This window comes from Eptesicus fuscus, chromosome 6 (assembly GCF_027574615.1).
Source record: "Eptesicus fuscus isolate TK198812 chromosome 6, DD_ASM_mEF_20220401, whole genome shotgun sequence".
NCBI lineage: Eukaryota > Metazoa > Chordata > Mammalia > Chiroptera > Vespertilionidae > Eptesicus > Eptesicus fuscus.
The window spans coordinates 90,241,598-90,528,985 of NC_072478.1; the positions used below are offsets into that span (position 1 = coordinate 90,241,598).

Consider the following 287,388-nt stretch of genomic DNA (forward strand, 5'->3'; position numbering starts at 1 on the left):
TCCTTCCTCCCACCTAATACAATTGTTATTTGTGTGTTTATTCTTATAATGCCTTTTCCACCACTAGAACTTGAGTTCTGTGAGACTGAATGATCCGTTTGTCCACCATTGAATCTAGCACTTCCCATAGTGCCTGGCATGTGGTGGGTTCTTAACAAATATCTCTTGAATGAATAACTAAAATGAATAAATGGACCATGTCTATAATGAAACTTAGCATGGTGCCTAGGAATGGTTAAGTGTTCAATTACAGCTAGTAGCAGTTTACTCATTGTGAAGGTGATGGTGATTACAAATTGTATGACTTAAGACAAATTAATGAAATCTCTGAGCCTTGACTTTCTCATCTGTATTATGGATGCAGTTTCCTCATCTGTATTATGGTGTTGTAAGCATTAATGAGATAACGTATGCAGATCACTCAGTATACATTTTGGCATGTAAGAGATAATAACTGGTGGTTATTATTAAAGAGAAATAGTAAATAATAAATAGAAGAAGCAGGCAAATCCCTTGATTGATGTTAAAATGAGAAGAGAGTTGCATGAAGAGGCCCTGCCTTGCACCTTCTGCTGTCCTCTTAAGTAGGGTAGCCATCATCCTTTAACAAGTGTTGGTTGAGCAGATACTATGTGCTGGGCACCACACCAAGAGTAGCATCAAAAAATGAGCAGTTAATAAGAATGAGCTTCTTTTTGGGGTGACAAAAATGTTCTAAAATTATGTGGTAGTTGCACACAACTCTATTAATATGCTAAAAAGCATTGCCTTATACAATTTAAGTGGGTGAATGAATTGTAAGCCATGTAAATTATATCTCAATAAGGTTGCTATTGTAAAAAAAAAAAAAAAAGCATAATAGACCTGTGACCACCACTCCCTGCCTATCACTTCACCTCTCTGCTTCAGTTTTCTCTTCTGGAATATAGGAATAATAACAGAACTACCTCATAGGGTTTTGGTGAGGACTAAAAAAAAGAAATGTTTGAAAAGTGCTAGTTTAGAGTTTGCTATGTAGTAAGAGCTCCATAAATGTTAGCTACCAAAATCAACATCATCTTCATTCATATGCAGATGATGAGATAGAACTTACACAAGTAGTATGGAAAAAAGAGGAAGGGGCTCTTCGTTCCACTGTTGGGAGCAGGGAGGAGCCAGTTAAGGAGTGAGGGAGGAGGAGATGACATCTAAGCTGCCTGAGAATTCATCCCCATAGGATGTGAAGAGTAGCCCCGAAAGGGGAGCAGCATGAGCAAAGGTACAGAGGTGAGAGAGAAGGACCTACTAGCCCTTTTTGCACCAAGTACAAGGTCAGCAACTTGAACTTTATTGTGAAGACAATGGGGAGACGACCAGCAGGAAGCAATGTGGCAAGTTTGCCAACCAGAATAATCACTCCATTGGGGAAGGTGAATTTTAAGAGGTGAAGGACTGACGTGGCAGAGGAGTTGGGAGACTATGGCAACAATTCGAGTGAGAGATGACTAAGGCTTTAACTTGGACTCTGAGATTAGGGTATCAAGGCGAGAGCTCCTTAGAGTGTAAGAGAGAGACTCAATCAGAATTCCAGGAAAAGGCTATAGAGGGGGAAACCTCCCAGAAAGTCCAGGGCAGTGTTCCAGGCAGGCACCCCAGAAACCAGGACTGGAACGGGAAAACCAGGAGCCAAAGGGGTATCTTTCATAGTTTTCTGTCTCAGCATCTCTGCTCTGTTGTTTTCTTTTGACTGATGCAGTTCCTGTGTTACTCATGGTTTCTGCTTTCCTCTGACCTCTCTTTACTGGTGGCCCAAGGGTAATCCCCACCCTGATGCTACCTTTAGGGGTCACCACCAGCTGCCTTCTTCCCTCTGGGCCACTTGGTTCCAATTTGGGACAGGATCTGAGTGGCTCTGCTCATTTTAAAAAAAAATCTGGGTCATAGGTTAAGGGCCAGCCCATAGAGGAGGGTGGGGGCTGGTCCATGAGGTAGAGAATTTGGCTATTTGAGGTGGCAGAGTTCTGACAAGGGACTCTGCTTGTGGGCACCTGAAATACATCTATATAATAGGCCTAGATGGGAAATGATAAATTTTAAATTTATTAGGCAATAAAATCTGCATTATTAGGTAATTGTTTGGACCAGGGAGGTGAGTTGGAGTGGAGATGATGCCAGGGGTTGGCTTGGTAACTGGGTGATCCCTCAGCTCCACTGTCCTCTATGTTGGTGCTGTTCTCGGGTTCTAGGAAGCTTCCCCACTTAATTAAGTAGGGGTCTCTGCAGAAAATGGGTGGCTGTCTCATACTGAGAAGTTTGAAGAGTTTAGTAAGAGGACTGCAGGACAAGGCATAGGATAAACACATTAGGGCTAGAAAGCGTAGGGTGCTGTCCAGCGTTAGGCCAGCAGAGGGTGGGGAGAGGGCAGTTCTCAGAATCCAGAGAGGGAGGCCTGCCTGACACAGTCAGCCTGTGGCAATAGGAAGCTGGGGAGAGTGACACCCTGCCCTGGCTCCCCAAGCACTAACCCAGCGGGAAGACAGAGAGTAAGGAAGCCCACTGATGTGTGCCATACAGCCTCCCTGGGGCAGGAAGGAGGAGCTCCGGAGGAGAAAAGGTATGACATCCATACACTCCTCCTGGTGGGGTTTATAGCCAGCCATCCCTCTCAGCAATGCAAGCTGGAAGGGGCCACACTCCCTGATAGCCTCAACCTGGAAACCACTGTTCTCATTGGCTTGGGTAGGTCAAGTGTCCATCCTTGGATGAGTCACTGAGGTTGAAGGGGAGCGGGTGCTCTGATTGGCTAAGCCAGAAGCTGCAGGTGGAGTCAGCTCTGATCCAACCTCCCAGCTGAGATGAGGGAAAGGTAAGTCCCCAAGGAAAATCAGGGTGTTGTTAGCAAACCAGATAAAAAGAACCAATGTCCACTACCGCCCATACAGGACTCTTGGAAGGCTTTTAAGTGAGGGTTTGTGGTTCCTGCTTGGTTGGTTGGGGGAAGAGACCAGAGTGCAACTGTGAATGAGTGAGCTCAGGCACAGGGATGGGGCAGGCCCCTTTCCTAGCAGGGACGCATCTTAACATGCTGTGGCTTCAGTGCTCACCAGCATGTTGTTGACCAACAAGTGCAGCCGTCTCCTCAAGAGCAAAGACCCCCTCGTTGCCAGTAAAGACCATCAAGCCTTGCCCTAATCGGTTTGGTTCAGTGGATAGAGCATCGGCCTCTGGACTGAAAGGTCCCAGGTTCGATTCCGGTCAAGGGCATATACCTTGGTTGCGGGCACATTCCCAGTGGGAGGTGTGCAGGAGGCAGCTGATCGATGTTTCTCTCTCATCGATGTTTCTAACTCTCTATCCCTCTCCCTTCTTCTCTGTAAAAAAGCAATAAAATATATTTAAAAAGAAAAAAAAAAAAAGACCATCAAGCCTTGTTTTCTAAATCCATTCCCCGCAGTTAGACATACTAGTAGGTGACACTTCTTGGGATCCACTGAAGTTTGCTGGAAGGTGCCACCTAGTGGAACATCAGATAACCTGCCACTTAGACAAAGAAAAAAAAGAAAAAGGAAAAAAACCTGGAGAGAGTTTTCACATCCCAAAAGCCATTGAGCAATGGTTCTCACCTGATTGGAATTGGAATCCCCTGAGTATGGCCAAGTCCTATCTCCAGAGGTTCTGACTTAATTGGTCTGGGGTTCAGGGTGGGCATCCAGAGTTTTAAAAGGACCCCAGGGGACTTTAGGAGCAGTCAAGGTTGAGACCACTGGGTTACCGAGTTCCCACCCTTGATTTTGCAGAGGAGCTCACAGGTGGGAGTCACTTCTCCAGAGTGTCAGACTCCCAGGAAGCCCCCTTCCCTCTGCACCCACCCCCTCTCTATTGTGTCTTTGTACAACTTTTTTTTCCTTTGTGCAAAAATGAGAAGTAATGAAACAGGAAGCACTCTTGTTTCCCAAGCCCTGATATTTATTTTAGTGGCAGAGCCAGGAGGAGGATGGCTCCCTGTACACCTGATATTTGCATCTGACCCCTCTGACTAATACTCTGTTTGAGATGTACCCACCCAGTGACGCAGTATATTTACTCTTTGAGGTGTATGGCCTCTCTGTTTGCTCTTTTAAAATGTGCCCTACTCAAGGCACCTTCCACGTCCACTGTCTTGATTCAATAGCATTCCCTTATAGGGGGCAGGATTGGCTTTAATTGGCATCTCACTGTGGAAATGACAAAGTAGACGCCAAGAGAGAGACAGGCAATTTTCTGTCTCGAGGTCATTTCAAATAGGCATCCTGCAAACCCTTTCTTTTTATTCAAAGTAGGGGCTGAAATGCCACTAAATGTGCACACTGGACTGGATCACCAGAGTGGCATTCTATGTCTGGCTCCCTTTCTCCATCCTACTGGCAAGCTTGAGTTTCAGAAGTTTATTTATTTATTTTTATTGATTTCGGAGAGGGAGAGAGAAATAGAAACATTGGTCGGCTGCCTCCTGCATTCCCCCTACTGGAGATCAAGCCCGAAACCTGGGCATGTGCCCTGACGGGGAATCGAACCATGGGCTCCTGGTTCATAGCTTGGTGCTCAACCACTGAGCCACATCACAGGGCTGAGTCTCAGAATTTTAGAACTAAAAAGACCACAAAGAACATCTGGTTCAATTGCTTTATTTAATGCAGCCATATTCCATATTTATTTAGACATCTCCAGTTTCTGCTACCACATACACTCGTGGACCCATACGTACATGATAAACCTGATGCTCAGAGAATCTGAGCAACCTGTTTGACGCCACACAGGAAGTTATGGGCAAAGTCTGGACTGATCGAGGCTGACCAGAGCCAGGTGGGGAAATTTCAGCTCCAGGACTTTTTTCTTCCTCTATATTAGAAGGTTGAGTCTTGTTAAATGTTGAACCTGATAGAGATAATAATTTGGGTCATTATCACCAGTGTTAAGGAGTTTCCTGAGTGTAGGTTTTAAAGAGGTGAGTGCTTGATTGGTTAATTATTTAATTGATCCAGTTCTCAAATGTTTGCTTGGAACTTCTTTGGAGCCAGGTACTGTACCAGGCATTGAGAATGTGTGTGTGGGGTGGGGTAGGGAGGATGAAGAGAATGGTCTCTGTCCTCATGGGGCTTACAATACAGTGGAGAAAACAGATACCAAACAATCATCTCGTAACCATAAACACTGTGGCTGTTTAGGAAGGGCATTGCTAAGAGGTCACATAACCAGGAAGCTCAGCCTGTTCCCAGAAATCCGGCAGCCTTCCCTGAAAATGCCTAATGATCTTGGTGATCTCCAAGGAGAGGAGACGCAAGGGGCTCGAGGCTGGCAGCAAACTCAGAAGCCCAACACCTCTGGCTCCTCAGGCTTTGCTTAGGGTCAAGCAGACCTCTCTCTCTCACCACCCTGGAAATTGTGTCATTACAGAGTCATGATGATCCCCATTTCACAGATGAGGAAATTGAGACTCACAGCAGCTAAGGGACTTGGCCAAGTTTAGAGTGTTAAAGGTAGACTGACACACAAACCAGCACTGCCTGACTTGCTGATCTGTTCTATTCCTACACCCCCTCCGTTTTGGGCTAGGCCAGATCAGCCTTGGGGTATAGCCCTTAACAAATGGGGTCAGCAATAACAGACCATAAGAACGGTGAGGACAGGCAGTAGAGACGGTTTTCATATCCTCATCAGCAAAGCTAAAGGGCCTGCCCCTGTCACCTATTACCTGTCCTCTAGCTGACCCTTCGTGCGGAAGTGTCTCTCAGAGGGTACTGAAAGATGGGCCTGTTATGGATGACAGCAGGGATAACTGAAGAGTGAGAGAATAAACAGCTTCCCCTTCCCCCTAAAAAAGACAGAGACAGAAAAAAAAGAAAAAGATGTGGAAGTAAAGATGGGAAGATGGGAGAAGACAGGAGATACTCATCATTCATCAAATGTATGTATTGAACCCTTTCTATGTACCATGAAAACAAGTAAATAAGCAAATATATAAGATTTTAGCCAAGAGGAATATGCACCGTGAAGAATACATAAAAAAGGTAAAGTATGATGTCACTCATATGTGGAATCTAAAGAACAAAACAAACAAACAAAATGGAGACAGACCCATAGACACAGAGAGCAAACTGGTGGTTGCCAGAAGGGAGGGGTTCGGGGAACTGGGGGACAGAGGTGAAGGGATTAAAAGGCCCAAATTGATAATTACAAAATAGTCATGGTGACTAAGTAAAGCATAGGGAATATAGTCAATAATATTGCGGTAACTGTGTATGGTACCAGTTGGGCTACTGGGAATATCGAGGGGAACACTATGTAAAGTGTATCATTGTCTAACCACTACGCTGTATGCCTGACACCAACACAAAATACAGTTTAAAGAAAATAAAAGTATGGAGAGAGCCCTGCAGGTGGGCAGTCAGGGAGGGTCTCTGTGAGGAGGTGATAATTAAGCTGAGATTTGAAGGCCAAGCAGGAGCGACAATGGGGGAAGAGCCAGAGAAACAGCGTTCCTGGCCCAGACAAGGGCTAATTCAAAATTCTGGGGGCTGGACTGAACATAGTGCCATCAAGGACCAGGAAGTGCATGTGGCCGATTTGGAGCGAGTGACAGGAGGGTGATACATGAGGTTGGAGAGGCAAAAACCCAAACCCAGGCCACAGCCTAAGGTTTTTGCCACGCAGCTGAAATCCTGTTTATCCCTCCTCAGCATTCCTCTTGGTGTTAGACTTTTATTTTGGCCACAGTTACTAGTTTCATTAGGCCCACGTCTGCAGTGTGCCCTTTATGCACATTATCTCATTTAAGGCTCACAATAGGCCAGGACAGCTCAGTCTGAAAGTAACATTTCTTGTTTAATTCAGTCGATGACCAGATCCGTTTTCCTAGAGAAACAGCCAGAGCTAATGGGCTGCCCGCATGTCTCAAATGGCATTGCCTCAGTGAGTGGGATAAAGCCCCAGGAGTTTCCTCCCCCTAGCATCCCACATTGTAAGAGATCAGAGTCCAGGATGAAAGCTGGGCTAATGGGTTAGAGTTTCCATTGGGGGCCGACCAGGCCGACCAGCTTTGATTAACAAATCACTCAGTAAGACACAAGAAAAAGCTCAAATCCAATTTTACACAGAATCCTCTAGGGAGCTGGAAGAAAGGATGGAGAGGAGAGAGACATTGAAGGTTTTCCTGTACATAATCTCAGCTGCTACACTTCACTCAACCACTAATTACTGAGCATCTATTGTGTTCCAGGCCTGGATGGGGCCCCGGCTTACCTTCTTGGAGTTGAGCAGGAGTCTGAGCTGAAATCCATGTGCCCTGGCTTAGCTCCTGCTGCTCTGGCCCAGGAAGAGGGGTCACCCTTTTGGCAATTTCCTCTGCCTGGAAGGAGCATGGGTTTTCTAATTTGAAAAATAAAAGGAAGTCTGTGCTAGCAGAGGCAGACAATACTCGACAGGACAAAAAAAAAAAAAAACACAAAAATTACCAAGTTCCCCCTTGCTTGGAGCTCACAGCCTAGAGAAGGAAACCCAAAATGATACCTGTTCTGAAGAAAAATCAAGCAGATGGTGGTGATGGGGACACTCCTTGATATTTTAGATGATATTTTAGATATATTGGTCAGGGAAGCACTGTCTGAGGCAGGACATTTGATTCGGTACCCGAAAGATGGGAGGGAGAGAACCAGGCAAAGGTTTAGAGGAAGAGATTTCTTGATAATGGCACAGCAAATCTGCAAAGGCTCTGAGGCCATCTTCAGTTGGTTCATTTGAGGAATACAGTGAGAAGATCAAGGTAAGGAGAAGAGTTGGGAAGAAAGCAAAGTCTAGAAATCGGGCTGATCATGTAGAGCCTCGTGGCCTGTGGCAAGGATGCTCATAGATTAATGTAACAAAGAGAAGTCACAGGTGAGTTCCCAGGATCAGAGCAGCTTCATGTTTGTAAAAGGATCATCCTAGCTACTCTGTTTCTAGCATTGTGCTCCTGGTGTGGAGGCACATGAAAGAATTCTGCAACATTATCTTTCCCTCCAGGAACTTTGTTTGTCAGAGACAGGATGGAAATTCAATTACATAAACACTGTGTATCAACTGTAGTGTTTATAAGGGGGGGGGGGGCTGGGGGTTATAGTTATAGCAGCATTCTTCATAATAGCCAAAAGATGTAAATAGTTCAAATATCCATGAATGGATGAATGGATAAACAAACTGTGGTATATACTTACACTGGAATATTATTCAGTCTTAAAAGGGGGTGGAGTTCTGATACATGCTACAACATGGATGATCCTTGAAAACATGCTAAGTGAAATAAACCAAACAGAAACGGACAAATATTGTATGACTCCACTTATATGAAGTACCTAGAATGGTCAAAGTCATAGAAACAGAAAGTAGAATGATGGTTACCAGCGTTTGAGAGGAGGGAATGGGGAGTTAGTGTTTAATGGGTACAGAATTTCTATTTAGGAAGATGAAAAAATTCTGGAGATGGGTAGTGGTGATGGCTGCACAATAATGTGAATGTACTTAATGCCACTGAATGGCTCAAATGGTAAATTTTATATTATGCATGTTATTACAATATTTTTTTAAAAGGCATTAGGTAAGGATCTAGGGAAAGAAGAGTGAGCAGTCTAGGCAGAGGTAATAGCAAGTGCAAAGGCCCAGAGGTGGGAATGTGCCTGATGTTCTCTGAGGAACAGCAAGAAGGCCAATGGGTTGGGGCATAATGAAGAGAGTAAAGGGTGAGGGCTATCCACGTGTAGCCTTGTAGGATCTTGTCGTTCTTTATAGAAATCCAGGGGGAGGCGGGGAGCCACTGAAGCAATTTGAGGAGAGAGGTGATGCTATCTGAACTTTGTTAAAACAGGATCACTCTGGCGCTTACTTTTCTTCATTCTGAGTCTCATTTGCAAATGATGATAAGAAAAGCATTTATCCCAGGGAAGCTATGAACATTAGAAGAGGTGATGCACGTCAAGGGTTTAACATGGTACCTGACATAGCATTCAGTAAAAGGTAAGCGTTACTGTGACAGAAATCCAAAGAAAGACAGCAGCCCCGTGAGGACTTTCGGAGGACTTCATGGAGGAGATGGCAGTTCAACCAGACATGGGAAGATGCACAAGATTTCTACGGACATAGATGGGGAAGAGGTGGGCTTTCTGGGTAGAAGCAACTAAGTGGTCAAGGAAAGCAGCCAGCAATTGGCCAGGGCAGAGAGGAGAAAGGATGTTTGATCTGCCCTGGCAGGCCACAGTGTGGAGTCTACAGCCTAAATGACGAGAGCTTTGAAGGTTTTGTAGCCGATGTCAAAATCTGTAAGCTTTTGATTTCAGAAAACAGAATCGCCACCCCCCCTGCCTGGAGCTGGAAGAGCTGGGAAGCCGGAGTCATCAGGACACTGGTCCGAGGCTGGGCTGGATGGAGGGGGAGAGAATCAAGAGGACGCTTTGGGGGTGGAAAAGAGGAAGGCAACCAAGAGGGCGCGTGGTCCCTCGGCATCGGAGGAAGCAATTCCGTGAAGAGCACTGAGGAGCCACAGGCGTCACCGCCCAGCTACGTGGCCCTCCACGGTGCCCAGAGGGCCACACTCCCTCAGAGCCCTCCCCACGGTCCAGACACATTCCACCGTCTAATGCGATGATGTTGCAGCTCCCAGATGTGGGGGCTCGAGTCTGTTTTCATGTCATCCCTGTGCCTGGCACAGTGTCTGGTACACAGTAGGCATTCGCTAAGGGTTTGCAGAAGAGCTAACCTGAGACAGAGACGGACAAGAGGTTTCAATAAAGGGCTCCATGAGCTGATTGCCTAGAAGTACACGTGGGACTGGAGGGCATTCCAACCCCAAGGAGGTTGGGCTTTCGTGAGAAAAGGTCCTGCCAGAGAGATGCCGGTCACCTCCCCGCCCGTTTGCAGGGTCAACAGACAGGTGGCAGGCGGGCACAGCACTCCCCAGTTTACCCAAGGCGTTCACACCTAACGTCAGGAGCTCCGAAAGGAAGAAAAACGAGGGTCCGCCGTCAAAACTGCGCGTGAGGCACGGCTGTGGCCCCATTTCACAGGTGTGGCCTGGGGACACAGGGTCCCCCGAGTCACAATAAGTCCGCAGGTTCTCTCTCGGAGCCGAGCCGAGGTGGGTGGGGAGTCCCAGCTCCCGGGGCCGCGGGGAGTGGAGCGTCCCTCCCGGCTCCAGCACAACCTGCACATCCCCGCGGAGCGCGCAACGTGTCCACTGGAATGCGGAGCAGAGGTTGCCGGGCGGGGCTGTGGATCCCCGGGCGCGTCCCAGCGCGCGAAGACGCACCGAAGCCTCCCCGCACCAGTTAGCGCCCAACTCCCCAACTCCGGGACTTTAGCAAAGCTCCTACGGGCGGGGGGGCCGCCGAGGAGCGGACCGCACCATCGCGGCCGAGAGGGGGGAGCGGTCTGCGCTCGGATCCCGCGGCGCCCGGGCGGACCAGGAAGAGCCGCAAGAAGGTTTTGTGCTCCGGGACAAGGCACTCGGCAGCCGATCTACCGGAGGGCAGCGCGGGCCGAGCGGGTGGCCGGGTCTCGGGACCTACGGGGCCGGCGGCGACCACCCCCCTTGGCGGCGGCGCGGTGGCCGAGCCCGGCTCCTCGGCTGGCGAGCAGCGGAAGTGCCGCGGAGTTGGAGCGGGGCCGGCGCCGCGGCCGCTTCTGCTCGCCGAGCTGCTGCCGCCGGGCGGGCGGGCGGGCGGGCTGACGCTCGGAGCTGGGGGCCGCGCGGCGGGACCGGCGGGACGCGGCGGGGCTGACCGGCCCCGATGAGGCGGAAGGAGAAGCGGCTTCTGCAGGCGGTGGCGCTGGTGCTGGCGGCCCTGGTCCTTCTGCCCAACGTGGGGCTCTGGGCGCTGTACCGCGAACGGCAGCCCGACAGCACCCCCGGGGGATCTGGGGCTGCGGTGGCCCCAGCGGCCGGACAGGTGAGTCCTCTAGATGCTTGAGGGTTGGGAACACTTTCTCCCCTAATTTACTTCTAGCTTTCGGTTCCTTCCTTCCCCTTCCCCTGCCTTCTCAGAGTCAGCGCCCGAGACACTTCTGTTCTTTCCATTTTTTTTAAATTTATTTTTTGGATGGGAAATTGAGGTTCAGAGAAAGACAGGGACTTGTCCAGGACCCCACGCCCGTCAGAGGCAGAACCAGAACTGGAAACCAGGAATCCTGATGCCCAGTCTGGACGTCTGTTTCTTACCGTAGGTTCCCGTCCTTCTTTCTGCCCATTTGTCTAACCCCCTCACCCCTCCAGCATCTCTCTTTTGGAGGATACTGTCAGCATGCCGCATCCCAGGATAACTCCTGGAGATCCCGATACTTCTAGATGGTGTCCAGGCCTTTTCTAATTTCCCCCCACCTGCTGCTCCCGGTGTTCCCTACTCAGGTCAGCCCCTTTCCTGTGTTGCCATGAGTTAGGAGGTGGGCCTCCCACCTCTCCCTATTTGCTCCCCTCCTCCCAGATCCTGTGGGTTCCTCGGAGTATGCAAAGATCATGCTCCCCTTGGAGCTTCAGGCCCTAGGGATGGGGAAGGGGGTTGAGCTCCTGGTTCTTGAGGGGTCTACTGTTTTTTTGACCTTCTGAGGGTCCAGAAGTGGGGGCTCTGGTAGAGAGATCCCCAACATTTCCCAGAGGCTATTTGTGCCCAGTGCCCAGAAGATGGAATATTATATGCTTTCCTTGCCCCTTCTCAGAGTACCATGACCCCTCTGAACTTGTTCAGGCTAATTAGGTGTGCTGTTTCTTGCAGCAGAGACTAGGATTTTAATTGTTTCTGCCTCCTCTGAACTCACCCGTGTGTGTGTGTGTGTGTGTGTGTGTGTGTGCATGTGTGTGTGTGCTGTGTGTCACACATACTTATAGACTGAGAGCAGAAGCTCTGTCAGTTGGCTCCTAGCCTTCCAGCCCCTGACCCAGTAGCTGACAGTGAGCGAATGCATGCTTGACAAATGTTTCACACAGTGGGACATGTCAGGTTTGTTAAGGGATTTCCTGGTTCCATGGGAAGCAGATAATTTGTGCAGCAGGGTCAAGTTTGATTGTTGGCAGGATGAGCGAAGAAGCTGACTTTTGAAGCTGATGGTTTTCCTTTCGCTTCCCGCTCTCAGGCTGCTGTCTGGGTAGCGAGTGGGGCATCTTGAGCAGGGCTCTTTGTGACAGAACGGACCAATTTGGAGTGTAGCCTGTCGCTCGGTAATTGTTGCAAACCATCCTGCAGGGCCTGGTTGATCTTTCTGGTAGAGCTTACTGTTTGGACATTAAGGACCCTAACTCCTTTCCTAAATCCCTGGCACAAACCCTGACAGCCAACTCAGACGCCTCTCCCTTAAATTCTGTATTCCTGTGGGTGTTTGCTCCACGAATTCTTTCTTCTGTTCCCATCCTGGGCCAGGGTTAGGAGGTCAGGGTCTGTCCTCTGCCCTACCATTAAACTTGCTGTGTATGTCCTTGATCACCTGTCAGGTCCGTCTCTGAGTCTCCCTTTCTCCTTATGTAAAATGTGGCTATTGGTCTAGCTCCACCATTCTGTAATACCGTCAATGAATCAATGAGGAGTCCGTTGACCACCTTTTTTTTCCCTGTGGCAGGAGCCCCTTGTAGCATCCCTAGCTGTGGGGGCACCATACTGGACTTAGCCCCGGGTCATAGGGGAGAGTGCCCTGCCCAAGTGCAAACTCTCCTTTGGAATAGCTCTGGCCAGTTCTAAAATAGCTCATAACATTCGGCCTCTGCCTGGAGAAAGCCCTCGTATTTCATTTGCTGTGGATGCCAGACATCCTGATTCTCATTTTCTATAGACCCAGATGTGTAGAGAGAAGGTTAAGGTTAACTGCCAGTTTGGCCTGAACTTTCAAAGTAAATTACTCACTTGTGCAACAGGGAATTGATGGAATAAGGCAGCCTTTTGGGCAGAGAGAGAGAGGGAAGCAACAGCTGGGCGCTAGCGGCTCAGAGCCCTGAACTGAAATGGACAGACAAGCACATCTGGGAAGGTCTAGTTCTTGTTCATTTCTTTTGCTCTGCAATATCATGAAGAGGAGGAGGAGGAAGTGGTGAATGGGGTCTGGTGGTGGTGGTAGGGGGTACCAGCTGATTATCCTTGCTTTAAAGGAAATGTCTTGGCTCCCTGGGAGCAACAGAATGGAGCTGTTTCCCCAATGACAAGCTCTTTAGGTGCTATAGGATTCTGCATTCATCCTCTGCCTTTCAGGAACACGCTGCCAAATTTCCACACAGTCCCCTGTTTGTTCCACTCTCCTGCAGATGCACAGCACTGGGCTTGGCCCCCGCTCCTGCGTTGGAATGTCAGCTGGCCTTGAGGGGAGAGGCTGACTGCTCACAGTGACGGTGCTCTGCCCCTCATCCCAGAGTACCGGGATGTGCACGGAACACGCCAGGCTGCTGTCTGGGAAATCAGGCATCTTGAGCACACAGAGCTGCTTTTCGACAGGGCTGACCAGTTCTGAGCTCAGCCTGCCACTCCTGTGATTGTTGAGCATGATCCCAGAGCACCTGGTTGATCTTTCCGGCAGAAATAACTGCAGAGGCTCTGGAGGGAAGCCTGACAGGACTTTATCCAAATGAAAAATATATTCCTTGTGGGTTTGAGAGAAGTTTCTTTGAGAGTCACAAATGCACTGTTTGAGTGGTCCTTTAACTCCTTGATTTCTCCACTGGATTGAAGAGTACAGAGTTTTAAATTAAGAGCATTTATCATCTGCTAGAGCTTAAGTCTATACAACTGTCACACTGACTCCAGAGGTGCTGGGTAGGGCGGCTGATTTATAAAGGACACAGAATGCTCTTAGGATTTCCAAATCCATCTGGTCAGACAGCTCAGCTGGCTGCTTTGAAAGCTGCAATACCAAGCAAGAAAAGCCAGTCTTGAAGCCATCTTCATTTTAATTTGGGGTTCCCTCTCATTCCTAGCCTCCATCTGCTTAACATCTTGGTTTGATTCTCCAGTCTGTTTCATATTCCAGATTTGGGAACTGGCCATGAAAAACCCATACTGGGAAATACGATGCGGTTCCTCCCCATCTCTGAGCCGTAATCTCTTGTGAGAAATGACTTCATTGGATAAGAGCGACTATGCAATAGAAATTGGTGGGTTAATGGAATACCGGTGACTTAAAGTTTCAAGAATCAGGAGTTTTTACTCATTGTATCTTTATTTTTCATTGTGAACTTTATTACTAAAACATCCAGAAATCAATACCTTTTCCCCCTCTGTTAGTCTTCCTGGTGGCAGAGCCTTAGCAATCGGAAAGTTAAGTGCCATAGAAATGTAGCCTTGGAATGATTTCCTTAATTTTCCACAGAGGGGCTGGGATCCTGTAGATGGCTAATCACTTCCCTGCCTGTGTGCCCAGCTGAAGCCTGATGCCACAGGGGAAGGGTTGTTGATTTACTTGAGCAAATCTTGCTCCCCACCTGCTTTCTCTAATCCTGGGCTTGCAATCTCCCTAGGAGCCCAGCTGAGGAAGGCCTTGGAACAGAGGCCTGGGTTCTAGTTCTCTCTCCTTCCTTAAACTTACTGTGTGACCTTAGGAAAGTGGTTTAACCTCTCTGGGCCTTGGATTCCTCATCTGTGAAGTAAGGGCTTAGATTCAGAAGGGGAAAGGTAATTGTGTGTATAATGGTGCTTCCCCTCCCCTGGCCAGGGCAGACATTGCTAAGCATCTCTTTCCCATTAAACCCAGACTTGGCCTCAGACTGTTTGTCAACACTGCTACTCAAACGGCGTCAATGGCATGTTGAAACTCAAATGCGATGTAGGGGATAGATACTGTGAGGACTTTTCCAACTCTAACATCCTGGAGTTCTGTGGGTTTGTTTGGAAGCATGTACTGGAAAGGCCTGGATAGTAGCAGTGTGTTTAAACAAGCTTTCGTATCTAACTTGTGAGGAGGCCACCACTCAGAGATCTGTTCAAACCCTAATGCCTTCTCTCAGGCTGTAGTCTGAGGATGTTCAGCTTTTAATCTACTGGCTCCAGTGACACAATAAAAACTAATGGAACAGGAATGAATGAAAACGCAAAGGCCTGTTTGAAAGATAACCATCTAGCTTGCTAATTGCACCTTGTCCACAGTCAGCTCTTCCACAGAGATGGCATCAGGATCTCATCACTGAAAAACTCCTGGAGGCAAACTGGCAGCCAGACGTATGTCCCATGACAGCTAAATGCTCATGGGTGTTAGCAGTGGGTTGTTTTATTTTGAATGTATCTGACCCTCTGCATTCCATCTTTGTGTCAGAGCCTGTAAAAGAAGAGCTGGTGGATAAGGCTCTGCCCCCAGGAGGACTGAAATAAGAGTCCTGCTTCTCCGAAAACCACTGTCCTCACGCCCAGTGAAGTGGGGTGAGGAGGTAGCTTATATGTGCCTGAGTTCCTGTGGCCTTCCCCCCGCCCCCAAAATGTCTTAAAGTAGGAACCACATCCTCTTCTAGCACTTGGCGTGGCACTTGTAAGACAGAACGTGTTTGCTCAGTTATGATGTGTATCAGCAGGAAGGGGGCTGGAGAAGTCATCTAGTCCCACCCGCTCATTTTGTAGATACAGAAACTGAGGCCCAGGAGAGGGGAACTCAGTTCACAGAGAGGCATGCAGATCAGAACCCAGTTCTTCTCTCCAAGTTCTTACTCTGTTTGACCATGAATATTTCCCCCTCCACATGCTAATATTTGATCCTTCTCCACCATTATTTTCTTCATGAGCCGAGAGTATCACTCCCAGTTTTGGAGGCCAGCACTTACTGAGACCAGCTCTCTGCTGGAACTTACCTGGCTTTTACATTTTCTTTTCACAAATGTTTATAGTTTTAAAGCAAGTAATATGGATTAAATTTTAAGGTGGCAAAGGGATCCAGCAGGGGAATCAGAGGAGTGAAAAGGACGCATCGCCTGTAGCATCCCAGGTGACACCATCACTGCTACCTGTGGTAGATGGACTAATCTCAGTTCAAGCGCCACCTCAGATTCTCTGTCAGTTGCAGGTAACAGAATGTATTAAGCCACGTGGGCTGACAGGAGTCAGGGAATTTATTAGTTAGCTCCTGTAATTGCAATTGACTTCAGGTATGGTGTGATCCAGAGGTTCACGTCCTAGACTGAGCCCCCATGGTAGCAAAAAATGGTTGCAACTCTTTCCCATCTCATATCCACACCCAGATCCCAGAGGAAAGAGTCTGTGACTTCTGACAGCGTCTGTAGAAGAGAGGAAAGGTCTTGCCGATAAGCCCTGGCAAGATCTCCTTAGGCATTATTGGCCCAGTTTGGATCTAATGGGCTCTCTGAACCATTCGCAGTTGATGCTGATAGACTTAACCCACTCCAGAACTACTGGTCGGGTCAGGCCACCCAAATCTTAGGAAGAGCAGTTGGGGAAAATCGGGTGGGGAGGAGGGGAAATGAAATCTGGGGAAGAAGCCAGCAAATATCCCCTTCAGAATCCCGCTGACACAGGATCCCAGGCAGTTGAGGGATCAGACGTGGTCCTCGAGATAAAACCCCTTGGCCCTCCTGGACTCAGTTTTGATCCCTGAACCTGCAGTCTGGAGGTCTGATTCTCATTCTGCCCCACCCTTGGCTGAGAGGCTTAACTCTGTGGGCCTCAGTTTCCTCCTGGGGATGGCCAGCTGGAGTAGAGGGCTGAAGCGAGGAGCAGCTGAAAGCCGCCTTTATTTCATCTTCCGTATGAGTTCTGCGGCTGCCTTCCTTCCCCCTCGCAGGCGTCCTGAGAGCTGCCCCCGCCCCTTCGCACACACATTAAAAGTCAGTTCATTGAAAATTTCTCTCAAGCTGAAAAAGAACTTCTGTCTCTTCAGCTCTGACTCTTTTTCTGCCTGGCCCTCTTAGCTGGAGGAGGCGGAGTGTTCATACTTTGGAAGCTAGAGGAAGCTAAACAATTCCGCTTGCTGGGGTGGGTGGGTGTGTATTTATGAGTGTGTAGCTTTCTCTCCATGTGTCTCTCCTCTCTCTTATCTTTGGATGGTTCCTGTTTGGTGCCCTCTGCTGAGTGTAGATAGAAGAAGAAAGGGGGGAAAGCCAGCCCATTGGTTTCCTTCCCTTTGGTTTTGAGAGACGTCTGAGTTTCAAATGCTGAATTTTCTTTAGTTTGGTGATAAAAGCCACATCATGAAATGATGCTGAGGACGATGATGCTGAGCATGATACTGTTAATAATAATAGCAGCTACCATTTATTTAGCACTTCTTCTGCGAGGCAGTGGATTAATAGGCCCTTTATCTGTGCAGCTTGTCAGATAGTCACAGTAGCTCACAGGTGGGAGCAAATGAAGGAGCCAGTCCTCCTAGATGGAGACCCCGTGAGGCAGTGTGTAGTGCCTGTGGCCAAGGGAGGGAAGGGTGCCTCCGGTGTCATTGGAAGGTCAGCAATCCCAGCATAGGTGGTTGGCCCAGCAGCACAGGGTTCAGAGGTGGACCAGGGCCAGGCAGTCTCTCCTGATGGGGGGTGGGGAGGAGGCTGTGCATGCACAGGCAGCTCTTTGTGTCCCACTCCCTGATTCTTGGATACCTGAGGCAATTACCGGGGGGAGACCTAGCTGCTTCCTACCCTGGGAGAGGACCCAGATGCTCTGCTTCCTTCTAGGAAGTATTCTTTGCCGCCTCCAGGAAGCATGCATGCCCTCGGGTTTCTCACAGGTCTCAGATCCCCCAAGCCGTGGTTTTCTCATCGGCCTGCTTCGATCAGAGGCCTTCGGGACGGCACAGCCTGGTGTTTCTTTCTGCTTCTCCCTTCCTGCACCTGCTGGTGTGTTCCACGTGCCTCTGGGACTCCACACACACGGCTCCCTTGCCTCAGGCCCGCTTCTTCCCTGCAACCTCCCTCCTAAACCTGGCTCACCCCTGCTGGGGCAACCTGAGGTAGCAAGGGTGAGTCGGGGTCTCAGAGCAGAACCCCTCATGGACATGTACCTGGCAGTGTAGTAATCGTTTTTAATCTGTTCAGACTGGCTGCTCCTGAAGGCAGGCGCTAACCTCCATCTTGGTCACCCACTCTCGTTTGCCCCCAACATTTGATGAGGACTGAAGAAACAAGCGAGTGAATGACGTGGTTGGTGCTCAGTAACTGCTGGCCTAGTGCAGGCAGCTTAGCCTGAGGAATGGTTCTTCTCGAACTGCATGGCGCTTCAGAGTCCCTGGGGGGCCCCCGCCCAAGGAGCCCCATCCGGCCATTATGGGGGTGGTCAAGGAACCTTGTACTTAAATGCTATTGAGAGCCCATCAGGGAACTCTCTTCTCTCTGCCCACATCCCCAACTTGCCAGCATCCCCAAGAGGCAGACCTCGCCTTCTCCAGGGGCCCACTTTACTTTCCCCAGGAGCACTTGGGGACCTGCCTTTGAACTTCTCTTCCTGGAGTTGCCAACCAGCACTCCCAGGGGAGCCCTGTGGAGCCTGTTAGTGGCACAATATTAGGTGCAAGCGTCTCAGAGTCCGGATCTTAGATCTTAGATCTGGGATAGGCAGTGCACTTGGAGAATCCCTCCGCTGTGGGCTGCCGGGACTCTCCGGGGCCCTCCAGCCGTTTTCCTCTGATGTCCGTGGTCTGTTGCCCTCCCAGGATGGGTGCTCTGCCATCCTGCGTCGGAGGCAAGAATGAGGTGCCTGTGTGGGGAGAGCAGTGGTACTAAACCTGGGGCCTCTTGGGAAGGGGTGGCATTGTGGAGATCCTAGGAACCTCTCCCTTGAGCCTGAGAGAGCGTGGGATCAGGAACCAGGCCTAGCTCTGCCCCGCCTCTGGAGCTGCAGCCTCCTCCTAAAATGAGCATAATAATCAAAGCTTCTCCTAAAATGAGCACAGTGACCGCTGCGCCACAGTGCCATGGAGAGGATGGAATTACATTAAAGATGAGAAAACTGAGGTGCAGAGGAGTTCAGTGATGTCACCACAGCTGGAAAGTGAGGGCAACAGGATTCCGACCCCAGTGTCTCCTGCAAGTGGAGCACACAGCCCCGGGCTCCTTCCTGCTGCCTCCCCGCCCCCTGGGCCTGTGACCTGGGTGAGCTCACCCCCTTCCCCTGGACAGGAGGCCACGGTGGGAGGTCATCGCCCCGGGCCCCCTGAGCCTGGGCTCTGGAAAGCTCTTCCCTTAGTCGCGTGTGCAGACGGCAGTGCCAGGGCAGATTACCGCAGGCCCACGTGCCTCCTGGGCGCCTCACTGGGCAGCCTCCCGAGACTCCAGTTACCATTGTGTGTTTGTGCGGGTCTCCCCCCGTGAGTTGCAAAGGTGAGCCCTCCAAGTGGCGGGCTGCTGAGCTGAGGGGGCCGGTGAGGGCTGGAGGGAGGTGGCCTCTTCAAGGGAATAGGTTGGAAACAACTGCCGGGGGAGTGTGTGTGAAAATTACTTCCTGCTGCTAAAGCACATTGTATGTGCTCAACTGAAAACTGTTATTTTTGCATGTTTCCTCCTGAGTATTGATCAGAGTCAGCCGCTGACAGTTAAAATGTGTGTGTGTGTGCACATCTATTTGTGAAATAACCAATTTCTAAATCTGGCACCTGACTTTAGTGAAGAGTTGGTGTTTCTATTCTTGGGGCACCAGGGTCTGTGGTTTGGATTCCTGGTTATTTTATTGATAATAAACCCTAATGGCTGTCTCCTTCAGAGAACTTCTTTTATTTGACCTTTATATTATTTAAAACCCTCATGTGTACTTTAATGGAGGTTGTAAACTGGCGGGTATGTTTTTTATGGCTCACCTAGTGCTGGCCCAGGGATGGTTGGGTGTCTTTATTTTTAAATGTTAATAAGTTATCGGTACCTAAACATCGGAATGTTTCACATTTTTAAAAAATTCTCATTTCTGACTTTTGGGGGGAAATGGAAAAGTCTGGCACCAGGGCCCAGGTTCCAGTCTCACAAAAAGGGGTTGGGTCTGGGTAGCAGCTGCCCGCTCTAGACAGGCCAGCTCTCCGGGTGGCCATGGTCCCAGCCGTGCTTTGTGTCCCCAGACCTGGGTTCTGCAGCCTCTGCACAGCCAGCCTGGCCTCTGGAGACATTTGGGTTCGGGAGCCCTGCTTCAGAACCTCTGTCCAGTGTCTTCTCTTTATATCATGGAGGAGGCAGGGTGGGGCTTATGGCCCCCACTTTAGAGATGAGGAAAAACAAGGTTCAAAGAGCAGAAGTGATAGCAGTGTTCACAGACCCAGTTCAATTGAGGCTAATCGTGCCGTCAGCCTAATGTACTTTTCAGGAAAAGAAGAAGATGGCTCCTTGGAAATATAAATATATAAACCACAGGCTCTTGAACAAACTCACTTAAGTTTATATCAGCTGTTCCTGCTCTATCTGAGCCCAACAATCCCTTCCCTTGCTTCTCGGAGTCCGCAGGTGTCTGAGTTTGAGGGCTGCCCTGTCTAGTCAAGTTCGCTCCCGCCGTGTCAGGGGCTGCCGTGGGCTTGTTGGAAATGGAGTGCGTACGGGGTCCGCTTTGTTTTCGGCCTCGTGCTTCCTGGCACGTCAGGAAACCCCAGAATGTGCATTCCTGTTGCGGGGTGGGGGCTAGGAGTCTGTGAAACGAGAGGAAAGATGGCTTTCCCGGCAGAAGTGGCACTTTCCGAGTTCCCTGTGGGAGGGGCCTTAAGGGCATTCGGGCATTTCTGGAAAAGAGAGAGCCCGTGTGAGAGCCATTTGGGGCCCCCAGAGATCACTGGGTGAGTCAGTTCAGCTGAACACAGCCAGCTTTGCCAGGACAGGCGTGGCTGCGGCTCCACCCGCTTCAGGAACCTTCCCTTGAGGCTCTAGGTGGCTGCTGGTGTGGCAGTGGCCACTGGCACAGTCGGTGTGGCAGCCAGTCCTGGCTGAGAGCTAGGCTCTCTCTCTGAGTCCTGGCTCCACAGTGGTGACCGCTACCTTACTGAGCGGTTGCTGCATGCCACGCACTGTGCCCATCTAATTTCATTAGAGTTATAAGCCCAGGAGGCAAGTGCTCAGTTTTGCATGTGGTTAAAGTGAGGCTCAGGAAGCTTCAATAACTTCCAGGAACGCAGAGGAAATAAATAAGTGGCGGGACTGAAATGCATTCTTACACTGGTGCTCCTCACCACCATGCTGTGGCAAGTCATGTCACCTCTTTTAGCCTCCATTTCCTCTCCCATAAAGTGGGAATAGTACCTTCCTGACATACAGCAGAGCACAGATATCTCTTCCTGTCCCTCCCCTGCCCCCCCCCCCAGACAGACAGACAGACAGACACACACACACACACACACACACACACACACACACGCACACGCACTTGGGCCATTGTCAGGTACTGCTGTCTGCTGTGAGGCAGCCAAGGATCCTGCCAGGGAACAATGAGGCACATTAAGAAGGCTGCTAGGTGCCAAGCCAGAGGTATTAAAGGGACATTTGATTGGCAGGCTTTTGCTCTCTTTTTTTCTCTGTAGCTTTTAGGAGGGGAAAAGGCCTGGTATGGGTTTCCTCCCTCTGTGGTTTGTGTGGGCTCTCTCTGACTTTGGGTGTGAGTGTGCCACTTTCACTCATCTCCTATTCTCAACCCTTTCCTCTCCCTGTCTCTGTATGTCTCTCTGTCTCTCCCTGTACTCCTGACGCAAATACGATGACAGATGAGACAAAAAAAGCCACTACCACTGTGGAACCCACAATTCCAAGGGGACAGTCTTTCATGTTGTCCCATCTCCACAACCTCAGCCCTCCCGAATGGTCAGCCATCTTTGGCTTGAACACCTCCAGCGATGGGGAACTCACTCCCTTTAGTTCAGCAGAGTGCTAGGTTATATGTTATGGCTCAGGGTGACTTAGAGGATTTCTTGAGTGCCCACTACACATCTTTTAGGCTCCTCTCAAATCTATCCTTTCCCAGAAAGTATTCTCTGGTCTTTCCAGTTAGAATTAATTTCTGTCCCTTGGAAATGCTTACAGAGTGTAATTTGTACAACATTAGTGGCATGGATGATAGAGTGCTGTGTTTTGCCATCTCTCTAGGCAGAAGGAGGTAATGTGGAAGGAGCTTTCTCAGCCAGACAGCCCCTTGGATGAGGTTCCAGCTGGAGAGAAGAACCCCATAGGACTGCCACCTGGGCCTAAGCTTCCTCTATTTTCTAGAAGGTCCATCTCCAAACGTGGCCAGTGTATTTCATCTATTCTTTTAGGCCGGGGGATATTTTAGGTCTTGTGGACCATGTAGGCTCTGCTGTGACTACTCAGCTCTGTCATTACAGTGTGAAGGCAGCCAGAGACAGTACAAAAATGAATGAGCGTGCTATGTTCCAACAGAGCTTTGCAAAAACAGGCAGCAGACTGGATTTGGCGAGCTGCAGCTTGCTGACCCTGTTGTCATCTCTTCCTGGTGGAGGAACCACCTTGAGTTGCTGTGTGACCTTGGGCAGGTCCTTCTCCCAGAACCACATCCCCCACTAAATCAATGAATAGACTGTTATGGATTGAATCATGTCCCCCCAAAAAAGACATGTTGAAGTCCTAACCCCCAGTACCTCAGAATGTGACCTCTGGAAATAGGGTCATTGCAGATGTATTTAGGTAAGATAAGGTCATGTAGGGTTGGCCCTTAATCTTATGTGACTCACTAGTGTCCTTGTAAGAGGAGAGACACAGAGAGGGAAGATGGCCTTGGGAAGACTTAGGCAGAGGTTGGCATAAGCCAAGGAAGGCCTGGGGCAGCTGGACGAGGCTTTGGGGGGAGCATGGCCCTGCCAACACCTTGATTTCCACTTTGCAGCTCCCAGAACTGTGAGACCGTAACTTTCCGTTGTTTTAAGCCTCCTGGTTTGTGGCACGTTTTTAGGTAGCCCCAGGAAACCAGCTCATGAAACATCTTCCATTTTCTCATCACATTGTTTTGTGTGTGTACATGCGTGCGGTTCTGTGTTGTGTTTGGGCGGAGTGGATAAAACACTTTGCAAAGGCAGGATAATTGTCTTAATCTCTTCTAGGGACTTCGATTCCTTTTTAATTCATGGGGAAAATCCTCTCCTCCTATGGAGGATTAGCATATTATCCTGCACATATGCATTCTTTATAAAGCCACTCTCCTTGTTAAGAGATCAACCTCTTTTTTTCTTTTTTTTTTTTTAACTTGGCTAATAACCTTGAGCACCAATGAGTAAACACATGGTACTGCCTTTACTTAACTGTGTTATCTTTCTTTTTCTGAGTTCCAACTGCAATGATTCCAACTATTTCTTTTTAGCCTGTGCCCCAATGTAATTGATTTGGGGGGCTGCTGTGTGGTAGGTACAGAAAGCAACTGCTGCTGCCTTTAGAGAGCTCCTTGCTACAAGGGGACATGGACAAGTTCATGGTGACCTGGTGCACAAGGCAGAGCATCCTTATACTGCAGGAGCCAGCCAGGTGCTGTGGGTGTGAAGAGGAGGAGATTGCACTGGTTGAGGTCGGATGGACTTCTGGAAGGTGGTCACTTTTAAGGTGGCCCTGAGAAAGGTTAGGAATTTACAGAAGTGTTCATCCCAGGATTGGGGCCTCTCAGGTGGCAGAAAGGAGAGACCCTGTCCCCGGAGCAGGGAGTAAGCCAGTCACTGAACCTTCAGATGTCTCTTAGAGGGTAACTGTGGGAGGTGGGGGCCGGGGCACAGCGGGTGCGGCAGACTGGACTTCAGGACACTGGGAAGTCATCAGTAGTTTTGCAGAGAGGACCTGGTTGGACGAATGCCTCAGAAAAGTGGATATGGCAATGCAGGAGTCCTCCACTGGAGGCCAGGGGATCGGTTTGTAGACTGTGGGCGTTGAGAGAGAAAGGATGAATCCATTCATGAATCCATTAAGCCTATTGTGAGGCCATCCAACTATGCAACTTGCAGCTGCTGAGCTTCAGACACTCATAATGTAACTTCTATGCAGGTTGCTTTGGCCAGTCCCAGTATCAGGTGCCTTACATACATCACTGTTCTTAGTCTTCACAGCAACCCAGAGACATGCACACTGTAAATATCCCCATTTTGTACAGGAGGGCACTAAGCACCAGGGAGGGGAAATGTCCCACCCAAGGTCATGCAGCTGGTCGCTGATGGAGCTGTGACCGCCCTGCAGTTCTCAGCCTTTACCTCTGCCCGTGGCTCCACACACCAGACAGGTCCAGCTGAATACAATGGGACCCTCTCGTAGCTGCAGGGATCCCACTGTGTGAGCACTTAGAGGAGTCAGTTGGCCAGATGGGCAGGGCAGGTGGAGCAGGAAAGGCCGTCTGAGGGGGGAATCCTGACCTCAAGCTTTGAAGGTGAGTGGGCTGGTTCAGCCGGGCCGGGAAAGGGCTGGGGGCAGGGTGGGAGCACAGTCCCAAGCCCAGAGTGGGCAAAACAGCATGGTGTGTGCAGGCTCTCCCAAGCTCAGTGCTGCTGGCTCCTAAAAAGTAATGTCAGGAGTGGGCCTGGAAGAGGCAAGAACGCTGGTGGGGCCAAGTCCATGGGCTGAACTTCACTTGCGGTTCCCAGAGACGTGCTGGGCAGAGAAGTCACGGGGCCAGGCTTGCTTTCTGAAGGGTCCTGGAGTTCAGGAGTTGAAAGAGACCCAGCAGGTCATTGTGTCACCACTGTCAGATGTCTTCATGCGAGGCCAGGTGAGACAGGAGCTCCCAGGACAGGACTTGGGGGCCAGAGCACGCCCAGCACAGGGTGTGACTAGGAGGCTCAGCCCGTCGTTTAGCTGGCGTTTGTGCCTGGGGTTGTGCTTCATTCAGTGTGTCATTCAGCCTGCAGCTTTTGACTGAATGCTGAATGTGCCCAGGCTGGCTCTCTGCTACGCACTTGACATTCCGGCCGGAAAGGACATGGTCTCTGCCCTTGAGGACCAGCTGGACCCCTGGGCAGATAGTTCGAGGACAGCGAGATGTAGGCAGTCAGAGGAGTGGGCCCTGCGCCCCGAGAGCATGGGAGAGGACGCACAGTAGCCCTCAAGCTGATGTCCCTGCTGCCACCTCTCTCCTCCCCGCCTCCCCACCTCACCCCTAGGGTCATAGGGCCACAGGTTTGCCTGGGTCTGAGTCCCAGCTCTGCCCTTGACTAGCTGTTGGGAAAGTTCCCGAATCTCTGTCTCCCCATTTCCTCTACTTTAAAATGGCCATGATAGGAACACTTGAGATCTTGCTCCCTGGTATGTCTTTAGTTTGGCTCAAATAAGCTCTTATGAAAATTCAAAAATAAATCAACAAAATAAAATGGGCATGGCAATAGTACCATAGGATAGTTATCAGGATTAAATTAGTTCATATACACACAGCAACTGGGACAGTGCCTGGCCTATAAGGAATGGTTCATAGACTCTGTTATCATGTCAGGTCCAGAATCCCTTAGCCTCAGCCCTCTGTATGAGGCGCATTTTAGGATTCAGAATTAAGTTAGTCAGGATTCAATCAGGAGAGAGAAACCACCCATGAACATTTGTTGTAAAGAATTATTAATTATGACAGGAGATTGGAGTAATGAAGGACTGGCTCTTAGAAAGTAAAGGGAACTCTAAATATGATCTAAAGAATGTGGGCCCCGACCGGCGTTGCCCAGTGGTTGAGCATGGACCTATGAACCAGGAGGTCACAGTTCAATTCCCAGCCAGGGCACATGCCCAGGGTCGCAGGCTTGATCCCCAGGAGGGGATCTTCTGCGGGAGGGGAGTGCTGAGCTGTTCAGCCAGCCTTCCTTAGCCTGGGTGACCTCCTCTCCACTTCCCCCTCTTTTTTCCGATGGTGATTGCTGAGCCAAAGCCTGACTGCATGAAGCTCATCCATCTCCAGACTTCCATCTGATTTCTCTCTTAGTTTAATAAGAGGGATGCTGTCATCCAGGTATGAGGATTGCCCCTTCTATCCCAAAACTACGACTTCCCTGTTGTCTGCTTGCTGTGAAATTCCCATGTGGTTCCTCTTTGGGTGATGTATTGCTGTATAACAGTTATCTCAAAATTCGGAAGCTTATCACTACACACACTGATTACCTCACAGTTTCTGTGGGTCAGGAATTTGGGCTTAGCTGGGTGGCTCTGGCTCATGGTCTCCCACGGGATTGCAATCAAGATCTTGGCCAGGGCTGCAGTCATCTGATGTCTTGACTGGGCGGGGGATCCGCTTCCAAGACGCTCACTCACGTGGCTGTTGGCCTGAGGCCTCCGTTCCTCACCGCCTGGATCTTTCTACAGGAAGCTGAGTGTCCCTAGCGCATGGCAGTTAGCTTTTCCCAGAGCAAGTGGTCTGAGAGAGAGCAGGCCGGAAGCCACAATCCTCATCTGACCTAGACCTCCAACATTGTCATGGACACCTCTTGAAGGGAAAAGTGTGAAAGAACTTGACATTTAAAAACCACCACAGTTCCCGAGGGCCTCCTGTGTGCTTGGCGCTGCAGGTGGTTCAAGGGTTCCCAGTTTACATCAGCTTGGGGAAGCAAGACACGCCCCCAAGTTTGTCCTAAGAACTGAGGTAGCCCATGGAAAACTAAGTCAGGATGGACAACCAAGGAGAGCCGTTCAGAGCCGGTTATTGACCCTGATTATTGGCACTGCCCTACAGGATGGTGAACCCTGATGCTAGCGTTTAGCATTTTCACCGTGATGGGCGCTGTGCCAGGCAGGACTGCCTTATAGCACATCTCCGTTTGTGAACAGTATTCCCTGGACTTGTGCAGCGGGTAGTCCTGATGCCAGGTGCTTCACTTACGTTATCTCGTTTATTGCTATGGACTGCCTTGTGGGTCGCTGTTATTATTATCCCCATTTCACAGATCCCAAAAGTAAGCTTGAGAGAAATTAAGTAACTTATGCAGGCTCACACAGCCAGTAAGTGGTGGCAAAGGGATTAAAGCCACAGGCCCCTGTAGGTTTAAATCCCAGCTTCTCTGCTTGAGCACTTTAGAGCCTCAAGCAAGCGACTTTAACATCTCGGTGCCTCAGTTTCCTCTTCTGTGAAACACATGTGAAGGTGTTCGGTGTTCTCAGCCCAGTGCCAGATTGTGCTAAGCATTAGCTACTACTGCTGTTGTTACCGGCTCCGAGTCAAACACACAGCTGGGCTGTCCTCAGGTTCTTTGCGTTCGTGTGTTAGAATGATTTGAGATGAGAGAAGCCCAGATGGTGGCTAAGCTGGGGTTTAGGAAGCAGAACTTGAGTTGGCCACTTTCTTTGGAAGTGCTTTCCCTTTCGAGAAGAAAGGAACAGGAGACCGAATATCAGTCAGGATGTAAATCTGTGCCGCATGTCCTTCAGCCAATTATTAACACTTCTGGGCCCCAAGGACCTCTTTTACAAAAGGGGCTTGGCAACACCCCTCCTTCAGGGTTCGCCATTACAAAGAAGAAAGAAGATGGAGAGGGCGTGTTTTGAAAACGATAAAACTCTGGCCCTAGGCTTATGGGTCTCTCATTCCCTCCCAGCTCTCTGAGAAATTGTGGCTTTTTAAGCAATTGGAACATAGAAAGGCTGATGGGAATCACTCCTTCCTACCCACTGCCACCCACACCCTCTTTGCTAAAACATTTTGGAGATAAATCAGTTTTGATCTGAATTCTGGGGATCAAAGCAGCCTCCAAACAAAATTAAGAACCAGGTGGTTCTGTTTTTGAAAATTCAAATCTAATAACCAATTTGGAGGACATATCTTTTAGAATTAATCATTGTTGTCTTTTCTAATGAATTGACATTTGTCTTCTGTGCCGTTTCATTGTGGAATTCATCCGAATGTTTCATTCAGTGTGATCTCAGAAGCTGCCTGCGCTCAGTCACACTCCTGGGAATAACAGAACCTACTTTGCGGGCGGAGGGAAGGGGCGGGGGGGGGGGGGGGATCTTCCTCCTTTCATTTCTTCACTTTAAAGCACTTCCTTGTTTAAACTTAAAAAGGAGACTTTTTTTTTTAATTTGGATGTGCATGAACCTATCTTTAAAAAAATGATTGCATATCTTAGTATATTCATTACCCACCGAGGTTATGAGTAGGTCCTCCCTGATTCATCTGGTGGTACAAAGTGATGGGAGGGGATTCAGTCAGGTACCTGTCTAGGAGGCTCCTTTTCAGTATGTTCCCTCCATTTTCCCATTGTTAAACTGTGGTTACCAGAAGACAAAAAGGGGAAAAGGTGAAGGAAGAAGAGGGGGTGGAGGAGGAGGAGGAGGAAAAATGTCAGAGAGAAACCTGGCGCTGTCTGTGATTTCTGCTCTCCAGCTAATCTGACCTCAGAGCAATTACTTAAACTCAGAGCCCCTGTCCCACCTCTAAAATGGGAATAAGGTCAGTAATAGCCGTGTCGCAGGGATGATTATCTGAGAAAACACGTGTGGGAAATATGCCTCGTAAATGTCATTATACCACTGTTGGTACTGAGATACGATTGCGTACATGTGTAATTTGTGTGGTTAGAAGAAAATAAATTTCAAAAGGATTGCTTTTATTTTTAGAAACAGAGTTTGAGTTGGAAGGGAACTGTAGGAATCATTCATACAACGTCTCGCCATGGGGAGGAATCCTCTCTCCAGCAGCCTTCAAAGGTAGTCTAGTCTTGCCTTGAATAGCTCCAGGGACGAGGAGGTCACCACCTCTCCCTTTTCTCCTTTCTCCTCATCATCCCAGCCCTTCAGTTCTTCTAGATATAGGATAGACCAGTGATTTTTCTTTTCCCTAAGATAGACAGCAAAAGGATAACGTCCTGATTGAACATGAATAAGCGTGCCATAGCATGCATTGTGCGGATCAGCCGTCTGTACACGTTACTGCTGCAGGTGTGTTAGCTGCTCTCCGGAGCATTTAAATGGCTTGTTCAGGGGGATCTGGTTTTCTCTGTACCAGAAACTACTGAGTTGCAGGACTCGGGCTGCACCCCTGGAGCAGGAGGAGGACCTGGTAGGGCCCTCTTAGCTCTGGGCATCTGCATACCTTTCTCATTTCCTGCTGGTGGTTTTTCCAGCTCTAGGTTTATATGGATCTATCTGGGAAGGTGCTGTCGGAGGCAGGAATTATTACCTTCTCTCCTTCCCCTCCTCAGTTTCCCTTCCTGAAATGGGGGAGGCGGGGAACAGGTGGAAAGCCCGTTTGCATCAGGCCTGCTTTCCCCACGGGGTTTTTCATTCCTTTCTGTTCAAGATGTAGTGGTGAGGAGGCGGGGCCAGCCTGGGGGCCTGAGACCATCCCAGCCAGCACTTCACAAACTGTCTGTGGAGGTCCCAGTGGGGGCCTCAGGGATTCTGTAAACATTGTTTCAAATGCTGTTAACCCTTCTTAAAGCTGTAATAATAAGAAAAAAAATTTAGAAAACCACTTCTGTGTGTGCTATACCAGCGGTCGCCACCCGGTGGTCCGTGGACAACTGGTGGTCCGTGAGGTCCGAAAGGTTGGCGACCGCTGTTCTATACCACATTTTTACATGTTGAAGGTCACCAGCTTATTCTTCCAGCGTCTGTTTAATTGAAGAGAATCCTGAGGTGGTAGGGCAGGCTGGTGTTAAAAAGAAATGCATGGACTTATTTATCAAATATAAATACTATCCATTACATCAGAAAGGTCTTCTCAACATTGGGCAACTAAGGCAAAATAGAGAACTTGTTCTTTGAAGCAGATGTAAGCTGCAAGCTCTGTTGTCTTTAATTCCTGAGGTCAAATTATTTCTTGATCAAAATAACCTTATTGTCCTCAATGATTAGCTTACAGTAAAGAATACTCTTACTTTGAAAGTTTTAAATTTATAATAATAAAATGCAACTCTCTGGGGTTTAGACTTTACTCACTGAAAACCTTCCAGCCTTCCAAAGAACAGAAAGGTGGCATCCCTTAGAGTAGTTTGGGACCTGCTTCTAGACTATCTTTGCTTTCTGGTTAAACCATGTTCCAGGTAGATTGGATAGCAGCCTGGTATTTGCATTAGCAGGTTTATCAACTGGGAACTACATTTATATTTTCATGTTCATTTCCAAGCAGCTGCTTTTTGCTTGTGAGTGGACCCTAGCAGATTTTCCCTGCTAGATGTTGTTGACCCGTGAAAGAAAAAAATGTTCCTCTCCTGTCATCATGAGTGAGAAATTCTTCCCTCTGCCCAACCTCAGGTCGTCATGCTTTAATTATAAGACCATCATCTCTTACCTGCTGTCCAATTTCTTTCCCATGTGCTCAGAGGCCTGTTGGGCAGTTGGCCCATAAAAATCACTCCAGCAGCTATGGAGTGCCTAAGATGGAACATAGATTACCCTTAGGCCTCCTTGAGGCCTAGCAACACCCCTTTCCTTCCTCTTCTTTCTCTCACTGGATCTCCCTCCGCGCCCCCCCCCACCTCCCGCCCCTCAGTCGGTCTGGCAGACCTCAGTGCCTCCACTCCTATCCGTCCCTGCCTTTGTGAACCACAGTGGCTTCAGGCTAAAGCCCTGCTCTCTATCCCAGTGATGCTGATGGAGCCCGGGATCTGCATGTTCTCTGAACTCTAGCAGGTCAGGCGCCCCTTGTGGAAAAGGAGGATATCACCACGCTTTCTGCTCAAAGGGCCGCAGTGGCGGTTGGTATGGGCGCTCCAGTGCTTTGAGAATGGAGGTTCTGCTTGCTGCCTCTTTCCTGTGGAGGTGTTGTGTCTGCTCTTTAACCCTTTAGCGCCCCAGCCCTGTCTGCTGGTATATGTTCCCTCCTTTCTCATCCCAAGAAATCGGGTAGGAAAGGAGATGGAGAGTTCCAGCTTGCCTTCTAAATGAAATAAAATTAATGCAAGTTCCTGCATATACAGTCAGAGCATCCCTGTTTCCCCCACCATCCAAACTTGGTGAGGGGATTTCTCTCTCAAACACCACACCCGCCTTAAGCAGGACACAGGCCCAGCAGTCAGAAAGGCCTGGATTTGAATCCTGGCTCTGCTGTTTGTCATAGTTGTGTGAATCTTAAGGAAGATGCTTAACCTTTTTGAGTCTCAGTTTTCCCACCTGTAAAATGGAGATAAAAGTCACCCACTTCATAGACTTAAGCTGAAGGTTCAGTGTGAGACTGTGTAGGCGGGGCTTGTGCCTGGCACTTTGTAAGGGCTCAGAAATAGCTCTGTGTTTGTGATAGTGGCAACTGGAGACTGATTTCCTTTCTACAAGTAAACTATAAAGTTTACTAGTAACTCACTTGATTTGCCCTGAGAAATGTTGTGGATGGGGGTAGAGAAAACGGAAGCATCCTGTATGATTTGTCCCCGCTACTCCTGCCAGCGCCCTTCCCCACCCCAGCCTGCACCCTGCTGCTCCCCTCCTGCTCCATTGGACCCTCCTGCTTCCCAAGAGCAGAGAAGGGCCTCAGCTCACAGTGTCCGCCTCCTGGGAGTGGGCTTCGCTCAGCCAGGGATGATGTTCCCTTGGGCTTGCGGCTTCTTCTCCCTCCGCACCTCGGAGGTCCCTCTCTCATTTCGGGAGCCCTCCCAGGACATGCAGATGAAACACTTCCGTGCTGGGCAAATCGTTTTCATTGAATTCTCCAGTACTCTGTCTTCAGTGCCAAGGAGAGACATTTTAATTAATTACAGTCCCCGTGGGCTCAAGGATCAATAGCAGCAAAGAGCTGTGGAATGAATTCCTCGCCTCCGCAGTTTCCAGCTCTCTCTGTGACCTTGCATCAAGTGCTCGAGCTCTCCGGGCCTCGGTTTCCTGCTCTCTAAAATGGGAGTGCCCATTTCCCGGGGGTGTTGGGAGCCTCCAAAAAGGGTTGGTGATTGAAAGTGTTGTAAACTGTGGAGTCCTGGCCACAAGAAAATTACTGTTAAGGCTGCATTTATATCCTCAAAGGGCAAGCATGAGGGATGTTTCTCTTCTGAGCCATTTCTGGAATCTTCTTGCTTCTGCTTCTTGATACCTTAAGATCAGCTGTCAGGCTCCATCTCCCTTTCTGAGCCCGAGAGAAGCAAGCAGACGGAAGCCAGCGGCCCAGAATTAAGCAGGTGGGTGTAGATGAGGACAGGTTACTTGCCCTCCTGGCCCCACGTTTCTCCCGAAAGGAGAGGTGATCCTACTAGTGAGACCCGGGATAAGAAGCCAAAGGCTGGGTCCCCAGTTGTTCTGCCGTGCACCGAGCCTTCACAGCCTTGTTTATTCCAGCCTCTTCTTCCCGCGGTGTATTCTGTACACAACAGAGTTCTCTTTCTGAAACACAAGTCTGGGCCTGTCCCTACCCTGCTCGGAGCCCTTGCCTTCAGGATAAAATCCAGAGTTCTTGGTGTGGCTGCCCAGGCCTTGCATGACCTGACCCCTGCCAGCTTCTCCAGCCACTGTCTCCTGGTCTCCCTCCAGGTCCCTTGGCTCCAGCCACAGGCCCCCCACTCCCGACACGTTTTCAGGGTCCCCAGGCTTTGGACGTGCTTCCGCTTTGGGCTTCCCCTAGCCAGGGCCTCTGCATGCTTCAGGTCTCTGCCGAGACTGCACCTTCCCCGGCAAACCTCCCCTGACTGCCCGGCCTCCCTCAGGTTGGGGGAGATCACGGCCCTGTCCACAGCCTTGGCCGCCTCCCCTCACCTACCTGCCCCCCTCTCTGATGTGTGAACTCCCTGAGAGCTATGCCTGTGTGACTTGCTCATTGTCATAGCCCCAGGCCCCTAGCATACCTCCTGCCACAGAGTGCATGCCAAATACTGGAGTGGAGGGATGGACCTAGAAGGTTAGCACCGGATGAGAAGCCTGGGGTGTCAGACTCTCCCAGGCACCTGCCAGACACCAGCTTCCTGGCCCTCCCGCAGCCCTCTAGACCAGTGGTTCTCAACCTTCCTAATGCCGCGACCCTTTAATACAGTTCCTCATGTTGTGGTGACCCCCAACCATAAAATTATTTTCGTTGCTACTTCATAGCTGTAATTTTGCTACTGTTATGAATCGTAATGTAAATATCTGTGTTTTCCAATGGTCTTAGGTGACCCTGCTAGCGGTTCTCAGGTTGAGAACCACTGCTCTAGATGCAGGGTTTTTGTGGGTGTGCCAGGGAATCGCACGTCTAACAGTGTGCACACTCAGGTGGGCTTCTCAGTGATCTAGTCCAAGCCTTGCACTTTACAAAGCAGGAAAGTGAGATCCAAAGATAGACAGTGACTTCTGCAAAATCTCTCCTCCCTCTCTCCCCTCTTTCCCCTTTTTCCCTTTTCTCTCCCTTTTTACTCCCTTTTACTCCCTTTCTCTCTCTCTCTCTCTCTCTCTCTCTCTCTCTCTCTTCTCTCTCTCTCTCTCTCTCTCTCTCTCTCTCTCTCTCTCTCTCTCTCTCGCTTTCTCTCTCCCCCCCTCCCTCCCTCCCTCTCTCTCTCTCTCTCTTTCTCCCTCCCCTCTCTCCCCCCCTCTCCCTCTCTCCCTCTCTCCCGCTCTCCTTCCCCCCCCCCACCACACACACTCACACAAACACACATTTTTATGAAACAAAGGCCCAACTCCTTTCCACTCCCAAAGTGGAAAAAGCCACAGGAAGCACAGGAGAGATAATTTTTTGTCCTTGTTTTAACCTTGGGTCTGAACTGGGAAATCTGGGAATATTGTTTATTTCCTTTCCCTAAAAAGTACTTAACCTCAAAATATGCACTACTTACTTTTAAAATTCGAAACAATGACTTTCACTCCAAGACTTACACAATTTTTCAGAACGTGGGAAATCCCTGCTGTCTCATTTTTCTGTTTCAGAAATGCTTTGTAGAGAGTATGAATTACCCTGCCTGACGCCTTGAGGTCTATTTTTATCAACATGAGGACGTTGAGACTAAAACTGACAACATATTTACTGTTGCTCACGGTACTGACGGCTCTGCCTCTCTCTCAAGCCCATCCGAGGAGAGAAGCCTGTAGGAACGTGTGCTGGTAATTAACTTGACTTACTAGGAAGAATGGGAAGGAAGAACCCAGCTCCACGTGTGACAGATAAAGTAGAGGAAAGCCAGGGGCGAGGACATTGCGTCCAAAGGGAAGGGCGCAGGAAGCTGGGTGGGTTTCCATGGAGGAACCAGTGGCCTGAAAGGCCGGGATGTCGGGGCTGGGGGGTGGCATTCAGGTAACGCAGAACCGGGATCGAGGGTGGGAAGACCTTCCACTGGGATATAAGGAAGAACTTTCCAGCAAATGGAATCTTGGCAATGAGTGTTCTCATAGGTAATGAGTCCCACATCAAGAGAAATGTTCAAGGCTGGGCCGTCTTACGGGCCTGGCACAGGATGTTGGGGAGGAGAAGTCTGGACTAGATGAAGTCCAAGTGCCCTCCTCACTGACTGGAGAGCAGACCCAAGTGCCCACAGCCCAGGCCAGTGACCTGAGTGAGTGAAGGGTTCTCTGGTGGGGGCTAGGGACAGGGGAGAATGGGCTCCAGCTACTTGCTTCCAAATATGGGTCCAGTGAGGCCAGATCTTTGGCTTTTGCAAGAAAAGACAGACTTCGGGATTTTTTTATATAGACTCTCCTGAGTTTTAAATATTTGGGAGCCAAGTAAAGCCATCTGTGCCCGCAGTCTTGGCCACAGCCTGCCAGTTCAACCCCTCTTTTCCAGGAATCTCGGGGATGTGAGCTCAGCCCTCAGGCAGAGGGTGAAGTGGGCAGGACAGGGATTATCTCTCTGTCCAACAGATGGGGAAACCAGGCTGCCTGGCGGGGGAAGGCCTTCCTGAGAGACAGCGCAGGTGACAGCAGGTGAGGGCTAGAACGGGTGTAGGCAGGAGGAATGGGCAAGGTAAAGAATGCGGCTTTCTTCCTAGCCTGTTCCACGGACACCACTTTGAGCTTTCCTCTTAAAATACGGTTTGGTGAAGGGAGCACTGGGAAGGTCTGGAGCAGGGAATTGGGCTCCAGGCACAGTGGGAGGAGGAGTGCTTCCCCTCCCCCCTGCACTGGGCCAGGGTGACTGACTGGCACCCCCCGGGGTTGGGCTGCTCTCAGTCTGCTCATTCATGTCGGGAGCCGTTCCAAAGCTCTGCCTCTCCTCCCCCAAGGATCTGTATCTTAAGGACCGCCCCCCCCCCCCCCCCACGCCTGAAATCACCCAAATAACTCTGCTTTCGGGTGAAGGCTTCATGGCACCCAGGAATCGCCTTCGAAACGCACACAGAAAGAAAGACCACAGGAATGCAACCTCACTTCTGTCTCAGGCTCCAAGTGTTGGCCTGCCAGGGATTTGGGCACTGAGTAAATTAGCTTTGCCACGAAGCCAGCCTGGAAAAGCCAGTCCTATCCAAACCACATACACGCACTCCCCGCTGCGATCTGAGGCCCGTCTGCCTAGCTTCCTGCCTCCTGGCCTTCCTGCCACTCTTTTTGACCGAGCTTTCAAGGCCAGCTTCAGACTGGTGAATGGCTTGCTTGCTTGCTTTTATTTTGTTTTAAAGTTCAGTGTTGTTTTTTAAAAAGTATTAGTACTTTTTTTTCATACAACTTTGTTGAGGTATATTTGAAGTATAATAAACTGCACATTTAAAAAAGTGTGTAACTTGATCAGTTTTAGCATATGTATAAGCCTGTGAAACTATCATCAGAATCAGAATAATAAACAGTTCCATCATCCCTCAAAGGTTCTTTGTGCCTCTTTGTAACCCATTCCTCCCTCTGTCTCCACAAAACCACTGACCTGCTTTCTGTCTCCCTAAATGAGTTCTCACCATCTAGAAATTTACATAGAAGGATCCATACAGTCTGTGCTCCTTCTTACTAAAAAAAGGGCAGCTTTTTTATTGAGATTCACTCTTGTGAGTATCAATAGCTTGTTCCTTTTTATCGCTGAGTAATATTCCATTACCTGGCTATACTGTAATTTGTTTATCCATTCATCTGTTCATAGACATTTGAGTTGTTTCCAGCTTTTAGCTGTTCCAAATAAAGCTGCTATGAACATCTGTGTACAAGTCCTTGTGTGAATGTGTGTTTTTGTTTTTCTTGGGTAACTACCTATAAAAACAATGGAGTGTCTGGGTAGGAGGGTAGGTGTACATTTAATTTCTTAAGAAACTGCCCAATTGTTTTTCTGAGTGTTGAGTTCCAGTTGCTCAACATCCTTGACAATGCTGGCAGTGATCGGTCTTTAATTTTAGCTGTTCTGCTGCATGTGAAGAAATGAAATTTACATACGCACATGAAATTTGCATGCGCTCTTGAAGAGCATTTCTTCATGTGTTCACTGGCCATTTTGTATCTATTGCGAAGTGTCTGTTAAAATCTTTTGGCAGTTTTTAATTGGGTTGTTTTCTTATTATTACTGAGTTGTGAGAGTTTTTAAAACTGTATTCTGTAATAACAAGTCTTTTATCTGCAAATATAAATATATTCTCCCAGTCCATGGCTGTGCCTTTTTGTTCTAATAAGGTGTCAGTATCAACAGTCAAATCTGGAGCATTTGGGGTTTCTGTGCCTAGAAGAACATTGAATATTTAACAAATGTAGTAAACTTAAAGAAGTCTCTAGATCCTCGATGTGGTATGAGAGCATAGTGATACCATGTTGGCTCTTGGTTTGGAAATTATTTAGTATATTTTGAGAAAAACACTGTGTGAAGCAGCATACTGGGAGCTGGAAGGAAAGGTACAAACATCACCAGACATGGACAGTGTTCTCAGAGGGCTCACGTCTATGGAAGAGGGCCAAAAGGCATGCATTCTGATCGTAATGATGGGATGTGCTACATGCTTTATTGGCATGACCTCAATCTTCAGCACAGCCCTCTGATGTAGATTTCCCCCATTTTGCAGATGAAGAAACTGAGGCTTAAAGAAATCAGGTAACTTCCCCAGTTCACATAGCTAGCACATGGCAGACCTGGATTCAATCCCACGCCTGTTTGACTCCAAAGTCCACGTACTTAGCCTTTAAGCTAAATTGCCTCTCAAGTAGATCATAAGATAGGATGTGTTAAGGATTATAAGATAGTTTGAAACAGAGTGTTATGGAACAAGAAGTGAAAAAAGTTATTTTTGTCTGTGCCTGACAGCAGCATGGAGGAGTTAACATTTGAGTTGGGCCTCGAAGGATGTATGCAACCTCGGTAACAAGGATGGCAGAAGGGGAATGGCAGTTAAAGGGAACAGCATGACCAAGGATGCAGGGGTGAGAACGGTCTTAGCATCTACTGACTAAAGCCCAATATTTTTCAGGGGGAATGGTGAGAAAGGTGATTACAATCTCTCTAAGCGCCTTGAAAATCGGGCTCATTTGATTCCAGAAGGCAGTTGTGATCCCTTGATGCATTTGAGCAGGGAGTGGGGTTTATGATACGATGGCTGTGTATCCGGATGGGATGAGATCCAGATGGAATAGGACATAGAGGAGGGACAGAGAACAGTCAAAGATCCCGTGGCCTGACTGGGTATTGAGGGCGCAAGTAGGGCATTGGCCATAGGAATAGCCGGGCAAGGATCAATACGTAATTCAGAAGTAGAAGCTACAATTTTTATTCTCTGAACTTTTCTGTATCTGGGACTAATTTATAGTCCTTGCTGCCTCCTCCTTCATTGTCCATCTGTATTTTGCATACTTCATTGCTTTCAGTGGCCCGGGAGAAGAGAGAAACTCAATTTGTCCTGCCTGTAATTTGTTGGCTAATTCTGATAAATGAAGTGGTGCCTGGAGAAGGCTGGAACTTTGGGCCAAGATAAAGCTTTATAGCATTCATACATGCACTTATTCATTCAGGTAACCAAATCCATTCATTTATTACTCCGATGTGTTTTTTCCAACACCACCAAGCAATTCTCCAATTTTCAGCAGACACTAACTGGGAGTCCTACAGATTTAACTCAATTCTGACACTTAGCTACCTGGAGTTAGTGTCAGATCCCACAGGTTAAGGGCTCAGTCCTATAAGATGCCCCTACTTCCGATGCCAATCGTAAGTCCAGGTTGTCACCTGTCCTTCAGAATGACCAGGTATAAATCAGAGGTTCCCACGACCTCCTCCTCGGGTTCAGTTAACTTGCTAGAGTAGCTCCCAGAACTCAGAGAAACATTTACTTATGTGTACCAGTTGATTATAAAGGATATTGTAAAGGATACAAGTGAAGAGCCAGAAGAGGAGGTACATAGAATGAGGTCCAGAAGGATCCCTAGCACAGGAGCTTCTGTCTTATGGAATTGGGGTACACCCTGCCTTCATGTTTACCAACCCAAAAGCTCATCAGATCTTCTTATTCATGAGTTTTTATACATGGAGAGTATTATGCTAAGTGAACTAAGCCAGTCAGAGAAAGGCAAGTATCACATGATCTCACTCATATGTGGAATCTAATGAACAAAATAAACTGTTGAACAAAATAGATCCAGGGACATAGAAGCATGGAACAGACTCTCGAATCTCAGAGGAAAGGTGGTGGTGGTGGTGGTGGGGTGGGTGGGGGGGGGGATGGGAAGAGATCAACCTAAGAACTTGTATGCCTATATTATGCATAACCCAGGGACACAGACAATAGGGTGCTGAAGGCCTGGGGTGGGTGGTGCGGGGATGGGCTAGAAGGGGTCATTGGAGGGAAAAGGGGACATATGTAATACTTTCAACAATAAAGATTTTTTAAAGAGTGTTTATAGATCTCAGTCTGCAGCACCACCCCCTTTCCCAGAGGTTGGTAGATGGTGTTTCTAGTGACCAGCCGCATCCTAAGGCTTTCTGGGGGGCCCACCCTAAGTCACCTCATTAGCATACTCAAGTATAATCAAGAGGGGCTCCTTATGATTTGTCCTTGTAAGTGACAAAGGACAGTCCTATCACTCTGGATATTCCAAGGGTTTTAGGAGCTTTGTGCCAGGAACCAGGGACAAAGACTAATACTATATTTCTTAGTATACCATCCTTTCATCCCAACATTTATTTTTTTATTTGATATTTATTAAGTATCTAATATGTGCCAGATACTATGGTAGCACAGAAGATACAGTGAAGGACACACACAGCCTCTGTCCACAAGATGCTCACATTTTAGTAGAGTCATTTCTGGGTTTTCGTTTTGTCTCACCTTTATATGTTTCTTTTTTTTTTTCTTGACTTTTGGATTTATTTTTTTTTTTCATTTTACTTTTTTCCTCTCTTCTACTAAGCTAAGTATTCTGTTTCTACACTTTGAATAGATAACAAAGAAATTTTAACATGTATTTTTGAGTCTAATATTAATATTTTAGCCGGGCTGGTGTAGCTTAGTGGTTGAGCGTGGACCCATGAACCAAGAGATTGCTGGTTCGATTCCCAGTCAGAGCACATACCCGGGTTGTGGGCTCAATCCCTGGTAGGGGATGTGCAGGAGGCAGCTGATTGATGTTTCTCTCTCATCAATGTTTCTAGCTCTCCATTCCTCTCCCTCTCTCTCTAAAATCAATAAAAATATAATACTTTAAACAATAAAAAAATGAAAAATAAAAAAAATAAAAAAAATATATATATATATTTTAAAACTTAAAAAAAATTAACATTTTACAAGAAACCTAGTGAACACCTTATCTTTGAGCAGCCCTCGCCTGATTTACATGCTATTATTGTCATGTATTTTAGTTATTTTTAATTCCATAAGACTGCACTATTGTTACTTTATGCAGGCCCTCCAAATGGAATCACTTTCCTTCTGCCTAAAGAATATCCTTTGAAATTTCTTTGAGGTCTGTTGATAGTGAACTCTCAGGTTTTGCTTGCAAATATCTTCATTTTGCTCCTGTTCTTGCTGGGTATACAATTCTAGTTTGACAGTTGTTTACCCTCAGTACGTTCAATATGTTATTCTACTGCCTTCTGGATTCTATTACAGCTGTTGAGAAGTCAGGGCTCATACATTGATTATTTCTTTAAATTAAATCTGTCTTTTCTCTGGCTACTTTTAAGATTTTATCTCTGTTTTTGATGTTCTGCAGTTTCACTTGATGTAGATTTGTAAAAACAGCTTTATTGAGGTACAGTTGGTATGCAGTAAATTGCATGTGTTTAAAGTGTATAATTTTGGTAAGTTTTGATGTATATATACCCGTGAAACCATCACCACATCAGATAAGGAGCATATCCATCATCTCCCCGATTTCCTTGTGTCCCTTTGTATTTGTGACCCCTCCCTCCTGTCCCTTCCTCCCTCCTCCATTCCCCAGGCAACCACTGATCTGCTTTTTATCACTATAGATTAGTTTGTGTTTTCTAGAATTTTATATAAATGGAATCATACAATATGTGCTCTTTTAAAAATCTGGTTTTCTTGTACTAGCCATGATTATTTTGAGGTTCATCCTTGTTGTAGCATATTTTTATTGATTTCAGAGATGAATGGAGAGAGAGAGAGAAGAGAGAGAGAGAGAGAGAGAGAGAGAGAGAGAGAGAGAGAGAAGAAAGAGAGAGAGAGAGAAGAAATAGAAACATCAATAATGAGAGAGAATCACTGGTTGGCTGCCGCCTGCACGCCCCACACTCGATATCAAGCCTACAACCCGGGCATGTGCCCTGACCAGGAATCATAGGTTGACGCTCAACCACTGAGCCATGCTGGCCAGGCGCATGTATTCATACTTTATTCCTTTTTTATTGGTCAATGGTATTCCTTTGTATGGATCACATTTACCTATTGATGGATATTTGGATTGTCTCCAGTTTGGAGGATAGTACAAAGCTGTTGTGAATATTTATGTACAGGCCTTTATATGGGCATATGTTTTTATTTCTTTTGGGTAAATACCAAGGAGTGGAATGGCTAGATATGTTAGGTGTATATTTAACTTTTTAAAAACTGTGTTGGTACTATTTTATGCTACCAGCAGCAGTGTATGAGAGTTTCAGCTTCTCTATATTTTTGTCAACACTTAGTATGATCAATGTTTTATATTTTAGCCATTCTAATATGTATTTTTCTGGTGATTAGTGATGCTGAGCATCTTTTCATGTGTGTACTTATCTGCCTTCTGTATATCTTCTTTGAGATGTGTCTGTTCAAATCTTTTGCCCATTCTTTAAAAATAGGGTTGTTTGGCCCTAGCCCAGTGGTCGGCAAACTGCGGCTTGCGAGCCACATGCGGCTCTTTGGCCCCTTGAGTGTGCTCTTCCACAAAATACCACGGCCTGGGCGAGTCTATTTTGAAGAAGTGGCGTTAGAAGAAGTTTAAGTTTAAAAAATCTGGCTCTCAAAAGAAATTTCAATCTTTGTACTGTTGATATTTGCCTCTGTTGACTAATGAGTTTGCCAACCACTGCCCTAGCCGGTTTGGCTCAGTGGATAGAGCATCGGAACTGTGGACCGAAGGGTCCCGGGTTCGATTCCAGTCAAGGGCACATACCTCAGTTGCAGGCTCCTCCCTTGCCCGGGCCCTGGTCAGGGCATATTCAGGAGGCAACCAATCCATGTGTTTCTTCACATCCATATTTCTCTCTGTTTTTCCCCTCTCTCTTCCACTCTTTCTAAAAATCAGTGGAAAAATATCCTCGGGTGAAGATTAAAAAAAAAATGGGCTGTTTATTTCTCATTATTGAATTTTGAGGGTTATTATATTCTGGATACAAGTCCTTTAACAGATATATGCTTTGCAGTATTTACTCCCAGTCTGTGGCTTATCTTTTTATTCTCTTAACGGTGCCTTTTGAAAAGCAGTCATTTTAAATTTTGGTGCAGTTTGATTTATCAATTAGTTCTTTTATGGATCATGCTTTTGGTATCGTAGCTAAGAAATCTTTGCCTAACCCAGACTCACAAAAAATTTTTTCTTATGTTTCCTCCTTGCAGTTTTATAATTTACGTTTTACATTTAGATCTAGGATCCATTTTGAGTTGATATTACTTGCATATTAATGTCCAGTTTTTCTAATATCATTAGACTAGAGGCCCGATGCATGAAATTCGTGCAAGAGTAGGCCTTCCTTCCCCTCGCTGCCAGCACCAGCTTCCCTCTGGCACCCGGGACCCGGGCTTCCCTCACAGCCCCGGCTTCATCCGGAAGGACGTCTGGAAGGATGTCCAGTCTAATGAGCATATTACGCTTTTATTATTATAGATGAGTAGGCTGTCGTTTCTCTACTTACATGCCTTTGCACATTTGTCAAAAATCAGCTTCCTGTATATGGGTGGGTCTATATTTGTACCCGCTGTTCTGTTGCATTGATCTGTTTGTTTTGCCACATTGTTAGTGGGATCACTTTATGCTAAATTCTCAGCTTGAAGTTTTTCAGACCTCCCAGGTACTTTGATTATGGACTATAAACCTGTACCAGGAGCTGAGCATTTACTCATTGCCAAAAGTTGAGCCCGTGCTCTGGTGAGTGAGGTTTATTCTTAAACTGGAGGTGCAGGGAGTTGCAGCTACATGTGAACGGTGGTGTAAACTCCTGCCAGACTCCCACCTGGCATGCACTCCGGCTTTGTCCTCTGTGTCCTGTGCTCTCAGAGGATGTGCAAACCTGCACTTGTGTTAACCTGGTTTACCACACGCCGCAGACAGAAGCCAGTGTCGGGTCTCTGGGTTCCCATTTTCACTTGGTTTTGGTCTCTGATTATTTTTTGCTTTCTTGAAAGCTGATTGATGCATAAAAAAGACGTGTGATTTTTTTTTTTTCTGTCGTTGCTTTTTATTTTGCCTTTTTCGTTGTTTTCAGCTACTGGTTTTCACCATACTGTTGGAAATAGAGGTTGGGCCTCAGGCTTTATGGCGTGGCTGTTAGGATTTGTTTCTTCTGAGGGATTAATTGCCTCTTATGTCAGTGTTTGTTCCCATTTCCTTTGGTAAGCACTAGAGAACCAGGGGAGTACGGAATTTATTTTTCCTATATTGGTGGTGTGTTCACTGTGGTATTACGACCACCTAATGAGTCCCTGGGCTTTGCATTGCTCCCTTTGACTAAATCGTCTGTGCCAGTACAGGAGCGGTTGTGTTTTAGTGTGATTACACTGCCTGCACTCCGCCGCATCGAGAGTCTGTCCCGTATTATATACTCGCATACTGTTCTCTGTCTCTCCTTTAGATTATTTAGTACAGGCAAAGCAATGTGATTATTTGTATGACTGTTGGATATAAAATCTGTCTCCCCTGCTAAGAACTTAAGTTCCATGAGATCAGGGTCCAGGACAGTCTTAACGTCCCATAGTACCACCGTGTTCTAGCACAGTGCCTGGCATGTAAAGAGCGTTTGGTTTAAACAAAATGAATGCATGAAGGACAGGATTTGCCAGACTACACTGAGGAAGCAGACATTTGCAATAACTCACATTAGTGCCACAGCCACCTCTGGACTCTGATACTGTGTCGTTCTTCATGCCAGGCACATTGGGAGGGTGCAGAGAGGAGAGAAACCAGGAGTCTCCACCCCCCCACCCCCAGGAACCCATAGTCCAGTGGAGAAAAGGCAGCGTTTCCATTATTGGAATTTCCAAATTCAAATGATAAAGACCATGTTGGGGTGTGACCTCACTGTTGATGAACTATCCAGGGTTAAATACTGCATTCCTTTGTACACACAGCTTTGTATCCCCCAAACAGCCCCAGATGGGCACCTTGTGCTGAGATGGCCAAACACCTGTCTCAGCCTCTTTAAAAAAAAAAAAAATATATATATATATATATATATATATATATATATATATTATTGGTTGTAGAGAGGAAGGGAGAGGAGAGAGAGATAGAAACATCAATGATGAGAGAGAATAATTGATTGGCTCCCTCCTGCACGCCCCCCACTGGGAATCAAGCCTGCAACCCAGGCATGTGCCCTTGGCCGGAATCGAACCTGGGACCCTTCAGTCCACAGGCCGATGCTCTATCTATTGAGCCAAACCAGCTAGGGCAGTGGTCGGCAAACTCATTAGTCAACAGAGGCAAATATCAACAGTACAACGATTGAGATTTCTTTTGAGAGCCAAATTTTTTAAACTTAAACTTCTTCTAACGCCACTTCTTCAAAATAGACTCACCCAGGCCGTGGTATTTTGTGGAAGAGCCACACTCAAGGGGCCAAAGAGCCGCATGTGGCTCGCAAGCCGCAGTTTGCCGACCACTGAGCTAGGGCATCTCAGCCTCTTTTTAGTTCACTTAACTCCTGAGTGCTTCTCTGTGTCCAAGACTGTATCAAACTGTGTAGGGAATTATAAGTTTAAAATAATACCTTGAGTCCTGCCCTAAAGAAGTTTATTTGTTTAGGACAGTGGTCGGTAAACTGCGGCTCGCCAGCCACATGTGGCTCTTTGGCCCCTTGAGTGTGGCTCTTCCACAAAATACCACGTGCAGGCGCGCACGTACAGTGCGATTGAAACTTCGTAGCCCATGCGCAGAAGTCGGTTTTCGGCCTGGGCGAGTCTATTTTGAAGAAGTGGCGTTAGAACACTCAAGGGGCCAAAGAGCCGCATGTGGCTCGTGAGCCGCGGTTTGCCGACCACTGGTTTAGGAGGATGGAGATCATGGGAAGCAGCTACTGGTCCTGCTCATAGAAGCTCTGGTGGACATAAATAGAACATTCCTAGGCCCTTCAGCATAGGACACAAATAAGGGGATCCTGCCTTGGTGCATAGCAATGAGTCCCTGTCCGGGCCCCGAACCTGCACCGTAGGCCTCTGTGTCTGGCTTGCTGAGGTGCACGTGGTCCCAGAGGTTGTTTTCCAGGTGTGAAGAGGCTAGGTTCAAGTTCTCTGCTTCTCCGACCTTGAATGTTTCTTGCATGGGGCCACCTAGATCCCTAAATTTGCCTCTGAGGAAACACGAGGTAGTGGGCAACTGTGTGACCACCGCATCCTCTTCTCCCACGCGCCTCTTCCGCACTGCTTTCCAGCGGTTGGTGGGGTCGGCCAACGTTAAGTGACTCTGAATTTAATCCAAGTTCTAGTTCTCACTCTTTCTGGAACCCAGTCCAGCCTTGGGTGTCTGGCTTAGCCCAGCAAGATAAGATGCAGCCTTTAGTAAGTAAAGGAAAGTCATGTTCACTTGGCATACCTACGCACCTGTCTTCCAGGCACACGCCACGCACACACCACACGGCTCCCGAGGGCCACTCAGCAGCTTTGGAACTCGGGGTTGGCTTTCCCTGATTTGTAACAGAAGAGGGATGGGCTGGATCTATGATTCCCAGTCACTGGCCCACAGACTCGGGCCAGCTGTTAAGATTGTCAGCAGTCCAAGGTAAAAATAAAAGAGAAATTGAAGAGAGCGAGCAGTGAGTTTTGTCAAAGAGCTCAGTGAGTTACTGATCCCGAGTGGCCATCTTTCCAACTTGATATAATGCGTCCTTTATTTTATGAAATATGTTCTTATATGTCCTTCATTTTATGAAATGAGAGCAGACGGTGGGTTGTTTGTCTTCTTGGTTGGTTTCAGTATACTTACTGAGCAGAACACAAAGCTGACAACACTGTTGTCTCTTCCTAACATTTTTTTTTTTTTGCAGGGTGGGGGGTGGTCTTTTCAAGTTCATTGAATTCCAATGTGTGTATTGTGGGGAGGGGGCGAGACGACTTTCCCTTTCTCCTTACTAGCAGGAAAGTGGGGTTTTGATTAATTTAACTGTTGGGTTATTTTTTTACCATGGGCACATCAGAATGAGAATGAAGCCTGCTCTTTGGAGGAACGAGGCCATTGTGGGCCAGCATCACGGGCCTTCTTTTCGAAGTTATACACGTGTCTCTAGGTCCTGGCTTTGGTCAGAGCCTTCCTGCCAGTATGTCTCTGCCTGTCCGCCTTTTACCTTTCTGGGATGCAGATAAGCCCTTTGACACTGGCATGCTTGCCTCTGCTGAATCCTAGAACCCAGGTTTTTGTGCCCATCACTTTTCTGGTGTATGTGTGGAGGATTCTGCGTACATCGGGTGTGGATTAGCTTCACCCCAGAGAGCCTGCTAATTCGTATTCCCTTGCAGTACGGCAGCTCAAAGAACGCTGCAGGCATGGGTGGTTGAGAGGGAGAGCCAGAGGGTTCAGCAAACACACAGTGAGAACCTGCAAGGCAGTGGGAAGAAACTGAAGGAAAAATATTTTAAGCAGCTTTTTATAAAAATCGACAGTATTAGAAAGCCATGTCACAGGTGGGTTCAAAGTCCAGCCCCATCTCGAATTGCTATGTGGCTTCAGGCAAACCACTTAATTACTCTTCATTAATTTTATCCTTAATAAAAATAGAAGACTGTTATCTGTCCTTCTACCTTTATTTGCTTGTCGTACGGTTATTGGCTATTGTATGTAATTTGGTTATTATAAATGAATACTGTGGGCTTTGACAATGGCCAGATGCAAACAAGATTTATTTTTTTTCATCCAGCGCACTTACTACTATGTGCCCACCATGCGCAAGGCATAGTTCTATGGGGTAGGGATAACCCGGTGTGAAAATCAGACCCTGCCTTCAGGAAGCTTACATTCTAGTGAAAGAAACAGACAAGCAAACCAGCAAACACATGCATAAGACAGTGATGATGGGCTGTAATGAAATAAATAGGCGGGTGTAAGAGGGAGTCAGGGGAAGTCTCTGTGAAGAAATGGTGGTCAAGCTGTGACCTGAAGGTTGGGAAGAAGCCAGGAGAAGAGTGTCCAGGCAGGTGCAGGCCCCCGAGGCCACAGAGACCCGGCTTGCTTGAAGACTAGAAATTAGTGCAGTGTGGCTTCAGGACTGTGGCGTATACCAAACATATGGTTAACTTTTCAAAAGGTGTGAAGTAGCTTCAACTTCTTTTCATGCTCTTCTTCCTATTTTTTCAAGCTCTTTTATCTTGGGGAACAAAAATTAATTTGCAGATATGTTCTGGATATTAAAATCATTCTTAAAAATAACTTTAGACTCTTTTAGAAGGGAGAATACTGTAAAGGAGATGAGAGTGTGGGCTGAGTCCGTCCCGTGTGTGTGTGTGTGTGTGTGTGTGTGTGTGTGTGTGTGTGTTTCTGCCTCTCCTCATTCCCCATCTCATTAGTTCTCTGACCTTGGGCACATTACTCAGCCTTTTTGAGCCTCAGTTTCCTTGTCTGTGAAATGAAGATTATAGACCCTGAATTCCATCCCTCAGAGGATTCTTATGAAAATGAGATTTTTTTAAAAGTAAATTATAAATGTGGAAATGCTTGGAATGCGTAAAGAGCATTATTAATGGGAAAGGCTGTCTGGACTCCAGGTTGGCTCTTGGCATCCTGGGCTTGCTTGGCTGTCGATAATTGGATACTGTCAGACAAGATTTGCCGTGTGAGTTCAATCAGTGTTAGCTCGCAGGTGGGAAGCCTGTTCCAGGGCCATGTCCTTCACGTGCAGCAGCAGTGGTATCACACGGAAATAAATGAATAATAAATGAAAGGCTCCGAAGTCAGGCTGTTCCTGCAAGATTTCTGTGCCCAGGAAACTCAGCAGAAAGGAGATGGCCTCATTGCGCTGTCTGCCGGGGGAGGGGAGCTCTCTGCTGCAGCGCCGGCAGAGCCGAGGCTCTGGTCCCTGCAAACGTGTGGCTTGCCCTGGATTGCTCAGTGGGGTAGTGGCAGTGCTGGGCTGAGTGCCACCCCAGTGCTCGCTGGACCCCAGCCTCGGCCTCGGCATCCTGAAACAGTCATTAACAACACCTGGTGTTGCTTCTGATACACTGTGCTTGCCCTGGGGAGGCAGGGGAGACAGGGCCACCCTCGTGGCACTCAGAGCCTAGCTGGGAGACAGACTTAAGTCTGTGATGTCAAGAAGGTGACAGAAGTGCTTTCGTGGAGCAAGGCCGGGGGTGCAGTGGGAGTACATGGCAGGTACCAGACAAAGGTTTGTTTTCATTTGTGGGGTCCAGGGAAAGCTTCTTGGGAGATGTGCCATTGAAGTGAACATCCGAAGGATGATTAGCCAGGTTGGAGGGTGGGATGGCAGGAGGGTCCAGGCAGAGCATCCCGCAGAGGTGTGGCTTGTCTGACGGGGGGTTGGCCTTGAAGGGCCAAACAGTGATATCTGGGACCAGAGAGGGTGGGGGGTTCTGGAAGGAAGATGTGCTCCATGGGAAGGAGTTTAGATTTTATCCCTGCGGCAGTGGGGAGGGTTCGCATGGTCAGGTTTGCATTCTGCAGGAGTCACCGCAGCTGTTCTGTAGACACTGGCCGGGAGGGGGCAGGGGTGCCCGTGGGGCAGCCATCTGGGAGGCCGCGAGGTCCAGGCTGTGGAGAGAAATAGACACACTCAAGTGACATTCAAGGATTAGCTTCAGCAGGACTTGCACCGGCTTCTTTTTCCTACTTACTGTTTTATCCAGTCATCAGACATCATGCACTGCCGTGCTGACCTGTGTCCGATTTACCATGGAGCTCCGAGCCCCTCCCTTCTAAGGCCCTGAGAGGGACCCCAGCAATATGTCCCATGGCCCATGTTCTCTTAAAACTTGCAAAAGCGAGATGGTTTCCTCATTCCCAGGTAGGACTGCTGCTGCTCAACTCTGCCTTCCCCTCTGGTTGGTGGTATTGGCCGTTTTTCAGGTCCTGTGGAGGGAAGTGGAGTTGGGGCTACATCTAAAAACGATATTATGTGCGTCTTTCACTTCTAGGTATTTTCATTAATAACGCAATTCGCCAAAACTGGTTTGGCTCAGTGGATAGAGCGTCGGCCTGCAGACTCAAGGGTCCCAGGTTCGATTCCGGTCAAGGGCATGTATCTTGGTTGCGGGCACATCCCCAGTGGGGTGTGTGCAAGGGGCAGCTGATCGATGTTTCTCTCTCATCGATGTTTCTGACTCTCTATCCCTCTCTCTTCCTCTCTGTAAAAAATCAATAAAATATATATTTTTTAAAAAAATAACGCAATTGCACAGTGCCGTGGGGTTTGCAAGGAACTTCTCACATATGTGATCTCACCAAATTGTCTTAACAGCCAGAAGGTGGTATCCCCCTCATTCTATTGATAAAGCAACTGAAGCTAAAAAGTCAGGCCTTAGAAGTACAGAATTTCATAATAATAGGGATCCTTTGTATTTTCTGAAAGTTTATCCTTTTGATCATGGTGCTGATGACAGGTTCCCACTTATTTGTACTGGGTCCCGCAAGGTCTGCCATCAGTCCTGGTCAGGGTCTGTGCTCCTGTGGGCCCCGGACCTCTCTGACGGCACAAGGACATTTTACTGAGGTTTGGGGAGCCCCTGATGGGCTCCACCTTAGATTTTTGTTGACTGGGGGAAACCAGCAGGGACATCTAGATCCTGAGCCCTGAAGCTAGACTCCTCCTATTTGCAGCGCCACAACCTGTCACTCCCCAGCTATGTGACCTGGGACAAATGACTTAACCTCTTGGCACCTGAATTATCTCATGTAAAACAAGGACAAGGATAGTACCTACTGCATGGAGCTATGGTGAGAATTCAGTGAGATGATCCATGTACAGTGCTTAGCCAATTCCTGATCCGCAGCCTCGCTGTGGTCACCATGATTCTGCTTATTAGCACTTTCACACTAAATGTATCCATCATCAGATGGGCCACTCTCCATATTTTTTGGCCGTTGTACATTTTTTATAAACTGGTTTAAGGCATGAAAGTGTAGGCTCTTCTGGTTTTCTTTTTAGCATCTCTAGAAGTATTTTTTAAAGCTCTGCCTGAATTCACGGGGAGCCCCTGTAAATCCACTCGAAAGCAGATCTCATCACTAAAAACCCACAAAACACCTCAGTGAAAATGCAAGCGTCGGGCTGTAATTTATAGCGTCCACTTCGTGCTGCCATTTGGCATTTTGCAAACTGCCACTGCCATTAGCCGTCACTTTTGAGTATTTATGATCTTGCGGTCGGGGCACTTTGATTCTCATAACTGAAACAGGGTCACACTTAGAAAATGTACCCTACGCGGAGCTGGAAAATTAGATCCCCCAGGGTGGCTGACGGATGGGGCCACACAGGGAAGTGTGTAGGCTGCCATGCAGGCTGAGATGTGTCCTTTCCATACACCCCAACTGGAAGCTGTCTTTGTGTCTCAGGCTCAGCCTGCCTGGCTGACTTGCTGCTTGGCAATGGCCATGGGGCTGGGGCAAAAGATGTGTCGCTAAATACAAAACCGTTTTTCACACGGGTGCCTTTTACAGCCACAGGGTTGGCAACGATAGAGCTAGGATTTGGCAGGAATTCCTCTGTGGTCCTAAACTGGTTCTTTGTGTCCCAGGTAGTGAGTTTTGGATAATGCAAATGAGCACAGATGAATTAAGTGTGGCACTGGCATTAGGCATCACACCGTCTTATACTTTGGGCCTCAGTTTTTCCTCTACTCAATGGGAGGATTTGGTCTCGGTGAGCTCTAAGGACCATTCTTCCAACCCATTGAATCTCTTGATTCCCATGAGGTGCCAGGCTGCCAAATTATACAGGATTTTTGGTCATTAGAAGTTGAGGGTTTTCAAAGGAGAACGGAAACTGTGGCCAAGTTTCAAGATACTCACTGTGTATGAAAAGGAATACCAGCTCCATCATTCTGTAACGCAGCAGCTGGCTCATGAGAGATTATCCACTAGGAGACTCTGCGAGACCTTGGATGGGTCTCTTCTCTTCCTAGACCCACTGCTCTCTCTGTAGAACCCCCCTGGATACCACATGTCTCTTTAGGCTCCTCTTGGCTGGAACCGTTTCTCAGACTTCCCTTGTTTCTGATGACCTTGACCGTTCTGAGGAGTCCTGGTTGGGTATTTTGCAGAATCTCTTGGGATATGTCAGATGTTTTTCTCATGTTTAGACAGGGGTTATGGTTTTGGGGGAAGAAGACCATAGACCTGAAGTGCCATTTTCATCACATTATATCGGGAGCACACACTGTGGACATGACTTATCCCTGTTGATGTTGACCTTGATTACCTGGCTGAGGTAGTGTCTGTCAGATTTCTCTACTGAGAAGCTGCTCCTCCCCACCCCATCCCCTGTTCACACTGCACTCCCTGGAGGAAAGTCACTGTGTCATTTATTTTTCCATTACACTTTATTGACTGCTCCCTGCATGCCTGGCTGTGCTGGGGACCAGGGATATGGACCCACGTAAGATGTAAGACGTGGCCTTTGCCCCGTGGTCAGTGCAGTGAGGACAAAGGAGGTCCCCTCACAGCAGGCTTTCCTCTTCTATGTTTTTGTGCTTTAAGTGAATTTTGCAAATGCCCTCCATTTCTTTCAACCATAAAATTTTTAATGTTTTTTTTTTTAAAACAAAACAAATCACGAGGCTAGCTTATTTCCGTCCCATACTCATCCTGTGACTCCTGGATGTTATTATTTTTTAAACATTTGCATAGCACTTTCCATGTTGAAAGCATTTTGTTAGTCATTAGCAACCCACATTAATATGCAGATTGAATTCATCTATTTCAGGTAGAAGTTGGTCTTGAGGAAACAGAATAGCTTAAGTGTTATTCCTGCCCACTTGCATCTTCTCCTTCTCCTCCCCCACCCCTTGCTTCACCCGGATCATTATTAGGATTATAGCCGCGATTATTAAACGCTGATCGAGCACTGAGTGTCTGTGGTGCTTCCGAGAACTCAGGGGAGGCTGCGTCCCTGCACTCTGGACCCGGAGCTGCGCAGAGGCTGCCGTGGGGGACTCATTAGCACTTGGAAACTGAAATTGGCCTCATAAATAGTCATCCTTGGGAAACAGTTTTCAACGCCTGTGTTTATTTCAGTTGCACTAAACGAAATGCCTTTTTGGCTCTGTTATTGTCTGAGGAGGTTGGCTTCTACCTTCAGAAAAAAGTGTGTCCTCCATAATAGAGCGATCATTTGTTGAGCTTCTACTATGTACCAGGTCCTCAGCGTACCTTATATTGGATTCACAACAGCCTCCTGGGGGAGGCTCTGTTGCCTTCCTGCTTGTGCGATGAGACAGCTGAGGCTCAGTGAGGTGAAATCTCAGGGCTGGTAGATGTGAGCGCTGGGATTTGCACCCTTAGCTCTATCACTCAAAAGTGCAGACATGTTGGTGAGACCCTAGAACAGGTCAGAGTACTCACAAAGGCTTAGCTGCACACAGTTTTGGGGACCTCTCAGTCTGTTGGTTTTAATTTTACAATTATAAGTTTAGATGCTTAAGCGGGGGGGAGTGCCCTGGTCTTTTCGTCTCACATTAGGAATGTGGGTGTTTGGGGTTCAGACCATTTCTTTTCTTTCTTTCCTTATTTTATTTTATTTTTATTTCAGAGAGGAAGGGCAAGGGGAGAGAGAGATAGAAACATCAATGATGAGAGAGAATCATTGATCGGCTACCTCCTGCACGCCCCCTACTGGGGATCAAGCCCACAACCCAGGCATGTGCCCTTGACCGGAATCAAACCTGGGACCCTTCAGTCCGCAGGCTGACGCTCTATCCACTGAGCCAAACTAGCAAGGGCTAGACCATTTCTGATAGTTTTTTTGTTCGTGTCCTGGCTTGAGTGTGCACCTCCCTTGTACACGGAAGATGAATACTCCACACCTAATAAATGCTCACTGATTGACTGAAACAGCAATTCTACTTTGTGGCTAGGGAATGGAGTCTGGGAAGTTGGGAAAAGTCGCACGGGGTATCTAGCTGTAAGTATCTTATTTATGAATCTGAAATCCAGCCCCTTGGATGAGGAAAGGGAAATTCAAGGCCAGATACACCAAGGTCTACAAAACCAATCAGAAGATGCCATTTCACTGTGGTGGGTAGCAGAGTTAGACCTGGGGTTGAGTCCCTCTCAGCTACTTCCTAGCTATGTGAGCAGGGCAAGATGTGGCAGCGCCTCAAGTGTCCTCATCCTTAATTTGGGAGAAAAATACCTGCCTTGCAAGGCTCTAGAGATTAAATAAGATAGTGCTCAGAATACATTTAGCGTAGCTCTCCAGTGCAGAGCAGAGCTTAAGTGCTCAGTAAATGACGAGGTGTTACTGCGAGGGGGCTCCTTGCCAGTATGTATTCTGAGCTCCAAAGAATTCTGTCTGATGGATGTTCCATTTCAGAACCCTGTCCGTCTCCCTTTTAACTGAGATATTTCTGAAAAAGCCATGGAAAGAATGCGCTCTTGCCAGTTAATGAGACCCCGCTGGAGAGGCCCATTCCTGAGAGTGAGAGTTTGGAGTTTGGCAATTCCCTGGAATGCTGGGCCGCAGCTGGGGAGCAGAGCTGCTGGATTAGCCGGCCCAGAGTCCCTGGAACGCAGAAACTTTTGGGGTTGAGTGAGGATGTTGTAGAAAGCTTACAAAATACAGATAAGCATGAACACAAAAAGAGAATTCCCAGTGATTATGACTGTCCAGAGATAACCACAGCTACGTGTTCGTATCTGTCCATTCACATGTTGTTGTCGTTGGTACGTGTCTTAGTTCGGGCTGCTGTAGTGAAGTGCCACGGTCTCAGTGGCTTACAAACAACAGACATTTGTTTCTCACAGTTTTGGAAGCTGAAGCCCAAGATGGGGCCAGAGTGGCCGGGTTCTGATGAAGAGCCTCTTCCACGTGGCAGACTGCCGACTTCTCGTCGTGTCCTCACGTAGAAAGAGAGCCGGTGTCGTGGCATTTGGAGGTGGAGCCTTTGGGAGATGATTAGGTCACGGGGTTTGAGCCTCTTGAGTGGGTCCGTGCCCTGCCTGAGATGCCTTTAGACAGCAATACTCCTTTCCCAAGAACCCAATAACTTAATAATTTTTGTCGAGCGCTTACTCTGTGGCAGTCACCATTGGAGGAATTAACTGCATTACGTATTTTAATCCTCACACCGACCCCAGGAGGTGGAACTGTTATCTCTTCTATTTTACAGATGAGAAAACAGACACAGAGTGGCTAAACAATTTCCTCAAGGTCACACAGCTATTAATGAAAGAACCAGTAGTGGAGTCCAGGGCCGTCCGATTCTGAACCGTGCATTATCAACCGTGAGGCACTGTTGCCTCCTTCGGTTAAACCTCCAAGAGAGGGAAAGTTATTTACATGGAAGGCGCGGAAGACTCCAGGTCCTCCGGGCAAACAGTCGTGGTTAAGAGTACCTGGGAAACACAGGAAGAGTCACCTCATTTGTCCAATGAAAACTGGATTTCTCATCTGCAAAGCGCCCAGAAGGGAGTGGGGTAAAGGCGAGAGAGTCACTACTGTTCTCTTTTTCTAAGTGGCATTTAAGCTTCTGAGATGTTTGAGCTCTGAGCTCTAAAGGGCACCTAGAGAGCCTCTAGTCCACAGCCCTCATTTTACAGAAGAGGATCGGAGGCCCAAGCAGGAGGGGGCTTGCCCGGTCACTGTGAGCGTGAGTGGCAGCGCCAGGAACCAGAGGCCAAGCCTCCAGCCCATGCTCAGGCCAGGGCAGCAGGCTCTTAGCTTTCGTTGCCATATTTCACGCCAGTTGGGGATGAGAAGGCTCATTTTCTCCTCAACTGGGGGCTCTGCCCAGACTGGGCACTGCATGGCCACCTGGTGATGGATGGCTTGCATAGTTAGATATCAGTCAGATGGACTGGTTTATTCACTGCATAATCTCCGCCACATTTGTCTGAGAATTATTCCAGCCTGCTTCAAAGTGAGATGAGATTCCAACCCCCAAAGGCTTTCCGGAGAGCACCAGAGCAGGTGGTGTGTCTGTGAGCCCGAGGGCAGCGCTGGGGCGGGTGAGCTTGGGGGCGTTCAGTGTTCGTCCACGTGATAAGTAAGTTCAAGGGCGCCTTCTCTCTGCCAGGGCGGGTGGTAATCCAGCAGACAGCAAGGGCGGCAGATGTGAACACATGTGAGCCCAGGAAAGTGGAACAGGTGTGGGAGAAGCTGGTGCAGCAGCTGAGAGGGCCCACACAGGGACAGTCACTTCTACCTGAGAGCAAGACGGCGAGGAGGCGCCAGCACTGGGCTGCATCCGGAAAATGAATGTGGCTTTTCCAAGCAGATGGGGGTCCAGCATTCCTGGCAGAGGGAAAAGGCCAGAGTTTTGGTGGTTCCAAAAGTTTTTAGGTGTAGAGCATGGGGTCAAGTGGGGGGCGGGGCATCCAGATGTAAAGTAAAGATGGGGGTGCTGACCACCAGGGGCCTCACGAGCTGGCACTCGACCCTGAAGACCGTGGGGAGCTACTGGCGTTCAGGAAGCTCACGGGGCAGGATGAGCAGCTCAGCTGTGCACTTAAGAAAGCTCCGTGGGCTGTAAGCCTGGCGAGCAGACTGGAGGCCAGAAGACCAGTTTGAAGACTTGTGTGCTGATGCAGGGGCGACGAGGACCAGAACCGCTGCCATGGTCGTGGGGATGAATCTGCGAAGACGAGATAAGAGGCCAGATGTGGGAACCGTCAAAGAGGTGCAGGCAACACCCCTTGGTCACCAGGTGGACGTGGGGAGCAGAGGGACAAGCTGAAGTTGAGGACAGCAATGACAGGTGGCATGCGGTGAGTGCGGAGCTGCGTGCCAGGCACAGTGCTGAGCACCTGGCCTTGGTCATCTCATTTCATTTTCAGAGGTGCTATCTCTATAAACTTGCTGTCGTCGAGTTTCAGCAGAAGAAACTGGCTCAGAAAGGCTAACACTTGCCCACACGGACACCGAGAGCAAGTCAGGTAGCTGGGGTTGAGCCGAGGCAGTGTGCTTGCTCAGCTCTTGACCTGGACCGCTCTGCCCCACAGTGGCTGGGGCTTCTGGCTTCAGTCACGGGGTGAATGTGGGCACTTTCCTCTAATGCCAGCCATAGAGAGGAGTCAGAAGCGGGGGGCGGCTTGGGGTGCCCTGGTCTTTTCGTCTCACATTAGGAATGTGGGTGTTTGGGGTTCAGGGCTCCGGATTCATTGCTGGGAGATATACAGAAATACTAGAAGTGGTTACGAATGGTTATGAAATAGTTGGCAGTAGCTTTGCTTCCTTCCCCGATGCAGCGGGAAAGCACTAGGTGAGAGTCAGATCCGGATTCCGGGTTAGCCTCTGCTGCTTTCCAGCCACGTGATCCCGAGAACGTCTCCTTAAGTCCCTGGGCCGCCCTTTCCCCTCCGCCATGAAGTTGATGTCTAGGCTTGCTGTGCAGGAAGATCAACTGGAAGGCTTTTTAAAACACAGATTTCCTGGACCCACCCCGGAGTTGTGACTGGTGGGATCTAAGAATTTGCATTTCTTACCAGTTTCTGGGAAGTGCTGCTGCTGCTGGTCTGGGAACTGCACTTTAAGTACCACTGTCCTGGGCGCGCTCTCTGTTCCCTTTGAGTTCAGGGCTCCCTTTGTGTGGCCAGGGGCACACTGGGCAAATTTACTCCAGTATTAACACCAGAGAACATGCCTTCCGGGACAAAGAACGTTCCCCAAGTGAAAGGTGTGGCACTTTGAAATGATAACAGGGTACAATCACCCTGTGCTTCCATCCTCTTATATTCTTTTTTACCAACTTTCCCTGCATGGTTTTCAGGATGGGGGGTCAGTGGAGGAGCCCTGCATACCAGCTCTTGCCCTGAGCAGTTGATGGATTGAAGACACCCAGGACAGGCACAAACTCCCTGAGCTCAGGAACTCAGGAGCCTGGGAGAGGAAACGTCTAATAGAGTAGCCAGTAGGCTAACCTCCACCTTGGTTGCAGCAGCCTGTCACCTGAGTATTGCCATGGGGCTAGGGGGCGAGCCGCATCTCTGTCTGCTCTCCCCCAGATCACCTGTCTTGGAGGCCTTCAGAGGTGATTAAGGGGAGGTGGTTTTCCTGACCACACACCAGGCGTGAGCAGCATCACGCCTCTCTGTGACCTGTGCCAGAGATCTGGTGAAGAAATTCTAGGGAGACAAATGGAGATTCCATGGAAATCAATCACACGCAGCTGGTATTCTCAGCAGGCAACTGTTCAATTTCATTTCCTTTTCATTTTTCTCCCTGTTCCCTGCGATCAACTCTTTCAAGAGCTTGACTTGTGTGATGAAGTGGTAAACTTAAGCTGACTGCTGGAACCTTCTGTGTGTTTCTACAGAACTGGGTAACTTATGGGTCATGAGTCCTCTGGACCACTGAGGGCTTGGGGCCTGTTTAAAGGCATTTCTTGAAGTCTTACATATTAGTGTCTAGGTCAGGTTTTTAATTATTTTCACTTAAAACCGATTTATAATTTTGCCTGCTTTGAGCTGCAAGTAATAGACGACCCAACTCATTTAAATGATCTGGAGATTTTTTATCTCCTATAACAAGATCCCTAGCTGAAAGGCGGTTGTGAGATTAATTCATTCAGTGGCTCAGCAGCATCGCCTCAGATTCATATTCCTGCCATCTTTCTGTCATCATGCTGCCATACTCAGCATGTTTTCCCCAGGTTCACGTTCTTCATTGTCACAAGATGGTTGCCATAGCTCCAGACATTCCATTTAGATTCAGAAACCTGAAGGACGGATAACTGAACAGAATCAGAGTTCTTGCCCTGGCTGGCTTTTCAGTGGTTAGAGCATCGGCTCGAGGACTGAAGGGTCTCCCATTCAATTCCCAGTTAAGGGCACATGCCTCGGTTGCTCTTCGATCCCCAGCCTGGTCAGGGGACCTGAAGGAGGCAAACAGTCAATGTGTGTCTTGCATCAATGTTTTTCTCTCTTCCAACCCTTCCTCCCTTTCTCTAAAAAAAAAAAAAAAAAAAAAAAAGATCAAGAGAAAAAACATCCTTTGATGGGGATTAAAAAAGAAATCAGAGTTCTGTTAAGAAGGATGAAGGGGTTGGAGTGAGAAATGACCACTGGGTGGCTCAATCCAGGTGTCAGTTCTTGATAATAAACATTTGTCCCTTTCTCTTCTGACTAAGACATTAAGTGCAAACATCTTGTCCAGGCATAATAAGACTTCCATAGTATGCTCTCAACTTACATTTCCTAGTTTAATCTCACACTGTTCTCTGGTGGAGCCACTGGGCAGCTAGACAGTAATAAGGAGGTTGACAGAGAGCCTTCTGATAGCTTCCTGAGGTCCCAGATCTACTCCCTACTCATGGGTAACAAGTGCAGATTCCTAATGGGGCTGGGAGGCCATGAGTGATGCCTGTGTTAGAGAATGGGGTGAACTGAGGAGGCAAGTTGGAAAACACACCTCCCCAGCCCCCCATCTAGAGGGGCATCTACTGGCATCTTAGCTGCTGCCAGCTGCTGCCATACAGGAACACAGGGCCAGGCTGCCAGGACTTCTGGTCACTCAAGAGAGGCTGGACATTTGGCTCTGTAAAAGAATTTTCTGGATTTTTAGTAGTTAGCAATATTCTAACTACTAAATGCCTGTATGTGGTCCATTGTAGATTGGAGGCAACCCTAGCCCCCCAGTTTGAGACCTCTTTTCATTTATTTGACTTATCTTATTTGATTTCATCTATTTTCATTCATTTCTTTCATTTATTTATTAGTTCACATCACCAAGTGAGTGAGGTTTTCTTGGTATATTGCAGGAGCCATCTTTTAACCTTTTGCACTCAGATGCCGAGTGTGACTCGACACGGTTAGCATTAGAATAAAGGAATCGAGAAAAAAGCAAGCGAGTGCAAAGGGTTAAAAAACCTAGTACCAGATAATCCCCCAGAAGTTCCATTAGTTGAATGTAATTGTGTTCCTAAATGTTAGGCGAAAGAGAAAGGGTGTGTGATCTACACTAATAAAAGAGAAATATGCAAATTGACCATCACTTCACAACACAGCCAATCAGGAGTGCGTATGCAAATTAACCCAACAAAGATGGCAGCAGCCCAGCCACTCTGGTCCTCTGGGCAGCACACATGCAGGTTCAGAGTGGCCAGGCGGGGCGGGATGCCTGCTATGACCCGGAGGGCTGGGGGCAGAGGGAGCTATAGGAGCGGCACTCTGGCTGGAGCAAAGACTGAAGGCTATGGTTGAAGTGTAGGCCTGGGTCCCAGATGTCGGAGGAAAACTGGTGCTGGCAGCCAGGGGAAGGAAGGCTTATTGCAGGAATCTTCGTGCAACAGACCTCTAGTGAGGTTAATAATCAGATATCTGGTTCACAAATTTGCCCTCCAACACTGGCACACTGTTTGGGTGAGATGGCTTGCTGTCCCCCCTTGTTTCATAGTCAGCCGCAGTTGATGTTCTTCTACATGGGCCTCAACAGCTGTCTCCCCAAACCCAGCTGCTCACGTCATCCCCTCCCATCATACCTGTACCCCAGCAAAGGAAAGAAATGTTCCTGTTGGACTGGGCAGTGCTTCGCTGTTTCATCCATTATCTCCTTGGCTTTTACATGAAGCATGTGAAGTAACCACTCCCATTTTAGACACGTAGAAACTGAGGCTCAGAGAAGTTCAGCCATTGCATACGGCCCCTTTTCTGGCCAGTTGCAGAGTCAATTTTGAGTCCTGTTTGCTGACTGCCAAACCAATGTTCTATTGACTTTTTTTTGCTTTCTTGCCTCCAGGACTATATTTTTACCTGAGTGGAATTGCCCAAACCCTGGATCTTAAAGTTGAATTTTAGAGGTTACAAAATCCCACTTCATCTCTGCTTCCTAGTAGTTTCTATTTTTTTAAAAAGACATTTTTCTTAGGACGCTTTCAGTTACAAGCGACAAACTTCTCAAACTGGCTTATGCAAAAAAGGGGGATTTAGTGGATTATGTCACTGAAAAGATTGGGGATTCACTGCCTTCAGGCCTGGCCGGATCCTGGGTCTTAGAAGTCTCCAGGAGTCTCTGCTCAGTGCCACTTGCTTCTCCTCAGACAGCCTTCCCCCTCGTGGCACCAGAGGCCTCCAGCAGCCCCAGGCACCCTTCCTGCAGCTTCGCAGCTCCAGTCACAGTCACCGAACCAATCTTCTGTGTCCGCTCTGGACCAAGTACTTGCCCCTGAAGCCTTCCATCGTGGTCATGAGGGTGCCATACTCTTCAGTATGTGGGTCAAATTTCCATTCATGAAACTGAGGGAGAGGCCAGCCCCTCTAAACCTCATGCACTGACCATGGGAGAAGGCTGTTTCCCCAAGGCCAGGGTGAGGGTTCCAGAAAAGCAAAGGAATGAAGGCTGGGCAGGCAATTGCCTGCTTTTTATATTATAACAACAGATATCTTAATGTCCATTAAGTGTCTCGAGGACCAAATAAACAGCCCTAACCAGGATCCTGGCTCTCCAAGGAAGAAGGACCAAATGCAGACTTTTAGTACCACTTCAAACACAGGTAATCCCTTACCAGCAGTTCAGATATCCTCTTTAAAAAGCAAAAGGGCCATTGGAACATTTGCCAAACCTACACTTTTCATAATAGAAAAGGAAAGGGCAAGCTTTATTTTCCCATGCATAATTAATATATATATACAATATAAATTTCCTAGGGTCTTAACCCAACTTCCTAGTAGAGCAATGCTTCATTTACCTGCCATCATTAGGGAGTCAGGTTTTCTGGATGAGAGGATTTTGCAGATATGTTTGTGCTTTTAACATTTAAATATGTTTTTAAAAAATATTTCTTATAACACTTGTTTGTACTAACAGAAACCCTGATCTTATGAACATAAATATACATTTTTTTAAAAGTCATCTTACTCCATGCTTCTAGAAGTTAGGATATGTACCTCTAGGTGTGAGAATCCACAGAATAAACATGGACATGACTTGAGTGAGGGGACTGCTTACAGGACATTTAGTGATATTTGTAGGAAAATAAACATGAATACATTATGGAATAGAATACAAAAATCTTAGGAATTTTTCAAATGAAACCTGAGTCGATTCCATTGCTAGCCGGACCCCACCCTTCCCACCTCTCCCATCCCTTCCTCCCATTCATGTCCATGTGCCTTTGGATGAAGCACACCTTGACTGTGTTCAGAGGCTCCTTGCATTCTTGGCCTCTCACCAGTGTCTCAAAGGGGCAGTGCTTTTTTCTTCTTTAGTTATATTGTCTTGAGGTGTCCTCCGTCACCACTTGGTTGTTATTTTATTCTAGGGAATAATTGGGCATTACCCAGAGACACCAGATAGTCAAGCTTTTTTAAATGAATAACATTGCAATTCACACATATACCTAACTTAGTAGGCTGGACAGGACAGGAATTGTATTATTTTCCTGTAAATAAATCCAAAGGCTATGGGACTTGCTCAATGTGGAGTCACACTGGGAAGAGATTGATGGAGACTGTGGGACTGACCACCAGGTAAATGGGACATTTACTGGCTGGCTCACTGATGCCAGCTATGATCCTGTCACGTAGGAGGATGTGGGTTTTCTGTGCTTGTCTGGCATTGGTGCAGAATGGTCAGCCTGCTCATCTCTGAATGATCTTTATTTCCTGTCCTTCGGAACTTTTTCTTCCAGGCAGGTGCAGGACATTATGGGCTGGCTATTCATGACCATTCACAACGTACAGCTTTGATCATGAATTTTTTGTGGGTTTTTAAATATTTTTGTTGATTTCAGAGAGGAAGGGAGAGGGCGATAGAGACAGAAACATCAGTGATGAGAGAGAATCATTGATTGGCTGCCTCCTGCATGCCTCACACTGAGGATGGAGCCCCCATCCTGGGCATGTGCCCCTGACCGGGTATCGAACTGTTACTCCTGGTTGATAGGTTGACGCTCAACCACTGAGCCACGCCAGCCGGGCTGATCATGAGGTTTAATTGTTGTTGGCCCCCAGCGAGGCCTGCCTCTGTCCTAGGTGAAGATCAAGCCAAAAGTCCAATTATATTTCTCTTGGTTGGTGGTTTTTTTAAAACTTTATTTAGTTCAGAATTTTTTTTAACATTTTAATTTTGACATAATTTTAGATTTACCAAAAAAGTTGCAAAAATAATCCTTTACACCTTTCACCTAGCTTCTCCTAATGTTAACATCTCACACAGTCAGAGCACAATTATCTAGACCATGAAACAATATTATCAACCAATCTATAGACCTTATCTGAACCTTGCCACAGTTTTCCATTCATGTTCTTTCTTCGGTTCCAGGACCTCACATTACATTCAGTTGTCGTATCTCCTTAGTCTCCTCCAACCTGTGCCGTTTTCTCAGCCTTTTCTTTGTTTCCCATGACCTTGACACTTTCGGAAAGAGGAGCCAGTTATTTTGTAGAATGTCCCCTGTTTGGGTCTGTCTGGTGTTTTCTCGTGCTTAGTTTGACACATTTGGGCAAGAGTACCACAGAAGTGACCTTGCCCTTCTCAGTGCATCAGATGGGAGGTACTTGATGTCTTATTATCAGCGATCTTAAGGTGGCGTGTGCCAGGTTCCTCCTGTGTAAAATTACTACTTTTCACTTTGCAATTAATAAGTATCTTGTAGGGAGATACTTTGAAACTATGTGACTATCCAGTTGTAGGACATTTTTCTTCAATGGATGTTTTATGTGACACTCTAGCTTAGAAAACAGGTAGAAGTAAATTGTTTTTATTGAAATGGACATGAATGGGGCTGCATCCTGGCAGCCTCTTACCCCTCCCTCCCAAACACAACCCAAGTTGTGAGTTGTGTCTGCTGACCCCTACACCCCTGTGGAATGCTGTTTGATGCCAATCAGCAAACATTTATTTAGCACCCTCTGTGTACTAGTCCCTGAGCTAATAAAACTAGGGAATATAAAATTCATAAAACACAATCCCTGCCCATGAACCTGCATCTTTTATTTCAGAAAAGAGAGGGCTTTATAATCTAGATCCAAGGACGAAACATGAACACACCCCCCCCCAAAAAAAATTTTTTTTTTACTTTTTTGGGGAAAGATATTTGAGGATATTCTGTTTGTGTTTTGAGTGAGTGCAGCCCCCACTTTGACCTAACTAGCCCTCATGTGTTGGTCCAAAGCAGTTCCTTTTCTTCTGAGAAGCATATATACTTCAGAGCAGGGGAGGGGAACGGCCGGCCCGAGAAATCATTTGGTCTGGCCCTACCAAGGCATGAGGGGTGAGTTAATTAAATATTTGACCACATATAGCAGGCTAATTTTTAAGATGATAATTTTGTGTGGCCCATGCATGCTGTTATAAATATCCAAATGGCCCTTGGCAGAAAAAAGGCTCCCCACCCCTGCTCTAGAGGAAAAAACAAAGACAGACAGTTCTAACCACCCCGCCCAAGGCGAGAGCCACCCTTTGGCGCCTTTGCTTCTCCTCCCCATAGTTGAAAGACTCCAAATTCTCGTCCTTCATGGATGAGGGGTTTTGGCTGTGCGCTTCTTGCTGAGGAGGGAGGATTAGGCCGAGGAGGCTGGAGCTGGCGCAGCCAGTCATCTGCCCGATCCTGGCAAAGGAGATTATGCCTCTGGAACGGTGTTTTCTGGCTGAGCCTTTGTTCCTTAATTAGTCTCCTGATTCTTTTCCCTTCCCGATCCAGGACGCACCCCCATTTGGATGAATGCACATACCTCTAATGAAGTTTTTTAAGTGTTCATTTTAAACAAATCAGAATATTGTCAAAACCACGGTAGTTGCAGGGAATTCAAGGGTAGGAAATAACTTTTCAAGGCATATGTTTCTCAAGGGAGTAAAGTAGCAAATACCATCTCTTTAAATTCTGTTTAACGTGAAGCCTTTATTGACTGCTCATGATGGTTCTGCACAATTTAATGCTCTTTTAAGTGAATATTATTTAGCTTCTTCACTCAAGTCAATGCGGCCTCGTGGATCTGTAAATTTAGATGCTGATCACAACCAGAAGTCAATGTATAAAACGGTTACAATTTAATTAACTGGTAATAGATCTTATGCAATGTCAGCTTAAAGGGAATGTATAAATATTGCTTTATGAACTGGCCTCTGCAGAAAGCGTAGACACCAGCCACTCTCTTTCTCTCTCTCTCTCTCTCTCTCTTTCTCTCTCTCTCTCTCTCTCTCTCTCTCTCTCTCTCTCTCTCTCGGGATGAGCTATGGAATGGCCTTATTAACTGCAAGAGTGTGAGGTGGGTCAGAAGGGGGGGGGGGGCGCATTATTTAAACAGCTCTGTCCAGCCAATCAGCCTTGAAGAATTTGACGTCAGAGGTCAGTAAAGCTTTCTAACGCTGTGGATTTCATTTTATGAGACACCATTGAAACGCATCAACTCATGGTTTGTCTTTGGCTTTTCATGGAGAAAGTTAGAACGTTTTGAAGGTTCATAAGTAGATTTGAGCTAAAGAGCAAGCGTTAGTTCATCCTATCCACAGAAGGGGAGGGGGAGACCAGGAAACAGAGGCCCAGAGGAGAGGGACCTCACTCTTGGCGCTGTCCAGCAGCACCACATGCTGCTGGTGACATATATTCCGGAGGTCACCCAAAGCTTCAGATCCCGTGGGAGTCTCGCCCTGACTTCTTTTTTTCTTTTTTTTAAAATATATTTATTGATTTTTTACAGAGAGGAAGGGAGAGGGATAGAGAGTTAGAAACATCAATGAGAGAGAAACATCGATCAGCTGCCTCCTGTACCCCCCTACTGGGGATGTGCCCGCAACCAAGGTACATGCCCTTGACTGGAATCGAACCTGGGACCCTTCAGTCCGCAGGCCAACACTCTGTCCACTGAGACAAACCGGTTAGGGCTCGCCCTGACTTGTGTCTAGGAGCTGAGGCCCTCAGGCACTGCAGTTCATTCATTCTGTAGCTCTGATTCAGTTCCTAGGGAAAGTGTTCCATTGCCTTCTCCACCAGCCAAGTAGGCCCCAGGAAAGAGTTCTAATCTTACTACCTGAGGCATCTCTCTCCCACAGCCTGAGAGTCCTGCCCTCTGTGAATGACACCTGAGGCAGAACCCTAGCCCCAGTTAGGGGCCTCTGCATGGACTCCCTGCAGTTCCCTCAGCTTAGTGCTGCCTGCATTTTGTTGTCTTTCCTGCTCAACTGAAATCTCAAGAGGGAAAATTCCTACCTACGTAGCACAGCGCCTGGCACACGGATGCTTCATGATTATTATTCAGGAATGAGTGAGTTAACCTCAGATCTGCGGACCTCCAGCTGTAAAATGAGAAGGGTACTTGGCCCTTTGTACTCCGTATGGGGCCAAGTAAGATAACACATGCAGAAGAGCCACGAGATTACAGAAATGTGAAGGGATAGTTCGTGTGAGTTACTAGCAGTGTGGTGACCTCCGAGGCTTTCGCTGCATTGCGTTTAGCTCTTCTTCCTATGACTTCCCTTCGATGAGAATGCAGCTGAGTTGTTCAGTACCAGGAACTGACAGTATCCTGCCTAGAACGAGAGACTCCTGATGTTTAAAGAAACCTCCCATGTGTTTCTCTCCCCACACATTATGGATTAGGGAGAGGCCCAGAGACATTGACTTAACTGCCTGGCGTCCTGTAGGGAATCCGCGGCTAAGCCAGGACTAGGTCCCAGGTTCCCTGGCCTGTCCCCCTCAGCTCAGTGCTTTAAGTCTTCATTCCTGTGAGAGAAGCTGTGGAGTATTTAATTAGCTACAGTCTGAGATGCGATACGTGTCAGAGCTCATTACCCTGGTGGGCTTTATTCTCCAGTGCTATTCCTTGTTGTAGTTCAGCGACCCCAATTAACTCCAACACGCAGGACAGCCTGGCTGGGCCGGCGTCACCAAGGGCCACTTTGAGGCAGGTGCCCAGGTTCCCCAGTACCCCTCAGACCTGCTCTCCTCCACTCTGCCTGACCCGCCGTCCTTCCCCTGAACTCCCTACTGGTCCTGAACAGAAGCATTAAGATGTTGGGAAACATTCCTCAGTTAAAAGGCACGTCATTTTGCTTGGCACTAAGCTGGCCTCCAGCCAGAACTCTTACAAGGCTAAGGTGGTTATCTCCCTGGAGGCTACACCGTCAGTACTCCCAAGCTGTCTGTACAATGGACAAGGGAATGGTGCTGTAGGATCCACCAGAATCAGGGATGAATCTCTTCTCTGAACTAGATTCTTTTTAAAAAATATATTTTTATTGATTTCAGAGAGGAAGAGAGAGGGAGAGAGAGATAGAAACAACAATGATGAGAGAGAAGCATTCATTGGCTGCCTCCTGCACGCCCCACACACTGGGGATTGAGCCTGCAACCCAGACATGTGTCCTGACCAGGAATCGAACCATGACCTCTTGGTTCATAGGTTGATGCTCAACCACTGAGCCATGTCGGATAGACTCTTTTTATTCTTTTAATGTTAGCATCAGAAAAGGCAAAAGAAGATTGGGAACTGGTCCAGATTAAAGAAACTAAAGTGAATGACAGTGAATGTCCAGAAACACTGATTAGATTCTGGATTAAGGGAGGAAACCAGCTCAGCAATAAAAGCAATTAGGAGACAGACAATAACAAGTGTTGGTGAGGATGAGAAGTCAGAACTCTCATACATTGCTGATGAGCCTGTAAAATGGTACAGCTGCTTTGAAATACAGTCTGCAGTTCCTCAAAAGGTTCAACACAGAGTCACCGTATGACCCAGCAGTTCCACTCCTAGGTATACACCCAAGAGAAATGAAAACACATGTTCACATCAAAACTTATATGTGAATGTTCATAGTAGCAGCATTATTCATAGTAGACAAAAGGTTGAAACAACCCAAATGTCTATCAAATTACGAACGAATATACCAAATGTGGTATATCCATACCATGGAATAACATATTCACCCCTAAAAAGGAATGAAGTGCTGATTTCGTGCTACAGCATGGATGAACCTTGGAACATGATGCTACCTGAAAGAAGCCAGACACAAAAGGCCACATATTATATGATTCCATTGATATGAAATGTCCAGGATAGGCAACTCCATAGAGTCAGAACAAAGACTAGTGGTTTCCAAGGACTAGGGGAGGGAGAATGACTGATAATGCTACAGGGTTTCTTTTTGCGGTGATGACAGTGATTTAGAATTAGTGATGAAGATTGCATAACTTTCCGAGAATACTAAGAACCACTGGATTGTACACTTTAAAAGGGTGAACATTATGTTATATGAATTATGTCAATTTAAAAAATAAATAAAAAGTAATTTGGCCCAGTGTGGCTCAATTCCCACTCAGGGCACCTGCCCGGGTTGCGGGGTCGATTCCCCATAGGGGTCATGAAAGAGGCAGCCGATCAATGTTGCGCTCTCACATGGATGTTTCTCTCCCTCCCTCTCCCTTCCTCTCTCTCTAAAAATCAATAAATTGTTCTTTTTTGAAAAAAGTAATTTGGAGGACAAGAAGGAAATTTGAATATGGAGTGTATATTAGATAATACAGGGTGGGGCAAAAGTAGGTTTACAGTCGTGAATACACGAAACAGTTTATTCTTGTATTATTATTTATTAATTATTGTATTATTTTCCATACGCACGATTGTCAACCTACTTTTGCCCCACCCTGTAGTTTATGTCGGCATGATAATGGAATTGTGGTTAGGTAGGAGAATGTTCTTTTGTTTGAGAGATGTGTGCTTAGTGGTGAAGTATCATGACTTCTGCAGTTTCTTTTCACATGATTCAGCAACAAAAATGTTTAGGTAGGTTAGTGAGCAAATGTGGTAAAATAGTAATAATTGGTAAACCTAGGTGTAGAGTTTACTGGTTTTTTATTATTCTTGCAGCTTTTCTACTGAAATTGTTCAAAATAATAGGCTGGTATATAAGATTTTTGAAAGACAGTGAGTTGGTGAATGGGGTTCCTGGACCCAGTTCCAGTGTGTGTGTGTGTGTGTGTGTGTGTGTGTGTGTGTGTGTGTGTGTGTGTAAGCAGTGGCATGTGTAAGCATTCTGGTTCCCCAACATAGAAGCTCTTTAACAAAGGGCCCATCAGCTGTCCTGTGGGTTTTATGGTGGCTTTACCGAGTAGTCATGATGGACTAAGTCATTGATTCAACCTCAAGCCCTTCTCCCCTCCCCGAAATCAGGGGGTGGGACTGAAAGGTCCAATCCTCTAACCACTTGGTAGGTCCACTGTCCATCAGCCTTAGGTGAGGTCCAAAAGTCATCTCAGTAGCATAACAAGAGACACCATTGTTGCTCTCATTTAGGAAATTCCAAAGGGTTTGGGAGCTGTGAGCCAGGAATTGAGGACAAAGACCAAATATATCTAAGATATCTGTTTTGGTCATCTGAGTGACCAAATATATACATATATATCTTCTGTCACAGGTGGAAATGTTAGAATACCAAGGGACAGAGACGAAGTTGAAAGGCGTTTTGGCTTTCCACCTTGACCCTTTAGTCTCGGTCCAGGATGAGACTAAGCAAGTAGTACTGTTTTAGCCTTCCGCAGGGGGAAGTAATTCCATTTCTAGGCAGTACAGGACCAGTTAGCTGTTCTTCGGGAGTGCCGGAACCTCACAGCCAAACACTGTGGGCCCATGTGTCACCTGTCTAAGAGGAGGTTTCTTCTGACCTCCAGTGAGCCTGAAATGACACAAGCTGGCCACCAGTCCCAGCTCCCTCCTGACCTCCTTCCTAGGGTGGGAAGAGGTATGGCAGAGAAACACTAAAATAGCCAGCAAGCATAATTTCTGAGGATAAAGAGTTCTCAGTTAATTTTCCAAACTGTCCATGTTCTACCTTGTTGGCAATATTTATATTAGGGGTGGGGGTGTATAGAGCCTTGTGGTAATTTGTCAAGTTCCTTGTTCCTTGTCCTGTTCCCCCAAGTATAGAAAAATCAGCGAGGTCTCAGGCAGCCTTGAGACACGAGGGAGGACTTGACCACATCCCTTCCAGAATAAATGGTGAAACCAATCATGGAGAACGTCAGACCTGGGAAGGACCTGGAGCTACGTAGTTTTCATGATGTCCACGAGGCCTTCCACGAGGGAAACCCGCTGCTCTCACAGCCCGTGCCACCCAGGAAATAGAGTCAGGGGCATTGGCAAAAGCCTTTGAACCAACTGCTTTTATGGTCTGCGGGCTGGTTTTTCAATGCGCAGATTTGCTATGAATTTATAGAGTGTTTTGATTCTAAATTCACAATGCGCATCTTTAATGGCTCCAAGTTTGGATAATTTCATGCTGTTTATATCCTAGCAGCAATGGTTTATGCATATTTCCCCAGTTATTACCCTCCTAGGAGAAGAGTGAACAGCCTCCTTTGACAAAAGACAGTCCCATATGTCCTGGTTCAGTGCGTCTCTCTTCAAAAATCGTTTTGCATTGAGATGTGAGGAAAGCCTGACAGCTGGGTGAGGCCCCCACCCCAGTTTGCAGGCAGGTGGGTTTGTGGGTTTCCTGGGCCTTCTTTTTTTTAATCTTTATTGTTGAGATTATTACAGATGTCCCTCCCTACCCCCTCAATACCCGGTTCTCACCCCACCCCAGGCCTTCACCACCCTATTATCTGTGACCATAGGTAATGCATATAAGATCTTTGTTTTTTAATATATTTTTTTTTGATTTTAGAGAGGAAAAGAGAGGGAGAGATAGAAACATCAGTAATGAGAAAGGATCATTGATTAGCTGCTTCCTGCATGCCCCCTACTGGGGGTCGAGCCCACAACCCAGGCATGTGCCCTTGACTGGAATCGAACCTGGAACCCTTCAGTCTGCAGGCTGACGCTCTATCCACTGAGCCAAACCAGCTAGGGCTAAGATCTTTCTTTAATCTCCTCCTGCCCCCTCACTCCCCTTTCTTCTGAGAATCGTCAGTCTGTTCCATTTTTATGCTTCTGATTCTATTTGATTCACCAGTTTATTCTGTTCGTTAGATTTCTTATTTGTTTATTTTTATTTTTAGATTAAATTGTTGATAGGTATGTATTTGTTGCCATTTTGTTGTTTATATTTTTTATCTTACTCTTCTTCTCCTTCCTCTTAAAGAATACCCTTCCACATTTCATGTAATACTGGTTTGGTGGTGATGAACTCCTTTAGCTTTTTTCTTGTCTGTAAAGCTCTTTATCTTACTGTCAATTCTAAATGATAGCTTTGCTGATTAGAGTAATCTTGGTTGTAGGTCCTTGCTATTCATCACTTTGAATATTTCTTGCCACTCCCTTCTAGTATGCATAGTTTCTGTTGAGAAATCAGCTGACAGTCATATGGACATTCCCTTGTCAGTAACTAACTGCTTTTCTCTTGCTGCTTTTAAGATTCTCTCTTTGTCTTTAGCCCTTGGCATTTTAATTATGATGTATCTTCATGTGGTCCTCTTTGGGTTCTTCTTGTTTGGGACTCTCTCTGCTTCCTGGACTTGTAAATCTATTTCTTTCACCAGGTAGGGGAAGTTTTCTGTCATTATTTCTTCAAGTAGGTTTTCAATATCTGGCACCTACCCCCATAATGTGAATGTTGGTACACTTGAAGTTGTCTCAGAGGCTCCTTACACTGTCTTCATATTTGTTTATTCTTTTTTCTTTTTGCTCTTCTGGTTGGGTATTTTTTGCTTCCTCATATTTCAAATAATTGATTTGATTCTCAGAATCCTCTACTCTACATTAAATTCCTGTATATTATTCCTTATTTCAGTCAGTGTATGCTTAATTTCTGACTGGTCCTTTTTCATTTTTTGGAGGTTTCTAGAAGATTCTTGAGTAACCTTATAACCGTGGTTTTGAACTCTATATCCAGTAGTTTGCTTTCTTCCATTTCTTTCATTTATGACATGTTTCTTTGTCTCCGCATTTTGCTGCTTCCCTGTGTTTGTTTCTATGTATTGGGTAGAGCTGCTATGTCTCCTTGAGTTCGTAGAGTGGCCTTGTATAGTAGGTGTTCGATAGGGCTCAGTGGTTCAGTCTCCCCAATCATCTGAGCTGGGACCTCTAGGTGCACCCCATTGTGGGCTGTGAGCACAGTCTTTATTGTAGTTGAGACTTGATTGCTGTTGGTGTCACTGGTAGGAATTGACCTCCAGGCCAATTGGCTGTGATGACCAGCTGCAACTACAGTGGGAGAGCTGCTGTGCAGGAGACACCCCTATGGAGCAGGACTTGCTTCAGTGGGGCTTTGAGGTTCACTGAGTCTGCCCCATGAGTGTGTTGCTTATGGATGTATAGAGTTGTAATATGGTTATCGTCTGTCACTGACCACTGGGTACACTGGCTCTTGGGTCTCCAGGGAGGTGCAAGGGACCACTGACTGGGACCACCCAGCAGGAACTACAGAGAGATCTGCAGATTCTTCCTCTTTGTATCAGGTTTGCAAGTGCCCAGATGAGGCCCAGCTATGCCGCGAGGCAGGCTTGTGCTGGTTCCAGGTCTTGGGCCTTTTATTGATAGGTTTGGGGCTCCCTGACCCAGCTGCAGCTTGTTTGAGAGATTTTAGCCTGAGCAAGGACAGGCCATTCATATGCAAAAGCCACTGCATGCAGCTTGGGTGGGGTTGTAAATTGGATGAGGCAGAGTCTTAGGGAATCACCAGGGCAGAGCAAACAGAAATGGCTGCCAGTCAGCCCTGCTAATAGGGAGGTCCCACCAGGGAGGTCCCAACATAGGAACAATGATCCCTGTGAGCACCTCCATCTGGGAGAAAGCCACCCCCAATTCCTGTCCCGATGCCAAACAATCCAGTTCCTCCTCGTATATGTCTGTGTCCCCCAAAGCCTCGCCCTGGTGCTGGAGCTCAGAGGAAGCAGGACCTTATAAGTTCAGTTTGTAGTGCCGGCCTTTTAAGAGGAACAGCTGGGTCTCCAGCAGCCTCTGTGTCACGGAGCCCCAATCTGCACTGGTTTTTACAGCCTGTAGTTCTTACTGCCTATAGGGACTTCATTTCCCAGCTCTGGGACCCTGGGTTTGGGGTCTGGTGTTGGGCCGGGACCCCTTGCTCCTCCGGGCATCTTCCACAGAGACGATCTCTCTCCCGATTAAAAAAGCGGCCCACGTGGGTGCAGACCAACCCATTCTGCGCCTCTGCACCTCCTATCTGTCTCAGTGTGCTTTCTTTACTTCTCTAGTTGTAGTTCTTCCATTCAGCCAGCTTTCCAGCAGTTCTTGATGATGGTGGTTCTGTATTTTAGTTGTAATTTTGATGTGGTTGTGGGAGGCAGTGAGTACAGGTGTTTACGTACACCGGCATCTCCTGCGCTTTCTTTTTTCTTGGACCTTCATGCCTTCTCCCAGATGGTCCTGTGCTTGAAAATCACAATTAGGCACTTTGCAGTCTCCTGGAGTTTTTCTAGGGAGACATTTTCCATCCTCATTGAACAACAAGAACAAATGTTGCCCACCTCGTTTTCTCAACAGGAAAGAATTCTGTTAAGGTGCAATGAGAGCCTAAAAAAAAAAATGTTCCAGGAATTTTCTTTCTGGGAGTCCAGCCTGAGGAGGTAGTCAGAAATGTGAGATGTTTATTGAAACTTAAAAAGAGAATTTTTATCATATTAAAATATGTGTAACATGAAAAAAAATTTAATAGTGGAAAATTGGAGGCAATTAAATGTCCAGCAGTAGGGGATATGATTCATCCACGTATTAGAATATAATATACCCTTTGAAAATACTTTCAAAGAACTTTTAATAACGGTAAATTTATCTCGTCACAATGGTAGGTGAAGAAAGCCGGTTCCAGACCTCCATTTAGGTCTTCAGATTGCAGACATGCTCATTGAAACAAGATAAAAAAGGGTCACCACATAATTATTAACAGTGGCTATGTTGAGTGCTGGGATTATGGAGGATTTTCTAAATTATTTTTTTTTATTTTAAGATAATTGCAGATTTCATATGCAGTTGTAAAAATACTACAAAGAGATCCTGTTTACCCTTTACCCAGTTTGCTGTAGGGGGTTTAAATGTTCTTCTTTGTTCTTTTCTCTTTTCCAAATAACCTATAGCCAGGAAAATAAGGATAAGGACTATCATTAAAAAAACAAACACACTCAAAAAAACCTTACCCATATTCTGGAGAACCTTGCTCCAAATTGTAATTGATCTGGTCTTTCCCTGCCTGGCCTTTTGGTCCCCTATTAAGAGCTTAGCATCTGCTAATATTGTAGTTAATTGGATCTTTGCCTATATATGGGCTTTCATACATACACAGGAAAGAGACATTTTTACATTAAAATAAAGTTATGTCCAGCCGGTGTGGTTCAGTGGTTGAGCGTTGACCTTTGAACCAGGAGGTCATAGTTCAATTCCCGGTCGGGCACATGCCCAGGTTGTGGGCTCAATTCCCAGTGTGGGGCGTGCAGGAAGCAGCCATCAATGATTCTCTTTCATCGTTGATGTTTCTATCTCCCTCTCTCTTCTTCTCTGAAATCAATAAAAAATATGTATTTTTAAAATAGTTAAAATCAGACATCCATATGATAGAGTGGAAAGTAAGACTTGAGATATGAGATAAATATTTTTTTAAATATATTTTATTGATTTTTTACAGAGAGGAAGGGAGAGGGACAGAGAGTTAGAAACATTGATGAGAGAAACATCGATCAGCTGCCTCCTGCACACCTCCCCACTGGGGATGTGCCCACAACCAAGGTACATGCCCTTGACCGGAATCGAACCTAGGACCCTTCAGTCCGCAGGCTGACACTCTATCCACTGAGCCAAATTGGTTACGGCTATGAGATGAATATTTAAGATAAACATGTTGAAGAAATGCTTCTTGACTTGACTTGTGCCGTCTGCTTCTTCAGTGGCTTCTTGTTCCAGGGGCAGGTGTCAGGAGCACACAGCACTGTAAGGAATCACTGGGGAAGAGGAGGACAGGAGTCACTCTCCTTAACTTTTAGAAAAACTACTTGGATTTTCTCTCTGCCATAGGGCCACATCCTGCCTGAACGCACACTCTCTGGGTTGGAATCTTGACCCCATCATTGACCTCTCCAGCAGCATGAGATGTTCAGACCAAGTTCATCGCTAAGGGCTCTAACTCTAAAATGCTAAGGTCAGGCAGCCTGAAGGTGTGACATTCACAGGCTTCCCAAACTCCTTATACCTAATTGAAAGTGCACACTGAACTTCCAAGGGTTTTAGCCTCCTTAGAAGTTAGCCTTCATTGATTTGGTTATTTATCTGCCTCCTGGTGAATCTTTCTCTCAATACTTCTCTTTTGTCACTAACAAAAAAAAAAAAAGGTTCAAGAGAAAGAAGGTTGTAGAAAGGGATTAAGAGGATACCTCCCCCTCCCTCTCTTTTTTCTTTTTCTTTCCCCTAAAGATTATCTTAGGGATGTCAAAAAAGCAATTTTTATAGGCAGGTTGGTCTTTTACAAGAGATGTGTTTACCAAGCATGAAATTAACATTTTTGCACAGAGCCAAACAATTGCTTATAACATGGTGACTTCAGTAGGAAGTTTGCAGCTTGAGCAGTTATTAGCAAGGTCAGATGGCACATGCAGTAGTGCGATTGGCAGATTCCATCACCAAAGCAAAGTTAGCCAAGCACCTTGTGAGGGAATAGGCCCCTCCCCCTGGGGATTTCGTTCATGAGGTCCTTTCAGAGGGTGGGAGCAGCGCCGTTGATTGGCATTGCGGCCCACCGAACACTGCAGACTGTTTTCCTAGCTCCAGTCTAGTTGTGTGACTGGATAACAGTTACAGACTTAACCGAACTCAGCATCATTTTGCCTAAGAACAAGGGTCAGGCTGGAGGTGGCCTGGACCCTCAGACTCACCAGGCGTTTTACAGATAAGATGGGCAGAGTGATTTCACATCCTCAGAAGATGGTGATGACCGCTCCCACCTGTCTGGCCCTTCGTTGTCACTAAGTGTTTTCATGTTCATGGTCCTTTCTGAGCCTCTTTACAGTGATGAAGGTGTCCGGGCAGCCATTATCCTCCCCTTCTTCGGATGAAGAAACTGAGACCTGGCCTGCTCAGGGTCACATGTGAAATCACACCTCCTGGGACATCAAGTGGTCAGTGGGAACAACTTACGTTGCTCACTCTGTGCCTTTAAAAAACAAAAGAGAGGGATAACTTGGAGTAATGGTGTGACTGAAGAAACAATAGCCTGGACAAACATTTAATTCCTGTAAATGAGGCTGGGGCTCTGTGTAGAGAAGGTCGTGCTTAGCGTGGGGTTTAACAATAGAGTCATGGGCTTCTTTAGATGATTTTGCTGCACTTAAGCCTTCCAAGGCCAAGGGTGTGTGTGAGGGTTCTGACTCTTTTATGTGTCCATTCCTGTCTGGTGGAAAGCTGAAGTTAATATGCCTGCAAATTTTGTGCTCTTTGAGCCCTGACCATAACCCAGTAAGTGCCTCATGTCCGGCCATGTGTGACTCGTGTAGGAAACTAAAACACACATCACGAGAGGAAGGAGTTGAAAGGCAGAAATGCCTGGAGAGCCCATGCTCAGACTCAGGTCAGCTGACAGAGCATGTTTCTTAGAACTTGAGCCCTCGCCCAGCCGGGTTAAGCATTGACCTATGAACCGGGAGGTCATGGTTTGATTCCCAGTCGGGGCACATGCCCGGGTTCCAGCTTCAATTCCCAGTAAGGGGAGGGGGTGCGTGCAGGAGGTATTCGATCAATGATTCTCTCTCATCATTGATATCTCTCTCTCTCTCTCTCCCCCCTACCTTCCTCTCTGAAATCAATAAAAATACATTTATTTTAAAAGAAAGAAATTGAGCCCTCTGCACTATGAAGACCGGCTTCATCACTCCTCTGCCTCCTTCTTGTGTAATTTTTAAAAACACAAAACATAGAACGGGGCCTTTCACATATGAGGCAGCTGTTTCCTCAGGTCTCACGCCGTCCTTTGGAATAGCCTGCATCATACACCCTGTAATTATGCCCTGCCTGGTGGTGTATTTTTGCCTTCTGAGTGATAGTTGAAATTTCTTGGCAAATGAACACCATTGACAGCCAGGCTCTGTTTCACACCCTGATTCCAGCTGGCCCCTCTGTCTCCTTCTTGGTGACCACACCGGCCTCCAGGGCCACCTGCCTGCAGTAAGTACTTCAGTCATTTCACCAAGAAGGGCTCCCCAAATTCCTTGCTTATCCTGGGGGCATGGTGAAGTCTGTGCACCCCTCCGGAGGGAGCCAAGCCAATCTGATTGATTAAGGTAAATAGGGGAGTGTCGGCAGTGGCTTAAGCTCCAGAGAGGTAACCTAGGCAACGGCAGGGAGTCTGCACCTCTGCTGACAAGTAATGTGGAATTAATTTCTTCACAGACCTAGGGCCTTCTCTTATGCTCACAGTCCACTTCAAGTTGGATAATAGGGAGGGGAGTTGCTCATAGTCTGCCTGGCTTACAGCAGGTGGTTTGCCCATTCAGGAACATGCTGTGGGCAGTGTAATGGACAGGCGTGACATCAGAGGCCTCGAGGTCAAGAGCAACTCTTCAGCTGTAGTAACTTGAAGAATTCCCTCCTCTGCCTTGGGTTATCCAGCTCCATGTTCCTATGCCATCTACCACTTCCTATTCGGTTTCCTCATCTATAAAATGGGACCATAATAATAGTGCTGCTTTTGAGACTTGTGAGGATAAGGCCTGTAAATTGCCTAGCGTAGCCTGGCTCATAGGAAGCCCAGTAAATGTTGGCCTGCTGGGCCTTCTCTAGGACAGAAGGAGGCTCTGGGTGCCCTGTCCTCTGTGCACTCTCTGCTGCCAGGCAGGAAGTGGGCTCGGCCTGGAGATGGTGCAGGTGAAGGCAGGCAGGAAGAGGGGCTGCAGGTGGGGAATGCCCGCAGAACGACAGAGGCACAGCAAGCAAGCAGGAAGGTTGGGGACGAGGACAGCAGCTTGGGGCCAGGAGACCATGGAGAGGTGGGCAGGGCACCCAGAGAGCACCTGAGCTGCTGGAGGGTCTCCTGAGGCCAAGGATGCCAAGGGGTTGCCCCTCCCAGGACTCTGTTTCCAGCCTGAGTCCCTCCACCGGCCCAGACCACCAGCTGAGCGCGCACTTTCTCAGCTGCTGCTCCTGGCTTGAACGCTGGCCAGTGGAGAACGTGATTCTGGTTTCTCCGCCATACGATGCAAAGGCCATGGGGAAATATGGTCACACGGAAAAGACTTGACATTTTCCTGTTCAGTGAGTGAGGCCAGAAGATGCATAATGTGTGGTTTTCGCAGCTGCAGGTGGATTGGGGAGAGAGTTTGCAATCTGTGGAAACATTTAAGACTTGCACATTCTAAAGGAAGAGAGAAATGTCTGGAGCGGAACATCCATAAATAGCCCCGGCTGAGTAATCTCAGACAAGTCAGCCTCAGGGGCCAGTTTCCTTATCAAAAATTCTGGAAGGAACACTCAAGAAACTGTTAATAGTGGATATCCAGAGAGTGGGACTAGGGGTTGGGAGTAAGGAAAGATTTCTTTTTCATGGTATACCCTTTTGACTTTGTGAATCTTTCACCATGTGCCTTTATTATTTTTAAAATTGCAAATCAAATGATAGGTTTGTCTTGAAAAAATACAAGGAAGGGTTTGGCTTAAATCATTGATTTTCAAACTTTTTGTTTTTGAGCATTGGAACACTTGTCACGTAATCTTACTTGAAAGCCTAATGAATGTATGACAAAGAAGAAGTCGGAGCCTCTCCTGCCAGGACTCCCCGCCCCCCAGTTGCAGCATCGGGAAGGGATCCATTGAGCATAGTTCGAAAATAACAGAATTAAGTGACTTCTCTCAGGCCCCTCCCACTTCTCCCGTCCTATGCTTGCCTTCTGTTCAGCAAAGGAATGAGGGAGGGGGGCGTCTAGTCCTGTGGCACAGGCTGCTGCTCTCGCCGCTGTAGCTGTAGACACACCCTGCCCTCCTGTGGGGCCAGCGGCTGGGAAGGATGAGCTGTGCACCGCTGAGTGTCACTCAGACTCCGGGGGACAGGAAACAGGCCACCCTTGGATTGCTTCCCCTGGGTTGCATTGATAGAGAAATGTTTCAAGGTGGATTGTGCAGCCATTTCAGGCAAAATTGAACCTGGGGCTTTGATAGGCAGGATGCTGAAGGGACAGTGAAATAGTATGAGCTGGGACAGTGGTCGGCAAACTGCGGCTTGTGAGCCACATGCGGCTCTTTGGCCCCTTGAGTGGGGCCACAAAATACCACGTGCGGGAGCGCACGTACAGTGCGATCGAAACTTCGTGGCCCATGCACAGAAGTCGGTTTTCGGCTCTCAAAAGAAATTTCAGTCGTTGTACTGTTGATATTTGGCTCTGTTGACTAAGGAGTTTGCCGACCACTGAGCTGGGAGAAGACCCATTCACCTTGCAAAAGTGTGGTTAGGAACACAGGCCCACTGTCTATCAACACTGTGATGTTGGCAAGTTACTGAGCTTCTCTGAGTCCATTGCTGAATCCATAACGAGAGGAAATACTGTGCCTCGCATTCCTAGGACTGGCTCATCGTATTCACAGGTTCCACCCGCACTCGAAGGGGAGGGGAGTGTATAAGCGGATGAGGCTCCCTGGGGCTCATTCTTAGAATTCTGCCTACCACGACAGTTTGGTTTGCAACGAATGGGAAATTAGAGCAAAGTGGTTCTTCGTCACAGACAGTTTGAAAGCATTGGTTTAGAATCCAGTAGAAAGGAATGACATGGATACAAATGGCTATAATTTGAGACCATAAGTGCTAACTTCCAAAAAGAGAAGGGGAGAGAAAGTGCAGTGAGAGGTCAATGGGAGGAGAGATGATTATTTAAGTGGAGGGGAATAGAATTAGGGTTCTTGAGGCTATATAGTATTTGAATGAAGCATTGAAAGGCAGGTGCAAGTTGGATATTTAAAAAAATGAAGCAGGCCCTAGTCGGTTTGGCTCAGTGGATAGAGTGTCAGCCTGCGGACTGAAGGGTCCCGGGTTCGATTCCGGTCAAGGACACATGCCTGGGTTGCAGGCTCGATCCCCAGTAGGGAGCGTGCAGGAGGCAGCCGATCAGTGATTTTCTCTCATTATTGATGTTTCTATTTCTCTCCCCTCTCCCTTCCTCTCTGAAATCAATAAAAATATTTAAAAAATGAAGCAGGAGAACAGGATTCCAAGTTGTATTTCTATTTTGGTACCTTTGGGTGCAGAACTAAACTGAAGTCTCTGAATCCTTTACAAGGTCATTTTGTTACTTCTTATCACCAGAAACAGTGCTGCATAACAGACTGTAGCTGTAGCAACACTCAGAGGCTTCACACAACAGACGTATATTCTTGTTTATGGGTCTACAGATCAATCAGTTGGGTGGTTTCTCTGGTCTGGCTGGATTCTCTCCTGCATCCCTGGTCAGCTGTGGTGGACGAGGTGGCTCTGCTGGCCTTGGCTGGGCTCTCCCATATATGTCAGCTGGCGTAGGATGACCTCGGTTCCCCACATGTCTCATCTTCCACTTGTCCCTCACATCTTGCTAGCATACCAGCCAAGGCTGTCCCCTTAGAGGAGACAGAAGAACAAAAAACAGGGTGAAAGAGTCCAAGTCTCTGGAGGCTTAGGCTCAAAATTGACACACTGTCACTACTGCCTCATTCTTTCGGCCAAAGTAAGTCATGGCCTGCCCAGGTTCAGAAGGTGGGGAAATAGACCCGACCTCTCACTGGGAGGGGTGCTTGATTCCATAGCAAAGGGCATGGGAAGAGGGAGGGGTGGAGGACTGGAGCCACTTTCAAGCAACCCAACCCGGTCATCCTGTGAAATTGTCCTAAATTCTCTAGAATAGAAAAAAGAGCCTTCCTGCCAACTTCAGATGCATTGTTTCCCAAACTAACCAAGGGTTTGGGGGAGAAATTTACATATGAGAAACCATTAAAAAATATGTAAAGTGATCTGTTAACCACAGTTATAAGAAGCAAGGATTATAAAACAGTCTGCAGTCTTCTATGCAAGTAGAAGATAAAAGAGGAATATTTCTGGGCATTCCTTTGCTCATGCGGTGCCCTCACCAGCCCACATGATGCTCATCCATCAGTGTCCAACCCAGTGCCCTCTGCAGAACCCTCCCCAGAACAATGATTCTAGGAGAATAATTCATGGTTCTTCTCCCAGGTCCCAATAGCAATTTTTAGAATGAAATTATCTCAAATCTGGCCTGTATCATAGACAGACGCTGTGTCCTTTATGATATTCTGTAAAGCATGTAACCCAAGGCCAACCAACAGTAGTTGCACAATAAACATTTATTGGATGGATGGATGGATGGATGGATAGATGGATGGATGGATGGGGGTGTAGACAGATGGATGACATGTGTTTCAGCAGTTGACCAAAGCCTTCCTTTAGAAAGATCTTACATTATCATAAGCTTTATTTGTCTCCTTCCACGTCAGTAGGTCGGCTTGAAATCTTCGTGTAATTGTTCCATGTCTATGTGCTTTAAAGAAAACAAAGAACCAGTTGTACATTGCAGAGGGGAGGACCTGTGTTGTGTTCTCCCTCATAAACCCTGTCATTATTAGCATAACATTTCAAAACGAGGTCCACGAGTTTCCTAGGATATAAATCGTTTGCTCGCGGGTGGGGGAACTTCTCCAATAAATTTGTGAAATGCTGGATTAAAAAGTTAGGCAGCTTTCTTTTCTATGAGACTTCGCAGACCATAAATATGTTAATATACTTTGTGAATCTCCAAGAGAGCATGAGAATATGTAAGGGTTGAAAATTGGAAGGATTAGCTTTCTCGGGAGTGAGGAACAATATAAAATCTTCTGATCCATAAACATGATACATCTCTCTATTTAAATCTTTGATTTGTCTCAGCAGAGTTCTGCACATTTTTTGTTACATTTACCCATCAAATATTTAGCATTTCTGATGCCATTGTAAACGGTATGTTTTATTTCAGTTTTCAGTGTTTCATTAGAAATACAATGGATTTTCATATGTCAACCTTGTATTCTGTGCCACTGCTAAACTCACTAATTACACTAGCTTTTTTGTAGCATTCTCATCAATTTTTTTTGTATAAATAATCATGTCATGGACAGATATTATTTTGGCCTGCATTGTACAGTCGGAGAGTGGAGTCGTAGAAAGACAAGGGACTTGCCCCCTGTCCTGCTCTTCCTGAATGCAGAGCCAGGAGTCTGAAACCTGGGCCTTCTGGATCCGCCTTCAGGGTCCTCTCCACCACACCAAGTGGCTTCCCAGGTTTTCAGACTTCAAGAGACCACTTGTATCTGTTAAGATTATATTTGAATGGCTTACCCACAGGAGCAGTTCATCTTTCTCTCACACAAGAGTCTGGAGGTTAGCACTCCAGGGCTGATATGACAGTCCTGCTCCATAAAGTCCTCAGGAACTTGGGTTCCTTCTCACTAACAGCTTCCCCATCCCAAGGGCATGGACCTCCACCTTGGAATCCAGCATGGTGGCGTTTGCATTCTGGGCAGCAAGGTGGAGGGGGATAAAGAAGAGGGGCAAAGGTGCACACCTGTGATTTCTTCAGGTAGGTCCCATGGACTTCCTCAACACCTGTACTCACACCTCACTGGATAGATCCCAGTCTGACCACATCTAGCTGCAAGACTGCCTGGGAAATGCCATCTTCATTCTGAGCAGTCATATTCCCAGTAAAATTCCTGTTACTCTGGAAGAAAAAGAGAACAGCTCCTAGGGGACATACAGCAATTTCTGCGCGAACCTTAAGGAAAGGAATGCGCCGTTTGAAATGAATGAAGGAAGAAGGTAGAAGAGTTCAAAGTCTGTTGCATCTTTTAGAAATCATTTTAAGATCAAGTGAACCAGCTCTCTTTTAGAGTTTTGTAGCTCATTAACTTGACCTGAAGCCATTTAGTCAGAGGATAAAGTTAATCCTCAGAACCCCTTTATGGTATTAAATCCTTGTGGCTGTCTAATCATGGATGACTTTCTTTCATCTAGAAAAGATAAAACAAAAGAGGTCTCTGTTCATTCATTCACTCAACAAAAATTGCCATCTCCCACCCTCGTGGAGCTCACAATTTGGGGACAGTAATTAAATCATCACCCAAATGAATGTGACGTCACAAAGGAGCAATAAGGATGCTCTAAGGGCCCACTCGGGGACATTACCTAGTCAGGGAGGTCAGGGGAGGCTCGCCTGAGAGTGTGGAGCCACTACTTGAGGAGTGTCTAATTTCATAGCAGAATGGTGTTCTGAGAAGGCCATCCTGCCTGCTGCTGTGGTTACATTCATGTGGTTTTACTCACTGGGGCAGCGTATGTCTAAGAGATCATTCTGTGAGAATAAGAATGCCAGAGTGAGACTAAGGTGTGGGGGGTGGGGAGTGGGGGGCAGCACCAGAAGAGGGGATGCCATTGGTCACTGCTTCCCCACCCCACCCCACCCCACCCCACCCCGCCTTGGGGGACCGTTGTAAGCAGTAACAGCCCGCCAGCTTGAAGATCTGTTGTAGAAATCAACCCGTGGATGTCAGCCTGCCAGGTGTACTTGGGAGTTCACTCTTCCAGCTCAGGCAACACTGACTGAGTGGTGAGGGCCGCTGGGAGCACAGTGCTGAGAATTCTCAGGTGTCCGCAAGGTAGAATATTATGCCAGGTCGGTGATGCCTGCCTTCATCCTTTGTGACTGTAGCAAAGAAATGGGAAATGGGATAAAATATGTGAAAGTACTTTGTAAATTGCAAAGTATTATCCAAATAATCCTATCTTCAAAGGGGAGTATGCAAATTAACCATCACTCCATCACAAAGATGGTGGTGCCCATAACCACAAGATGGCGGCGCCCAGTCATCCTCAGCCCCGCTGGAGTCCCCCAGTCCTGGGGGGGTGGCCGCTGAGAGCGGGCAGCGTGAGCGGCCTGGTGGAATGCTTGCTTCATCGCTGCGGCGATGAGGCAAGCGTCCCGCCCCGGCCACGGAGGGCCTCTGGGCCACAGAGAGCCTCTGGGCAGCGGGCGCAGAGCGGCCAGGCCCTGCAGAGAGCTACTGGCACACAGATTCGTGCGCAGGGCTACTAGTAGCTAATAATTATAGCTATGATTTTTAGTGCTTCTTAAATACCAAATGCTGCTAAGAACTTTGACTTGCTGTCTCTTAATCCTCACAATAACCTTTATGCTAGATACTATTAGCAACCCCCCCTCCCCGTTCCTGTTGGGAACCCAGGCTTGGGAAAACTGTGACTTGCCTAAGGTCGCATAGCTGGTAAGCAGCAGAACTGTGACTCCCGGTGGGTCTTTCTGACTCTAAAGCAAGTGCTTTTACATACTTTGTTTTTCCATCTTCAGGATGTAGGGCAAGCATGTCAAACTCAAAGGCTAACACGGCCAAATAAACAAGGTTTAAGTTTATGTGGGCTGCAAAAAAACCAAAAGCTTCAATTTTCATAGAAATGTAGGTTTATTTAGAAAAGTATAGGATATAAAAAAAGAACTAGAGCAATGGTAAAATTAATGTTTTCTTCTTGACACTTGGCATCTCTTCTCTGCTACTATCTTTCCTACTTCGGGGGAAATCTTGTTCGCAGTGATTACTTTCAAAACTGACCCAAGGTGAATGTCAGCAATTCTGGATCTGACAGGAGATTGTAAATAACTGCTCACACCATTATATTGGCTGGGCCGCAAAAATATTCATTGTGGGCCTCATGAGGCCCGAGGGCCGTGACTTTGACATGCTTGATGTAGGGGGTGATGATTGTAATTATTACTATCAATGGAGCAGTGACTCTGTTGCTTGGTGGCTCAGACCCAATTCCCCAACTAGAAGACTCATCGGATGGATTTGCAGTCATTTTTCGGTCCTTGAAAGACTTGGAACTTGCCTTCTTCTCAGCATGCCAGTTCTGCCTGTCTCTCTCCTTACCCATCTACGTCTGCTCTGCAGAGCCGTATAATGGCCCTCTGTTATGCTCGGCTCGAGCCTCTGGAAAGAACACTTGTTATAGGGTTTCCTGTGGTTGATCATACCGCAGAGCTGCTGAGACTTTCAAGATCCCGGCGGTGAACAAGGTGCAGAAGAATGATTCACTTCAGCAAGTTTTCCTCTCCTGGAACGGACCACATGCCTGGCGATTTGCTAGACACTGAGATGTGGGAAGGAGGGGGCGGAGGTAGGGACTATTAGCTGTGATGATTACACTCAGGTGGTGGCTGGCACTTTGCAAAATATTTTTCATATCACTTTTCTCCCCGAGCCTCAGTTTGGTCATCTACGAAGTGGGTAGAATGGCAATAATATAGGAAAGTTTCATCTTTATGAAAGGGTTGGGTTATAATAAACACATCACTTTAGGGGAAAATAACATAAAATTAGTATTGGCCTTGACAGTGGCCCATGGAATATAAAAATAAACCACCTCTTTAAAGTCCAGTGTAGGCAGTTTTTCCTCCATCCTTAAAACCGATGACTTCCTTTGGTTGGAGTCATCACGGTGCCTTCTGAGGTAATGAGTTAACTCCTAATCATACTCTATCTCCGCAGGGAAGCCTTTACTGACCTCCCTGAACAGATGCGATCACCCTGATCCGATCTGAAAGAAAGGGACTTTCTTTGCACCACGTACCTTTCTTTTAGGCACGAGCCACAGTAACTATTTTAATTTACTTGTGGTTCTGGATTAAAGTCTAACCCCCTTGCCACACACAGTACTGTAAGCTCTATGAGGCAGGGCCCTTGGCTCTCTTGCTCTCCAGTGCCTCCTGGACACTTCGCACAGAGCCTGCGTGTGCTTGTATTCATTAAACATTAAAATGGATGGATGGACGGACGGACAGACGGATGGATGAATGGGTGGGTGAGAGTCTCAGATGAACATTATCAAATGATCAATCCGAGTATTGTTGTTGTTTTTCCCCCAGAGATAAAACATTTAGAAACCTCCTCAAGAAAATGGCTCAAGTTGCCATTGTCTTTTAAAATGGAAAACTTATTATAGGTTTCATTTGCCCTTTAGATAACAGACACTGCAAAATGTCTTGGCTTCTTTTTTTTCCTCATCTGCTGCTTTAAAAAAAGTACTTTAATGAGCATTTACACCTTACGTGGCAAATGACCTTTTCTAGAATCATCTGTATAAAACGGTGAATTGGATGGTGGTATGGCTCTGCCCTTGGAAGTACAGCAGGTCCTCAAATAATGTCATTTCGTTTAATGTTGTCTCACTATCACGTTGATGAGGGGTGGGGGGAATAGACCCTGGGGCGTTTGCACGTTCTCCCCATGTGCGTGGGTTTTGTCCAGTTTTTCTGGTTCGCTCCCACAGTCCAGCGATGTGCACGTTGGGGAATTGACGTGTCTGCCTTGTTGCAGTCTGAGTGTGGTGTGTGTGTCCGTGGCGCTGGGACGGAAGGGCGTCCTAAGGAGGGTTGGTTTCCTCCTTGTGCCCTGAGCTGCTAGGATTGGCTCCAGCCACCCACGACTCTGAACTGGAATAAGGTTGGAATATAGCAATCTTACTTGTTTTTATTAATCTTTCTTAAATGTATATATAGCTCACATTTATTCCAGTGTTTAATATTAGAAGTGTTTTAGGTCTTTATTTAGAAGTTTGGAGATGTTTTTATGAATACAAAGATGTCATAGGAACTGTTTTTTTTTTTAAATCTTTAAAATTATTTTTTATTTTTCAGTAACAGTTGACATACAATATTATATTAGTTTCTGGTGTACATCCCCAGTGATTAGACATTATATAAATACTAAGTTATCATTCCGATAAATCTCATTCCCATCTGACACCATGCATAGTTATTAGAATATTATTGATTATACTAGCGACCCGGTGCATGAAATTCATGCACGGGTAGGGTCTCTAGGCCTGGCCAGTGATCAGGGCAGATCAGGTTCTCCGCCTCCCTGCCTCCTCCTTCCTTCGCTCCCTCAGTGCCCCGCTGGCTGCTGGTCGCCCACCATATTCCACGCCGCCCCCTTGAGGTCAGCGCATGTCATAGCAAGTGATCGAACTCCTGGTCTCCCGGTAGAACTCCCGAGGAGATAATTAGCATATTAGCCTTTTATTATATAGGATTCTCTATGCTGTACTTTACATCTCCATGACTGTTTTGTTACTACCGATTTGTACTTCTTTCCCCCTCCCTTTTTATTGAATTTATTGGGGTGACACTTGGTTAACAAAATTTTACAGGTCACAAGGGGCACAATTCTGCAGCACATCATCTGTGCACTGTATTCTGTGTCTGCCACCCCAAGTCAAGGCGGGGTGGAGGGAGGTGGAGGAGGGTATACCGGCGATAATGGAGATGGAACTTAACTCGTTTATGCCAACTAGCTGATGGTAGCATTGGTTGCATTACGTATCATTTCACTTAAAGCCCCAGTTTTTGAGAACCTGTTGATGATGTTAAGTGAGGACTTATTGTACAGGACCAGCCTTTTAAACAGTGGTTCCTATCTGTGAATGACCTTGCCCTCTTAGGGAATGAGGCCCTGTCCAGATTTCAGGCTCCAACATCCTGGTGTTGAGATGACAGAGGTGTAGGAGGGAGGGAAATTGACACACCCGTTGCCTAGTGAAACAGGACTTGCCTGAATGGGCCCAGCAGACTTAGGCCGTCTCGTGGTTTCGGGGTTATAGTGTCTCTGTTTACTCACAAACGGTGCCCTTAGTTTTTATTGTTTTCTCATGCAGCTTGGGCCTGGTTGTCATGAAAGGTCGGTTTTCTCAGACAGCAGCCTCCTGCAGAGGGGCTGGGCTCAGGTCACCCCCATCAGTCTGCCTTACGGGAGGCCAGGATGAGAGTGGGCCTCAGCCTGCAAAGCGGGGGCGTGTCTTCCTAAGGAAACAGCATCCCCTTTCTCCCTGCATCTCTCCCGAGAAGAGGAGGGTTCTTAGGTTTATTGCAAGTGGAAAGGTTGTAACATACTTCATTTTTTGAGTTCTACTCCAGCCTGTTTCTTGCTCAGACACCTTCTGTGGCTCCCACCTGCCACACAGCTCAAGTGTAAGGCCCTTGGATTCTGGTCCAGGCTTCCTGCCCTCATTGCTCATGATTCTTTTGTGCCCCACTCACTCCGGCCAAATCAGACCCCTTGCCATTAAATAAATATGTCCCTTACTTTCTAACCTTCATTTCTTTGCCCATACTTTCTCTCCAGCTGGATTCCACCCCTCCATTGCTAATAGTCCAACTCGTACCCATCCTTCCACATACCTCCCAAAGACTCTGTTCCTACAAGAATTCTTCCCTGACCATTTCAGATAGACTCTAACCTTTGGGTCTCGTAAATGCCCGTAGAATGTCTCTGTACAACTTTCAAGGCCCTTAGTTACAGTGTTGTGTGTGTTTTTCTGTCTCATCTGCTTGTCTCCTATGCGTGATTTTTGATGAGGCCAGGGTCTATTTCATTTATCTTGGTCTCCCCACAGTTCTTCAATGACCTATTCTCATTTGTGGCATGCACAAATAAATAAAACAATCTAGCGTATGTCCTCAAAATTCATGAAGAAAGTACATTTATCCAACTGTCCAAACTCCCTTGCATAAAGTAACTTTACACCTTTGGCTGGCTTACGTCCCCCTGCCCTCTTTGAAGTATAACCTTGAAGGCAACCTTAAAGAATGCTTTGTTGTGAGGGTGTGTGTGTGTGTGTGTGTGTGTGTGTGTGTGTGTGTGTGTGTAGGAAAGTTATTAGAATAATTTACTTAGCAGATTACCAAATGCTTGGAATTATAGAGTCATTTAAACCTCAAAACAAAATCATTCCAGCTCCTTTGTAGGGGTAGTTGAGAAAAGGGTCCAGGGGAAGCCATCCTAAAATTTGCAGCAGAATCTGGTCTGTAATATGTCCTCAGACCCTGAATGAAGCAGGCGACCGCCTCCGTTTTCCTTTCAGCTGTGCCATTTCAGAGCCTACAGCTCTTTTCCCGCTATCTTGAAGACACTGGCCAGCTCGGCCAGCGCCGCGGATGTGCTGAGCAGCAGTTGCCGAGTCCGCAGTGCTGGGATTAGAGCATGCACTGTCACAGGTCTTTCTTCTTGGGCAGGATACAGTTGGCTTGCTTCGCCACCTTTCTTCCCTCCCTCCAAAGGGTGCTAGGCACGCTAAGTAGTGATTAAACAAAAGATTAAAATTCCATTTGCGTGTGTGAGTGTGTGGCTGTTTGAACACTAATCACTTCTTCCAGGGGAACGTTAAGTAAAAGCACGCAGATACCAGGAGCAGTTATTTAGAGGAGCCAGTCAAAATCCATTTCCAATTTATTGCTTACTGCGATTTCCACGTTAATTCTGCCAGCCTCCCCAACCCCTCTCCCTCTCCTCTCTGGCCACGTTCCTTCCCGGCCCGTTTGCTTCTGGTAGCAAAAGGACATCTGCAAACTGAGGAAAAATAATCCCCACTTTCCTAGACAAATCTGTGAGTCTGTAGAATTAAAGAAACTTTAAATTACCGCTGGACTGGAATTCCAGGCGTGTTTTGTTTTGGTTTGGTTTGGTTTTTTGCATGATATTAAATGACCGCTATTGCAAAGAATTGCTGTCTTTTGAGAAGCATTGTCCAAGCCTTCCTTGTTGCTAAAGGTCGTGTGGCATTTGTTTCTAATGTAGAATGCCATTATTAATTAAGAACACTCTGCTTTCCTGAGGAACATTGGATTTCCACAGGGCCATATGACCTGTTAATGAGGAAACTCTAAATCCTGTTATCAGCACTGGCCAGTTGAATTGGCTCCGGTGTAAAATAGGTTGCCTCTGCAGGCCTCACGGTTTTATTATTAGATTCCCATCCCTTTCCTAGTCCCCCCCACCCCCACCCCCACCCCCCTGAACATGGCCATCGCAAACATTGTATCACAACCTTTCTCTGTCAAGAATGTATTGGTAGTAGCAGTCCTTTACTGGCAGGGCCTAACTTTGTGCCAGACACCAAGCTAGATGCTTTGTGGAGAGTAACTCAGTTCATCCACCCAACAACCCGCAGGTCATTCTGTTAGTTTTCCCTATTTTTCAGTCCAGGAAACTGAGGTCCATCTGCCCGGGAAGTAAAACCTAGGCTTTTCCAACTCTGGAACCAGAATGTTCTGAGTCATTAGACTACCTATCACATTGACGAGCAATCATTCATTCATTCACTCATTCCACTGAGGGCCTAAGGTGAGCCAGGTATCGGCCTAGGAGAGCACAGTGACATGCACTTGCCTGCGAGAAGCTCACAGTCTAGCTCAGGGAGAGAACAGCCAGATCTGGTTTGGTTTGGGGGGCTGACAAGCTATGGGATTTAGGGCAAGTCTGTCCCACTCTGTTAGTCTCAGATTTTGTATCTGTAAAATGAAGCAGCTGGATTTAGACAAGTGTTTTTTCACCTTTATTGTGAATCAGACTCATATGGGGAACAGGGTTAAAAACACATCATCCTGGCTTCCTAGCGCCAGATACTTTGATTTAATAGGTTCATTGTGGGGCCCAGGAATTTACATCTATAATGAGGTCTCCCAAGAGCCAGCGCCCTTGGAGAGAAACTGATCTGGCTATAAACTCCGTGCCTACTGAAATCTGTGTTGTCTTGCCTGTTCCCCCAATGCCTAGCACAGTGCCTGGTACTGAGTGGTTCTCAGTAAACATTTGGTGATGGTTTGGATGATCTATGAGCTTTCCACGGATGGACCTCAGAGACTCTTAAACCACCTGAAATTGCCCGCAAATTTTATTAAGGTTTGTGGATAGGGCCCTTTGGGCTCTGACTGCTCTGTTTTCTCCTACCAACAGCTCAGACCTATTACTGGAATCTTTTAAACCCATATAGTAAAATTTGAGTCCTATATCAAGGTGATTTGGTGAGAACATGTCAATTTAGATGCTTAAAACCAGGCGTCCTCAAACTACGGCCCGCGGGCCACATGCGGGTGTTTTTGTCGTGTTGTTTTTTTACTTCAAAATAAGATATGTGCAGTGTGCATAGGAATTTGTTCATAGTTTTTTTTTTAACTATAGTCCGGCCCTCCAACGGTCTGAGGGACAGTGAACTGGCCCCCTATTTAAAAAGTTTGAGGACCCCTGCTTAAAACCCTAGAAGAGTTGATATCCACATTCTGTGTGTAAATTCTGAAAGTGCTCAGAACATAGGGTTTGTGATTTTCCTCAGTCCATCTAAAAGTATCCTTTGGGCAGGTAGTGCCATCTCCATTTTCCCGGTAGGAAAACTGAGGTGCCCCTGACTCCGGTAGCTTGTCCAAGGTCATATTGCAAGGGTTCTCTCCCCTGAGAACTAGCCCAGAAGTCAACAGGCTCTTCTCCTCTTGCCTGCTTGTGTGGCCTTGGATAAGTAGTATGGCTTCTTTGGGCCTCAGTTTCCCCATCTGCAAGATGAGGAAGGAAGGGCTAATTGTCTCTGAGCAGCTGCTTAGCTTCGATATTAGAGGACCCTCTACTAACTACATGTTTAGACATGCAGAACCCCTGTGTCAGCGAGCTCTAAGGTCTCTTACTTTAGGGATGATGGGAGGACTCATGATACCACCTAAAACACCACAGATCATCTCTGCTGATCATCCCAGAGGGACATACACCTTTAAGGCAAAGACAGTGGAGATGGTAGAAGCCGTGGGTATGAAACTTCTAGAATTTAGGGACCTTAATTCTCTCCCCTGTCAGTTCAGCAATTCACTGCTCATCCTGAGAACAAGATTTAAGGAGTTTGCTTCTGTGAGGTCACAACTGTGAGATTCAACCCCGTCCCCCATTCCCAGCCGTGTGGGAAGACTTTCACACAAGAGGAATACGGAGGAAACTGTGCCCTTCATGGAGTCTTAGACTCTTAAAATGTCCTTTAAAGGTCACGTAAGTGTGCTTCATGGGCCAGCCGCATCCGCATCACCGGGGAGCTTGTTAGAAATGCAGAATCGCAGGCCCCACCCAGACCTCCTGAGTCAGACCCTGCATTGAACAAGATCCCCACGTGGTTCTGTTGCACATAACATGTGAGCAGCACTGGCCTAACCAGCCCTTGATTTCCTCCTTCACACCCTGATGAACAGGTCAGCAGCCTATTCCTGGCCTCTTCTAACATCTGCCAAATGGTCCTGTTTCATCCGAGCCCTGATCCAACCCTTGGAATTTCTTCTCTATCCTAAACTAGCCCCTCAGTCATTCCATAACTTCTGCTATTAGCTCCAGGTGGTGCGGGTGCTGCTGTGTCAGAGACCACACTTTGAGAATCACTTCGAATTGGTACCTCCCGTTAAGGCTTTTGCAGGGCCTCTTGAGTTCCCCCAGTGACCCAAAGTAACCAGCCAAAGTTCCAGTCTTTGGGTAGCAGGAAGTGGAAAAGGCCTTGGGAAGGAGGGCTGGAGAAAAATCGCTAAATAGCTCACGATCCATCAGTCGTGACATTGAGACGTATTTATTTGGGCAGGTCCCTGACCCCCCTCAAGGCTCAGTTTCCCTGTCTGCGAAATATGGAGGTGTCCCTAGCTCAGTTTCCAAGTATATTTATTTGTTCACTTGTCTGGAGATTTGGTTATCAATTTGTCTTTAGCAGAGGACCATTTTAAAATGAAATCCCACCTGGATCCTGAGTACAGAAAACAGAGAGATGCATTGCTGGTCTGATGGATCTGACTGACGGAGGGTCAAGCTCCTGCTCTCAGCCTCCCTCTCCCCCAGGCAGCACTGCGCATTCAAATATAGCTCAGCACAGTTGAAATCCGCCGAAGGTTGAACTTCCAGCTCAGCCTCGGCGATTTCTGTGAACCCCGAGAACTGTTTGCGGGCACGTGGCCTCTGTTTTCTTTTCTTTCCGTCCCTGACCAAGACACCCGGCATGCCAGCTTTCAGAATTTTCTTCTTGCAACTCGGAGAGGCCTGGAGGAGGGACGACAACAGATTGTTATTGTCATTTAAGCTGTTGTAAGGACATGGCACTGTTGGAGACAATCTGCTAACGCGAGAATCAGCCAGAGACTTAATAAAACAGGCGTGTGGACTGTTTTGTCCCGGTGGCTTCTTTCTACGGCTGACGTTCCGGCACACCACACATCCAGGGCCTTTGCAGTTAATTACATGGGAAATAGGACTATTGGATTCTGCATGCCACAGTGGCAAGGACTGTCTTGCGGGAATTTTAACGGGCAAGGTGATGTGGAAAGCCAGTCTCATCCAAGGGAACACGGAAGATACCTAAGCAGTGTTACCTTGGGAAGTTTCTGAGTCTTTAGACTTCACCAGGGGCGTGGGAAAGCATCTGGCACCTTCAGATGACCCCAGGCACTGGCATGCAGCCTCATTTAATTAGGGAAACTGATTCTAATGGGCCCAAGAGGATGGGCTCACCTGCCCAGATGCATAATAAACTGCTTCAGAGCCAGGCCCCCGGGGGCTGCTCTCTGGGGGCTGTTCCATCGTCCTGTATTTGTTCATCCATTCCACACAGTCACCAAATGTTCACCCTCCTTGTGACTTTAGAAACGAACAAGGCCAAGCCTAGTTCTGCGACTCTACAGCCTCTGGGAGTCTGTGCCCAGGCCGTTTGCCCTGCCTGCCCCTCATTTCGGCCTATCTGAAGCTCAGCCCAAACGCCTTCTGTCATGAAACCTTCTCCAGTTCTCCCAGGTGGAGGTGAACTCCTGTAGCACTTTCTGCGGGCCTGTCATCTGAGGGTCACCTACCCTGCCCCATCCCTTAGGCAGCCACCAGCCACCGGTGGCTGTGGAGCACTTGAAAGGGGCCTGAATCGAGGTGAGCACAGGTGTAAAATACACACTGGATTTTGAAGACTTAGTACAAAAACCAACGTAAAGTATCTCAATGAATTTTTTATATTGCGTGGTGAAATATTTTCCATAGAGTGTGGTGGGGTAAATAAAATATATTATCAAAACTAACTTCCCCTGTTTCTTTTTCTTCCCAGTGTGAATGTTAGAAAATGTAAAGTTGCAAATGTGGCTCACATTTGTGGCTCGTGTTGTTGTTATATTTCTCTTGGCAGCGCCACATGTACTGCTTTTTCTCGAGTGAAAGGAGTGTTTGTCCATCTGGGTTTTTCTCCTGCTGGTTTCTGACTTCTAAGAGGGTGGACTCATTGTCCTGACCTTTGTGTATCTGGGTGGCACTAACAGAGGTATACCAAGGGGGTTAATAAAGGAACAATTGACAGACATTCAATCGACGCCAAAAGCTCCCTTAGGCAGTGTAATTTCTGGGTCTCTGTTATTAAACTTATTTCCCCTTTTTCTTTTTCACAGTTTTTGTCTTTTTCTTTTTTTAAGGGATCACACAATCAGCAAAAGAAGATATTTTTCTTGGGAGATGGACAAAAGCTGAAGGACTGGCATGACAAAGAAGCCATCAGAAGGGATGCTCAGCGTGTAGGTACGGAGAGAGGTACCATCCACAGGCAGGCCTGTGGAGAGGGTATGCGTGTGAGCATGTGTGTGCGCGTGTGCGCGTATGTGTGTTTAATGGGGTGGCTGGACCTCCTGTCAACTCCTCTCCATCTGCCACCCTCCACCCTCCCTTCCCCTGATTCTGGAATCCCCTCTTCACCTGTGAGCTGGCCCCATCCTTTCTCCACTCACATCACCAGATCCACTGCTTTCAGGAATTTGCCTTGCCACCTTTATTGGGCGATAAAAAATGTCTCCCCCTTATGAGATGTTTTACCACTAAAATGAGGAGCAGTGATAATAAGAGCCACCATTTATGAATATTTACAGTGAGCACGGCTCACGCTCCATACTGCACATTTTCTCAGTGAATCCCCAAATCAACCTTTATGGCCATTTGATGAGAAGGGACCTGTAGTTCGGAGAGGTGGGGTAATCTGCCCACCGTCACACAGTGAGAAAGAGGCAGGCTTGGAATTTGAACCCAGGTCTGGAGGGCAGAGTTGACCCCTACCAGCCCTACAGCCACGAGGCTGAATGAATTTATTGGGCTTCAGCTAACATTTCCTTTGGCTAATTCGTCTTTGGAGCAGTTTCTGTTACAGCTGGGGAGTTGGGAAGGGAAATCATGTGGAGAGTTCTTTGTAGAGAGCCTGGACTAGGAGTCAGGAGGGCAGCTCTGACACCCCTTATCATCAGCCATGTGACTGACCCTCAGGAAAATTCCATAATCCTTGAGCTCAGTTTCCCCATCTGTCACTGGAGCTCATGCTTCCTGCTTCGACAGCCTCAGGGTATTGGTACAACGTAGCTTTACATTGGAAAACACTGTAGAAATAGAAGCGATTGGTATTTTATTCATTTTTATCTCAGTTAAAGGCACCCACTATTGATTTTCTTAAAATTACATTATGACAAAAACCAGATTACAACAAGGCTTTGAATAGAGCTGAAATGATAACTTAACTGAAATTCAGGGAAATCTAAAGACACGACATGCATTTTTCTGTATGCCAGTAATTTAGAATGAAGAGTTAGGTTAGGGTGGGGGAGGGCTGCTTAAATTAAAAAAGGAGACATTTGAAAGGAGCTGATTTGCCAGACAGTAAGTACCAGAGTTATTAGCATACCGGCCTAACTAGCAAGAAAGGAGTAAGCCCTGGAGAAATTATTCAGAATAATAATGACCAGTGCTAACTGGGTACCAGGCGCCTTGCCCTGCATTACCTCCTTAATCATCACACTGAAGTTTCATATCCCAATTAAGACAAAGGCGACAACCAAGACATAGACAGGCGAAAGGCACGCCCAAGGTGACAGAGCTGGGATAGCAGGGCTGGACTACGGCTTCCACCCTGCCCGCTCCAGGGCCTACATATGAGTCGCTCCTGTCCTGCCTTCCTGAGGCTCCCGCCCCGAGAGAGCTGCTTCTGCTGCACCTGAGTCCCTTGTGGAACCCGTCCCGGGCACTGGCCCACTGTGTTTGACACGGAGCGTCACACAGACAGGGAGTCCTCTCCCTCGTCTGGCAGGATTGGAGCAGCCACAGTCCGTGGGCTCCACCTCTTAGCCTGCACCTCCCCATCAAGCTCATGTTGTCCACCTTCACCTTACAAACTGCATGGGACGATGCTCAGGGCATACGCTCCAGAAGATGAGGTCCTGTCTGACCAGCCATCTTACTGCCATTCCTTCAGGACCCTCGGCAATGTCAGATTCTGCAGGCTCGGTGCGGACATTCCCACTTCCCGCCCGCATCCTGAGAACCCTGAGGATAATTTCCGGGAGCATCAGGAACTCTTTCCCCAGCTGCATTGTGCAGAGAACAGAAAGGATAGCACTTTATTCAACCGAGTCTGTGGCTCACATCAACACTTTCCCAGCAGTCCTGCCCGAGCCTGGGCAGATCTTAATTTGTTTGCTGGCTTTAAAAAACTCAAAGCATCTTGTATCATTTGTGGCAATTAAAAAAAAATTTTTTTTAATTTATTGATTAAGGTATTACATATGTGTCCTCATCCCTCCATTAACCGCCCTTTTGACTTACATATAAAGTTTGCCCTGCCTGGAGAATAGCCATAACATTTCCTCACATTTATATAGTGTTTTATAGTTTACAAAAAGCTCTCGCCTGCACAGCATCTGTTGGGCTCTCACCAGGCTGTGGGTACCAGGGCGGGTCAGCTATAGTCAGAGGTGCTGCGACTGCCCCGGGGTTGATCAGCTCGTACGTGGACCTGGTCTCCCTCCAGGTGATTAGACTCTCTGGTCAGGGATATTTGGGGCTCCTGGCAGAGTGGAGGGAGCACGGGCTTTATCCATCTATAGGCTGAGGGCTCTCATGTTCACCCACATGCTTCCTGTGGAGATTACATGAGGACAGGCTCTATAAAGTGTGTGACTCGGCCGTGACAGAATGCTCACTCCCCTCCCCTCTGAACACTTCCCCCTGCAAAATCTGCACGGACACTCTGTATCCAGCATCCGATTTCATCTTTGTGGTTGAATCATATTCTTCATCCTTCGTCCCCACACCATTCAGTTAGCAACGTTGACTTTGCTCTTTGCTCCCAGGAAATGGAGAACAAGGGAGACCGTACCCCATGACGGACGCTGAGAGAGTGGATCAGGCGTACCGAGAAAATGGATTTAACATCTACGTCAGCGATAAGATCTCCCTGAATCGCTCTCTCCCTGATATTCGGCACCCGAAGTAAGTGTAAAGTCTCTTATCCTCTGGGATGGGAGGAGTTTGCCCTCGGCTCTTGTTGAGAATTAAAGAAGCAGGTACACGAAGTGCTGCTGGAGGAGAGTCCCTCCTGTTACACGGGGCTTTGTGGGAAGGTTCCTGTGATCGGTGTTTCTAGAATGTCGAGCAGCTGTGGCAGAGGGACGATGGTGTCTCCCTAAAAGGGCCGGTCACCCTTCTGTGTTCGGACAGTGGGAACAGGGAACCTCTGCATTTCCTCTGGGCTCTGGCCCACGGGGAAGCTCAGACCTCAACTTAGAAGACAATTGCAATGACAGTTTCAACCTTTACTCTCCCCTTTCTGTGTGTGGTGTTTCTGTATTTTTAATCTTTATTTTAGCTATCCTGAGTATATTTATGTCTTGTTATAAGCTACCTCAAATCATTTGAGAGGGGACATATGTAATGATTATAGAGGTAACTGTGGCTCCCAAACCTAGGAACCAGGAAGTCACAGTTTGATTCCCAGTCAGGACACATGCCTGGATTGTAGGCTCGATCCCCAGTGTGGAGTGTGCAGAAGGCAGCCGATGAATGATTCTCTCTCATTATTGATGTTTCTCTCTCTCTCCTCCCGTCCTCTCTGACCGGGACTAGAACTGTAACCTCCTAGTTCATAGGTCGACACTCAACCACTGAGCCTCGCCGGACTGGGCTTAAAGTCATAATTCATTTAAGGCCATTAGGTGAATAAGGACTGAGCCAGGTATTGGGCTCCAGTCCACCCCAAAACTATCCCTAGACTGGAAGCCATCTGCCTCCCGGGCATTTTCAGTAGGGTTACTGTGGTGGTCGTGTGATTTTCTAGTAGAGCTATTGTTCTGAAAGCTGGGGTGCATTAGTTGTCTGGAGGGCTGTTAGAACTCAGGATATTGAGCTTCCCCCCTGTAATTCCTGAATCGTTAGATTTGGGTTGAGGCCTAAGAGCTGGCATTACAAATAAGCGCCCACGGGATGCTCATGCAGCAGAGTTGGGTCCACGCTGTGGGGACCACTGCAAGTAGATTTCACGCTGGCTTCTACACGAAGATAGTTCTGAGTAGCACTGGAGCATAAAGGGTTCTGTTCAGGGACTAAAAAGTAGAGCCCAGGAAGAGATAATAACGGCTAACACTTATAAGGTTCTTACTGTATGCCAGGCATCATTCTAAGCCAGTGCTTCTCAAAGTGTGGTTCCCAAAGCAGTGACTCCAGCATGACCCAGGAGCTTGTCCGCATGCAGATTCTCAAATCCCAGCCCAGATCGACTGAATCCAAAGCTCTGGGGTGGAGCCCCGCCCTCTGTGCTTTAACTAGCCTTCCAGATGATTCTGACGCACACTTCAGGTTTAGAGCTGAGTTCTGGGCACTTTCAGTGCATCAACTTGGCCAAACTTTCCAAAAACTCAATGAGATAGGTACCTTTATTGTCAACATTTTACAGATGGGGAATGGAGGTACAGAAAGGTTAAATAATTTGCCTAAAATGACAGAGCAGGTAAGGGCTGGTACCAGAATTTGTATGCAGAAATTCTGACTCTGGAATCTGTGCTCTTAATCACTGAACTATAAGGTCTCTCCACCTGTCAGAGCTCAATTGGTAGAATGCAATAATCAAGAATTAATCTTGGTAGCATGTTCGGCTACTCAGAATGCTCTCAGCCCCATTACACCTGCCAGTCCCTGCAACAGTGAGTTGGCCGTACTAGTATCTCCACTTGGCAGGTGAGGAAACTTGCCTACAAGGTGTGCTGCTTGCCCAGGATGGGGCCCTTTTCGTAAGGATTTCTTGTAGGGAGGGGAGGAAATGGGGGGGGGGGGGCGGGCTCAGTGTGCTCCCCTGTGTGGTTTGCAATTTGTTTCATGGTCTTCACTGTCAAGCCTGAGAATTTTTTCATCCAAGTCTGAGCATGTAGTTCAGATATTGCTGATGTTTCTGGATTCAGAGCTGTGACCTGACTCTGAGGGTCAGAAACTCAATTTATGAGTTTAGCCCCTTGCAGAGTTTAGAATTCTGCACTAATATCATCTTTCTGGCTCTGGGAAAGAAGTTCATCTGGGAGCATTATTCCCTCGCTTCAGCTGTTCCGTGGTACTGTGGGCTCTCAACTCTGGCTGTGCCTGGCGTGTTTTTAAAAACATACAAAGGCCCTAGCCGGTTTGGCCCAGTGGATAGAGCCTCGGCCTGCGGACTAGAGTCCCGTGTTCAATTCCAGTCAAGGGCACATGCCTGGGTTGCGGGCTCGATCCCCAATGAGGGGTGTGCAGGAAGCAGCTAATCAGTGATTCTCATTATTGATGTTTCTATCTCTCTCTCCCTCTCCCTTCCTCTCTGAAATCAATAAAAGTATATTTTAAAAAAAAAACAAAAAACATACGAAGGCCAGGACACCACCCCAAGCCACTGGGCTCTCAATTTCTGGGGGCGCAGCCTGGGTCTCTATATTTTCTAAAATCTTTAAAAGCTATTCTTACGTGTAACCAGGGCTGAGAACTGGTACAAAATGGAAATATGTTTACAATGAGAGAGAGAAGCTGAGTGTGGTCACAGCTTTCATCCAGCCCCTCATCTGTTCATCCAGTAAATACAGAGTGGGGCAAAAGTAGGTTTACAGTTGCTCGTATGGAAAAAAAACACAGTAATTAATTAATAATACAACAATAAACTGTGTTTCACGAACTCACCACGGTAAGCCTACTTTTGCCCCATCCTGTATACGCATAACGGTCTTCTGTGTGCCAGGCCCTGTGCTTGACACCAAGAACACAGTGCTAAATGGGCCCTTACCACTGCTTTGTGCAAGGGTGGGACAGAGGCATAAGGGGCTCATTGGGCCATGGTGAGACGATCAGTAATAGTGGTGGGCAGAGAGTGCTTGGAACCTCAGAGCACACCCCCACCCGGCTTGGTGGAGGAGGGGAGAGGGGGGTGAAACATTACAGGTAGAGAACTGCCTGGGCGAGACAGTACTCGTTCTTCAGCTCTCGAATTACAAGGCTGAGTCTTTGCTGGTTAGAAGTGGAGCCAGGATGGGGACCCAGCCCTTTGTCCCCCAGCGCAGTGCTCTTTCCTGACAGCCGAGAAAGAGAGACGGCTTCCTAACCCAGAGCGCCGCAGTCCACGGAGAGAATTCCGGAGGGTCCGTAAACAGAGGAGGAAAACATTGCTTTCTTTTTTCCATTGACCTCTAACCGAAATGTGTTCCCTTCCGTTATGACTAAAACGCCTGTGATGTAGTCACCACAAGAAATCATGTACTTTCTCATCCCTTGTCAGATAACCCTGAGAGGTGGTGGGCACCCATCTCTGCTTTGAAATGAAGGTAGTTTGTAGAACTGCACTAGATCTTGTGGCTTCCTGTGTCCCTAAAGAAGCACATGTATTACTGTAGTTTACATTCTTTTATTACTTTGATAACTATATTCCAGTCTCACTGGTTTCCTTTGCAGTCTTATGTAGTTTATTTTATGAGTTATAAGCCTTGCTCTCAGAAGTGTCCATATGTATTACCAGCCTGGCAGAGGGTCCTGGACAGAAGTAAGGCGAAGACCCTTGTTCTGGGTGGATGGGAACTGAGCTGCAACATGCCACTGGCTCCTCGGTTACCAGCCGCCCACCCAGCCAGCATCCACATTACAGCAAAAGATGTTGCTAAACCCAGCGCTCCTGACACCCCCCTTTTCCAGAATCCCCAGTGGTGGAAGCTGACTTTTCAGAAATGAGTTAACAGATGTCTTGAAGAGCTTTTCTTTTTTCCGGGGGGTGGTGGGGGAGGGGGAGGGGGAGGGGACTTTCCTGCTCTGTGACAGCAGAAATTATGAATAAATGAGAGCAGTTGGGCTGCTCATTCCCTCTGGTTTCTTTTCACTTAAACAACTTTCCCAGCAGGAGCTGGGGTTTATGTTTGCCTTTTATTCTTCGAATTGAATTTTGGCAGCAGCACGTCAAGAACAGGGTCGAGGGGCTGTTTGTTTGTGCCAGCTGCACTGGCTTCCCCCAGAAGCCGCACGGGGGAACGTGCAGCCACAGAGAATGGAAACTAGAAAGTTCGGCCTGTCTTGCTGGGCTTGCATGTGGGAGGCGGCCAGCTGGCTCTGAGCAGACCTGCCCTCTGCACCTCCTGCCCAGGGAGCAGAACAGAGGCTGGCTGGTGGGCTGGCCCACTTTCCCTGCTCCAGGGGGCTCTGTGGGCTGCTTGACAACCGCACACGGAGGCCCCTCGGGCACAGAGCTGATGGCATTGCAGCCCCAGCTGCTCAAGTGCCCCAGGCCTGAAGGTTCCTCAGCAGAGCCCTCTGTTGAGTGATCAGTTCCTCCCATGTAAAGACTGTCCATAGTGGGAATGAAAACAGCCTACAATCCTGACTGCTTTCTCCAAATCCAGTCCATGGGTTTCGCTTCCAGAAATGAATGAACCTGAGTGGAATTTGTTGCAATAAAAGGCCCAGGTCTACCAGATTTCTGGTTCCATGCTCCCTTTTGCTTTTTTCCTTTTTGTTAAATTAATATGGTTACTTTATGGTGCATGCTGAATTTCCTGAAAAGAACCGACAAGTTCATATTACTATAATAGGCTAGTAGTATTTATTGAGCACCTTTACATCCCCAACAGTTTACAAAAGCAACAATGATGGGAGTTATGGCCTAAGTTTGACAAACATGTATTAAATATATACTCTGGTGGAGAGGCGGGGGAATGACAATTTGAAAGCACAGGAAATTAAAGCCAACCACATTTTTAGTAGTAGTAATAATAGTATTAGTGCCCCAATGTGAATGTACACATGGACATTAAAAATGCTCTTTAGGGGCCAAGCTGGAGTAACAGGGACCAGATTTACTCTCCTGCCGAAAACAACTGAAAAATTTTTAAAAAGACGCTGGACACCAAGAAGTGAAGGACAGTAATCCTAAAGGGATGGGAAACAAGTGAGGAGAGCAATACATTGTCTGAGCTTATTGCCTCGAGAGAGTTTTCAAGCCAAGATGCAGGGAGGAGGACAGGTAGAGTCCCGAGGACTTCCTGGGTTTATCTGATGTCGCTGAGAGTCCAGGGAGACCCAAGAGGCAAAGAGTTCACAGGACAGCGTACTGAAGAGGAGAGAGCTACACGGAGACCGAGCTACAGAGGTCTACAGAAGGTTCCCTGCATATTCAGCAGATTACTGATGAACTCCTTCCTATACAAAAGCTGCCGAAGGCTGGGAAAGGGATCGCCCAAAAGGATTACAGGGAACAGTGCCTAGCTCTCATGCAGAGCCAAGAATAGTGTCTCTTCCCACCGCTCAGACTAGGAAACCTTGTCATTTGTAAAAGCAAAAAAGCATAAATTATGACCCAGGAGGATCATACTGTTTCTAAGTAACTTAACTACATCCCAGGTCAAACCTCAAAACAAAAATATTCAGAATTAATTAGGGTAAATCTAACCAACGATTATCAGGCATGCAAATAAGTAGAGAAACATGGCTCATAATGAGGAAAATAATCAAAATCAGCCCAGAGTTGACATAGATGTTAGAACTAGTAGAGGACACTAAAACAGTTATTAGAACTGCATTCTATGTATTTAAAAAGTTAGAGACAGGGAAGATATTAAAAGCCCCAAAATGAACTTCTAGAAATGAAAGCAACAATGTCTAAGATGAAAAACACAGTAAATGGAATCAATGGTAGAACAGATACTGCAGGAGAAAAAGATTAGTGAACCTGAAGTTATAAGTAAAGAAATTACTTGAAACGAGGGGAGAAAAAATAATTTTTAAAAATGAAGAGTATTAATAAACTATACGTAGTTGAATACTCATGTAATTGGAGTCCATAAGGAGACAAGGGAAATAATGGCCAGAAGTTTTTCAAACTGAATGACAACTATAAAACCACAGATCCAAGAAGCTCAGTGAAATCCAATCTCAAGAAACATAAATAAAACAACACCAAGGGACATCATAATCAGATTAATGAAAATCACTGGTGAAGAGGAAAGATTTTAAAGCAGAGAAATAAAGCATATTACTGACAGAGGACCAAAAATAAGGGTGTTAGAATTTTCATTGGAAACAATGCAAGCAAGAACACTGTGTAGCAACATCTTTCATGTACTAAGAGTAAAGGAAAATTCTGTACCCCGTGCATGAAAATACCTTTCAAAAATAAAGGCAAAATAAATACTTTGCAGCCACAAAAAAAATGCTGAAAGAATTCATCACAACTGTCATGTACTATCAGAAATGTTAAAGGAAGTCCTTTCAGGGGGAAGAAAAAGGTACCAGATGGAAATAGAAATCTTTATACACAAAAAATGAAGATCACTGGAAATAGTAACCGTGTGGGTAAATGTATACTATTTTTCTAAGTGCTTAAATCTTTTAAAAAGGTATCTTACTCTGTAACCAAAAATAATAGCATATTGTTGAGTTTAAACATAGGTAAAAGTAAAATGTATCCCAACATAAAGATTAGAGGGGAGAAACGACAATATACTATTTTAAGGTTCTTGTACTACTTGTGAAGAGGTGAAGGTGGACTTTATAAATTAAAAGAACTAAAATAGCAAAACAAAGAGTTATAGCTAATAAGCCAATGAAGGAGATAAAGTAGAGTCATGAAAAATATTCAATTAATCTAAAAGAAGGCAGAAAAGAGGGAAAAAGGGAAGACAGATCCAAAAGGAGAAATCAAAAGCAGGTACCAAAATGATGGAATTTAACCTAACCACATTAATAATCATGTTAAATGTAAATGCTCTAATCATTTCTGTTAAAAGGCAGAGATTGTCCGTTTAGATAAGAAAGCAAGACTCAGGTACGTGCTGCCTGTGAGAAACACACTTTTAATATAAACATACAAATAAGTTATAAGTAAAAGGATAAAAAAGGCCTGTCTACCATGCTAACACTAGTCAAACGAAAGCTGGAGTGGCTGGCTATATGTTAATATCAGTCAAAGTAGATTTCAGAACCAAGACTATCACCAGGGATAAAGAAGGTCATTTCAGCCCTAGCTGGTTTGGCTCAGTGGACAGAGCGACGGCCTATGGACTGAAGCAGGTCATTTCATAATAAAGGGATTATTCATACATGAAGCAAAAGTTCATAGAACTGCAAGGAGTTATAGACATAGCCACAATTATGACAGTTCAGCGCCTCTCTCTCTCTCTCTCTCTCTCTCTCTCTCTCTCTCAGTAATTCATAGAACAAGTAGACAGAAAATCAGCAAGGATATAGCAGACTTGAACAGCAGCACCATCAACTGATGTGACCCAACTGACGTTTATAGAGCACTCCACTCATTAACAGCAGAATACACATTCTTTTCAAGTGCACAGGGAACATTTACCAAGATAGGCCATATTCTGGAACCAAGAAAACAAGTCTCCATAAATTTAAAAGGTTTAAAAGGTTTTAAGTGATACCAAATATGTTCTCTGACCACAGTGGAATAAAATTTAGAAACCAATAACAGACAGTCACTTAACATTTCTAAATGTTTGGAAACTATGTAACTAATTTATGAATAACAAATGGGCCAGAGAAGAAATCAAAAGGAGAATTAGAAAGTGTTTTGAACCAAATCATAATGAAAAGAAAATAATATCAGAATTTGTGGGATGTCACTAAAGCAGTACTTATGGGGAAGTTTGTAGGATTCAAGGCCTATATTAGAAAAGAGTGGTCTCCAAATTGATGACACGAGCTTCTACTTTAAGAAACTAGAAAAAGAAGAACAAAGTATTCCAAAATAATAGAAGAACAGATACTTTAAAAGATCAAAACAGAGATCAATTAACTAGAGAATAGAAAACCAATAAAGAAAAATCAATAAAACCAAAAGCTGGTTCTTTGAGATGGTCAATTAAATTGATTAACTTCTAACCAGATTGATCGGCACAAAGTATCGGTATCGAGAATCAGAGAGGTGACATAACTACAGATTCTGTAATATTAAGAAAATAATAAAGGAATATTCTTAACTTTATGCCTATAAGTTCAACAACTTAGATGAAATGCCAAATTCCTTGAGAGACACAAACTAGCAAAGCTTACTCAAGAAGAAATGATTAGCTTGAATAGCCCCGTGTCTAGCAAACAAATTGATATTGTAGTTAAGGACCTTCTCACAAAGATGGGCTCACTGGTGGGTTCTACCAAAAATTTGAGAAATAACACAAATTCTGTACACTCTTCCAGAAAATTAAAGAGGAATGCCCTGCGGCCATCATGCTTGGCTTACAAAGCCCAGTAAGCCCGGAGGAGAGCAACGAGGAGCAGGGCTGGAGAGATGTCTGGGGTGGTCATGGTGGGGTTTATCTTTTTACCAAAGTGAGTAAGATGGGAAGCCCTGGAGGGCTTTGAGCAGAGAACAACATGATTTGATTTTCGTTTTCAGAGAATCACTTTGGTTGCTGTGTTAAGTGTAGACTGTAGGTGGCCAAGGGTGAAGGCAGGGGAAGAGTTGAGGAGTGTATGACAGCAATGCCGAGTGGCAGTGCCTCAGACCCAGGTGGGAGCGGCAGAGAGATACCTGCTGAAGATGGACACGCCGAGGTTTATTTTCAGACAGTGTGGCTATGAGGAAACAGAGCAGACAAGGATTACACCAAGGTTTTTGGCCAGAACCACTGGGAGATGGTGTTGCCATTTACAGGAAGGAAGTCTTTGGGAAGAGTAGGTTTGGGGGAAATCAAGATTTTGCTTTCAAAGCTGAAGATGTTATTAAACATCCAAATGACATTGTCAAGTAGACAGTTGGAAATGGTGACAGGATCCTTTGCTGAGTTGCTGTGTTTTTATTGTGGTTTTAATTCACTCGCTTTCCTAGAACAGCAAGAAATGCCTGAGGCACAACAGATAGTAAATCTAAAAATGCCCCAGGGTCAGCTGTGGTCTGTGGTGTGGTCTGTAACGTTTGTGTGCTATGTTCAGGTCACAGTGAGGGCGGGGCCTGCCATCTGCATGGAGATGAATGACGAGTCTCCACCCAGCTCCCCCCCCCCCCCCCCCCCCCCCCCCCACACACACACACACAGTGCCATAGAGCAGGGATAGGCTTGGGCGACAAAGTTTTTACATATTAGCAGTTTTTACCCTGTTTATCTTAAATCGAGTGGTGGAGTAAGCTTGTTTGACACTTATGCTGGAGGACTTTAGTATAAGATGAACGCCCCAGACATGCCCAGGAATGTGCGGGTGCAGACTCCCTAGTTGGGCAGGTTGTTAGCCAGGCATTTGTGTGGGAAGTGGGAGAGGGACAGAAAGAGGGGCTGGAGCCTGAATGGTTTGTGAGCTGGGAAAGGAAAAAAGTCCAGGTTTCTTGTGTTGGGTCTTTGTGTGTGTGTGTGTGTGTGTGTGTGTGTGTGTGTGTGTGTTTTGTTTTGTTTTTTAGTATCACCGACTTTTCAGGAGCCTTTGTAAGGCTCTCTTCTTAAGTTAAACAACTCCTTTCTGAACAGCAGTCTTTCTTCCAAGACAACAGTTATTGATCCATCAGACCTAGTATTGGGGTTTAAAGGTGCTCATATGCCTTAAAATAAAATGGCAGCCAGTAACATTTCTCAAATCGAAGTTGTTTTCTGTAATTTAAAAAATAGGTTTCAATGAATTCAGCCCTTGAGTTGAAATTGCAGAGATAATTAGCTTACAAGCAAAAATGGCTGCCTGTCAACTAAAAATCACATGGGCATGTGTCCCTACGATTTATGCTAGGTGGGAACCAGCTGACCTCCACGTACGCTGGTGTGTGGCTTGTGGTTCTTTTATCATTTATGCAAACAGATGCATTTTCTTAGTCTAATGGAAACGGAAGCTGTGCTCCCCATCAACAATAACGGTTCCCACATATCAAGTGCTGTGTGCTCTACCAGCCTGGCCTTACTTGTTCCCACTTTGAGGTTTTGTGCGATAATACTTTTCATCCTCTCTGTTTCGACATTATTTCCTCGTTTACAAAAACGTTGTCACAACTCCTGTGTGATTCCAGCCTCTCTGGAATTGTATCTGATGGGGTTCACTAGCTCCATTTTACAGGTGGACTAGCTGAGCTGGGGGAAAGTTCAGCTCTTTGCTTGCAGTTCACACAGCCAGGAGAAGGCAAAGAAGACACGGACCTGGACCCAAGCATGTGCTCTTTCTGCTGCATCACACACAGACTGAGACCCATTCTTCACGGAGAAGGAGGGAGACATTCTTAAATTCTCGCCCTTTGTGCTTGAAGGTTCTTGGACCAGGCATAGCAAGCAGGACTGGCCGGATAAATGGACGCAGCCAGCAGACTACTCAGGTTGCGTTCCTTTACCTCTCTTGTCCAGGAGCAGATAAAAGGCACTCAGTAACGTTGGCCACAGAGATGAGTTTAGTTGCTAAGTGGTATTGGCCTTGAAAGGATTTAAGGAAAAAGAGAATAATGACTGGAAGATAAAGGCGATTACCAATTCTCTCCCTTCATTAAGATGGTATCAAGGGCAGCATGATAAGACAAGCACAGAGCAGCTGTTCTTACCGAGAACAGAACATGATTCCCTCCTAATTGTAAGCCTCCTTTCCGCACTTTTTTTGAGTGGGGAAATCAGTAGTCCCTCTTCCCCTCTCCCCCCACGCCCCACCATATACACTCCTCTCTCTATTCTTAAATCTGCCCAGGTAGTGGATGGTAACAGTTTAGCTTTCTATAGTTTTTCCTTTGCTTAGGCTACATGTATAGATATATCAAGAGGTTTGGGGTTTTGTTTTATAAAAATATGACTGTTCTATTATATATTTTATTCTACAAGTATCTTCGTTTGTTTAATATATTATGGTCACATCTCTAAGGTATTCCTAATAGCTGTGTAATATGCCACAGGAATCTAATCTATTCAACCCTTCTTCTGTTGGCAGGCAGACAGGTACAGGCAGACAGCTTGTTTCCAGATTTCCAGTGGCAAAGAACATGTATCTTTACCTTTTGTTTCTCCTTTTCTCTTTCATGAATCATTAAGAATCTTGATATGAAAGCCCATTTCTTCCTAACATTTGCCCGGCAGCTGGCACCCACCCGGGATCTGAGGTGTGGTCCTTACGGCTGCCCTCTCATGCTGGTAATTCCAGCACCTGGACCTTGCAGACCACATTGGCGGCCGGAGCCCCTCCTTCCTGCTGTCAGCCGTGTTTAAAGTGGGAGCCCGTGGGATACACTGCCTGTTGCAGCTGCAGGAGGGCCGGTTCTGTCATGTGGGACAGCTGGGGGAAGAAACTTGGATTTTGCTGTGGGCTTTTTAAAAAAATTGTTATTTTTACAACTGTCTTAAAACTAGATGTGATCTGAACAAAGGGTTTGTAAAATGTGAATTCAGAGGGGAAGAAAAGACAGCACAACCAGGGTCCTGTAAATACTGCTTGATCTGAAGTCCCTGGTGCGGTTAGGGGGTGCGAAATTGGTGATGAAGGATGGTGCAGAGGTGCCTAATTAATATTGATAATCCTCTGTGGTTCCCCTGCCTGTGTGCTGAGAAGAGGGAAGAGCAGGTGAGTGCAGCTGGCTGTCAGCAAAGCCTGACCGGAAAAGGACCTCCCTGAGGATGCCAGCCGGGGCCAGGTTGTCACAGCCATCCTCTGGCTCCTCTGATGCCAGCCAGGCTGTGCTAAAGGGGAAGCCAGTGCCTGTCTCATCCCCTCTCCAAGCCTCACACCCTCACTTGGAAAACAAAAGCGTTGGACTAGGCCAGTGGTCAGCAAACTGCGGCTCGCGAGCCACCGTTTGCCGCTCTGTTGACTGAGTTTGCCGGCCACTGTCATATACTACCCTTTACCTCTTTGCACACAATATGCCACAATTGCCTAATCCTCACAGCTTCCAACTACACGGTAACATTTAGTCTACCAGTGGTCGGCAAACTCATTCGTCAACAGAGCGGCAAACCGCGGCTTGCGAGCAGCATGTGGCTCGCAAGCCGCAATTTGCCCACCACTGGACTAGGCCCTTCTAACTTTAGTTCAACCCAGCAGCCATTCATCACCTACTCGCTGTTTGCAAGGCACAGGGCTGGGCGTGTGGATGCGCCACTCATAGTGCCTTCACTCCCTGTCTTTCCAGGCTGTTCTCAGCCTGTCTTCATCTCACACTCATAGGCAGTGAGGGAAAGTTATCATCTCTTACTGCTTATATTATCTGTCTGCTCCCCCATCTCGCTCTGTATCCCATGGGACAGGGACAACAGCTTGTTCCTCCCCATTATAACCCCAGGGCATAGCATAGTGTGTGTCACATAGTAGGTGCTCAGTAAACATTTCTTGACTACACAAACGATTGGGAGTGAGCAAATGAGAATGCTTTGAGCCATGAACTGGCTGAAGTCTGCGGTACCAAGAGTGGGATACATGTCTACAAGAGCAAAGCTCTTACTGAAGCCTCGTGCCCTTTCCTGGGATGGCCACCCCAAACTCCAAGAGAACTGAAGTTAGCATGCTCTGCTGTGCGTTCTCCACACTGACTCCTCTGTCTCCAAGGACAGAGCTACCTACTTCTTCCTCCACAGGGCTGTTTGGCTCTCATGACATTCTCGTGGTGTTACCACCCCCCTTTCCCAGATAAGGAAACTAAGGCTCAGCAAGGGGTGGAACCCAACCCTGGGTCTCACAGCTTGGGGGTGGCGGTCAGGATTTGAACCCAGGTCCAGGCACAGACAGTGTCAGGTTTGTTGGCTGGAATCAAATGTGTTTCATAGTTCCCTTCTAAATGGTTGGATTTTTCTATTTCAAAGTTGATGCAGAGGGAAGATTTTTGCAACGCTTCCCTTTGATTTTGACTTCTTTTCTTTTATATTCTGGTGTTCCCGCAGTGTGCCCCGAGGGCGCATCTTAAGGGCCAGTGTATTAATTTCATCTTTGTGTTCCAAGAGTTCAGAACCCTTTAGGGAATGTTAAATTGGGGCCCGCTCTGTCACAAATGAGCTCGGTCAGCTCCCAGGCCTCCGCTGCCTCCCGCGCCCACCCCCCAGGCTGCTTTCTCCGAGTCAGTGAATGAGCAGCGCTCTCTTCCTGCAGCTGGAAAGAGAGGCTGCGCCCTCAGGTTGGAGACAACTCCCGGGAGCAGGAGTTTCTGCCTCTGCCCTTCAGAAGGCACCATTAGGTCCAAAACAGGTTCATTCGACTGAAAGGCTTAAAGAGCATCCAGTTGCATCAGCAGGGATTCTCTCAGTTACAAGTGACAGAAACCTAACTCCAGCTGACTTAAGAAAAGAAAATGTATCGGCTCATGTAACTGAAAAGGCCAGGAGTAGACCTTGACTTCAGCCATGGCTGGGTTCAGGTCCCTACGTGATGCCAGCAGGAACCCCTCTCTCCAACTCTTGGCTCTGTTTTCTATTCTGTCAATCATTTTAAGACAGGGGACCGTCTACATGGTGGCCCCAGGCCGACCAGACTTGTATCCTCGCATGCTGGGTCTCAGCAGAAAAGAGCTTACCTCGCTCCCAGTTGTCTCAGCAAAGATTTACTCTGATTTACCGGTGCCCATCCTTGAACCCATCACTGTGGCTGGGGAGCTGCAATGCTCTGATCGGCTGAGCCAGGCTCCCTTGCTCATCCTCAAGGAAAGCAAGGATCTCCCCCCCCCCCCAAACCTTATAGAAATGAGGGGTGGGAGATCCCCCGTGGAAAGTCAGGATGTTATTCCCATAAGACTAGGAAGACAGGAATAGGAGAGGGGATACAGAGCAGGCACACAGCCTTGCCATTGCTCAGTGCGGCCCCTTATTGACATAAGTAAGGCCCAGCGAGGAGACTGGCATTGTTGCATGCGGAGCAGACACCAGAGGCAGGACTTCAGGCTCCTACTTAGTTCCCTCAATTTTTGGTTTTGATCTATTTGTTCTTTTTGCTTACATAATTAATAGCATTGACACACTATCCCTGTAAGAACATAACATGGCCGAAACCGGTTTGGCTCAATGGATAGAGCGTTGGTCTGCGGACTGAAGGGTCCCAGGTTCGATTCCGGTCAAGGGCATGTACATTGGCTGCGGGCACATCCCTGGTGGGGGGTGTGCAGGAGGCAGCTGGTCGATGATTCTCTCTCATCGATGTTTCTAGCTCTCTATCCCTCTCCCTTCCTCTCTGTAAAAAAAAATCAATAAAATATATATATTTTTTAAAAAGAACATAATACGTATGAAGGGCAGATGGGTTTAAATCCAGGCTCCAGCCCTTACCAGCTATTTGACCTTAACCGGTTACTTAACTTCTCGCTGCCTTGTCTCCTCTTTGTAATGGAGGCAATGACAGTCCCTGCCTCCTAAGAGCATTATGACTGTGAAATGACATTAATCCCGCCAAAGTGCTTAGAACATTACCTGGCATAATGGGAATCCTGAACAGATAGTTTCTCCTATCACCGTTGTCATCTTCCACCTTATTTGGCAACTGCTCATCGGTATTCTATAGTTTGAATTTTCACATTTATTGAAACTTTCCCTATTGATGTACATTCATTTTGTACTCCTTTCACTGCTTCAGTGTGTGTCGGGGAACACCCCCGATCGTGCCTTGCTGACCTCATGCTCTGCACCCCTAACTTAACCTGGCCCTGACAGAGTAGGGACCTTACCAGCCTGTGTGTGACCAGATGATGGTGGAAGTGCTCGTGCAAAGGGCAGAATGTTCTTCACTCAGGTCTTAGTTGTAAGGTGCTGCTTTTATGGCACCATCTGGGGCCGGAGATCCTGAGCCAAGAGGACGTCCAGACTGTGCGCTGGAATGTTCCCCATGTCACTGCTTTGACCCTCTGCGAGGGCATCGCTCTCTCTGGTCCTGCCCAAGGATGGGCTCCGGAAGCCACGCTGCACCTGGGAACCCACAAAGATTTGGATGTCGTGTTGTAGAAGCAGGTATACGTTCAGAGAAGAGGGCAGAGGTCCGCCGCAGGTGGGCGCGTTGGGCAGGACGCCGCTGTCATTATCCGTTGTCCTTCAGCTTTTCTGCGTTTTCCAGACTTTTACACTGAGCAGTTAACAGTTTTATCAAGAAACACACACACATATAAATGTTATTTTAAGTAGGTAGTATCTATATTTGAGTCCTAGATCCAAGTCACTTACCTGTCTGGGCTCTGTTTTCCGTGTGGGAAATGGGGTGAGCGCTCCCTCGTTCATCTCCCTCCTCGGGGGCTGGTGCCGAGTTAGAGGAGAGAGAAGGGAGAGTGCTTTGGGAACCATCAGGCACAGTGCACCGTGGGGAGGCAGAGGTTGTTGTTGTCTGATCATCGCCAAACTGAGCCTCTTTCATGGGCAGCAGTGCCCTAGTTTCCCCTTCCTGGAGACCACATTCTCTGGGCTGCTGTCTGAAGGCTTCGGCGAGGGGATGCGCTGTGTTCACCACACACAAAGGAGCTGGGCATATGCCACCAGCCAGTGTGGACGTCTCAAGACACAGCGTGCAGACAGGTCTTAAAGGGGACTGCTAAGTGGGAGGGGGGGCGTCCACTGTGGCTCTGGCAAAGGTGGGTGGCTGGGGCTTTTGGCAACAGGAAGGTGGCCAGTGGCCTGGTCTGTGGAACTAAGTTTCCTGCTGGACACTGGAGGGATTCATGTCAGCATGCCACACAATTATTTTTATTTAAACAAAGAGCCTCTACTAAGCTGCGACCAAACTACTGACTAGTGCCAATGGCGAAAGTCAAAACGCCATTTTTTGTCTATTTAGTAATTAAATGGATGGATGGGTGGGTGGGTGGGTGGGTGGGTGGATGGGTAGAGAGAAGAGGGAGAAAAAGAGAGGAGACCAAGAGAAGAAAAAAAGGCACTTATTCAGGCTTATCATTCAAGCTGAGCCTTTTAGTTGAGTCCTGAGTAATCTTTAGTTCCAGGACTGGATTAGATTAGAAGTGAATTTAGTCTGTTGCAGCCTTGTCTACTTCCCTTACTATACGATGCTGGTCATGTTATCTACCGGCAGGCTGTGGGGTCCCGCTCTGGGGTTTCAGAGAGCCAGGGCTCTCCACTGGGTAATAGCTCTATTGTATTTCACCCCTTGGACTCCAGGCAATTTATGACAGCTAACCCCCTCAACCCGCCCCATGCTGCTTCAGTCACGCCAGCCTCCTGTGAAATTGGATGGAAGGCAGGATCTTTTGTAGCAAACTAGATGTCACCTGTTTTTCTTGGCCACAAAAGACCCAGCTGAGTTAAGGGAAAGGGATTTTTTAAAGAAAAAAGTGCTTCCGTTTATTTTTGAAGGCGGATAGAGTGAAGTTGGAGAAGGCTGGCTGAAATGATCAAAGGGATGAGAGAGGTGAGGAAAGGGGAGGCGAGGGGCTGTATGAGGCCTGGATATAAAGAGTCCAGCCGGGTGGAAGAGCTTGAGGGGACATGCAAGAATTCCAGAGTCCCAAGGGGAGAGAGAGGGGCTGGCTTCTCCTTCCAAACCGGGCTGCCAGAACCAGAGGAGTTCGTTCACACGGCTGCACCTGAGCTCACCGCCAGAATCCAAGAGTTTAATCCTCTACCCCAGCCACCCTCGGTGCCTCCAGCGGAGAGAATTTGAAACTCATGAACCCTGACCCACTTTTTCTCCCAACATTTCTTTCTGAAAATTGTCAGACATACAGAAAAGTTGAAAGAATTGTACGCTGAAAGCGCAAGTTCCCACCATTTAGATTCTGCAATTTAAAAAAAAAAGAGAGAGAGACTTAGGAGACACATTAGCTAAAGGCAGAATATGAGCCTTGTCTGGGTACTGATTTATATAAACCAACTGTAAAAAGGCACAAGAAGATCCAGGAAATTTGAACACCAACTAGGTATTTGATGATATTAAGGGACTCTGGCCATTCTTCTGGGTGTTCTAATGATGTTAAAGGCCCACAGAGGCAGGGCCTTCCACCCTCCAGCTTGCCCTGGGGCTGCTAGAGAGCAGAGGAGAAAATGCCCCTTTCCCGGTAGAGCCCAGGGAGGGACAGGGAGAGGCCCAGTGTATTCTTCCGAACTCATGCATAAATGGTTTGCCCTCCATTGGGGAGGAGTGTGCGGGGAGGTGGGGTGGGGTAGGGTTAACGACGGGCTGTCCTCCACGTGGAGTCATGAGGATGGGCACCACGTTCCCATCATGATCGAGGCTGAAACGAGTTCGTGCGTGGACAGCACTCAATCCCAGTGCTGCTCCATCAGCATTGGCTGTCGTCGTTTTGGGTCTCGTATACTTACCCCTGTGGAGTACGTGCCCAGGGATTGGAGGCAGGCCTTCAGGATGCCAAGTAGGAGAAGGTTCTGCAGTGACAGAGGTGTCTCTGGCTTTCACCTCTTCCCGAAAGGCTGGAGAAGAAGGGGATTTGCAGTTGGCCGAACCACATGCCTGCGTTCTCTTGACAACTGTCCTCTCCCTGTCCCCCATGTGTCTCTCTAGCTGCAACAGCAAGCGCTACCTGGAGACGCTCCCCAACACCAGCATCATCATCCCCTTCCACAATGAGGGCTGGTCCTCCCTCCTGCGCACCGTCCACAGCGTGCTGAACCGCTCGCCCCCGGAGCTGATCGCCGAGATTGTGCTGGTTGACGACTTCAGTGATCGAGGTAGGGCCATCCACCCAGTTCCTGCCCTCCATGCTCCAACCAGTGACTTGCTTGCCACGGGGGTGGCAGGTTTTCCTGCCTTCCGCAGCACCAACATAGTCTCCACTTACCAATGCTTGCTGTGACTGGCACGTACACGAACCTGGCACGTACGCATTATCTTGTTGACTGTATCCTTGCTGCAACCCATGATGTAGGTTCTATTCTTACCCCATTGGTAGCACTGTAGAAAGGCATTAAACTGCAAACAACAGAAAACTTGGTAAACAGCAGTTCAAACAAGTAAGGGGTTACTTCATTTATTTATTCAATCATTCGTTTTATAATGAGATTTGGGATTGGCACAGCTGCTCAAGGCTATCATCCAAGAACCAACCAGGCTTCTCTCTTTCCGCTTCCTCCTCCTCATGGTCACAAAATGGCTGCTGTGCCTCAGGAAGAAGGAGGAAGGGCGAAGAGGACAAAGCCTCCCCCTTTCAAGGCTTTGCCTTCTTACTCAGGAAAGTCTTCTTATTCAGGAGAGGCGTTTGTCCACAACCCTGGCATTGGGCACCCCTATCTGCCAGGGTGGCTGGGCCATGGGGGCGCTTTGGTTTGGGGCCTCTCTAGTGGAGGCAGGAAGGGGAGCAGTGGGTTAGAGAAGGTGTTAAGTGAGCCCCTTACAGTATCTGCCACACCATTTAACAGATGAGAAAACTGGGGCTCGCAGGTTAAGTGACTTACCTTTGGTCACACAGCTCTTAAGTGGTGATGTGACCAAACCATGCCTGCCTGACCCCAAGCGTGATCTCACCCACTGGACCACACTGCCCTGCAGCCAGTAGCCTCAAGCTTATTCTTTGCGTCAGAGGTTTCACCAGTTGCAACAAATCACGAGAAATCCTTTCATCTGCTCACCTTCTTGTAGAGGCACTAATATAAGCTGACCTCCCTGTCAACCCATATTCAATGCTACATTCTTAATTACATGCCTTTAGCACAGAGGCCTCAGTGGGATGTGTGAGTGTGTGTGAGCGTATGTGTGCAAACAGACACAAACACCCCTAGACACACATATCAGAAAGCCTTCCCTAACTCTTGGCCTATACTCGTTCTCATGGGACCCTTTACTTTTCCTTATCACAGGCAGAATCAAATTGCAAATAAGTATACCATGTAGACATTATGTGTGTAAACATTGCCTGGTTGTATGTCTCCCCTACTAGACTGTACCTTCTAAGAGCAGGGGCCACCACATTGGTCTTGTTCACTCATTAAACATACATATTTGATTAAAGAATGATCAGAGCTCTTTCCCTCTGTTCCCTTAATACTTGGCCACCATGGTTACCGTAGCATCTAGCACCTTATGTGAAATTTACCTGTGTCCCTGAAGCGAGGTCCGTGAGTCCACTGAAGCCAGGGAGGGGTGTGTCTCCTTGTCTCCATAGCCCTGGTCTTTAGCAGATAGCCTGGCAGTAGTTACGTCTTTGATCCTGTCCTCTCACTTATCAGATCTGTGACCTTGACCCAGTCACCTGACCTCTGTGCTTCAGTTCCCTCAGCTGTAAAATGGGACCGCAATAGTACTTCCCTCTTCAGGGGCTGTGACTGTTAAATGAACTATATGTAAAGTGCTTAGGATGGTGCCTGGCACGTAGTGACCCCTAGAAATAAACGAGCTTGGTGTTGTTACTGATATTTATGTCTGGTTGTCGAGGAGGGAGTCGGGGGTAAATGTACAGATGCGGAGGTGCAGGTACAGCCTTCCGCTTTCTGTGGGTGAAAGCGCTTTGCGAATTGTAAAACACCGAACAAAGTTCTGTTGTCTCACCTCCCCCCTAAACTCTCTCCTGCCCGTTCACCATGTAGGGGGCCATTTCAATGTGCCAGGCCCATACATCATCCCATTTATTCTTGGCAGCAACCTGTGAGGGAGGCCTTGGGATGGTGAGTCTCTGGTGAGGGACCGGGGTTAAGTGTCTTGCCCAGAGTCACACAGCCAGTGAGCGGAACACCCAGGCCTGCGGACTCAGAGCCCAGGACCCTTGCTCTGTGCTGTGTGCTGTTGAATCGGCTCCGACTCCTGGTGTTCCTGCAGAGGAGTGCTGTCCACCACGTCCTGTCCTCTGCAGCCCTGCTGGGCTCCTGCAGACGCCTGCCTGCGGCTCCTCTCGGGGAGTCAGCCTGGCTCATGTTTGGTCTTCCTCTTTTCCTGCCGCCGTCTAGTTTTCCCAGCATCATCGTCTTTTCCAAAGCACCCTGCCTCCTCATGATGTGCCCAAAGTGAGGCAGCTTCATTTTTGTCGTCTCTGCCTCCAGTGATGTTTCAGGCTTAATTTGCTCTGGGACTCACTTCTTCATCTTTCTGGTGGTCCTGGGTATCCGTAGAGCTCTCCTCCAACACCATAATCCAAATGAGTCAATTTTTCCCCTGTCTGCCTTCTTCACTGTTCAGTTTTCACATCTGTACGTAGTCCTTGGGAATACGAGGGTGTGGATGATCTCCGCCACGACCTTGTTCTCCCTCTCTTCTGCTTCTGTTTACCAATCTCCTCTCCCACCCTCGCCGTCTCCCAGTCTGGGCCAACCACCACAGGCCCAGGGCTTGCAGCCGGACACTGAAAAGGAAAATAAGCGAGCACATTGCCCATGTGATTACTGGGTTCCATGCACTCTGCTGCAGCATAAACCACCTCTGTTCCTTGGGGCGAGCACCTGAGCCTTCCTGCAGGCATGGCTGCCTGCTCCGAGCAGGCTCATTGCCAGGTCGTTCCTGCGGACTGTGGCAGCAAGAGTTGCACTCACTCGCTGGCTCTGTCGCTCCTTGTGCACCAGACACGGCAGGGCTCTCTGTCCCAGAGCACGCCAAGCTCCTTCCTGCCTGGGGATCTTGCCGTGCTGCTTCCTCCACCTGGACATCCAATTCCCAGCTCTTCCCACGGCTGGCTCCTCTCGCACCATCTTCAGTTAGGTCTCCCGTCACTACTGCTAGTCACTGTGCTGCATGTGTGATCACATGGCTATTTGTTGACCTATTCGTTGTCAGTCTTCCTCACTAGACCACTTGTGGTCTAGAAGCAGGTGATGAATAACTGTTTGTGAATTAGTGAGTGAAATGAATGAATGAATGAATGAATGAATGAGGAGGGAAGGAGAGAGGAAGGAACTATATGGTAGCTACAATCACACACACAGAAAACCATCACTAGCCACAGGGTCATTTTCAGCCAGCGAGATAGATGTGGCTGTGGAAGACCCAGCAGTTTCTTCTGTGACTGATGCTGGCCCACATCTTTGTGTCCCTGTCACCTGTTTTCTGAAGCATCAGCTGTCCTGGGGGTGGTCCCACAGCCCTTAACAGGTCCCTCTCTGAGCATCACATGGCATCAGCCCTCCAAAGGTAGAAGAAACCAAGCGTCAGCTAGATTAGAAGCAAGCATTTCTCCTTGTTCGATGACAAAAGAATTTCAAGGTCACCTAAGCTACTAGCTGTCACCATGCACCTCGGAGCAGGTGAGGGCCCAGGAATGCCTCGGGGTTTAGAAGGGTACGGAGAACCTTACAGGTGCAGGTGGGGTTCAGGGACCTCTCCTGGCATGGTCTGTATTTGGTTTCTGAAAATCATTCACTAAGAGGAGCTCTGTTGCTTTAAAATGTGTGGAAGTCACAGCTGTACCTCAGCCTGCTCATTTTACAAGTGGGAGACCCAAGGCCTGGAGCAGTGGGCAGGCTTAACTCCGAGCCACAGCTAGCTGGTTGCAGAGGAGACAAGACCCCCATCTGCAGGCTCCTAGAACAACCTTGTCCCTCCTCGCCTCATCTGGTTACCTGAAACATCTGCAGAAGTGCATTATTCCTTTCTGTCCCCACGGACACTTCTCGATAAATTACTTTTCCATTGTATTAAACAGCAAACTTCCTGCTAAAAGAAGCTCATTATCCAGCACGGCCAGTCCTGGACTCTAATGGTTTGCACTTCTAATATTCCAATTTCCTGAATGTTATCCTTGGGGATAAAAATAACATGACCCTCCCTCTCACCCCCATAAAAACTTCCTTGAGTAAGATAAATCTTATAAGACTGACATTTCTGCAAGTGCATCTGTTTCTCCAGAGAGCAGGAATATTAATCCAGTGTGGTGCCATCCCCACACCCAATAAGATAGAGAGGAGACCAAATACTGTCCCATTTCACCAATGACAATGAAGACCAGCGTCCCTGATTGTTGCCCCATTTTCTCAATGAATCACGCATAGAACCCAGAGGAGAACTCTTAACCTCACTCCCCTCTGTCCTGCACATCGGCTGTCAGAGTTGGCAACCTGCATTTTTTCAGAAAAGCAATCATTATTCTTGTTTCAAGAAGCAATTCTCAAGGCAGCTTTGGAAGAAAACTTACTCAGTGGTGATTGTCTTGAAAATGAGATTTGGGAGAAACAATTTCAGAATTACGGAGAGGCTTGTCTCAAGTATGGCAAATATGGGCCATCGCGAAAGACATTTCTCTGGGCCCGGTGAGCAGTGGCAGTTCTCAGAGCTGAAATTCATAGACACTAACTTCAGGCTGGATTGGCGCTGCCTCGCAGAAGGCATTTTCCTCTGAAATGAGTCTCCTCCAGGATCCTCAGGGCAACTAATTGAAATTCAGCTAAGGGTCGAGACCTTGGGTAGGAGACAAAATGGGAGCGGATGAGTTCTTGAAATAAGATCCAGAGCTCTGTGCAGGCAGCACTGGGGACTCGCGTGGAGGCCGCCGCTGACACCGGAAGAGCCCTGGCCGTGCTTACAAATAGGGCACTGCAGACCCAGGGCCTCAGAAGCTCTTCAGACGTGTGGGCTTTGCTTGAGGGTTCGGAGGACATGGGGGTGTTTCTGCAATTGCGAGAGAGGTGAGGGTGTGGGGTAGCGGACCTGCCTCGAGGTCTCACTGCCCGGAGAGGAGATTTTTGTTAGGCAACACAAGAAAGCCCTTCGTTCATTTGTTTCTTTCTGTCCCTCTTCTTCCCCTCCCCACTTTTGAGCAGAGCTGGTTTTCTAGAAAAATGGGATATGTAGTCATGGGAAGGGTCATTGTCTTCGGATGAGCTACAGGCTGCCTGGGATGATGAGGTACAGAAATGAAAGGCTGTGGTATAACAAGCTCACTGACAGCATTTTCCCCAACTCCACTTCCTACCAACAAACAAACCAGCAAAAACGTACCCAGGGCCGGGCTCCCCAAAAGGAGCTTCTTAAGCAGGTACTTGCAGAGCTCCTGGTAGAGTGCTGGCACACAGTAAATGCTCAGTAAGTATCTGCATTTCAACGTGCCCCACTGAACCTGCCCCGTAAGCATCCATTCCTCGGTTCTTGTCATCTCTCTTAAACAACCTCCGTTTGCTTCCAGTGTGACCACCACTGTTGAGTGGCCACCGCTTCCAATGTGACCACCGCTGTTGGGCTCACTTTATTGCTTGGGTTCTTTCAACCTAAGGTTGCTTGTTTTTCTCTACATCTGTCCTGATTTCATTCATAGCCATGCATTCAACAAAACTCATGAAGTGACTCTGCTGGACACGGCACTAGGTGCTGGGGGTACAGCAGGAATAAAATAGACTTCCCTTCAAAGGCTCTCACCCAGTAGGGCAGGCAGACATGGTAAGGGGCAGTCGTAAGGCCATGGAATACGTGCCAATCAGTGGAGGTCCAGGTGCTGTGGGGCACAGAGACGACTTCCCAGAGAAAATTTCTGCTGAACTCAATCCTACGTGATAAGTAGACTTCCTCCCTGGGGTCGGGGAGGGGGAAGAAAGTTCCTGGCAGAGGGAACAGCCAGGAGTGCGGGCCAGGAATCAAGGAGAAAATGTTAACATTTAGGCTTCCCCTCCTCCCCCCCCCACCCACACACACACAATGTTTGTTAGACTATTTTTAGAGCGATTTTACCCCTCCACACTCTGTACACACATAGACTCGCCCACACTGCCCCCTCCCTCATCAGTGTCCTATACCTGCACTAGAGTGGTACATTTGTTACAACCGGTGAACCTGTGTTGACAAAAAATCCATAGTTTATATTAGGATTTACTCTTGGTGTTGTACACTTTATGGGTTTGGACAAATGTATAGTGACATATAGCCACCATTATAGTATCATACAAAATTGTTTCACTGCCCTGAAAATCCTTGGTGCTTTGTCTACTCACCCCTCCCTCCCGCATAACCCCTGGCAACCATTCAGCTTTGAACTGTCTCCATAGTTTTGTCTTTTCCAGCATGCCTAATATAATTGGAATCATGCAGTATGCAGCCTTTTCAGACTGGCTTCTCTCTCTCACCTAGGAATATTCATTCAAGGTTCCCTCTTGTCTTTTTATGGCTTGTAGCTCATTTCCTTTTAGCACTGAATAATATTGCATTGTCTGGATGTTACCACAGTTTATCCATCCACGCTTCTACCGAAGGACATCTTGGTGGCTTCTAAGTTTTGGCAGTTATGAAAAGCTGCTGTAAATATCTGTGTGCAGGTTTTTGTGTGCACATAAGTTTTCAGGTCACTAAGGTATGTATCCCAGTTGTGCAGTTGCTGGGTAAGAGTATGATTAGTTGTGTAAGAAACTGTCACTCTGTCTCCCATCGGCATTGAACATGAGTTCTTGATGCTCCACACCCTCCCTAGCGTTTGGTGGTGTCAGTATTTTGGATTTTTGCCATTCTAATAGGTGTGTAGTGGTAGCTCATCATTGTTTTAATTTGCAATTCCCTTATGACATTTGCTACTGAGCATTTTTTTCACATGCTTATCTGCCATTTGTATATTTTCTTTGGTTCCCAGTGTCTTTTTATTTCCATTTTCTTTTTCGTACCCTCCTAATCTCCCTCTAGTTTCACCCCACCTGAGGTGACTAATGTTAACAGTCTGGTGTGTACCATTCTAGATCGTCTGCATAATAATACTAACATGTAACCCCCATGTAACAAGAGCTAAGACTTACTGAGCATTTACTGTGTGCTAAGTGCATTCACTCATTTATTGCCACAGCACAACCATGAGTTCTATCATTCCCAGCATGAATACCATTTTTTCCTACTTAAAAAAGATAGTGATATCTTCATCCCCATTTACAGATGAGAAAACTGAGATACAGAGAGGTTACGTGGCCAATGTGTACTTTAGCTCAAAGAGACAGAGCCCTGATTTAAAACTATGCATTCTGATTCTAGAACCTTAACCCATAATCTTTACATGCTAATCCCCCCTTTACTGGGATTGTCCTGTACACATTGTTAGTTTTTTGTTGTTTTTTTGCTAATGTATCACAGACATCTCTCGGGTCAATAGACAGAGAACTAACTCGTCTGCTTTTTAATAGATAATATTTCATAATAGGAATCTACATTTAGGCCCTTTACATTGCACTTTGCGTAGTAGACATCCAGTCATATGTAACTTTTATAGCCTGATTTCTTTCATTTAACTTTCTCCAATCGTTTCCCCTTGTCATTATAAAGTGACTATTGCATCTCGCTTCCTCTGAGCATTTATAGTGAAGTAGAAATAGGAGTCCGATAAACCAGAATATTAGCTGTGTTGTTAGGCTGATCCAAAGAACACTACATGGGTCTGTTCATCCCACTTCCTCCTGAAAAAATTGACGCGGGAGAGGTGTACCAGCTGAGGGCAGAGCCTGCGCAGTGAGCACATCACAGGGAGGAGAGGATAAAGCAGGTCGTGCAGGTAGAATGACAGTTCATACTTTGTCTGTCAGGCATCTCCTCCCCCTGCCACCCCAGAAGTGAAACATTGTTCCCTCTACGAAAATATGAGTGCGAGGGAAGCTGGTCCATCTTACAGATGACAAAACTGAGGCTCAGAGAGGTTGGTGGTCGGTGGCTTAAACTGCTTCCCTGCATTAGTCTCTTCCTGGTTAGTAATCCCATTTGACGGGAGGGGCTGAACTGCCCCACGATGGGTTCCGTAATTTTAAGAATCCCACATCTTCAGGATCAGCCTCTAGGGTGTCTTCCCACTAAGAAAATCCACAGGCTCTTGAGTCCCTTCCCTTCTCCTTTAATATCTCTGACATCCTCACTCTTCCCTCTCAAACTCCAAGGAGAGAACTGCTAAGAAGATTTAACCGTTACAGAATATCAATTAGTTTATAATGAGGGGAATCTATAAACCTTTTGGTGGAGAGCTGGCAGGAACACAGGAGGCAGGAGTCAATATGTTTATAGGATATTTTGTGCATCTTTAAAAAACTCAGGATTTTGTGAATCAAGGGCTGTATAAATGATTTACTGGGGGAGCAAAAAAAAAAAAATCAAGCAAATCGCTCAGATTGCATCCGAAGCATCAAAAGCTCTGATATTTGGGAAAGAATCGTTTCTGTGGTGGAAAATAGCTGTTATATTTTCAGAAAGGTGACGCTTCTACCGAGGCAGGTGAGCCTTCTACATTTTAAAAACTTGATGCAGAAAAACGGTGCTAAATTGCTGATATTCTGCTGGTTTTCTTGTGAGGATTGCAGTCTAACCTTTCCTGCTGTGTTATTGTTCTCTTAAAACCATAATGGGGGGAAGCAAAACCCAGTGGAGCAGGTTATTGGAGCGCCTTCGAATACGGTCCCCAGAGAGAGGGTCACAGAGCTACCCCCTCCCGTCATAGTCAAAGCTCCTCTCTGCCAGCTGAGGGCTGGCGGAGTGAATATTATTTACTCAGGGTCTGGAGGGAGATGAGGTTAGAGGCTGAAGTAAAAGTAAGATCCAGTCCAAACCTACCAAGTCCCTTTCCCGTCATTCATGTTTAGCTCGATGGCTGGAAGGCTGATTTTCTCTGCATCACCAAGGGGAATAGAAATGGCAGCGATAATAATAATAATAATAATAATAATAATAATAATGCTACCTAACACCTATGTGGCACTTACTGTGTGCCAGACACTGTTGTAAGCACTTTAAACTTATATCTAATTTTATGGGAAGCCTCTGGTAGCCAACATTCACCTAAGGGAACACGTTGCATTTACTTGTTTATTTATTTATTTATTTATTTATTTATTTATTTTAAATATATTTTATTGATTTTTTTACAGAGAGGAAGGGAGAGGGATAGAGAGTTAGAAACATCGATGAGAGAGAAACATCGATCAGCTGCCTCCTGCACACCCCCCACTGGGGATGTGCCCGCAACCAAGGTACATGCTCTTGACCGGAATCGAACCTGGGACCCTTCAGTCCGCAGGCCGATGCTCTATCCACTGAGCCAAACCGGTTAGGGCAGGAAAACGTCGCATTTAGTAGAAAGGTCAAACCAAACCAAAACACAAGAAATGTGCCTCCTCGCCAGGCCCCACTGCCTAAATAAAACAGCTTTTAGGTAAAAACCACCAAACTTTTCACTGAAGATATGAAGTGCTCAGCCAGGACCTTTGATACACACCCATATGCCTAACAGGTGTGTTCTGCTGCTTTCATTCACCCTATTAGCCAGATCCTCTCCATACTGTTGGTTCTAGAAGCTTAATGAAGCACGCTGGCCCAAAAGTGGGCATTACCTCCACCCTGCTGCCCAGCACCCGGCCCGCGGGCAGCTGCAAAACGGACCGATTGCATGGAGATACGTCAGGGCCTCTTCCCGGTTCCCAGACAGAACTTCCAGGCCCTGGGAAGCTCAGTCTCGTGTTGATCAGGCAGCCAGATTCCAGAGCCAGCTTTGGTTTGATTTGAATCCAGAGACACCTTCAGATCTGTAAACACCGGAGGCTTAAAATGTTACCGCTTTCATAGCCGGAACAGGCCCTGCGTGACAAGCCCTGAAGACAAGAAGGCCACATCCACACGTTTCTCTGTCACCCACTGATTCCAAAAATCAAAAGGAGGAAATTGCAGCCGTCAGGAGACATAGTATTCTTGAGCATTGAAAGTTTAATTTCTCTCTTCTCTTTTTATTCTCTTGACTGTCTCAAATAGAAGAATCTCATGAAAATGTCATTTTGGCATCATTCTGGAGAACAAAGAAACCGACCCGCGTGAAGACCATGGTAACATCCTTTCCTCTTGCGTGTTGTAGGGCCGTTGCTTCCTACCAAGTATTAGCATGCACACCGCCCTTTCCCACCATTGGGATTCTTGTGTATAATCAGCTTCTTCTCCCGATAGACCAAAACACTCATTCATCCCAGCATAATAAAAAAAAAATTAATTTTGTGTGCTTCATGAATGCAGACCCCTTCAGAGATGCCCACATTATTTATGAGCAACCAGGAACCTCAGATAGCCAATACCTGCCCCCACCTCCTGTTCGCCCTCCGCTCCCATGCCTGGTAATAGATGGGTTTATTGGGCATTGCTAATAATCTGCAGGGAGGGTGGAAATAGGTGGAATCATAAGGCTATGTTTTCTGCCCACTCTTCTCAGAACCTGTAAGTTGTTTTTTCCTGTACGCTGTCAAAATATATGGTCTAGAATATTCTGAATAATAACTGCACGCCAGGCTCTGTTAATGGAAAACTCAAACTAACAATAACCTTCCCAGAACCTCTCCACAGCCGGCAGGATTGTGTTAACCCGGCGGGAGGAAAGCCCAGCTCTGACCTTTCCCAGAAAGCACGGCCCGGCGGCCACAGGCCAGAGGAAGCGGCACTTCAGCTCATGAATGGATGAAAATGGCCATAAATAGACCCTCTTCCCGAGCAGAGGTGACTCTAAATATCCTTCACGGAGATGCGGACTGCCTCCTTCCAGTTCTCAGGCCGAGGACCAATGGGGACGTAATCAGTTGGGTGAACAACTCCTCGCCTGTCACCTGTTCCTCGTGATCCTGGGGGAACAGCCAGTCAGTAATACCACCCGGCCATGAGCGGGCTCCAGCCATCCGGCCAGTGGTATCCCGTTCTCCTGCCATGGTGCTCCATCCAGGGGGCCGACCTGTGGTGCCTGCGAACCGGACCTAAATCCGGATGTACTTCGGGCCGGTTCACCCCTGTCCTTTCCCCATCCCATGAACCAACACCTTCCCTGCTTATGTAAACTAGTTGGGGTTGGGTTTCCGTCACTCCGGCACGTGCTCGGAGTTCAGTAAAGGGTCCTTGTTGCTGGCGGTTACTGTTACTATTAACTGCAACAAGGGATGATGAGCGCTGAGCTACCCCATCTACCTCAATGTCTTGTTAAGGGATGAGATGAAATTGGGAATGTGAAAGAGCCTCATGAGGTAAAACATGCAGTAGGACAGCCCTGGCTGGTGTGGCTCAGTTGGTTGAGTGTCGTCCCATGCACCAAGAGGTCGCCAGTTCGATTCCTGGTCAGGAAACATGCTTGGGTTCTGGGCGTGATCGCCAGTAGGAGGTGTGCAGGAGGCAGCCAATCGATGTTTCTCTCTCTCCTCCCCCTCCCTTCCTTTGATGCACAGACTTGGCAAACACTGGGTTATGGAAACAGCAGGCCACATATCACAAATCCTTGTTTTGTTATACAGTTGGATGGATGGTGATTTCTTTATCTGGATATGCCCTGCATTACCTTAGTGCAAGCACAGGGCCCTGTGGAAGGGCATAAGTTAGGATGCCTTCAGCCTCAACCAGACCCCTGTTCCCAGGATGGCTTGTCATAAACACTTGCCTCGCTGTAACCGGCCTGTGTGGATTTATGGTCCACATTTAATTTCAACTGCTGTTCATTAATCCTGATGATCTCACTTAAATTATTAAACAGTCATATTCCAGCTTCGAGGGCACTAATTATATCCTTGAGAGGCTGTTATTATCTGGGAGAGCACAGACACTGGGCCGGCACACACTGCTTTCTCCCCACTCATCAGGATTTTATCCTCTTTCAGGAATTTTTTTAGTTGCTGAGTGTGTGTTTCGTATGACAAGATCTCAGAGCTGAGGACTTATGAAATAACCAGAACAGGGGTTCTGGGATTTTGGTGTGCCTAAGAATCACCTGGAAAGTATGTTTAACATGCAGGCTCCCAGGCCCTGTGCCAGCCACAGTCCGGGTCCTCGGTTGGGGTAGAGCCCAGGAATCTGCATGATGCCCAGCTCTCCGGGAATTTTTTTGTTATTGTTTTGTTTTGTTAATGTTTTTCCATTGATTTTTAGAGAGAGTGGAAGGGAAGGGGAGAGGCAGAGAGAGAAACATCAATGTGAGAGAGACACATTGATTGGTTACCACCCGCACAGGCCCTGACCAGGGCCAGGATGGAGCCTGTAACTGAGGTACATGCCCTTGACTGAAATTGAACTTGGGACCCTTCAGTCCTCAGGCCGACACTCTATCCACTGAGCCAAACCAGCAAGCGTGTCTGAGAATTTGATGCAAGTGGTCTTGAGAGCCACACCGGGAAACTGAAGCCGGAGAGGGCAAAGGTCTCGTTCAGAGCCCTACAGCTGAGCCACAACCTACATCTCTGCCCACTTGTAAGGATCAAATGAGATAATAGATGAGAGAGCACTTTGGAAAGTATTCAGCACTATAAATATGAGGAGGCACTATTATTTTCGAGCCGGAACGTCCTTGTGACAGAAATGGCCTGGTACTTTCTCTCTAAATTACCATAATCACCTGTTTGAGGCTGCATCCAAGCCCATAACTCTAAATTCACCAGGCATGGAATAAATTCATTCTGAAATGTCCAATAGAATTTTTTTATTTTTTTTTTTTTACGTGAGAATGTGCTTGGGTCCCTGCCTTTTCTGTTACGGATCCCATCTATTCTGGGATAGGCCAATATCTCCTCCAACCTGGACCACCTGATTTCAAAGGCCTCCTCTTCAGTCTGGGGACATTTAAAACACACCTGTGAACATTTCTGCCTCCAAAGTGCTTCCTCCATATGAGCCCACTTCTAACCACTTTCATGGCTTTGGAAATAGAAAAAGCTCAAATCAGGGCACCCGGTATTGGTTCTTCCAGCTCATTGTGCTCACCTGCTTATGTTTGCTGCCAGGTTTCCCATGAGGCGAGATCGGCAGTTCTGGCGGCCACCTCGGGGTGCCAGTGCCACTTCTGTTCTGTGCCACATCTGTCCTGCTATGTCACGATCAACCAGACAGCTCTCAGGAGAGCGATTCCTGATAGCGAATTAAAGCCCTCCTCCTTGCCACGTCCATCAGTGGGAGGTCTGTCTGCCCTGATCTTCCCATGACTCCCTCTAGGTTTCAGAAAACTCTGTTTGTATCCCCACCCCCAAGTTCCTTCCACTGCAAAATAAATTTCTAAAAAATGTGGTAGAGTAAGTTCAAGAACAGACACTCCGGTTCTATTCACATGTCAGCTTTTATTTTTAAATATTTCCTCCACACTCCCACGGATCCTATCCCTTAGAGCTCTCCACGTGCAAAAGCTCAGGTTCAGGCGCTTGCAAGCTACCCACACACAAAGTCTATTTTTAAATCTGGAAGAAATCGAGGCTTTCCACTGTGTTCCGGCAGCACGACTTCAGAGCTCGGGGCTTTCTGCACTGTTTCCAGGAATCTCCCCGAGCCTGCACATTTTAGTGATGGGGAAAGGAGAGACCCATCAGGCACGGTAGTCATATGGCCGGCTGAGGACAAAGCCCTGCCCTCCTCCACGGAGACGCGTGGCTGGCCAGGCGCCTCCAGAAGTCAGGTACACAGGCACCCAGTCATATCCCAGTCCAGGCTGTCCCCATGGGGTATATGGCTGCTGGCAAGACCACCCAGGGTGCCCAAAGGGCAAGGCTGCAGCAGCAGATAGAGATACCGGTTATGTCCTTTTTTTATCAACCTTGGCTGACTTAATATATGGGCCAAAGCTCATCGGTGAATAAATCCCTCAACTAATGCAGTCAGATATCCACCCTATTCTAACATTTTAGCTAATCACGAACTCAACAGGACTGAACATTTTTAGTCATCTAACAAAGACATTTCTTCTCTTGACAATTTCTTTGGATGTTTGCCAATGTCTACAGCCAACTTAATTACAAAGGCCCACCTTGGCAGTACCAGGAACCAAATTTTATGACCACCAATTCCTCTGTAGATCCTACTGTTTTTATAACAGCATAAAATTAAGCATGTGCAAATTATTATTTTTTTAAACTTAAATGTAAAACTTAAACCTGAAGTTGTCGGGGCTTTGAGTCCTTGGCTTCTGAGAACCCCAGCTTTAGAGTCAGAAGGTAGAGTGACATTGAACTAGTACAAAAACCTCTCTGTGCCTCAGTGAGTAAAACTGGGCTACTGCCTTAAAGAGTTGTGCAGCTTAATGGAGAAATTCCTCGTAGAGGGCTTAGAACAGCTGCTGGTTCAGAGTAACCATGGCTTAACCCGATGCCATAACATTCCTTGATATGACACTCTCTGTTCCTCTCTCCTCTTTTCCATTTTCCCCCCTTCCACCTCCTTTGTAGCTATGCCTTAAATACCCCAAAACTTAAACTATCCTATATATGAGGTAATATGCAAATTGACTATCACATCCTCACAAAGTGGCTGCCTACAACCAGGCCAGCAGGGGGATTAGTGAGGGATGACCAAATGACTGAACAAGCAGGCTGGGTGGGGCGACCAGGCCGGTGGGGGGCGGTTAGTGAGGGACGATCAAATGACTGCACAACAGGCTGCTTGGGGTGACCAGGCCAGCAGCGGGGGCGGGGGAGGGGAGGGAGTTGGGAGCGACCAGGCCAGCAGGGGGGCAGTAAGGGGTGACCAGGCCAGGTGGGGGGGGGGGGAAGCAGTTAGGAGCGACCAGGCCGGCAGGGAGGGACCAGTTAGGGGTGACCTGGCTGGCAGCGGGGGGCAGTTAGGGGCTACCAGGCAGGCAGGTGAGCGATTAGGAGCCAGCGGTCCAGGATTGTGAGAGGGATGTCCGACTATCGGTTTAGGCCCGATCTCCAGGATTGGGCCTAAACCGGCAGTCGGACACCCACCAAGGGGTCCCAGATTGGAGAGGGTGCAGGTTGGGCTGAGGGGAACCCCCTCCCCCGTGCACCAATTTCGTGCACCGGGCCTCTAGTCTTTATTAATAACTTATAAAAACAATAATAAATGCCACCATTTATTAACACTCTGCGCCAGGAACTATTAATTGAGCTCCCTGAATCCTATGAGATTGGCATTATTGTCCTGATATTACAGATGAGGAAACAGAATTAGAAAGATCCAGTTCACACATCAAGCGAGTGGCAGAGTCAGGATCCAAGCTCAAGTTTATTTGGCTCCAGAGTAATATACTATTTATTATGTATTACTTTCTCTGTGGTGCAAGGAAGAGTGTGTAAGGATTTAATGCCTTTTATTTTCCACAGTTTTTTCTCAAAGATCCATTCACTGCTGGCTCTTTGGCTTTGAAAATCGGGGCCTACGTTGAGCTGGGATGAAATATCCTCTTATTAGGACAATGAATGAAAAACTGGGTCTTTTTCTGCCAGAATTCCCACAGTTGATTTGCTAAGGATTTTTTTCTCCCTCTAAAGCAGAGTGTGATTTTCTTTGCCTTCAACCTTCATGCCACTGGAAAATTTTAAATTATTCAAGACATTGAAGGTTTATTATCCGCTGGAAGGCTGTAATGTAATTGCAAGGTGTCATTTAAAGAGCTGTCTGTCTATGAGCCACCTTGTTCAGAATACCTGCTCCTGCACAGAGCGAGAAGATGTATATTTATCCACCAGTGGCGGTTTATAACTGCCTTAGATCAACCCTATTCTTCTTCCTCCACGGCCCGGGCCCCAAAATAAATGTCTGGTGATGCACGGAGCATGGAAATCATTTGTGTATCATCGGCCCTTTATTTCTCTCCTGTCATTTGCATCATGATGGACAGCCGTGTGTTTGGGGGATATCATTTTCATTACAGTCTTTGATCCCATTGTCTGTGTGCAGCACCGACTTGGATGTTAATCAGCCCAATTAGAGAATGCCCTTTCAAATAGCTTATCACCCCCACGCCGTGCTATTCACACCATGTTCATCATAAAGATATAAATGTCTGCTCTTGTTTTCTTCTTCCTTCTGACACCTGTCTCGATACAGAGAGGGATCCTTTCCCATGTTTTTCTTCAGTGACAAGGGAAAATATCTTTCCAAAGGGGCATGGGAAAGATACATTATCTTTTCCTTCATAAATGCCTCATCAATTCGATGGCACTCTGGAGTAAAAAGTTAATTGAGTAACTTTTTCCAGGTATTGGGATGAGAACAAGTCGGCCAGTGTTGGTTCCAGCCCTGCCTGGAAATAGCTTTGTGGCCTTGAGCAAATTTCATCCTCCTTTGGGCTTCAGTGTCTGCATCTGCAAAGTGTGGATGGCTTCTGAAACCCCATCAGGCTTACTTCCTAGAACTTAGAATGGCTTTTCTCACCTCTTCCCCGAGTTTCAGGTTTAGAATGTGATGCATAATAGTTGTCCTAATGAATATCAGTTATTCGATCTGGCACGACTCTCGAGAACTACTGAGGTCTGGAAAAGTATCACCCTTGCTTGAAGTGACCTAATAGCTCTGTTTTCAGAAGCCCAGGTTTGCTACTTTTATTTTCTCCTTTATTGCATTATTCTTAGATTTTTATTTTTTTTTACTTCTTGTCACCTGCATTGTGTCTGTCCCTAGGAGCCCTTTCCCCCTTCAAATCAGCTTTGAAATAATAAATCCAGTATTAAAGTTATTCAAATAGAGGTTGTTTATCTAAAGTTGGGGTTGTCCTTTTTTAGATAAATGAATAATCAAGGAGTGCTTCCTAGAGAAAGTATTGCCTAATGAAGGATGTTCCCTGGGCTAAGGGAGCAGCCTCGGCAAAAGCAGAGAGGCAGGGTGGTTTATCAGGTAGAATGATAGTAGACTAACCTCTAGCTTCTCTACTGAGCTGGGAGCTCAATATTTCCCAGTCCCTAAGGGGACATGATTTGACAAAGGATTCCAAGTAGGAAATGCAGTCTAGGAGAATGTAGTTTAAATTCTGCAATATCAGAATTTATAGGCATTTAAGAAATTCCAGGATGTGAATGTGTATGGGTCAGTGGGAACAGAATATTTGAAATCCATGCTGGTGCAGAAAATGCACGATCTCTGATCACCATGATTATCAATTACATAAACCAGTCCCTCCAGAATCTCTAGAGCTGTGCTGTCTAGTACAGTAGCCACTAACCACGTGTGGCTATTTAAGCTTAAATGAATTAAAATTCAATACAATTAAAAATTCAGTGCCTCAGGCACCCCAGTTGCATTTCATGTGTTCAATAGTCTCACGTGACCAGTGGCTACCACATAGGAGAGCACGGGAAATTCTAGGGGATAGGTGACTCCAGAGGGCCAGTGAATCTTGTGAAACAGCAGTTAGCGTTCAGTCCCACAGAGCTGGAGGTGGGGAAGGGATTCTGGGGGTGGCATTTGGGATAAAATGTTAGCATTTGCCCTGTTCTTTAGCCTAGCTAGGTGCTGGTGCAGAATCCATAACTCGAAAGTCCATCGTAACCATGCAGGGAAATAAACATAGTTTTACTCTGCTGATGGGAGTCTAAGTTGGCAGTGTTATCAAAACTTCTTTAAAATATCCTTTAATCTAGCAATTCCATCTCTGGACATTTTTCTAAGGAAACAATCAAAGATGAAAAATATATGTACGTGCATGGATGTTCTCTGTAGTGTTGTTTATAATAGCAAAAACCAAGGAAGTAGCCTGGCCAGTGTGGCTCAGTGATTGAGTGTCGATCTATGAACCAGAAGGTCACGGTTTGATTCCAGATCAGAACACATGCCCAGATTGCGGGCTCGATCCCCAGTGTGCAGCCAATCAGTGCTTCTCTCTCACCATTGATGTTTCTCTCTCTCCTCCCTCTCCCTTCCTCTCTGAAACGATTAAAATATATTTTTAAAAAACCAAAAACAAGGAAGTAAGCAGTAGTGTGCTCTGAAAGTTAACAGCAATCTGGGGTGAAGGTGAGGAGCCCTGATGTGTAGTATTTGCTGATTCCTGTGGTATAAAAACTCCCTCCTTGGCTGGTTTGAAACTACCATGTAATACAGACTTGGGAAGAGATGCTTACAACTGCCTCTCCTGAGCCTGGACAAGCCACTCCAGCACACCAACAGCAAATGGTCTAACTGTCAGGGGACATGAACTACATCAGGTAGAAGACACTGTGACACCATTGAAGCCAGTGGTTCATTGAAGCCATTGAGTGTGCACGAGAATCACCACAAGGCTTGGGCCCCATCTCGGAGTTTCTGATCCACCAGGTCAAGGTCTGCCCAAGAATTGGTATTACTAGCAAGTTCCTGAGGAGGACTGATCCCGTTTGTCCTGAGTCACTACTTGGAGTACTATTGTTGTAGGAGAAAATTTGATATGACATCATTGTTACCAAAAAGATCTATTTTGTGCATAAAGAAGTGTGCATTGTATGCATGCATAGGAATAACAGTAAGAATTATAACAATAGCTGCATCTATTGAGTCCTTATAATGTGGTAAACACTCCTGGGCATTTAACATCATTATCTTACTTAATCCTCACTACTGTTCTCTGAAGAAAGTAATGTTAATATTGTCCTCATTTCTCCTACGAGGAAACAGACTTGGAGAAGTGAGGCGTGTTCCCTGGGGTCACACATCTGGTGAGAGGTAGGACTGGAGGTGCTCACCTGTGCCTCACCTGTGGCAGCACACACTGAACACAACCCAGTACCTGTGATTATTTCTAGATGATGGATCATAGGAGATGTCCATGTTTTTCTATGCTCTTTTATGTGTTTTCCAAATTCTCTACAGTGCAATATTTTTGTAATCAGAAAAAATATACAACGTAGTAAACAGAAATAAGAAAGGCCATTGTACCCTCGGTTCACTGTGCGCACACCTTGCCCTGATAGCCTTTGGGTGAGGGGCCTCCATACTCCTGTCGCCCACAGTCCAGCGGGGCTCTGCTCAGCCACCAGCTCTTGTTTACCGCTTGAGAGTTTACAAAGTTCTCGCGTCGGATAACTTGCCTGACCCTCACCACAATCCTATGGGTTAGGCCCGTGGTCGGCAAACTGCGGCTCGCGAGCCACATGCGGCTCTTTGGCCCATTGAGTGTGGCTCTTCCACAAAATACCACGTACCCTAATTAAGTTAATAACAATGTACCTACCTATATAGTTTAAGTTTAAAAAATTTGGCTCTCAAAAGAAATTTCAATCGTTGTACTGTTGATATTTGGCTCTGTTGACTAATGAGTTTGCCGACCACCGGGTTAGGTCATCTGACTGCTCGTGTTTATCGATGAGGCAGCTGAGGCTTAATAAGTGAAATGACTTGTCCAAGGTTACACACCTAAATAGAGTGGTTCCCTTCCGTTACGACTCGTTTATTTTCTGGCTCCTTCTCCTAATTCACTGTGTAATCCAGGAGGTACCGTTTATTGAATACTTATTTGATGCCAAGTATTTTACTTACAGGAGAGTACTAACTTCACAACAACCTGAAGGAAGATACTACCGCATTTTTAGAGATGAAAGTGAGACTCAGAGAGGCCAAGCGCCATGCACAAGGATACCCAGGCAGTTCTAGGATCCCAAAGCCCATTGATTCATTTGGAGAACATTTATGAAACACCTACTATATACCTGTTCACCTGACACCTGAATTCCTGACATCAGCCATTCATGGCCTCACTCTGCACCCAGCACCCGCACCCAGGCCCCATGGACTGTTTCCAGGCAGGACTCAAATGAGGAGGGAGAAAGGGAGAGGAATCCGAGGCGTAGGGAAACCCACATCCCCCCTGACTCACCGGCCTCCCAGCAAGCCCTGCCCCTCTCTGACCATAGTTTCACCATCCGTAAAAGGAGGGAAATGGCCGACATTTATGGTTTTCCAACTTTTTCTCTTTTTTCTATAGTGAAAACTTTGTTCAAAAGAAATCGTAGCCAAGAGCCTGATGCAGACGGTAATTTAAAGCATGCTTCTCCCCCTGAAGGCGGGAGGAGGAGGCCGTTCAGCTCCACAGCTCCAGGGCGCGTGGGTGAGCAGCCAGTGCCCTCTGGTTTCTAAGCCCTGGGCCTGCGGAAGGCAAGGCCACAGGGAGGGCCAGGCAAACGGCGCTTCAGAGGCCGACCTCGGGCGCACCGTGGGTTCCCAGGGGCCCATCATTGTGCCTAAGGACCAGTGTTTCTCTAATTGGTCCAAGATCCAAGAGTTAGCCAGGAATTTTTTTATTTACTTTTTTATTTTGATTTTTAATCTTTTAAAAAACTATTGTACCCATCTAAAGACTTCTCCTGGCCTCGAAAGTTCACACTTGGAAGTCAGAAGCCTTGGTTTCCCTGGTTAGTAGTTCTTAGGTAAGTCCGAGGGTGTGTGCATGGAAGAGGCCACAGTAGCTTCTTTCTTGTAAGGGGGACTGTTCATTCCTTAAATTTGGGAAACACTGGCCCAGTCTGTCCCGGAAAAACTGCCGAAGGGGCAGCTGTGACGGAGAAGAGGGTTTGGTGAGGGAGAGGACAGTGATGTAAAGACGAGGAGGACAGTGATGTAAAGATGACCCCAGCAGAGGGTAAGTGCAGGGAAACCAAGGCTACCCATTGGAATGCACATCTGGGCCCAATCCTATTAAATATAAAAACCAAGCAGAACGTCTGTAACCACATATATATTTTTCAAATGATTGGACGTGTATAGAGCAACACGTTAATAGAGGGTGGTGGGATCGCACATGGTTTTTATTGCCGTCTCTTTTCTGATCCATTAAACTCCTTTGGTCTTAGAGAACTCCACGTGGTGAATTACTGCCCCTTTGCTCCAGGTCATAAACTTCCGGCTTTGAAGAGTTTATGTTCCTTTCAAAGTGCTGGATACAGCCCCTTGACCTGCTTATTTGGCCTTCAAAATGATTTTTTAAATCTGACTGAATTGCCCGTATTTGAAGTTGAGAGAATTCCCATAAAAATCTGGTGCTCTGGTTCTCCTGATAGCTCTGGGCCCACATTCCCACGTGACCCCAGTGGGTTTGCGAGTTTCTGTCTGGCCCATTTCACACACCCCTCAGCTGCCTGGTCCTAGGAGCATGTGCCCCACCCCTTCTGCTTCCATCCTGGGGGCCCTGTAAGTGTCTTATAGGGTCTGCTCCTCCTGTGAGCTGAGGTGCAGACTTACCTGAGGCCCAGGGTGGCCCAAAATTGAGGGTTTAGGAGTAACAATTGGGTTGGAGGAGAAGGCTTCAAGGCCCTTTTTGCCAGCACTTTGCGTGAGATAAATAGGAGGAAAAAAAACAAGAGTGTCTGGGGGAGACTCCTCTGACTGCATCCTCATTAATTACTGAACATTAGACCAAAATTAGCAACAGTGAAGTGTTGGTATCTCTACCGAGCAGTTCATATTTCTAAATAGGCCACATGGAAAACCATCTGTACCATTTTTCTCCCTAAATGACACTCATGGAACAGTGGGAGAGAGATCTGTTTAGGACAGTCAGGTGCCCTCAGGCCTTGATTAAGCAGGAGAAATGGAATTTGAAGTGTTCTGTTTGAGGGGAAGTGTCTTTAGAAACTATAAATCGGGGAGTTGGGCTTCTCCTGGGGACCCCAAGACTGATGTCATTGTTCCTAGCATGGTGTAGCAATTACAATAATAATACAATAATAGCAACAGTAACCACAGCTGATGGTAGTGATGCTCAGTCTGCCTCAGACACTGGGCTGCTGAACACTCTGCATTCCTCATCTCACCCTAGCACCCTAAGAAAGGAGGGTCTATATCATCCCCATTTTCCAGATGAGGAAACTGAGGCCTAGAGACATTTGAGTAACAGACATATAGAGCTAATCTGCAGGAAAGCGAAACATGCGACCCCAGTCTGCCTGCTTTGGGAGCCCTGCTCTTCACCACCGTGCTGCACTCGCTCTCCTATCTCTGCGCCCCCTTTCGTTTTCACCACTGATGATAGCAGTGATGTTCTCATCGTCTGCATCTTTAAGCACCCTCCTACACCAGCATCCTTCCTGGCAAGCAGGAAAGGGATTACTGTCTCCATCCAACAAGGAAGAAAGAAACTGAGGCGCAGAGAGGGAAGGTGACGCCAGTGGGGTCACACAGCTGTATAATCTGACATCCTCCACGCATTCCCAGGACATTCTCCCCCGTGGATCTTGGCCGTGCTCTCCCCGTCACAGGCCTGCAGAACTTGTTTTCACAAGCCTCTGCCTCATTAGCTGTGCAGTCAGTCGTCAGCGTTGGGTTTTTCCCCCGCTTTCCGCCCGTGTGTGTGTGAGCCTTGCCACAGGAGCCTTATTAATCATTTGCAGTTGAAGGTTACCAAGAAAAATATGCCAGAGTGTGACAGGCCATTAGTATTTGTGTTGTAAGGAAACCAGTAATCATCTTAATTGGTGCACACTTTGGAGCAAAGCGGGGCTGCGTGCTGAAGGCTTGTCTCCTCCCCCGTACACCACTGATGCATTAAAAGCCACGGACAACGCGCCTTCCTAACCACCGCTGTCCGCAGAGGCGTCTGGCCCCTGAAATCCCGGGCCATCCCGGTTAGATAAGCCTCTGTACTCAGGGCAGCTGGGTCGGAGTATTTGACCCTAGAGAGCGTTATGGGGTCAGTGGAGCAGCCCGGCCTCTGGCCCAAGGCCCCAGGAAATTCATGTCCAGTGCTGTGGTATTGATGGTAACCAGATTTGCCTCCTAAAACACAGGCGGCCCCAGAGCACCCAGGGGAAAAGAGCATGTCCTCCTACCCCGCCCCTATTCAGTGACCCTCACCTGGATCCTAGCAGGGCTCTGTTTTCCCCTTTTCCTTTTGTTTTTTTTTTTGTTTTGTTTTGATTTGATTTGTTGTTGTTAAGCATTTACTTCCCTTTTAAAAAGATGCACATTCTATTCTTTCCCTACCCATCACCAGAGATTCTTGGAGGGGTAGGGCCTGGTCTGTTCTTCGAAAGCCTTCCATTTGTGTATTAGCCCAAACCAAGGTTTTGTCCCACTCTACTTTATCTAGTTTGTATTATGAAAACAGTAGCTATTTTTTTTAAAATTACTTTATTATATTAAATATGCCATTTAAAATATACCCTCTCTCCACACTTCACCCACTTCCCCTTTCTTCCAAGATTCTCACTATTTTTTTTTTTTTTTTATTTTATTGATTAAGGCATTACATATGTCTCCTTATCTCCCTATGCTGGGTGGGGCGACTAAAAATTGGGAATTTTGGGAATATCAGAAAAATCTTAATGTGCATATTCTATAATCCAGAAGCTCCATTTCTCAGTGTCTCTTCTAGAGAATTTCTCACCAAACTTAGCATGAGGCATATGTGAGGGTGCTCAGTGCAGCACTGTAATAGTACCAATGAGAAATAAGCATGAGTAGGGGAAGGGGCACACACCATGACATATCCATAAAATGGAATCTGATGCAGCCATTAAAAACAAGGCACTAGATATTGTACATAGAAAACCCTAGACACTACGTCAAAAAACTACTAGACTTAATAAATGAATTCGGCAATGTAGCAGGATACAAAATTAACACCCAGAAATCTATGGCTTTTTTATACACCAATAATGAACTCTCAGAAAGAGAAACTTAAAAAAATCCCATTTACCACTGCAACAAAAAAACTAAAATACCTAGGAATAAACTTAACTAAGGAGGCAAAAGACCTGTACTCAGAAAACTACAGGACGTTGAAAAAAAGAGATAGAAGAAAAAATAAACAAATGGAAGACTATACCATGTTCATGGATTGATAGAATCAACATCATTAAAATGTCCATAGTACCCAAAGCAATCTATAGATTCAATGCAATCCCATTAAAATACCAATGGTATATTTCACAGACCTAGAACAAACTCTCCAAAAATTCATCCTATGTAATAAAAGCCTAATATGCTAAGTGTCCAGTCATCCGTTCAACCAATCAAAGTGTAATATGCTAATGATATGCTAAGGTCGCTCAACCGCTCACTATGACATACACTGACCACCAGGGGGCAGACAGTCGAACGGTTGACCAGTCACTATGATGTGCACTGACCACGAGGGGGCAGATGCTCCGACTTGTAGGTTAGCTTGCTGCTAGGGTCCTGCAGATCGGGACTGAGCAAGATGGGCTGGACACACCCTGGAGCCCTCTCATGGTCCCTCCCCAGCTGGCCAACCTACCGCATCCCTCCCTGGCCCAATCGTGCACCAGTGGGGTCCCTCAGCCTGGCCTGCACCCTCTTGCAATCTGGGATCCCTCAAGGGATGTCAGAGAGCTGGTTTCAGCCTCATCCCGCAGGCCAGGCTGAGGGACCCCACTGGTGCACAAATTCGTGCACCGGGGCCTCTAGTATAGAATAAAAAAAGACCCTGAATAGCCACAGCAATCCTGAGAAAGAAGAACAAAGTTGGAGGCATCACAATACCAGATATCAAGCTATAATTACAAAGCCACTGTCCTCAAAACTGCCTAGTACTGGCACAAGAACAGACATATAGACCAATGGAATAGAACAAAGAACCCAGAAATCAACCCTAGCCATTATGCTCAATTAAAGGAGGCAAGAACATACAATGGAGTCAAGACAGTCTCTACAATAAGTGATGTTAAGAAAATTGGACAGATACATGCAAAAAAAATGAAACTAGACCACCAACTTATACCATACACAAAAATAAACTCAAAGTGGATAAAGGACTTAAACATAAGATGGGAAACCATAAAAATCTTAGAAGAATCCATAGGCAGCAAAATATCAGACATGTCGTAGCAATATCTTTATTGATACAGCTCCTAGGACAATGAAAACTAAGGAGAAAATAAACAAATGGGACTACATCAAAATAAAAAGCTTCTGCACAGTAAAAGAAACCATCAACAAAACAACAAGAAAGCCCACTGCATGGGAGAACATATTTGCCAGTGTTATATCTGATAAGGGTTTAATCTCAAAAATTTATAGGGAACTTATACCACTTAACAAAAGGAAGATAAACAATCCAATCAAAAAATGGGCAATGGACCTAAATAGACACTTTTCAACAGTAGACCTACAGAAGGCCAAGAGATATATGAAAACATGCTCAAAGTCACTAATCATCCGAGAGATGAAAATCAAAATAACAATGCGGTACCATCTTACACCTGTCAGAACGGCTATCATCAACAAATCAACAAACGACAAGTACTGGCGAGGATGTGGAGAAAAAGGAATCCTCGTGCACTGCTGGTGGGAATGCAGACTGGTGCAGCCAGTGCGGAAACCAGTATGGAATTTCCTAAAAAAGTTAAAAGTGGAACTTCCATTCAACCCAGTAATCCCACTTCTAGGAATATATCCCAAGAAATCAGAAACACCAGTCAGAAAGGATATATGCATCCCTGTGTTCATAGCAGCACAATTTACAATAGCTAAGATTTGGAAACAGCCCAAGTGCCCATCAGCAGATGAGTGGATTAAGAAATGGTGGTACATCTACACAATGATGAATACTACGCTGCTGTAAAAAGGAAGGAACTCCTACCATTTGCAACAGCATGGATAGTCCTGGAGAGCATTATGGTAAGCAAAATAAGCCAGTCAGAGAAAGATAAATATCACATGATCTCACTCATTTGTGGAATATAATGAACAACATAAACTGATAAACAAAAACAGATCCAGAGACATAGAAGCACAGACCGTCAAACCTCAGAGGAAAGGCAGGGGAGGGTGGGAGTGGGGGTGTAAGAGATCAACCAAAGAACTTGTATGCATGCATATAAGCATAACCAATGGACACAGACAGTAGCGGGGTGAGGGCATGTCCTGGGGGGAGGATGGGTGTGGCCAGGGAGAGGTCAATGGAGGGAGGAGAGACATATGTAATACTTTAAACAATAAATTTAAATTTAAAAAAAAAGAAAAAGTTGTTCCATAAACATCTTTTTTAAAAAACACACAAGGCACTAGCCTGGCTGGTGTTGCTCAGTGGTTGAGCATCGACCTATCAACCAGGATGTCAGGGTTTGATTCCCAGTCAGGGCACATGCCCAGGCGGCAGCCGATCAATGATTCTCTCTCATCATTGATGTTTCTATCTCTCTTTCTCTCCCTTCCTCTCTGAAATCAATAAAAATATATTTTTTAGAAGGCACTGGACCTAAATGACGTAAACAGAACTCTAAAATATAAAGTGTAAAAAAGCAAACTGCAGAACCATTTACATAAATGCACACACAAACAAAAATAATACTTTACGTTTTCAATGTGTATGCATATGTGCATGTAAACATATAGAAAAGTGCATGGAAGGATATACTCCAAACGGCTAACAGTGATTACCTATGAGACAGGAGAGTGAACCAGGATTAAGGATCATGGCAAAAGAAACTTTACCCTCTCTTGTATTTGTAGTTTTGGTGGGGGTTTTTTTACAAGAAGAATATGTGGCCCTGGCTGGTGTGGCTCAGTTGGTTAGAGCATTGTCCCGAGCACTGAAGGGTCATGGTTTCAATTCCCGGTCAGGGCACATACCCTAGTTAGGGCATGCGCGATCCCAGGTCAGGGCACGTGTGGAAGGCAACAGATTGATGTTTCTCTCTCACATTAATGTTTCTTTCTCTCCCCTCTCTCTCTCTCTACCCTTCCCTTCCTCCCTCCCTTTCCCTTCCTCTCTCTCTCTCAAATCAATGAAAAACATGTCTTCAGGTAATGATTTAAAAAAAAAAATACATCCTATATAATAAAAGCCTAATATGCTAAGTGTCAGGTCGACCTGTTGGCTGCTCAACCTCTCACTATGACGTACACTGACCACTGGGGGCAGACAGTCAGCCCGTCAACCAGTCGCTGTGACGTGCACTGACCATGAGGGGGCAGATGCTCTGACTTGTAGGTTAGCTTGCTGCTGGGGTCCAGCCAATCAGGACTGAGCGAGATGGGCCAGACACACCCTGGAGCCTTCCCATGGTCCCTCCTCGGCTGGCCAACCTCCTGTGTCCCTCCCTGGCTCCAGTTGTACAACTGTGGGGTCCCTTGGCCTGGCATGCGCCCTCTCGCAATCCAGGACCCCTCACGGGATGTCGGAGAGCTGTTTTTGGCCCAATCCCGCAGGCCAGGCCAAGGGACCCCACTGGTGCACAAATTCATGCACCGGGCCTCTAGTTTAAAAAGAAAAGCATGTGTATTATTTCTCATTTAATTTTTAAAAAAATGCTATCTTGAAGCAAAGAAGATGGTTGGTCCAATAATTTATTTCCTGGAAGAGATTTTGCATGTTTCTTGGCGGGGGGGGGGGGGGTAATAATTGTGTCTTGATCCTTTATAGGCTAAATTTTTGTTTCTTAACAAAGCTTTTATTTGATACTCATACATACTTAAGAAATGCCCCCTTTCAACTAAAAGAAATCATGAATTACTTCCTCATCGTTTAACAAGATTTATCGTTGGACTCTGTCTGGTTCCCTGGATACTCCACTGTTTTAAGGCTCTGTTTCCTTTCCATTGATTGTTCTTTCTGCCTAGAATGTCCATCCCTACCTGACCACCCTGTGATGCCATAGAAACGCTCCTTGGGAGACCTTCTCTCCTTGGTCGCCTCCCCAAAGTTAAGTCATTCCTTAAAGACTGCTGCTAATCTTTGCATATACTTCCCTTGTTAAAGAAAAGTATGGGGTTAGGAGCACAAGGCAACCTGGATTCAAGTGTCTGCTCTGTTACTTACTAGCAATACCATATATAAGATCCCCTCACCTTGTAGGATCGCAGTGAGCATTGAATGAGATACTTGTAGGATGCTTAGCTCTGTGTCTGGTTCAGAATCACTCTTACTGCATGTCAGCTGTTCATGTCATTCTTATAGCAGAAATATCTTCCTCAATAGACCTGGAGCCGGAGCCTGGTTGTCTTGGTTTCTGATCAGCTAGCTCCGTCCCTGGCAGATAATAGAGGCTCCATCCAGTGTTGTTTTGCAATGAGCTGTGCAGTAAGGGACATGAAAGCCCCCAACAGGCCATAAAGTGGGGTAACTGCTGATGATTGATTTACATGTCTGATTTTCAAGAATTTCCAAAATAAACATGTATTACTTGTGTAACTTAAATGCCCTTCCCCCCAGAGGGAGGCAGTGGTAGCCCTCAGGAATGGGGTCCCCAGTGGGAGAAAGTCAAGTACTGTGACAGACGGGAACAGAAAAGGTGCTGAGGAGCTAGCGGCATTGCCTCAGATCTCCACCTGATTTCTAGGCGATGCCAGTAGCCTGGGGCACCATAACTCAGCCATCTGGGTGCCTGTATGGGAACAAGAGGCCTATCCAGGACTGAGAGCCCCTCCTCCCAGCAGGCCTAGGCCAGGGCTTTTTGTTTGGTTTTAAGCTTATGATACCCCAGCTATGAGCAGCTCCTCCTGTTCTCACAGGATGTCCCAGCAGTGGGTAGTAGAGGTGTGTGTGTGTGTGTGTGTGTGTGTGTGTGTGTGTGTGTGTGTGTATTTGAGCACGAGTTCACAAATCTGACCTCATGGACATCAAGTGATTCATGCACCAGAGGATTGGAAAATTCTGCCCAGCACTGCTCCGGGTTTAATGCACAAAATGCCCAGCCCACGTTGCCTCACACATACCCACGGTGTGGAGTTCCCTTGCAGGCAGCCCTTGACAAATAAAACCAGTACAACATTGAAAAGTAAAAGATGCTCACAGCTGGGGCTGGGAGAAAATTACAGGGGTGGATAAAATGACCTAGAGCTTATGAAAAGAAAACCACGTTCGCTGTATGCTAATTACTAAACGCATCTCAGAAGGCGCTTTCGGGTTAAAGAATGAGGTCCTCAGAGCTAGATTCTCACCCTTCTTCCAGCCGGTGGTATGGTCAGCATATCATCTTGGAACCATAGAATCACACAATCCCAGGGCTAGAGGGGGCCTTCAAGGCCATGCAGTCTAACCACTTCTCCAACATTTGAGTCTTTCTATGGTTTGCCTAATAAGTTCAGCCTCTGATTGAAGTCTTCCTGTGATTGACAGCTCGCTGTCTCAAGATATCCCATGTCTTTGCTGGGCAGCCCTTATCATTAGAAAGTTCTTCTTATCTTGAGCTGAACTATAACTTTCTGCAGATTTCGTCTTCCGGTTCTGCTTCTTCTGACAGCAGACAGCCTGGTGTCAGAGACAGGGCGAGAGCTGCAGAGTGGGAGAGCCCGCTCCTCTAACCTGCCCGTTACCGACTTTGGACCAAGTATTTCACCTTTCCCAATCTGAGTCCCGTGTCGGGCGAAATGGGGCTACTTCCCTCAGTTGGGTTCATTGGAGGATGGAGTGTGGTAGTGGGAAAAAATGCACATTCTAGAGCTACATGTACTGATGTAGAAAGATAAGATAGCTGTGACATGTTGTTAGATGGGGAAAAGCAGATTTCGGGAGAAGTAAGTAAACATGGACACGTTGGAAAAGTGGGTGAGGAGTACGCTGAGCTAAGGGTGGATGAGACTGGAGTGGCCTTGGTCCTCAGATGTTACATCCTTCCATGGTGGTTAAAAAAAGAGTTTACAACAAATGCATCACATTGAGAATCATAAAAAAATAGTGAAGGTTTTCCCATTTTAGAAAGAAAAAAGGTGAAATGTTTGCAACACTTTATATCTGAAAATGGAGTCTACCGGTATCAGTTGTGGTTTCTTTCTCGGCAAGCTGTGTCCCAGCAGGATTTTGCACGGTGTCCACCTACAAGAAATGGCCTTAACCTCTAACCAAAGCAGTAGTGACTGCAGCAGGTCCTGCCCATCTGCCTCGGGGCCTTTGCATTTGCTGCTCCCTCTGCAGCAGCCTGTAACCAGTCTGTGTTACACTGCTGGGTGGTCACATCCGAAGCACAGCCATCTCCCAAGCAGACTTGGGTGTGATTGGCAGAGATACACCTTCTGCTAAGTGGGGAGTGATGTTTGAGTGGGAATCTCATGAGTGGGCAGTTCATTTGATAAATATCCTGCTGTGAAAGTGGCTTCCTGGCACTTCCTCCTACGTTTAGAGGCTCACAAGTAAATACCTGGATGACAGCCACCCCACACGCAACATGCTTGACATCTTCCCTGGGGTAACATGTTGAGTCCTCTGGAAGAATGTTGTGTGTATAGACTTTTCAAAAATAAAAGCAGCAAATGACAAGCAAAATTTATCAAGTTCACCAGACATCTGTGAGCATGTGCCATATGCTAGATGCTGTGAGAGACGAGAAAATGAACCACTCTCCATCCTGCCCTCGAGAAGCTTGCTACCGGGCAGATGGACACGAATCCCGAACTGGAATGTGCAGGGGATGCAGTAAGAGCTGAGGTGGGAGCCTGTGCTACACTTAATGGGCATCAGAGGAGAGCACCGTTCACGCAGAGGGCGGCTCAGGGGCACTGTGAGCTGAGCCTGGATGGAAGAATAAAATTCTCTGGGCCAGAGAAGCAGAGAAGGATGCTCTGAGCTGAAGGGTTAGAAGAGTAAAGGAGCAAAGGCGAGAAAAGTAGTCAGTTGATGTCTGCAGAGAGAGAATGGGGTACAAGGTTGCAGAGAAAGGGTCAGGCGAAAGGTTGAGATGGGAGGTGGGTTTGGAAAAGTGGGCTCTGGACGTTGCTGAGAGGCCTGAAGTGTCAGCAGATGACATCAGCAGGCCTGTGCTGTGGGAACAGGGTGGATAGGATGAGAGGCCAGACCTATGTACCCAGGTTAATTCCTGATGTGGAAGTTTCTGTAAATAGCTGCAGACCCCACGGTCCTCACTCTGGCACTAACCAGTGAGGAAGCAGAGAAGGAAGAAGCCCAGATGAGAAGGTTTCAGGACCCCACAATGCAGAGGTTTCCAGATAGTCAAGGTTGTGTTGGATTGGGTTGGGTTGGGTTGGGTTGGGCTGCATTGGGTTGGGTTGGGTTGGGTTGGGTTGGGTTGGGTTGGGTTGCATTGGGTTGGGTTGGGTTGGGTTGGGCTGCATTGGGTTGGGTTGGGTTGGGTTGGGTTGGGTTGGACTGCATTGGGTTGGGTTTGGTTGGGTTGCATTGGGTTGCATTGGGTTGGGTTGGGTTGGGTTGGATTGGGTTGGGTTGGGTTGGGTTGGGTTGGGTTGAGTTTGATTGAGTTGGGTTGGGTTGGGTTGGGTTGGGTTGGGTTGAGTTGGATTGGGTTGGGTTGGGTTGGGTTGGGTTGGGTTGGGTTGGGTTGAGTTGGATTGGGTTGGATTGGGTTGAGTTGGATTGGGTTGGGTTGGGTTGGGTTGGGTTGGGTTGGGTTGGGTTGGGTTGGGTTGGGTTGGGTTGGGTTGGGTTGGGTGGGTTGGGTTGGGTTGGGTTGGGTTGGGTTGGGTTGAGTTGGATTGGGTTGGGTTGGGTTGGGTTGGGTTGGGTTGGGTTGGGTTGGGTTGGGTTGGATTGGGTTGGGTTGGGTTGGGTTGGGTTGGGTTGGGTTGGGCTGCATTGGGTTGGGTTGGGTTGGGTTGGGCTGCATTGGGTTGGGTTGGGTTGGGTTGGGTTGGGTTGGGTTGGGTTGGCTTGCACTGGGTTGGGTTGGGTTGGGTTGGGTTGGACTGCACTGGGTTGGGTTGGGTTGGGCTGCATTGGGGGTGGCAGTAGTTAAAGGGGTTGGTAAGGAGAGCTCTGACGGTTCACTTTCTGCTCCTGTGCACGGAGCAGGAAAACTTCCCCAGGAGAATACCTTTGCCCTTTAACAAATAGGAAACTGACAGGTTGACACTGTTGCTGAAGTGGGAGACTTTTTCTCTTTTTTACCAACACCTTAGTGGAAGCGGCCTCCTGAATGAAACACATGTTGCTCTCCAGCACCTGACAAGCTGACATAATTTAAGAGCAGCTACCAGGAGCCCACAACTGGAATTGCCCATGAACCTGCTCCCCTGGAGGGGCTCCAACTGGGTGAAAAAGTGGACCAAGTCCAAGGGGCCAGGGCTTTCCTTCTCATCTGTAGCTGACTGGTGGGGAGTCGCTTTCCGAAAGCAGGGACGGCTGTAATTAACTTGATTGTGTTGGTTTCTGGAGTGTTTTTATTTGTGGTCTGATTATGAAACAGATTTATGGCCCTGCCCACCCGCTGAAAAGGGACCAGGGCATTTAGCTGAAATTAAAAGTGCAGATAAGACCGCCTGTTTAGATAATAGCATATTTTTAAATAGATTACTCATCTTCGGTGAAATAAGGGAGAGGAGTTAATTTGTGTGATGAAGTGCTTTCTATTTCTGGGAGCTGGCTGGTGGATGTGATTGCCTGAGGAAGGAGCATAACTCATTCTTAAAATCACCACAGGCATGTCCAGGCCAAATACCTGCCCTCCGAGGAAAGGGGTAATTTGTAACGTGATGCCACAGAACAGAGGGGCTTGTAGTTGCAAAGCAAATGTTTGGGGAAGGTGTACAATTTGTCTTTGGAGGCCAAATTCCCATTCGTTCTCAGAAAAGTGCCAGAGAAATAAACTGAACACGTTAATCTGAGGCCACTGATCGTAAAAGGTGATGAAAAGAGGCAGACCGGGGCTGGAATTCTGGACGCCACCAGTGGTGGTTTCTGGTGTAGCCAGATTGAGTCTCAATTTCTGCCTCTGTAGCGTTAACCCCATAGGGTGGCAGCGAAGGTTGTGTGTGGGGCGGAGTCGGCCAAGTGCCTTGGACAATGCCTGGCACCAAGTGGGTGCAAGCCAGAACCGGCTGCCTCCCTGGCTTCTGGCTTCCGCTCCAGCGCTCACCCGAGAGCCCATTGAGAGAATCCGTGTGTGTCCAAGTATCAGGGAGGACTTGAGACTTTCCTGAAAACTTGATGGAAGAGTCGAGGAGGGGTTTTACGTCACAGACTCCATAGCAACCCCCTGGCAACTCTCCCTAGACATTTCTATTCTCCCCCGGCCTCTGGGCCACACACACAATGCCCGGCCTCACTCGTTCCCCTCGCCTCCTCCCTCAGTTTCCTTCCAGAAAAGTATTTTATTAGGAAATATGCCCATGAGCACTTCACCCAGCCTCCTCCTTTCTCACCTCCCCCGTTATCAACCACCACGCAAAACAGCTTCCAGTCACGTGCGGGGTCTCCAAGGTCAAGGTGAAGTCTCTCTCCTCCCCAGGGTGCCTCTGTGCTCCCTGTTCCAGGAATCCCTGTGTATCGATGGAAGATTGTACTTGCTGGGCTTGGAACCCCACCAGAAGCTCACTGTTCTAGGAAATTACGTCAACAGTAGTGCTGCTCGTGGTACCTGAGTTGCCAACCCACATACCTGTACCAGTCTGTAAGGTGAACGCACACGTATTCCAGGATATGACGTGTAGGTGCAAGCATTTGGCTACATCTCCGTCTTCATGTAGTCATCCCCAGCATTTGCGTATTGAAACGTGTTACAATTTTCTCCTTTATATCACAGTGGGGCAGTACATAGATTTTTATTTTTCAAATCGGGTCTTAAGCAGGTTTTATTGTTTACAAGTTTTATTTTAGAATATTAAAGGGGACCATACAAAGTAACTGTTACGTCAAGGGACGTTGAGTAGGACAAGGTTGGAACCCCTGAGTCAGGGATGTTGGAGCTGTGTTGGCTTTTGAACTTGGGCTCGGTGCCCTCTGATCTGCTGTGTCCTTGACGCTTCCCAGCTGCTGAGACAATAGGCCCATAGATGCCAAGGCCCCGATGCACACCTTTCCCTGGCAGCTCTTGTGGGGAGAGGAGAGACACCTCCTAGGCGCTCTCTGGAGTCTTGGGCAGAAGGAAATTGGCTGTTTGGGAGTAATGACTTTCTCCACCCACGTGGTGTTCCAGAGATCTCAAACCCACACACAGGACTTGACTGTTTGTAGGAATGACTGTCGAGGTAAGCCAGGCAGCGACAGTCCTGTTTGCAGAACTGGGCTGGGTCCATTTTGGTGCATCCTCAGAAGCCTGATGAGAACAGCAGCCACAGCAGTGGGGCGCTGTGGAAGGGAAGCTGTCCTCAGGCCAGGCCCGTGGCAGAGGCCCTCCGGATCAAGTGGGGCGATGTTTAACACTGCAGGTTCCAGACCGAGCCCAGACCCGGGTTTCTCCGATGGGGATAGGCCCATTTGAGGGTTATGAAATCAGTTTCTGAGGTCATGACCAGCTTTTTAACAAAAACGAAATATAGGAAGGTAGAATAGGAAAGGCATCTGAGCCACATCACACCTTACCTTTCTGTTATACGTGTGTGTAGTGTATTTCTTTTTATGTGTCATAGTCGGAAGAGTTGAAAGCCACTGTTCCCCAGTATATAGACGTCAGACTCAGAGACTTCCAGGCATGTGGGCATCCTTAGGGCTGAGGTTTGAGAGCCTTGCAGAGGATGGAGGGCACCCAAGCCAGCACCCATTCCCTTCCCAGGTTTGCTGGTGGCCAGCAAGTCAGCTTGGAATCCTTGCAGAACTTCAGGTTTCTATTATTCTAGCAGGAAATGTGGGTTTCTGATTCTAATCATTTAGAGATTCTAACATGGTCACGACGGCCTAGGTTTGTTTCTCTGAGCTCACCTTCTGCATTAGGGCAGATCAGTGTTCTCAACTGTTACCACGCGTCAGAATCAGTTGGAGAATTGATCAAGTCCAGCCGTCTGATTCAGTAGGTCTGGGGTGAGGCCTGAGAGCTGGCATTTCTAACAAGGTCCCAGGTGACGCTGATGCCAGCGGTCTGGGACCACACTTTGAAACCCACCGTGTTAGAGCAACAGTAAGGACTGTGCCCGCATCCTGCCAGACACACAGCAGGCGTGCAGCGAATGCTTCCTTGATTAAATGGGTTGAATCTCCCGGCAGAAAGGCCCTCGCTTGATTCCCAACTTTCAGCAGTGCAAGGAACGGCTGGTTGACAGGGACTTGTGTGCTTTAAGTGGGTGAATTGTATGGTACATGAATTGTATCTCAATAAAGCTATTATCAAGAAGAAGAGGAGGTTGGGGAGGAGAAAGGGGAAAAGAAAATGGCTCGTTTCTCAAAACCACCCATCGAAAGTGTCCGTTACGCCTTAGATTGTCTTACAGAGAGAGCCCAGGTCAAAGGAGAATAATGGAAAAGGTCTTCGAGCTGATCTCTGAGGCCCCTTTCAGCTCTGCCAGCCTCTGAAGTTCCTGCCTGGGACTCAGGGCCAGAAAAAGTACGTCTCCTGAAGGGCTGGTCTGTCTTCCTTTTCCAAATGGAAAAGTAAATGATGCTTAAATGCCTGTGCGTTTCACCTGCCAGACCCTTCCTGGTGCAATCATAGCTTTCCTCCCCGACCTCGCTGTCTCATCTCCCTGCTATTTATACTTACCTATCTGTCAGTTTTTCAAGCAAGTGAAAGCCCTGGACATCCCAGGGAATGGGGGATAAGGTTGAGATTATGGGACTAAAAATTGGTACCCAGCAGGCGGAATGGAGAGACCATCAGGGATGGTATAGTTTCCTGGTTCATAATGCCAGTGTGGGGATCAAAAGCACCTGCTATCAGCTCCTGGCTATCATCTACAAGCTGTCTGAACACAGGTCAGCATAGAACTTTTCTGAGCCTCAGTTTCCCCTAATAGAGTTGTCATGGTGATGAAATGAGACAGTGTGGATAAATAACAGCATTTAGCACAGGGCCCGGGCACACCCTGGCATTGACAGTGATAATAAGGGTGAGGATCCATCTCATCTTAACCAGTTTCTTTTGGCTGGAAACACCAAAGCAGGACACTTTTTAAAAAATATTTTTTATTGATTTGAGAGAGAGAAACATCGATGTGAGAGAGAAACATTGATGGGTTGCCTCCTCTGTGCACCCCAACTAGAGATTGAACCCACAACCTGGGTATGTGCCCTGACTGGGAATCGAAACAGAATCACCACCCCGGCCACAGCAACACAGGATGACACTTTTGACTGCTGTGTGCCCTCCCTCCTGCAAATGGGTTGGCAGTGCTTTAGAATACACTGTCTACGACTTGTGAGTAAATAAATCAGTCTGGAAGCAGATGAGCTATGACACTTTAACAGCCAGACGCCGGCAGAGCTGAGACATGACAAGACCCAGAACGTCCGCAGCTCCCAGAAGCCGCCCGAGTGTGCAGAGGGCAGCCTCTCCCGCCGCAGCCTCTGCGTGATCAACAGCCCCCTGGAGGCCGTGGCACCCCACTGACACTGGGACCCTGCTGATCTGTCTGGTCTGGGACTTCCTCCTCCTCCTCTCCTCCTCCTCCTTCTCCTCCTCCTCCTCCTCCTTCTCCTCCTCCTCCTCCTTCTCCCTCGCTGGCCTGTCCACGGGGCCCTCTCCCACATGCTGGGGTCCTGCCAGGGCATGGGACACACAGGGCGCCTTTGTTTCTGGGGCTCCTGAGCAGGCATCTGCCAGCCTCGATGGCAACAGAGATTGAAACTCTGGTATTCCACTTGGGAATTAATTTGATTGCACACAGCGGTAGATTTCTGAACAAACCAAACTGAATCTGAGTCCTGTCTTCACCACTTAACCTACTGGCTGTGTAGCCTTGCACCAGAACAACGTCTTCTGAACTTGACTTCCCTCCTCTTGAAACGAGGATGATGAACCGTGACCTGCTTCCCTCTCAGAGAGGTCAGAGCACATGAAACGGTGGGGGAGGAAGGCGCGTGGATTTAGCAGGGTCCCGCGGGGTATACTGCACTAGGCACGAGGGGTACACTGGTGGGCAGAGTGTTCTCAGAGCTCACCCTCCTGGGGCTTAGAATGGGGGAGACAGAGTAAGCAGTCCACGAATGCGGACGGGTGAGCTGAGCCGAGTGGCTTGAAGGACAAGTTCCAGGGCTCTGTGACCTCTGCCCTGGGCACCTGCTGAGTCTTGAGGGAAGGAAAGGCTTCAGTGATGAGCTGCAGTCTGAGCCGAGACCTGAGGGCGGGGCAGGAGTTAACTAGGGGGAAATGAATGGAGGGGCTGGGATCTCAGGAAGCCAGGCAGAAGGACCAGCAGTGACAGGAGGAGACATTATGGGCCCTTGGACAACCGAAAGCAGATGGTGGGGGCAGGAGAAAGAGGGGTGCATAATAAGGAAGGGAGGGGCAAGATGAGGCTGGAGAGGGGGCAGAGACCAGCCTTGCACAGCCTTATGGTTCCTGGTAAGGATTTCGGATCTTCTTCCAGGAGCCATGGGGAGCCATGGAGGAGTTTTAAGCAAGAAAATGGAAGGATGACAAGCGCCGTTTACTTCTAAGAGACAACCTGAACTGCTGTGTGCAGACGAGGCCGAAGAGGGACAGCGTGCAGCAGGGACCGCAGTTGGCTGTAGACTGCAGCGGTCCAGACAGGGACAGTGGTGGCCTGGACCCGGGCCAAGTTCTTGCTGTGTCGCTGTTACATGCCAGTGCGTGAGGGCCGCCCTCTGTCTCAGTCCGAGGGCTGCCATAACAAGGCACTATAAACCATGTGGCTTAAGACAGCAAAGTGGGTTCTCTCACAGTTCTGGAGGCCAAAGGTCAGCAGTCCAGGTGCTGGCAGGGCCGTGCTCTCTCCGAAGGCTCTCGGAGCAGCCTTCCTTGCCTCTTCCTAGCTTTTGGTGTCACCAGCCATCCTTGGCGTTTCTGGGCTTGTAAACACATCACTCCAGTCTCTGCCTCCGTCGGCACATGGCGCTCTCCTGTGGGTCCAAATTTCTCTCTTCTTTTAAGGACACCAGTCATCAGATTAGGGCCCACTGGTTAGTAGGGCCTCATCTGAACTTCATTACATCTGCATAGGCCCTATTTCCAAAGAAGGTCACATTCACAGGTCCTAGGGGTTAGGATTTCAACATACCTTTTGGCGCGGGGCGGGGCGATGTTCAACTCATAGCAACTCCTTGGAATGCAACAACCTGTGCCACAGCCTGTGAGGTAGAACCATCCTCAAGTCCTAGGTGCCCTCAGAGCAGACAGGAGGGAGAGGCTGCCTTTCAGTGCAGGCCCAGGGAAGCGTGTGTGTGTGTGTGTGTGTGTGTGTGTGTGTGTGTGTTCAGGTGGGATATACTAGAACTGGAGAAGTGCCGGGTCCTCACTTAGACCCACCAGCTGAGGGATGTGGGGCAAGGCCTTCTTTTCCCCAGGCCTCAGTTTCCTCCCTGGTAATACCGGAATTGATGGAACCCGCCCTTCTTGCAGGGAGTTCCCTGAGATGATCAGCAAGTATTTCTAAGACACTCTGTGTCCGGCGATGAGGTAACACACCCAGAGTGCTCTGGGGAGAGGGACAAGTGCTAGTCTCTTGGATGTCATATCCTTCCATGTTACCCTCTGCTCTCCTCTCCCAGCACAGTGCCTGCGGGCACAGACCCCATTGGCCCCAGTATCACCCAGTAGGTGGGGGCGGGGATGGGGGTGAAACAGGAGTGACTAGTTTCTGAAGCTGAGTGATGGATGAGTGGGGGATTCATTATTCTATCCTACTTTAAAAAAATGTGTTTGAAAGGATTCTTAAATTTTTTTTAAGTTTAGCAAAGTGCCCAGTTCGGGTGGCTCAATGGTTGAGCATGGACCTATGAACCAGGAGGTCATGGTTCGGTTCCCAGTCAGGGCAAATGCCTGGGTTGCAGGCTCAGTCCCTGGTGTGGGGCCTGCAGAAGGCAGCCAATCAATGATTCTCTCATTAATGTTTCTGTCTCTCTCTCCCTCTCCCTTCCTCTCTATGGTCAATAAAAATATATTGGGTTTTTTTTTAAAGTTTAGCAAAGAAGACTTTAGACTCTGGAGGCAGACTGGGTTTAAATCCAAGACCTGCCACTTACTGTGTGGATCTAGGGAAAGTTACTGGACCTCTCTGGGCCCCGTTTCCTCATCGTAGGGACACTAATCGTGACCTGCCTCGTGGAGTGTTTGTGAAGATGAGATGAGTAAATGCGTGTGAAGTCCTTGGGTTAGTGCCTGGTATGGGTGAGCCTGAACCTGAGAGCACCATTATTTATAGAAACTGGCACCAGAGAACAATGTGTTGGTGAGGGGAAGTCATGAAACCACAGAGTCAGCCTTGCAGGTCCTCCAATCATACCTGCGACTCGGAATGCGTCTTCGTGTGGGTTTCCTAAAGCAGAGCCCGAGTCGGGATTTGAGTACAAAGTAGTTATTTGGGCCGAAACCGGTTTGGCTCAGTGAATAGAGTGTCGACCTGCGGACTCAAGGGTCCCGGGTTCGATTCCGGTCAAGGGCATGTACCTTGGTTGTGGGCATATCCCCAGTGGGGGGTGTGCAGGAGGCAGCTGATCGGTGATTCTCTCTCATCGTTGTTTCTGACTCTCTGTCTCTCTCTCTTCCTCTCTGTAAAAAATCAATAAAATATATAAAAAAAAAAAAAAGTAGTTATTTGGGGAGGAGATCTGGGAGAACACTAGCGAGAGTGTGGACGTGAGAACAGGAAAGGGAGGCGGCCAGTAGGTGCCTGTGACAGAAGGGCACCACGGCCGCAACCCCACGTGATCCCACGGGGAGTCAGCCCCGTGCACTCGTCCCGGGTCAGCCCACCAGAGGCAGCAAGGGCGCTGGGGCGATTACCCACCAACACCACAGTCCTTGGTTGAGGTTCGCCATGTGGGTGCAGAGAGCCCCAGGCAGAGGCAGGTAGTGAACAAACGCTGAGGAGGGGGCAGGTCGGACACCCAGGCCCACCTGTGAGCTCTCTGATAGGTGCTCTTCCAACACCTGCCGAGAGCCTGACAATGATGGGGCTCACCTTCAGAAGCAGCCCCCCCCCCCCTTGTTGGATGGCTCTGGCCCATCATTAAACTCGAGGGGTAATAAAAGCAATGCTGTATTGTTTTTACAAGCAGAGCAGCCTTGGAATAGGAATGGTGCACATTTGACATCAGGGCAGCTGCCTCCCTGCTGCTTCAGGGCAGACATCTGTTCTCAGCCCTGACACTTGCACGCTGAGCCAGGGTATAGCCGCAGAATCTTTCGGAACACAGCTTTAGGTGTCCATCAGAGACCCGTGAGCATGGCACGCTGGTGAAGGCTGTTTTATCCCTGCCCTAGTGTTTATGAAGATGGGGGGAGGGCATCCCAGGGTTAACAGCCCTGTGTCACAGACTCACTCTATGATTCTGAGGAGGACATTTACCCTCTAGGGCCATCCCCGGGCCCCACTGGGTAGAATGAAAGGACTGGCTGAAGTACGGCAGAGAGAGAATTGGGTGCATTAGGAAGAGCCTGCTCATTTGCCGGCAGGCAGGGCTGCGTTTTACACCTTGGCTTCACCGTTTATAAACTGTTCCTTGGGCAGGTTACATTGCCCATGCCAAGCCTCATGGCATCTTCTTCTCTCACATGGGACCGCAGCACCCTGTTTGATGTATCTGAAGCAGGGAGCTCCGTGTAGGACCGTGATCATTGTGAGTATCAGAACCATCATCTTCTTCATCTAAAGTCCCTTGCAGCTCTAAAATCCTATGACTTTATGGAATGTCCTCGTCCAAGTGGCAAAAGCAGGCAACAATCCTGATTTTGTGTAAGTGCACTTTCTAATAAGGACAGGAGGAGCATAATTGCCCCTAAATAATGGCTCCGACGTTACCACAAGCTGTCAAAAGCACTTAATTGCTCGGTCTGTAATGATGCAGCCATCTGCGTTCGGGGTGATTTCAGCCATGGGGCCTGCCCGAGCGGGGCCCTCAGTGATTAGAGCGGGGCTGGGTGATATTTCTAATTCTGATGGGAGTAGTGGTGTGTAGTGTAGGAGATTATCTCATCCTTCAGTTAATGACTTACCAGTTGAACCCAGCGAAGAAGAAGCACTTGTCACAGTGACTATGGCTTTTTTTTTTTTTTTATTAAGACAGTTTTTCTGTCCCAACAGCAGCCTATCTGGAGAGTGATCATGCCTTTTGCTATCTTGTCTCAATGCCCAAACAAGTCTCTTTTGGAAAGATTTAGTCCCTCAATTAGGGAAAATTGATTTCTGTTTTCTACAGAGTCACTGTTCCAAGGATAAGTGGGAAAGGGCGGGAGAAGCCATATTAATCTTTGCGAGCGAGCAAGAAGGCATCTGGGGTGTCTCAGTTTTCCAGCCTCCGCTGTATGTGTAGATCATCTTCTCTCTGTTTATCTTTTTTTTTTTTAAAAAAATATATATATATATGTTTATATTGATTTCAGGGAGAGGAAGGAAGAGGGAGAGAGAGGTTCAAACATCAATGATGAGAGAGAATCCTCTATCTGCTGCCTCCTGCACGCCCCCTACTGGGGATCGAGCCCGAAACCCAAGCATGTGCCCTGACTGGGAATTGAACCATAATCTCCTGGTTCATAGGTCGACGCTCAACCACTGAGCCACGCTGGCCAGGCAAAGTGAGCTGCTTTAAAAAGTCTCAGTAGGGTAAGTAGAAGAGGCACAAATCATGCAGTAGTAGGTGATTGTCGGTGTTGGGAAAACACGACTGGAAGGGGAGAGCATAAGTTTCTACAGGGAGCCCAGCAACTTACCGGCTGTATGACCTCAGGCCAGTTTCTTCTCTTCTCTGAGCATCAATTTTCTCATCTATCAAATGCAGAGTGTGATTTTATGAACCAAGGGAGATAAAATATGTGAAGCTGCTTTGCAAACCATAACCTTCCTTACCAGTGAAAGTGATTCATTTCTTTCCCGGGTTAGAAAAAGGAAAGGTTCAGTAGGTTTGGGACCACACAGTCAGGAGATCCTGGCGTGAAACACAGCTCTGCTGCTAGCTGTGCCGGAGGTGGGCCCTTCTCTTCTCTGGACCTCAGCTTTCTGTCTATGGAATGAAGAGACAGAAGTACCCCAGTGGGTTCCAGGCCTGGCTGTGCCTCGCAATCCTGATGGTGGCCAAGTAAACCCACCGATGCTGGGTGCCGCCCTCGGTCTGTCACATCACCGGCGCCTGGGTGAGGCCCCGCAGCCTTACTTATAGTCCGCTCACCAGGTGACTTGGACACACCCCCTGATTTGGGGGTGGGGGAGGGGCCTTCCAGTCTACCGCCTGATGGAGGGAATTCAGAGAAGGATTTGGGCTTTGGTTAGGGAAGGTGATCACCCCAGAGGCTGGCAAGAGCTCTGTGAGGTCTGGGCTCAGGGCCATTGAAGACCTTCTGGTCCAAACTCTGATTTCAGAGACGGCCCAGAGGACAGAAGTGATGGGCTCACTGTGCCAAACTGGGGAGCACAGTCCACTTCTCCGGGTTCCCAGTCAGGGACACTTCCACCGCGTTCCAGCTTCCCCAACGAAGAGAAAGTGTGTTTTGACCAATATATTTTGTAATTGAGCTAAAAGTTACAAATAGTGTAAAAAATGTAGATGTCTTCAGTATACAGTTCCATAAGGTTTTAACAAATGTATACGCCTGGGAAAGCAGCACCCCAATCAAGATGTAGACATTGCCTCACCCCAGAAAGGTCCCTTGTGCTTCCGTTTTGTTTGTTTTTTTAAATTCTCACCCAAGGATATTTTTATTGATATTAGACAAAAAGGGGAAAGAGAGAGGAAAAAAACATTGATGTGAGAGAAAAACATCAATCAGTTGCCTCCCGGGGATCGAACCCACACCCATTTGGTGTACGGGACAACCCGCTAACCACCTGAGCCACCCAGCCAGGGCTGTCCCAAAGCTTTTTTACCCACTTATCTACTGATGGACGCTTGGGCTGCTTCACTAGCTTGGCTATTGTAAATAACGCTGCACTAAGCACAGGGGTGCATATATTCCTTGGGATTAGTGTTTCAGGTTTCTTAGGATATAGTCCCAGAAGTGGAATTGCTAGGTCATAAGACAGTTCCATTTTGTATTTTTCAGGAAACTCCATACTGCTTTCCACAGTGGCTGCACCAGTCGGCATTCCCACCAGCAGTGCATGAGGGTTTCCTTTTCTCCACATCCTCGCAACACTTGTTGTTTGTTGATTTATTGATGATAGCCATTCTGACAGGTGTGAGGTGATATTTCATTGTGCTTTAATTTGCATCTCTCTGATGATTAGTGACATTGAGCATCTTTTCATATGTCTGGCCATCTGTTTCTCCTTTTGGAAAGGTATCTATTCAGGTCCTTTGCCCATTTTTTTAAACTGGATTGTTTGGGGTTTTTTGGGGTTGAGTTATTAAAGTTCTTTATAAATTTTGGATGTTAACCCCTTATCAGATGTATCATTGACAAATATATTCTCCCATTTAGTGGGTTGTCTTTTCATTTTCTTGATGGTTTCCTTTGCTGTGCAAAAACTTTTTAGTTTGATATAGTCCCATTTGTTCTGGGGTTTTTTGTTGTTGTTTCCCTTGCCCAAGTTAATATATCAGAAAAAATACTGCTTCAAGAAATGACCAAGTTTTTACTGCCTATGTTTTCTTCTAGAATTTTTATGGTTTCAAGACTAACATTTAAGTATTTAATCCATTTTGAATTTATTCTTGGATATGGTGTAAGAAGGTGATCTAGTTTTATTTTCTTGCATGTATCTGTCCAATTTTCCCAGTACCATTTATTGAATAGACTATCTTTACCCTATTGTATGTTTTTGCCTCCTTTGTCAAATATTAATTGACCATAAAGGCATGGGTTTATTTCTGAGCTGAGAACTGGCTTTTAATACGGAGTCTTCCAATCTATAAATATTATTTATCTATTCATTTATTTGGGTCTTTATACATGAGACTACTACAAATGCTATTTTCGTTGTACTTTCCAATTGTGTTTTGCCAGTGTATAGAAATACAATTGATTTTTTTTAGAATCTAACAGCCTTATGGAAATATAATTTACATCCCATAAAAATCACCCATTTTAAGTCTGTAGTTCAATGTGTTTTTAAGTGAATTTATGCAGTTGTGAAACTAACACGGTAATTCATTTTTAGAATATTTCCATCACTCCAAAACGTTCTTTTGTGCCTGTCTGCAGTCAACCCCCACTCCCAACCCAGCTTCAGCCAACCACCGATTTCCTTTCTGTAGTTCTACCTTTCCAGAAATTTCACATAAATGGAATCATATAATATCTAGTCTTATATGTCTGACTTCTTTAACCTAGCATAATATTATTAAGGCTCATCCATATTATTGCAATAGCTTGTTCCTTCTTTATTGCTGAATAATATTCTATCGTATGCTCTTCTACATTTTGTTTTCTGTTCACCCTTTGATGGACATTTGGATGGTTTTCAATTTGGGGCTATTATGAATGTTGCTGCTGTGAACATGAGTGTACAAGTTTTTTTGTGGACATGTGTTTTCATTTCTCTTGGGTGTATGCCTCAGAGTGGAATTGCTGGGATCTAACTGTGTTTAACTGTTTGAGGAACTGCCAGACTGTTTTCCTAAGTAGCTGCACCATTTTACATTCCCACCAACAGTGTATGAAGATGCTTATTTCTCCACATCCTTGTTAACACTTGTTATTATCTGATTTTCTGATTATATCAGTCCTGGTGGATGTAAAGTAATATGGTGTCACATACTACTGATGACTTGCATATTCCCTGATGATTGAGGATGATAAGCATATTTTCATCTGCTTATAGACCATTTGTATATCTTCTATTTATATCCTTTATCCATGTTTTTAATTGAGGTAAAATTCACATAAAATTAACCAGGTTCAAATATTCAAGTAAGTGGCATTTAGTACATTCGCAGTGTTGTGCAACCATCACCTCTATCTAGTTACAAAATATTTTTATCATCCCAAAAGGAAACCCCATACCCATGACCCCAGGCCCTGGCAATCACTAATCTGCTTTCTGTCTCTATGGATTACCTATTCTGGAATTTCATACAAATGGAATCATACAATATGTGGCCTTTTGTGTCTGGCTTCTTTTACTTAGTATAATGTTTTTAAGATTCACCTATGGTATAGCATGTATCAGTTCTTGATTCCTTTTTATGGCTGAGTAATAGTCCATTGTATGGATATATTCTATATTTGTTGATAACATTCATAGGCATTAGAAACATGGGTTATTTCCACCACCTGACTATTATGAATAGTGTTGCTATAAACCAGTGGTTCTTAACCTTTCTAATGGCGCAACCCTTTAATACAGTTCCTCATGCTGTGGTGACCCCCAACCATAAAATTATTTTCGTTGCTACTTCATAACTGTAATTTTGCTACTGTTAATGAAGCCTAATACCACCGGAAAACACAGATATTTACATTATGATTCATTAACAGTAGCAAAATTACAGTTATGAAGTAGCAACGAAAATAATTTTATGGTTGGGGGTCACCACAACATGAGGAACTGTATTAAAGGGTCGCGGCATTAGAAAGGTTGAAAAACACTGCAAACATTCACGTATAAATAATGAAAAGATTGTTTTAGCTAATCTGGGTCCCTTCATCCCTTGCATTTCCATAAATCTTAGGATCAGCTGTCAGTTGTCAATTTCTGCAAAGAAATCAGCTGTGATTTTAATCACATTGACTCTATAGATCAATAAGGGAGGTCTTATTAACATCCTAACAATATTAAGTCATCTAAGAACATGAACAGTCTGTCCATTTATTTTGGTCTTCAGTTCCTTTCAATAAGGTTTTGTCGTTCCAAAGTATACAGTTAGTACGTGAAGGGTGCAGTGAGGCAGTGTGCCGGAGAGCTGTGTCTACATTGTAAAGTGCAGTGCACAGGCAAGGGAGAGGTCACAAGAGTAAGATCACTGAGCAGCTCTTCTTACCCAAAGTCCATCTTTCCTCTGCTGTCTCCCTCCCAGAGCACCTGAAGAAGCCTCTTGAAGACTACATGGCCCATTTCCCCAGCGTGAGGATTCTCCGAACCAAGAAACGGGAAGGGCTGATAAGGACCCGGATGCTGGGGGCCTCAGCGGCCATTGGGGATGTCATCACATTCTTGGACTCACACTGTGAAGCCAATGTCAACTGGCTCCCCCCATTGCTCGGTAAGGGACTCTCCCAAGACAAGGTAGGCGACGCGGCATGAGCCAGCCGCCACTGTCCCCGGCCACAAAGGTTCCCTCGCCTGCTGAGAGGCACCCAGCACGGTGCCAGGTACCCTCCGAAGTTCAGGAGTGCTCAAGGAGACCTTAGCGACCCATCCGGTCCTGTTCCTTCATTTTACAGAGAAAGGAGCTGAGACTCAGAGAGAGGGGAAGTGACTTGCCAAAGTCATCCAGCACGTTAGTTTCTGTGACATGATTGCTCCCCCAGATTGCTTCACGTTTTCTTAGAAAGCAAGCCAAGGCTGTCTACCATTAAGAACCAAACTGAGAGCAGTTACTATTCACTGCACGGCTCCTGTGAGCCAGCAAGGTTGCCAGCATTGTCTCTAATTCTCACAAAACTATGCCAGGTCAGACGTATCCCTTTTTTATAGTAGAAGAGACTGAAGTTCAGAGATCCTGAATGATGCATTTATTCCCTTGGGCTATAAGTGTCAAAGTCACCATCTGTCTGGCTCCAGAGTCTGTCTTTCATGATTCCACATTGCCTCCCTAAATTCAGTCCTCTTTGGAGAGTTTATGGCAACTACCAGGGATGGACTTTAGACGGAGGGCAGCATGATGCAGGAGTCGTCCACCGTAGCTTGGAGGACAGAAGGGAGACACGAGGATTGGATGCCGGCATCTCACTGGAGAACCAGGCCTGAATCCCCAGGTCTCCGCTTTGATAAAGGCTGTGCGCCGGTGCGGACAGTTGGACATTGAGGAGGAAATGTCCCACTGAGACTGGGAGTCAGGAGAGGGACGGCGATGGAGGCAGACTGGGGGAGAGCTACCAATCCAGAGAGAAACTGAACCCCTCAGAAGTGGAGGGATATGCTCTCTGTAACAGAAAGCTTAGGGAGCAAAGAGGACTGGAGTTTAGGGCGAACTTGAGTGTGCCTCAGAATCACCTGGAAGACTTGTCAAAACACGGAGTGCCGGGCCCCACCCCAGAGTTTCCGATTCGGGGGGTCCAGACGGGGGCCTGAGAAGCTGCATTTCTAACCAGCGCCCAGGTGGTGCAGTGCTGCTGTCCAGGGACCACGCTTTGAGGAGCACTGGTTAGGCCACTGTTCAGGGGTGAGGACAGAACCCAAAACCCACCCAGTTGAGTGGGATAACCAGCGTGCTGTGTCCCAGCACAGATCAGCACGGACCTTCGTGGTAGATTATGCACTTGTGTGTGGTTAGGAAAAGGATATAACCCAGATTTTCTGGTAAACAGTTGATTTCATTAAACCAAGAGGTCTGCCTCTGCCTCTCATGACTGAAAGAGAACAAAAAACTAAAGAGCCTCACCGTAAATCGCCTAATTGATAGTCCTGAAGGGACAACCCATTTGTTGGGTCGTTCGGTGACTCATAAAGAGAATGGAGTGGTGGGGCAGGAAGCCGAACTGGTTGTCTCAATAGCCCTTAACTCTGTTTCTATGGAAATACATGAAGGTAATTTTCATAATCTGCAGACATACATGGAAGAAGCATCCCCCCCCCCTTTTTTTTATTTTTTTCCTTTTTGCAATAGGAATGTGAACCACTGGTGTAGATTTAAAAGTCTGCCCTGCTAATATGATCAGCAGACAGAGCACATTATGGCTTTTGTCTCTGAAACCATTTACACCTCTGTGCACAGCTCAGTCTGCCTTCTTTGGAGAGCAAGCATTTCTGAGTGAGAAGGAATCAGCACCCCAAAGGAAAACCGCTGTTGATCATCATTTCCTCCATCATTATCATCATCACCATCATCATCATCATCATCATCATCATCATGCCATGGCTCTGCTCGTCTCCTAGCTTTCTAGGCCACATCCCCATTTGAATTTGATGATTCCGTGCTAGAACAAGCAGGCCAGGCATTATTATCAGCATCTTGCAAATGAGAAACCTAAGGGGCAGAGAGAACGAGGGAGATGCTGAGCCTTCCAGCGCCTGCTTCTGAGCTTCTTTCAGCAACCCCGGTCACAGACAGTGTCGGGAGTGCTGATCACGTGCTAGGCGCCTGGGCCTCATTGTCTCTCAGTCTTCAGAGACCCCATGAGATAGGCGCTGTCTTCCTCCATTTTGTCGGCAAGGAAACCGAGACTCAGAGGCATCGGATGACCTTCCCCAAAGTTATACCGCGATGATGCAGCCCTTTGACCCCTTACCTCTCACAGTCAGCCAGTATCCAGCAGAGCACTGTGTCCTCAGCCCAAACTCTCCCCTGAAGTGAGATCCCCAGAATGGCATGAATAGTGAGGAAGGGAGGCCTTCTCTAGCTCCTTCCCTGGAGAAGGGTGTTCTGCTTCATTAAGAATCCCCTGGGAGCCTGTCACAAGGTTGCTCCATCTCCACCCTCAGAGATTCTGCTTCAGTGGGTGGGGGAGGGGTAAACACACCCCAGGTGGCAGCTGCCCACCTACTCTGACCTCACCACACTCCCCATTCCAAGTCTTGAATCTGACTCCTGGCCCAAAGCCAGGAGACACTCCTCCCACCCCCCATCCGCCCCCGCACAGCCCACTTGCCCCTCGCTGGCAGATATCTGCCCCAGCAGCTCACTGGCACTCCCGGAGGAGAATGCGGGGTCTTGGAGATGTTAGTTATGTAGCTGACCCAGGGCCCACCCGTCTTAGGCATCAGGACCGGGATGGGAGCCCTGGTCCATCTTTTTTAAAGCTTGCGCCCTCCCTTCTACTCCAGGATTCTCAAGCTCAAGTGTTCAGATATTTTACCCAGGGAACACATTAAATATTCAAATAAGCTGCAGAAGAGGGTCATGCACTTAGCTGCTCCCCCATCCCACCTCCCTAATGGGCATCTCTTGGCTTCTTCAGACCGCATCGCTCGGAACCGCAAGACCATCGTGTGCCCGATGATTGACGTGATTGACCACGATGACTTCCGGTATGAGACCCAGGCGGGGGATGCCATGCGGGGCGCCTTTGACTGGGAGATGTACTACAAGCGGATCCCAATCCCTCCAGAACTGCAGAAGGCTGACCCCAGTGACCCATTTGAGTAAGTATGAGGAACCAGGCTGGCCCCAGCAGCTGAGCTGACCCAGTGACCCCCTCCCCAACACACACAGCTCAGGATTGCCATCTCCCCCAAAAGTCCAGCGCAGAAGGGCCAGGGCAGATGTCCCCAACCAGAAGCACAGTCCATCCCAGCGTGTCACGGAGCCTCAGCTCATGGACCACCAAGCTGGTCACCTCGTCCTTGCCCACCTCTGCGCAGTTGGCTACCATTGCCAACTGGGGCTGAGCCGAGTTGCCCATGCTCCCGCCCTCAGGCCTCCAGTTGTAATCCTCATCGTCGTCACCACTTACTGAACACTTTCTGAGTGCCAGGCACCGCGTGCTGAGCACATTACAACCTAATCATCTTTAACCCTCTCAACCTTTATTTAAATTAGTATCCATGTTTTCCAGTGTGGACATCAAGGTTACAATAAGTTACCTAGGTCAAACAGCGATGAAGTGGCAAAGGCTCAGAGTGGGCAGAGGTGGGCTTCCCTGAGGAAATGGAGGGGGCCAGGGCGATGGAGCTGCGTGAGCGGAGCCCCGGTGCCTCTTCAGCAGGTCAGACGTTTGTTGTTCTCCTGACCTATGCCCTCAACATGGTCCAACACTACTAGTCGAAGTCAGAGAGGAGGCGACACCAGCCCACGATGACACATAGTAGAGGCTGAGTCAGAATGGGCTGCTCCAGGAAATGGAGTTTTCAAGGTAACCAGAACCTCCTGTATGGTTTGACCCTTTGCCATGAGCAGTTCATAGGCTCTGAGATTTGAAAGGTGCACAGGGTGGGGCTTGGTCCGTTCACCCTCGTCACCGTGGGATGAGGAAAGGGCACGTTCGGGTCATGCAGTTGGTTAGTGGCAGAGGCCCAGCCAGTTTCCTCTGAGGCCTCAGCCTCCTCATCTGGATATTGAAGGGTTGGCCCAACCCCAGAGCAGTAGTTCTCAACCCTGGGTGCCCATTGGCATCATGTGCAAGTCACCCTCTCCCCTCCCCCCCAGCCAATTACTCCAGAGTCTGGGGGTGAAATCTGGACATCATTTTTGTTTTCTTTTTTGTTGTTGTTAATTATCACCCGAGGATATTTTTTTCATTGATTTTTAGAGAGAGTGGGAGGGAGGGAGGGAAGGAGGAATGGAGGGAGGGACGGAGAGATGGGGGGGGGAACATTGGTGCGAGAGAGACATCAACTGGTTGCCTTCTGCATGAGCCCCAGCTGGAGCCGGGGATCAAACCTGGGTTCGTGCCCTTGACCAGGAATTGAACCCATGACCCTTTGGTGTGCAGGCCAACACTCTAACCACTGAGCAACACTCGCCAGGGCTGGACATCATTGTTTTTTTTAAGATCCCAGGTGATACTGATGTGTGGCCAAGGTTGAGAGCCACTGGCCTAAAGGCTTCCTGAGGGGCTCTCCCTGCGTTGTGTCCTCTGATTCCTTCCAGAAGTCTCTCCTCTGTATTGCACTTGGACAAAACCCAGGGGAGAGGCCGCAAGAGAAATCCTGGTCATTTTCTGCACGGTGCCAGCAGACGGGCGATCTGTAGGCACAGCATGGTGTAATGATGTTTGAAAAACTCGGGCTTTGGTGACACACCCCGGTGTGAATTACGGCTCATCCACTTACTCCCTGCATGCCCTTGAGCAGAGTATATAGCATTTCTGAATTTCAAATTCCTCCATCTGAAAAGGGGGCTAGTGATAGGGCTTTGTGAGAGCTGGAGATAATGTCGGTCAAGTGCACGGCAGACACTAGACACTCAGAATTGTTGTTGTTGTTGCAGAAAATAGGTCGGGCTAAAGGAGAGGCTCCCTCTGGAGTCACAGCCTCAAGCATCCAGACACCTTAAGGCCAATCGCCTACCTGTTGTGAGGCCTCCTAATGAGGCAGCTCCTTGGCCAGGCCCCTGGCTTCCGGCCAGGCTGGTTTTCGAGTGCAGAGTCTGGGGTTTGATTTCTCATGAATACGCCCCTCCGAGCAGCATATCTAAGAATTCAGCCAGAAAACCCAAACCCACAATCTTCAGAAGACAGGGGAGAGTTGATACCATTGACAGGGGAGAGTTGATACTTATCTTCTTATAGTCCTAGGTACTTTCAGAAATATACTAGCAAGGTGAGCTAGGAAGTGTCGCTGTAGGTCTGCTGTGTAAACGGGAAGCGGCCTCATTGAGGTTAAAATCAGCACCGTCCAGCAGAAATCTCATGCAAGCCACATATGTACTTTTATATTTTTTAGTAGCCACGTAAAAAAGGCAAAGAGTAGCAGGTAAAATTCATTTTGGTAATATATGTTATCTAACCTGGTATAGCTAAAATATTCCCATTTTAGCATGTAACCAACACTTTGAAATCATTAATGAGATCTTTTCTGTCTTGTCTGCATACTAAGTCTTAGAAATCCGTGTGTGCTTTACACTTCCAGCACACCTCAGTCCAGACCAGCCACATTGCAAGTGCCCGGGATCGGCAGCACAGGGCCGGTGGTTAAATCCTTCACCGCAGGCTAAGGAGGGCCCAGGGCGCAGTGAGGGTTTCCCATCCTTTTCACTCGATTGCCCCTTCCTGACAGGAAGTGGTGCACTGCGGCCGTGAGGGGTGTGGGCTGTGGCAGTTTAGAGCGGTAAATCCTGCTCAGTGGCTGTGAAGCCTTGAGCAAGTTACCTGCTGCACCCTGGTTTCTACTTGCATAAAATAGGATAGTAATGATGAGGCCTACCTCCTGGGGTCTACGTGAGGAGTGAGGTCGCTTTATTGCTAAATTAGTTCAACACAGCACCTGGATATTCAAGCCCTCAGTCATAGTCAAGAGGACCCCTTTTATTTTTGTGTGTTTTTTCATTGAGATTTTAGAGAAAGCAAGAGAGAGGGGGAGAGAGAGAGAGAGAAACATCTGCGCTCCCAGAGGCCCTTATGACCCCACCCGTCTTCTGGGTCCTCTGTCCTGAGGTGCGGCCCCACCACTGGCATCCCTGGGTCCGTCCGGCTGCTTTACCTCCAGACGCCTCCAACGTCTGCTTCCCAGCCGGCACTCGGTGAATGAACTGAGGAGAGTGGGCGAGTGGAGTTCACCTTAGCCCCGTGTGACTGAAAGATCAGAGGCTGTGGCTTCTGTCGCCTCTCGGCAGAACAAGTGTCTGTGCTGAACGGACAGAACCCTCACTGGAGCAGGACCGAAACACAGGTTCCGAGGCTCCTTCCCCGGAGATGGTTTTGTAGGTCTGGGGTAGTAGGCTCAGGAAGCTGTATGGTTTCCATCTCTAAGACATTTGACAGCCCAGCCAGACTTGGGAAGGCCTAGTGGGAGGACTGGGAGGAGAGAGAGATGATTCAGCTCCAAGGTTCCCGGGGAGAACATGCTGTGATTTCATTTCACAAGGACTCCCTGGTGTTAAACGTGTATAGGAACGTTGGGCCCACTTGGTTAAAATGTAGCATTTATGAAGGGAAGTGTAGGCAAGGAAGACTAAGGCCTGGGCCTCACCCGGAAGGGCCTGGGATTCCCTGCAGAACACGTGGGCTGTGTTCATGGAGCAGCGGGACCACCATTGCAGGTGAACAGCAGTATCCGCATGCTCTCAGGTCCACGTCTTCACACCACGCTCTGCTTCCCTGACAGGTCTCCCGTGATGGCCGGTGGACTGTTCGCCGTGGACCGGAAGTGGTTCTGGGAGCTGGGCGGGTACGACCCAGGCCTGGAGATCTGGGGAGGGGAGCAGTATGAGATCTCATTCAAGGTGAGCCAGCTCCTGGAAGCCCCCTTCTCCTGGCACCGCCCCTTGGCAGCTGTGCTGGCAGGTTTCCCACTTCCTGTCTGTCTGAGCCTGGAAAGAGAAGGCCGCAGGGCTCCTAAGGTGAAGGGACACAGTCTCCCTTTCTTTGTGGGACTCTTGTGGCTCTCAGGTGAAGATCAGGTCTCTCTCAGGGGAAGGTTAGCCATGTGGTCAGCCAGGACTTGCTTCTCACATCCCCAGCTTCTCACATGAAGCTGGTAAGGTGTCTCCCCAGCTCATGATGGATGGCTAGTGGCACTATTGCCAGGCCAGAAATGGGCACATCTGTGTTCTGAGTTCTCACCTGAATGTACACTTCACTGGGGTAGGGATCTTTGTGTGTTCCACTTACCGCTGTATCCCAAGTACTGGAAGGGTGTCTGACTCAGAGAAGACACTTCCTAAGTGTGTTGGTTGAATATTAAGAGCAGGCCTGTCACTGGCCAGAGCCACCTCCTTGGGCAGGGAGTCCCCCTTCAGAAACTCACTTTGTGGAGAACAGTGAATGGAGAAAGATTTGCCCAAAGGACTTCCTAAACCCAAAATGATTCCATTCTGTGTGTGTTTTAAAGGCCCGTCTAATGATGCTCATCGGGCAATTACAGCACTACAAATGGCATTTTCTCCACACAGTTTATTTACAAAGGACTCGGTAATGAAGCCATTTTGGAAGTCTGTCGCCGGGGAGGGGGAAGGAGGCTGGCTCCTGCTTCCATTTGATCCAATTATGTCCTTCACCTCGAGGGGAAGAAGACGGTGTAATGAGGAGGCTCCCTTCCCCTCTCCTGCCTTTGAGAGCGTGAGTTCCCGGATCCGTAGCAGCCCATCTGCCAGTGCATTGTCCCGAGGCCCCTGTGGACAGCCCGCCACGGCGCCAAGCGGACAGAGCTCGATCCTCTGCTGGCGACGCCTCCCTGGAATGCCAGCTGTTCCATCTCAGGCAGAGCGGGCATTTACAAAGGGCCAGATTCCCTCTGATTTATCTCTGCTGAGATCCCGTTTCTTCTTGGTGACGGAGAAGAGAGACGGGTATGAAAGGCTGAGTGTATTTTCAGAAATTAAGACAAGTTGATACGTGCCAACAGCACTGATGGATTAATAATTTGACTCCAATTCCAGACTACACCATCTATCCTGACGGGAAAACCTCAGAAAAGATGTCCTAAAGGCTCTGAAATTTCTAGAAGAGTCATTGACCCTTTTCTTCCCCTCTTTCCCATCCTCTCATTTCTCTTAGCCAACAGAGATTCCCCCCCCCCCCGCCCCCGCCACAAAAGGCACAGTCACGCTATCAGCACCTTGTCCTCCTACCCCATTGCATTAGTCTGGACTCTTGGTTACAGCTGACCAAAATCCTAGTCGACCTGATTTAAGCGAAAAGTCAGAATCAATTGGCCCACACAACTGAGATTCCAGGTAGACCCTCCAGGCCCGGCTGGATCCAGGGACTAACTCGTCCCAGTCTCCGTCCCTCTCAGTCCCCTGGCGGTGGTTGGCTTCCTGCGCGGGCAGGCTTTCTCTCTGTGGAAACACTCGGCAGCCCATTGGAAAGAGTTTCTCTCTCCCATCTTCCTGGACAAGTCCCCACGTTGTGTCTCATTGGCCTGCTGGTCCCTTCCCTCCCCGAGCAACGTTCATATTGGTCAGCTACAGTCACATGTCCATCCTGGAACCAGGAAGCTGGGCCGGCTCCCCAAAGGAAAGTCTGGCCACTGTATCCAGAAGGAGGAATAGATGTGGGGCAAGGCGAACCGTAGATGTCCATCCCCCCTCCCCCCAGCCCAACAGCACTGCTCACTGACCACAGGCCCATCTTTGGAGGCACACACTGTTCACCCTTTCCTCAGTCTGGCCACTCCACGCTCAGCCTTCTGAGCTCAGCTCTACAGATGGCCTCCTCTCCGCCTCACCTAGCTCCCTGGGTTCACCTACCTCGTGCCGACATGACCCCAGGGTTGGCCTGTCTTCCCCACTGGACTCTGAGCTCCCTGGAGGCTGGGAGTGGGTCTTGTCCCATCTCTGTACCCCAGGCCCTCGCCGTCAGAGTGTTTTAAATAGCTGTAACGGGCATTGATTCCTATCTGGTGATACTTTTTCCGCCCTGCCCTCCCCAGCCTCACATCACCACTGCTGGGTCATGGTGTGCTGGGAAAGGTGTCGGTGAGAAGGCAGGGCGCGGGCCTCTCGTCCCTGCTCGCCATCCACCTGGGACCTGGACCTGTCGCTTGACCTCTCGGGCCCTCACATCCCAGATGGTGCTGAGGAACTTTTCCCTCCTCCCCCACGCGGTAGGATGAAGCAAGATGCTCTCGCACCGGCGCGAGGGTAGTTTGGGCTGGACGTGGCCGTGGCCGTGGCCGTGGCCGTGGCAGGGGGCAGAAGGGGGGTCGCACAGAGTCCCCGGGAGGCCGGGTTAGGAGAGCTTCAACTCTGAGACCCAGAGAGAGAAGTATCCGCATGACAATGTGGCTGAGCAGGCGTGAGAAAGATGTGGGCTTTGGGGTGAGGTCACTGGGTATTTCTCTTATTAATAGCCGTTTGGCAAAATCTGTTACATTTCACAGCAAGTACGTTCTTTGACCCAAAATTCCATGCCCAGGAGTTTATCTGAGAGACGGTGCATAGATGAGCAAAGATTTAGGTAGAAGCTATTTATTGAAGCGTTACTTACAAAAGGGGAAGACTGAAAATGACCCAAATGTGCGTCCTCGGGGGTCATACGGTAGTGCCTATCCCCACGGTGGAATGCTCTACAGACGGTGACTTTCAGTGGTTCCACTGTTACTTTAAGGCGGTGCACAAGCAGTAAGCATTCAGTGGAAACCGTACTTGGATTTTGAAATGTGATCTTTTCTTGGGCTGCTGGGACGCTGTACAATACTCTCCCTGGTGCTGGGCAGCGGCCGCCACAGCTCCCGTCAGCCACGCACACGGTCACGAGGGTGCACAACCGAATCTCCGCAGGCTAAAGAAGGGAAAATGTGTAGGTTTTCAGCTCTCTGGGCCCATCCCCTCTCCATTTTTATCCCAACACTTGGGCCATTTGCAAGTTCAGGGCCAGGATTTCCCACAGGCCGGCCACGAGAAGGGCGTCCAGGGAGAGCAGAGCCCTGAGTGCGAATCCGCAGGGCGGCTCTGGGGGCAGAGATGTGCCCCGGCGCCCTGGGAGAGACGGGGGGGTGGGGGTGGTCTGAGGGTGCCGTGGGCAGACTTGTGAGAGCCAGGTGGTGGTGGAAAGCCGCGGGAGGGGCAAGGGAGAGCCATGTTCCACCTGAGAGGGAAACCCATCACATCTGAGTAGCTCAGAGGCCTCGGGTGAGTGCAGTTTGCATTGTTTGACACCAATATCCTTACCAAAAGCCAAACCGGTCCCAGACTGGGCAGATTTAAACAACAGAAACACTCAGGTGTCTTTTCCATGAAACTCACAGCATCCTCAAGAGGATGAAGTGAAAATCGGGTGTGTGGAAGAAGGTAGATGCACCCAGAACCTGGTCAAGGGTGGCGTTGAGACCTGGCGCCCTGAGGGGTTAGGGGACGAGGCCAGGGTCCCTTAGCTAGATGGGGACAGAGCCAGAGCTGAATCCCAGATGTCCTGACTCTTAAGTCCAGTGCTCACCTGTGGGAGGGGCAGAGAAAGGGCGGCCCAGCAGAGAGAGGCCATTGATACAGGTAGAGCCCAGAAGTCAGCCCCCAGTAGGGCTAAGTTGCCACACGGGAGGAAGAAATTATTCCCAAAGGCCAGCCCGAGGGGCAGAGGGTGATCGGGGCCACCGTTCAAGCACCTGTACGGCGAGCCTTCCCCTTCCGTTACACTGCGTCTGTCAGCCCTCCGGGCTCGCACCAGCTGCAGTGTCCCTGCTGGGGACCCGTGTGCCCTCCTTCGCTGGGTGATCCAAGAATGCTGGGAGCATCTCTGCTGCGTGCAGCATTTTCCTCCCGGCCACGTGTGCCCAGGCTTCCCAAGAGCCATCTGCCGGGAACAGGGGAGGCATTCTGCTCAGGACGCTCAACAAGCTATTTGCAATTCCATGCGTTCTCTGTGGGAGCCTGCCTTCTTGCCATTCCTCCAGCAAGGCGGCTCAGAGCCCCAAGGGGTGCCCGGGCCACGTCACCCCTGACTAACACACACCTGTCTCTTTCGGGCCTCAGTCTTTCATCACTAAAAATGACAAGAGTAACTTTTTCAGGGGGTTGTTGTAAGAACTAAACAGGGCAAAACATGTGTTTGGCCTGGAGTCAGGCAGAGGAGGCGCGTAGAGAGTGGTGGCTGTTCTGATCAGAGCCCTCGCGTTAGATAGAGCAGCACAGGATGGGGTACAGGGGCGTCATAATCCAGTCGCCTGGGTTTTGGTGAAGGTTTCCTCAGCCAGTCACTCTGTGTCCTTGGGAGCGTGACCTGACTCTCTGGACTTAACTTCATCTGCAAATTGGGCATGGAATAGCCCTTACCTCACGGTGTGGGTGTGAACATATTAGCCAAACGGTTAAAACCTCAGCTCAGTGCTTGGCACATAGGTGGTCCCTGGGTGGTTGCTGTGGATGTTGGTGGCTGATGTGATCAGGTTGCGGGAAGGCGGGAGTAGAAAGAGCTTTGAGGCTGGCAAGGCAAGAGGCCAAAGACCTTGGCACCGGGCCCAGCTCTGGCACGAAGTCTCCGTGAGACCTTGGACAGCTCCCCTGCCCTTTCTGCTGGTTTTGATCTCCTCATCTACAAGGGCACTAACAGCCCCAAACTCACAGGGACGTCTGGAAGGCAATGTGACTGGCCGGCACCATTCTGTCGAGAGGCGTGTGCACGGTTGTCCCAGCGTGGCCCCAGATCAGCAGCACCTGGGAACCTGTTAGAAAGGCAGAATCTCAGGCCCCATCGCAGCCCTGCTGGGTCAGACACGCCGGTGGGGCCCAGAGGTCCTTGGTTTAACCAGCTCTCCAGGTGATTCTGATGCCGATCCAAGGTTGAAGCTCGTGGCTGTACTGCATAGACTGGGTCCTGTACAGAGAGGATGCTCAGGTTTGGGTGTGGAAGGACAGAGAAAAGGGGGAGGTTGGTCCGCAGGCTGGCCAGCAGGTGCCAACACCTTCACTCAGCTTTCAAGGCTCCGTATCATGGGGCATTGGGTCCATACTTGCCAGAAGTCTCTATTCCATTTCTCCCAGCAGGGTTTCAGAGCAAGGAGGACCAATGACTAGGCCATGTGTGAGTGTGTGAGGGAGGGAGGGAGTGAATGAATGAATGAATGAATGACATTGTTCCTGAAGAGAAAAGCCCATGTGCCCGAGTGAGTGACAGAGGACCTTGATTGCCAGCCAAAGGTGACCCCTTTGTTCCGCAGGCACTGCGAGGGCTGACAGGGTCTCTGTGGAAGACCATGAGGGTCAGAATCCGGCTTTAGAAAGATTAAACCTCTCCCTGGAGGCCCCAGATCTGCCTGGTTCTGAGGACCCAACCCCGATTCCACCCTGGGCTCCGCCATGCGTGAGCTCAGGAACCGTGGGGAAGGCACTGCCCCTGGCTGGGCCTCGGTTTCCTCGCATGTCACACATGTGAGGTGTGCTGGTCACTCCCTCCCTGGGTGGTTATGCGTGTGCTCTCTTTCCAAATACAAGTTAAAACCTGAAAGATCCTGGAGCTTCACTGAATTTGTTTATTAAATATTTAATTTATTAATTTAGATACACATATGCTTAAAGCCATGTTGTATAAAGTAATACATTAATTTAGAAGTAAGTTCAAATGGTTTTTACTAGTAAATATAGTAAAATTGTTCTTCTCTACTCTTTCTACCAACAGTACCCAGTAACCATTATAAACAGTCCAAACTAGCATGAGTGAGGTCCCAAAACGGTATCTTGATGTTCAAAACAAACTAATATGTTCACAATAATAGGGACTCTGGAAGACACGGGTCTAACGCCCTCCTTTTCTGAGGGGAGCTGCGGGCATACGCGCAGCGCCAGCCGCCGGGACAGAGCCACGTGTCCAGGTAGCACCACAGGGTGGCTCCCAGTTCTCGGTGCTTCAGAATTACCTCCTTTCAGCCTCACCAAAGTTATTCATCCTGTTTTGGAGATGAGGAAACCAAGGCTTTCAGACTCACAGAACCTGCCTGGACTGTGAGTCTGGCGAGGAGCTTGGATCCGGCCTCACTCAGTTCTGTCTAACTCTGGAACCCAAGCTCATAACGCTCCCCTCTGTTCCTCCTAAGCACACAGATCATGCAGAATAATCGGTGGCGATTATTATCTTATTTCCCCAAAGGGCAGCTGGATAGCATTTGAACTCCATATACAGGTCCTCAGCCAAGTTGCCAACAGCAGAAGATGGGGCCGGCGGCCGCCTTCTCCGTTGGCTTCCAGGCAGCCGTTCCCTGGACAGAGAGAGGTTTCTCCCCAGCCCCTGCTGCTCATGTTTCCCTCCCCGACCAGCCGACCAGCCCTTCCTTCCACCGCCCTCTCTCCGGGTCCCACTGTCTTCCTGATGCCTATCGCCACTCGTCTCTTTCCTCCTCCGTTGAGGAGATAAGAGCAAGCGATTGTCTTTTATAGACACTGTGATGAAGCCTGTCATCACACAAAGGAAGTTTGCTAATAAAATAAATCAAAGCAGCGATGGAAATGAATGGGGAGCAAGCTTTTACCATGAGATTTATACTCATCTATGGCACGGTGCTTCCAGTGCGAAGACTGTTCCCCGGGCACCGAGCTGACGGGCTACGTGGAGACCCCGTCTGGTGAAGCCAGGCTCCCAGAGCAGGCAGGGACGGGTGGGGGCTGGGACAGGGCTGGGCAGGGAGGGAGGCAAGAAAGCTGACAGCAGAGAGGGGCTGCACAAATGTCATCTCCGTGGCCTGCAAATACAAATAGGATGGGGTCCCGTCAGACCTTCTGGCTGTGGCCAGCACTGCGACTCCCCCGTCTCTGCCACCAGCTGGCCTCCTGTGCCGGTGTTACCGGGGGGCCAGGGAGAACACACTGGCGTGCCGGGCCCCCAATGGTGCCCCGTGACTGTGCCGCCACCCCCACCCCATCATTCTCCTGGTCAGTTGCAGGTTCTGCCCCCAACTCAGTTAGAAAAACTACTTATTCTCTCTGAGCCTCAGTTTCCCCATTTAGAAATTGGACCATAGGACAAAAGATATGATGGCGTTGGGCCAACGGGCAAACCCCAGCTGAGGAGAGGGCGGCCCCCAGGTGAGTGCCTGGCGTGAGGTCACGAGCTGGCATTGGGACCGTGTGCTCCTCACCCCCGGGCCATGCTGTCTGTGCGTCTTGAGTGGCTGCTGCCCCAGCTGTGAAGGAAGTGGGGGAGAGCCCTAAAGGTACACAGGGAGGTGGCCAGCCCTGACCAGCTCCCCAGCCCAGGGCGAGTCGGGACACTGTTCTTTGCCTCCAGCTTTTATCGTGTCCTTAGAAGGAGAGCCCCCTCCAGTCTGGGGGTCCTGCCTTGTAACCAGTGAACACAGGCGCTGATGCTGTGTAAGGTGCGTTCCGGGTGGCAGGCGGGGTCTGCAGGGCCGGGTGGGCCTCGCACGGCCCTTCTCAGGCTGCTCAGGTGCTCACAGGACTCACGGGAATGGCAGCATCTTTACTGGACAGGTGTGTCTGTCTCTCTAAAGGCAGCTCCCACCCTGAGCAGCCTCCGTGGCTCGTGTCCAGGGCAGGGAAGCCGTGAAGTAAGCCCATCGTCCAAAGCCAGGACTCCTCTGGGCTCCGGACATTCCTCTCAGCAGATCAAGGTCACCCCAGTCCCTCAGGAACCTTCAGGCTGGTGGCCAGCGTGGTCAGGGCCAAAGAAACCCGAGGTCGCAGCAAAGGACAGGATTTGGAAATTGATCATCTCTGCATTAGGGAAGATTCCTTGCCAGGCAGAGCGGAGACACAGCCTCGTTAGCTAATGCGAGTTTAATATGGAGTGGAGAGAGCTGGACGCCAGCCTAGCCAACTGCCCAGGAGACGTTCAAAAATAGAACGAAGGAAGGTGTCCCCCACCTGCTCGGCGCACGCCGCCTCCCAAAACGCAGGGGCCGCCAGGCAACGTCCCGGGCGGGCAGTGTCCTCCGGACAAAAGCATCACTTGGACATCAATCACTTCGTGTAAAGGAAGAGTTATTGTTACGGGATCCTGGCGCCTGATCAATATCTCCTGCTTTGAAAATAAACTTCTTGGCTTGGCCTTGACATTAATCTACCATCAGGAGCCCATTATCTCAAGACCAATGTTCTGTTCTATTGACTTGCTCGATTTTTTTTTTCTCCCCCAAGATCAGAATATAATTGCATTTCTCCAGGCAGCACGTCCACTAATTGCAGCCCCATACACACATACTCAGCCCTTTGTGGAAAGCCCAGGATGGCACATCTGGGGTGGATAGAGAGAGTGGCTGGCGGGGGGTCCGAGGGGACTGAGAACCCTCAGGTGCATGAGGTAGAAGGAAGAGTGAACGGCCCTTCTAGAATTAAGACATTAAACCAACCCCCAGTATCCCATTGAGCAGCTCAAGCTGAAAATGGCTCTTTGGCAGAATTGATGGTGTAAGTGTAGCCACTCCTACTCCTCATTCCACAAGTGGAGACATACAGTGACAAGATTAATAATAATGTCCCGAATCCAGCTGTGTCCCACCATCGCCACAGCCTCCAAACCATGACTGAAACTGAGAACCACAAACCAAAGCCTTGATGGCCTCATACCTGCAAGAGCCTCCCAGGCCTTCCCTCCCTAAGCCTGCACCCTCCCGGCCGTTCTATTTGTGAAATAGAAATTGGGTTGTGTTGTCTCCCTCACTGACAACTTTCAGCGCAGACCCCCTATTCTGCCCTTTAAGACCCTTATGCTTGTCCCCACGCATGTCTTTGACCTCCTCTCCCATCACTTCTCCCTCTGCTCCAGGCCTCTGGCTTGCTTTGATCAGTGATTATGCCAAACTGGCCCTACCCCAGGGCCTTTGCACTTGCTCTTCCCGCCACCTGTTCACTCACCCCTCAGATCTTTATGTTACTTTACCTTCTCATATTTAAGTCTTGCCTCCAATATCCCCTGCTATATGAGGCTTTCCCTGACAGGTGGAGGTGACAGAGCAGCCCACACATCCATTCAATGAGTCTATCCAGTGACCTCATTGTGGCTTCCTTATAGCACATATCACCTCCTGAAACAGTCTCCCTGTGTTAGTTACCTACTGCCCCAGGGAGAAAAGTACCCCCAAAACATAGCACCTTACAATAGTTATTACTGAAGGTTTCTGTGGGTCAGGGACTTGGGAGTGGCTTAGCAGGACAGTTCTGCCTGGGGCTGTCTTGAAGTTGGAGTCAGAGTGTCATCCAGGGCTGCCGTCATCTGAAGGCTTGACTGGGGCTGGAGGATCAGCTTCTAAGACCACTCATTCACTGACTGGCAAGTTGGCACTATTAGCAGAAGGCCTCAACTCCTCCGCCCTGGGCCTCACCATAGTGCTGCTTGAGTGCCCCAAAGCAAGTGATCCCAGGGAGTAAGGTGGCAGCCTTATCATTTCTGCAGTGCCCTATTGGTTACACAGCTCAGTCCTCATGTGACCATTCTGGGAGGGAACTAATATGGGGTATAAATACCAGAAGGTGAGGGGGTCATTGGGAGGGCCGTCTTATAGACTGCACCACATTCCCCCCGTCGCCCCCCGCCCCCAAGAGCAGGAGCCCTGGCTGACTTATTCACCACTGTATGTGCCCAGCACAGTGTTTGGCACCTAGCAGATACTCCATAAATATTAGCCAGACATATGAATGAATCATGTAGCACTGCTGTGTCTGTGTGCAAGTCTGTGCTAAGCACTGTCTCATCCCCCAGGCCCACCCCATTTCACCCTTTGCAGATGAGGAAACTGAGCCTCAGAGGAGTTAGTACCTCGATCGAAGTCGCAAAGCTGATAAGTGGCTGAGGCAGGATTTGAACCCAGGACTGCTGAGGAGGGTCTGGTTAGTGGTGTGAGTCAGCATTGATTGTACTTAAACATTCCCAAATTGCAGCCAAATCCAGGAGCTCCTTGTGATGCCAAGTATGGAGGGAGAAACATCCGGTCCCTCACTGCAGCCATCCCAGCTGCATGGCTTAGCTGGCCAGACTGCAGAGAGGTGAGGGCAGGCTCCTGCTGCCACAGCTCAGGGTGACCCAGCAAAGAGGCAGCCATCCAGGAGGAGCCTCCAGAATCGAAAGCCACAGCCCGTGGCCGCCCTGTCCCCTTGCGTTCCTGCCCCAGGCCTCACTAAGCGGTCACCTCGTCCTTCCCGCTGAGCCCCCATGCCAGGCCTTGGAATTGCTCACGACGGCATACAGCATCCACATTGTTTAGAGCTCAGATTCCAGCGTCGGCGAAAGCAGTGTGAATTCTGGCGCCACCTCTTGCTCGCCCTGTGACCTTAGACACGCCTGTAGCTTCTCTGAGCCTCAGTGTCCTCATCTGTAAAATGGGGCTCTGTTCCCCCTGTGTTCCAGGTGTCCTGGCGAGGCTGCAGTGCAGCTGTGCACATGAAGCTCGTGGCAGTGTCCGGCCATGAGGAAGCACTCGGTGCTGCCAGCTGTGTGTGCTGCTGTTGTCACGCTGTTTTCCTCTGTCCCTGGTTCTATAAACGGGCCTTTCGTGGACAATCCAAGCCGATGCTTTCGATGAATGCACGAAGGAGGGGATGATGAATTGGAGGCAGGAATGTCATCTTCTCTCTCCCTTTCACCCTGCAGGTGTGGATGTGTGGGGGCCGCATGGAGGACATCCCCTGCTCCAGGGTGGGCCACATCTACAGGAAGTACGTGCCCTACAAAGTCCCCGCCGGTGTCAGCCTGGCCCGGGTAAGCTGGCGGCTTCGCTGGAGGGGGTGGGAGGGGGTCGCCTAGGCCCATTAGCAGAGCAGAGACCCTCTAAGGCACCGGGGGCCCCAGGCCTGATAATCCCTAGGTGTGCCCCCCACCACTCTCCAGGAGAAATCCAGTGTAAAAGAACTTAAAGCCCTGTTTACCCGCTTAGTACCTACCTGTGTGACTTTGGGAGGGTTACTTGACTCCTCTGAGCCTGTTTCTGCTTTTGTGTAAAGGAAGCTAATTTTTCCCAACTCTTAGCATTGCCAGGAGAATTAAGGCGATGGCACCATTTCCCCAAGTGTGACGGACAAGATGATTTGAGGTGGTAGATACAGGAACAGTTTATTTACATGTGTTTAAATTAATGTGGATGAGAAATGAACATGTATTCGTGTAGCAAACATGTGATTTCACAGACATCATGACTTAGGGTAAAGCTAAAGCGGGTGCAAAGTTAAAGAAACATGTTAGGTAAATATTACTGCAGGCTGAGTGGTGTGTTTGGGAAAGCTGGAGACACGGTACTTAAAACTTCCTGGCACAGGGGCCATTAATAAATGTCAATGTCTCTCTTCTCCCCACCCCTGGCCACTTTTATTGCCAAAAGTTCTGTCAAACTATTTCACACCTTCAAATGGGTTGTATTAATCATTGCTTGAACTTCATTGGCCACTGGCTACCAATGTAAATCTGTTGGCCAGAGGTTTGGGGTTTTTCGGGAGAGGGATATGAGTGATAGTTCACTAAACTTGAATAATGCATTTTAAAATATAAAGTGTCTTGAGAAAAAGAATCAAGGTGACCACAAGAGAAAACCGAAGAGAAAGGGGTGTCCCCATAGGTAAAAAGGGTCACAGGGAGATCTGGGGAAGCTTGAAAGGTCACCGGCACAGCTTTGCCCGCAGACAGCCACCCCACTCCTCCACCAGACAGCGCCCCCTTGTAAGCCTGTCTGGCATCAGCCTCCTCTGTCCAGGTCGCTGCCTCCCCGTTCCTTATCACCAGACAGTCGAGGATTGTAGCCCCTGGGTCCGGGGAGAGCCTCTGTCCTGCAATTTACAAGAAGACAGAGATTCCAAGTGCAAGGGTCCCCCTTCCCCCCGCTACCCGCTACCCCTCCTGACCCCGTCCCTCCCCCACTCCCCTTAATCCGAGGCTGGTGGCTCTCTCCCAGGCGGCTGGCTGGGGCCTGTGGGGCCGGCGTTGAGGGAAAAGAGAGCCGGCAGTGCTCTCTAGTGGTCGAAGGCTGCAACAGCAGCCGCACCAGCCATCCGCGCTTTGGGCGGCTCCACGTGACGCAGGGATGGGTTCTAGATGCAGCAGAAGAGGCAGGAATCACAATTCATCTGAAATACCATTTGCAATCTCAGAGAAGGTGTCAGGCACGAAAGCAGCGCAGTCGCTCAGCAAGCCAAGACCGACTCTTCCAGCTCTTAGGGACGGCGGGACCATGGACCCCTCTGACCCCTGAACAGAGCCGTTGCCAAAGCATCCTCTCCCTCTGCAGAGCTATCATCTATGCGATCCGCGGGGTGGAGGGGCACTACCGCCTCCAGGTTATGGAACTATAGGTGGATTCAGTGGTAACCGCTAACTGTCGTAACAAAGACTTCCGTGACCTAGGCAGCTCGCAGAGCATCCTACCTATTTATCCAACTTAATTCTCATGTGTTTTTAACCCCCATTTTAGACATGAGGAAGTGAAACATAGTTCCAAGAGCCAGAATTCACTGCCACCGTAGGTCTGACCAGGCCTGAGACAGCATTTGTCCCTTAAATAGTGACTGCTAATGTTAGTACCAGTTTTCATGTCAGCGTCAACATTAGCAAGACGGGAAGTTTATTTCAATGTTATCTGAATTCTGTGTTTATATATTTTCATTTATTTTTGTCTGTACTGAATCAGTTTCCTGTGCCTTTCAACCAGTTAACAGTCTGAGTGGCGCCCCATGTAAGTTTGCGGGACCACAGAGCTGCCTACGTAAGCTCCCCCGACGTCCGATCTAGTGTCTGATACCCTCACTTAGTTGCAGATCAGATATTAAATGTTTGCTCCGTGTTTTAACAACCAGTTCCTTCTAGAGCATTATCTCAGGGAACATCACTTTGATGGATTTGAGGAGAGATATCCCCAAAGCCCTGAGAGGGACCGATAAAGAGGGCAGCCGAGGTCTTGCTGAAGTTGTGCCGACTCCGGGACCAGCAGCCAGACAGCAGAGGAGACGAGGATCAGGGAGGCGGGGCTCACCTCCAGCTCGCCTGCCTCCAGAACAAGCAGCCACTGGGTTCACTAGACTTGCTGAACGCCTTCTCTCTGCCTCTGGGAAAGGGGTCTGAGGGAAGGCAGTCACAGGAACCCCCTCAAACTTGGCAAAACAAAACTGGAGACTTACTCCGAGGGTTGAGCAAATCTCTGTGATCCCAGCACAAGAAGAGCAGGCCTGGGACCCAGAACGAGGAAGGTGTGAGGAGGAGGGATAAGAGGGCCGCACAGCCCACTAAAACCCCTGGGTGCCTTCCAGGATTCTCGCAAGTGGAGATGAGGGAATAAATGTGAAGTCCTTTACTTCGGTCCAGACACTCAACTGCACGAAAGTTCAAGATCTGGGAGAAAAGGCTTATTAAGTTGTGTCTGGAAAATGCAATATTCATTAAAATAGTGATTTTTTTTTCTTTTTTCCCTTTTTTTATTGAATTTATTGGGGGTGACGTTGGTTCACAAAACCATACAAGTTTCAAGTATACAACTCAGCAAAACGTCATCTGCACACTGCATCGTGTGCCCACCACCCAAAGCACAGTCTCCTTCTGTCCCCCCCGCCCCCGCCCTTTGCCCACCTCCACCCCCCCCCTTGCCCTCTAGCAAAAAAAAAAAAAAAAAGGTAATTTAAATCTCAACTAAAATTAAAATATATGTGATTTGATCCTGTAAGAATAACGCCGGTGAATGTCAGCACCTTGCCTTGGTCGGAATGGCCACCCTTGCCTGCGGCTTGAGCGAATTAGATCGTGAGCCACAGGACCTGGGGCGTGGACAGCCTGGGGAAGGGAGAGGTCAGGCCCGTCAGGCCTTCAGCTTCCTCTGGGCACAGTTTTAAATTACGCCCAGCCTTTGCCATGCAGGGGCCTGCGGGGGATAGCGCTGGCCCTGACCTCTTTTCTAACCCACGGTTGATCTCTTCGGCACTCAGGAAGGAGGCGGTGGCAAGGAAGTTCCTTAGCTTCCCAGTCCCACACTCAGAGGCAGCACAATTGAGTTGGTGAATCCTGTCTTTGGTACCAGGGCCTCCTCTTACGGGCTTCCTTCCTCCTCACTCGGGAGTCACCAAACTGTTTTCCTGTGGCCCGTGAGCTAAGAATGGTTTTTACATTTTTAAATAGTTTGAGGGGAGGGAGGGGGACAGGGGGTCAAAAGATTATTTTGTGACACATGAAAATGAAATTTCAGCGTCCATAAAGTTTTATTGGCACACAGCCACACGCATTCGTTTACACGGTGTCTAGGCCTGCTTTATAGCTGCATCATCAGAGTTGAGGTCATATGGCTTGCAAAGCCTAAAGTATTTATTATCTGGCCCTGTACTGAAAACATCTGCTTCTAGAGCCGTCATTTACCCTGAGGCGTGAAAGACTGATAACAGCCTGGGTGCTGACTCGCTTGCACCCTTCAGAAGAACATTTGGATCGCAGTCGGAGAAACATGTTTTTGTGATGGAGATAAAGCCTGGAGACTTAAATGTGTGTGTTGAAGGGGAGAGGAGATTTCTGGCAACAGCCAGGGGTTCTCGGGCAGGCGATGTTGGAGCAGGAGCTGCCCCCGACCCTGGAGTCGTGCTCTTCCAGAGCAGCTGTCAGATGCTCAGCAGGTGGAGTCTGCCCTGCAGATGGGACAGGAACGTTGGTCACTGCTCTGGCTCCAGGTCTGCTCGCAAACGGTACCTCCTCACCTGCTGCCTCTACTTGCCAGTAATGTGGTTGTCTTTTTTTTTATGGATAATCCTTGTGCTTCATAATAAAAATAGCGGAACTGGCCCACCTCAAAAAAACTGTTTAAAATTCCAGCTGCTGAAGGGATTCTACCTTTTGGTTGCAAATTATAATTTGTTTTTACCATGCAACTCGGTCAGCACTTTGAGTTGAAAATGACAGAAACCCAACTCAAACTGGCTGAAGCAGAAAGGGAATTGGCTGACTGGTGTAAACGGAGAGTCCTAAGGTGGTTGGGGCTCCGGGCATGGCTGCATCCGGGTCCTAAAAGGAGGAATGCGGTCCTCCCTCCAGCCCTCAGCTCCGCTTCATCCTGGGTTGACTTCAGCCTCGGACGCGCTTTCCGTGTAGCCCAGCTGCTCTGGCTGGCATCTTACCCCTCAGAGCAATCCAAGCAGAAACACAGTGATCCCTCGCCATAGTTCCAGCAGAAATTCCAGGGCTAGTAGATGCCTGTTGGTTCTGATTGGCTTGGCTCAAATCACGGGTTCCCTGCTGACCAATCCCTGTGTCCAGGGCTGTCTGTATTCCCATTAGCCTGGCTGAGTCCTGTGCCATGTGAGATACTAGTGAAGCAGAGGCGGGTCCCCAAAGGAAAACCAGGGGGAGGCCATCCCTAGGACAAGAGGGGATGGAAACGGGCCGGCAAAACAACAGCAGCCTGTTACTCAACCATAAGTTGTAGAGTCCTTAAAGCACACGTAGATAATAGGCATAGAAGGTTTACAGACATGGTGGGGCTGAGGTCATTGATGCAACTATGTAAAATAAGAAAGACTGGCCCAGCTGGCATGGCTCAGTGGTTGAGTGTCGACCTATGAACCAGGAGGTCAGCGTTCGAGTCCCCGTCGGGGCACATGCCCAGGTTGCTGGCTGGATCCCCAGTAGGGGGCATGCAGGAGCCAGCTGATCAATGATTCTCTTTCATCATTGATGTTTCTGTCTCTCAGCCTCTCCCTTCCTCTTTGAAATCAATGAAAAATATTTTTTAAGGGAAAAAAAAAAAGAGAGTGGCCTCAACCTCCAGAACCTTTGCACCCCACGCCTGGGCCTCCGCCTTTGGGAGTGCCTGACCTTTGCACCTGCCTGCCGCCCCTCCAGAACCTGAAGCGCGTGGCGGAAGTGTGGATGGACGAGTACGCCGAGCACATCTACCAGCGCCGGCCCGAGTACCGCCACCTCTCCGCCGGGGACGTCGCTGCCCAGAAGAAGCTCCGCAGCTCCCTGAACTGCAAGAGTTTCAAGTGGTTTATGACCCAGATCGCCTGGGACCTGCCCAAATTCTACCCGCCCGTGGAGCCCCCGGCCGCAGCATGGGGCGAGGTGAGTCGGAGGGCAGGGCCATTGCAAAGTGCACACGCGGACCCCCATTCACAGGGCAGGGAAACGTGCCATAAAGGTATCAGTGGTGACGCTTTCTCATCTCTCCCGGCCTTTCTCTAGCTTTGTTTTGTTTCTTGTTGTTTTTTGGTTTTGGGTTTGTTTTGTTGTTGTTTTTTTTTTTTGGTGTGTGTATTTTTCTGTTTAATGATCCAAGTAGAGGAAAATTAAAACTTTAAGTGATTAGCATAAATGTTACCACTTACAGTTATATTGTGCACTGCCAGTTTTAAATGCACATAGTAAGGCATTTAACGCATGGTGGGACCGGTGACATTTCAAACCTTGTACACGCATGTGTATTTCTTACCAAAACAGTGGAAACACTGCTCAAAATGGCCTCAGCGGATAAACACTGTCCCCTTGGGCTCACTGAGGGGTGAGGAAGAGCTGCAGGAAAAGGAACTCTGGGTGACCCGACTTCCCTTTCCTCCGAGTTGTTACCCGCTGCTTAAGTGCCTGGCTGATCCCGGGAGGTAACACGGTGTAAACGGACTGTGTTATCAGCCAGAGCTCCTGCTCCTTCCCGTGTCTGATGATACCAGTCAGCGGAGCAAGTTCTGGCTGGAAAGGAAAGCTGCCCTCAGGGCCTGCTAGCACCCCACTTAGCCTTAGATGACAGCACACGCTCCCCTTGAGTCTTGCTGAAACACGCGACCCCCCCCCCCACTCCCCGGCATGTGGGACTCCAGAAGTCTGGGCACCACAGACGCTGTAGACAGGTGTGGAGAAAGAACAGGGATGCTCCTGAAGCATGTGTCACCTCTGCTCACAGTCCGGCTCCGTTGTCGCATCAGATTTCACTCACAAGTTCAAAGATAAATTATTAAAAATGTTAAGACGGAGACAGCAGAGCTGTGATCCAGCACAGGCCCTCCTGAGTGAGGGGCTCTGGGCCACGACTCGTCACACGCCATGAAGCCCGTCCTGCTGGGGAGGCAGGCAGTCTTCCCAGGGGCAGCGCTCAGTCACCGGCTCCTGGCTCCTGGGTCTCCGAGCTCAGAGGACCCTCTCACTTGTACATGGATATAGTGGAGCTTGGGGAGAGGGATCGAATTCTCTGCAAGTGGGCCAGGGAGCCCTCCTTTACCTCCCCTCCCCTCCAGCCCCCCCACCCTGGGACTGTGCTCTAAGACAGCAGGGTTTAGAGGAGCCCCTCTCTGTGGGCTGAGCATCCTTTCCTGAGGGGCTCCAGGCACTGCCACAGCCTGGGCTCAGTGAGGACAGCTCGGAGCCCAGCCCGGCTCAGTGAGGACAGCTCGGAGCCCAGCCCGGCTCAGTTAGGACAGCTCGGAGCCCAGCCCGGGCTCAGTGAGGACAGCTCGGAGCACAGCCCGGCTCAGTGAGGACAGCTCGGAGCACAGCCCGGCTCAGTGAGGACAGCTCGGAGCCCAGCCCGGCTCAGTGAGGACAGCTCGGAGCCCAGCCCGGCTCAGTTAGGACAGCTCGGAGCCCAGCCCGGGCTCAGTTAGGACAGCTCGGAGCACAGCCCGGCTCAGTTAGGACAGCTCGGAGCCCAGCCCGGCTCAGTTAGGACAGCTCGGAGCCCAGCCTGGCTCAGTTAGGACAGCTCGGAGCCCAGCCCGGCTCAGTTAGGACAGCTCGGAGCCCAGCCCGGCTCAGTGAGGACAGCTCGGAGCACAGCCCGGCTCAGTTAGGACAGCTCGGAGCACAGCCCGGCTCAGTGAGGACAGCTCGGAGCACAGCCCGGCTCAGTTAGGACAGCTCGGAGCACAGCCCATCTGAGTCTCTGCTTCGGTTCCTTCCTCCACCCCCGCAGGGGCCCCAGAGGGAATCCTGCAGTGCCTCACTGGTCCACTCTTTCCCTCTTCCTTGTCCAGATTCGCAGTGTGGGCACAGGGCTGTGTGTGGACACGAAGCACGGGGCTGTGGGCTCCCCGCTGAGGCTGGAGAGCTGCGTCCGGGGCCGCGGAGAGGCCGCCTGGAACAACATGCAGGTAAGTCTTCTCCCGGGGACTGGCACCAGGTTCTCTGTGCCCAGGTGTGGGGACGGGGAGGGACAGGCCATGGTCAATGCCGAGTGACAGAGTCAGCCCAGGGAGCGAGTTAGAAAGGCTCCCTGAACGCCTTGGAAAGAGGCACCCTTCACCCTGCAATCAAACCGCCAGTGCGCACTGCTGGTCACCAGTCCCGGCAACAGCGCGGGTGGCCTTCCCAAAAGGGGAGTCATGGGCTCATGTCACTGAAAAGTCCGGATGATGTCATCGGGGTCTCTCCAGGTCTCACCGCTGCTTCTCTCTCTGTCGGCTTCCTTCAGAACCTGCCCCTCCCCACGGGGCAGCAGAGGCCAAGCCCCCCACGGGGGAGGCACGACCCTTCCGGGAGTTCTCACGTGCTGGCTCTCCTGAGCCCGGCACGGTGGGAACGTGATCGGTCCTCATAGTGGTCAGGCCCAGGTCACACCTGCAGCCTGGGGTGTGGTCAGCCTCACCGAAGAGAGGTAGGACTGGTTCCCCAGGGTCGTTCCCAGGAGGTGAGCCACCCACCCTCGGGAGGCTGCATTCGGCTTTCCGCGATCCCGTCCTCCCAGCAGTGAGCCCGGTGTTGATTCACACGGCCTCCTCCTAACCTGGGCTCCAGGCTCCTTCCTGTGGGTTTGCTGGAACTTGGGAAGCTACACTGATAAAGCCTCCAAGGCGGGTCCTGGGCAAACCCCGACGTCAGCAGGTGCGCTGCGCGCTCACCGAGAAAGGACAGCGCCGCCCGTCACTGCACGGGCCCAGCCTGCCCGTCTCTGCCCGCCCTCTGAGCTGCTTGCTGCTCCCCCGCGCCCTTTCTCCATAACAATTCTCATTCGATAGTGGTTCTCCTTGACGAATTCTTCTGGATTCTGCAAGGCCATGATGGTGGATTTGCTCCAAAATAAGGTGGGGGAGGGGGTCAAGTGGTAACAAGATTCACCACAAGGTGGTGGGAACAGCTGTGGTCAATATTCCCTTTTTCTGGACCTCTGTGTTTAAATTTCACATAATTAAAAAAAAATAAAGTGCCCTCGCTCGGCCATGTTGTCCTGATGTCCGTGTGCACAGGTGTTCACCTTCACCTGGCGGGAGGACATCCGGCCTGGAGACCCCCAGCACACCAAGAAGTTCTGCTTCGACGCCGTCTCCCACACCAGCCCGGTCACCCTCTACGACTGCCACAGCATGAAGGGCAACCAGCTGTGGAGATACCGAAAAGTAAGGCAGGCTGGGGTGGGGGCGGGAGGAGGAGGGCGACAGGGTAGCGCCTCACTCCTGCCAGCGGAGCCCGCCCCCTCACGCACGTGCGCCACGAACCTGCATGCCCGGTTTTCAGACATTCGAGAGAAGCCCGAAATCCAGAGTTTACGTGAAATCTCTAGAATCTGAACTGTTGGTAACGGCGTCCATTAAACACGCACACAGTGAGGACCAATGCACATTGTCTAGGGACGGTCAGTGGTTAGGGCCCAGGCCCGGACGTGGCATGCTTCACTTAGTGGGCACGACTCAGGCGCACGCGAGGGAGGCAGACAGCGTCTCGCTGTGCGCTCAGCAGGAAAGCCGCACGGGTCCGAGCGACTGGCCGGTCACCGCCTCGCTGCCCGTGGCTCCTGCCGCTGCTGTTGGCGCGCATCCCCAGCGCTACCTCGCTGATAGCCTCCGTGTTTTGCAGGACAAGAGCCTGTACCACCCCGTCAGCGGCAGTTGCATGGATTGCAGCGAAAGCGACCACAGGATCTTCATGAACATCTGCAACCCCTCCTCTCCCACCCAGCAGTGGCTGTTCGAACACACCAACTCAACAGTCCTGGAAAAGTTCAATAGCAACTGAGCCCACGTGTCTCCGCCGCAGGCCTGGCGGGGTCCTCCCTGCCGCTCACTGCGGCCTTCCTCTTCCCGGAGAGGCGGGGCTTCCGTGGGCACCGAGAGGCAAAGGTGCTGGCCAGCCGGCCCGGGCGGAGCTGGAGCCAGGGGGCCGCCTGGTCCTGAGGCCCCACGCCGTGGAGGGGGAGAGGAGAGCAGAGCCCACAGCGGCCCCAGGAGATGCAGAGCCTGCTTTAACCCCTGATGGCACCGTGGAAGGCCAGGCTGGCCTCCGCAACTCCGTCACCGTGTTCCCTTGGGCATTATGCGGGAGGAGCGCCAGGGCAGCCCCAGGCCGCTCAGAAATGAGGCTCGCATATGACAGTCCTTTAGAAAGAGGCAGTTTTGCCTGTTCGAGGCAGCTGTTAGCACACGACCCCCCATTTGCAGCAGGAGAGAAGGGGCTGCTGGTGTCAGCCTTGTCGTGTTTGCCGGTCGTGGGGTCAGTGCAGTTCGCTTCGTTCTGTCACAGCCCCAGGTGACGCGGCCGGGCCCTCAGAGTGTTCCGTCCTGAACACCGGCGGCTGCCAGGCCGGGGGTCAGATGCTGGACCCTCAGACATTCCTTTGCAGCGTGGACATACGGGGTGCCTCTCCTTGCTCTCTGGGTGCTGGGAATGCCCACTTAGCGCCCTCCAGGCACAAGGACCGCCCAGCCATCAGCCTTTTTAGGCTGTTTCCGATGGCCTTGGGCCCATGGAAGAGGCCTAGTAAGATCCCCAAACCAGAAATTCTGGCTGAATTTCCCTGGTCAGTACTTCCACTTCTCTTCTTTCCACCCCCCCCCCCCTCTCTCTCTCTCTCTCTCTCTCTCTCTCTCTCTCTCTCTCTCTCTCTCTCTCTCGCAATTCCTTGCCTCGGGAGAGGCACAGAGGTGTGGAGTGTTCACCTCCCAAGTCTGGAGGCCTCCCGGGTAGACCACAGAGGATGCCTGGTCTCTGACCTCATTATGGTTCTATTTCTCATGCCGAACCCTACAATTTTTAAAGAACTCTAATTTGATCACAGGCTAGAATGCTACACAGGATTCTGGGATTCTGGCGTCCAGTATGACTTCCTAGAATGTTGTTATTAAGGGAGGCAGCCAGGTGTAATACAGCCATGGCCGCCCTCAGCCTAGAGACAATCTGTGAAGTCCCACTCCTGGGGGAGGTGGGGGGCTGTGCCCATCAGCTCCTGCCAGAGGCCTTGTTGTGACATGGTCCTCAGCCAGACCCGAAGCCCTGCAGCCTCCCACCACTGTGTCCTGGGAACAGACGCACCCCAGCTCCACACAGTCCCTCCTGTTTACCTTTAGCTTCATTAATTACATGTCACACTCCCAGAGGGCTCCCGACTAATAGGAAGCATTTCTGTAACCACGCACTGATTCAGAAATGGAAATGGCATTCTGCAACCTATGGCTTCCATCAGCTAGCCCAGGAAGTACTTGAAATCGGTATTCCAATTAGAGTCGGGTCTCTCGATTGTATCATTTGCCAATTAAATAACTGAGATGTAAATCTGGGAACAGAGCCACAAATCTGCCTTTGAGATGCCGGCTGATCTCAAGGCCATCAGTGATCTAGGGGAGCGGGGGCGGGGGGTGGGGGGGGAACATTCCCGGTCACGACCACCCCAATTAAGCGTGCAGCTGGCAGAGCGTCACTTCTGTCTGCCCCGCACAAGCCCCGCTCTGGCCGCCTCCCCGCCGGAGAGGCCGCCCTGTGCTGGCAAAGCTTGCTTGTTGAGCCCTGGTGGCCTCTCCCAATGAGCATTGTCTTTGGAAGTGGCCCTCAGTGGGAAGGAGTCGAAGATGAGGCCCCTTCCAGAATCTAGGATAACAAGGGTGTTGCAGTTTGGAGAGTCGATTTAGGATTCCTCATCAGAGAGCAATGCAGCATCATTAAAATAAAAACTGTGCCTTTTAAAAAATGCAAATGTACAGCAAATCCCTAAACTTGAACCATTTCCTAGTGCCTTGCTAGACAAACATAAAGGGGTAGGGATCTAGTGGGCGGGGGAGGGTTTGGTGGTATGTGCAGTTCCTATCGGATGCGTGTGTGTTCTGTAATGTTGAATTTCAAGCAGGAGACGTTAGGCCTAGAGCAGGAGCTGAGATGGAGATGCCCCCCGAGGGCAGAGGCCAGAAGTTGCTCCAGTTAGTGTAACACTCCAGATTAAAGGAGCAGCTGGGCAGCTTGTGTAGTCTGTGGCCTAGAGGGGCCTCCGCAGCCCCTGGGAGAGGCCCTGTTTGGAGGCCGTGTCTGCAGCCCCCAGACAGAGTGCAGAGCACTGGCTGGATTTCCAAATGGTCCCTCTCCAAGTGGATGAGTTCTCTGCACGACCAGGACTCGTGTGGAGAGCAGGAGCAGCCCCAAGCAGTCCTCAGCCTTCCTCTCGCCCATCCTCTGGGTCTCCTTTTGAGTCTGGTTTCGCTCCCTCACCAAGGGATGGGCAGGTCCTCTGAGCACTCCGGCCTCTGTCATTGCTGAGCCCACATCTGCAGGTGCTGATGGTTGACAATGTGTGTAACAGGGATGGCAGGAGACAAGTTCATTGCCTGGCTGACCAGCTGGCTGATTGCAAATACTGGCCACTCGTTGTTTTGGCCTCATTTATTTTAGACTGGCTGTCTTCAGGATTTCACATTCCTGCTCACGCCCCCAGCTGATGCCCAAATAAAACAGCCAGGAGCCTGTGGAGAGGCTGTCAGCCAGGCAAGGGGTGAGAACGTGGGCCCCTTTTTTTCTAAAGGCTTTATTTTGAGCACGAGATCACAAAACAAATGAGTGGCTAAAAAGTATCATGACCATGTGGCCCACCAGCAGCCTTTCCAAAGGGAACTCCAGAAACATTTCAAAATACAAGCGCACCTCGCTGTAAGTGCAGGCCTTTGGAGGTGGCCAAGTGTGCCAGCACGTGTGTGAAAAGCCATTGCCTCCAACTCGAGCTTGTTTCAGCTTTAAAAACAGTCCAGAAACTGGTGATTCTCCCCTTTAGGGAGAAATAGCTCAGAGGCAGAAGGGGTGCATATGGGGGGGAGGGGGGGGGAGGAGTAACATTAGGTCCAGGGGAGAAAGCAGTTGCTTCAGGTGGAGCCTATGGATTCCCAAAGCCCACATTAGAGTCGCTTTTCAAACCTCCTACCTGTTGAATTTCTTTTTGTGCATCTCCATTTCTCTAGTCTCTGGAGCATCAAACGAGCTGCAAAGCACTTTACAGCTGTAAGTGGGAAATCTGGAACCCTTGCTTCAACGACCCCTAGTTTGTACAGATTGGTGATCTCGTATAATTCCTAGTAGACAATGCATTTTCAGTGTTTTCTGGAGATTTCTAAGTGTGGGAGAGGGGCAAGGCGTGTGGTTCTGTTCTGGGACTCTTCTCTGCTTTCAGCTGATGCTCTTTGTGAAAAATCCAAGTAATATTTTAGTTCAACTTGATCTTGAGCCGAGGCCCACTGCCACCTCTGGGGTGGGTCTTGGGCCTACATTCCAAGTGACAAGGTCCCGTGCCCGACCATAGGGTCAGGCTCCTCTTCTGTTTGGGCTGGAAAACTGGGGTCCCAAGGGGCGTAGGGACGATGTGAGCAAAGTCAGACTGGGATTCCCTAGAGAAAGCTCGAGACCACCAGCCTCTCTTCTCCTGCCTGGAAAAGTGCGCCTTTGTGAAGAACTGATTTCATGTACAGTTGTGATTGTGACTGAGTAAAACTCCAGACTTTCTCTAACGTGGTCTCTAGTTCATTCCTGGTCACGCGCCATTCCCCATTCCATCTTTCCCCACCTGCTCAGTACCTGGGCCCTCCTCTGCTGGGCACTGAGCAAACTCCCAAGGAGGAAGGCAGACCTAATGCAACTGACCAAGATGATTTCAGATGTGAATAGGGCGAGGAAGGATATAAAACCAGATATTTTAGAGGCTGGAGTGCCATACTTATTCAGAAACAGATTGAGAGAACTTGGCAGTTTGCTCAACATTGGGAAGGATGGTCAGGGAATGCCTGTCCGCAAGAGCTGGAAAATATGAGGGAGTGTGAGCCAGAAGGCAGTGCAGGGAGAGAGTTCTAGGCAAAGTGAAGAGCCGGTGCAAAGGCCCTGAGGCACAGAGGAGGTGAGCTCACAGAGGTAAGCAGGGTGGCCCACGACAGACTACACCCAGAGTGGAGGGTTTCAGGAGGACAGCGACAACATGACATAAGCTTAGCTCGTTTCTGATGCTCACCCATCAGCCAAAAGCCTCTACTTACCAAAACATGTTGAGTACGAGATTTGTGTGATACCCTGTGGTGGGAAGAGCGCTGGCTGGCCTGGCTCTGCAGCAGGCTCGCTGAGATCTGGTGTGAGTCCTGCCCACGTTCTGGCCTCAGTTTTCCTCAGTACAAATGAGACAGCTCCACGGATCTTCCTGTGGTTGAGTCTTGACGTGGAGCTGCAGGGGACCATGAGCAGTGCTGCCCGCTGTGCTGTCACGCAGGGCCCACCAGAGGGCGCTGCGGACCACAGCTTGGAGAAGGCTGACAACAGAAAGTGGGGGGAGTGTTCACTGGCCACTGGCGGGTTTAAGCCCTGAGCGAGTGGATATTTCCTTTTGTAGCTTCCATTGGTTTTTGAAAAGTCTTTTACCACCCGGGATCATGATAATTTTCTTCTGAAAATTGTAATGGGTTTCTTTAAAAAGCTTAAACGCTTCCTAGGAATAAAAAGGAGGAGAGGGAAGGCATTCCAGGTGTTGGGGGGCAGCAGGTGCGAAGATGCTGTGGAGGGAGATGACAGATATGCAGGTCAGTGGGGCCAGAGCAGAGTGGGAGGGAAAGCAGAGACAAGAGGCAGGAGGAGCCATGTGCAGGAGTCTGGTCTTTATTTTAAAAGCAGAGGAACCATGAGAGGGTTTTAGACTGGGCAGAGGGAGGGCATCAGATGTGCCCTTGGCTGATGCTGGAGCCAGGAGGGACTTGCTCAAGGAGCTGGGCACACAGTAGGCCTAAGGATGAGAAACAAATCCAAGCAGCTGGCCCTGTGTGCCTTCTCAAAGTCACCAACCGCTGGGGCAGGTGAGAGGACAGAAAGAGGGCATTTCTCATCCTCCCGAGCCCTCAGTGAGGAGAAGCCAGGTATCCAAGGGGCCTGGCTGCACAGAGTGGGAGCTCCGGATACTCTTTCAGAAACAGCTTTAGAGAACTTGGCCGTTCCCTCAAAGTTTTGAATCTTCTTTTTCTCTGTATTTCGTTGAGGTGGGGGCTTTGAGGGTTCCTAGTAAGAGCCCAATAAGTATTGGATGGACAAATACAGTTTGAGTAACGTAGTTTCGGATTACACTTTAGGCCTCCCCTCGCAGCCCACAGACCTGACAGAGTGCTCCCACATTTGTTACATGCATTGCACCCTTGCTCTCCCTGGGCCTCCAGTTCTTCCTACGACACTGGGGGGAGGGGAGCAAATTAGATCATGGGCAGCCTGGACTCACAGTTCTGAATCTTGCATTTAGGATTTTGTGATGGCCCTGGTCATAAGGATTCGTTTTCCAAGCTCGGCGAGGGGATGGGAGTGGGACCCCCTTCCGGTTCTGCTGGAGTCTCCCACCCCAGGGCTCCTGGGCTTTTGCTGAAGTGGGTCCAGGGTTCAGTATCCAAAGCGTCCTTTGTGCAGCTGCTCACAGCTCTGCCAGCCTCTGGCCTCAGGCAGCTGCCTCCTCTTGTTCACCCTCAAGGCCTGGGCCGCCTGGCTTGGCCATACCTGGGCGCCACGACCTGCAGTTCTTGCCCTCAAGTCTGGCTTGATTCAGGGCTGGCCGGGCGATGGCCTGTGGTGCGCTCACACACGAACGCACACAATGCCAGAGAAACAAAGGACCAGTCCGTGAACCCTTAGAAAGCAGGTTTCTTAGTAACTTTACAGCTTTTGTTCATGAGCTACTTTGACTTGAAGTAGCGTCTGATCTCCTGCCAGCTCCTGCCTGGGGATGGGGGGGAAGGGGTGGCGGATCTGCCTTTGCTGGAGCTGAGAGCTGAGCGCCCCACCATTACTCTCTATTTACTATAGATCATTAATTCGTTAACACTGAACTCAGCGCCAACAGCACTGCAACTAATGACTCAGTGAAACTAACACATCTTCGTGCCTATGAACTCTAGACAGCAGCTCAGCACTGCACTTGAGGGGCATTTTAAACCACAATCACCAACAGAGAGGTGGTACAAAGATATGAAAAACGTGCCACTAAACAGACCACAACGAGGACACTTGTTTACAGCGTGAGGGCTGAATCGACCTCAGCTGGGAACATGCGTGTTCGAAGACTCAAATATTCTGCCACTCTGCCCGTGCACATGTCTGCAGGTGACCTCGAAGGTTTCACCAGTATTCATTTTGAGGTTGCAAATACATTTTAGTGAGTAGGCACAGTCACAAATACAAAATCGGTGAAATTGCCGAGACCGGTTTGGCTCAGTGGATAGAGCGTCGGCCTTTGGACTGAAGGGTCCCGGGTTCGATTCCGGTCAAGGGCATGTACCGTGGTTGCGGGCACATCCCCAGTAGGGGGTGCGCAAGAGGCAGCTGATCGATGTTTCTCTATCATCGATGTTTCTAACTCTCTAAAAAAACTCTCTATCCCTCTCTCTTCCTCTCTGTAATAAAATCAATAAAATATATTTTAAAAAAAAATCTGTGAAAAATGAGAACCTTTTCTTTTATTCATTCATTCATTTGGTGTCTTTCTCCTCCACTTAATTTCCGAGGGCAGGGCTCTTTCTGTACCTACGTCCACCGTCTTACCCCCGGTTCTTAACAGAACCGGCTTGGACCTCAGACATTGTTGGGCTTCTGATGAACCAACCACCTACCTCTGGAATTTTAGTTTTGCAAAATTTATTAACAATCCTTATTATTTATGTTATCATTAGCTACATATTGAATTAAGGCCAAAAGAAAACATCTTTTCAGGACTGACTTTTCCTAACTCGAAAGGCCTGGGCTTGGCAACTCGCAAAAGACTGACAGAGAAAGGAAAAGCTCATTTTTTCATGGGCATTAGAATTGTCTAGTGACCCAAGTAATTATGTACAGTCTCCTACTTACTGTCAGTTGAATTATAATTGAGAAGTTTGCTTGGTGCTCTGCCATTAAAGAAGTGGAGAGGGCTAAGGGCTATTTTTTGCATTCCCGTGACGCCCCTACTTCCATACATAATTGTTTTCTTGAAAATGTGACTAATGCCAAAAGTACAAAAGTCAAACAACAAATTGATTCTGTCAGCAGGGCACATCTGTTCCTAGGGAATAAGAAATGGTATAACATTTCCAATTACAACTGCATTTGTGGATATAATCTTCGATGATATATTTCCTGCCTTTCCTACTATATCTTCAATTTGATTATTTTCCTTCACTAATCAAAAAAAAAAAAAAAAACAGGCTTAAGAACATCAAGTGGAGGCTAAAGATGCATCCCTTTCAACAAATCTAATGATTTCTTTTTATGTCAATTATAGTTAATGATGCACATACTCCCTTTGTTGAGATATAATTCACCCCTTTAAAGTGTATAGTGTTCTTAGTATATTCACAAGGTTGTACAACCATCACCACTTCCTAATTCCAGAACGTTTGTGTTGCCCCCCAAAAAGAAACCCTAGCCATTAGCAGTCACTCCCTACCCAAAACTACACACTACCACCACCCCGCCCCCAACCCCTCAGCCGCTGGTAACTGCTAATCTGTTCTCTATGGATTTGCCTTTTCTGGACATTTCACATAAATGGAATCACAACATGTGGTCTTTGTGTCTGGCTTTCACTTAGCATATTTTCAAGATTCATCCAGATTGTTGCATATATCAGTACTTCGTTCCTTTCTATTGAAGAACACTATTCCATTGTCTAAATAGACCACATTTTGTTTATCCAGTTAGCATTTGATGGATATTTGGGTTATTTCCACCTTTTGGCTATTATGCATAATGCTACTACTATGAACATTCATGTACAAGTTTTCTCTTGGATAGATACCTAAGAGTGGAATTGCTAGGTTTATATGACAACTCTACGTTTCACATTTTGAGGAACTGCTAAACTGCTTTTTCCAAAGTGGCTATGCCAGTTTTACATTCCTACCAGCGCAATGTGGGCTTCATTTTTTTTTCTACATATCCTCACCAATACTTGCTATTCTCTATCTTATTGATTATAGCTAGCCTAGTAGGTATGATGTAATTTCTCATTGTGGTTTTGATTTATATTTCCCTAATGACTAGTGATTTTTTCATGTGCATATTAGCCATTTGAATATCTTCTTTGGAGAAGTGTCCATCATACCCTTTGCCCACTTTTTAATTGGCTAATTTTTTATTATTGAATTATAAGGGTTTATTATGTATTCTGAATACAAGTGCTTTGTCAAATATGATTTGCAAACATTTTCTTCCATTCTGTGGTTTCACCTTCTTGATATTCACATACTTCTGATCACTACTATTGGTACTTTCATTTTTTTTTTTCACTCATACAACTTTATATGATGCAATAAAGCAATCAATTACCCTTCCTGATCTTTGCTGTGCAGATGGATATGGAGATTTCCTATGTGGAAACTGGACAATTGGCAATACTATCCTACCATCTTGCAATATGATATCTTCTTCCCTAACATGCAGAAACCCAAGCTTGGGTACAATGGCAAGTGTTGGGCGTCAGCATGTAATGGATGAAATAACTACTATTTATTAAACATTCACTATGTGCAAGACACTGTGCTAAGTGCTTTACAAGATCACACTTGATCCTCACAATAGCCCTTTGAGAGAAGTACTATTATCATCCCATTTTGCAGATAAAGAAAACTGAGGCTCACGTAGTTTTAAAAAGTTGCTGATGGCCCCACAGCTAGGAAAGTGGCAGAGCTTGGATTCAAACCAAGTGGTTCTGAGTCCCGAGCCTTTGCTCTTACCCACAATGCCAATAACTACAATGCCCGTCCAGTGCCAGGCTGCAGCCCAAGGCCAGAGGAAGGCTTCACAGCTCCTCCGTGGAAGGAGGAAAACAAGGACAATGTGAGCTTTTCATAAAACTAAATTGATTCATTTTAAATGACTCTCTTTTTGTCCTGAGATTCTCCCTACTTTTTTTGGCATTCCGTATTTCCTACTTAATAACAGTGCCAAAAGATTTTTTTCCTTATTATTCTTATAAAGGAAATATAGGCATATAGTAAAATATCCAAATAGGAAAATGGTTATAAAATTCAAGTTCTTCCTACCTTTCTTACGTCCCCACCATAGACGTAACCACAATTACTAGTTTCTCATGTATCCTTAATATGTGTGTGTATGTATAAAATTTGTGTGTATGTATAATATGTATGTATGCATAAAATGTGTGTATGCATATAATATGTGTGTGTATGCATAAAAATATGTGTGTGTATGTATAATATGTGTGTGTATGCATAAAATGTGTGTATGCATATAATATGTGTGTATGCATATAATATGTGTGTATGCATAAAAATATGTGTGTGTATGTATAATATGTGTGTGTATGCATAAAATTTTTAAGAAATACAAATGGAATTTACACTCTACAATACCGCTTTGTATCTTTTTTTTATCTTAGTAAATATCTTGGTATAATTGGGTATATTTAATTATTGGGGGGGGGGGGAAATGTTTTGAGTCCCTACTCAGCTAGCTACAGAACTGGAGAACTCGTGTTTATGCACTGGGCTACAGCAATAAGCAAGACAGCCATGGTCCCTGCCTTCAGGGGGCTTAGATTGTAATGGGAGAGATGTCACACAACAACAACAAGGATAAAATAGTATAATTGCATATTGTGATGATTGCTCATAAAAAGACATTTAAAATAGGGGTGGGGGCAGCCCTGTGGGGAAGTGGCATTTAAATGAAGACTTAAAGGATGGAGCCAGCCGTAGGAGGAGCAGGTAGAACAGCACTTCAGGCAGAAGGAACTACAAATGCCAAGACCTCCAGGTAGGAAGGAACTTGGCTTATTTGAGGAACCTCAGGAAGAATAACAGAGGCAAAGAGATGGCAGGGGCACTGTCAGAATGCACTGGGCAATTGGTGAGGGGCTTTAAGCAGGGTGTGGCATGGTCTGCTTTGGGCAGATGCTCCCTAGAGAATTAATGGGTTAGGGACTGGCTCTGAGGCCAGCGAAGCACTTCAGGCAAATGATGCTGGTGGCTTGGTCTGGCTGCTGGCCATAGGAAATGAAGCAAACAGGACAGATGCTAAGTATTTATTGGAAGTAAAAGAAAATGTTTCAATGATGGGTCAGTTTGGAGTGGAGGGAGAGGAAGAGAGAATCGAGGGTGGTACAGGTTGTATAGTTTATGCATTCAGTTGTCAGAGAAGATTTTAACTTGGTCAGCAATGCCTCTAGAGTACTCAAAGAGCTGAATGTTGCTATCTGGAGCACAGAGAGGTCTCAGCTACAACTGTAAAGTTGGAGAGTTATAGACCTGCAATTTTAAATATGGGGGAAGAGGGGGTTTAGGTAGGTTTGGGTATGAAAAAGAATGTTACAGTTGCTGACTCAAGATGCCCATTTTAAAACCTAGCTTTTCTTAAAGGCATTAAGTTCAACTTATAAATCTTATTATTCCATAAATCTAGTAACGTTTCATATGAAAATAAGAACAATTACTTCTACCTGTTCTTTGATTACTGTTCAATTAATTCTTAAGTTTAGTAGAGTCAGTCCTCTTTAAACATTTAAGACTTACAGCTTTAATTAATCAAATTTCCTTAGACATTTCAGACAACAGTTACAAATTTAATGGACCTGATTTTCTAAAAACACTTTAAATGCCTAACAGGGCAGATTTACAAATCTAAAAAGCAACATCATTTCTAAGCACTTAAGCAACTGTTGTAAATTAATGACCTAGACTTATAAATGTAGCAAATCAGATTTTCTTGGCCATTTCAATCATCTTAAATCCAACACAAAGCAGAACAAGAGTCACAGAAGCTTCTCTCCTGTTTTCATTTCTTCTTTCTCTGAATATTTATATTTCCTTTCTGGAATTACAGATTTATTCCACCAGTAAAGGGATCTGATTTTTTCCAAATATTGCTATTTGGAACCAATCTGCTTCACAACCCGGGGAAAGCTTATGATTAAAACATTCCTTGAGGACTTCAAAAGTGCACATAAAGGGTAGTTTCAAAGCCTGTGTCCCTGCCCCCCAAAAATATAGAGAGGCTAGGGGTATCAGTCTGGGTCCAGCTAGGAGAAACCACACAATAATTTGGACAGGCAAAGGGTGATATGAAGATGTACTAACTATAACAGGGAACTGTTGAAAACAAGGCATTGCAGAGGAAGAAGTAAAGAGAACTCGAAAGAATACAGGCATAGCAGATATAAGGAGAAGCCAGTACCCCCAAGGCTCAGATAGAGCACTTGAGGAAAAGGGCTCCCCTGTCCTTCCCCAACCTGCCCCAGGAGTGTTGCCAGGGGAAGCTGGGGCTGAAGAAGCTGCAGGGAGTGCAGTAGCCTGGCACTGGATACTAATGCTGTTTGAAAAAATATCTAAGTGCAAAATGTATGTAGAAAATATAGAGTTCTTACCCACACCAATCAACTTTGGAACCAACATCACACACTAACTTGTACAGATACCCAGCTGTTTTCTGTGCATATGTCTGAGCTCCCCTGCTAAAAAAATATTTCCTTTTAAGACAAGAAGTATGCTTCACCCTCCTGAAATGAGTATACACAATATGGCCAATAATTTACTTTTGAATATATGAACTCGGAGGAATGCTATTAAACTGTGCCCTTTTTTTTTCCATTCATTTTTTTATTCTTTTTTTCCCTACTATAAAAACAACAAATATTTATTGGGGAAAATGTAAAGCTAGAACAAAAGTAGAAAAATATTAACCATATTTCTGCTACCCAGAAATAAACACTATTAGCACTTTGGTGTATTTCTTACATACAAATAGTTTTTTTTTTTCCTTCTTATTTTTTAAAACAGAGTTGTACATGCAATTATATCTCATATCCAACTTTATATCCTGCATTTTTAACAACATACAGCATTTCTCCAAGTCATCAACTCTTTGTTGGGAGTCATGGCTGAATTATTATATGTAGAAAATGTTTACACTGATGTTGAAACTACCTTGAAGGTTGAAACTATAAATGACTGCAAAATATCTCATTCTGAAGATGTTACATAGTTTACTTAACCACTTCCCTTGATGGAAGTTTTAGGGTATTTTTCCTATTATAGATAATCCCCTAATGAATATTATTGTTTCAATTTTTCTCTGATAGGCCAATTTCCTAAAATGTTCCGCATGTGAAATCACTACTAGAGGGTACAAATACATGTAAGGCCACTGAGGAACATTTAAGATCACAGGGCACCTACTTCTAAACATGGAAACAAGTAGCTTTCCGTTTTTTCAACTTAATAGAGCCAGAAGCCTCTCCAACGCCACCTACTACTACCAAAACAGGTACACGGGCTCACCTAACACTCCCTGGCCCCTCCACGGCTCTGCCAAGAAAATGCTACCCTGCCCTAAATGATTGCTCGACCTCACGACCCTGGCTAGTCATTTGGGGCCTTCCGCCCTCACTTGTCCTCAAGCTGCCCAGTAGAGAGGGAGCCTGACTAGGGGTGCTAGACTAGAGGATTCCCCTATCGGCCCTCCTGGTACGTGTGACACCCTAGGCACCGAACCCCACGCCCAGAGGCTTGGCAGGGCACTGTCGCCTCGCAGGTAGACCGGGAGGCTTAAAGCAATAAAAGCTGCCGCTTCCAGAGCTGCAGGAAGGTCCCAAGACAACCGCAATCCCTCCCCCCACGCTGATCTTGACCCTTAATCCTCCACCCCCAGCCTTCTCACCATCTGCTCCGCAGCCCCTTTCCTTCCCACAGTCCACCTAATCCAACCTCCAGGCCTTTTCCCGACTTCCGATTCTTCGGAGTAAAGGGATCACCCAAGCCCCTGGGGGTCTCCTCTTCCCCTCCCTTTCTCTTTCCGCGCAGACCGAGCCAGGCCCAGTCGCCACAGATGGGTCTCCGCCACCCTCAAGCGTCCTACTACCTTGCAAGACTCGCCATCAGACCCCCATCATCTCCTCTGCACGTCTTTCCATGTATCTCCGAGTTTGTCCTGTCTTTCCTGCCATGACTGGCTTTCTGTCCTCTTTCACCCACCCTGCCTCCCACCGGTCTGTCTGCGGGTCCTCTGTCCCCGATCCTTCCGTTTTACCCAGTCGGTCCCCCTCAAGACCGTACCTCTATCCCCCATAGGTCCCCCTTATAGGCCCCTCCCCGTGTCCCTCTGCGCCCCCGCCCACGTCCGTACTTCTGCCCGTCCCCTAATGTGATCCTCAATTCCTGCAGTCTGGCCTTCAGTCCGGGCAGGTCCCTGGTCGCCACCTCTGCCAGGGCCAGGACACTCTGCGGCCCCGATCCCCTCTCTCAACCTGGGAACTCTTCCCTCTTCCACTTTCTCTACTTTGAACCCATCCCAGCAGAGTCCAGGAAGTAGCCAGGCGCCGGGGACTGGCGGCTATGCGGACCAATGGGGAGCTCCAGCGGCGGCGGCGGCCCCGCCCAGAGATCAAATGCTGCCAATCGCCGGGCGGAGGCGGGACTTCCGCTGTCCCGGGGAGGGCGGGGGGGAGCGAACTGTTGTGGTGCGGAGCGTTGGGCGGGCGGCGGCCGGGTGGCCCAGGGGCTGCCGCGGGACTTGGGGGAGCAGCCGAGCGGCTGCAGGGGTGGGGCGGGCCGGACGTGCTGCGGGGCCCGGGCACCGCGGGTTCGAGGCCGGGCCCCGCGCGGGGAGGCCGCGCCACCCCGAGGGAGCTGCCCGGCGGCGAGTTTGCTCCGCAGCCGAAAGAAGGCGGGAGCCGGCGGGGTCCCGAGAAACCGTCTGGCCACCCGGGCCCGGAGCCCCCGGGGAGCTGCCCCTCCCTGGGACGCCCTCCCGGACGCCCCCGCCGAAGGGTAACGGTACTGGGCTCCCGGCCGGAGGAGCCTCCAGGTGACCCCCGGCGGGGCCCTGCGAGCTCGGGAGCCAACCCCGGGGCCTGGAGCCGGGGAGGAAGGGGCTTTCCGGAGGCGCGGGGCCGGGGGCCGAAGGAGCCGGGACGCGGCGGAGCGGGGCCGGGCCTCCCGGGCGCGCGGCGGGGCAGCGCCTGCTCTGGAGACAGACTCCGAGACCCTCGGGCGCGGGGGCCTCAGTGACCGCCCCGCGGGCAGCGCGGCCGCGGAGTGGCCTACAGGGGCGCCTACCCCCGGGAGGCCGGCCGGGGACGGGGAGATGAACGGCTTCAGCACGGAGGAGGACAGCCGCGAAGGGCCCCCCGCCGCCCCCGCCGCCGCCCCGGGCTACGGCCAGAGCTGCTGCCTCATCGAGGACGGCGAGCGCTGCGTCCGGCCGGCGGGCAACGCCTCCTTCAGCAAGAGGGTCCAGAAGAGCATCTCGCAAAAGAAACTCAAGCTGGACATCGACAAGAGCGTGAGTCCCCCGGCCCCGGCAGGGTCCCCGCGCCCGATCGCTCCCGGCTGCTGCCCCCGAACTCCGGGCGGGACTCCGGGGCCCTCCCCGCCCTGGGCCTCGCCGCCCTTTATCCGCAGACGAGGAGTTGGACTCGGGATTTCAAAGGCCGTTTCGGCGCCGACCTGCTCTGCTCTCCCTAGGATTCTGCCCAAATGGGGGAGGTTGGGCGGGGGCTCCGACGACCCTTCCAGCCTGGGAAGATTGACAAGTTTTTAGCTCGTTTTATTGGTTTAGAGGTCGGAGCAGGGAGAGGAGGGTTCAGTGCGTTGGCCCACGAAGGAGCAAGTGTTGGCGAAGTGGTGATGAAGGCACCCGGCTCTTCTCCAACTTCTCAGCGCCCTGTTGTTCCTTCAGAAAAGGAGAGGCGGCAGTTACTTCCCTGTCTGCCGCGGCCTCAGCTTCTGCAAAGGGTCACGGAGCTGCTGCTTCGCAGGCAGCTGTAGGCAAACGGGGTTCTCTAACGCGGGGCAGGAATAAGGCCAAGACCAGGGCTCCGGAGGTGGCTTTTGCAGTCGAAGTGACTGGAAGCAAGAAAATCCATTTTCTTAGGGGTAACTTCTTTAGAAAAGCCCAGGAGGGGGTTTTGTGTGTCTGTGTGTTTTTAACTTGACTAGAATCACCCTGTGTTTTGTGTCTAACTATAGGAAAACGTTTTCCTGTGTGATTTCACCTCCTCTAGTTAACAATTCTGAAGATGTGCCTATAGTCAACCAATTAGAAACGTTTAGTTTGACATCTGTTGCTGCGGCCTCTTGATTAGGAGTTGGAAATGCGTTAAGGGGTATTTAATATTCAGGTAGACCTCCTAACATCCATTCTCTTTTAGGACCAAAATTTGTCCAGTGTGGAGGGAAATCAGAGCTTGCTTGTTAAACTGAAAGGACTCCCACTTTTCCACTTCTGATTTCACAGTTGAAACGGAGGCCCAGAGATAGGCAGTGACAGTGCCAAAGTCCCTCAGCACCTAACAGGCTAATTTCTTAACCCCATTACCTGATTTACTTCCAAGCCCCATGCTTAATTAAGTCGATAAATAAAAAAATTGGCCCTGTTCTTTCTTCCAGGCTCTTCCCTCCCACCCTCAGTTTTTTTTAAGTTAATTATAATACATTTACAATTCTTGAATGGAAAGATGTTATTTTTAAATGGTCAAGGTGGATTAATGGCTTTATTATTACAAACCTCTATCAATGAATGAATGAATGAATGAGAGCAAACAACTGACTAGATACTAAGGTGGTCCGGATTAGGGCACCTGTTGAAGTGAAATGCTTAATTCTAAGCAATGAACTCAGCCTCTTGAAAACGCTGCCTACCTTCTGTGTAGGTTGTTGGGAGCCTTCACTTGAGCAGCTTATGGTAATAATATTTCCCATTCCTTAAGAAAAAGAATTTTCCAGTTCTTTTAAACCCTTGGAAGCTGTCACATCTGAATGATTGTGCTGCTGTGATTGGGGCTTCATTGACCCAGTGACCCCACTGGAAAAACCTGTGCTGAGCCACGTTGAGTGTTTCTCACACACTGTCCAGAAGCAGCAGCCTACGCCTGGCACTGGACTTCCCAAAAGGCAGTGCGTCTGAAGGAGTAGCATTCGAGGTGGAATCGCTCACAATTCGTTTCAAGGTGGTGTAGAGTCATTATTTCTGAAAGGGATGCTATTTCATTCTCACAGGCTTGGGCAGGAATTCAATTCTAAGGAACTGCTGTATTACAGGAATGTTTAGCTGTTGTAGAAAATGAAACAGGAAAAATAAACACTAGAGCCCTTGCTACCACCCTTCTTCCTCCACCCGCCCCCAAAGGCCACTGAGCTCTGAAATTTCTAAAAACCAGTATGTACTTGAAAGTGGTTAAGTAGAAATAATAACTATTTATCTTGTAAAAGGGTGTAGCAGGGAGCTTTTTTAAAGAATAGCACCAAAAATCCAACTTGGGCAGCTTAACTCATGTTATGTAGACATTGGCAGTGTTCTGTGATTTATTAAGATACTAGTGGCCCGGTGCACGACATTTGTGCACTGGGGGGTTGGGGTTCCCTCAGCCCGGCCTGTGCCCTCTTGCAGTCCGGGACCCCAAGGGGTCCTTAGTGCTGCTGCGGAGGCAGGACCACCACCACTGCTGTGCTCGCCAGCTGTGAGCCCAGCTTCTGGCAGCTTCTGACTGAGTGGCACTGACCACCAGGGGCAGCTCCTGTGTTGAGCGTCTGCCCCCTGGTGGTCAGAGTGTGTCATAGCAACCGGTTGTTCCACCATTTGGTCGATTTGCATAATAGGGTTTTATTATATAAGATAAAATGCTTTTAAACAGTCCTCCAATCGACATATTTTGGCCTTTTTTTTTTTTTTTTTCCTGGAGAAAAGTGGGAGTATAAAGAAAATATTGGAGTAAGAAACATGTGCCATGGGTCAAAAGGCCTTGGCCAGGTCATTTCCCTACTCTGGGTGGCTTCAGTTTATCCCTCTAGAAATTGAGATTGGGACCAGCAAGGTTGCACTGGTGATTGCCAAGTTTTCCTCCATCTAGCTTTCCATTATTCTATTATCTTGACCTGAAATCTCACAGCCACAACTCTAGGAAATCACCTCTTCTCCTCCTACAAGGTTTGTCTCTGTGAATTTAAGGAGCAGTTCAGTCTCTTGGGTTTTACATGTGGAACTGGCTAACATGAGGCCAGCTTCCTATCAGGGAAGTAGAGTATGCTGAGAGTTACTCTCTTCCCTGATAATGTCCAGTAGTATATATATCAAGTAGATTCTTTGGGAGAGTGACACATTGCTGTGTCTGAAAGACCTTTTTTCAGAGTTGAATCTGGCAAAGCTGTCCCAGTTTGTTACCATATGTAAATGGTGACTTTTACTGGCCTAAGCTGCTTTTAGATGCAAGGGATGCTTATGTTGATGGAACAGCTTTTATTGAGCACCTACTATCTGTAAGACACCATCATAGTATAAGAAACGACTCATGACTCATTAATCCAACCACATGAAAGTGGTATTTCATTGGAATAAAAAGCAGTTTTTGTTATTTTCTCCATGAAAAGGCCTGAATTAATTGATGCTGGTTTCCTATCAGCTTACTCTTCTCTTTAAGAATTTAAGGAATAAACTGAAATTCAGAAGCCTCTCGAGAACATCTGTGCAGCATCTGTTTCAGTGTCAACAGCCCCAAGTCATTTCCACAGGCATTCGGTTTCTGTTAGGTTTTTGAATGTTTCCCCAAGTCAACCTGGTACCAACATTCTTAAATAAAAGCATATTCTTCACATCTCAGCTGCTGTGCCGCCTTCACTTATTATTCTGCCTCCAGCCTGTATTAGAAAGTCAGCAGCAGGGCGCAGCTTCTTCTATGTGGTTCCACCTTGTGAGAATGTCTGATCTCTCTCCACTTCTCTTTGTGGAACAGCTGTGAGGTAATGCAATAATTAGAAGCTGATGTTCAGAAATAAAGTATTTCAGAGAGTTGTCATCCTGTTATCAATGTCAAAATAGTGTGTCCCATATCCCATTACCATAGTCCCTCTCCTGCCCCCCCCCTTTTTTTTTAAGTTCATAACTCCTATAGGTCTGAAAATGTCATGTCACTCCCAGCTTCAAAAACCTTGGGGGACTCTGTCTCATCTGAAGGAAAGTCAAAGCTGTTCTGATGTGCACCCCATCCCCCAATTTCTCCCTACAGGGGCAGTGACCTCCACCTAATACTGTCTACCCTGGGGCTCCTTCGCTCATGCCTCTGTCATCTTCACCTGAAACTCTAAGTCTTGGCTCTTTGCATCTGGAATGTTTCCTGTCTACCTGCAAATCCTCCCTTATAGTAGGGGACCTCCCCCCTAATGATTTCTGCTGTGGAATCTCTCCTTGCTGAATGTGGGCCACAGGTTTTCAGGGAGGACTTGGTTTATGATACACTCCCAATGTGATGAGAGTATTCTCTTTGTGGGTGTCTTGTTCTGCAGCTCAGTAGGAAACGTCTGAAAATATGGCCTGCACCTTGTTCTTCCTTCTCACTCTCCGGTGCCTGGAAAAGGAGAGAAGCCCATTAAATTGACAGATGCTCTTTCCATGGAGTTGGCAAGTCTGACTTTTATTTGCTTCCCATCAGGTAAGGCACCTGTATATCTGCGATTTCCACAAAAATTTCATCCAAAGTGTACGAAATAAAAGGAAGAGGAAGACAAGTGACGATGGTGGAGATTCTCCTGAGCACGACACTGACATTCCTGAGGTAACGGTCAAAAACATCAGCTTGAAAAAGCTGGAAGGACGGGTTCTAATCTGGTCCTTACCTCTGGCCTGGTCTGCTTTTTGTGCTAAAAAGTCATTTTAGTCCCTTTGTTTTGCTGTGGTTTATTTGAAAAGTGAATCACAGAATCAGAGTAATGCTGAATCTGAGAGCTGAATGCTTAGAAATCGACTGGTCTGACTGCCCCATCATTTTGCAAATGGGCACAAGGACCTGAGGTCACACAGACAGTTTGGGGGCTCCAGTCTAGTGCTCTTTTTAGTAGGCCACACTGCCTTTTTTAAAGAAAACCCTGGCAAATGATTAAATACAACGACAGTGTCAAGTTTTTTCAAACTTTGTTTTTGTCTTAAAGTTGGAGACTGAGTTTGAATGGTTTGGGGGAAGTCACTCCCCGTCCCCCCCCCCCCCCCCCCCCCCCCCGGTTTCTAGGCTGCAAAATGAAGGCATACGTTGTCAGTTCATCCCAGCTCTGATTTTCTATCACTCTCCAATTCCTGGTCCAGGCTTGTTCCCAAGGATCATTCCAAAGTCATTATACTGGACCAGGGGTTCTCAACCCTGGCACTATTGACATTTGGGGCCAGGTAATTCTTACTGCAGGGGCTGTCCTGTAAATTGTCGGATGTGTAGCAGCATCCCTGTATTCTACCCACTGGATGCCAGTCACACTACTCCCTGAGTCATGATGATAAAAAATGTCTACAGACATTGCTAAATGCCCTCGGGGTAAAGGTGGGGGACAGAATTGCCCCATGTTGAGAACCACTGCACTAGACAGTGAGACCTAGGCTTCTCAAACCAGAGGCCGCCTTTCCTTCAGGTGCCAGTGTCCATTAAACAGGCTACAGGAAGGAATATCGGATTCTTTTTCTACTTAAATTGTTTTCACTTAAGACTCAGCAAAGAAGAGCCGTTTATAGTGTACATTGAATATTTGACGCATGAATATTTCATAAGGCAGTGGCCTGTTAGCACTCAGTGGAAATGACTGTAGGAATAGAAAGAGTAGGCGGGTTTTTGTCTGCAGATGAGGAAACCTTTGAAAATATAGCCCTTTCCCTCTGCCCCTCCCTATGTCCCCTTTTTAAACATTGGTTTAATGTATCTTCCAATTGCCTCTAGCATTATTAAATTTTATAAAGAAATGGATGTATTCAATTTCTAAATGCTTTTCACAAAATAAAAAAAAGAAAAAGGTTTGAGGAATGTTTTGAAAAGAATGAAGGACTTTGGTCCCTCATATTGATCATTCATTTTGTTTTTAAGTGCTCTCCACCTGCCTGAAGCAAGAACATCTCTTTTAGAGGCAGGTAAAGGCAGCCCAACTTTCTGGGCCTTCAATGTTTCATGACTGTGCAGCTTTCCTCTCTTCTGTGTTAGGAGAAAAAGGGGGGGTCCTTTCCCCTTTGTTATCCAGTCATCTGCAGAGACCCTGACCCTAACCTGCTGATTTGTACACTCGCCACAGTAGCTTTTGAGCTTTCTCTGGAGGGTTGTTAAGGATTCTAATACCTGAAGGCTGAGCCTAGGAAATCACTGTTTGAGAATAACAGTACTTCCCACTGTTCTTCACGCTTCTCTATCCAGTCTGCTGCCAAACTCTGGCCTGTCTCCCTTCAGGATGTCTGTCTGGTTTGACCTTTGCTCATGCCTGATTTCCCCCTCCAGCATCACCACCCCTCCAAAGCTCTGCTTCATCCTCTCACTTCTGGATCGTTGCTATAGCATCTCCCTCTGCCTGTCCCCGCCCATCAAACCACCTCTAGATCCATCTTCCTGGAACATCACCTGGCATGCTACCACCCAGTTTCACTGTTTAACCCCATCAGGATTGCCTATGACCCCCTAGCCCATCTATTCATTTCCTGGCTTTCTGTGCTCATGATCTCACTCATTCCCTACTCTTGCTCTGTCCCTCACTGCCTTTCTAAGCCCTGCTCTCCTTAGTTAAGCTTCACTGCTTCCATCAGCCTTCTGGAACCACCCTTCCCCAGCCAGAACTCTTGTTCCACCGTTATTTTTGACCCCCCAGCTAGTTATTAGTCCTGAATGGACCATTTCTAAGACTTCTTTGAGTTATATCCACCCCACCCCTAGTGTAGTGCTAGGCACATAGTGGGCTCTCAGTGAGTCTTGCCTGCTCAGGTGATGGATAATGTGTTTCTCCTCTTCTCTCCAGGTTGATCTGTTCCAGCTACAGGTGAACACTCTGCGGCGTTATAAACGACACTACAAATTGCAGACCAGACCAGGCTTCAATAAGGCCCAGTTAGCAGAAGTAGGTAGACAAAGTGGTGCTCTCCAAAGAGAGCCAGTATTGTTCCTTTGATGTGACCTTGATTCTGCCTCTTGCTCTGTGTGCCTGTGGATCATAATCCCCTCCATAGCTCTGGAAGCAGCTTTCTAGTTCATCTTTTGCACAATTTAGAATCCCACAGTTTAAGACTTAGAAAGGCTCTGATTTTCATGAAAGAAACCATGGCATAGAGAGAGGAAAGGACTTGCTTAAACTCACACAGCAAATTGGTGTGATTCCAGAATTGAGTCTGGAATCTCAGGACTCCTGATTCTAAGCCCTGAGTATTCTTTTGTTTGTTTGCTTGAATCTTGTTTTCCAAGATTCTTTATAGATATGGTCCTTCCTGCGTATCGGATGTGTCAGATTAATCATCTCAGAACCTTCACTCATGTCCTATAGGAGCTATTTTTCTTCTTTTTGTTTTTTTTTCCTTGACTTCTTCTACTCTGATGTTGGTAATAGAAATACTTATTACAAAAATGGAGCCCAAGAAAGGTTTCTCCTGCCCTGATTTCTTAACATAGTTTGGATGGTGGAAAATGCTCCATTGGCTATTATTTTAATACTAGAGGCCCGGTGCACAAAATTTGTGTACGGGGGTGGGGTTGTCCCTCAACCCGGCCTGTACCCTCTCCAATCTGGGATCCCTCTCACAATCCAGGACTGCTGGCTCCTAACCACTCACCTGCCTGCCTGATTGCCCCTAACCACTTCTGCCTGCCAGCCTGATCGCCCCCTAACCACTCCCCTGCTAGCCTAATTGATGCCTAACTGCTCCCCTGCCAGCCTGATTGCCCACAACTGCCCTCCCCTGCCATGACCTGCCTCCTCCATGCAACGCAGAGCCACTGGGCCCTGCCTCTGCTGTGCGCGTGGCCATCTTGTGGCAACGTCGCACAAGGGTGTCACCTGAGGGCATGACACCACCTAGGCTTTTACTATATAGGATAATGACTGGCTTGATACTTCTGTCCTGTTGGCACTGGTGTGGGTACTCTCTCATCCCCCTTTTCTGCTTATTGTAGAAAATTTGGAAATTGGAGAAAAGAAAAATACAACCCTACTATCCAGAGATAACTACTCTGTAGTTCTTTCTCTTTCTTATTTCTGTCCTAGTCATTCGGTCTATTCAGAGATTCCCTTAAAGGCTCACAGCCCCACTGGTTTTTGTCTTTCCTTTAGAGGTATCTTGCTGATCTCTCATTTTTTCTTAAACTTCTCCTTCACCAGTATCCAGATAAAACATAGGAGCACACAAGCCTTTTCTACTTTAAGATTGCATTCCCCACTTGCCAGTATTCACCCCTGGTGGAAGGGATAGGATTAGTTGGGGCAAGAGGAGACCTATTCTCAGGACTTGTAAAATAAAGCAAAGTTTCAGGAATAGAGAGTAAATGGTTCATTTTTATTCAAATCTGGTGTGTATTTCAAGATCAATTCTTGGGTCACACACTTACATCTGTTCAGTAGGCTATTCATTTGACATAATTTTTAAAAAGACACTTTTTTTGCCAAGTACCAGAGAGGTTATGGTAGCAGCTGGCCAAGCAGAGCAGTCCTGGTCTCTTCATCCATGGGGGTGACCTTGAGATCATGATGGGCAGCTGGCTGCCACTAAAACAGAAAGAACTGCATCTTGGGAGTGTTGAGGGTTAAAGTCCTGCTTTGGAAGCCTGGAAACCAGTCACCTAAACCCCAGGGAAAATGGGTAATCTGAGTTCTGCAGCTCTGCAGAGAGTTCGGTAGTGATCTTAACCCCCTCCATAGCTCTGGCAGCAACTTCCTGGTTCCTCTTTTGCACAATTTAGTCTGTGGCCCTGATTTATGCATGGTTTTTGGTGTGTTTTTTTCTTTTTCTTTTTCTTTTGCCTCCATGTAGACTGTCAGTCGACATTTCAGGAACATACCTGTGAATGAAAAAGAGACCCTTGCCTACTTCATCTACATGGTAAAGAGTAACAAGAGCAGACTGGACCAGAAGTCAGAGGGCGGCAAGCAGCTTGAGTGAGGATGAAGCACATCTTCCAGGAATGAAGTATAATGTTTAATGCACAGGTGATATCTGCTACATTTAAGCCCATAAAGACTTACAAGTTTTATTATAAATAAAAATGTTTGAATGATAAATACTGTAAATCTTTTTGGTCAGGAGGGTTATATTCTCCTGATTCAGCATGTGTATACAAAGACTTTCTTTTAAGGCAACTACTGGGCTGAAACAAACAAGATCATAAAAGAATGAAAGAAAAATTATGTATTGCAGCATTTAAAACAGCATTAAGTCAGTGCTACTGGAAATGAGGGATACAAATATTTTGGTAATCACCTTATAATCCCACACTGCCACGTGTGAAATGTAGCCCCGTTAATAGCGGCAGGGTACAGGTGATGGTGGAGGTGCGTGAACAGACCCAAATGTGCTGGGGACGTGGGTCCCCCACCTTGTTGCAGGCTCTGTCATTTATCAGCAAATCAGTTTGACCCTGGTCCCCCTCGCTGGCCCTGCACCTTAGGCACAGTAGGCACTCAATCAGTATCTGTTGGCTAATTGAGCTGTCACTAATAGTGCCAGCCTTGTAACATCTGCTCTGCTCCTCCAGTTAATGAGATCTCTGCCATTTCTATGGTTTACCACTTAACTTCTGGAGTGAGGAGGAAATCCTGATGAGCCAACAAGAGGTTTCAGCTCAAATTAGTACTTCAGGAAAGTCGCATGTGCAGCACTGTATCTGCGGAGGTTCCAGAAATGCGAATGCAGAGACCCTCGTAGGAGATGCAGCCCTTTGTACACTCCTCTAAGCTTCACTCTTTGGGGTGAAGTTACATATTCCGACTTAGGCCATTCTCCTGGGCCATAAATGCTTTGCAAATGGAGATGCTTAGTGGTTTAGGGCTCACTTTCAGAAGTACTAACCCATAGTTCACACTCACCAAAAAAGCTGCCAAGGACCATGTGATTCCTGCTCAGAAATCCAGCGCTGGGATAGAAAGTCTGACTGGCCTTGACGCCCTGCGCTTGGGGGTCAGCAACAGATCATAGGTTTGAGCAACGAAGGTCAGTGCCGTCTAATGCTCATTTTTATGAGCAATTTGCCTCCCTTTTAGGGAGAAAGATTGCTAAAATGATTTCTTAAGTATTAATACCTGATTTTTTTTATGTTCAAAAACTCAGCTTCCTCTATCTAATTATGTCACAGCCAAAGTATCCTTTGAAAACAAAGCTTTATATCCAAAAGTCTTCTTTTCCAAAATTTTCTAATATGTTGGGGGTGTAGGGTGTGGACAGGGAATGGGAGAAAGGGAAGAAAAAGATGTGGATGCTAATTTCTGACCATCTTGACATACACTGGGGTCAAAAGTATCATTTTCTTACTCGGTTTTAAATCTGAGTTCTTTCTTAAGCCTTAAATGCTAAAAGGAGCAGTGGACAGCCTGGCCTAGCAGAGAATTAAATGTCTCACAGATGGCTTCATCTGAGTACTACCACAGAGAAGTCAGAATGGAAATCTCTACTGAGCAGGGCGGTAGATTCAGGTCTGTGGAGCAGTGCCATGCTTTCTATGGACTGGAGACAGGGCCACCACTCACTAAAACTCAGTGTGCTCCATTGCAGCACGCTTTCACCCGTGTTCAAAATGCATGTCTAGCAGATGGCAGCCTTTTTAAATATGTATAAATGAATGTACATAGAACATACTCTAGACTGTGAGGGGTCTTATTTTAATACACCTGGCTGTGGATGGCACGTCAGGGTGCTCTGAATGTTTTAGTCATTCTGATCCAATATGTATTTAGACACTGTCTCATAGCTGAAGGATCAAGAAGGCCCAAAGGCGTGTGGCTTATCTGGGTTTTATTCCTGAGGCTGAATTAGAAAGGCTTTGATGGTGTCCGACACCAAGCCCTCTTTTGTCAGGGGGCTTTTTTTCTCATCAGACTGGAGTTTGAGGGCAGCTGGGCCTGTAGGCTACGGCATTGGAAACCTGCCCTCTGGAAATGTCCCTGTCTTATCAAGAAGGTGTATCTTCTGATGTTTAAACCAATGATGGATGTGTAGGTCACATCACTGTTCTACTAATGGCAAATCTGTTTTCCCAATTGAGAGACAGCGGTATACTTCTGTAAGAGCAAATGTGGGTTAGGATCCATCTGTTCACGTGTCTGTAAAAATGCTTGTTACAAAGTGAAGCCCAGGGAAACTCCCCCTTTAGCCAGATGCTGTGTGTGCTTTGTCGCATGCTGTCTTTCCTCTAAAGAGAGCTACTTTTGGAAAGTGGAAATTGTGGGTATCTTTTTCACCTTGGAGACTTGTTGGGTGAAAGAAAAACAAAGCTGTCTGAACTTACTTTTGTCCTGTGTGCAGAAGTCTGTTCTGTCATCAGACCACTAAACCACTTGCCTTAGTCTCTTGTGCAGTCTCCGTGGCTTTTCGTGGCAGGAGGCTCTGCCTGTGGAAGTGGCCGAGCCCCCCAAAGCAGCTGGGTCTGGCTTCAGGGAGCAGTGGGTCTGGGAAAGCAGTGTTCGCCTTGGCTGCCTGCATTTTTATGCCACCTGTCAAGGACTCTTGCGCTTCTCTCCACCTGTAACATTGCAGCATTGCCTTCTCTCCTCTTGGTGCTCCTGGGCAAAACTGGAATTGGAAACAGAACTGGAGTTGTCTTCTTAAATCCTGCCTCAGTTCCGGCCTGGTGTGGTTCTTCACATACCCTGAAGGTTGTCACACGGAAATGCCAATATCCTGCTATTCATGTTGCTTCACTTTAAGGTTTTTAAAAAACAGAAAGCTCATTATTTCAATGAACAAGCTCTTAGGTTGGCAACAACACCTGACAGTGATCACAACTGAATCCCACGAAAGATTAAGGATTCAAAACTGGTGTTGTAAAATGAAGAGGAATTTCACTTATGTGTTCCAGCCGCCACGTTGCTAGATGTTCCTGTCATGGCTGGATATTCACTGATGGCCTTTCGGAGACAGAGATTCCTAATTGTTTGCAGTTGGAATGTTGCATCTAACCTTGGCATTTTAGCTGTTTATTTTGTGGACATTTTTCTGGTAATATCCTAGACAACTGCCTGGTGGAAGGGAGAAGCTAAGAAAAGAAGCTCGCTACAGGGGCCTGGCCTATTGAAATAGGCTGTCCCAGCCCAAAGTAGCTGCTGCTGGAAGTCATCTGAAGGCTCTCAATCATTACAATGACAAGATCTAAAAGTTGGGAAAGGGGCTTTAAGGCATTCCATCCAGTCTGCCCATAGGTGCTGACATTCTGCTTACAGCCATCCCACCAAGGATTTGAACAATCTGGGCTTAAACACCTCTGAGGACAGAGAACTCACTACCTCCTGGGGGTATCTGGTTCTATCTTTGCAAACCTCTGGCTTTTCTTGGTTCTCTGTAACTTCCATCTGAGTCTCTGCCCAATGGGGGCCACATGGAAGAAGTTGCTCATCTTGGCCAAGGATCTAATGGCTGGCATTGTCCCAGGGCATAGCAAGTGTCTTGTGAAAAGGAACAGGTAGCAGATAGACACGTTGTTGTCCTCACTCTCCACACCCCTGAGTATTAGTGCATTTAGTTCCTGTTGGAGAATGTTGAGGAAATCCCACCCACCTGGTTCGCTCACTTGTTCTTGCTGAGGCTGATCGAGGGCGTCAGCAGAGGCAGGGGTCCTATTGGCCTGATGAAAAAAACTCAAGACAGAGGAGGCCTTAGTTCTGTATTTGTCCCACAAAAACTGATGCTCAGAGCACTTAGGGAAAACCTTACCTAGAAAATCTTAAAATATTGCTCTGTGTGGAGTTTAAAGTTTCCATGGCTGCTGAGGGCTTGTACCTTAAGATTCCTATAAGTACTTCACATACTGTTTTTACCAGGAAACAGCTAAGGAACCTGGGGGAGTGGAAGCACCACATACCTCAGTGTCAAAGTAGTGCCATATTTTGAAGCTAGAAAGTCCGATAAGGTTGCTATTGTCCAATTCACTTTTAGAGATGTGGAAACTAAAATCCAAAAAAATTGGCTTGAGTCACATGGCATTCTCTGGACTAACCTCTCGTCCTGCAGCATGACTGTAATCCAGTCTAAAGTGACCTGCCTCAGACTCTTGAAACCTTGCAACTGAGTAGAGGTTCCCAAGACCAACCTGCAGAATTCAAGGTTGAATGAATGATTGGGACTGAAGCACTCAGTTGAGTTTTGTAAAACGAATGGGAGGGGCCAACAGAACTAGCCTATAATTTAAGACTAGGATTCAAAAGTCCTGGCAGGCTTTAGTGTTGTCCTAGAATCTAAATTCTCATGAAGTGGTCTTGCTCTGTGATCTGTTGGTCAGACCTTGGCCTTTCAGATCGTCGTTGGAGCTTGTGTGATTCATTTGGCACTGATGGTACAGACAGCTCTGTGGCCCTGTGATGCACAAGCATTCCAGCCCGTTACTGGGCTAAGCAGTTGAACTAAAGGACAGGTGAGCTCGGGAACATGCCCTGGGAAGCATGGTGCTTTAGGGGTGCCTTTTTATTCCTTTCATTTTTATTACTGACCGTTTCCAATTCATGGTTAGGAAAGGTAAAGGTGATCTGATGTTTTCAGGTAGACTGGGGCAAGGTGGACCTTTTCTTAAGGTAGAATGTCTACAATTAGTTATTTCATCTAGCTTGCATCTTAAAACAAACCCTCAGTTGCTTTCACTTAGTGAAAGCATCTTTGCCAATGACAGGGTTGTACAGGATCCCTGTTTTACATTTCTGTTATCCGTTACGCCCGTCAGAGTGTCGGGGATGTGGGTTTTCTTTCCGTTTTGTAACTGCCTTATTGAAAAGCAAGTGCCCTTCCATTTCAAGCCTCCTCATATTGTACATGTTTCCTCCCAAGCGTGGGGATCATTTGTGTTTTAATTTTGTAATCTATGGCTCTGTACTGTTGAAAGGCTCTCATTTCTGTGAGGTCTCCTTAGTAATGTATGTGACTTTTCATGTTGCAATATCACACAGATGGGACGGCCCGACTTTCCCTCTTAATAAACGGTCTGAGTAACGAGACACTCTCTATTGTTCTCTTTGAATGTCCACGTGAAATTCAGCTGCTTTCACTTTCTCATTTGGGCCCTGGCTGCAAAGCACAGTGATTGATGACAGTGGTCTTTCCTCCCAGCTCCAACTACTACCTGCTCCTCTCCCGAGTTCAGTCCCAGTGCACACCGGAGAGTGTAGATTGGAACAGAAGTTTGGGCCCTGGGTCGAGTCCTGAATGCTGCATAGCATACCAGACACCCTGGCAGATAGCTTCCCTCTCCGGGCCTTTAGTTGTCCATCTGTAAAGTGACTCCTAAGTAAACCCGATGGAGAATTGCAAATGGAAATTATGCAGGGGGCACACTGCAAACTGGAAAACTCAGGTCTCTTCTGAGGGCAGCCACTACCCAGCTCCAGCCCATTGTTGCTATGTGGGAATGCCAGTTCTTGCAGTTTGACAAGAGGAGCTGGAAATAGAGACTTTTATGTAAATAGCCCAATGTTTAAGTGTCCCAAAATTATTTTTAACAGTTGGCACATCATCTGAGTGCTTGTTAGAAATCTCTGTCTTCCCCCCTCAACTGCCAGGCTGTCTACTGAACCAGAATCAGCCTTTTAATGAAGTCCCAAGGCAGGATGGGGTTACCTGACTGAGCTTTACTGGTGAAGGTACACGAGGCCCCGTGGAATGAAGCCCCTTGCCCAGCCAAGCCCCAGGCTCTGGTCTTTCACTTCAAATGTCACTAGTGCCATTTTAGCACACTCTGTCCTCAATAGAATGAAAGAAAAGAAATGTAATGTTTTTTAGCATATTAACTAGAAGTAATACATGTTAGCTCTAAAACTATAAATAACACCAAAATTTACAGTGTCCTTCCTGTTTCCTCCTTCCCACGCACTCTACTCCCCTGTCAACAGTGTGGAGGATGACTTTTCAGGAGGCATTTGGGGGCAGGGAGGGTGGGAGTCTTGGCTCCCACTGGGATTGATGATGGATTGTTGCTGAAGGCCATCACTTAGAGCAGTGGTTCTCAACCTTTCTAATGCCTCGACCCTTTAATACAGTTCCTCATGTTGTGGTGACCTCCAACCATAAAATTATTTTCGTTGCTACCTCATAACTGTAATTTTGCTACTGTTATGAATCGTAATGTAAATATCTGTGTTTTCCGGTGGTCTTAGGCTCTACGGCAGCGGTTCTCAACCTGTGGGTCCCACAGGTTGAGAACCGCTAGCAGGGTCGCCTAAGACCATCGTGGCATTAGAAAGGTTGAGAACCACTGACTTAGAGGATCCCTCAGTTGATTTCCTTCAGAAAGCAAAGGAAGTTCCAATTTTCATAGTGTGTTGCTTCTTCATTTGAGGTATAACATAATTCATTGTTTCCACTCCCCTGTCTGCTGCCCTCCCATTTGTTACACGTCTAACCTCAGAGTGCTGCCCCGTCCTCTAACCCATCACACACTGAACCTCTGAGAGGTGCTTTGTCCCCAACCTTCCTCACACAGGCTGAGTTCTGCTGGAGCCAACCTCTGAGGATCCACAGACATCGGTTGTTATAGAAGGACTAGTGACCCCGTGCATAAAATTCATGCACATTAAAAGGGAATTAGAGGAAATCTTATATAATAAAGAGGTAATATGCAAATTGACCCTCACACCCTCACAAGATGGCTGCCTACGACCAGGCCGGCAGGGGGTTTAGTGAGGGACGACCAAACAACTGAACAGCAGGCTGTGTGGGGTGACCAGGTCGGCAGGGGGAGGCAGTTGGGGGAAACCAGGCTTGCGGGGGGGGGGGGGCAGTTAGGGGCAACCAGGCTGGTGGGGGTGCAGTTGGGGGCGACCAGGCCAGTGGGGGGGGGGCAGTTGGGGGTGATTGGACTGGCAAGGGGGGCAGTGAGGGGCAACTAGGCCAGTGGGGGGGGCAGTTGGGGGCAACCAGGCCGGCGGGGACGGGGGGGGGTATTCAGGTCGTCTGGCCCGGCGCCGGGGCAGGGTGCGCAGCCTGAGGTCTCCCGGCCCAGGCTGGGGCAGGGGGCATGCCTTGAAGTTCCCGTCAAGCTCTGCCAGGCGGGGGACGCGGCCTGAGGTCCCCCCTCAAGCCCTGCTGGACGGGGGGTGCGGCCTGAGGTCCCCTGTCAAGCCCCACCAGGCGGGGTCACAGCCTCAGGTCCCTGCTGATTGCTCGTTAAGGCTAGTTATGGGAACTCAGCCTCTGCTGTGGGCGCAGCCATCTTGTATTATGGAATCCCTGCCTCCGCTGTGGGCACAGCCGTCTTGTTATGGTGTGATGGTCAATTTGCATATTCCCTCTTTATTAGATAGGATGAGCCCACATCCTAATGTACCATTAGAACAGAAGTTTCACTGGGAGCCAGACACCCTTTTCTCAGAATAGACCTTTAGAATACTGAATATCAGATCATCTGAGGTTCAGTGTTTTTTAATGTGTGGCACTTGCCACCCCCATCAGAATCTCCTAAGAACTCTTAAAATGCACTTCCTGGGCCCCCATCCCCATTCTCAGAATGGAAAGCTCAGAGGCTGAAGTCCAGGAATACAAATTTAATTTGCCCAAGTAAGACTCAAGCCCAAACCTCGGGTCCAGAGGTTTCCCAGTCCAGCAGCTTCAACCTCATCTGGATTGTGGTCAAAAGCTCCCAGTGAGACCTACTAAATGAGAATCTTCTCAAGTGGGGCCCAGGAAACTATTTTTACAAAATCTGGGGAATTTGTATGTACATCCAGGTTTAGAGAGCACTGAGCCCAACCCTCTAAGACCCATGGAGAGAAAGTAGCTGTGTTCAACCTCAAACAGCTCTGAAGTGACCTGCACAGCCACAAAGACAATCAAGATGAACCACTCAAATGGATGGTCTTCAGTCTGCATAAAACTAGAATGAAAATAGCCCTGGCTGGTGTGCTCAATGCTTAGAGTGTTGGCCCTCACACCAAAGGGTCGCAGGTTTGATTCCCAGTCAAGGGCACGTACCTGGGTTGCAGTTTCAATCCCTGGTCCTATTGGGGCGTGTGTGGGAGGCAGCCCATTGATGTGTTGTGTGTGTCTCTCTTTCTCTTCCTCCCTTCCACTCTCTCTAAAAATCAATGGAAAAAATATCCTCAGGTGAGGATTAACAAAAAAACCAGAGTGAAAATAATCCACAGTTTCCAGCACAGTACCTGGCATGTAGGGGGACACATTTAATGTCTTTATTGAATCTTCCACTTACAAAACAGTTTTTTTGGTTTATAAGTATCTTTCATATCCAGAAATAATAAGAACTGTAAGTGCAGTATGCATGCATGCCAGACATGTTTCTAGTTTTACAGTTTGCATTGATTCATTCAATCTCACTACAATCATATAAAGTAAGAACTGTTATTAACTCCAGTTCACAGAGGTGTGACTGCAGAGGCTGAGGAACTTTCCCAAGTAACAATGACAGCTAGAGGCACTCCCGGATTGGGACACTTGTCAACCCCACCATCAAAGAACTCGGGAATGTCACGCTTTGAAGCAGTGCAGCCACAACAGTCACCCCTGTCCCCCCATCAACTGGATTTACTAAACTTTAATGAGGGACTCCTAGAAGTTACTAAGACTATAGGTAGGAAATTTAATAGGGTTTAATGGAGGTTAACAAGGTACATCCAACTTCCCAGCCAGGTTTTAACTTCCCAGAGCTGTACAGAGATTAACAAGCCCAGGAGGTGTGAAGGCACCTGCATGATTTAATGGGGTTAATGAAACTGTCAGAGGTTGGCTGAGAGGGACAGAGCTGGAGCAGTGCCGTTACCGAGTCAATCTGGTTGAAGTCAACAGACGTTTATGACACAGCTGAAGCCTGACCTGTCCTGTCCTGGGTACCCAGGGTAGCAAGTAAGAGAAGGCCACAACCAACATGCCTACCACGGCTAGTCCTGTTGGTGGGATCTGGAGTTTTACTGTCTCCTCTGTGCTCAATTGTCTAAATTGTTTATAATGGGCCTGAGCCATTTTCACCAAATCTATAAAATGGCAAAGCAATTTTTTTTAAGTGCCTTCAAAACACATACTCTTTGCTTGCATCGTTTAAGTTACATATTCCTAAAACCGGTAGAAAACAGTAAGAGAAGTAAAAAACAGGAATACAATCTTAAATTCGGGCAGCACTTGATTCCCTGGGTATTGTCACACGCTACTAAATAATGATACTCGGGTCACACTGGTGAGTGGGGAATTCATAGCAAATCCTCATCTTCTGCCTCCCTGATAGTGCTGTTTTTTCACTGAGCACTTACTAAGTGGTAGGTACTGTGTTAATCACTTCACACGCCTTAGGACCCTATGAATACAATTATGCTCTTTATACTATAAATAAGGAAACAGAAGTTTGTAAGGTGAAATGGCTTGTCCAAGGTCACCAGAAAGTGGTGGGGATGTAAGTCAAAGGCATGTCTATCTGACCCCAGCATCCACTGTGCCCTGCTGCCTTCTAATTGGATAAGCTGCTATCTCGCGGGAGTATTGTTTAGAACAAGGAAGAACTGGAAACAACCTCAAATAATAGGGGACTGCTCTTAAAAAGATTATACTTTTATATTATATACTTACAATAATTACTATATATAAATTATGTATTACCATAATACATAGTATAAGTATATATGTCAAAATTATAAAATAATATTTAATGACATTCTTAGAAATACTAGACATGTATACTATATATGTATATATGTATACAAATTATATTAATGAGTATATACAATGTGGATATGCATAGTTTCATATGTGTATACAGAGTGTACCCCCAAGAAATGTATACACACTTTAACAGCTGAGAGCTCCATTGATGTTTCTTTTCAGATTTAACTCACTATGCCTTTATAATTATTCAAAATGTGCATACATTTTTGGGAACACCCTGTGTACATACCCATACAGAGCTGTATTTAACGTGACTATGACCATATTGTAGGCATATCAACGCATCTATTTACCAACCCCGTGTACAGCCATACTATATCTGTATCTATAAAATCCCGAGAAAGGGTAAAATAGGAAGGAAAAGGCTTCCTGAAAATCAAGGGAGCTTCCTGGAAGAAGAGGCTCCTAAGCAGGCCCTTTAAGGAAATGGCAGGTTAGGCAGGAGACTGAGGGTGAGGGAAGTCCAGTCCGGAGCAGAAAGCCTCAGATGCCAGAGTGAGGAGCTTGAACTTGGGGGTCACCAAACGTACAACCATTAAAAACAAAGCCACACAACGAAATGTGGTCAAGAAAATGCGTTTCTGCTGTGTGCGGGCTGTCTGCGGGGCCTCTGCAAACAGCTCGGCCTCCAGGAGCCGGGACTTTCAGGGGAGTTCATACCCGGACAGCGGTGGGAAGCAGGCCTCCTGCTGAAAACCCCGGGGTCTGAGAGGCAGGCGCGGAGCCCAAGGCACAGAGGAGGCGTGCGTGGGTGCGTGCGTGCGTGGGTGCGTGCGTGGGTGCGTGCGTGCGTGGGTGCGTGGGTGCGTAATGGGCTGGCCGTCTTAGAGAAGCCATGTAGTGAGCTTAATTAGCTACGGTGGCTAAGGACGCTTCCCGAGGACTCTGGCCACCAGCCAGCTTGGACTCCGCTCGGTGAGCCCTTGGAGGGCATCTGTGCCCAGCCAGGTGTCGCATGCAGGAGTGGACCAGGCTTTAGGGGGTACAGTCAGCGGGGCAGGGGTCAGACTCAGCCAAGTGAAGGTGGAACTGTGTCTAGGGAAGCTTAGCGAAACCCAGAGAATGAGGACTGAGGGAAGACAAGACCCAGCCTGCCCATTGGGTTTCTCTCATCTAGACGAGGTTGAACTCGGCTGAGCCCATTTTAACAGTTCCACGGAGGCTCCAGCCTCTTCCATGGTAAGGGTGTTTTATTTCTGGTTTCTAATGCCATTCTTCAAACGCATTCTATTCATGCTTCGCCCTAAGAATATTTCCAAAGCTGAATGTGGAAAAGTGCTCAGGCTGACATACCCGCAGAAACGATGGCTTTTGTTTGTTAAACACCTACTAGGTGCTGGACACTCTGCCAGAATGTTTTTTCTATTCTGTTCTATTACTGTTTCTGGCAGTAATCCTCACACAAACCTGCAAAGAAGTGATTCTCCCTAATTTTCCGGTGGGGAAACTGAGGCTCAGAGAAGTTAAATAGATAGCTTATTCAGGGTCTTATGGTGAGCCAGAATTGGAACCCATGCTAATCTGACTTGGTGTCCCATGCAACCTCTACCACAGAGAGAAGTAGAATAATGACAGTGGGGGGACGGAGGGTGGGGGGGAGAGATGGCAGGGTAGTGAATGCTGTTAGAATTCTGGGAGCCACCAGTCTGAGGTATTCAGGGCAAGGGGGAACAGCCCTCTGCATGCCATTAGCCCAGTGCAATCGTGGCAAAAGAATTTTTAGTTACCAGGAGAAGATTGTGTTTTGTTCAGCTGTTCCCACCCAAAGAAACAGAAGAAAACGTGTGATGCCTTTTAGACTTTCTGTAATAGGGAAATACAGACTCCTACCCCAAGGTGCCTCTAGGGAAGAAAGCCTCAGAGATCTTGGATTGTAAAACCCCATCATCCCTCAGAAATCTGCCTCCTACCCAGGACTCCCGGCTCTGTGAACTTCCTGGGTCCCTTCTTTCCTGAGACTGCCAAAGAAAGTTAGAAAAAGTGGGCCCTGGGGCTCTCCAGTCACTGTATGGGGGAGTCGGGAGTCCTCCCTAGTTTCTCTACAGAACACAGAGGAAGGAGTATGTCCACCAGGTGGCGGCCTCCCCTAGTGGTAGCCCCAGGAGGCATGGGAAGGCTCAGGGGCATTTTTTTGTCCCCCTCACAGATGCAATATTATAAATATTATTCACTAAGCACTATTTACTAAATATTATTGTGAAAACCTAGACAGTCAAGGCAGAAAGGGTCTTAGATCTCTGGTCCCACCTTCTCATTTTACAAATAACACCAAAGTCCAGTAGGGGCAAGGAAATGCTCAAGGTCACACAGCAGGCTGAACCCCCTTCTCTTGACCTCTGGGTCTAGGGCTCTTTCCACCACACTAACTGTTCTCACACTCCCATGAACACCTCCCTCACCCCATTGGACCGCCAGAATACTACCCTAAGCCAAGAGCTGAGGGCAGGGGAAAGCCATGTTCCCTTCCCCTTTCCTGCCATTCCCTATTGCCTCCAAAGCAGGCCCTGCAGCCCAGCCCCAACTACAATAGCAGCAGTAGTAATAGCTCACGTTTACTACTGTCTATTCTGGGCCAGGCTACGAGCTTCTGAATCTTCACATCTCTGAGCTATTCTGCTTTTCCTTTTACAGAAGAGGGCTTTGGGGCTCAGAAAGGATAATAAACTTGCCCAATGCCACACAGCTCATCCAACCAGCTGATCTGGGTGTCAGTCTAGACCTCCCTGTTGACCTTGGCCCCTCCTCTCATTGCTGTAGTCTCGATGTTTCAAAACCTTTCAAAAATGTTTTCCTATTTTAGCCTGACAGTTCTGTGAGTTGAGGAAAGCTATTGATAGCCCATCTTAGAGATTAGAAAACGGCTGCCCAAGAGGATGATTGGCCCAAGGTAGACTTGAATCTGAAACCCAGGGCTCCACCCTCTGGGTGAAAGTCATGGGACTCAGCAGCTAAAGTGGCAGGTTTGGGAGACAGATGGGTATGGGTCTGACAGTTATGTGACCATGAATAAATTACCCTCTGTGGTTGTTAGGAGGGGCCAGTGAGCCCATATATATTGAACACTGCTGCCTGAACACATTAAGTGTTTAGTAAATGGTGGCTATTTATTGATATGATTAACTAAAGCTCTGTGTCTAATATTCCTGCTACATGAGCCTTAAGACCTGCATTGTTCAATATGGCAGCCATTAGCCACATGCAGCAATTGAAAGCTTGCACTGTGGTCCAAACTGAGATATGCTTTAAGTATAAAATACACACACCCCCTCCCCCGATTTTCAAGGCTTACTATTAAAAAAATGTAAAACATCTCATTAATAAATTTATATTGAATACAGGTTGAAATCATATCAGACATATTAAATAAAATAAATGTCTAACATAAAGAATATAAAATGTATTATTAAATTTAATTTCATCTGTTTCTCTTTACTTTTTTAATGTGGCTACTAAAAAATTTGTAATTACATACGTACCTCGTATTTGGGGCTTACGTTATATTTCTACTGTATAATGCTGCCTTATATAGTTTCAGAAATTCAGCTGCTACTGCCTACCTGCCTTCAGTTCACCTTCATGATGTGGAACGTGAGGGCTTTGAACCAAGAATCCACTCACTAGCTGTGTGCCCTTGAGCAAGTCACTGTTACCTTCTGTGCCTGTCAGAAATATGCACTACATTTCCAAAACAAGCAAACAAGCTTAAATAAATTCTTAGTACCTCACAAGATTATTGTAGGGATTAAATAATGTAATAAAAATAGCTCTGCGGTGGACAACGTGCTGAGTACTTTACACACCTTATCTCATTCAGTCCTCACAAACCCCAGCAAGTGGAGGCAATGATCGCTCCCATTTTTGTAGATGAGAAAATTGAGGCTCAGTAACTTGTTCAGGGTCTCTTGCCACTGTATTGTTCTTTAACCTGCACTAGAAGTAAAAGGTGTTAAGTAAACCAAGGGAAAAGAAAAATGCAACTCCCCATGTGACCTTGGGCCCTCCCCATTTGGGGCCTCAGTTTCCCCTTCTGTAAAATGAGAGAAATGTTTAGATCTTTGAAGTCCCAGTATTTTGGGGTGCTTTGAACATTTCAGTGAACACAAGACTTCTGGAACTCGCAAGTCCAATGCCTTCTGTGTCCATTCTGTGGGGATAAATGTGTATTTCTGTTTGTTTTAATAACATTTGTAGGAGCTTTATATAGTGTCTATGTCTGCTTACATTAGACGCTGTGTATTATAGTTAAGAGTCTTTCACTGTTTCCCATATAAACCTTGTGGGGTTTTTTTATGGGTTTGGGAGAGCTCAGCTGTAAAAACTTGGCTTTAAAAAAAAAAAATTTTTTTCCCCCAAACAAATTCAGTTTAAATCAGGAGACTGGTTTCAGACACTTTAGAGCATGCATATTTTTTCTTCCCAGTCACTTTTCATTTAAAAATGAGATTGGCTGATTTCTTAGTTTCGTTTCTTTTATGAGGATTTAGCAAGACCATAAGCTTAGCTGCTGGTTGCGTGAAGAGAAAGGATGCATAGCCTTTTCCAAGAGAGCCCTGGGCCTGGAGTATCCAGGCTGCCTTCTGATCCCTTGACTGGCTGTGTGACCCTGAGCTGGTCACTTCACCTCTCTGGGTTTTCCTTTCTCCTTCCATCCATGAGGAGCCATAATCCCTACCCCTGCTTCCTTCTAGTTTCTAGGGAGGAAAATGTGCTTAGAGAAGTGAAGGTATCAAGAAAAAGTGAATGAGCTATACAAACACCAGAGGCTGGGGCAAAGCATAACATTCTGAATTTTTCACCAGCAGAAAGTCGATTCCTAGATTCAGTGTTACAGCTGGGAAAGAATCTGGGGGTCAAGAAACTCGCCCCTTCATCACTATATACATGGATCCACTCTGAGTGGGGACAGAGGAAGAGGATTCCAGGTGAGTTGGAATCCCAGATCCTTCCCCCCAAATCCCTTCTTTCTTGCTCTACCTTACTTTACCAAGGAAGATCAGACTAAGAGGCTGTATTTGCACACATGTACGTACATACATACATCCTGGAGGTACTCTGAAATGTGGGGGAAAGCCAGGTCTCTGGAGACAGCAAGACCTGCCCTTTGATCCAAGCTCTGTCAACCTTTACGGTCCATGTGACCTTGAACAAAGTCCTTCACCTTTCCGAGCCTCAGCTGCCTTAGTATCAACCTCACACAATTCTCATTCGGCTTAATGAAATAACTCATGCCAAGAGCTTTCATAATTTCTTTAATTAATTTTAGCTGTTGTTATTATTTCATGCATTAATAGGATTTAAATGTGAGAAAAGTCTTTACCTTGTAGAAGGAAAAATCAGCTCTTCGAGACCAATATTTACTATTGTATGTTAATTGGTGGTGATTATATGGATTCTTTCTTACTCATTATGTTTATACCCACAGCTAGGTACTCAATTAATGTGTACTGACTAAACAGTGTACTCAGAGTACACTGGCCATAGAAGAAATTAGAAGGAAATTGCAGCTTACTTTTTTATTGTAAAACTAATACTTATTCATTGATGCCCTAGCTCAGTGGTCGGCAAACTCATTAGTCAACAGAGACAAATATCAACAGTACAACGATTGAAATTTCTTTTGAGAGCAAATTTTTTAAACTTAAACTTCTAATGCCACTTCTTCAAAATAGACTTGCCCAGGCCGTGGTATTTTGTGGAAGAGCCACACTCAAGGGGCCAAAGAGCCGCATTTGGCTCACGAGCCACAGTTTGCCGACCACGGTCCTAGCTGGTTTGTCTCAGTAGATGGAGAGTCGGCCCTCAGACTGAAGGGTCCCAGGTTTGATTCTGGTCAAGGGCATGTACCTCCGTTGTAGGCTTGATCACTGGTTGGCCCTGGTTGGGGCGCATGTGGGAGGCAACTGATTCATGCATCTCTTGCACATCGATATTTTTCTCTGTCTCTCCCCTTCCCTCCCACTCTCTCTAAAAATCAATGGAAAATATCCTAGGGAAAAGAGTAGGAAAAAAAATACCTACACAGGAGGAAAAATCAAAATTATCCTTATTCCCTCAACTCAGAGGTAGAGGTGTAAATGTCTTGATGTATATTCTTCCACTTTTTCTCCATGAATGATATTTATGCATTCGTTAATTTATTTTCACATGAAACAGGTCATGATGTACAGTCTTCAGTAACCTGGGAGAGGTTTTTTTTCCCCTCAACGTAATCTATCATGAACAATCTCCATGTCAACCCTCACATTTTTTTTTTTCTAGTAGCTGAGTAGTAACCCACTGTACGGATGGATTTCTTTAACCAGTTATAATTCTGTAATTATAGCCCATCGGGGTCCTTTCCTATTTTTCACTCCTTAGTAGACTAGTCCTGTAGTTAAAGGTTTGTAACACCAATGAGTATTTCCTTACGAGAAATTCCTGGAATTTACTTTTAAGTTCATGACCATTCCATTTTCTCCCTTGGTTTTGTGTGTGTGTGTGTGTGTGTGTGTGTGTGTGTGTGTGTGTGTGTGTGTTTTCTTTTTTTAAGGTGATGCCCTTAAAAATAATAAAAATGGCACTGCTTCTGCCACCGCCCGGTTGAGGTAGCTTTCTGGCAAACAGCCTTGAACCGTGGGAGAGAATAAGAAAGTAAAGGCCAGGCTCTAAAGCCATTTCACAGGAGGGGGATTGAAGAAGAGTGAGAGGCTTGGTGAGAAGAGAGGAGAGACAGCCCAGAGACCGGCTTCTCGGAACCCGGAACTACTCCGTTCCTCTCCAGGGGTCCCGCTTTTCCAGTCCCGAAGTGGGGGCTGGGCATTCTAAGCCCCCGGATGAGACTTGGGGAAAGTGGGAGGACATCCCAGCGACCCCCAAAGGGTATGCCCCGGCTCAGCTCCCAGGTCCTAGGTCAGAGATTGGGACAGACGTGGCTGGGGCTGAATTTGAGGCTCCGCCCGCTCAATGGGGGTTTGGGCCCGGCCCGCAGGGGTTTCCGAGCAGGCCTGGTTAGGCAAACGTGGCTGGGGCTGCGCAGGCGGTACCCCTCGGCATCCTCTCTCCTTGCACTAGGCGGGACGCAAGAAAGGGGACCCGGTGCGCATTCTTCCCGTGCCTAGGATACTTTGGGTACTAAAAATAGTCCCGAGAGCGGCGCTCAGCGTGGAGACTGAGGATGGTCTGAAAACCCAAGTGGAGTCCTGGGTTCGAATCCCAGGAAGGCCCCCTCCGCGCTGGCGCAGGTCGATCGGTTTGCTCCCTGAGTCTCAGTGTCTCAGAGCGTGCGTACCAGGATTTCTAAGGGGCTTTCTAGCTCTAGGAAAGGGAAAGAAGAAGGAAAAAAAAAAAAAAGCACACCACGATTTTTGTTTTCTGCTCAGCCCGAGGGACCTTCGGGCCTGGGGCCGGGAACTGAGGCCGGGGGAGGGGTGTGCCAGGACGGCTCATTACCGCGAGGTGTTGCCCTAGTTAAATCACCGGTCTGTTTGATCTGGAGGCGGGTGGCGAGAGGGAAAAAAGAAAAAAGTAGGGGGGTAGGAGTGGAGAGAAGCTCACACCTCCCCCACCATTTCCTCACGTCCATAAAACACCTTTTATTAACTCCTTCGTGTCCGGAAAGGCCCGCGTGGCCGCTGTGCTCCTGCCACGGTGTTTACAGCCAAGACTAATGGGGCCCTATATTCACCCCGATGCTGAGACGAGGCGCCTGGACACACCTGGCCCAGAGCTGCCGGGGGTCTCCTTTCTGGACCCCAAGCCAGGACCCCCAGCTCCCAGTGTGGGGCTAGAAAGCGCCCAGGGACCCACGGGCGTGTTCCCCCAGAGGGAGCACCGGAGACCCGTACAAGCACTGCAGACTGTGCGATCCTCAGGCAATGGTGGGAGCTGTTCAGAGGCATAAAAGCCCTTAGCCTAGTGCCTAGCACAGTTGCGCGCAAGCAAAGCAAAACTAGTTGTCTGAGCTCTATTATTCAGGGACACATAACAGTCTTCTTTTGCTCACCCCAGTTTAGCCCAGCGTGCGCCAAAAACGCACCCTCTTTTATTCATCCCCACACCCAGCCCTGGGTGTGCAAGTGGGAGCGCAAAGATGGCTCTCCAACACAAGTGGCGGAACTAGCAGGCACGGACCCTCACCCCTCTGCACAATCCATATGCTCTCACAGTTATTTGTTGAGTGCGTTGTTGCTGGAGAGAAACCTAAATGTCTCAATTTAACCATTGACAAGCTTATTTTGCTCTTGTACAGAATAATAGCTGCTTCAACTTGTCGAGCCCTTACTGCGTGCTGGGAGCTATGCTAAGCAGACGCTCTCGTTGGCCCTGGCACAGGCACTGGGCTCTGAGCGAGTTTCCTCACCATTACCTACACAACTGTGTTCTTCATTTAATATGGATGAACACAGTATGCTCGCACACATCCCTCTCTTCCCAGCTTCACTGCCCTTTCCTAATCACCCCAGCAGACTTTCTTCAGACACCGAGCGCATACTGACCCGGTGTTAGACCCACCTAAATCACAGCCCGGCAATCTGGGTCTAATTCCGTTCTAGTTTTCCTTTCTGTGGATTCACTAAAGTTACCCTGTCCCGCAGTTAAGTTCTAAGGAGAGCTTTGTTCTTCTTCCTTCAAGGAATAAATCCTTTATCTGCCCCCTCCTCATGGCATTTATCGAAAAATGTAGGAGCAGGAGGCTCTCTACCTAGCAGAAACAATGAAGCCAGGGATCCCCACCAAGACATCACACAGGCTTCCTCCGATTTCAGAAAACGTTTTATTAGTCAAGAGCGTAGATACTGCTTTGGCAAAGGGAGAGGGCGGTGAGTGGTCATATAGATTTGAGGTAGAAAAAGGGTGGGGATAGGGGGATAAACAAACACCTGAGCACAGCAGGCATCGTAGGTAGTTTAAATACATAAAAACTTTTCAACGTTGGGAAAAGCTTTTATTTACAAATGAAGGGAGGGAGGGAGCCAGGGGAAGGAAGGAAGAAGAAAGAAAAAAAGAAGGAAGGAGAAAAGAAAGGAAAGAATGAAGGGGAAAAATGTGTTTCCCTTGGAACTAAGTAGGAAGTGCAGCGACAAAAGTAAAAAATAAAATAAAAACACCACTGTTTGAGGGAGATCAACAACAAAAGGTAGCCTTCCATCTTCCCGATCTGGTTCTCCGTTCTTGGCAGTAAACTATTGATTCCTCTTATTGCATTTTAATTAGGGAATTGAGCACTCCAGGGTTTTGATTGGAACCAGAGGGAATTAGAAAGAGAGCCAGCTAGCTCAGTGGGGAAGGTGCTGGGGGTTCCAAATTCGCCCCAGAAGGGTTGGAAGGGTGCGTCTTAGCCGCTCGTCCTGAGTCCAGAGTCCCGCAGTCTCTCCCTCCCGTACGTAGTGCTGCCAAGAGCAGCCCTCTTGGTTATGGGGGTGGATATATATATTTCTCTTTCTCTTAATGTATTAAAAACAATTTCAAATGACATTGCACGTGCGATCCAAGTGTGTTGTTGCAGCCAGCGACCTGCCAGCACACAGCAGAGGCTCGGCAGGATGCGCCCCATAAGCCCCTGGTACCCAGAGCCTGGCACTCTCCGCCTTCCTCTCCTCCCGGGCCGCCGGGGTCGGGCCGCGGTGGCGGGGTCCTCCGCGCGGGCCTGGGCTCACTGGTTTAACTCCAGCGCCCAGACTTGCTGTGGCCAGCCTGTGCGCCCTTTAATCCTCTTCTCGCCTGGGCCCAGGGCAGGAGGGAAGCCTTCGTGCTGCTGCTGCCAGAGGACATGCACAGAAAGAGAGGCGAGAGAGACAGGTTTAAATCTTTCTGCTCCAGTCCCAGAGCACAGAGTGGGGTCGGGGAAAGGTGTTGGGAGCAGTAACTGGGAGCCTTTAAGTAAGTGACGGATTTCTGTTTGCGAAATAGGCAAACAAGCTCATAAAATCTGCCTTTATGCGCAGTCTGGGGGGTGGGGGCAGTATGGGCTGGGCAGCTGCTGGGGGTTCCATAATGAGAATTTTCTGTGTCTAGTGAAATTGATGCGCCTAGATTTGGCGTGATGGCGCCCAAGGGAGACTGCAGGGATTGGAATGGGAGGGGTGAGAACCCACAGTTTTCCCGCCCGCGCTCGCGGACCTGCTCTCCCCACACAGCCCCCAGGCTTTCCAACCTGGTTTAGCTCCTGGGCTTGGACACTGGTTGGATCCCCACCCGCCTGCTGGTGCTGGGTAGTTTCAGACAGCTGAGCGAAGGGTACTCGGCCTGGTCGACTATCCCACATCCCTTCCCCGCTCTCAAGCAGAAACCAAGCGGTGATTCTTAAAAGAGGCGGTGAGGTGTAGAAGGTGGGAATTCGCCCAGTAACTACTGCCACCGAGGCGTCGCGGGGCCTGCCTCTCCTCTAGCTGAGAGCAGAGTTTTAGAGACTCGATGCCTGTCTTTTTCCCAGTCTCCCCAGCTGAGCTTTCCCTAGTTTACTACAGCCTCCGCGGGTCAGACCAAACCCAGCGGGGCTCTCTAGTCAGCTTCCCCGGGCAGCAGCCTGCGCCCGAGCATACTAACCTACATAAACTAGTTCTCTAGCCTGGAAATCCCCACCCTCTGAGGTTCCACAGCTCTGGGCCAGCAGAATCAGGCTTCAGAAAGTGTCTCCCTCACTGGAGAGGATCTCCAACGCCAGAAGAAGGTAGTGAGACTCTCACTTGTTGATGTTGACACACCAAACCATCAAGGTCGCCCTTGGAACGAGCCCGTGGGAAGTGTGCTCTGGACTGAGAGTAGAAGACCTGACTTGTTTTACCCAGCTGCACCTCTGACTCCTCCCGTCCGTGACCTTCACCTCCAGTCCTGCTCTGGGCCTCAGTTTCCCTGTCTATAGGAGGATGTAGGAAGACTAGCCTCTCCAGCAAAGGCCCTTTGAAAACAGTAACTAAGTCCATAAGCATAAATTCACACCCAGGCACATTAAGTAAGGAACTCCTACAGCATTCTTAAAGTGGCTTCCAGGAGAGCCAGGGATAGCTAAGGACCCCTCGAAATTGGAAGCGAAATATATGTGTATTTTCTCAGGGTCTTAAGCTTCCAATGGATTCTTAAAAGGGACTCCATAGCCCCTCCAAAAAAAAGTTAAGACTGTGTCTTAATTCGCAGCCTTACAAACAATATCCCTCATTGCGTTCATATATTAATCTTTCTCCCTCACGCACACAATCCCACATTTCGACCATCTCAGAACTCCCCGCAGCCTCTCAAAATCTCGCACACCGCGACACAGACTCCTCCGTTGCGCGCTCGCCTGCGGGTGCCCACCGCTCGCGCCCTGGGCTGGAGCTTAGAGGCCCCCGAACTCACCAGCTCCCTTTTCCGCTTGCTCTCGCGACCGCCATCCACCTTCTTGATTTCGGCCTTGAAGGCCTCAGGGTCACCGGCCTGTGCGTCCTTGGCCAGCACGTCCATCAGATAGGCGATGTAGCTGGTGGCCAGGCGCAGAGTCTTGATCTTGGAGAGCTTGGTGTCGGCCGGCACGTTGGGGATGCACTCGCGCAGCTCCGCAAACGCGCTGTTAATGCTCTCTGTGCGCTTCCGCTCCTTCTTGGGTCCGGAGCCTTTCCGCCGGCCCAGGCGGCCGCCGAGGGCCTCCAGGCTCCCCGGGCTCTGGCCGGACCGGGCGTCCGGGATGTAAGCCGCAGAGGCCGCCGCTGCTGTGGGCGGTGGCCCGCCGGTTGGGAAGTCCGGAGCAGCGTCAGGGGGACTCAGCAGCCAGCTCTGGAAGTAGGGCCGCTCCTGGTGACAGCGCGAGGCCGGGCCGAAGAGGAAGGGCTCGTGGAGCACCGGGTGCGCGGGGTGCGGGTGGTGATGGTGGTGGTGGTGTGAGTAGCTGCCCACGAGGTTCATGTTGGAGCGGCCACCTGGTCTGCACCGCCAGTCCACTTAGTGCCGCCCCATGCACTCCCGAGACGACCGAGGCCACCCGTGAGCTCGCGGCGGCGCTCCCGTGGGTGCGCGGCTTCGGAGAGTCCCGGACCAGGCGGTGGGTGCGCGCGCGGGCTTTGGGAGAGGCCGGGCCAGGCTCAGGAGGAGACGCGCAGCCCGCCGCTGCAGTGGCGGTGCCACGAACTGAGGATACAGATACAGATGCGGCGTCGAGAGACCTGTTTAACCCTTCTGCGGCCTCCCCTTCAGGGTCTGGCTTATATAAGGCCACGGCTTTGATGTCAACCTCTCCCTGGAACCAATGGCAGGGGGGTGGGGGTGGCCGTCCCTGTTTTTAAGCTCAGCTTGAGCCACTCGCCTCCAGGCTGCCTGCGGGGGGGACAGGGAGGCGGCCCGCCTCGGCCCCTCCCCCTCCCAGTTTTCGGCTGGGGTGGGGGAGGCAGGGGCAACGTACTCGAGGCACAGGCCTGTCAGCGCCCTGGAAGGAGGTTGCCCCCCGCACCCAAGGAACCAAGGGGGAAAATCTAGAGTCATCTAGCGAAAAGGTCTTCTGGAGCCCACCCTTTGACTTCACACAGGGAAACTGAGGGCCAGAGAAAGAAAGGTTCTTGTTCTAGGCCCTCCAGAATTTAAAATGGGAATCCCAGAGGTCTCTAGTCCCGAACTCCATTGCTCCCCTTGGCGTCAGAGGCAGAAGATGAGGGATCGCTGCTGGAGGCAGGGTAGGCCTCCTCCCCAGGCACCCCAGTCACGAGCCCCATCCTGCCCGAGCGGGAGCAGTTCCGCGCGGGTCGTGCACCCGCCAACTCTAGCCAAGTCGACGCGGCTGACTGCAGCCTCTCTGCGCAAGGAGCCCGGCTCGCGTCGGACCACTCCGCCAAGTCACCGTCGCTTGAGAATGTTCGATTCTGTAAAAGACGCAGTGCCAAAGCTCACACCGCGAGAAATTGGCGGTGTGCACGTACCGAGGACATCCACACTGGCCGCCAGGCTCCCTCGGCGGGAGGAGCGCACCCTCGGAAACGCACAACGACGGCGTTCGGACCTCCGCTATTTCCCCTCCGGCCAGGGCCTGACCCGGTCTCCGCTCAGGAAGCTTCCCCTGGGCCCCGCTCGGACCTGGAATTCCCAGGGTGATGGCGCTTCTGGCTGGGCTCTCTGTCTTACCTCCCATCGCAGTAGCTCCCAGCTAACGTCCTCCTACCTGGATCCCTCCACCTCGCCAACCTTTCCCAGCCCCCCTTCCCTGGGTGGGGTAGAGGGAGTGTGCCCAGCTCTCCAAACCAGTGTGGAGGTGAGGATGGAAGGGGAAGAGCAATATGTGGCTGCTCTTTTTAGAGGACAAATTCATTTCTTTACCCATTCATTTAATAATTCATTGGTGCCCACTATGTGCCTGGCACGCTTAGTCCAAAGGCAGAGGGAGAAAGGCCAATTCTTTCCTGAACAGACAGAAAAAGTGAGGCCCAGAGATGAACGATTTTCCTTGCGTCCCACAGCCAGTGGATACTGTGGTATTTCCTCTCCTGAACAGGGAATAAATGGAAAGGGGTGGGAGGTGGGCCGGGAGGGGGGGATACTACAGGAGAGAAGGAGACAAACGCTTTTTCCCCGGCTGGCCCGTTCCCCTGGTCCCCTAGGGCTGTGGGCCCTAGAGGTGCGTGGGGGAGGGAAGTCCTGGTTTCCTGCCTGAGGCTTGCTAGAAACCCGCCGCTCTCCGGGCGCCTGGCGCCAGCAGCGCTGGGGTTGGGCCCAGCAGAGCCAGAGGTTCCAGGGGAGGGAGCGCCCGGCGCCCAATTCCACCTCGGCTCTGCGGGGTCCCGCGCCTCCCTGGCGTGGAGGCTCTCCTGAGCGTGTCGGGTAGGGAGAGTAATTACTCTGTGGAGAAGGACCTCAGTCTTAACACACACCCAGTCTTTGTCCTAATCCAGGCAGGATCTTCACTTAGAGGCTCTCAATGTGGCACACCCGGCCCAAGATTACACATGCACACATAATTGCACAGAGGATCACCCAAACCCACCCGCATACACAAAGGTCCATATGTTCCTATGACCAAAAGTATATGTGTTCTCAGGATAACACATGTACACCCACACAAGACAGCATTTCAACATTCGTGCATTCCCAGGATTTTACACATTATCTCTGTTACCCACCCACAGGCACACATCCCCACGCAGATAGGTTGCAGCTGAGCCCCTCCAAAGGCTGCGTGTGGGCATGCATTAGACACCGTCTTCCAGTAGAGGCACACACACATTCCACATAAATAACACACCACTGTGGGGTGCTGCACAGCGTCTTATGTCACCATTGTGCATGGGTGCAGTTTGTATTTCCTGACATTTCCCCACAATTGTATTCACAGCACAAACGTCCAAAAACTGCATCATGCATTTCGTGTATTCTCAGTGTCACAACTAAACCTTCTGTCCCACAAACACACGCAAGTACACAGGCATGATTACTACTATTTATGCACAGGTGCTCAGAAATAGATGTTTTCACAGCTTTGCACATTACACACTGACACACAAACACTCAGTTTGACATCTGTTCTGTCTTATATAGCCATGTGCACACATTGATGAAGTTGAACAATAGTATGCATATTATCATAGCGCCCACATGAGTGAGGCACACTCACACAGGTACACACAATTACCCACATACTCACAAATTCATGCTCCAGCACCCATCCATGTGTCCCAGTCCTTTTCCCGTGGTTACACAGCACCAGCCTGTTTAGTGGGATGGGGAATACATTATCAGTACTGGGTGATGAGTCCCAGTTCCATCAGACCCCTTGAGGGCCCCAAGATTGCCCTGCTTCCCCCACCCCACGCCCAGGTGGGTGCTTAAAGAGCTGGGTGCTCCCAGCCACCTGGGACCCAGAAAGAGCTGCTCCCTCCCCCCACCCACTTCCCTGGAAGATTGTGAAGGATTTGAAGTCTTCGGATGAGTGGTGCCTGCTCTGAGAGTGAGGCCCTCGGGAATCCTCCGGATCTCCAGGCTAGACCGGACTGGGCGGGCTCCTGCAGGGTGGACGCCTGGGAGATCTCCAGTGCCTGCGTAGACCACAAGGCGCCTAGGCTTCAAACCGGCCTTCTGGGAGCCCCTAAGGCGCTTTTAACTCCAGCCTGACGTAGGCGCATTTGGAGCAGAGGAATGGGATGATGGGGACCTGGTGAGGGTGTTCGCTGCAGAGGGGCAGGGAGAGAGGCTGGGACCCAGGAGTTTGACCACAATTGCTTTAAGTTGAGAGCAAGAGTTCTGGCTCTGCCTATCACCTCAGTATTCCTTTTCCTCTTCAGAGCCTCCATTTCTCTTATTTTCAGAAGGGGATAGGATCGATAGTCTGTAATTCCCAGCCCTGGTTCCCTCTCCCCACACTCCCATTTAGCACTTGGCTCAGGAGAGGATTCCGCTCTCCCTGGGCCCACATCTATAGACCAAGGACCAGTCTCAGTCTCCCCTGTCCTGCTTCCCCTCTGTGGTGCTCACCTAGATAGCACCTTTAGAATGCTCAGAGCATTATCAAACATTGCTTCCTTCTCCAATTGTGCTGGTGAGGTCGGACAAGAACTTCTCACCCCATTTGATAAGTTGGAGCTTAAGCACATAGAGGTTGAAAATTGTATTAAAGGAGTGTTGAAGAAAGCCTGGCGGTGGGATTGGGCCCCTCCTGGGTTGAAACCCAGACAGAACTGTCATTCTTCTACTCAGATCTTGTTTCCTTCTCCGTAAATTGGGGGTTGAGGGCTGGTGAGGGATACCTGTCCAGAGGGCTGGTTTAAGATTAAGGGAAATATAGGTGAAGCTCTTAGCACAGGAACAGTAGACTGTTTTGAGGAGTTAATTTCACAGGGAAAGAAATGGAGTCACATATCCACACGATTACATCGTTCTGGCTAGTGATGGAGCAGCTCCCTATTCCAGGCTGACCTTGCCTGTTTTTTACCACCTTGAGTCCTCTTTCCCCACTGACCCTACAGAATCCCACTCTCATAGGCTGGAGGCGGGGGAGACCAGGCATCGCCAGGTGTGGGGATGATGCTGCCAGAGACCTGAATTCCAGTTCCAGATCCCACCCATCTCCATTTCATTCGCTGTGATTTGTTTGTTTGTCTGTTTGTTTGTTTTGGGATAGTCTTGCATCCTCCAGGATTCAGTTCCCCCATTTGTAGAGTGGACCCTCTTTATATATTTTTTATTGATTTATATTTTATTGATTTCATAGAAGAAGGGAGAGGGAGAGAGAAGCAGAAACGTCAATGATGAGAGAGAATCATTGATCCGCCTCCTGCATGCCTCACCCTGGGGATCGAGGCTGCAACCCTCCTGCACATTGACTAGGAATCGGCTCTGACCTCCACGCTCAACCACTGAGCCACCCTGCTGGGCAGTGGACCCTCTTTCTTCAAGTCTTAGACCTCCGGAGTGACTGGGGCCTCGGCCCTGGAGGCCCCTCTCCCCGCCCTTGCGTCACTTCTCCCCTCACTTCCACCCAAGGGACTGGCAGACCTCAGAGAGCCCGCACCGGCGCCTACCGCAAACCTCCTCCCGCCACCGAGTCTTGTGACCTTGACGCCACCAGCAATCCCCGCACCGGACCTCTTATCTAAATAGGGCCGTAAATCAAGGACCTGTCAGGGCGCGGGTAATTACAGGAACTCCATAAAAAGGACCCGGCCGGCCGCCTGTTTATATTAGCGCGGTGTAAAATATTCTCGCTGTCTTGGGGAATCGCGTCGCGCAGTAACGCGCCATAAATCAGCCCGTGGGCCATTTACCCCGCAGCTTGAGCGGGCAAATCCCTTAAACTTTTCTCTGCCGCGTCTAAAGAGCGTCTAGGACTTTCCAATCTGACCCAACCTTCTTCCCGAGGCCGGAGAATAGTCACGGCAGGGGAGAGATAGGAAACGGCTCTTAGAGTGAGGCCTGGTTGCCTCGGCCAGTGTGGGAAGGCAGGACCAACAGGGAACCAGCCCAGAGAGGGGAAGGAGCTCCCTAAGGGCACACAGCCAATAAGTGACAGAGGCGAGGGTAGAGACAGACGTCTAGGGGAGACTTGGGTTCCAAGGTGGCCTCTGTCGTTCCCTTATCCACCCCCCCCCCCTTTCCTGGATGAGGGGTGATCTTGCCAGGGAAGGTCCAAGTCACAAGCTGGCATTCTCTACCTTTTACCTGGGGGCGTGGCGGGGCGGGGGCGGAGGGATCGCTGAGCTTCCTGCAGCAGCGCACAGAATTATTTATGAATGCTCCTGTGCGCACACAGGCCTCTGATCCCTAGTCAGGTCCGGTCCCTTGTTTCGCAGGTGGCACGGCACAGGCCCAGAGCTGGGCGCACGCAGCTACAAATCAGACGCTCCACTGCTGAAATCATCTATTCTGGCTGATCTCCCCCACTCTCTTTCCTAAAGAAAAACTAAGGGGTGGGAGGCGGCAACCCTGTCCAGTCTCAGGTTTGTGACAGCCACAAAAATACAAGATCTATTTAAGCAAACCTAATGCCGCCCACTGTCTAATGAGTAACACAAAGCAAGCTTGTGGAAAAAGAATATTAAATTTTCCGTGCCTTCCCTCAGGGCTGGGACCTGAGGATTCCAGGGAGAATTAAACATCTTCCTTCCCCATCCCTTTCCCTTCCGAAGTCTGTAAATGACAACGTGTTTACACAAGTTTTTATGTCGTCTGAGCGGTGTCCCGGCTCCGTTTCCTCCTCTGTGTATTTTCCGCGGGGAGAGGCGTCTGCTTCAGGACGCGTTCAACCTAAACAGAACCCCGTCTGATTGGAAAATGTATTTATTTGAAAAATCATAACTCACAGTTTTGGTGAAAACGGCCCCCAAATTTATGGGATTGGATCGCTTGGGGCGCGGCGGTTGTAAATCAAAAAGCCCTGACACCCCCTCCCCTGCCACGTCCCCACAGCAGCTCCGGTCGGGGCGACAGGCCCCCTCCCTGTCCACCCCGGGGCCCTCCCAGCCCTCCCCGTAATCCCTGCAGTGCTGAGCTGCCTGCTAGCTGGCAGGTGGATTTCATTCTGGCTCTTTGCACCCAGCCCCCGTTGCTTTCCGGGCAATTTCATCCCGGCCAGCCTCACCAATCGGTTTCAGGTGGTCCCTGAACGTGTTCTGCTGCGCACTAGTATGTTTTAGGCATCTCTGGTTTTTTGTTTGTTTGCTTTCGTTCATTGCAGGCTACCTAGTTTCGTGGCGCTCAGTTGCGCCCCAGGTTGCTTGTTGCTGGGCCCCTAACTGACTGCTCAATTGTGTGCCGGGCTGTTTCATGCCAAGAGGTTTCTCTCTGGTCAATGTCACGAAAGCCAATTTCACCGCCTGACTGTTGCTTCCCAAGTCAGGGATTCCCCCCGCCACCCCCACCCCTTCCTCCATGCAATCTGAATTCCACGGGTAGGATCAACCGACTCCCCTATCTCCTAGATGCGCCTGCTATCTGACCCCCAGCAGAGGACTGGGAACAGGCTGGGGCTGGGGACGTGTTCAAAAGAAAGGCACCACAAGTCCCATCAGTTGGGGAGCCCCGTGGTCCCACCAGAGCTGGGAGCACGGGCTTTCACGAGTCATCACCAAGTAGTCTCTCTCGTAGCCAAAATTTCTCTCTCTCATCTCTCTGCCTTTTTTTTTTTTTTTTAAACTACGGATCATGCACTTCTCTGGCAGCGTCCCAACAGGGAACAGGGCAAGCTGTCTGCTCCAGGCTCAGTCCCTCTTAGCTCTATCTCAGGAAAAGGGTTTGAGAAGGATTCCCGGGCAAAGGAGCGCACCGGGCGACACGGTTCTGCGCAAGAATGGCGGCAAGGTAGCGCGGGGGATCCGAGGCAGCGCGGGGGATCCGAGGCAGTGTGGGCACCCAGACTGCGTAGGATTCCAAGATTGTGCGGCAACTCACCCCAACCCTTCAGCTCCGCCTGCTGCCCAAGTCCCCCCGTCCGCTCAGCCACTCCTGCCGGGAGTGATCTATATGCAGGAGCATTTGGTTCCAAGGAATGCAAAACATTTCGGTAAAGAAAACGTAGCTGTATCAACCTCGTCCGTGCTGGGAGACCAAGACCTGGGGTGGAGTAGAAGGGGTCAGAACTGGTGAGGGGACAGAGGGCGCCTCTCCCGCTGCTCTCCCTTGAGGAGAATTAAAACTTAGGGCTCAGGGAAGAGAAGAGTGCCTCCTGCCTTCGGCCTCAGGTCCGCCTCGCTCTAATGAGCCTGGGGACCCGCGCTGGTAACAGGAGCGGAGCAAGATATGGAGGCGGAGGCATCGGTCTGGGGAAACCTGAACGTGGCTGCCAGGAGTCCCACGGGACCGTGAGTGCTCGGGCGCTAGGTTGGGGGACCGATTGGCAGCGGATACGCTGACTGGTGAATACTCTGGGCTCCTCACCTCTTCCCTTCCGTGCGAAGGCTTTCAGAAACCGAGTCTGCGGGTAAGAGGTTGTATCGTGATCAGTCTTAATATTTTAAACGGGGCTAGGGTACATCCGTCATCTTTCCCATAATGGTCAACTGTAAACACACTTTAAACGAGAAAAACAAAATGGGGTTTAATGTTGACACTGGGGAAATGCTTAGCTCTGGCGTTGCTGAGGAATTGGCAGGCTCTCCAGTCCTTGGGGAGAGAAGTTAAGTGCTGCGTGTTTTTGCTTTTTTCCATTGAATTTCTAAATCTCTCAGGGGTCTTCTTTGTCTCTTTATTTTAAGGAGGAAAGGCGTCTGTAACAAGGCAGGGATGGTTACAAGGGCGTTGGCTTGGGAAAGGAGAAGTGGAGTAGAGTCAGAACTGCAAACTTTGCAGACGGAGTCTAGATCCTCTTCATTGTCAAGTCAACCTTCCTACCTGCACTGGCCTCAGTCAGCCTGTTGCTGCCCTGCCAGTCCCCTTTCTGAAGTACAGCTTTGCTCTGGAGGGGAGAGATGAGAAGACAAGTTTAATGATGGAAAGAGGAAAAACAAAACAAAACAGAAACCAGAAAAGAAAGGTGAGGGGCCTGAATGGTGACTGGAGAAAAGGAACATGCACTTTGGCTTACTTCATTATCAGAGCGAGTTCCCTTCCAGAAAGCCTGGGTGTGACCAGCTCTTCCCTAGCCACATGGACACCCGTGTCCCCTCACCCACACACACCACAGGACACAAGGAAGGTTGGTCACATTAGCTTCCCCAAACCATCCAGAGCATGGAGCAAAAGCACACACACACACAAAAAGCCACAGTGGAACCCAGCCCCAAACGCAAACCAACTGCTGGCAATTATTAAATTCATTTTCATCCATGCAAGCAAGGTTCCCAAAGAGTCTATAAAAAAACAAAAACAAAAAAACAAAGGTGGCAGAAGAGAGAACAGAAAAGGAAAGCCTAGAGACCAGAGCAGAAATTAATGTAATTACCTCTTGTCCCGGCCATAAATTCCGCAGAGGAAATCAAATCTTTCTGTGCATGTGTATAAAAACCAATCAGTCTATTGAGCTTGCCAAAACCCATTATGTCTCAGACCGGGTATCCTAATTGAATGAATCTGAATGTACCAGGCAACCAGGCATCAACCCAGCCAGGGTTTTCCAAGGGCATTTGCCACGGAGTCGGAGAGGATAAACATCGGTTGGAACCACGCACTCATCAGCTTGCTTGTGGAAAGGGGGAACCTTCCTGAGCTGGGCGCTGGCAGATGCATCCCAACATTTTGTATCAGATTGTAATGGAATATTTCTCATAAACAGCCAAGTGTCTCTCCCAGCCACTCACCTGACATGTTTCTTGTTGTTTAACTTCAGATCTGACAGATGATGATAACCTGGAAAAGAGAGAGGTTACAAATGCTGAGGGCTGTGAGGCTGGGCAGTGTAAAGGGAGCCTAATCAAGACCTGGGACAGGGCTGTGATTTGTAGGGCCCAGAAAAGGCTGTTATGCACGCCACACACCCCCCCCCCCCTTCCCCAAGCAAGCAAGGCGGGCTGGGAGAAGGGACTAGCCTGTGGGAAGGAAGAAGCCCTCAGAACACAGAGCTTTGAGCTACTTGCTCTAAGGCAGAGATTTTCAACCTTTTTATCTCATGACACACACAAACTATAAAGTTCTGCAGAACACCCAAAAATATATTAATTTTTGGCCTATCTGGCAACATATATATATATATATTTTAATATTAAAAATGTATAATTTTAATTCATTCACACTGGATGGCTGTTGTATTGGCTGTTGTCATTTTTTAATTTGACAACCTAAGAGAAAAGAGGTCAGTGCTCCTGACTAAATAGTGAGATATTGCTTGTTTTAAAAATTCTTGGGCACTCCAGTGTGCTCTGGGCACACTGGTTGAAAATCGCTGCTCTAAGGAAATGTGCCACTTGGTTTGTTGCATTCTATTTGCAAGCTGGAAAACGTCCTGTCCCCTCCCTCCATCTCGCTCCCCACTCTCTCCATCGTGCACGCCTGCTCTCACAGGCACACTGATTTATAGCACCTGTTAAAAACACATAATGGATGCAATTAGTTGTGGCACTGGAGGAAAAAAAGGGAGGAGTTGACTTTATTCCAATAAAAGATTAATGTGTTTGTTTTCATGAGCTTGGTGCATTAATTTAAATTTCTGGGCTCTCTCTTTTTTTTTAATTGCTGCTGCTTTCTTTGCTACGTGGGAATCATTATAATAGCCATTTATTCTCGAAATTCCGTGGGTATCACAATCCTCTTGGTGAAAACATTTCCAGCGCAGGGACCCCTGTAGGAGAGGAGTGCGTACGGAAGCTGCATAGTCAGTAAAGCTCACTAGCAGATTTTGATGCAGGAACCGTGGTTTGAGAATATGACTTATGTGTATGTAGTAGAAACTCAAGAGTAACCTACTTACATAAAGTCTTTCTCTTATCATCTATGTGACTCCAGTCCAAATATATATATGCACAAATAAATGTGGTACATGTCTACTGCAGAAAATATAGAAAAACATACAAAGAAAATGAAAAATTCTTTGGCCCTAAGCTATTTAAGGTCACTGTCTGGGCTGTAGCTTTCTCAAATGAATCCTGTAGACTCCAAAAGGAGACAGGGCTCTTGTCCTCACCAGTCCTACCCTTAGCACTCAGCACACATCTGCCACATAGTAGGACTTCCAAACCTATTCACCGAAAGAAATAATTGGCTAAATGAAGCTGTGGGTTTAGACGATCTCTAAAGTCAGTTCCAACCCTAACATTCCAGTTTTCATTCTCTGCCCGAGGGGGAAAAATGTAATTGCATAAAATCAGATATATTTGTTACTAGGACCCTTGACATTTAAACATGGGCATGTTTCTTCTCCATGTCTTGTCACTTGATCTGACAGCTTTCTGCTTGCTCTATCTGATATTAGTTTAGGGTTGTCCTTGCCGGAGGCAGCCCAGCTATCTTTGCGAGCGGGAATTGAGTTGGGCAGTCCCCACTTTATACCAAACCAAATCATCAGAATAGATTTTGAAGACTCCAGAAAATAGCACAGACAGCCCCAGAAACAGGATGGTGGGGTGTTTAGAATTCACAAATGTGCAGTTCTTTCTTGAAACTATGAGATGGACTCCCACTCCTTCTGTCACAGCACACTAACAACAACGACAGCTACATTGAGCTCTTACTGTATGCCACGCACTGTATACACATTTCTCATTTAATCCTTAGAGCAACACTATCAACTCCATGTTATATACACATGGAGTTCATTCCCAAGGTCACTCAGCTAGGACACTGGAGAAGTAGGATTCGAACCCAGGTCTCCATGATTCCAAAGTCCTTGCTTTTAACCACTACAATGATATGTATGTTGGGGAAGAGGCGGAGTTAAAATGCTAAAAATATTTTTCTTTCTCCAACAGTAGTTTAACAATAATGGACTCTCTTTAGCAGAAGACTATGAACAATGCAACTTCATTTTACTTCTTCACCCCAGACACTATATATTAAGACTTTTTCCTGGTACATGGAGATCATGTTCATCATTTTAATCACAGCATTAGGTGCTCATCACTTGCATCTAAATCAGTGACTCATCATAATGAGGTTATAAACCCGATGAGGGGAGGAGTTGAAGCTGTTCTATTCATTGACATATCCCCAGCACTTTAGCACAGTGCCTACACATAGAAATTACTCAATAAATAGTTATGGAATGAATGAGTGAATCATAATTTGCTTAATACAGGCAATTCAGAGGCATGCCTCTGTTGATAGGATCATCCAGAACTTAATCATACAGTGCCCATCACATGGTGGGTGCTTAGGAAGACATGGTTGAAGGAACCATCTTTTAGGAGGAAAGATGACTTGTGGAATTTTTAAAATAAAGTCTCACCCAAATTAGTAAAATGGGCCAAAAATAGATTCTCCACCCTACTTAAGTCCCTTGCTGCCTCCTTCATGAGGAAGGTTGTGGTTTCTGCTCTTAGCTCTGTGCCCCTCATTATGTGACCTCAGGCCCCAGATCCTCCCCAGGGACCCTCCAGTCCTGAAGGTCTGTGTGTTTGGCCCTAAATTGTGTGACCAGTGCCAGAGCTAGACTGCACCTGGGATGGAGTAAGACGTCAGCCAAGTTCATTGGAATGATTCAGGGTCTGCGTCCACTCCTTGATTCCAGAAGTCATACTTTACACCTACTTTCATTGACACTGTTAGAATGAATTTCCAGGGGAAAAGTGAATATGATCTTATGTCGAGTTAAAAAAAAAAAAAAGAAGAAAGCAGAACACAAAATTAAACATATTGGGCTTTTTCTCCCTCCAAAATAAGAAAACCTTTATATGTAAGACAAAGCAATAGCATAAACCCACATCCAAATGCAAGTGAGAGATTTCACTACGTTTTCTAAAAGCTGTACTCAGGTGTCTACTAAAAAGTAAAACCTTCAAATAGGCATATGATAGAAGACATCCCAAACAGTCATTGTTGGTGGAATCATTGGTGGGATTGTGCATGATATTTTTGCCAACTTAGGCAATAAAATAGTAATATCAACACTTACTTGCACTAAAAATGTAGTAGGCAGTGTATTAAGTACTTTGCAGGGGTTATCTCATTCAGCTCAAAAGTACTTCATCATAAAAGTACAGTTGTTTCCAACTGAGACACAGAGAATGTTCGTAACTTGTCCAAGGTTCCCCAGCTGGTGAGAGGTAGAGCTGTGATTTGAACCTCATGGATTCTCCAAACACATTCAGTAAAGGATGGGAAAAAAGAGAGAGGAGAAGGGAAGGGAAGACTGGAGGAAAATAATTGCCCCACTGGTAAGAGTAGCTGGACCAAAGAAATGGAATGTCTGAGCTATCTGTTGTCTAACCTTGCATCAGAATCACCTGGGGGCTAAGTTAGAAATGCAGAATCTTGGCTCCATCTCAGAACTACTGGATCAGAATCAGCATTTTAAAAACATTCCAGGGAATTTGTACCTACATGCAAGTTTGAGAAAACCAGTAATGGAAAATAGTTAACATAGCATCCATTTTTTAAAAAACAGAATCCATTTGTGTTTGTCGGGGCTGGTACTGCCTATCAGAAATAGGGGCAAAGCTGGATCAATCAGTGTCCTTCAAAGTACAAGTGATGCCTATTTCCTGGACTGGGAAAATGCCTTAACGGATTGCAATCAGAAAATTTTTGTATTGATTTTTTATAGAGAGGGAGAAGAAAAGAGAAATTTAGATTTGTTGTTCCTCTTATTTATGCATCCACTGGTTGATTCTTATATGTACCCTGACCGGGGATCAAACCCATAACCTTGGTGTATCAGGACAACACTCTAACCAACTTAGCTACTTGGCCAGGGTCAGAAGCCTTTTTCAAATGAATAGAATAGAAAATATCTGCCATCTAATAAAAGGAGGGTGTTATTGCATGAGACTTTTTTTTTTTTTTGGTAGTGTGTGTGTGTGTTTTGGGTCTTGAGGTACAATGTCTGTCTTACGTACACTCTGCCAAAAAAAGTTTTAGCAACTGGCCTTCATATCGTGGCCCGAAGCAGCCACGAAATTCCAGGCTGACATCCAGAGGTGTGGTGGATCTACTTCCTATTTCTGATAAATGTAGCAACTCTGAACAAAATCGGAGTTGGGTGGCTGCAAGAGGGGAATGGATATCTCAGAAAGTATCTATCTTGCTGTCCAATTGCCAGGAAGATGGGTCCAGAGAGGGGAGGGACTTGTCCAAGGTCACACAGCAACACTGAGACTTAATCCTTTGGAAAGAGGAGCCTAACAATGCCAGGTCATTCCCTTTTTGTCCCCACCATGAAAGACTCGGGAAGCTGGGGGCAATCCGGCTGGGAGGCCAAGCAGCAAGGGGACATGACTCTGGAATGTGTTGGGGAAACAAGACGCCTTCTCCTCCAGGCCCGACAAGCCAACAGGCCTACGTGTGGCCAGAAAGGACTCTGGTTATCTACCGTCCGCCTCTGTTTCGTTTGGTCTGTCAACTCCAGCAGCAAAGTGCCCGAAAGGTGTGAGGCTTGATAAAGTTGGGAAGGTAAGAGGGTGAAGGTGGCAGGACATCAGGGACCAGAGCTGGAGAGATGTCCCAGAACCTCTGCTTCTACATTTCCTCTCCAGGGGCTGGGAAAGCCAGTCGGACCCTCCTATCTCCTTTCCTGGGTGTCGAGGCCGAGACCCCCAATTTGTCTGGGTGGCTGGGTCTTCTCCATCTCAAGATGGAAGACGTTAAACTCTTAAAACTTAGATGCTGGAATCAGGATTTTGACTTTAAAAAGAAGTCTGCCCTTCTTCCTTTTATGTTATTTTTTAATGCAAAAAGTAATGCTGCAGGGAATTTGGGAAAGAGAGAAAAACACTATAATCTTACAACCGATAACTGTGTCACCATTATAACATGAATGTTTTCCAAAATGAGGTCAGAAGGTCGACCCTGTTTCACTTTTCTCACTTAGCAAGGGTTTATGGGCATTTTTTTAAATTGATGAGGAATTATTGTTAGTTTTTACAACTTTAGATGTGACAATGGCTTTGTGCCTATTCTTTTTTTAAAAAGAGTCCTTTTAGAGATACATTCTACGCAGTTTCTGAATCAAATGATGTCTGGGTTCCCTTCAAAATAGTATGGGAAGGGGATAGGGTGGGAGTGGACAAGGTTGGCCCTAAGTTGGTAATTGTTGATACTCTCCCATCTACATTTTGAAATAAAAGGGTTTACCTTTTTTTATATACATTTTTTATTTTTCTCAATTACAGTTTACACTCAATATGATTTTGTATTGGTTTCAGAAGTATAGCATAGTGGTTAGTCAATAATATACAAAGTGTTCCCCCTGATATTTCTAGTACCCGCTGGCACCATACATAGTTATTACAGTATTATTGGCTATATTTTCTATGCAGTACTTTTAAATAAAAGGGTTTTTCAGTATTTTCCCAAAAGAGTCATTTTTCCCTGCACCCCAAATTCATCTCCTAGTGTTCTCCAGAGGAAGATCCGGCCTCAAGTCTGCTCATGCCTGAATCCAGACTGAGCCCCCTAAAGTCCCCGGCCAAACATGGGGCTCAGTTTCCCAGTCTGTAACCTGTGCTGGGAGACTGGGTGGTATCTAAGGCCTTCCCGTTCTTGACAGTTCACCGGTTTCAGAATGAGACCTGGAAGGGCATTTCCTTGGCTTCTCACTTCATTTTTGTGCACTTTGCATCTGTCCTTGAGTCCTGTGTGTCCCGCCCAGCACCCCGCCCTACATACCAAACCCACAGACCTCACATATAGCCTCTTAATGTCAGCGCGGTGCCACTGGGAGCCATCATGTTGTGGCTGGAATTTGAGAATCGAGGGTCAGGAGCCCAAGGAGTCAGAAACCTCCACCAGCCAGCCTGGGGGCTTATATGTCATGTCCTGCTCAGACCCCTTCCCTTCTCTCACCTAGAGGTGTGACATGCGTCGTAAGTACTGAACCCTTTGGAGATGGCATTATGCAGATTTGGGGCTGTTTAGCCCATATAGGAATCCAAGTCTCATAACACAGGGTGACCTTGGTTTCAGGCTCACCAAACCCCAAAGTGACGGGGTCTGGTCTTCCTGAGACCTTCAGGCCTAACAATCAGGCCCCGATCTGCCAAGGCCACATATTTGAAATGTGATGTCCAATGCCTGTCCTGAAGCAGCCATTATTGGAACACACAGATCATATGGATTTTAACGTGGAAGGAACTGAATTTGGTTCCTTCTGTCCCTTTTTGATTATTCTGTGAAGCTCATCATCCTGCCCCTTGGATGAAAGCCATGAGTTTTCTGGTCACTTTGGGTAGTAAAAAGTCCTACAAGCATTTCCAATCACTAAGTATAGTCTCCGTTCAGTCCCCCCAAATTGTCACACCTTCAAACTGGACTAAAAGCTGAGCCTTCTCGCTGTGGCCCCGACCCCCAGCCTGGGTTTGTCCAGATCTGTATGAAGCCATAGTTGGGAAGGGAACATATTTGGCGCCTCTCTTTGTCTTCTGCCTTGTGCATCTCCTGGAAGAATTTGTCACACAGGGGTGACTTGGAACATATTCCAGCCGATGAAGGGCCAAAGGAGGCCCAGTGCCCCAGCGTCCTCTCAGGCCCTCTCCCTTCCCCCAAGTGGACTGGTGAGGGACCCTCCCAAGGCCTACAGAGCGTTACCCACCTGCAGAGGCCAGGCAGGCGACCTGGAGTGGCCAGGTGGGGGCTGCGTGAAGCTGAGCGCAGTGCCCTGTCTTGAGGGGCAGCGATGCTCAGTGCCAGATTGTTGTGGCCATTCAGGAATTTGGGCTCAGAGTGGACAAATCCTGCAGTTTTCAAGAAAAGCAGGGATATCAAGGTTATTATGTGAAATTACCCAATTTTATTTTATTTATTTTTTTTGAAATTACCCAATTTTAAAATGTTTTAAGTTAAAACACATTTGTAATGATGATTGGGCCAAACTGAGCCTGTCTGTGGCTGGATGTGCCCCAGTTTGCAACTCTGGGTTAAAGGCTTTGGTGGATGGTTGTGTGAAAGCAAAGCAGCCCTCCCCCCAAATCGGCAGGTTCCACCTTCAGAGCCTGAAGGGGGGGATGGTTCTGGGGGCTCCCTCTACCCTTGGCTGTTACTGGTTTTAGATGCTCATTTAGAAGGAGGGTCACACTTCACACTGTGAGTTGAGCCCAGGTGACTAAGATATACTCACTGTTCTTGAAGGCTTCATGGGGTAAGATTTTATGCTCACCAGCAATACAAGGAGAGGAAAGAGGGAAGGGATGTGTGTGTGCATGCACATACATGTGTGCACATTGCCTGAGTATGCATGTGTACATGTGTGTGTGCATGTACTAGAGGGGGTGAGTATGGGATGGTTCAGCTCAAAGCTCAAAACTGGAACCCAAAGTTTTAGAGTCATTTTTATTTTCATTTATTTCCATTTGGAGGGGCAAGAAAGAAAATTAAATATTGATAAATCTCAATAGAGCCCTGGCCGGTGTGGCTTAGTTGGTTGGGTATTGTCCTATGTACCGGAAAGGTTGCCAGTTCAATTCCTGGTCAGGGCATATGCCCAGGTTGCAGGTTCATTCCCTGGTAGGGGTGCATGTGGGAGGCAATGGATCGATACTTCTCTCTCTTTTTTTTTTAATATATTTTATTGATTTTTTACAGAGAGGAAGAGAGAGGGATAGAGAGTTAGAAACATCAATCAGCTGCCTCTTTCACACCCCCTACTGGGGATGTGCCCGCAACCAAGGTACATGCCCTTGACCAGAATCGAACCTGGGACCTTTCAGTCCGCAGGCCGAAGCTCTATCCACTGAGCCAAACTGGTTTCGGCGATACTTCTCTCTTGCATCCATGTTTCTCTCTCTCCCCCCTCTTCCTTCCTCCCTCTCTCTCTAAGAATCCATGAAAACATATATCGAAAAAAAAATCTAAAAAGAAATGAAATAGAGCTAGTTTTCTCTCCTAAGGATGTCCATAATATTGTCAAGATAGAAGAACAAGTTGCAGGGTCCTGTACAAGATGATTTAATTTCTGTAAAAGCAACAGCAACAACTACAAATCCAAAACAGGCCATCCCCCAGGCTGTTGGTCTCTGCTCTTGAGCAAGAGGAATAGTGTAGATGGTCTGCCTCAGGCAGTGACCGTAGCTTCCCTCAATTTGTGTTCTGTTGTTCTATTGTTTTGGTAAGCCCTACACTCCTGTTGTAAACTGAAAATAATATTGAAGAATAAAATTTAAATACAATTACATGAGTACCTACCAAGAAAGCTGATGATAATCCGAACTGTAGAGCCATTTCATTCTCCCCCTGAATTATTTTTGTCAGTTACACAGCTCTACATGTTCACTGTAGAAAAATCAGCAAGAGCTCAAAGGTTTAAAACAAAGGAAAAAAATGAAATCACTAGCATTCTGCCACCCATTAGCATTCTGGTGCACATCCTGTGACCTTCAGCTCCTAAGGACATCTCACACTCCCATGGACCAGACCCTGTGCTGACAACTGGGAGCCTCGGCATTAATTCTCTCCACCGTCAGGACATGGGGATTCACAGACCTCTTCCCTCAGAGATTCTGGGGCAGTGGAGCTAAATGGGACCTGGGAATCTGAATTTAGTGGGCTCCCCGGAAAATGCTGATGCAGGTGCTTTTTGTAGCAGACTTGGAGTTAGCCAGCTGCGGTCCAACCTTCTCATTGCCAGACGACAAGACCAAGGCCCATGGTGAAGGGGCTTGCCCAGGGCCATCCGGCCCATGCGGCAGAGCCCAGACTGTAGACTCCCGCCACCTCCCTGAGGACCCTCCCCACTGGGCTTCTGCAGCCTTCCTCATGCCGACAGATGTTATTATTTTCTTATGCCTCCAATTAAACAAAAAATCCTGTCAGCGGGCGACAGGCCTAATGCACACAGGCATTAACCAGACTCGCAACCCGACCCGAGCCTGCTCCTGTGGGTAAAGCATGTTCCCTCCACAGGCCACCCTTGTGGGCTCTCGCCCAATAAAGGGCCCCACCGAGGCCCTGTCACCCTGCATGGTCAGCACCACGATCTCCGCAGAAGCCTCTGGGAGCAGGAGCTGCTCAGCCTGTCACTGTGGCAATCCTGCTGCAGCCTTTAGGTGCACTGAGCTAGCCTCTCCTGGGCACCAAAAAAGTCAGAGCTGGGGAAGCTGAGACCAGGGGAGGTGAAGGGCCCACCTGAAATTATCCGTCTAGTCTGGGCAGAACCTTCCACCAGCTTCGTTTCAGCTTCAGGCTGTTGAGGGAAGGGAAGAGGATTGGAACCCTGGGCGAAGGTTCTCCAGGAGCAGGACCTGCAGGCACCGGGACCATCGCCAACATCAGGGCTAGGGTCCTTCTTGCATCCCTGCTCCTTATCCCAGTCACAGCAGCACTGGGGGTACGGGGAGCAGTGGCTTCCCCGGTCATCCTGATGTCACCTCCCAGAGAGGGGAGGCAGGGACTGCCATCTCAGGCCTGGGGAAGCCTTAGGGAGCAAGTTCCTACTCCTTCATTTTGCACATAGGGAAACTGAGCTCCAGCTTCATGTACACCTTTTAGGTCTGAACTCAAAGACCTTTCTCTTGCGGCTGTTCTCTGCACACTCTGTTCTCTCTACATTTGTCCTGTTCCCTTTTGCCTTTGGGGCTCAACTTAACTTTCTCTGCCCTCCAGTAGACTTACACCAGGAGTCCCTATGCATCCACTTTCTCTTTTTGTACTGTATCTGCCTGTTTGTCCCACTACTAGGGAGCGTGTGTGTGGTGAGGGTGGCAGGAGCCAGGTCATGAAGGGCTTTAAGTCAGGTTAGGAGTTCAGGAAGGAGCAGAATCCCACAGAGGCCTTCCTCCATGGGCCTGGGCAGGATGGGGGTTGGTGGGAGGAATGGGATGGAAGGAGGCAGATGGATTACAAAGAGAGAATTACCTCTGAAATGCTTAAAAGGCATCATTTCTCAGGGCCCCTAGAGGGAAATAACCAGTGGGCAACCTTATAAATGATTAGGCTGGGTTATGAGTTGATCAGCCTATTAACCCTTTGCACTCGCTTGCCTTTTTCTCGATTCCTTTATTCTAATGCTAACCGTGTCGAGTGACACTCGACATCCGAGTGCAAAAGGTTAATTGTTTTTTAAAAGATATATATTTATAAGGTTTAAAAGTCAAGCCAGCCCTAGCCGGTTTTGCTCAGTAGATAGACCGTCAGCCTATAGACTAAAGGGTCCCGGGTTCGATTCCGGTCAAGGGCACATACCCAGGTTGATGGAACCCTCAACCTGGGTATGTGCCCTTGACCGAAATCAAACCTTTCATTGCACAGGATGATGTTCAACCAACTGAGCCACACCAGCCACACACACACACACACACACACACACACACACACACGCACACACACTGAGTGGCCAGATTATTATGATCTCTGAACGCATAATAATCTGGCCACTCAGTGCATATATATATATATTTTTATTTTTAATGTATATATATATTTTAGAGGCCCGGTGCATGAATTCGTGCATGGGTGGGGTTCGGCCAGCCTGGCCAGGGGAGGGGCCATGGGCGGTTGACCAGCCTGCCTGCTAGTCGAACTCCTGGTCGAGGGGACAATTTGCATATTAGCCTTTTATTATATAGGATATACACTGAGTGGCCAGATTATTATGCATTCAGAGATCATAATAATCTGGCCACTCAATGTATGTATGTGTGTGTGCGTGTGTGTGTGTATGTATATGCATGTTGTTGATTTCAGAGAGAAAGGAGAGGGAGAGATAGAAACACCAATGATGAGAGAGAATCATTGTTCAGCTGCTTCCTGCACAGCATCACCCCCCCCCCCCCCACCGGGGATAGAGCCCGCAACCTGGGCATGTGCCCTGACCAGGAATAGAACTGTGACCTCCTAATTCATAGGTCAACACTGAACCACTAGGCCACACTTGCCAGGCCTATCTTATTTTTTAAACACAAGAAATAAGTTCATTTTTTATTTTGTAGTATGTAAGCATTTCATTTTACAGCATACAATAATAGCAGTGGCTAACTCTCATATGGCATTTACTGTGTGCCAGGTGAGCCAAAGTGCAAATGGAAATTTGCCTAAATCAGAAGGCATTAATCATGTCCTGTCCTGCCATCTCCAGGGCCCTGGACACACCCATTGTACAATGATTGTGTTTGACTCGGTACAAAGTGAGCATTTGTTATTTTAATAGTTATACATGTATTTTACAGTGTAAGAGAAGAAATGAAACAAGGATAGCGAGAAAGCCTTCAGGGTCCTTTGTTTGTTTAATGGGAGTTGTGGCTCCCATGACCACAGCTGAATTTGTTTGGGGCCAGCCCCTGGCTGTTTCTGAACTCTTGTTTCTAATCCCATCCCCACGGCTGTCCTCAGGTCATCAGGGGCAAGTCTCTCTATCTCCCCACATCTTGGCCTTTTCCTCCACTGCCAAGACCCAGCCTGCAGGGGAATTCCGATTAAAATCAAGATATCCCTGAGTATCATGGACTCTTACATGCCAAGGATTACAAGCTTTCCCTTGTATAAGGGGATACTGAGGCCCCGAGAGGGGAAGGATCTGGCCCAGAGCCACACAATCTCTACTCCACCTCCCTCTGTTCTGGGGAAGGTGGCAGTCACATGCTCTGGTCTGTTTGGAAAACGGGAAGACACCTTCTATACTCAACCAGCATTAAGCAATGAGGGCAGCTTCTACCAAAAAAAAGAATAAAAATACATGTTCAAACAGTACAAAGGAGCCCAGCCCACCTGGCTCAGTGGTTGAGCATGGACCTATGAACTAGGACAGTGGTCGGCAAACTCATTAGTCAACCGAGCCAAATATCAACAGTATAACGATTGAAATTTCTTTTGAGAGCCAAATTTTTTAAACTTAAACTTATTCTAATGCCACTTCTTCAAAATAGACTCCCCCAGGCCGTGGTATTTTGTGAAAGAGCCACACTCAAGGGGCCAAAGAGCCGCATGTGGCTCGCGAGCCGCAGTTTGCTGACCACAGAACTAGGAGGTCACAGTTTGATTCCCAGTCAGGACACATGCCCAGGTTGTTGGCTGGATCTCTAGTAGGGGGCATGCAGGAGGCAGCCCATCAATGATTCTCTCTCATTATTGATATTTCTTTTTTTTTAAATACATTTTATTGATTTTTTACAGAGAGGAAGGGTTGGGGATAGAGAGTCAGAAACATCGGATGAGAGAGAGACATCGATCAGCTGCTTCCTGCACACCCCCTTCTGGGGATGTGTCCAAAAACCAAGGTACATGCCCTTGACTGGAATCAAACCTGGGACCCTTCAGTCCGCAGGCCAATGTTCTATCCACTGAGCCAAACCAGTTAGGGCGCATCATTGATATTTCTATCTCCCTTTCCCTCTCCCTTTCTCTCTGAAATTAATATATATATATATATATATATATATATATATATATATTTTTTAAAAAACAGTACAAAGGAATAAAAATTAGTCATCAACAGTAAATCTCCCTCCCACCCCTGCCTGTGAGTCTCCCCCTCCAGAGACAACCACTGCTAGTTTCTTAGGTATCTTCCCAGAGGTATTGTGTGCATAGAGTAGAGATGTGTGTGTCCCCATGCTGAGAGTTTCAGTTTGGATAATGAGAAAGTTCTGGAGAAGGATTGTGGTGATGGTTGTACAAAATGTGAATGTCCTCTTGCCACTGAATTGTATGGTTAAAATTGTCAATTTTTATGTCTTATATACTTTACCACAATTTAAAATCTATAATAATCTATAATAGTAAAAGCACAATATGCTAATTAGACTGGATGTCCTTCTGGACGACCTTCTGGACAAAGCCGGGGCTGCAAGGAAAGCCTGGGTCCCAGGTGCCAGAGGGAAGCCGGTGCCGGTAGCCAGGAGAAGGAAGGCCTACTCTTGCATGAATTTCGTGCATCAGGCATCTCGTATATCTATAATAATAAAAGCGTAATATGCTAATTAGACGGATGTCCTTCCGGACGAAGCCGGGGCTGCAGCCGTGGCTGCAAGGGAGGGATCCAGACAGCCGCCGCGGCTGTGAGGGCGGGATTGAGGCAGCCACTGCTGCTGCGAAGGCCTACTCTTGCACGAATTTCATGCATCAGGCCTCTAGTATATTTTATATTTTTCCATATTTTTTAATTAATGGTGTTTCTAAATCATTTCGCCATCACCCCATGAAGTGATTTGTTCTTGGTCATCTTGGCCAAGGTGGGAACTGTGTTTCCCCAAATGCCCTTCACTGTAAGGTTTCTGGTTACAGGTGGCCAGAGGAGGAATTTGTGGTTTGGAAAGTGGAATGAATCAGCACTGCCCCTCTCTCATGGCTAAACTTTTCAAGGTCATGACGGTCAGATGCCCTGATAGACAGACACAGGGATGGCCAAAGGTTCTAGCCTGTCCTTAGCATCCTGTCTTCACCTCAGGCTCATCTTAACAGCTGATGCCCCAGTGACCCTGATAACCTACAGGGGCCCATACCTAACACCCTGGACCCCAAGCACAGCTTCTCACAGCCCTCCCAGGGTGGCCCTTTTTCTGGTTCCTTAGATTGACCGGGCTCCGCTTCTCTGCCAGATCCCCTCCTGAATCCCATTCTCCTAATTGTGTAAGGGTGTGATTCCTGTAACAAAGCCCTTCTTCCAGAAATAACAGTGCTTTTGTTTCCCCTGAGGGAACCCAAGCTCTGTCTCATTCTTTTTTTTTTTTTTATTGTGGTAAAATACACATAATATGAAATTCACCATCTTAACCATTTTAAGTGTACAGTTCACTACTGTTAAGTATATTCACATTGTTGTGCAACCAATCTCCAGTACTCTTTCATCTTGCAAAACCGAAACTCTGTACCCATGAAACAATAACTCCCATTCCCACCTCCCTGCATCCCCTGGCACCCACCATTGTGCTTTCTGTGTCTGTGAATCTGACTATTCCAGGTACTTCATATGAGTGGAATCATACAGTATCTGTCATGTTGTGACTGGCTTATTTTATTTTGCATAATGTCCTCAAGGTTCATCCATGTTGTAGCATGTGTCAGAATGCCCTTCCTTTTCGAGGCTGAGGAATATTCCATGGTGTGTATACCACATTTTGCTATCCATTCCTCCGTCGTTGGACACTCGGGTTGTTTGTGCTCACGTCTGTGTGAGTACTGTCCCTGCTGCACCCTTCCTAGTGGCTGCAGTGTTCCTCTGGGGTAGAGTGGCCAGGTTAGGATCACAGGCTTTGGAGGCAGAGGGGCCCAGGGTTGAATCCTGCCTCCACCCTGGGGACACACTATGGGAACTTACTATGTAGTAAGTGTCCAGTGGAACACTGTCACCCTCATTATGGTCATCTCTGGGAGAGGTTCTCCTCTTTAAATGGTAGCACAGCTCACCTGTTGGGTGATCCAACTCTCAACAGGAGACAGGACTCCCCACTATCTCCTGGGCCTGGTGCTCCGGGCCACCCCAACCTGTCTCAGTCTCTGTCAACCTTCACGTTCACACTGCCCTGCACCAGGCCATGGAACAGGCTCTTCCCCCTCATTTGGCCCTCAGCACAGATTGCCATGTGTGTGCACCTGTCTGCCCTCCATCCTTAGGGCACATCAGGGCCTGCTCACCTGCAGAGTCACTTGTCTCCATAAATGATTGTCCAAAGGCGTCGGGCTGGGGCAGCTCTGGCCTCGAGCCCCAGGAACCTCCACCAGCAAATGCAGAGTGTTCTCGGTGGGGCTGTTCTCTCGTTAGTTTTTTCACACTCTGGTTCGGAGCACTGGACTGGGAATCAACACATGCAGTCTTTCATCTCACCCCGCGCCATCCCATTCAGTGAATTCAGACAAACACCGCCCTCTGAAAGATGTTGGCATTCACTGGATGCTCTCAGAATGCTCCCCCAGACACCCAGGCTCTGATCTTCATCTGGCACCTCCAGTCAACATCCATTCATCCTAGCCATCCATCATCAGTGACTTTAATTTTTCATCTTTATTAGTGTTCTCATCTCAATGTGTTGTGCTTGCTCATGGCAAAATCTTCAGTGCAGGGCTTAGCAAGTGAATGTCCCTCTTGTAGGGTCCTCTGGATCAGTAGTTTTCAAAGGAAAGAGGGGAGACATTGGGGAATGTCTGGAGACATTTTTGGTTGTCAGAGCTTGGGGTTATCGGGGCCATGCTAATACTGTTACTTAATGAATAGAGGCCAGGGATGCTACTCAACATCCTACAACGCACAGACAGCCCCCACTATAAGGAATAGGCCAGCTTATGTCCATAGTGCCCAGGTTGAAAAACCCCGCTCCAGATATTAACCCTGTTAATATTTGCATGTACATTTTTCAAAAAAAATGTCTATGAATACATAAACATAAATGTGTGTATTTTTAAAACTGCAATAGGCACTACAGTCAAACCTCATTTCTCCAAAAGTTTCCCATTTCAAACAGAAAAAAAAAAGTCTCAGGTGTCGACCAAAACTTCAGTTTTCAACCTGACAACACTTTTATGCTGATACCTCAGCATGACAAAAAGCATCTCTCAGGCAATAAGTAAAGGAAAGAATGCTTTTGTTGCTGGCAGAAATATATGATTGGCACAATTTTAAAACATAAAGAGGCGATCAAGAATGCTAATGTTAAGGGCGTGAAAGTGCTCACAAAACAACAATCACAGGCAAATGAATAGGTAGAAAAACTGTTGTTGATTAGATAATGGAACGTAGTTAACCGGTGATAGCATTTGGGAGGAAAGGAAGTGGTATATGAAAAATGCGTTTAAGGCTCGTAGGGTGTGGTTCAATGAATTTAAGAAAAGAATTATTTATTTACAGACTAAACAGTACATTAGAAATGTACTATATATAAGAAAGGTTAAAACAGAGAATCATTTGGGGGCCTTGAATGAACTAATTCAATTTACATTATTTCTAATGGGGGAAAATGGTTCGGTTTTCGAACAAATTGCTTCTCAAACAGCCTTCCTAACAAATTAAGTTCGAGAACCGAGGTTCCGCTTTAATTGCACTTTAATAATATCGGCAGTGACATTTCAAGCAGTTAAGAGGCCACCTCTAGAATCAGATTGCTTAGATTTGAACCACTTACTAGCTCTATGACCCAACCCTTCATACCTCAGTCTCTTGACCTGTAAAGTAGTGGTAATTACGTACCCACATCACAGTGTTAGCTGTTTGTTATTATCTGTGTCCTTTGTATTTGTGCGGGTGCCCACTGCCCGGACGAGGAAACAAAGATTCAGGGTCAGGCAGTGATGACGCAGGCTGCCCAGTGAATCAGTGGAGGGATAGACTGGGACCCAGTGCTAACCCAGGGCTCAGTCCAGCCTCGCAGCACTTCTGATGCAGTGTATGTTTTTGTTTGTTCGTTTGCTTTAGTCTGTTTTGTTTTGGTGGAGGTGGGGGAAGGTCCCCAAGAAGGGAGGGCACTAGCCCTGTGCTGTGGGTGGCAGAAAGTTTGCTACCAGGCCTCATGGTGGGATCCAGGCCTCATGGTGGGGTCCAGCCCTCCAGCACTCTCTGCCTGAGTCACCCTGAGTTCCCTATCTCCCCACCTCACCTCCCCACTGGCCCTCCACTGGGCTGTGAGCAGGCCCTGCCTTATCTCCAGACGCCTGTTATCTGCACACCCATCTGTGGACAAATGGCCAGCTGGCTGGCTCCTGGTCACCCCGCCTGGAGGGGGGCCTCCTCTCAGTCCTGTGTCTGGCAATTTGGGCTGGAGCCCAAGGTGGGGGGTCTCACAGTGGAGAATGCCCAGCCCAGTCCCACCACATGGGGCTTTCAACCCCAGAATGACGCTGCTTGGACATTCCATTCACTGAACAGGAATCCAGGCCAGGCAACCCCTCCGGTGCCACCACCCCTTCACTCACATGGTTTACAGCAGGCCTTATACTGTGGGCAAGGGCTGGAGTTGTCACTCCATTGAGCATATGGGGAAACTGGGGCTCAGAGAGGGGATGTGACTTGTCACAGGTCACACAGCAGCAAGGCAGTGGGGGGAGAATCAGATCCCCAACTGCTATCCCAGTCTCTGAAAGGGAGAGCCCACAGACCCTTAGCGGGCCCATTCTACCTGAAGACTGGGTGTCTGGGACAGTCACCTCTTCTTTGGGCCTTGGTTTCTGCACTTCTCAAACAGAGATAGTGAGGGGGAGGAGGCCAGGAAAGCAGTGGGTAGCATGTGGTGGAGTGCTGAGCCATAGGGACTCTGGGCTTCAAGCCCTGGGTTCAAGCCCTGCCATACCCATTTACTCTCAGCAGGACTTTAGACAATCACTGGACCCCCCTCTCTGTGCCTTGGTTTCCTATATGAAAAATGGGGGCGGGGGGGGGGGCGGGCGGAAGGGGGGAAAAGCCCATATCTCATAGGATTTGGCATATAATGAGTATTAATAACTAAATGTGAGTAACTATTATTTTTATTAATAGTACAGTAGGAAAATGCATTAATAATGCTGGTTTGACTGTGTGACCTTGGGCAACTGACTTAACATCTCTGAGCCTCTGCTTTCTCACCTATAAAATGGGAGCAGTGAAAGGCAGTGTGTCTTTGAGGCTCTGGAGAAGGCTTGGCACAGAGCCGGGCCCAGCGGCCAGGGTGGGGCAGGGCGCTGCCAGGGACCTGCGGCAAGAGGTGTCTGCCTGGAAGATGGAGACAGCCTGTGGGCCTCTGTTTACAGAGGCCATCTCTCCTCTGATGGATGCAGCCGGCAGAAGTCTGTTTGCAAGTTTCTCCTGGAAACATGAATCAAGGTCTGTTTGGAGAACACGTGCACTCCTCTGTCAAACATTCCACCCGCACTGGGGCCGCAGAACCCAGGCAGCTGAGAGTAGAGTGTGTCCCAGATTGTCCCCAAGGACACAGCGTAGGCCAGAAGACCAGGCCTCCTGGCCAGGCCTGGGACAAACAGCCTAGGCTCGGTGACCTTCAAGACAGAAGCCCTCCCTGGCCTCAACGAGCTCTCTAGAAAGCAAGATAAGACCTGGACTTCACCAGAAAACTGGAGGGAAAGATAAGGACCCATCTGCTTCCACTCTTGTACCCTCTGATCTTTCACAGCAGCACCAGAGCGATCCTTCAAACGTAAATCTCATCAGCTCTCCTGCTCACTACTCTCCAGTGGCTTCCTTTGCAGTTGAGTAAAGATGAGATTCCTGCCTTAGCCGGTTTGGCTCAGTGGATATAGCATCGGCCTGAGGACTGAAGGGTCCTGGGTTCGACTCCGATCAAGGGCACGTACTTCATTTGCAATCTTGAATCCAGGAGGCCATGGTCGGGGCACATGCGGGAGGCAACCAACCAATGTGTCTCTCACATCGATGTTTCTCTCTCTCTGTCTTTCCCCCTCCACTCTCCCTAAAAATCAATGGAAAAATATCCTCGGGTGAGGATGAACAAAAACTAAAAAATAGACTTAAAAAAAAACACACACACAAAATAAACCTGACCAACAGTTGAGCATTGATCTATGAACCAGAAGGTCACAGATCGATTCCTGGTCAGGGCACATACCTGGGTTGCAGGCTCCATCCCCCGTGTGGGGCACGCACAAGGCAGCCGATCAATGATTCTCTGTCATCATTGATGTTTCTCTCTCTCTCTCTCTCTCTCTCTCCTCTCTCTCTCCCTTCCTCTCTGAAATCAATAAAAATATATTTTTAAAAAAGATGAGATCCCTTATAAATGACCTCTGGGGGCCCGTGAGATCTGGCCCCTGCCTGTCACTTGGTTAGAACTCAGCTGACAGCACCTTGGTCCCCTAGTGTGCTGGTTTTCCTTCAGCTCAACAAGGAAGACAACCGTATACCTGTCTCAGCTCTGCCCACTCCGCTCACTCCTCTCCTGTGTGCCCTGCTGTTCCTTCCCTGATGGCCCTATCAAATCTGGGTTTTATGTGCATTCGTCTGTTTTCACCATTCACTTGTAAGCTCCACAGGGGTGGGGACAGCGTCCGTTTTATACATCAGCACGTGCCCAGCCCTTGGCATGATGCTTGCGGTGTGGAAGGCTCTGAACAAATATTTCTTGAATGAATGAATGATTGGCTGTGAGAAGGATTGATCTCAGAAGACGGAGAGTAGGGTGTGCGCTGAGGGCAGCTTGAAGAAGGTGGCACAGTGAGGTCGTGAGCCCAAGGGCTGTGATGAGACCTACTTCACAGTTACTTTGTAGATTTTCATTTCACCACCATTCCAATCTGAAGGAGGCATTACTGTCTGCATTTTTTTTTCTGTAATAAATTCATTTTATTTATTTTTAATGCTCATATGTTTTAAATGTTGAAATAATCTCAAATTTATAGAAAAGTCACCAGTATGGGACGTAGAATTCCCCCCTCCCCCCGAACTATTCAAGAGTAAGTTACTGATGCGATGCCCTGTGTCACCTGCACACTTTTGTGTTTATTTCCAACACACCTGGACAATCTCCTGTAAACCATGATACAGCCATCACTGTCGGAACATTAACAAGGACACATTCCTACCACAGACGCCTCAGACCCCTTCGAGATCCTGCCCTGGGTCAGAATCACCTGTGATCTTTAGTTGTCACATCTCCTTGGTCTCCTTCAGCCTGGAATGACCCTTCAGACTTTCTCTGACTTGCATGACCGTGGCATTTTTAAAATATATATGTATATATATTTACTGATTTTAGAGAGGAAGGGCAAGGGAGAGAAACATCAGTGATGAGAGAGAATCATTGAGCGGCTACCTCCTGCATGCCCCCTACTGGGGATCGAGCCCACAACCTAGGCATGTGCCCTTGACCAGGAATCAAACTGTGATCTCCTGGTTCTCAAAGGTGGATGCTCAACCACTGAGCCACGCTGGCTGGGCGACCTTGGCACTTTTAAAGATGACAGTTATTTTGTAGCATGAGCCTTCACTGGGTTTGCCTAATGATTAGATGTAGGTGCATCTTTAGCATTAATACCACAGAAGGGATGCTGCCACTTCTGCCTGCGTCTTTTAAAAGTAAAGAGCCTGACCGAAACCGGTTTGGCTCAGTGGATAGAGCGTCGGTCTGCGGACTGAAGGGTCCCAGGTTCGATTCCGGTCAAGGGCATGTACAATGGTTGTGGGCACATCCCCGGTGGGGGTTGTGCAGGAGGCAGCTGGTCGATGTTTCTCTCTCATCGATGTTTCTAACTTTCTATCCCTCTCCCTTCCTCTCTGTAAAAAATCAATAAAATATATTTAAAAAAAAATAAAAATAAAAACACCACAGGTAGCCGAAACCGGTTTGGCTCAGTGGATAGAGCGTCGGCCTGCGGACTCAAGGGTCCCGGGTTCGATTCCGGTCGAGGGCATGTGCCTTGGTTGCGGGCACATCCCCGGTGGGGGGTGTGCAGGAGGCAGCTGGTCGATGTTTCTCTCTCATCGATGTTTCTGACTCTCTATCCCTCTCTCTTCCTCTCTGTAAAAAATCAATAAAATATTTAAAAAAAAAAAAAAAAAAGTAAAGAGCCTGACCAGCGTGGCTCAGTGGTTGAGCATCGACCTATGAACCAGGAGGTTACGGTTTGATTCCCAGGTACATGCCCAGATTTGGGGCTCAATCTCCAGTAGGGGGCGTGCAGGAGGCAGCTGATCAATGATTCTCTCTCATCATTGACATTTCTATCTCTCCCTTTCTCTCTGAAACCAATAAAAATATATTTTAAAAAAATAAATAATGAAATAAATAAAAGTAAGGAAACTGAGTAGGAGATACTGAGGTCTTAGTATATATGACATGTTCTACTGTAAGTCCTTTCTGCTGCAAGAGTGTCCTCATTCACTAGATGTTTTTTTGAAGCTGAGCTTGGCCAGAACCCTCCTGGCATCAGGTAAGACAGGAAGAGGGTAGGAGGGATCTTAGAAGTGGTGGGGTGAGCGCCTCTCCCCAGGGGATGAGGGTGCTGGGCTCCCGGCTTCCTCTAGGTGGCGCACAAACCTCTGGTGAAAGGAGGGAACCCAGGATGAATTCATTCTGAGGGAAGGAGAGAGGGTTTTAAAGGGGCTGAGCCTTGCCTGCCCATGTAGGGTCCATTTGAGAAGTCAACATCATTCTCCATTTATTCATTCATTCGTATAAAGACAAGTATGTCTCGGTCTCTCTTGTCTGATGATAGCTAAGGTTCTTGCCATCTGAAGGTCACAGCACAAAGCAGGTGAAGGCCAGGTCATTTGGTTTGGAGCTCAGGAGACCCATGTTCGGGCCCAGGTTTTGCCCCTGACTAACTGTGAGACTTTGAGCACCTTTCTGGGTTCCAGCAATTTAAAAAAATGAGGGTGTCCGCTTGGCTAGATTAAGGTCCTGTTTCATCATTTTCTGCCCCAGACTCCTCCCCTCTCCCATCAGAAAGCAACTAAGGTGTGGGCTTGTCATTCACATGCAGGTGAGAATGACGCTTGAAAGAGCCTGGAGCATTGGCGTGGTTGGGGAGGGGCTGACAACACAGAAATCTCTGGGCCTTGACAGGGGCTGGGGGAAGGGAGCTGGACAGCTGGTGGGCCTATCTTCCCCTACCCCACACTCCAGACTAAAACAGTACCTTGCCCCCATCTTCAGGTGTTGGCCTATGTTGTCCTGCCCACTTGGAACCTACAGCAGGGGTGTCCAGGGACTGTCTGCTTTCAGGCTCTCCCTCCGCCACAAACTGTATCCCCAAGGACAAATACCTGTGCCTCAGTTTCTTTATTTGTTAAGCGGGGGCCAACAACACTTCTCGTATAGGGAGGCAGTAGCCACATGGCTGATTAAAAGGTTTCCATATGCGTTTGCTCCTAAGGGCAGGACAGATGTAAGGAAAGCCTGGGAGACTCCGCACTCTGGCTCAGGAAGGTCCTATGGGGGGAAGCAGCTTGCAATATTCCAAGTACTCCCATATCCATGACTTCATGTGACCCTCATCTTCTACTTTGATGGGTAGGAAAACTGAGGCTGGGAAAGGCACAGCCAGCTAGCAGCAGAATCAAGTGGTAGAGGAGAGAACCAGGCAGTCCTGCATATGAGTCTTGGCTCTGCCATGTCCAAGCTGTGTGACCTTAGGCGAATCACTTCACCTCTCTGAACCTCAGTTTCCTCACTTATCTCATGGTGATAATGATTTTGAGGGTTAAATAAACTAAATAGAATGAGACATAGGGTCCCATGCTGCTTTTGGCCATTTTTAGAGCAAGAGCACACCTTTCTAGGTTCCAAGCAACCATCTTTGGAGAGTGGGTGCTTTTCTTTTTCTCATCCTACTTCTCATCTTCCTGATGTTTTCTCTGGCTCCCCTCTCCTCCTCCATTATCTTCTACCACAGTCTATGCCCATTGTCTTCCTGGCTCAACTGTAAGCACCATGAGGTCAGGGATTGGGTATGCCTCTGTCTTAGTCTGTTCAGGCTTCTATAACAAGTACCATAGAGTGGGTGGCTTAAAAATAACAGAAATTTATTCCTCACAGTTTGGGAGGCCAGGAGTCCAAGATCGGGGTGCCAGCAAGGTCGAGTTCTGGTGAGAGTCCTCTTCCCAGTTGCAGACTGTGGATTTTATATCCTCACATGACAGGGCTCACTGTTAAGGGCACTAATCCTATTCATAGAGGGCCCCACCCTCATCACCTAATTACCTCCCAAAGGCGCCACCTCCAAACACCATCACCTTGGGGGTTAGGATCTCAACACATGAATTTCGAAGGGACCCAAGCATTCAGTCTATAACACCCACTGCTGTAAGCCCAGCACATAGCACAGAGCCTTACTCTGACTAAGAACAACAGTGGTATTCTAAGTGCTCACTCCAGCCCTGTGCTAAGCACTTTCTCTGCCTCTTCTCATTTACTTCTTACAACCCTCTGAGCCAGTAGCTGTTAGTCTCATCCCCACCATTTGGGTGATGGAACTGGAGTTCAGAAAGGGAAAGTAACCTACTGACGGGGCTGGATCTAGGGTGAAATAAGAAAGGCACCCCAAGTGCAAAAATTTAGGAGGCACTCAGTTTCAGGGATGTGCCTGCTTAAGCTTTGTATCCTCGGTGCCTCAGTTGCCTCACCCTAGTTTAGCCCGGGTACCCAGGGTCACACAGCTAAGAAATGGTGACACTAGGACTTAAACCTCAGCCTGTGACTCCAGCACTCTCTCTCTCTCTCTCTCTCTTTTTTTAATCCGCACCGGAGGATAATTTTTCTAGAGAGTGGAGGGAAGAGAAGAGGGAAAGAGGGAGAGAGAGGGAGAGAAGGAAAGAGAGAGAGAGAGCAACATCCACCTGAGAGAGACACATCAATTGGTTGCCTCCTGAACATGCCTCCATTGAGGCTGGGGGACCTGCAACCCAGGTATGTGCCCTTGACTGGGAACTAAACCCGCAACCCCTTGGTCTACGGGCTGATACTAACCACTGAGCCACGCTGGCCGGGGGACTCCAGCACTCTTAACCACACAGTGGGCTCGGCAACTATTTCATGGTGCTGGGGACACTGGCCACACTACATCCATGGTGGTTCTTACGTGGCTGTTGTCAGTCCTTCCCCTCAGCATCCAGCTTTAGGTCACCTCTACCCACGTCCACCAATGCCAGCCCCTGGGGGCTTTCCCCAGACAGGTAGGTGACTGGGCAAACATTTCCCAAGCCCTGTTGCTCAACTGTTATCTCCACTGTCAGTGAGTCAGTGGCCAACTCCTGTGCGTCAGAGGGGAACAGCCCCCGCCCACATTCACTTCTGTGAATGTTCTGTCTACTTATAGGAGGTGGGTTTTTGTTGTGTGTGGGGTTTTTTTATGCATTTCTGTTACTATGGCCAACATCTCAGCCAGCTACACACAAAAGCAGCAGAAACCTTCAGTCCTGCCCTAGAAAGCTCAAGAAATGTTTGTGTCCAGAGACCTTTAAGAAAGTACACTGCCTGAGGGGATTGAGGGCAAGCTTGCCCCACTTCCCTGCCCACCCCTCATCTGGACAATAACAGCTCCAGTCTCTGAGGCCATTCCGCAGGTTCCAGCTGAGCGCCAGGATACACTGCAGGGTAGTAATTAGCCTGATAGGGGATGAGCTCCCCTCCCTCCTCAGCCAGGAGCAGAGGCCGGTTAGCTGGAGCCTGCCCCCATAGGACCTCCGCTGGGGGCCTCCCTCACTGCACTTAGAGTCAAAGACCCTAGTTCAAGGCCTTGGGCAAGTCTGTCTTCCCCTCTGGGCCTCTGATTGCCCACCTGTAAGATCGAGCATGTTCTGCCCTTCATGGGCTTATGGGGAGGTGGCTGTAGAATAAGTGAGAAATCGCTTTGGACTGCGGGCCACAGACAACCATAGAGCAGGCCTTTTCAGGAGTATTGCCGAAAGAGCAGAGAAAAGGGCCCTGGCCAGGGAGTCAGATGGGCCTGGATCTGAGTCCTGGCTCCATGTTCCCCGGCCAGCTGCCTGTTTGCTCCTCCATAAGATGGGACAGTGTCTGTGCCTTGCCCTCCTTGCATGTAGTTATAAGCTAAAGGGTCAAGTGAGACAGGAGAGTCTGATGGTTAAGGTCACAGGCTTCGGATCAGACAGACCTGGATTCAGTTGCTGCTGCCTCAGCCACTTCTAGCTGTGTGCCCATGGGCTAGTTACTTAACCTCTCTGAGCCTCTGTTTCCCCCTCTATAAAATGGGATGAATAGTAGTTCCTATTTATAAGGTTGTTGTAAGGATTAAATTAAACAGAGCAGGTAAAGTGGTCAGCGTGGTACTTGGCAAATGGTGAGGGGACAGACAGGAGGACAGCTGTGTAGTCTTGAGTGCAATTTGGTCTCTCATCTGAGAAGTGAAGCCAAGGCAAAGCTGAGAGCAGCACCCGAAGCTCCGAGAACATGCTGTAGAGTGGCAGAAGGCAGCAGCTCTTCTCAGCTCAGTCAGATGAAGAAAGGGGTCTTTCTGTCCACAGGCCTCTCCCCTTCCTCCCTTCCTCTGCTTAGTGTAAAAGCAAAGAGTATTGGCCAAAGCCAACTTAGCATCTGTGTGACCTTGGTCGAGTTAGTGAACCTCTCTGTGCCTCACTTTCCTCATCTGGGAAATGGGATGATAATAGTCTTATCTACCTCATAAAATTTTTTTGAGAAACTCAATGTGTTAACATATTTAAAGTGCATAACACAGTGCCTCACATCCAGTGAGTGCTCAGTACACATTAGCATTTATTTGAATTATATTGAAGGACTTGTTTTTTCCCCATTTCAAGTCGTCTTTGTAGCAGATAGTGCTAGGCTGCTGCCCTGGGCGTGAAGGAGAAGCTGCAGAAGGCCAGAGAAACCCCTGAGGCCCTGCCACTCACATGCTCGGTGTCTCTGGCCAAGTCCTCTCCTATTTGGGGCCTGTTTCCCCTAGGTAGGCTGAGAGGGTAAGACTAGGAACATCCCAAAATTCTAGGTCCAAGGTGGCTTAGTCCCAGCAAGGACTCCTGAGGGGCCCACTTGGCTTACAGGCCCCCTGGAGATTTGGCGAGGCTGAAGTGCCCACCTTGGTGGCCCCCTGTCTCCCTCACTCCACAGCCCAGGCCCTGAGATAAAGCAGACCCCGCCCGGGGCCGTCACATGGGCTGACCTCAGACTGGGGCTGGAAGGACGGGCTGTGGTGGAGCCTAGGGAAGAGGGCCTGCCCTGATGTGTACACAAAATCCCATAAGCTCCCTCATGGACAGATACACAGACACGTACACACAGACACACACTGACCTCAACACATGTGCAGGCACGTGTGCTCGGACACAGACACCCACGCTCGGACACAGGCATGCAATCAGCACAAAGCTGCACCCCCAAACATCTCCCCACGATAGCTGCAGTCAGTGCCCCACCCCGCCTTGATGCAGAAACACCTGGCCTGGTGCCCCTAGGCAGGTATCTGTTGGTTGGCTAAAATGTGAAAGCTTCATGGAGGGGTGCCTGTCTTTAGCCAGCCCCCAGACCAGGTTTCCCAAAGCACAGACTCTCAACCACTGGAGGAACGAGAGGACTTTAGATAGCTCCCAGAGGAGCCATTCTGAATCTAATAGGTACAAACTTTCTAAAATGTGTTTTAGCTAAAATGCAACAAGTGATACCAGTGAAATGACAGAAGTAATCATTTTTGTTACTATTATACATTTCTTTTAGAAAACTAAAATTTAAATATATAAAAGCCTAGGTCAGTGGTCGGCAAACCCATTAGTCAACAGAGCCAAATATCAACAGTACAACGACTGAAATTTCTTTTGCGAGCCGAAAACCGACTTCTGCACATGGGCCATGAAGTTTCAATCGCACTGTACGTGCGCGCCCGCACGTGGTATTTTGTGGAAGAGCCACACTCAAGGGGCCAAAGAGCCGCATGTGGCTCACGAGCCACAGTTTGCCAACCACTGGCCTACGTGACCATTCGACTGTTCAACCGGTAGCTATGACGTGCACTGACCAACAGGGGGCAGACGCTAAATGTACAGGCATGGAAACATGGAACAGACTGATAAATCTCAGAGGGAAGGAGGAAGGAGGGAGGGTGGGAAGAGATTAACCAAAAATCTTATATGCACACTAGAGGCCCTGTACACGGATTCATGCACCGGTGGGGTCCCTCAGCCTGGCCTGTGGGGATCAGGCCAAAACCAGCAATCCAACATCCCCCGAGGGGTCCCAGATTGCAAGAGGGCACAGGCCAGGCCGAGGGACCCCACTGGTGCACAAATCTATGCACCGGTCCTCTAGTTTAAAATAAAAGTAATAAAATTTGGCCCTGGCTGGTGTGGCTCAGTGTAGGCCTGAGCACCAAAGGGTCCCAGGTTTGATTCCTGGTCAAGGGCATGTACCTGAGTTGCAAGTTTGATCCCTGGCCCCCAGTCGGGGCGCATGAAGGAGGCAGCCAGTTGATGTGTCTCTCTCACATACATGTCTCTCTCTCTCACTCACTCTCTCTCGCTCTCATTCTCCCTCCCTCCCTCCCCTCCTTCCACTCTCTCTAAAAAATCAATGGGGAAATGTCCTCTGGTGAGGATTAACAAAACAAAACAAAAAAAGTAATTAAATTTGTTTTCAAGTCCTTTAAATAAAAAATTGAAGTCAATGATAATAGAAGTGGAACCCAGATATGGAAACATCTTGGGCGCCTGAGGTTTGTGACACTGTTAACACCAGCCAGTTGAATCTCCCTTCCCCATTTTGCAAGTGGGGAAACTGAGGGCCAGCTCAGGAAAGGCTCAGATGAACACTTACTTGGGGACCAGGAGAGCAGGGCTCTTGGCTGTGCCTCTGATTGGACCATGTAACCCTGGACAGCCCCTGGTCCCTGGCCTCAGATTCCTCCGCTGTCAAACGAAGGGGAAATGTATCCCCACACGGCTTGCCTTCTGTAGTGGATCTGAGGATCACAGAGGCAAGGAGTGGGGAAGCACTGTGCAAGCAGATTTAAGGCATTGCCTCAGTTGGAACTCAGGTCTCCTAATGTCCCCGCTAGGGCTTGTTCCATGCAGCACACGGGATGATGAAAGGGAGAGGGTAGATTTGGGAGCAGGAAGATGGGTGCCTGTGCTTGGTGTCTGTTTATTCACTCCTTCAACATTTTTTTTGAGTGGCACACAGTACTAAATATGGGGAAGGCAATGGGAAGCTGGAGGAGGCAGATATTAATTTTAAAAATTGAATAAATGTGCTATTACAAGTGCAGTAAATGAAACACAGCATAGGTTCATGATGTGGGGAAGGGGATTTTTTCTGGTCAGGGAAGGTCAGCATAGGCTTCCCCCAGGAGTAATGATCAAACTGAGGCTGAAGAGGAGTGAAAGGAAAAGAAAAGCATTCCAGGCAGAGGAAACAGCTAGTGCAAAGGTCCTGGGGCAGGAGCATTTGAGTAACTTCAGCATGGCTAAAGTACAGAGTCCCAGGTGAAGTGTCCTCAGCCAAGTGAAGCTGGAGAGCAGGCAGGGCCAAGCATGCAGTGTTCAAGGCCATCAGGATGTGGGCCATCAGTGTAAGAGCAGTGAGAATCCATTAAAAGGCTTTTAAGCAGAGAGTGATATCCATTTTGATAAGCTCACTGGCTGCAAGTCAAGTGTGAAAGAAAAGAACATGAGGGGAGACTTCCTTTACAGAAACCAGAACATACAATAAAGTCACTAAAATCAGATCATGTGGTATTGGGAAAGGCATAGACAAATAGATTCATGGAGCATGATAAATAATCCAGAATTAGATCCCATGTTATAAATGTGAGTATTTAACAAAGGAGATACCTCATCTCAGCGGAAAAATGGATAGTTTATTTCATAAACGGTGCAGGCCCAATAATGTAGACCTCTGCAATAAATAAAAATGCATCCCCAATTTATACTATCCAATACCAAATTGCAGATGGGTCCAAAATTTAAACATAAGAATTAAGTAACACTATTACAAAATATTATAAGAGATTCTAGGAGACTGCATGAATAAAGCAGACCAGGGATGGGCAAACTACTGCCCATGGGCCAAATTCATCTGGTTGCCTTTTTTTTTTTTTTTTGACAACTTTATTAAGATATAATTTGCATACCATATAATTCACCCATTCAAAACATACAGTTTTTGCCCGGCCAGAATTGTTCAGTTGGTTGAGCATTGTCCCATACACCAAAAGGTTGCCAGTTCGATTCCCAATCAGGGCACGTGCCTGGGTTATAGGTTTGATCCTCAGGGAACATATGGGAGGCAACCGATTGATATTTCTCTCTCACATCAATGTTTCTCTCTCCCTTCCTCTCTCTAAGCATGTCCTTGGGTGAGGATTAAAAATTATATAATAATAATGATGATAATAATAATAAAAATATATGGTTTTTAGTATATTCATACATATGTACAACCAGCACCAAAATCAATGTTAGAACATTTTCATAACCTCAAAAAAACCCAACTCTGTACCCTTTAGCCATTGACCCCCTATTCCCTGTCCTCCCCCAGCCCTAAGCAACCTGCTTTCTGTCTCTACAGATTTGCCTATTCTGGACATTTCCTAGAAATGGAATCATATAATATATAACCTTCTGTGTCTGACTCTTTCACTTAGCAGAATGTTTTCAAGGTTCATCCATGTTGTAGCATGTACCAATACTTCATTCCTTTTATAGATGAAGAATGCAGTAATCACCCCCGCCCTTATTCACAGTTTCACTTTCCGTGGTTTTAGTTACCCATGGTCAACTGAGGTTCGAAAATAGTAAATGAAAAATTCCAGAAATGAACAATTCATAAGTTTTAAATGGTGCACCGTTCTGAGTAGCATGATGAAATGTCACACCATCTCATGTGAATCATCCCTTTATCCATTGTCTCCACGTAGACAATCCCGGCTCATTAGTCCCTTAATTGCCAGCCACCTTGGTTATCAGATCGACTGTCTTGGTATCTTGGTGCTTGTGTTCACATAACCCTTATTTTACTTCATAATGGCCCCCAAAGTAAGAGTAGTGATGCTGGCAATTCAGATATGCCAAAGGGAAGCCGTAAAGTGCTTCCTTTAAGTGAGAAGGTGAGTGGAGTACAATGAGATATTTGTGAGAGAGAGGCCCCATTCACATAACTTTCATTACAGTAGATTGTTATACTTATTCTTTTTTATTATTAGTTACTAGAGGCCTGATGAAAATTCATGCAAGAGTAGATCTTCCTTCCCCCGGCTGCCAGCACCGGCTTCCCTCCGTCACCTGGGACCCAGGCTCCTTCCCTCCTCCGGCCACCCCCAGGCACCCGGGACCCTGGCTGGCTTCCCTCCGGCCCCAGCTGTGTCAGGAAGGACGTCGGAATGATGTCCGGTCTAATTAGCATATTACCTTTTTATTATTATAGATTGCTGCTCATCTCTTACTGTGCCTAATTAAACTTTATGTGGGTATAGGAGAAAACGTAGTATACTTGGTGTTCAGTACTATCTGTGGTCTCAAGTCTGGGGGTCTAGGACTGTACCTCCCGCAGATAAGGGGGGACTGTGTGGACCTATGCTTTCATTTCTCTTGAGTAGATAGCTAGGGGAGGAGTTGCTGCTGCCTGTTTTTGTAAATAATGTTTCATTGGAAGATGTTTGTTGACATATCTGTGGTTGCTTCCTTACTACAACAACAGTGTCAAGTCGTTGCAACAGAGGCCTTATGCCCTGCAGAGTCTGGGATATATACTCTTTGGCCTATACAGACACGTTTGCCAACTCCTGATCTAGAGGCAGGGAAGACCTTACAGTTTTAAGGCTGAAAACCAAGAAACTATAAAAGAAAAGAGAGACTATTTAAAAGCTAAACAAACATATGTATGTGTGTGTATGTGTGTGTGTGTGTGTGTGTGTGTGTGTGTGTGTAAATTTTTAGTATGGCAAAAAAATACTAAAAACAAAGTTTGGGGGGTGGGGAAGAGCTTGAAAAACAGAAACTGAAACACTGATGACAGAGAAAGAATTCCTACCCTGTATCAGCAAGGCCCTGGCAGGAGGTTGCTGGCACCAAAGTGGGTAGTTTAAGGAGATGTAATGACGGGACTAGGCAGAGGCCTTCTTTCAAAGGTGTGGGCAGGCGTGATGCCATGCGTCCAGGGAGGAGTACATTGGCTGGAACCTAGGACCCATGGCAGGACAGGGAAGGGCCTGGGAATAAATATCCCCACCTCTCTTTCCCCCTGCCCAGAGACTTACATACCTCATCTTAGCCAAACCCAGCCTGAGGCCTGGGAATCCGCTCTGGTCGCTGTGGTGTAAAAGGTACAGAGCTGATGGAGAGAGGCAGAGCATGGGTCTGGAGGGCAGACGGAAGATACCCAGCAAGGAGAGGACATCCTATTAGGGGAACGGGCAAAGGAGATGATTCGACAGCCATGACTGAGCAAACCGAATGGCCAACAAGCTTATGAAAAAGATGCTCACATGTTTGCTAGTAGTCAGGAAAACAAGTAAGTCTAGCCATGTGATAGCTGTCATGGCGATCAGAGCTGTATCACCGATGGTTAGTGAGGAAGTTAAGACGCTAGGACTCCCACATGGCGCTGGTGGAAATGTGAGGTGTGACAGACGTTTGGAAAGCAGCAATTCCACTCCTGGGAATCTACCCCTTAGGGATAAAGGCCTTAATAAAGAAGGACTTATGTGTAAGAAAATGAAGTGGATATGTCTGTTCATAGTTGCCTGTCATCTTTTGAATAGCCTCTCTTTATGCTGGGGGAATCCCTGTGTTGGAGCCCACCTCCCCAGTTTAGGAATCTCAAACTTAAAGTTGCTGCTGGGATGTGACCCTCCCACTGGCTCCACCAGTCAGACACCATGTGTGAACTTCTCCCGTTTGTGTTGGCGTGGGGGCAGACAGGGGGTCGGGATCTGCTGGCTGCAGCACAGGAGCAGCTTCCCAGGGCCGGCAGGGTGGGATTCCAGGGGCAGAAGTAGCAGGGGGCAGAGCGGTGGGAAGGCTTGGTGGGGCCACAACTCAGTGACTCGCCAGGCTACCCCAAGGTGTGGTTTTAGGGCTTTGATCCTAGAAATTGGGCCTCCAGCTCCATCAAACAGGATCGACTTCTGCTTCTAAGAACCCTACCAAACTCTTACTGCAGCATGGTTCCCAGTGGTGAAAAACTCAAAGCAGAAAATGACCATCAACGAGGTGACTGCTGAATAAACCAACATGTCCACACAGTGGAATATTAGGTGGCTGTTAAAAAGAGTGAATTAGAGCTATAACTGCTGACTTGGAAAGATGTCCATGAAGTAATGTTAAGTGAAAAAGGCAAGGAGTGGAAAACTAAAATATGGTCCCATATTTTTAAAAAGAAGCAATAGCAAATAGACAAATGTGAATACAAATATATGCACAGGATTGAATGAGTACAGACTCCCTAGGTCAAGCATGTCAAAGTCAAAGGCTAACATGGGCCAAATAAACAAGTTTTAAGTGTATGTGGGCCATAAAAACCCCAAAGCTTCAATTTTCATAGAAACGTAGTTTTATTTCAATAGAGACATGCTGAATACAAAGGGCTGAAATAAATGAGTCATTGTTAACATAAAATAATAGGACATTTTAATAAAAATTAATATTTTTCTTGAACATTAACTTACCAGATACTGAATAACTGCAAAAATTAATAAGCGTAACGCAAATAAACCTATTTTTCTTGTTCTCCAAAAGCGAAATATTTTCTGTTACGCATACCAAACAAGTCAGTCCAAGACTAATGACATGGCAATCAGCTGCTAAAATATTCGCTGCTAGTATTCGTGGAGAGAAATGGTACGCCTGTGCATAAGGCAAGTAAGGGAAATGAATGCAACATGATTATAATAATCAGTCATTAGTGAACATTGTAGTTCGTTATTAATAATTATGTGTAATAGGATATTGTAAAAATTAAGTTATGAAATTTTTATTAAAATGTTTCTTACATACCATTATATTGGCTAGGCCACAAAAATATTCCTTGTGGGCCGCAAGTTTGACATGCTTACCCTAGGTTGTTGTCATGGAGTGTGGGGTGTTGTGGTGAGGCAGAGGAATCAACCAAAAAAAAAAAAAAAGACAGAGAGAAAGAGAAAACTATATTGATAAATAAAATGTATTTCTGACCATTTTTAGGTATTTATGTAAAAGTATATGTCTGTGTGTGTATGTATTGTGGGTATGTGCATGAAGAATTTAAAAGATTTTTAAAACAAATAGTCGCTGGCTACCGTATTGGGGACAGGCTGGTAGCACGGAGGTCATTGGGAGGCTATGGAATCTATACTATATCCAAGAGGAGATGGTGGCTCGGGCAGGGCGGTGGCAGTGGGCGTGGAGAGAAAAGATGGGTTTGGGAAATGCCCAGCAGGTAAAGTGGCCTGGACAGGGGATGAGTTGATTTGTGGGGTGGTGACAGAGACAGAAGCATCAAGGTTCCCAGGTACTAATTGGGTGATCTCGAATTCCTAAACTAGGCAAAATGATACCAGCTCTTTCAGTGCCTGAGGATGAATGAAGGAACACATGAAATGTCTAACGAAGAGTGTGCCCATCACCCCCTTCCCTCCCAGTAACTCACTCAGAAAGCAGTCACCTACGGGCCACAGCCTTCCTGGCGGGGTCTCATTGCAACCCCCAAAGACCATGTGTTCTGTGGGTTCACCCAGGAGATGCGGAGGCCCTGGGATGCTCTGACCATCAAAGGCAGGGTGGGGTGTGGAGAAGGTGCAGGGCTGGGTGGGAGATAAGGCTTCTGCATCTTGGTTACTGTAGAACCCGAGCCACTCCGCAGAGGAGCCTGAGATGAATCCTAAGGGAAGGTGCACTGATCCCAGCGACCACAGCACCAGCTTCTGTCTCAATGCCCTGGTTTGGCCACTAGAGCTGCACCTATCCAGTTCACTTCAGTAGTTGAGCACTCACTGTGTGCAAGGCCTACAGAGAGTTTCCTTAAAAAAAGATAAGGAAAAGATTCCCAGAAACACATAAATACCAGATTATGGTGATAAGAGCCAATGAACTGGGCAGATAAAGGTTATGGGATTTCAAAAGAGGAGGGAGGGACCTTTCCATCAAAGGGTTCTCCTGGAAGGCTTTTGGGAAGAAGTGGCTTTTGAAAGATGGGTGGAATTTGGACATGTAGATGCAGGCAGATTTTTTAAAAAACTTTTTTTTAAAGGAAATTCTTCCCATTCTTCAAGGATCAACTCCAAAGCTGCCTTCCTGTTTACTGGATCCTGCTGGTTGGAATTGTTCATGTTTTCCTAGCACCCCCATTAGCAGAGCTTTAAGACAGTGCAGACCATGCTGTTTGCCCACGTCCTCCTGTTTAGCTGCGGAGTGTGAGCAGCTTGAGGGGAGGGCCAGCGTCTCCAGTCTTCTGGTCCTGGAGCCAGGCAGTGCACCTTCCCTTAGGATTCAAAAACTTGTGTGTTGAATGAGTAAAGTGTAACCTATCTTGCAGCAAATCCTATCTATTGGAGCCTCCAAGTTTTTGGTGAAGTCCACATTTTTATTTTCCTCTGTTTAAGAACCCAGCAAGCATTTCCCAGTAGCTTTATTTCCTAAATGAGGCCATGAAAATATGTTTCTCCAAAATGAGCAATAACAGCTGTATATTAAACCTATTTACCATATGTCAGGCCCTATACAAAGCATCCTATAGACTTCATTCATCTAATGCTCAAAACAGTTCTTTAAGAAGAGACTTTAGACTGTGCCTATTTCAGAACTGAGAAAACCAAGGTTTAGCAAGACCCCGCAATTTCCATGGTAATGGGAGGAGTAAGATCAGAACTCCAAACCCTCGAGTGCCATCCCTCGCGTACATACAGGACTCTGTGTGCTTGCACATGTGTGAAGAGTTCCCACATTTGTAAAATTAGAGTTTGGTCTCAATGACCTTGGACAGCACCTGACAAGCCAAGGACGCAATTCCATGAATATAAAGATGGTCGTTTAAATTTAAGGCCCGGAGGATTCCCCATTCAGCAGTTGAGCAAACAGGCTCAGCAAGGCCCTGTGACCGGCACCAGAACTCAGCTTCTTGGTGGTGGAGCTGGGTGCAGGGCGGGCCTTCCCCGCTCCTCGGCCTGTGCTCTCTCTCTCTCTCTCATGCTGTCCGCACTGTGGTCTGTGCGGTGGCTGCAGGCTGCATGGCCTGCTGCAGATCTACTCTCAAGTCCTGGAGGAATGGGAGTCATTCCTCATTGTACCTCCACCCTCATATGATCCCATTTTCTTTTTAAAGAATATTAAGTACCACCCTGGCACACTTGGTTGGGCATCATCCCTTGCACCGAATGGTTAGCAGTTTGATTCTAAGTCAGGGCACATGCCTGGGTTGGGGGCTCAATCCCCTGCAGGGTGCATGCAAAAGGCAGTGGATCGCTGTTTCTCTCTCACCAATGTTTCTCTCCCTCTCTTCCTCTCCTTTCCTCTCTCTCTAAAAATCAATAAAAAGAGCCCTAGCTGGTTTGGCTCAGTGGACAGAGCGTTGACCTGCAGACTGAAGGGTCCCGGGTTCGATTCCAGTCAAGGGCACATGCCTGGGTTGTGGGCTTGATCCCCAATGTGGGGCATGCAGGAGGCAGCTGATCAATGATTCTTGTCATTGATGTTTCTGTCTATCTCTTCTTCTCTGAAATCGATTTTTTTAAAAATCAAGAAAAAGAAAATATTTTCAAAAAATAAAAATAAAATTAAGCGCCATATCCCAGACACTGTACTAAGCACTTTACACACAGCAGTGCTTTTAGCGTCACTAAAATCCCATGAGGCAGGCATGAACGTTATTCCCACTGAATACACAGGGCACTGAGGCGCAGAGAGATTATGTGGCTGGCCCAGTTTACTTAATTAGGGGACAGAGGAGCTGGCATTTGGCCTTAGGGCTGCCTGTTCCAAAGCGCGACTTTCCCAAGTGTAAGTGCAGCACCCACAGGCACAGCTCAGCGAGAGCCTCTGCCGAGGGTGTGGGTGGTGGAGGCCATCCTTCCATAAATCATACTGCGCCTTGGAATTTAAACATCTATTCCTGTGCCCAAAGCCTTGGGGACCAGACACTGTTCTTTGTGGCAACTCTAGGCTCGGGAAGATTTTATGGGACAAGGACACTGAACGGGAGAGCAGAGAAGGATATAAACATAAGCAATAGACATAAAAGTTGGCAACACTTTAAAAAATATTCCATTCCTTTCTTTTTTCCTCTCTCCCCTCCCTCTTTCCCTTGGATGATTAAGAACCAAACTTTGGAGTCAGGCACCTGTGCTTACATGCTGGTTAAAGAACTCACTAGCTGTGTGGCCTTGGACAAGCCGCTTAACCTTTCTAGGCTTCAGCAACCTCAATTGCAAAATTGAGATAGTGACAGACACTGTTTCATTGTTGTATGAATTGGGAAATATGCATGAAGGGCTTAGTGCTAGGCGGATGCATAGTAAATGCTCAACGCCGGTAGCTGTTATTATTGATCCCTTTTGCTCCCTAAACAGCTGAGTGACCTTAGGTAACCCCCTTCCTCTATGGGCCTCAGCTTCCCCATTGATACAATGAGCATGTTTGACTGGGTCGGTGTTTTCCAAAGTGTAGTACACTGTGGTAAGCTAGACGATCTTGCACGGTACCAGTAAACATTTGTTATTTTAAGTTATGAATATAGTTTAATGTATAAGAGATAAAAACTTAATGCAAGAGAGATAATATGTAAGATAGAAAACACATGATTTCACGGAAATTGTTTAGAGCAAAGCTAAGCAAAAGAGTAGTGATTTAAAACAAAAATTATCTGGTAATAGGTCAGGTGGCACATGGATCCCGCACGCAGACATTGAGAAGGTGGTCCTTGAGCAGCTGGTCAGGGAAATCTGGGGAGATGATCTGGCTTTGATTATATGGCTGCCCAGAGAGACTTCGGCTCATGAGTGCCTTGCCAGAGGGACCCTATATTTTTAAGTGGCCAGGTTCCTGTAAGCCCCATTGCTGGGAGTTTGGGCTAATGCCCTTTCAGTACACATTGCAAAAATGATATAAATAACTCATCCCAGGACTTCAAACATGCCACCTCAGATGTATGGTGGGAGATTACAGGTTCCCAACATGCAGCCCCTCCATCATTCCCGTGGCTTAGAGGCTTGCTCTGAGCGGAGATCAATGCTTTGGTTTTATGGGCAGCTGGGCCACGTGACCAGGCCCCAAATCCTTTGCTTTATGGGTTGTTTACACATTCCTGGTGAGAAATGGTTTACATTCTGGGCCCTGAGCACACTCCTAAATCAGCTGCCGGGTTCTTGCAGTTGGAGGTGAAAGAGATCTGTGTGTCAGTGGGCACCAGGAGGCCAGGGAAAGAGCAGAGAGGCTGCTAGAGGAGGGCTGGGGAGGGGCCCCCTCAGGGCCCCTCGGTTTCCTGTCTGTGGCACCTGGAACCTATTTCTGAGTCAGTGGGGGGCGCTGTGCAGGGCCTGAAGTGGGGAGGACCCTGAGGGGTTGCATATGCACAATTACTCCAGGTGTGCTGGGCTCTCACTCCATGTGGGCGCTTGGTACACATTAGCTCATGGGGTTCCTGTAACAGCCCTGAGAGGTTGGAATTAACTCTCATTCTCAGATGAGGAACCAGAGGCTCAGAGAAGTGAAGTGGCTTGTTCCCTATTATGAGCTGGGGAGTGTCAGGGAGGGATTCAAACCCACTCTGACAGAGGCAAAGGCTGAGGTCTCCCCACTGTGCTTTCTTGTCACGGGGGCTCCAGAGAAGCCATCTGGGCTGGGATTTAGGAGGTGTCTCCTAGCTCAGGGAGTGAGGATTAGGAGACGATGATTCCTGTCTGGGTTTTGCTCCTGACTGGGCTAAGTCACCGTCTGAGAATCCCACGTCCGAGTTGACATTATGGATCCAAGACACAAGATGCCCTGGGAATCATTTGGAAGCCGCTGAATGCCCCTCCCGCTTCCCACCCTCTTTCTCTTTACTCCCTTTGTCCTTTTTTGTCCCAGCCCCTTACCCTCCGATCCCCCTCTACCCTGAGGGTCCTCACTGTCCATTCATTGTTCTTGTAGCTGTCTCCTTGTGGTTTGCTCCCATTGTCCCAGCTCTGTCCTCTGCAGCTGCACGGACTTCTACTAGGAAGGGGCTCTGATATTGGGGGCAGCCCTCAGCCCCAAGTCTTCTCCAAGCCACTCCAGTGTCTTCAGAAATTCCCCAAATGACACGGACTCTAGCCCCCTCCTCATCCTGGCTGCTGCCTTCTCAGGGCAGGGCAGGGAGATGACTCAGAGTTGTAGAGAGGAGTTAGCAAGCAATCTTGGCTAAGGAATCTTCCTCTCCCTCTGGACTGAAAGGCAGCTAGATCTCCTGGAAAGTGTGCAGGTTCTGGGGTGAGGCAGACGTGGATTATAGTCCAATGCTCTGGTATTGGATCACCTCGCTCCAGGCACTTAACCTCTCAGAGCCTCTGTTTTCTCCTCTGTAAACAGAAGTAACATTGGGACAGCATGGATGGACCTGGAGAGTATTATGTTAAGGGAAATAAGCCAGTCAGTGAAAGACAAATACCACACGATCTCACTTATATATGGAAGCTAATGAACAAAATAAACTGACGAACAAAATAGAACCAGAGTCATGGGTACATGGAATAGACTGACCGATGTCAGAGGGGATATATGACTAGCACATGGACACAGAAACGATGTGGTTAAGTCCAGAGGGAGGGGATGGTGGGATCTGGGTGGAGGGGGGCAAAGAGGAGGAAAATGGAGGAAATCTGTAATAATGTCAAACAATAAAAAATAGAAAAGCACTGGGGGGAAAAAAAAAACACACCTAGAAGTAATCATTGTAGTGAACAGCTGGGCTTTTGCGGCCCAGCAGCCTTCCACCTTCCACCTGGCTTTCCTAGTTCCCTGTAGGGCACCATTCCTCTTCTTTCTTCAGCCGCATGGTTTGGAGGTAGTCCCACCCTTGGCTCAGGCACTCAGCTACTCAGCACTCTCCTTATCCCTCCCTCCAGTGATCTGTCCAGGGATGCCCATGTGACCCAATCCCAGCCAATGAGAGTCCAGCTGTGAGGGACAGATGCTGACTCTTTTTAGTAGGTGTAAAGCTGAGAGATGAGCAATATGAAGTGCCTTTAATTGTTTTGCTGTTACGACAGAAAAGCGTATCTGAGAATGAAGCAACCCTCAGAGCAGAGCCAAGCCAGGAGATGGTGATAATGTTTGAGTTCCTGCATTAAGCTGTGCCTGCAGCCAGCTTCCTTTGACTTTGAAGATACACAGACAAATAAATTCCCTGTGGAAGATTATTTACAAAAATGGCCACATTTTCTACCCCTCCCTGTATCCATGTTCTTGCAATATGGCTTTGCAGCAACTTCCACCAAGAGGTGGAATCGATTTCCTCGCTCCTTGGATCTGGGTTGGTCTTGTGATTTGCTTTGGCCAGTTGAACATGGCAGAAGTGATTGGTCTCAGTGGGCCTCGTGCACATCCTCTCTCTCTCTCTCTCTCTCTCTCTCTCTCTCTCTCTCTCTCTCTCATGAACTAGCCTGGGCTAGTCTGTTGGAGAACAAGAGAAATGTGGAGGAGAGTCCGGTTGTCCTAGCCAAAGCCATCACTGACCAGCCTACAGCCTGCTGGCTGGAAATGCACGATTGAGTCTGGCCAAGATGAGCCCAGAGAGACCAGAAGACCCACCCAGCCGATCTGTAGGCCCATGAGCAATAAAAGCACTTACTGTTTTCAGCGTTGCATTTGGGAGCAATTTATTATGCAGCAATAGCTGATAGAGTCCCTTGTTTTACTTAAATTAGTCCCAATCGGTTTTTCTGGTATTTTTCAATCAGAAAATCTCAAATAATGCAACTATCATAGTTTCCTCATAGGACTGCTGTGAAGATCAGCAACGATATTGGCAGAGTCCCTGGCACCCTGAAGGGACTATTTGCATTAGTCCCCATCCTCCTCCCAGATGCATTCTCATCCACATGCTCTGACCAGAGGCAGGAAGTTACCTCTGCTAGTATGGAGAGTGGAGGCAGGCAAGCAGGCAGCGGGGTTCGCAGGCATCCATGCTGTGTGGTACCCCAGTTCCTTGGCTGTGAGCTTGGTCCTTTTCTCCATCATTGAAGCATTTGGACTGACTTCGGGCTCCATCTCCTGGCACACATCAAGGCAATTCATTTCCTTAGGGAAGAAGCATGGAACTCAGCCCTCAGAACTGATGCTCTGTCACCAAGAAAGAGGGACCATTACTCACCCCACTGCTATTGTGGATGAATGTTCAACACACATGCTTGCTACATCTTCTGTGTATATGTAATAAGTTTGTACTTCATACTTCAAAGTATGCTATATATTTAGTAAGTAGGGGCTCTCCTGTTATTTGAATATTTATTATCCAAAGACCCTAAGGTTATAAGTTTGGAGAGGGAAGCAAAGGCATTGAAACATGGAACAATTCACTAAGGGAACTGGTACTTCTAAACATTAGTCCTCCTGCCCTGGCTGGTGTGTCTCAGTGGTTAGAGCATTGGCCCACACACCTAAGGGGCATGTACCTGGGTTGCAGGTTTACTCCCCTTATTCCCCCCCCCCCCATTGCTCCCTCCCGCCCCTGTCAGGGTTTGTGCAGGGAGTCAACCAGTCAATGTGGTGCTCTCGCATTGATGTTTCTCTCTCTCTCTCTCTCTCTCTCTCTCTCTCTCTCTCTCTCCCTCCCTCTTGCTCTCGCTCTCATTCTCCCTCCCTCTCTCCCCGACCCCGCCTTCTTCCCTCCCTTCCACTGCCTAAATATATTTCTGCAATGTTTTCTTTCATCTTCCAAGCTCAAGTCCCAATCACAGCCTCTCTCCCACAGACACACATACTTTGGTGTGAAATTTTGGTCCCCACTGTCGGAGGATTCACATTAAGCTACTCTTTCTTGTTCCATGTATCCAACTTTATCTCTGAGAGAATGAGGAGGAGGCCAAATAGTGTCTGGGCAAATGGGACAGCAGGAGAAGCAAGCAGAGCACATACAGTAATTGGTAGAAAGGGCTCCACTGTGGGCTGGAAGCTGACGGAACAGCCCAGGCACTCGGGGAGACTAAGGGACCCAGTTCGATTCTCCACCTCCTGGAGGTGAACTTCTAAGTGTCCCCACGGATGAGAAGATGCTACTACATGGTTGAGCTCGATTGTCATTTAAAGAAGGCTCAGTAAGATTCCCCTATGTGTATCCCTGGGCAGGTTACTTCATCTCCCTGAACTTCAATTTGGTCATTTAAAAAAAGGGGCTTTGCCAAAACCGGTTTGGCTCAGTGGGTAGAGCGTTGGCCTGCGGACTGAAAGGTCCCGGGTTCGATTCCGGTCAAGGGCATGTAACTTGGTTGCGGGCACATCCCCAGTAGGGGGTGTGCAGGAGGCAGCTGATCGATGTTTCTCTCTCATCGATGTTTCTAGCTCTCTATCCCTCTCTCTTCCTCTCTGTAAAAAATCAATAAAATATATATTTAAAAAAAAAAAAGGGGGGGCTTAAAAATAGTAACCACTACAGAGGATGTGATGAAGGTCACACAGTACAGCTCAAGAAGAGGGGGTCCGGGGCTTGATGAAAGGTGAAGGCACAGGAAAGTTAGCAGTTGCTGGTAGCATGTTGTTCATTGTACTTTGGTTTTTGTTTGTTTAGCAATAACTTTCATATGATTACAAAAGCCATGAGTGTTTACTATTCAACTAATCTAAAAAATGCCCGCAAAATGAAAAAAAAATTTTTTTTCTATAAAATGTCAGTCCCTTTTTCACAAATACGTCTGCATTAAAAAATTATGTCCATACCATGCATTCCATCCCCTGACTTCCTTCCTCCAGCAAGAGATCGCAAGGGATTGTTATTCTTAAATGCCCATTACAGCCCTGCTTGGCTAGGAAGGGAGCAAAGAGAAAGCAAATTGGATTGCATGGAGAATGGCCCGCTTTCTTTGAGGAAGCAGTCAGCTTCCCTCATTACGGGGCACCTGGCCCCTCACACCTCTCCCTGGAGATATTGGTGGGAATGTCTCCCCCCAGGCTGGTACCCAGCCTCTTCTCACCCCTCTGTGCTCACCGCCCAGCTCCCCACTTCTCACCCTGCCCCTCCCAGGTGTTAAATGGGGGGAATTTCGGTCTGGAGTGAATGTTTACAGCTTACTTGAAACCCTTAAAAATAAAAATTCATCATAAACTGACAGATCCTTAAATTTAACTGCGCAAACAGTGCCACTATAATATTTAAAGCTCCGCTTGAATGGACGTTCTATCAAAACCACATGGGCTCCCACCTGGCTCCCTCCCTGCGACCCGCTAAATTTGAGGAAATGCTGGCGGGATGTTTATTTGGGCTGAAGGCAAACCTTGCTTGCTCTGCGTTAACCTTTTTCACAGGGGCTGTCATGTGACTGGGTCAGGCCCCAAGGTTCTGAGTTTCCTCCTCTGTCTTCACACAGAGGGAGCACAGAGAGTCATGGCGAGCAGTTGACAATATGGACTTCAGACTTGCTCCACTGGAATCGTGGTTCCGCAAGTACAAGCTGTGTGACCTTCAGAACCTTCCCTGACCTCTCTGTGCCTTGGTTTCCCCATCTGTAAAATGGGGAGCGATGGCAGTCATGCATCTTATTATAAAGGCTAAATGAGTTAATTGATGTATCACACTACAGTAACTGGAATGTAGCATGTCTTCAACAAATGTATGTGGGCAGGTGTGTGACCTCAGGGGCTGAGGGATGAGTTTCTCCAACTCCTCTCCCTCCAGTTGATGGACTCCAGAGTTCCTCTGCTCTGCTCCACAAACAACGCCACCTTTAACACCATGGCCATGCCCTTTAAGGACCTGTGTGAAATGTCCTTAGGATCCATAGCTAGGCATGGAATGGTCAAATACTATATGTGCACATACCCAGTTGGACTAGAAACTGTGAACTGCTAACTCATGTCCCTAGCCAGTTTTCTATTAAGGCTCATTTTCGTGTCAGTTGTCAAGAGTTCCTTTTTATTCTTGTTAGTTTTTGCCTATGCAAGTTATCTTTCTTCAATTTGTCATCTCTTTACTATGTCATTCTCCACTTAAAAAGCCTAAATTTGGGTATATTCATATCCTTTTTCCTTATGTGGAGTGCTTTTTAGTTTTACATCATTTTTATTGAGTTATAATGTACACACACAAAAATGCGCTGAGTTAAGTTGGATGGCTTTGGACAAGTGTGTACACGCATGTAACACCACCACAATAAAGATATAAAACATTCCTTCACCCCAGAAAGTTCCCCCTGGCCACTTTCTACTCAGTCCCCCACAAAATTGTTCTAATGTTCATCACCATGGGTTAGTTTTTCTTATTCTAGAACTTCATATGAATGGAATCACACATGTACTCATGGCTGGCTGCTTTCACTTAGTGTGTTTTCCAGATTCATTTATGTTATTGTATGTATCAGTAATTTGTTCTTTTTATTGCTGAATAGTATAACATTGTAAGAAATTGTTTATCCATGCCCCTAATTATGGATATTAGGGCTGTTTTCAGGTTTTAGGTATAATGAATAAAGCTACTATAAACATTCAGTACAAACCTTTCGTGTGTGTGTGTGTGTGTGTGTGTGTGTGAGTGAGTGTGTGAGAGAGAGAGAGAGAGAGAGAGAGAGAGAGAGAGAGAGAGATTGAGAAAGAAAGAGAGAGAGATGCTTACCTGCCATCTGTATGTTCTGCCATCTGATATGCTTTTCTGCCAAATTGTGTGTTCAGGTCTTTGGCCCATTTTTTAATCAGATTGTTCATTTCATCCTAGAAATGGAATTGCAGGATCATAGGGTAAGTGTATTTTATCTTTTAAAAAAAAAAAAACTGCCAAAGAGTTTTCCAAGGTGGTTTTACCATTTTACACTTCAGTTAGAAATATAAGAGAGTTCCAGTTGCTCCACATCCCCCCAATACTTGATATTGTCCATATTTTTAAGTTTAGCCATTCTGATAAGTAGTATCTCATGTTTAATTTGCTTTCCCCTTGTGTCTATTGATGTTGAACACCTTTTCACATGATTATTGGCCATTTCTCTATTTCTTTTGTTGAGTATCTGTTCCAGTCTTTTGCCTTTTTATTTTAAATTGGGTTGTCTTTTTTTATTGTTGAGTTGTAGGACTTCTTTATCTATTCTGGGTACAAGTCCTTTGTCAGATATATAGCAAATACTTTCCCCTATCTGTGCTTATCTTTTCATTTATTAATGATGTCTTTTGATGAGCAGAAGTTTGTATTTTGATGAAGTCTAATTTATCAACTTTTAAGAACAGTTGTAGGTTCTCAGCAAATTGTGTGGCAAGTACAAAGAGTTGCCAAATATTCCCTGCCCGCACACATGTATAGCCTACCCACTAACAGCATGGCCTGTCAGAATGGTGCATTTGTTACAATCGATGAACCTATATTGATAGGTTGACCCAAAGTCTATTGTTCATATTAGGATTCACTCTTGGTATTGTACACTCTGTGGGTTCAAACAAATGTAGAATGACATGTGTCCACCATTATAGTATCATATAGAACAGTTTCATTGCCCCCAGAAATCTTCTGTGCTCTGCCTATTCATCCCTCTCTCACCCAACCCCTGACAACCACTGATCTTTTTACTGTCTCCACAGGTTTGCCTTTTTCAGAATGTCATATAGTTGGAATCACATAGTATGTAGCCTTTTCAGGTTTGTTGCTTTCACTTAGTAATATGCATTTAAGTTTCTTCCATTTGTTTTCATGGCTTGATAGCTCATTTATTTTCAGCACTGAGTAACTTCCATTGTCTGGATGTACCACTGTTTATTTTTACTGAAGGACATGGTTGCTTCCAAGTTTTGGCAATTATGCATAAAGCTGCTATAAACATCTGTGTGCAGTTTTTTTGTGTGTGGACATAAGTTTTTAAGTAATTTGAATAAATACCAAGGAGCACAATTGCTGGATTATATGGAACGAGCATGTTTAGTTTTATAAGAAACCGCCAAACTGTTGTCTTCTAAAGTGGTTGTACCATTTTGCATTCTCACCAGCAATGAATGAGAGCACCTATTGCTTCACATCCTCTTCAGCATTTGGTGGTGTCAGTATTTTGGATTTGGCCATTCTAAGAGGTGTGTAGTGGTAGTTCATTGCTGCTTTAATTTGCAATTCCCTAATGGCATATGATGTTGAGCATTTTTTTAAAAAACTTACCTGTCATCTGTATATCTTCTTGGGTGAAGTGTCTGTTCAGGTCTTTGGCCCACTTTTAAATCAGATTGTTCTTATTCTTGTTGAGTTTTAAGAGTTCTTGAAATATTTTACATAACAGTTCTTATCAGATATCTTTTGCAAATACTTTCTCTCAGTCTTTGGCTTTTCTCCATTCCTTTGAAAATTTAGCAATTTTTAGCTTTTACAAATTAGCCTACTGAGAATTCTCCAAGAAATATTTGTTTACTCCAAGGTTGAAACTATTCTCCTGTTTGCTTCTAGAAGCTTTATAGTTTTAGTTTGAGCTTTGGCATTTAGATATTTGATTCTTCTGGGGTTTGGGGATATAGTATGAGGTAGGGATTGAGACTCATTTTTTTCCTCACACAGATCTCTAGTTGTTCTAGTACAATTTCTTGAAAAGTCTTTTCATTTTCCCCATTGAATTACCTTGGAACTGTTGTTGGAAATCAATTGGCTGTAAATATATGTGGGTCTGCTTCTGTATACTATTCTGTTACATTGATATGTGTGTGTGTGTGTGTGTGTGTGTGTGTGTGTGTGTGTGTGTGTGTGTATTCATTCTTAGGCCACTTAGGGCACTACCACAGTATTGATTATTGTGGCTTTATAGTGAGTCTTAAAATCAGGTAGGATAGATATTTCAACGTTGTTCTCCAGTTTGCAAAATTGATTGGAATATTTGAGGTAATTTAAATTTCCATGTAGCCTTAGCCAATTTTGCTCAGTGGATAGAGCATTGACCTGCGGACTGAAGGGTCCCAGATTTGATTCCGGTCAAGGACATGTACCTCAGTTGCAGGTTCCATCCCTGGCCCTGGTCGGGACCCATGTGGGAGGCAGCTAATCAATGTGTCTCTCTCACATAGATGTTTCTCTCTCTCTGTCTCTCCCCCTCCCTTCCACTCTCTCTGAAAATCAATGGGAAAATATCCTTGGGTGAGGATCAACAAAAATAAAAATAAATACATTTCCAGGCAAATTTTAGAATTAATTTGTGCTTCAGAAAAATCCTGCTGTAATTTTTATAAATTATGTTGAATCAATATATAAATTTGGAAATAAATAATATCTTAAAAATAGTAAGTCTTCCAATCTATGTACATGTTATAGTTTTCCATTTGTTTAGGTCTTTTTCAATATTTTGTTGGTTTTAGTGTTAGAGGGTCTTACACATCTTTTGATAAATTTATTTCTAAGAATTTTATGCTTTTTAAAACTATCATAAATGTTATTTTTTATTTAATTTTTTATTTGTGTTACTACAGAGGTAAAGTTGATTTTTAAAATATATTTTTAGCCCCACTGGTGTGGCTCAGTGGTTGAACATCGACCTATGAATCAGGAGGTCATGGTTCGATTCCAGGTCAGGGCACATGCCCAGGTTACAGGCTCAATCCCTTTTAGGGGCATGCAAGAGGCAGCCAATCAAAGATTCTCCCTCATCATGGATGTTTCTATCTCTCTCTCTCTCTTCCTCTCTGAAATCAATAAAAGTATATATTTTTAAAATTTTTATTAAATTTTAGAGAGATAGAAACACTGATGAGAGCATGCCCCCTACTGGAGATTGAGCCTGTAACCCAGCATGTGCCTGGAATCAAACCACTGACCTCATGGTTTATGGTCAATACTCAACCGCTGAGCCACAGCGGCCAAGCAATTTTTTTAAATATTGAGCTTGTGTCCTGAGTTTAGCAGTTTCTAGTGTAGATTTTCTTAAAATTTTCTACACACTATCATATTACCTGTGGAAAAAAGATAATTTCTGTTCTTTTCCAAGCTTCATGCCTTTTAATTTTTCTTTTCTTATTACAATGGCTTAAATAACCACTTTAATATTGAATAGAAATGGTAAAAGGGAACATCTTGACTTTGTCCTTCATTACTTCTCATAGACTAGTTTTTGTCACCATTTATGAATGAATGGTATTATATTTTTTAATTATATTTTCTAGTTGACTATGGCTGGTATAGAGAAATGTTTTTAATTTTTTGTAGGTTGAGCTTGATTTTTTCCAAGTCAATAAACATAGTCATTACAAGTAATGATAGTTTTATCCTTTCCCTTTCAATATTTACATCTCTTAATTCTTTGTTCTCCTCTTATAGCTTGACTAATTCCTCCAGTACATACCTAAGAGCAACTCTTGTGAAATAAAAAGGACTTGAACTTGTTTTTATCTCCATTTTAAGAATGAGGAAACTGCAGCCCAGAAAAGTGCAAGAGTTCATAAATAATTGTTGTTTTTAAAAAAATAAATTTTGTTTTTTAAAATAAATAATTCACATTCCTTGAAGCAAATTTAAGAAATAGAGACAAAAATAAATGAAATATTTTTATAGTGCCCATGTGGCGATAAGTGCTATTAATATTTTTGTTATAGATTTCCAAACATTTAAAAGTACATACAGCCCTAACTGGTTTGGCTCAGTGGATAGAGCGTTGGCCTGTGGACTGAAGGGTCCCAGGTTCGATTCCGGTCAAGGGCATGTACATTGGTTGTGGGCACATCCCCAGTAGGGGGTGTGCAGGAGGCAACTGATCGATGTTTCTCTTTCATCGATGTTTCTAAGTCTTTATCCTTCTCCCTTCCTCTCTGTAAAAAAAATCAGTAAAATATATTAAAAATAAATAAATAAAAGTACATACATATTTTAATTAAAAAAACAAGATTATACTGTAATGCTGTTTTATAATATGCTTTTCTCACTAAGCAATTATCATAAACATATTTTCAAGTCAATTAATACATTTAATGTTTGTATAGAAGTCTATCTTATGGCTATACCATGCATTGAGTTAAGCATTCCATGATTGTTAGATACCTACTTTGGTTCCAATTTTTCACTATTATAAAAAACACTGCGAATAATTTCATTGCAGCTACATTTTTACCAAAAAACTACAAAAGTCTCCTAAGTACAAATTCTTGAAGTTGGAATTACTACGTCAAAGGGTATACAAAGTGTTCATGTCTTTGACACTTATTGGTAAAACATGACTTTTAACAGGTATATAGTACATAATGAATAATTTCATGTAGACTTTTTTCTTCCCCTCATACAGGACCCACTAATCTCACTGGCTCCACCTGTTCTTTACCCTTTGCTAATTGGAAATTCCTAAGCCTAATCTTTCCTCAATTCCATTTCATTCAGTCAGCAACATTTTAAAATTGTGTATGAAATACCCACTGTTTTCCAAGTTCTGGAAATATATTGATGAATAAAACAGAGCCTTACTGCATTCTAGTGAGGAGAGAGACAAATATAGCAAACAAGTAAATCATATGGCATGTTAAAAGATGTAAAGTGATGAAAGGAAAAGAAAACTAGAGCAGAATGATGGGGATCGAGAATAGTGGGCGACAGATGGGGAGGCTGTAATTTTTTTATTGTTGCGAGTATTACAGGTGTCCCCCATGTTTATCCCCTTGTCCCCTCCAGCTGGCTTCCGCCCCACCCCAGGACTTTACGGCACTATTGTCTGTGTCCATAGGAAAGGAGGGTCACAGTAGGTCTCGTTAAAGCA

General features: G+C 47.7%; 3 protein-coding genes across 4 annotated transcripts; 2 read left to right on the forward strand and 1 right to left on the reverse strand.

Moving 5' to 3' along the window:
* Positions 1-10,652: 10,652 nt before the first annotated feature.
* On the forward strand, positions 10,653-186,317 carry GALNT10 (polypeptide N-acetylgalactosaminyltransferase 10). Its single transcript, XM_008152252.2, has 12 exons — positions 10,653-10,931; positions 92,554-92,656; positions 95,245-95,383; positions 112,772-112,938; positions 158,475-158,660; positions 161,518-161,701; positions 165,323-165,440; positions 176,191-176,298; positions 181,396-181,617; positions 183,516-183,632; positions 184,725-184,874; positions 185,332-186,317. Exons 1-12 carry the CDS (start codon positions 10,773-10,775, stop codon positions 185,488-185,490), a joined length of 1,812 nt encoding a protein of 603 aa, XP_008150474.1. The 5' UTR covers positions 10,653-10,772; the 3' UTR covers positions 185,491-186,317.
* Positions 186,318-199,170: 12,853 nt separating this feature from the next.
* Positions 199,171-213,629, forward strand: SAP30L (SAP30 like). Of its 2 annotated transcripts, none has more exons than XM_008152254.3 (4): positions 199,171-200,007; positions 204,149-204,271; positions 206,472-206,570; positions 208,471-213,629. In XM_008152254.3, exons 1-4 carry the CDS (start codon positions 199,810-199,812, stop codon positions 208,597-208,599), a joined length of 549 nt encoding a protein of 182 aa, XP_008150476.1. In that variant the 5' UTR covers positions 199,171-199,809; the 3' UTR covers positions 208,600-213,629. The 2 variants fall into 2 exon arrangements, with proteins under 2 accessions (XP_008150476.1, XP_028017431.1); XM_028161630.2 differs by having other exon boundaries at positions 206,472-206,492.
* A 14,297-nt stretch (positions 213,630-227,926) lies between these two features.
* HAND1 (heart and neural crest derivatives expressed 1) lies at positions 227,927-230,151 on the reverse strand. Its single transcript, XM_008152257.3, has 2 exons — positions 229,609-230,151; positions 227,927-228,031 (listed from the first exon to the last, which is right to left on the reverse strand). The coding sequence occupies exons 1-2, from the start codon at positions 230,149-230,151 to the stop codon at positions 227,927-227,929; spliced, it is 648 nt and encodes a 215-aa protein (XP_008150479.1).
* Between the last annotated feature and the right edge of the window lie 57,237 nt (positions 230,152-287,388).

Excerpts from the sequence above, each read along its gene's own strand:
- GALNT10 (XM_008152252.2), top strand. The coding sequence starts at position 10,773 with ATGAGGCGGAAGGAGAAGCGGCTTCTGCAGGCGGTGGCGCTGGTGCTG. Across the intron at positions 10,932-92,553 it reads TGGCCCCAGCGGCCGGACAG|GGATCACACAATCAGCAAAA; the intron begins GTGAGTCCTCTA and ends TCTTTTTTTAAG. Across the intron at positions 176,299-181,395 it reads CCGGTGTCAGCCTGGCCCGG|AACCTGAAGCGCGTGGCGGA; the intron begins GTAAGCTGGCGG and ends CCGCCCCTCCAG.
- SAP30L (XM_008152254.3), top strand. The coding sequence starts at position 199,810 with ATGAACGGCTTCAGCACGGAGGAGGACAGCCGCGAAGGGCCCCCCGCC. Across the intron at positions 200,008-204,148 it reads AGCTGGACATCGACAAGAGC|GTAAGGCACCTGTATATCTG; the intron begins GTGAGTCCCCCG and ends GCTTCCCATCAG. Across the intron at positions 204,272-206,471 it reads ACGACACTGACATTCCTGAG|GTTGATCTGTTCCAGCTACA; the intron begins GTAACGGTCAAA and ends TCTTCTCTCCAG.
- HAND1 (XM_008152257.3), bottom strand. The coding sequence starts at position 230,151 with ATGAACCTCGTGGGCAGCTACTCACACCACCACCACCATCACCACCCG. Across the intron at positions 228,032-229,608 it reads GCAAGCGGAAAAGGGAGCTG|CAGCAGCACGAAGGCTTCCC; the intron begins GTGAGTTCGGGG and ends GTCCTCTGGCAG.